General features: G+C 52.8%; 3 protein-coding genes and 1 long non-coding RNA gene across 13 annotated transcripts; 2 read left to right on the top strand and 2 right to left on the bottom strand.

The window, feature by feature from the left end:
* Nucleotides 1-44,471: 44,471 nt before the first annotated feature.
* Nucleotides 44,472-49,330, bottom strand: LOC144614282 (uncharacterized). Of its 2 annotated transcripts, none has more exons than XM_078437112.2 (3): nt 48,639-49,330; nt 48,178-48,222; nt 44,472-47,184 (listed from the first exon to the last, which is right to left on the bottom strand). In XM_078437112.2, the coding sequence occupies exons 1-3, from the start codon at nt 49,328-49,330 to the stop codon at nt 46,974-46,976; spliced, it is 948 nt and encodes a 315-aa protein (XP_078293238.2). In that variant the 3' UTR covers nt 44,472-46,973. The 2 variants fall into 2 exon arrangements, with proteins under 2 accessions (XP_078293238.2, XP_078293239.1); XM_078437113.2 differs by having other exon boundaries at nt 44,472-47,305.
* RBM33 (RNA binding motif protein 33) lies at nt 49,263-188,537 on the top strand. Of its 8 annotated transcripts, none has more exons than XM_078437075.1 (18): nt 49,263-49,371; nt 75,462-75,540; nt 83,055-83,103; nt 90,478-90,554; nt 92,917-93,229; nt 110,313-110,484; nt 115,304-115,512; nt 118,888-119,173; nt 125,118-125,176; nt 143,044-143,176; nt 143,516-143,859; nt 144,978-145,280; nt 147,290-147,574; nt 150,966-151,595; nt 169,071-169,280; nt 174,091-174,279; nt 181,629-181,717; nt 182,058-188,537. In XM_078437075.1, the coding sequence occupies exons 1-18, from the start codon at nt 49,329-49,331 to the stop codon at nt 182,104-182,106; spliced, it is 3,519 nt and encodes a 1,172-aa protein (XP_078293201.1). In that variant the 5' UTR covers nt 49,263-49,328; the 3' UTR covers nt 182,107-188,537. The 8 variants fall into 8 exon arrangements, with proteins under 8 accessions (XP_078293201.1, XP_078293209.1, XP_078293210.1 ...); XM_078437083.1 differs by having other exon boundaries at nt 169,074-169,280; XM_078437084.1 differs by having other exon boundaries at nt 150,966-151,568.
* A 20,010-nt stretch (nt 188,538-208,547) lies between these two features.
* SHH (sonic hedgehog signaling molecule) lies at nt 208,548-218,016 on the bottom strand. Its single transcript, XM_060629408.3, has 3 exons — nt 217,363-218,016; nt 212,103-212,364; nt 208,548-209,390 (listed from the first exon to the last, which is right to left on the bottom strand). Exons 1-3 carry the CDS (start codon nt 217,657-217,659, stop codon nt 208,564-208,566), a joined length of 1,386 nt encoding a protein of 461 aa, XP_060485391.2. The 5' UTR covers nt 217,660-218,016; the 3' UTR covers nt 208,548-208,563.
* LOC144614281 (uncharacterized) lies at nt 209,125-251,957 on the top strand. Of its 2 annotated transcripts, none has more exons than XR_013551924.2 (3): nt 209,125-209,233; nt 241,944-242,054; nt 247,296-251,957. It is a non-coding gene; the product is annotated as an uncharacterized LOC144614281 (long non-coding RNA). The 2 variants fall into 2 exon arrangements; XR_013551923.2 differs by lacking the exon at nt 247,296-251,957 and adding an exon at nt 245,450-246,251.
* The last annotated feature ends 30,091 nt before the right edge of the window (nt 251,958-282,048 follow it).

Raw genomic sequence — 282,048 nt, forward strand, 5'->3', positions numbered from 1 at the left:
TGAGATTTGGCAATGGCAAGGAGGTGGTGGTGGATGTCACGGCAGATTCAGCCTATCCCGGAGGAGCTCAGGTGCCGGAGCCTTCTGGAATCGCCTCACACCTTCCCAGCCCTGCAGTTAGTGAGCCACGTGGCACAGGTAGCCGGAGAGCCGCCTGGATGCGGGCGTTTACGCAGGGGACCAGGCAAAGGCCGCGAATCAGGAATCGCGGCCGCTCTCCGCCCGGCCCTGCTCTGCACGTGCCCTGGAGACTCATGGGTCAACCGGTGTTCGGGCACCTGCTGTCTTCAAGGACAAGCACAAGGTACCAGGAAGGAGCAGAGAGGGAGAGGTCACAGACCAGGCCCTGGAAGGAACCCACACTTGACTGGGGGTCCGTGAGCAGCACTGATGTGAGAAGGAGCCGGGGACGTGCGGACACAACGTGCAGACGCCTCGAGCAGGCAGGGCGAGTGAGGGAGGCCGGGCCAGGCAGCCCGTCCCTCAGCCGCACGTGCCGGGGAACCCCAGACCCACCTTGGAAGGGGCCGAGCCGCAGGCCCCGGTCACAGGCTCTTGGTCGCTGCTGGGGGTGTGGCCTGCCTCTTTGACAAGCACCTGTGACCACACGACGGCCACTCAAAGACCGCCCGGGGCGCCCGGGTCCGCTTAGTGGAGCCCGACGCCTTTAGGGGGAGACGAAGCCCTGCCCGCTGCTCCCCATGGCGGGGAGGACACGTCGGGGAGAAGGGAGCACCACCCCCCACCCTGCCGACAAAGCAACACTCATTCTCCTACGAGCAGAGTGGCTGATACCTGAGTCTGCCTGCAGCGCTGTGGGCCCAAGACCTCCAGAGGTGGTGGAGTGTTGGACAGTCCCACTCGGGAGCAGTGGAGACACCAGCCCGGCCAAACCCACGTAGAAACAGCGACCTGGGGCCCGGCCACGCACCTCCTTCCTGGGTCCTCCTCCCCTGCTCCTCACCGCCTGGTGCGATCGTGGCTCCAAGAGGGCCGGTCCACAGCCGACACCCGGGATCTGTGACTCGAGACAGGGTCTCTGCGGACGATCACGTTACGATGGGGCCTTAATCCGGGGCGCCTGCGTGGCTCAGTCAGTTAAGCGTCAGACCTCAGCTCAGGTCATGATCTCCCAGTTCATGAGTTTGAAACCCACATCCGGCTCTGTGCTGACTGCTCGGAGCCTGGAGCCTGCTTCCGAATCTGTGCCTCCCTCTCTACTGCCCCTCCTCTGCTGGCACTCTGGCTCTCTCTGTCTCTCAAAAATGAATAAACATTAAAAATTTTCTTAATAAGAAAAGATGGGGCTTAACCCAATGCGACTGGTGTCTTTATAAGAGGAGAGACGCAGAGACAGACATGGGGAGGGCACCTGGGAGGACAGATGCAGGGTCTGTAAGCCAACAGTCCCCAGCCACCGCCAGAAGCTGGGACGAGGCCTGAACAAACCAGGACGTGCTGAGTCTGGGCCTCAGAGAGACGCCCCGAGGACACACAGGGACGGGCCAGGCTTGGACAGAGAGGGGCCCGTCCCGGGGAGGCCCAGTGTCCACCTCTAGGAGGAGGTGAGCTGGGGGGGATGTGTTTGGGCGATGGGGACACATTATCATAAGAAGATGTTCTCTTTTTCTCATTGCTTCTCGTTCAATATTATGCCTTAAGCATTATCTCCACTTGCTGCGTTGTGATGACTTTTTAAATGTTTGCTTCATACCCCATCAGGTAGATGTACCGTGATTTTCTCCGCTCTCCTATCTGTGCACATCAGGCGCTCTAAGTGTCTAAATGATGCATCACGTGGGCTCAAAAACTATCTTCCTTTGCAACACAGCTGCCTTTTCCAGTTAACCCGGAGCCATCGTTCAACAAAACACTTGTGTCCTGACTGTCTTCCAGGTGCTGGGTCAGGGTGCAGGGGGGGAGGAGGGAGGACGGGGGAGGACACAGAAGGGGGAAGAGCCACGTCCCTGCCACGGCCACGGCCAGGGTCCCCACGACGGGGTCCGGGAGACAGGAGTGCAGCCGTGCCCCGAGACCGGCGGGGAGGGGGCGGGAGAAGAGGACACGCCTACCACATTCTGCCCCGAGTTGGGGGGACCCGCACAAGGTGGAGCTTCCGTAGAAATTCCGGGGGCCTCGCAGTTTTCACTTTTGCGGTCTGGGAACAAGGAGAGGCCTCCCGGGAATGGAATCGAAGCATGGGCCCCACCCCAGATGGTAAGGGAGCCATCCTGGCCCCTAGGGGGAGCCGCCGCGGGAGGGGGACCACGCGTGAGGCCAGCCGAAGGCAGGGAGCCACTCGTGCCTGTGGGCATAGTCGGGTCACGTCCAGGCCTCCGGTGTGGGGCGGTGACACGGTGCAGTGGCCCCCGTCGGGGATGATGGGAGGCGTCCCTGACAGAGGGAGCAGGAAGGCCTGCGGGGGTGAGGATACACCTGCCCGGGGAAGAGTGGAGGGAGCTGGTCCTCGGGAGAGGGGGTGTCTACACCACAGCACCACAGTGGAAGAGCGTAAGGTGAATTTGAAGAACGATAAAAAACGGTGGCCCGAGGCCTGAGTCCTAGTGTTTCAGAGGATGACGGCGCCTGATCAGGCTGCCGGGGTGGGCAGGGACCAGGCAGACCCTTGCGGGCAGAGGTGTGGAAGTATGTCTTTGTCCTCAGCCACGTGGAGCCCCTGCGGTATCATTAAGGTGTGGCTTGATGTGATTGGTGTCTTCCGGAAACGATTCAGCCTGTCGTTAGAAGAGGCGGAGGGGACCAGGGTGGGTGCAGGTGAGCCAGCTGATAGGCTACTGCACCAGTCCCAGCAAGGGATGACTGTGGCTGGAATCACAGTAAGCACAGAGGAGACGCTGAGAGGTGGACGACTGCGAGAGCTCTGTAGGAGGTAGATCAGTGGGACTGCTGGTGATCAGTGGGATTTCCGTTCTTCTTTCTTCTGTGGTGGTGACACGGCATTCCTGTTTGGTTACCGGCAGCCACCTGTGTCAGAAAACTGACTCCCTCCCGGGTCAACCGCAGTAATTCCACGCGTGTTGCCAGTTGCTGGTCTGGGATTGCACGCGTGGAGGAGCTCTGGCCGAGACCCGGGGAGAAGACTTTCCTCTCTTTCACAAAGCGCAGGCACGTAGGGGCCCCGTCCGTGCCGCTGCACAGGAGGCAGTGTGGGCCGTCCCGAGGGGCCAGCAGGAAGGTGGAGACCCTGGCTGTCTACCGACGTGTGGAGACCGCCACGAGCCGCTCTACTCCCGGGCTCGCTCAACTTTCTCCTCGTGGGTGAAGCCACTTCGACTTAGGGCGAATGTCGCTGGCTTGCTTCTCACGCCTGTCCTGTCTCCTAGGGTGGCCGTAACGACCACAGACGGGGCTCCCACAGCAGACAGTCCTCTCTCACGGTTCCAGAGGCCATGAGTCCACGATCAGCTACCAGCCGGGCCGGGTATCTCTCCGTGGTCCGTCCGTGGCCCCTCGTGGTCCTTCCTCTGTGCGGGCCCATGTCTGTGTCTAAAGCCCCTCTTCTTACAAGACCAGCCACACTGGACCGTGAGTTACCGATTACAATTCACTGGTTGTTAATCACAAGCCTAACCCTCACTCGGGTTACGGTCCCTAAAGACCTCTTTAAAGACCTTGTCTCCAGGGGTTCCTTCCGAGGCACAAGGGGCGTAGGGCCGCAGCCGACGAATTAGGGGGGCGCACAGCTCGGCAATAAGGCGGGAGGTTTGCCACCACAACCAGGACGGCCACGGGGCAGCGGCTTCAGCACCGGTTAGCTCAGCACCTCGAAGGTCATCTGTCTCCGGGTCTGGTTCTTCACCAGGCTCTGGCTTCCCCTGCGTGGCCGCGAGACGCTGTCCCAGCAAGGACTGAGCCCTTCTGTTGCTGCACAAAATCGGGGTTCTGTTAGCGAGGACATGCCCCGCCCAGAGGCCCCCCCCCCCCCAGCCCCACTCACCCCTGCCGGAAACGCCCTCCTACTCCAGGCTGGTGTCAGTACCGGGCAGGGATTCAGGGAGGCAGCAGGTGGGGAGGGGTGAGGGGAGGAGGAGGCCCACCAGCTGGCTGGGAGACAAAGCCCAGCCCGGAGGCTCATGCAAATACCGCCGGCCATCCGGCTCCCCTCGCCAGCACATCTCCACGGCAACCCATCCGCGTGAGCGACTCCCCATCGAGTTTTAACCCAAATTGTATTTTCCAGGCCTAAAATCGGCGTCACTGTGAGAAGGAGAACTCATGCTAACAACTTTAGGAGGCTCCGGACGTGAGGCAAAGAGAGATCAATGGCAAAAAAAAAAAAAGAAAAAGAAAAAAGGCAAATCTTACAATATTTTACTCAGAACCCACCCCACAGGCGTTTTCCATCTGTATGATTTTAAGAAAAAGAACGATATTAGAATTCGTCACTGCTGGTGTTTGTTTTCCAGGGAATATTCTAGTTGTGCTGTAATCCTATTTACCTACACTCTTACTCAGTCATCCTTGATGTTCGGGATAATGGCCTTTAGTCACCAAGGGAAGAGCTAATTAAGGGCATCAAATGCTGTTTACCCTGGGAGGAACGTGGGCAAACACACAGCCGAGAGATTTCTGGAACTAGCAGCACACCGGTATCCCGTCGGCCTTCAGAAACCAGAGATCCAACCGACCAGAACAGCACCGGAGGCTCACTTGAAAATCGCTTTCTTTGATTCAGCTGATTCTCATCGGATGGCTCTTCGAAATCTTCCCCTGGACACCTCTGGAGCATTGACTTCCTTCTGTGAGACTTGGCAATGTTAAGAAGAGTCTGGAAGAAGCTTAAAACAGGCCATTGTGATGCGGCTCAGCTCTCGGAGCGGGGCTCCCGTCCTTTGGGTCGCTGTCAGTTAAAACCCAGCACACGTGAACTAAGGATCACCGGGGACCGTGGTCCTGGAGCCACGGATCTGGAGCCATCCACGGGGGGGCCGGGCTTTCGTCCGTGGGGCGCTTCCGGCCTCAACGCCGTGCTGCTCACTCCACAGGCCGTGACACTGACCCCCACGGAGCAATGTTGTTGTCATCCCGTTTTGCTGACGGGGAAACTGGAAAGTGCCTTGGCTCCTGAAGAGCCAAGATTCAACACCAGGTACGTCTCTGGAGCTCACGGCCACTTCACCCAAACGCCTTCTGGGCAGAGAGGCACGAACGCGCCTGGGGTTGGGGGGCAGCCGGCAGGCGGGGCGCCTTCCAAGGCCAACAGCGAGCCCGCGTTTGACCACACCATCTCCCGAGGGCTCTGGAAAGCCCGTCGCGAGGTCCACCGTTTCCACTGGAAAAGGCCTGGTGTGGAAAGAAGCCGAAAGGCAGGGCTCGCCGTGAGTTCTAACGAGCCGAGGAAGAAATCACCCAGGCTGACTTCAGCTCGTCACGGCGAGCCCCAGCACTTGGGCCAACGCGACCCACCGTAACCAGGGGCCCCTCCGGTCCTGCCAGAAGGAGTCTTACCTACACGCCTCCGTCTAAAGACACCTGCTCTTCCCAGGAAGAAAGCCATTTCCCAATAAAGTGTCAAAACATGCCCCCGTCGGTTCTAATAAGGCCACGGCTCTCCTGCCCGCGGGGGGGCCTCTGGCTCCACGGACAAAGCCAGGGAGCACTCGTCAGCGAATCCCGCTCGGCGGTCCCACTTGGGGCGAGGGACCTGGCCGCTGCAGAGCTGGCATTTCCAGAGAGTGACGTGCACGGCTCTTCGAAGGCTCAGGCTTGATTTCCCCGCGTGGTCACAGACCCGCCTGTAGAGGGCAGAGGGAGGAGGTCCACGGAACCACTGCTTCCTAAGCCCCGCTTTGGTGGCGATGCCGGCATTTTAAGGTGCCCTGGGGGCCGGGCCCCGAGCCGGCGTCTGGTGCCCGTTCGGTCAAACCACTCACCCTCCCGGCCGGCCGTTGCGTGAGCATCGCTGAAGACGTCCGGGATCCACGGGGCCACGGCCACAGAGGCTGGCTGAAGACGTGTCTGCCCCCAAACCGCACGACAAGCCAACTCCTGCGACGGCCCACAGCCCAAAGCCACCCTCCACTGATACCAAAAACTCGGTCCACTCAGGTAACCGAGGGCAGAGGGAAGGAGGACGAAGGTTTACAGTGAGGGATGGTGGGGGCGGGCAAGCCATTGCACCAAGCATTTCGGCTTAACTCCCCAAACCAGCCCCTCATGAGACATTCTCTGTAGGTCGAGAACCTTAGGGAACTCCCCCCCCCGCCCCCCCCACCGCTACCAACCCTTTATGAACACGAAACAAAGCAAACATCATGCAGGTTTCTTTTTTCAACCAGGGTGAATAACCATTATTACATCTCCGCTCTTAAAACGCCATCGTTATGGCTTTTAAGTGAGGATTCAAATCGGAGGGAAAAAGCTACTTTAAAAGCAGGCAGCTTTTGTCTCTTGTGTATTCCACAGGCAAACCCGGGTAAAAGCAGGTTTACATTTTTAAATCAAGTGCCGAGGGGCGCCTGGGCGGCTCAGTCGGTGAAGAGTCTGACTTTGGCTCAGGGTCACGATCTCACGGTTCGTGGGTTCGAGCCCCGCGTCGGGCTCTGTGCCGACAGCTCGGAGCCTGGATCCTGCTTCGGATTCTGTCTCTCCCTGTCTCTCTGCCCCTCCCCTGCTCTGTCTCTGTCTCTCTCTCTCTCTCAAAAATAAATAAAGATTTAAAAATAGATAAATCCATCGATGGATCAGGTGCCAAGGACTCAGAGAAAGACTCACAAATCACAGCCGCCACACTAACGCACGCTGCTCTTTGACTACCCGTGGTGTGGGTTCTCAGAACACGAGACTGGCCCCTGCCAGAACTAAGGGTGTGAAAAGTAAACAGAACCCAGTATGTGGTCTTCCTTAGAGGGGGGTGAGGAAGGGGCGGCCCTGCAACAGGGACAACATGGCGAAGCCCCGGTTTAACTGTCGGCGAAAGGGAAGCCTGAAGGTTAGCATCAGGCGAGGGATCCTGCCGTCAGTCGTGAAGGGTATTTGAAGAGAAGGAGGCGAGTCACGTAGCATGCTGGGTTATCGTCCCCATTCGCTCAGCCCTCTGTCCGTGCCTGGCCCACGCCACGTGTCCTGGCCCACGCCTCACCGCTGGCTCAGACATCTGACGTGCCAATGGACTGTGGTAGGCGAGACAGCCGTCGGCTCTGAGCCTGTGCCCCCGAGGCATCACTTACCTCCACTTGCCCGTGACCCTTGCGGGAGAAGAACGGGCCCCAGGCGGCCGGTGGGTCCAGCGTATACGTGGACCCACCCTGCCCCTTGCAGCCGCCTGCTGGGCCCCGTGCCATTAGACTCGCGATTAGCCAGCAACCACTGACGGACACCGTGTGTGAGCGGGGCGAGGAGTGGGAGATCGGGTTATGAACGCGGATTGGCTTATACGGTTCAGGGTGTCGTCTGTGCCCCGGAAGGTCCGACGTTTCATCAGTCACGTCTGGGAAAACCTCTCTGTTGAAATGTGTGTCCAAGTCAAGGAAGAGCCGAGACCTCGGAGGCTGGTGCTGGGGTTTTTGTGATTTGCTTCCCAGGTCTAGGAGACTATGGAGCAGCCCAGGGAAGACGGGTGTTTAGAGAGACCCCCAAATGCTTGCATTTCTTGTAGCTAAAGGGGCGGATCTATGTTGATGTCCTGCACTGGCTCCCGCTGGCTGGCGTCTGGGGAGGGCGCTGGGACCCGAGCCGCCTCGTCTCCCGGCCCCCGGGGAGGCGGCGCTCCCTGATTCCCCGCTCTGGGTGGCGGCGAACCTCTCGTCCTGGCCCGCGGACTGTGAGCGTGGGCGCCGGTGTCGTTTGGGGCCCCGGCCTGCGTCCTGGCCAGGACCTGCCCAGCTCTGAGCGCCCGCAACCCTGGGGGTGGCCGCGCGATGTGCATGTGGGGCTCAGGGGTCGTTGGTGACCGGCCGAGATGCGTGGGTCTCACCTACCTCAGACCCCGTGCGATTCGGAGCTGGCAGGTGGATCTGTGGGTCTGGTCGCCGGCCTGCCCAACTGAAGGGACCCCCAGGGAAGCAGACCCCACTGGGCAGAACCAGGGGCCCCACCGGCCCCGTGCATAAGGAAGTCGCTTGTTACTATGGCTCCTGGCCAGGACACCTGTCCCCTGAGGCGGCTATGACCGTGGTTCCTGGGACACAGGCTGGCGGGGGCCTCGGGGGCAGGTGTGGCCTGGGAGCGGTCTGCTGTTGCCGTCTGGGAGCTCTTACCGATTTGTGAACAGACCCTGCATCTCCATTGCGCACTGGGCCTCTGCACCGATACAGCCAGTCCCGCCGTGGGGCCTCTGTGACCGACAGCTGACCACCAGCTCCGAGCAGGGGGTCTGAGTGGAGAGCCAGCCCTCTGTACTAGGCCAGGCTGGGGACCTGGGCCTGGGAGAAGGGCACCGAGGCCAGGTGAGGCGGGAGCCACGGCTCTGGGCCGTGCACAGCAGTCAGACCTGAGAGCCAGTTGGGGACCCCGCGGCCAGGGGCGCCGGCCCGGCACATGTGAGGCCTGGCGGTGCGAGGGATGGTTTCCCCCAGCACTCAGGGTGCCGGCCCCCTGAGGCCGCCCTATGAACACGTGCTCGCACCCACAGTTCTCTATGGGGCCCTGGGGCGCAGAGTCCCGTGGCTCGGAAGCAGTCGGGGCTCAGACTGACGGCCACACACAGTGGCAAAGCTGGGGTGGGAAGGAGGAGGAAACCAGGTAGGAAACGCTGAAGTCCCCACGTGCAGGACGTCCAGACCGGACAGCAAGACGGAGGAGGAAGCTGAGCTTTTTCAAGGGCAGTGACTGTATGGGGCACCTGCTGGGGGGGGCGGGTGGTGGGGGAGGAAGAGGCGGGGCCCCCAGGACAGGGACCATGGGGAGCCCAGGACCCTCTGTCCCAGCAGCCGCACTGAGCATTTCTACGTGGAGTCCTGACGGAGACGGCGAGGGCTCCGGTCACTTTCGGGAAGGCGGTTGTACAGCGTGCAGCTGTGTGTCACCGCACGGGGGGCGGCTCCGGTCCCAGAAGGTCGCCTACGACTCACCTTTCTTCAGGGACACAGCCAGGCCCGAGAAGATCTTTACCATCTCCCGATACGGAATGAACTTGTTAAAGCATTTTTAGTGTAATGAAAACATTAGATCAATTCCGAGCACTGATAGTTGTCATTAAATCAATAGCCCGCGCAGGCCATCACGCTGACGGCTGACACACGGGCCTGAAGGTCTGCTGACAATTGTAGAGACCGAGGACTGCCCTCTGCAGAGCTGCGGGGAAGGAGGGGCGGAGAGAGATAAAAATCTGCTGCCCAGGAGAAGAGGGAAAGAGGAGACTGTCACGGGTGTCCTGAGAACAGTGGGGGTGACAATGCAGGTGGTTCGTTAGGAAACGCGCCGGCTGGCACAGGTTAGTAGGGGTAGGGCGGGAGGAGCAGGGTCTTTGTTGTGCCTCTGCGCTCACACCCAGTAGGGCTCTTACCACTCACTCGCTCTTTGTCTCTCCTCCAAATGAGTCGAACAAAGAAAGTAGGGGCAGAAATGACTCCTGTGGCGGCAGCCCAGTGGGAGCCTCAGGGATGGGCGCCACCGGAAAGCCAGCCGTTTGTGGGGCTCTGGTCCCCGAGGGCAGGCCCCCTGGCAGCAGCCACCACACCCGCTGGAAGGAGGCTGCTTTGAGGAGCGCTCCAACTGGGTCCCGCTACGCGTTTCCCAGCTTTCGGGGAGAAAGGGGAACTGGTCCAGGATGACAAGAACACCAACGTCTGCGGGAGGGTTAGGGCCCTAAAGACCCATCACGCGCGCTCTGCGGGCAGGACGGGGTGGGAAGGAGTTCGCCACGGGACGTCATGGGGCCAGAAGCGTGGAAGACATTGGGGCCAGAGCGTGGCAGGGGGGTGTCTGTGGGTGAGTCTGGAGACCCACGGAAGGGGGTAGATGAGGGCGTGAAGGGCTGGGACCCCAGTCAGAGTGGGAGAAGGTCCATCTGGAGAAGTAGAATGATCTAGAAAGTGTGAACCATTGGCAAGATGGAAGCACATTGACAATTACTCGCAGATGACAGCTGTAAAATGCCAATGAACCCGCCCGCAGAGGAGTGCCAGGATGCTCAGAGAATTCACCAAAGCGGCTGATTACAAGTTTATACAAGAAGGTAGGACTAACATGAACTAATTAGAAAGCACGAAGGAAGAAAAGAACTCATGAACCCGGCAATAACAAAAAAGATACTCCAGCTAGAAATAAACAGAAAGACAAGCGTTTTAGGGCAGCGACTCCACCCTTCAGGAATCCAATGCTAAGGATCCGCGACGAAAACCCTGAACTCTCCGAGGACATAGTAAATGGAACTCAACGAATAGCCTGCTGTTGGCTACGAGGCTTAGCAGTGGTGAAGGTGGACGTTCTCCACAGGCCCCGTGGGCTGGCCCCGAGCCCCGGCCGGGACAGGAGGCCAAACAGCAAAGGAGCCAGGTCATGCAGTGTCTTACGGGCCACGGCAGGCAACGGGACTTTATTCTAAGAGCGATAGGGAGCCATTGAAGACTTTAAAATATAAGCAAGTCACTCTGGCTTTGTGTGGAGAGTGGGTTGGAGGGACAGGGAGGGAAGTGAAAGCGGGTCAGGGACCAACAAGGAGCCAGATGAGGGTGGCTTCACTGGGTTCCGGCATCAGACGTGTTTGGAGCAGCGCCATCGGGCCCTGGCCGCGGAGGGGAGCAGAGGAAGGAGTCACAGGCGGTGGCACCTGGTTCTTGGCTCCTACCGCTGGGTGGCAGGTGGGGCCTTTCAATGAGAAGACAGGACAGCAGGTGACGTGGGCGGGAGCAGAGCAGGGAGGTCCGGTTTGGAACCGTGAGGGCTGGGAATCCCAGTGGGCACTGTGCACGCGACTCTCAACGCAAGAAAAAGGGCTGTGTGGAGACGGACCGTGGGGCCCTCTGCATCTACGTGACGAACGACGCCGGGGACCTGGCTGGGATCACAGAAATGGAGCAGGTGCACGGATTCGCCTGAGAAAGGACTTCCTGGTTCCAGGGAAGAAAGGAGTGATCTCCACCCCCCCCACCCCCCCAGGAGAGGCGTCCTTACCTACAGCCCGGCTGTGCAGACCCGTGGAGGTGCATCAGCCTTTCGGGGGCCTCTGCTCCTGCCTGCACCCCGCAAGGATGGGGGGGAAGGAGGGAGTTCGGGGTTACAGTTTTGGACCATCCGGGCCAGGGCTCAGGCCTGGCTGGCGCCGGAGAAAGGATGGGGAGGCGTCTTACGAGCGTGGCAGAAAGGCAGGGCCTTCCCGGTGGGGAGACCCTCCTAGCAGGGTCTGGCTCAGCACAGGCGGGCTGTGGGCAGTGCTGGCACAGCCCGGCCCGGAGAGAGGCCACGGGCACCACCGACCCTCCGCCCCCATGGGGCCAGCCGGGCGTAGTTCCCTTCTATCCTGAGCGGCCAAGCAGTGGGGGGCCGGCAGCTTAAACACCAAGGTGACGGGACATTCTGGGTCAGGCCACCCAAGCTCATTGTCAGGGTCCTGGCGTTCAGGGCTCGGAGCACCACAGCCTACGATCAAATATTTACAAAACGCTCGTAGGCTGTCTGGGTGGCACAGTCCATTCAGCGTCTCACTCTTGATCTCGGCTCGGGTCACGATCTCAGGGCTTGTGAGCTGGAGCCCCGCGTCGGGCTCTGCGCTGACAGTGTGGAGCCTGCTTGGGCTTCTCTCTCTCTCTCTCTCTCTCTCTCTCTGCCCCTCCCCTGCTCGTGCTCGCTTACTCTGTCTCCAAATGAAATAAAACTTTTAAAAAAGTAAAAAATAAATAAAAACTAAAAACCACACTCATGTCTCGCCCTGTCGTATTGCGATAAAATTGCGTCAGCCCGTTTTACAGCCAAGGGCTCAGGCTTCCACCGCTCCGAGGGGTCGTCTGGTCAACAAAGGTCTTACTTCTCCAAAGTGGCTTCTGCTTCCAGAGGTCAAGGCGCCATGAGGGCGACTGTCTCCCCAGCGCCTTGTACCAAGCTGGTGGAGAACCCAGAGGCCGTAAGCCTGAGCCCCCGGCGTCGGAGGTGGGCAGAGTGGGAGAGGAGCAGTCGGGTGTTGGCGAGGAAACAGGGGCACGACAGCAAAGTCAGGGAGGGTGCAGAGGCCAGGAGGGGCCTCTGCCAGCCCGGCTGAGCGGTCGGTCAACGGTCCACGGGGTTTGGCAACGTGGTAGCCGTGGGGGAAGGGGGCACGGGTTCCTGCCGCCTCCGAATTCAGTCCCTTCCTTTCCATTTATCTGACACCTGTCAAAGTTCCGGTTCACCTTGTTTTAGCCGTGGCTTCTCCCCACAACGATTCACGGTTCCTATCTGTGCGGTCCCCAGAGGTGCCCCTCTGTGGGTCGCCTGAGTCACCTGGCGAGCGAGATGGCTGGTGCCTAAGAGCCTGGGCGGAGCCAGAGCGCTGGGTTCGAGCTCAGCCCGGCCCACCCAGCGGAGTGACCTTGGGCAAAAACACCTGCGTTTCCTTCTGTTTCCTCCTGTGTCAAATGAGCGTAATAATTGCACCCACCGGTGTTCGGCCGAGCCCCCCCCCCCCCGCCCCCCCAAATAAAGGAAAAAGGCAGCGGAGCGGAGGGTTGAGAAAACAGGATGCTTCAATGTGGGCGGTCAGGGCTGGATCCCTTGAGACCCCAGGACGCCGTGGAGAGAAGGCCGGGCACACTGCGGCCCCCAGGCCAAAACCAGCCTGCCGCCTGATTTTATAAATAAAGCTTTATTCCAACTCGGACATGCCCCACCGTTTGCATGTTTTCTGTGACGTGGGTGCCGGGAGAGGCCGAAGGCCCGGACAGGGTACCTGCCGATAGGACGGCGGCCCCACTGGCCCACAGGGCCGTGACGGGTCCGAGTAAGGTGGACCGTGCCGAGCCTCGCTGGCAGGACGTAAATGCTGGACACAGAGGCTGGACAGAATTTCATTTCTCCATCCTGGTGGCTCTCCCACAGAGCCCGCCAAGCACAGTCTCAGGGGAAGGTCACCAGTCCTGCGTTCGAGCACCAAGGCCAAGTCTGGAACAGTCCGCTCCGCCCACAGCCCCTCTCTCGGCGGAAGGGACAACGATGAGGGGGGGGGACAGCGGCGAAGAATGCTGGGTTCGCGCATTTTATTGCCAGTATTACTCCTAGAATGAGGGCAGGCAGGTGGCTTCCCGTCCCCCCGCTGGGGAAGGTTTTCTGCATTCTACCTCTTTCCACCGCGGAACGAGGAGAATCGCTTCAGGGCACAGAGCAGCCACGCGGCGTCAGCTGTCAGTGTTCAGGGCCATTTGTGCCAGAGAGACGGGGTTCAGCCGAATGGAAGGGGACGTCCCCTCCCAGGCCTCCCTAAATGAGTTTGCTCCAAATGGAAGGAGACTCTGAACGAGATTTTCCAAGAGCAAAACAGAGTGAGAGAGGAGAAAAAACAGAGACAGCCGCGGGGGGAGATTTCACGAGTGGAGCTGGGCTGGCCTGGGGGAGCCGCTGACGCCCACGGAGAGCCCCCCGCAGCCACGCCTGGGGGCCTCAGCTTCACCCCCAGCACCCACAGCTGTGCCCAGAGCCCGGAGACAGACTTCCTCACTCCCCGTCCCATTTCCTACCTGGCATCCCTAAGCCGGCACTGGTGCGTGTGGGGCACCCCCAGTACATGCCTACGGGAGGCTCTATGAAGAGGCTCTAAAACACTTCCATACGCTATGCAGTGTTTTTTTAAAAGATAAGGTCTTTAACTTTTTTTTAATGTTTATTTTCAGAGAGCATGAGTGGGGGAGGGGCAGACAGCGAGGGAGACACAGAATCCGAAGCAGCTCCAGGCTCCGAGCCGTCAGCGCAGAGCCCGACGCGGGGCTCGAACCCACGAGCCGCGAGATCATGACCCGAGGTGAAGTCAGACCCTCGACCGACTGAGCCCCCCAGGCGCCCCGTACACTATGCACGGTTTTAGGATGAGACGTACAAAACTAGAAGCTCTGATCCCCCTCGCCCAGCCCTTCTCTGCGAGCACACACTTCTCTGGAGACCCCGGACCAGGCCCGGGGGCCCCGCTTCGTCTGTCCTTCGCGGCACAATTTCATTGGAAAAGAGGGACCTATTGCTAAAGAGCAGTTTGAAAACCACAGCCCTAGATGGGTCCAAAAACCTGTCTCTTGGTCAGAGCTCACTCACCTTGTGCCTCATCCTCTGGGACCCCCGCCCTGCCCCGGGCCGTCGGGCAAGCTACCTTTGTGTCCCTTCAGGACGCACACGTGGTCCCTCCCAGGCTGAGCTGCAGGTTTACACTTTAGTGGGAACTTTCCGGAGAGGATGTGAATGACGTCAGGCACCGGGTCCAGACAGAGGACGGTGTATCTTGGGACAGGGGGATCTTTCACTTCGTCGTGAGTCACCCCCCACTCAGGGGCGCGCGCTGACTGTATGAGGGGTGGGGAGAGGGCCAACCTGAAGCCACAGGGAAAGGTGAGGCGATGGGCCCTCCCCGCCCCTCCCCCAGCCCCTGCCCCACAGTCAGGCCAGGGGGGCCCTCGCGGATCAGAGCAGAGCTTGGAAGGCACCGCCAGCCCGTCTCCACCCAGAGACCCGAGGGCCACGCGATGGGGCCACGAAGCATGAAGAAAGCTAGACTCAGAATCCAGAAGGCAAGCGGAAGCACCCAGGGCTCCTGCCCCAGCCCTGGGGGCCTCTCCGGTACAAGGGCCCCGTCCCCACCCCGAGGGGGTCACCCGCTGCTCTCTGATCACGCCCCTTCCAGTGACTGGAACAAGGCGTCCTCTGGACACGAGGAAGCCTAAACCCACCTATGGATTCTACAGTCCGGAGGCCAGAGTTGCAGCCAGAAAGTCAGCTGAGGGATCCCCGAAACAGGCTGTAAGAGATGTCACCGAAGTGCGACCCCCACGGCTGACCCAGCACCCCCAAGTCCACCCCAAGAGGGGGCTAAGAGGTGAAATGGTTGCCCCGGGGCCACGAGCCAGAGCGGGCGGAGAAGTCACTGCCTGGGCAGCTCCCAGGCAGGCGCCGGGCCTGGACCTCGTCAGGGCCCAGAGGCCTTCTCGTCCGGGTGCCCCGGGGTGCCCCAAGCTGCTCCCACACACTCACCTCCGCAGAGCACGTCAGGGTCCCAGGCACCCAGGGCCTGCGCCGGCCACATCAGCAGGGCCAGCAGGGCCACGGACAGCACCACCGGCCCCATGCTTCACAGCCAGCCTCCTCTGGTGCCGTCCTGCCGCCCGGGTGCCCCACGGGGACAGCAGGTGCGGCCTTGTCGCCTGGAGACCAGCGTCCACCCTGCAGGTGCCACCCCTGCACCTGTGACCAGGTGCGCCGGGCCGGTCACCGCCCCCTCGTCCCCATCCCTGCACCCCCACCCCCACGCCCGCCCCAGGCCCCCTCGACGGGGTCTGGGAGTGATGGTGGTGATCGTGGGGTTTGGAGCCGACGGCCAAGAAAGAATTTTGAAGATGTCTTTGGTGCAAAAAGGTGAATTTATTAAAGCCTGGGGACAGGACCCGTGGGCAGGAAGAGCTGCCCTGGGGTCGTGACGGGTAACTCATCATATACCCTCAGGTTGGGAGGGGGTCGAGGATAGCACAAGTCTCTAAGGAATATTTGAAGCGAGGTTTCCAGGACCTTGAGGGGCTGGGGTTGTTAGGAAAACAGCATTTATTACCGGTTAGTAAAACCTCAGTCATGAGACCCTACAGATGGAGACCAGGGGCCGTAAGCTGGGATGATGATGCCAGCGTATATTTGGGGGAGTTGAGATAAGGGAAGTTGCCACAGGAATTTTTGTACGTTAAAGTAGGACTTACAGGATCCTGGGGGGTCAGCATAATGTTGAGCCAAGATTCCCTTTTGCCCCTAGCGCAGTGTCATCATCGAGGCAGCCGAGCTCCTAGAGGGAGGTCACTCTGCCTGTTTCAAGGACTCGTCACTGGGCTGCAGGCAGTAAGGGAATTTAATTTTTCATTTGCCCGAGTTTCCCACACCACCACGGCAAGCACTTCAACGTCTTTCCTTTGTTCTTGGGGGGACAGGGGTGTCCGAGGAATATCACACATGTCCCACCTCGGGGGCGGGGGAAGGCTGCTGTTGGCCTGTACCTTTCCCTCAGCCCCCTCGCCCCCAGCCCTCCTGCACCTGCTGGTTCAGCTCTCCAGTGCGGACGGCCCCTGGGAGCTACAGCCGGTTCTGGTGCACACACTCCTCTGGTGCAGATCCTCACCCTGCCGGGCAAGGGTGCGTTCCCACTGGTCACGTGGCCCCTATGGGCCTTGTGCTCAGTGTTGCCACAACAGGTGGAGGAAATGTCCTCCTGGGGGCTCTGAGAAGCCCCTTGCAGTGGTCCGGGCCCCACAGGATATACTTGCCCTATTCCCCCGACCCGTCTCCATGGTCCCTGATACCCTTCCTTCCCACCTTATCCCCACCCATGGCAAAGCCAGGTGCAGGAAAAGGGTGATGCATTTAGCATCACATTTACGCTGTAACAGGACCCTGCCTTAAGCAGTCAGCACGGCGTCTCTTTTTTTCAAATGAGTCTCATGGAAATCCCAGTATGAAAAGCAGCTACGTTTCAGCCTCCCCGCATCTCCCCATCCACACATTCCTCCCTCTCCAGGGCCACCTCTCCCCACCCAGCTGCGGGCTGCAGGGGCAGGACTTAGGTGGGGAGAGAAAGATAAGTATTTTTGGCTGCATAATTTCCCCAAACTCATCTGATCCCCATTTTCTGTGAGTGACAGCGGGGACTAACTCTGTGTAGTTTGGTTTTGAATGCTTTGGATTCTGCGTCTCCCTCTCTTTGTGCCCCTCCCCCGCACACGCTCTGGCTCTATCTCTCTCCCTCTCTCTCTCAAAAATAAACAAACATTAAAAAAAAAAAAAAAAAGGGTTCAAAGTCATTGACTGAAGAGCCACGGCTGGAAAGAGAGAGAATCCCAAGCAGGCTTCATGCCGCGAATGCAGAGCCAGATGCTGGGCTCGATCGTACGAACCCTGAGATCATGACCCGAGCTGAAACCAAGAGTCGGACGCTTAACCCACCGAGCTACCCAGGGTCCCCCTGCCCCTGAAAAAATATTTTTAAGTAAAAAAAAAAAAAAAAAAAAAAATGTTCCAAACCACGTGTACAATGTCACGTGCTACTGAAGGGGGACAGAATTCGTCGGCCCAAATTATGCCTCTTTGGCATAAAGATTATTTTAGGCTGATTATTTTTAGAAACTGCCAATTCAGGAAAAGTCTTTTACTTCCCCTCAGCTGCCTGAGTTTACACCGGAAAGGGGGCCTGGACCAGGAAGAGAGCTATCACCAGAGAGTCCCCATTCCCCAGGACATTTACTTGCATGGCAGGGCGGCCTGTGTTTTCCAAACATGTCCTGTGCTTGGTCCTCCTGAAAACCGTCGCTCGGGATGTCCTAGAAGCCTCAATTACCTGGCTGCCTTTTGGGTCTCATATTTTTGGGGCCCCCATACATACAAAGCTTGTTTTTCTCCTGCTGATGTGCTATGTAATTATTAGACCAGCCAAAGAGCCTAGAATGGAGGCAGGGAAATTTTTCCTCCCTTCACCTCGGAGGGCCTTTCGACAAGGTGGCTTCAGGGTCTGTTCTCTTCGGCTTTGGCCGGAACCAAACAAAATCCAGGAAGCCACCAGGCTGTGTGGACGCACAGAGCCTCTCAGGAGAGACTCCTTTCTCTCTGGCATCCTCTCTGACACACGGGGATTTCGACTACACGAGGAGCAGGTGTCCCTTGCTTTAGAAAAGTTTGCGCGGTGCTGCTTTGCTTTTATGAGAGGCCTACGTTAGTGCCTGTTGTCTGCTAACCGAAAGGAATCTGGAAAGGATTTTTGCTTTTGCGACAAAAGGTGAAAAGCAAAAATAGCGCCCAGCGTTTGTGGCACGGCGAGCCCTTCCTGCTACGCTCCGCTTCCTGACACGGAGGAAACGTGTACTAATTAGTCTCTCCTAAAAGCCATGCGGCACAACACGAGCTTCCGAAAAGCGAGGGGCACCTGCACGCTCCTGTCACTCGGCAGGTACGAGATTCTGTGGGGAAGAGGTGCTCACGTACCCCGAAGGTGCAACCCCCTACCGGGGAGGAGGTCGTACTCTCGTGACCCTGCAACTTGCTGCAGCCAGAAGGGCCGACAGGGCCGGCTGGTCCCCCTGTAGGCGGAGCGTGATGAGGAGACCAAGTGCGTGTGTTACCCTCCGAGGGTCACCTTCGCTGGGAATAAAACCTACCGGCGGTGCGGCCGGAAGCAGCTGGGAAGCAGCGAGAGGGCGGGGTGTGCTGGGATTTTCCGAGGCTTGGAGTTTGCTGCTCTGGTCTGCAAGGGGGGGGGTTGTTCGCGGTCCCCACATCCCTCCCCCCTCCGCTCTCCCCTCCCGTCCCCACCCCACACTGGAAAAGCCAGCAGGTGCCAGGGACCGACCCCCAGCCGCCCTGCCTCCCTCCTCCCTGCCCCCGAAAGGCCAGGAGCCTGAGACCCTTGTGTCAAAACCAGCTTAAGCGCCACGCGGCCAGTTCCATTTAAAAACAGCACATTCCAGTCCAACTGGATGCCATCAGCTTGCATTAACATAGCATTTCCCATTGAAAGGTTTTTGTGGCAAAGTAGTGTTGAGTTGACCCTCAAGGCAAGAAAGAATGAATAAGAGAAAAAAACAATAACCTCACCCCTCTGAGGGTTAAAGCACCATCTCATTTACCCGGATAGGTATTTTTCTTTGGTTGAATTGTTTGGTCTCTTTTACTTAGACTGGAAACCTCCTGGGCACAGCCGGCCTGACCCTGTGCCCCTGAGCACAACCAACAATCCCCACTTGCTTTAAAGGAACGTTTGCAGGGGCAGGGCCTGGATCTCTGAGGAGACACTTGGGCCTCTGCAAGAGGGAGGGACCCGGAGCTGAGAGCCCCCGGCTGGGGGCCCGTTCCAGGTACAGACAAGAAGCGAGCCCTTCTCTTGGGCTGTCCTCGGGCGATTTGGGTGCCAGGGCCAGGACGGGGACCCGGAGACACCCCCTCCAGACCCCCAAGTGCACAAGCTTGGGTTTCTAAAAGGCAGGGACCCATGGAGCATCAGAGTTCGGGACAATTAAGTCAGCTGATAAGCAGAGCGGGAGCTGTCTCCTTGGGCAGAAGGATAGGCCGGGAAGGGCTTCTCCGTAAGCTGCCGCCAAGGAACTCTCGACAGAGGAAGGAAAAAGAGCTGAGAATCTGAGAATCTCCTCCATCCGCCCCCGTCTCCCTGCTCGCCTTTCCTTCTTAAGTGTGTTTGCGCCAGAAACAGAATCAGGGCGGGGTTTTCTGGGACCGATGCCGCTGTGGGAGCCTTGAGAGGCCGGGGCCACCGAGCAGCAGGCTGGCTCCCCCGCCGGAGGACTGGATGGGGGCGGGGACGGCAGCCACAGGGACACCTGGGCACGCAGACCCCCCTGGGGGGCTGTGGCCCCGGGGTGGGGGGGGACAGCCAGACGTCACACTGAGGCCTGGGCCACATGGCCTTCACCCTCACCCTCACCACACAGCCTCACCACACACCGAGTCGGGCACGGCAGAAAGCCGACAGGTGATCACAGAACCGGGTGATTTCAGGAGGACGGCACAGTCCCCGGGGCCCCAGAAGGACACCTGCAGCTTGGGGAAGACGGTGGTAACAGAGCCTGCAATTCCTGCACCGCGACCTTCAGCGCAGGGGTGCACCAGCCCCGCCAGCTGCCAGCAGTGAGAGGGAGCCGGCCCCACCCTGCGCTCGCCTCCAGCAGCGGGGCCTCCAGGGCTCTGGGAGGGGTGAGGAGGGCTGGGGAGCGGTGAAGAGGGGTGTGGGGGGCAGAGGAGGTGTCTGGGGTTTCGCCCTTCCCGCCCCACTCTAAATGACCCGCCCAGCGGCCTGCTGTGCCTCGTCCCCCTTCACCCCACAGCCCTCGCTCTTGCCGGGTTGATTACACAGCTCAGCTCCCAGCTTCCACCACACCGCCTCCTCCGGGCTGTCTCCCAAGTTGCTCCAAAGAAGCCGACATAGCTGCAACTCAGACCAAATACCCAAATGGCACCCACACTGCCGAGGATACAGCCCAGGGTCCTTGGCGGTGGCATGAGAGTCCTGCATGACCGGCCTGCCTCTCTCCGCATCATCTCCTTTATCCCTTATTCCTCGTCCCCTAGCACGTTTCTCCAGATCTGTGTGCCTCTTTTACAGATGTCCCCTCAGGCTGATGCTCCCTTCCCTCCCAGACCTCCCCTTACTCGTCCAGCAACCCCTGGTCCTTCAAGACTTGATTCGAGCACCACCTCCTCCAGGAAGCCCTCCCTGAACACTTGCCTGCCCTCCAGTCAGAGGTTGAGCCCCGCTTTGGTGCCCCCGGAGCCACGCCCAGTGTCCCTGTCAGAGTGCCCCCTTCCCTCCTCGCTGTGATGACTCCTGACTGCTTGGAGGCCCTGGGGCTGGGCCCATCACCACTCCCTGTGCTAGGCACTGGACTGAACTCGCCCGCGACAGATCACCGTGTCCCAGGGCTCGGCCTTTCCAATGACATAAGAGGATGTGATTAAATGAACGCCAAGAGCACTTCCAGCTTGAACATTGGACATTGAACATTGGACAACATTCAGTTGTCCTTGAACTAAAAGCCACGGGAAACAGAACCCGGCGTGCAAGATCTCTCCGACGTACTGTTCGCTGCTGCTCTCATTTGCCGCACGCGCTCTGTGGGTACCGCCCCGTCCGTGACCTTGGGAGGCAGTCCTGGCCAAGCCAGTGGGACCCGAGCGTCCCCAGCTAAGAGTACGCGTCCCCAGCAGCAGGGCGGCCATGGGCTCGGACCACAAGTCTGTTCTCCGTTGCAACAGGAGTTTGGAGATATGTGCCTCGATGCCTGGGGCGCAGAAGGGCCGTGTCCAACGGGCTCCCACGAGGGACATAATGTGCCAACGGACTGTAAACAATGTTGTATCTGCATTTTGCGTGTTCTCCCCGTTCCCACTGGAAAGAATCAAAGCTGTACGTGTGGGGAGCGTCCTTCCGGAACCAGGTCCTGTCCGGCGTCGTCAGGAGCGCGTGGGGAGCGCGGGCGGTGGGCGGTGTCGATCCGAGTACCCCCGAGGTCGAGTGGAGACCCCAGAGCAAGGACCCCCAGGCCAGGAGGGGACCGGGCCGGCCGTCCCTTCGCCTTCGCCCTTGGCTTCTTCTTGGACTTTGCAGGCTGCGTCCAGGGCCGCACACGTGTCCCCATTGAATCATCTGGGGGGAGGTTACGTACGCTTTTCATGTTGGTCAAAGCAGCACAGGATGAGTCTCAAAAGCCCAGTGCTCCTGAAATACAGAACCTGCGGAGTGGCGCTCCCTCCGTGCCTCCTTGTTTCCTGCGCTTCGAGCTCCCTGTTTCCAAGGAAATAAATAGCTTGTGTGGCTATTTCCTGACTTGTCAGTGGTGGACGTTCTCCGGTCTTGCTGTCTTTGAGGGTAAGGAGTTGGGTAAGCCCTTGGATCCGACGACCTGGTGCGCAAAGCAGGGCGCAGACTGGCGGGTCCCATGGCTGCGGCCCCTGCGGGACCCAGTGCAACCGAGGTTCAGAAACCAAGGTGGAACCGCCTCCCCCCCCCCCCCCCCCCCAGCTGAGGCCCGACAGCTGCCTCCCAGGCCAGAAGGCCCAGCGCCACACTTCCGGGGGGTGAGGGAAAGACAAGGCACGGGGTGTGGCAGACGGGGGAGAGCAGCTGAAAGCCTGGCCGCTCCTGGTGGCCGGGGGTGGGGGGGAGGCAGGACAGGTGGGAAAGAGGGTGTCAAAGCAGGAACAGGGCTGCCGGGCCGGGCCCTGCACGGAGAAACACGGGCTGCGTGCCGCGGGTGAGCGGTGGCATTTCCAGCCCTTGCTCCCGAGGTGCCCTTGTCCGGGGGGCGGCCTCGCAGGGGTCTGAAACTGTCATTCTTGCGATTTTATCTTTTTATACAGTTTGAGAACTGGCAAACCTCTCAGGGATTGTGCACCGGAAATATTTGACTTTTGTATACATAAAAAAACCACAACAAAACGGAAGGCCATGTCAGTCCTGTGGCTGGTGAAAGGCTGGAGAAGTGGTCAGTGCTGAGACACGGGACAGGCAGACAGGCACGGGACAACTTCCAGACCAGAATAAACACGCCTGCACCCACGGCGGCCAGGGGTGACCTGCCCGGGGTCCGCCTGGCTGGCAGGAAGTCAGACCTCCCTCCCCAGCCCCCAGCAGCGCGCACCTGACCCCCTTTTCCACGGTGAGGCTCCCCTCTGCCTGCTCGGAGTCCCCCCCCCCCCGAACCCAGCACAGGCGCCCGGCCTCTGGGTCCTTCCCTGCTCTCCCAGCAGAGCCGCTCCCGGGCTGCTTCCTTACCCCAAAAGTGCAGACGGCACAATACGGAACAGAGCTCTTCAAAACTGTCCAGGCTCGTTTGAGAGCAGGACGTCTGGACAGGATCCCTGGCTATTTCTCCCCCTTCCAACCGCTGCCACAAGTCATGGGGCACGCTCTTGGATAAGACATCCTCTCAAAACACGGGACATCAGTGACACAGGTTAAAACCAACATCCAGGACGGCCTCAAAAGAGGAGGCAGGAGGGGCGGGAGGAGGGCGGTGAGCAGGGCTGACCTGTGGGGCCACCACCCACACCAGCGGGGCAGCGCCCCCCTCACCTGGCCGTGCCCTGCTCCGCCCTGGGCACACACACAGTCTGAACCCGTTTCTGGGACACGTGGGGCAATCTCTGGTCCCCAAATCGCACAGAACCTAGGAGAACAAACGGGAGACAGTTACCAGAGATAAATTATACACATTAAAACCACGGTTGCGGGGCGCCTGGTGGGGGCTCAGCCGGTTAAGCGTCCTATTCAACTCTTGATTTCGGCTCAGGTCATGATCTCACAGTTCATGGGATTGAGCCCCGCGTCGGGCTCTGGGCTGACCGTGCGGAGCCTGCTTGGGATCCTCTCTTTCTCCCTCTGCCTCTCTCTCAAAGTAAATAAACATGAAAAAAACAACGGTTGCAAAAGGGCAGTGGAGGAAAACACAGTCGAGAACGCAGGCTCGAGAGATGAGACCACGGTTTTCTGACTCTGGAACGTAAGCTTGTGAAGCTCAGAGACACCGGGGAGACCCCTGGGTTTCCTGCTGCTGTTAAACCCAGAGCCATTTTATTTGTTCCAAAGTGATTCGATCAGAGTTTAAAGATGCTTCGCTGCCTGCGGATGAAAGGAGTGTGTGCTGGGGTAATTTTTCATAGTTCTGCTCTTTTTGTCCAACTAGATCAATACGCTAACCGGTGCCTCGGAAAACGATGGCGTTTTGTATCTATCTGTGGGAGCTTCAAAACGCTACGGAGACGCGGGATGCTCCTAAACTTGTTGAGACACGTTCTGCACGTAGCTACAATACGTGCGTGCTCGTCTGCCTGCAAAGCCCTGAAATGATGACTTCTGAAGAGATCACAGCCTTTCTCTCCGTTTCCGGTGGGAGGTGGGAGACGGTGTTCTTGCTGCGCAGAGCAGGCGAGGTGCCCGGGACGGGCTCATCTGTCAGGAAGGCTCCTTAACTGCAAAACTGCTTGAAAGGCTACCCCCATCACCTCTGTCTCCCAGCCCCCCTCTCCGTTAGACATTATCGCACGGCGGCCACACACACAGGGCTCTTCCAGACCAGACCGTGGCCCCGCGACTGACCGTCAGCGTGGAGCAGCGGGGCGTAGCTCTGCTCAACACCCAGCGGCTCGGGTCTTGCCAATGTAACTGAGGCCTGGTCTTACCAGAAGGGCTCCTCGCGCGCTGAAGACACAGAAACGCGGAAACACGTGGGCTTAAGTCGATTCTTTGGTCCCCAGAGCTCATCTCTGTTTTAACACCCATGGATAGACTGGGAGCTCCTGAGAGCAGCAGCCTTGACGAAATAAATCATTATGTGGAGGAGCTGGGTCTCCAAACAGGCGAATCTTTCTAAATTGCAAATTATTAGCTGGTTCACAGACTTGAGCTGTGACGAGCACATTGCATTGTGTAAGAGGCCTAAATGGGTTTGCTCTGCTCCCGCCGATCAGCCCTAATGCTCTCCCAGCAGGAAATTTATTGCAAAAAAAAAAAAAAAGAAAAAAAGAAAAATCACTCTGATTGGAAAAGGAAAACAGTGTGCATCTTTCAGCAAATAGGGAAAGATAAACATCTGACGAGTCACATTTCAGTCAGAAAGTGACTTACAGCGTGTGTGTCCCCATTTGGTCTCCTGTCTCACTGTGTAACCCACGGAGACTGTGTGAGAGGCTAAAGGGGAATACAAGACCTTGCATTTCAGACTGGTTTGAAGATACTGGTGTTGGTGCACTAAAAAGAAGAAGGGGGAGGAGGAGGAAGAGGGGGAGGAGGGGGAGGGGGAGGAGGAGGGGAGGAGGGAGGGGGAAGGGGAGGAGGGAGGGGGAAGGGGAGGAGGGGGAAGAGGGGGGAGGGGAGGAGGGAGAGGAGAAGGGGGAGGAGTGGGAGGAGGAGGGGGAGGAGGGAGGGGGAAGGGGAGGAGGGAGGGGGAAGGGGAGGAGGGGGAAGAGGGGGGAGGGGAGGAGGGAGAGGAGAAGGGGGAGGAGTGGGAGGAGGAGGGGGAGGAGGGAGGGGGGAGGAGGGAGAGGGGAGGAGGGGGAGGGGGAGGAGGGATAGGAGTGGGAGGAGGAGGAGGGAGAGGGGAAGGGGAGGAGGGGGGGAGGAGGGAGAGGAGAAGGGGAGGAGGGGGAAGAGGGAGAGGGGGAGGAGGGAGAGGGGAAGGGGAGGATGGAGAGGAGGAGGGGGAAGAGGGGAGGAGGAGGGAGAGGGGCAGGGGAGAAGGGGGAGGAGGGGGGAGGAGGGGGAGGAGGGAGAGGAGAAGGGGAGGAGTGGGAGGAGGAGGGGGAAGAGGGAGAGAGGGAGGAGGGAGAGGGGAAGGGGAGGAGGGGGAGGGGAAGGGGAGGAGGGGGAGGGGAAGGGGAGGAGGGGGAGGGGAAGGGGAGGAGGGGGAGGGGGGAGGAGGGAGAGGAGAAGGGGAGGAGTGGGAGGAGGAGGGGGAAGAGGGAGAGGGGGAGGAGGGAGAAGGGAAGGGGAGGAGTGGGAGGAGGAGGGGGAAGAGGGAGAGGGGGAGGAGGGAGGGGGGAAGGGGAGGATGGAGAGGAGGAGGGGGAAGAGGGGGGGAAGAGGGAGAGGGGCAGGGGAGAAGGGGGAGGAGGGGGGAGGAGGGGGAGGAGGGAGAGGAGAAGGGGAGGAGTGGGAGGAGGAGGGGGAAGAGGGAGAGAGGGAGGAGGGAGAGGGGAAGGGGAGGAGGGAGAGGAGGAGGGGGAAGAGGGGGAAGGGGAGGAGGGAGAGGGGAAGGAGAGGACAGGGAGGAGGAGGGGGAAGAAGGGGAGGAGGAGGGGGAAAAGAGGGAGGAGGGAGGGGGGAAGAGGGGGAGGAGGGAGAGGGGAAGGGGAGGAGGGGGGGGAGGAGGAGGAGGAGAAGATTGGGGCATCTGGGTGGCTCATTTGATTAACTCAGGTCATGATCTTGAGGTTCGTGAGACTGAGCCCCACGTTGGGCTCTGCACTTAGAGCACAAAGGCTGCTTGAGATTCTCTCTCTCCCTCTCTCTCTCTCCCTCTCCCCACCTCTCCCCTTCCCCTGTGCACTCGCACACTTTCTCTCTTTCCAAATAAATAAACATTTAAAAGAAGAAGAAGAAGACTATGAAAAAATGTGTCAACTCAGTTATTTCATCTGTTTTGTTTCATTTCATTTCATTTCTAAGCAGGCTCCACAGCCAGCGCAGAGCTCAATGTGGGGCTTGAATTCATGAGCCTGAGATCAAGACCTGAGCTGAGATCAAGAGTCAGATGCTTCACTGACTGAGCTGCCCAGGTGCCCTTATTTTATTTTATTTGTTTAACAATTTTATTTGTAAGTAATCTCTACACCCAACATGGCACTCAAATCCACAACCCGAGATCAAGATTTGCTCCACCGCCTGAGACAGCCAGGAGCCCCTCAACTCAGTTATTTTAAATGAAAGAAAAGAGTAGGTATTTACAAGAAATAGAAAGCGTGGGGCGCCTGGGTGACTCAGGCCCTTAAGCGTCCTACTCTTGGTTTCCGCTCAGATCCTCATCTTGAAGTCATGAGACTGAGCCCCGAGTTAGGCTCCACACTGATTGGATTCTCTCTCTCCCTCTCTCTGTTCCTCCCTACCTGCGTGCACACATATGCTCTCTCTCAAAATAAAAAAAAAAAATGTTTTTTAAAAAGAAATATAAAGTATGCTTTTGCAAACTGAAAGAATGTTTGTAATGCATCAAATTATAATTTAAAATTATCCAGCTCACAAATTTGGTGTTTTAGAAATCTAGTTTTCCTGGGGTGCTTGGGTGGCTCAGTCAGTTAAGTGTCTGATTTGAGCCCAGGTCATGATCCCATGGTTCATGGGTTCAGGCCCCGCATCGGGCTCTGTGCTGACAGCTCAGAGTCTGGAGCCTGCTTGGGATTCTGTGTCTCCCTCTCTCTCTCTCTGCCCTGCCCTCTCTCTCTCTCTCTCTCTCTCCCTGCCTCTGTCTTTCAAAAATAAATAAATGTTAAAAAAAATAATAAATCTTGTTTTCCTTAAGCAGAATATTCTGCACAAACTGCTCAGCGTGATTTGAACTCACCTGTACCCCACCCGTTTTCCCTTTGAATAAATGGAACAAAGAGAAAATGCGTAACATTGAAGGCAATAACTTCTTTAGAAGTTCACATTTCTCACTGTCTCTAAAGGATCGTAACAATGTCGGTATTCAAGAACCCTTTGTGTGAGTCAACAACATCTCTCTCTGTCCTCGCCCTCGTCCTCCTCCTCCTCAAAGAGGTTACAATGTTTAGAAACAAGATTAGAGATTCAAACTGTGGACTTGGCTGGTTTTGAACATCCACGGATCTTCCTCCACTTCCCATGGGGTTCTGTTCTGGTAAACACACTGCAGGTTGAAAATACCGTAGGTAGAAAGTGCATTCGGTACACCTAACCGACCCAAGACCCCAGCTTAGCTCAGCCGGCCTTGACTGTGCTCAGAACGTTCACGTTGGCCTACCGTTGGGCAGAATCATCTAACGCAAGCCTCTTCTACGACAAAGTGTCGAGTATCTCCTGTGATGCACGGAGGGCTGCACTGGAAGGGACGGGAATGGCTGTGCGGGTGCAGACGGCGGTCGGTGTGTCGGCTGTTGACCCTCGTGATCGCGTGGCTGCTGGGAGCCACGGCCACCGCCCGGCGTCACGGGGGAGGATCAGACCGCCTATCACTAGCCCTGGGAAAATATTGAAATTCGAAATTCGAAGTATGGCTTCTACTGAGTGTGTATGCCTCTCGCACCATCGTAAAGTCAAACAACCGTGTGAGTGGAACCATGGTTAAGTAGGAGATCGCCTGTACTCAAATGTTAATCCGATCAACAGACCATCATTACAACCTGTTCGTAACATGCGTTATATGTTACTCAGAAATACGAAACAGGCCTACAGCCTCAAGCCTAATTTCAGCCCACATTCCAAAATGGGTCCTTCCGGGGGGGCTGTCCACGCAGTGCTGACAGCCGCCAGCAGGTGCCGTCCACAAGGCTCACGCATGACAGTCACCAAGAGGGAAATTCGAGCGGTGTTAGCTGCGTACTACAATGTCAGGACATCCAAGAAAGGCAAATTTATGTTCCCTCTTTGTTGTTTTCTCTCTAACACGTTTGCCAACCCATCTTTTATTAGCATTTGCATTCTCTGGGATCACTCCTTTGTATGCCACCATACGACTTCAACATAAGGGATCAATTATGGGTCAAGAGGGACAAGATCCTATATAGAGAATATTTATATCTTAATTGTCTTGAAAGCTTGGCATGGGAATTGAAAATTCAAAGGTCAAAAATTCTACTTTGTTTTTCTTATTTTTCAAGAAATCAAGAGGCCAACACCACAAAGATTGATAGAAATACATTTTCCTTGTCTCTTTTGCACATTATCCTAAACGGGGAAAAGACGTCAAGCTGACAGGACTTCGTGATGTTTTCTATCTAAAGGTGAGTATGCCTTAGTGTGCCCACTAATAGAGATACTACCTTATAGGGAAAAGGACTAACAGACAAATCACGAAAGAGGTCATTACGAAGGACAGTGAACCTCAGTAGCACATGTTAACCTCAGCAGCGATCAAATACAAAGGAAAGCCCCAACTGAGATGTCATGATCCATCAGGTAAATTTTCACACACAAAAAAGATATTAATCACAAGTGCTGTATGAGAGAGGATAAACGGATCCAATCTTTCTTGGGGGCGAGGTGAGGAATGTAGCTGGGGATTCAGGAGCATTAAAAATGATCGTAGCCTGGGGCTCAGTCGGTTAAGCGTCCGACTTCGGCCCAGGTCATGATCTCATGGTTCATGGGTTCGAGCCCTGCATCGGGCTCTGTGCTGACAGTTCAGAGCCTGGAGCCTGCTTTGGATTCTGTGTTTCCCTCTTGGTCTGCCCCTCCCCTGCTCACTCTCTGTCTCTCTCTCAAATAAACATTATATATATATATACACACACATATGAGGTCATTCATTCCAGCAGTGTATATAAAAGAAAAACACAGGGCACATTCTAAATATTGCCAACAAAAAAGTTAATTATGAAAGTTGTATGATTATATATATCTAACCTATATATACATCCGGAGGTAAGCATCTGAAAGGATGTGGGCAAGTTATTTCTAAATACTATGGTTAAGGGTATTGTTATGCTATTCCTTTGTTTACCTATGTTTCTTAGACTTATACAATAAGCACGTTTATTTTGGGAATAAGGAAAACTCTGAACGGGGCACCTGTGTGGCTCAGTCAGTTAAGCATCTGACTTGATTCTGGCTCAGGTCATGATCTCATGGATCCTGAGTTCGAGCCCTCTGCTGAGGCGCAGCACCTGCTTGGGATTCTCTCTCTCTCCCTCTCTCTCTCTGCTCCTCCCCCTGCTCTCTTTCTCTCTCTCTCTCTCAAAAACAGTAAGTAAACTTTATAAAAAATATATTTCATTTAAGAAATAAATTTACTGGGCTGCCTCACTCAGGGTTGTGAGTTTGAGCTCCATGTTGGGCGTAGATATTGCTTAAAAATAAAATCTTTAAAAAAATCTACAATAGGGGCACCTGGGTGGCTCAGTCGGTGAAGCGTCCGACTTCAGCTCAGGTCACGATCTCGTGGTCCGTGAGTTCGAGCCCCGCGTCGGGCTCTGGGCTGATGGCTCAGAGCCTGGAGCCTGCTTCCGATTCTGTGTCTCCCTCTCTCTCTGCCCCTCCTCCGTTCATGCTGTGTCTCTCTCTGTCTCAAAAATAAATAAAAAACGTTAATAAAAAAAAATTTAAAAAAAATCTACAATAAATAAATTTACTAAGAGTGCATGAGCAAATACTTATGACGAAATACCGAGTGGGTATGAGTACGGGATACGGGTTACACACAGCGTGAGCTAGCCTGTGTCAGATAACACACGTGAGGGAAGGCAATGCGCAAACAGGTTGAAAGCGGGTGCCATGTATGAGTAGGTTCTGGGTAATTTTATTCTCTTCTCTATTTTCAGTTTTCCGAAAAAGAAAATTAATGAACAAAACGAACCTCGACCCTTAACTTGCACTCTAGTAAAAATCAACTCAAGATGGACCACCGGCTTCAGATGTAAAACCTAAAATCATAGAACATCGAGAAGAAAATCTTTGCGACTTTGGGTTGGGCACAGGTCACTCAGGACACCAAAACCGTAACCCATAAAAGAGAAAGCGATGAATCGGACTTCATCAGATGGAAGAACGTCTGCTCTTGGGAAGATGGGGACTGGCGTCTCAGACTGGTGAGTGTATACAGAGAATTCTCAACACTAGATAATAAGAAACACACAGCCCAATTGGAACACGGGCAGACGTTCTGAAGGAGTCACACGGGTGGCCGGCCAGCATGCGGAAAGCTGTGCCGCATCCTCAGTCATATTCCAGAAACGCCAACGAAAACATGAAGAGACGTGACGGCACGGCTGCGAGAACTGCTCCATGGTTTTTAGAACCCGAACATACCAGGTGCTGACGAGGATTCAGAGGAACTGTGTCTCCTCTACCCCGTTGCCACAAGTACAAGGTGGTGCAGCCACCTCGGGAGCCAGCTTGTCAATCTCTCTTTCGTTGTTGCTTATTCTTTGTTTGTTTCTTTTGGCGATTTCTTACAGTTAATCACACACTCTTCATGTTACCCGGCTGTATCACTCATCACTCCAATGCTCTTAACCCCCAAAGAAATAAAAGTGTATGTCCCCTCAAAAACCTGTATGCTGTATGTTTATAGCCCTTTATTCCTGATCGCCAACAGCTGGAAACAACCCAAACCAGCAGAAGGACTCTGGGGTCTGTCTTTAGGACGGTGTTGGCACTCAACGCCGTTCACTCACTAACGTAGGTGAATCTCCAATGCGCCACACCATGTGAAAAAGGCCAGACTTAGAGGCTCTGTATATCGCACGATTCCGTGCATACGACATGCCAGAAAAGGCAAGGCAGATTCAGAGAACGGATCAGTGGGTGGCAGGGGCTGGGGGTGGGGGAGGGGTTGACCGCAAAGGACCAGGAAGGAATTTGGGGAGATCTGGAGCTATTCTAGATCTTGACTGAGGCGACAGTTCTATCGCTGTGTGCAGTTGTCACAACCCACACGAGTGGACGCTGAGAGCAGTGCACCGTGCTCTTTAGTTTCACGAAGGAAGTTTTATAATCGTGGGGACAGTGAGAAGGTTCCGGGGGGTGGATGTCGGTGCTGCTTGTACAACGGGTGTGCGTGTACTGAATGCTGTTGAACCGGACATTTACGATAGTTAAAATGGAAACTTTATGTTTCGTGTATCTTTTCACTGTCGGAACCGTTTCATAATTGCTAGTCATTAAAGTGTTAAAACAAATTTTAGCGGCGCCTGGGTGGCTCAACTGGTTAAGCATCTGACTACGGCTCAGGTCATGATCTCACGGTTTGTGAGATCAAGTCCCACGTTGGGCTCTGTGCTGACAGCGTGGGGCCTGCTTGGGATTCTCTCTCTCTCTCTCTCTCTCTCTCTCTCTCTGCCCCTCCTCTGCTTGTGCTCTTTCTCTCTCTCTCAAAATAAATAAATAAACGTAAATAAAAATATCCTATTTTGCTTTTGGGTAGCAGTTGTATTTTTAAAGCACACCCACCTTTTTACATCTTATCAATCCTTACACCAACCCCGTGAAGCCCACTAGGCTTTGGATCGCTCCCTTCCAAAGGTCAGAAAACAGGTCCAGGTGGCCCAGTGGCCACAGCTCGCCACCGAGGTGGCACTCTTCCCCTGCACGTGAGGGACACTGGTCCAGCCGCTTCATCCCCACAAAGGATAAGGTGCTCTTTCTTCCCCTCTGCTGACGGGCTGCTGACGGGCTGCAGAGCGGTTGCCTGAAGCCACGGGTGGACTTTTGGAAACAAGTCCAAACACTTCATTCTTACGAGATGCGGGTCATGACCCACTAACTGACTTTGAGAAACAAGCCTGGAGAAGCTGGCTGCACAGCCCTTCGATGTCTCGTTAACCCCTTTCGTAGGGGAAAGACTCAAGGATACGCAGAGACTGTGCGCCTATTTGGGAACTGAATATTAAAAAAAAAATTAAACACTGATTTAAAAATAGAGTCCTTACCGCTCAGGCCTCATTTCCTAGCCCTGTGGCCCAGCCCACAGCTGCCGCGGCCAGCTGTAGAGCTCACCTCCCTGGCCTCACGCCTCCAGGCACCATCCTGCCCCAGGGCCTTTGCACTGGCTCCTCCGTCTCCCTGCCGCCTTCCCCAGATATCCCGTGCCTAGGCCCTTCCCTCCCCCAGGTTTCCGCTCCCATGTCGCATTCTCAGTAAGGCCCACCGGCTGCCTGAATTAGCTCCAGCCACCATCTCTGTCCCCCGCACACTTCTCTTCTTCCCACTAACGCCACCTTCCCCTCCTGGCGTACTATTAATTCATTATGTTTGGCTTATCTTCGGCCTCTCCCGGTTAGATCACAACTGCACGAGGGCAAGGCTCCTTGCTTCTTCTTCCCCGCCATATTCCAGCTGGGACAGAGCAGCATCTGGCAGACAGTTAATAGGTACCGATGGCACGTTGAGTCAAGGAACGGACGGAGGGGCTTGTTTTTTATACGCTTTTTGTAAATTAGAATTAATGAATGACAAACTTTATATCGTATCCGGTCCAGGGGAGAGGAGCTGGGCACGTGGTTCTGGGGTCCCACCCATGTCCCCTGACCCCAGGCCTGGGGTCGCACGACAATCCTCACAGTGCGGGCCTCAGGAACACCTGCAGCAGAATCACTTGTCACGCTTATTAAAACTGCAGATTCCTGGGGCGCCTGGGTGGCTCAGTCGGTTAAGGATCCGACGTCAGCTCAGGTCACGAGTTCCCGGTTCGTGGGTTTGAACCCCCGCATCAGGCTCCGTGCTGACCGCTCAGAGCCTGGAGCTGCTTCCGATTCTGTGTCTCCCTCTCTGTCTGCCCCTCCCCCACTTGCATTCTAGGTCTCTGTCTCAAAAATGAATAGTAAAGATCACAAAAAGAAATTTGTTTTAATGCAGATTCCTGGACATACTCCAGACTCACTGGATTAAAGCATCTGCCAGCAGCACCCAGTAGTTTGTATTTTATTTTATTTTTTACGATTTTATTTTCGAGCGATCTCTACACCCAAGGTGGGGCTCAAACTCACAACCCTGAGACCAAGAGTCACATGCTCCAATGGCTGAGGCGGCCAGGTGCTACAGCAGTTTGTATTTTATTGTAATGTATTGTATTGATGTTTGTTTGTTTATTTATTTTGGGGGGAGGGGCAGAGAGACAGGGGACAGAGAATCCCAAATAGGCTCTGCAGTAAAGTGCAGAGCCCGACGCGGGGCTCGAACCCACGAACTGGGAGATCACGACCCGAGCTGAAGTCGGATGCTTAACTGAGCCACCCAGGCGCCCCCACGGTAGTTTGTATTTTAAATCAGCCCCAGCTCCCACTCCCACCCCCACGTGACTCACTGGTGTGATGTCAGCACCGAATTCCGACCCGTTTCCTTGTATCAAGCAGCTGTTTGGACTTCGTTGTGAACTGCAAGCTGTCGGACTAATTCAGAGGGTCCAGACTCTGCTGGCAATGGCTGGGTGGTGGGGGTGATGCTGGTGGTGGTGTTAGTGCCGGTGGGGTTGATGGTGGTCATGGTGATGGGCGAACTGATGGTGGCCGTGGAGGCAGGAGGGAGCGAGCTGCTAGCCGTGATCAGCACCTGCCCAATGCCAAGTTCCACCTAAGTGCATCAACTCCTTCAACCCTGCCTACAGCCCCAGGGATTGGCAGGGAGGGCGACACAGAAGAGGGACATGACTTGTTCAAGGCCACAGGCTGGTTAAAGGAGAGCCTGTTGTCACGGGTGTGGTTTCCTGACTCTCTTATCTCATCACCTTCAGTGCGATTCAAACCGCTATCACTTTACAATAGAACATTTGCAAATGCTATTTTCTCACCTACCGGACAAAAGAAAATCTACAACTAGGTCAAATAAATCAAGTAGGAATTATTCACAGAGGGTCGGTTTTCATGCATTTTCACTTAACGCACGGGAGGAGAGCTGGGCGTGCCCTCCTCCTCCTCCCCCTGCGCTGTGATGGTCCAGGCACGGGAGCGAGGATGTACCCCAGGTTCTCCGTCCTGCTGGGTCTTCAGGGCTGGGGGGAGCCTTTCTGGGAGACGCCAGGTTGCCTCCGCGTCCTGCGCTGGCACCTGGGCTTCGAGCCTGAGAGCGGACCGTGCCAGGCTTTCCCAGCTCATCTTGGTGCCTTCGGACCCCCTGGGAGCCCGGCCCCCGCACCGGCCCGGCCCCAGGGTGCGGCTGTTTTAAACTCCCCCAGCGTACGCCCTCCATCAGACATTCCAGAGGCGCTCCCTGTGCAGGGTGGGGGGGGGCACTTCCTGCCCACCCTCCTGACGCCACCCCTGGGGACCCGGACTTTGCGGAGAGCCACCTTTAAAGACCTTATTATGATTCCAATATCCGTCTCCCTTCAAGCCTCCCTTGAAGACTTCACCGTGGTTTCACATTTAAGTAGGGCACATGGCCTGTGGTCCAAATGTCGCATTGACAGCATGGGATTGTGGAAACGTGTGTCCGGATCGGGCGGAGAATGAGGGCATCGCTGGCCCTGCCTAATAACCATCTGTCTCCATCATTCTGTAGGAGCGCTCCCGAGATGATGGGATTTATTCTGCAGTGTTTACTCCACTGTCTGAAGCGTCTGTGTGCAAAGGAGCCCAGCCGTGCCTCGCCCCCCACAGCCTTCAAGTCTCAGGGGGTCCTCTGTTCCCAGTGGGAGCTTCCAGTGAGAGGAGCTGAGGGACAGACCCGCAGGCCGCCAGCTACCCTGGGGGGGGGGGGCACTGGCAGCAGGTCCCAGATGCCAGATAACCAGGCCCCAGCGCGAGAGAAAGAACAGAACAAAACAACGTGTGTGTGTGTGTGTGTGTGTGTGTGTGTGTGTGTGTGTCTAGTTGTTGGAATTCCTTTCTGGAAGAAATAAGAGTAAGAAAACATGCATCATCTGCTCATTTGTGCAAAAACCAAATTCAGGAAGGAGGACTTGAGAGCCAAAAGAGCTCGGTTACCTGCAGGGATGGTGGCAACGGGGTGTCCGTGCGGGGAGCGACACCTCCCTGGACACACCCTTTGTGTGATTCTGACTTCAGAACCATATGAATGTTCCACATAAGCCAGCCAATCAGTGATGATAGAGGGAGGACTCCAGTGGAGTCCAGACAGAAACGAAGGACCCGAACTGCATTACAGGTAAATCGCAGGATGACGCGGGGCGGGGGGTAGACAAGAAAGGAACTAGTAATTTGGAGAAACAGTGATTTGACCGGGTAGTCTTGGCTCGGGCTGTGATAACAAAATACCACAGACCGCAGCCTCGATGGCAGGCACTCCTTCTCCCAGTTCTGGAGGCTGGGGGTTTAAGACAACGGTGCTGGCAGAACGGCAGAATGAGCTCTTGGTGAGGGCCCTCTTCTGGCTTAGAGGCGGCCGCCTTCTGGTCATGTGTCCACACGGCATTGAGAGTGAGCTTGGGCACCTCCTCTTCTAAGGGCGTGAATCCCATCACGGGGGCGCCACACTCCTGACTTCATCTGAATCTAATTACCTCCTAAAGGCCCCATCTGCTAATACCATCACACTGGGGGTTAAGGGTTTCAACATACGAATTTGGCGGGGTTGGGGGGGATTTGCTCCCCCCAAAATACTCTAAACTAAAGGATACCAGGTCCAACTAGAAGGGTTTTCCAATGCCCAAACCTGTGGCAATTTGAAAATGATAAAGGTTATATTAGGTGATGATGTATAAAATAAGACAAAATCCACGAAATCCATATAGACATAAATAATTGGATAAATAACTGGGAAACAGTGACAGTTATTCCTTATAGTAGCATTACAAGCAATAAATATAGGAGCGCCTGGGTGGCTCAGCTGGTTAAGCGTCCGACTTCAGCTCAGGTCATGATCTCGCGGTTCCTGGATTCGAGCCCCGTGTCGGACTCTGTGCTGACAGCTCGGAGCCTGGAGCCTGCTTCAGATGCTGTGTCTCCCTCTCTCTGCCCCTCCCCCACTTGCGCTCTGTCTATTTCACAAAAATAAGCATAAAAAATAAAGAAACAAGTAACAAATATAGAATTATGAAGTTTTAAAAGCACCATGTGGCATCCAACATAATGATACTTAATTCAGGCGAAAATCATAAATGGAAGCTAAACTAGTGAGTGTGTGATTAGAAACGGAATATTTACATGGTCTCAAAGTATCTCCCCACAGGACACTTCTTAATGACAAAGGGAAACATTGTGCAGTGGCAAAATCTGGTAGAGACAGCGCTCTAAGGGTGGACCAGCTGGGCGGTGTCCTGTGGGGTCAATCTATCTGAGACACACACATGAAAACCCATAGAAAGGTAGAGGGGGCAGGTGTTAATGTTTACAGGAATTCCTTTCGAGAGGGCTACTGTTGGTGGATTGAAAAATACTCCAGGCCACTCCCTCCCCAACCCAGAAGCCAAATGAAGGCAGACCCTGACACTGGGTTCTATCAGGAGGTGTGTGCATGCGAGCATGTGGGTGTGTGTGTGTGTGTGTGTGTGTGTGTGTGTGTGTGAAGGGGGGTGTTGCTCAAAACGCTGGAGGAGAGGCTGAGGGGTCACTTTCACGCCTCCACCATGCAGACCTCAGTTCCTTCTTCTACTACATTATGTTAAAAAAAATGTGTATTTATTTTGAGGGGAGGGAGGGGCAGAGAGAGAGAGGGAGAGAGAGAATCCCAAGCAGGCTCCACACTCAGCACAGAGCCCGCTGTGGGGCTCGATTCCACAACTGTGAGGTCATGACCTGAGCCGAAATCAAGAGTCGACACTCAACTGACTGAGCCCCCCAAGCGCCCCTCAAATTAGCCTTAAAAACCAGTATCCAGCTGATAAGCCAACAGTCTGATGAATTGTCTCCATCCTATTCCCGTATTTAACTAAAAAACCCCAACTTCTAATAGAATGTTACTCTGATTTTCAAGTGTTAAAAATTTCAGAGTAATAAATCTGAGTCTTTTAGCATTTCTAATGACAAATATTTACAAATAAAATTGCTCCGTGGAAAAGGAGACATGGTGATGGGAAGGAATCCACAGTTCAGAAGATTCTACGAGCATACAGACGTAGAAAAGCCTGATTGATTAAGAAGTGGTCTTTCAGGTACACAACAGGTTTTAGGTTTTTTTTCATGTTTATGTATTTTTGAGAGAGAGAGAGAGAGGGATGGGGTGTGAGCAGGGGAGGGGCAGAGAGAGAGGGAGACCCAGCATCCGAAGCAGGCTCCAGGCTCCGAGCTGTCAGCACAGACCCTGACGCGGGGCTCGAACTCACGGACCGTGAGATCATGACCTGAGCCGAAGTCGGACGCTCAACCGGCTGAGCCACCCAGGCGCCCCATACAATAGGCTTTAAAGATTCTTGTTTTAGAGATATACCAGAGGCACACCTAGCATAACACACGGAACTCACGCAGTCCCTCCCTATGACGTGCCCTACATAGAGCATCTGTCGTGCCTGTGCGCCCCCTTCACAGTTTGGCTTTATATGAAAGTTTACTCAACGTACATATTTTAATCTTAAAAATTATTCAGTTTATTTAAACTAAAAAAAAAAAACCACAAACCACCCACAGCAGCGTCCCATTTGTCCTGTGCCCCCTCCCCCACCTCTTGCAACCACCAGTCTATTCTCTGTATCAATGAGCTGTTGTTGCTGTTTTCAGATCCCACATATAAGAGAGATCACGGGGTATCTTTCTGTCTCGCTTATTTCACTGAGCATGATGCCTTGGAGGTCTGCATTGTCTCCCATGGAAAGATTTCGTTCTTTTCTGTGGCTAAACAGTATTCCAGTGTGTGTGTGTGTGCGCGTGTGTGTGTCACGATTTTTTCCATTTCCCGGTTACTGTGAATAATGCTGCGGTGAACACAGACTGCATACATCTTTTCGAGTTAGTGTTTTCATTTTCTTCAGATAAATACCTAGTGGCAGAATTACTGGATCGTACAGTAATTCTGTTTTACAATTTTTGAGGAACCTGCACACCGTTTTCCACGGTGGCTGCACCAGTTTGCATTCCCACCAAGAGTGCACAAGGGTTCCTTTTTCTCCACATCCTCGCCAACACCTGTTGTCTGGTGGTTTTGGTATTAGCCACTCTGACAGGTGTGAGGTGATAGCTCACTGTGGATTTGATTTGCATTTTCCTGATGATGAGTGATGTTGAGCATCTTTTCATGTGTCTGTTGGCCATCTGGATGCCTTCTTTGGAGAAATATCTATTCAGATCTTTTGCTCATTTTTAATGAGATTACTTGTGTGGGGTTTTTCTTTCCTTTTTTTTTTTTTTTTTTTTCTCTTGCTATTGAGTTGTAGGAGTTCTTATTTTTTCAATGTTTGTTTACTTTGGTGGGGGCAGGGGCAGAGAGAGCGGGAGACAGAGAATCTCAAGCAGGATCCAGCTTGAGATCCAGCAGAGCCCGCCATGGGGCCTGAACCCATGAACCACGAAATCATGACCTGAGTTGAAATCAAGAGTTGGATGCTTAACTGACCTAGCTACCCAGGTGTCCCAAGTTACAGGAGTTCTTTATATATTTTAGAGATTAGCCCCTTATCAGACATATGATTTGCAATTGTTTTCTCCCATTCGGTAGGTTGTCTTTCCATTTTGCTAATGGTTTCTTTTGCTGTGCGGATGCTTTTTAGCTTGATGTAGCCATACATGAATCCTTTTTTTTTTTTTTTTCCCCCAACACTATCCCCAGATTGTTCCATTTTGGTACACGTTGCTCTGGTTCACCAATTCCACCTTTGTCATTGTTGTATATTTAGACACTGTGCTTGTTTTATGTTTTTATGGGTTTGGGGGTTAGGTCAGGTTTTGTAAGGTAATACCGCGCTCTGATTCACATCTTCTTGCACACGTGCAAGAATTTCTTTGCGGCATGTGACCAGCAGTGAAACTGCTGTGTGGAGGAGAATGTTCCTGCTCAACTTCATGAGATACGGCCAAGTTACTCTCCCCAGTGCTTGTTCCGGTTCATGCTTCAGCCGGCATCATGTCCTCACCAGACTTGGTATCGCCCAGTTTTTGAAGTTCTACCAATGACACAGGTGTGAATTTCTTTCAATTTGTGTAACCCTTACATGCAGTGAGGCTTAGCTGTTTCCTCCCCCTTAATCTCTGCGTTTATGCCCTCTGCCCGTTTTTCTATTGGAATATTTGTTGTTTTTTATAACAATAGATTAGTAAGAGATATGTGCATATTCTGGGTACTGATCCTTTGTTCATCCCAGGTAGTGCAAATATCTTTTCCTAGCTTATGGCTTGTCTTCTCACATTTAAATGGTATCTTTATTCTTTTTATTTATTTATTTTTTAATGTTTTTATTTTATTTTTGAGAGAGAGAGGGGGGGAGAGAGAGAGAGAGGCAGAGAGAGAGGGAGACACAGAACCCAGAGCAGGGTCCAGGCACAGAGCTGTCAGCACACAGCCTGATATCGGGCTCGAACTCAACCGTGAGATCATGACCTGAGCTGAAGTCAGATGCTTAACTGAGCCACCCCTATACGGTATCTTTAGATACAGAGCAGTTTCAAATTAAACAAGCTCAAATTTATTGATCTTTGCCTTTATGCTGTTTTTTTTCTTAATCTTAAAAAAAAAATCCTTCTATACCCGCTGAACTAACGTAATTCTATTAGGCAAATGCTTATCAAAACATTGACATTTTTTCCTAAGTTCCAACATCGGTCACCGAGAGAGATTTATCAGTGGTTTCCCAACGTATAGACTGGGTTACCTCACTATGATGGTTACAATTGTTTAAAACGTTAATACTAACTCTAGCGGCAAAAGTTTTTACAAATGGTTTTCAGCTCAAACGAAACACTTACGCATGATCTTTTTTGAAAAGGAGATCTTGGAACTGCTCAGACATCCCTCTCAATGCTGAGGACTTGAAGATTAACCATGGCTTGGCTGTACGCCCTCTGACGTGGACCACACCACACGCCTGGACCTGCTCCCCTCCCTCCGTCCACGCTGTCCTCCGACTGCCTTCCCTCCTCTGGCTACTTACAGTTGCCCCGTATTTGTTCGTCCCTCATCGCGTTAGCCACACAAAAACCGCTCCGGCCAGAGACGGCCAACACCGCTGGTATCATTCCCAGTGCTCTGTGTAGCGTGTTAAAATGGCAGGCGGTTAAATGAAAAATTGAAGAAAACATTTGGTGAGTGCCTTTTGGGCAGGACTGTTCAGACGTTACACAGCTGGTCAGTATTCACCCTCCACTTGGACTCCGGCGATCTGTCTTCCTATCATTTTCTGCTGGTGAAGATTCCCATTCCCATTCTTTGGCTTGCACGATATCTTAACGTGACTTTGAAGTTGCAAGAGGGTGTTTTTGGACTCTCATCCTTGTCTCTTTGTTCTCATCTTCTGAGCCCAGGGTTTCCCTGCAGGACAGACACGGCCCATAGACTGTCTCCCCAGCCAACCACTAAGGCTGGGGAGACAGCAACCCATTGGCCCCTGCTAGCCACGGGCTGGGGTGAGGTCAGGGACAGCAATTCCCCAAAGAGGAGGCGGGTTCTCCCCAACTCGTTAGAACAAATGTCCACTGCACAGGGGGTCGGTCCTGGCTCAGATCTTTCTAGGTTCTGTGACCTTGGCCAAGTCCTTGATTTTCATGTGGTCTCCATTTCCTTACTGCCTATCAGGTACTTTGTTTCATAATCCTATTATTCTCGAAGGAACGGGGTGAAGGGTTTCTCGTCTTGAAACCTTGGTATGACATTGATCCTTCCTCAAGTTTTCGAAGCCACAGGACTCCGCAGCGTACTTACTGTGCTCCTGGTATGGAGCTAAGTGTCTTGGGGCACATTGGTGTCTGTTCCTCACGCATAAATAAGGAAACTAAGGTCCCGACATGTAAGTGACTGCCGTGGGCTTAGACACCATAGTAGGCTCCCGAGAAATGTTCAGGGCTCCGTGGAGACGTGGCCTCACGAGATCTGTCATTAGTCAAAATGACAGACAACAGTTTAATGTTCAGTTGCAATAATCAATGGTCAGATTTCTTTATCCAGTAAACATCGATATTTGAGGAATTTATGGTTTTTAGAGCAGCAGTACCGGCTCTGGGATGTGGCGTATTTATTCTGAGGGATCTCTTCTTCCCGTATGAGTGTGTTTTAATGACTTAGTCTTGCGGAGTCACTGCAGGACTGGGCTGGTCTCATGCCAACTGCATAGAGCTGTTGACTGGCGCTGGGCTAGGTAGGGCTCCCCAGGGCAGGGCGGCATCTTGGTCATTTCCACGCCTCCACCGCCCAGCCCCAGGCCTGGCACACCTCTGCACACGATGGCTGGGTGAACACATCACGTCAGTGGGCAGCGAATACACCAGGAACTGGGTCCTTCCCCTCTGGAAGACAACCCAATGGCGAGGGGGGCGCACAAGCACCTACTTGTCAGCTGGCAAGATGGGGAGTAAAGTAAGAATCCTGAGTATTCGGATAACCCAAATAGCTTGGACTCCGAAAAAGAAAACAATGCTAGCAAGAAGGTGGGAGCCTGAAGTCATGTTAGGAGCCAACGTGCAACAGACAATGGGCGAAAGATCACTTATGTTCGCAAGCAGATAGAAGATGTAATTCAAGAGGGGATTTAACATTCCTGCTTTCGTAAGCACAATTTTATTTGCTTTTATACAATTCCCAGCGTTGTCGTTAGTATTATGCGGTGATTTCACGCGACTCTCCACAATACGGAAGCGACCACACAGGTGTCACCTCCTGGGTGGTCTGCACGAGAAGTGGGAGACTGTCTTGCTCTCTGTCCTTGGCACGTCCCGTGGTGGCTCCTGTCCCTGCTTCCCATTTGTAAAGCAGCGAAGGAAACAGGCAACCAGCTTGCAGGGGGCAGCCCCCACCTGCGGTGCTCACAGGCACTGTCCGTCGGTTAACATACTTCTGGAACGTGATCGCCAGCGTGGTGTATCACAGGTGAAGTCACCACAAGCAAAGGAAACATCCTGGGGACATTGTGGTTTCCGTAGCGAACGTGTACTTCAGAAGTGGGGCTGTCTTTGACGCGGAGCTCTGCTCCCACATTGGAAATGAGGATCAGACTTACCACGGCTCTGTAATCCACTGATCGGATACCATCTCACGCTTATACTTAGATGCGACTGAAATGCAAGCACGCTGTGAGACCTGGGACCTCGGGCTTGCACACTGTCCCACAGTAGATGGTTCAGGTGTGTATTTGACATCTCAGTGCTTACCCCAGGTGGCATCACTGAATGCATTGTTTGACATCGTTACATCTAAAATCATCCACTTCAAAAAGAATATTTTACTCTTAGTATGCACGAGGATGACATCCTTTTAAGATTTTTTTAATGTTTATTTTTGAGAGAGAGAGAGAGAGAGCACCAGTGCAAGCAGGGGAGGGGCAGAGAGAGAGGGAGACACAGAATCTGAAGCAGGCTCCAGGCTCCGAGCTGTCACCACAGAGCCTGACTCAGGGCTCAAACCACAATCTGTGAGATCATGACCTGGGCCGAAGGTGGACGCTTAACCGACTGGGCCGCCCAGGCGCCCAGGCTGACATCCTTTTAAGATTTTTATAAAGAAAATGTTCTCGGGGTGCCTGGGTGGCTCAGTAGGTTGAGCATCTGACTCTCGACTTCGGCTCAGGTCATGATCTCACCATTCACGGGTTCGAGCCCCGCATCGGGTTCTGCCTTGATGGCACAGAGCCTGCTTGGGATTCTCTCTCCCCTTCTCTGTTAAAGATAAATAAATAAACCTAAAAAAAAAAAGAAAAATGTTCTTAATAATGAGAGAAAAACAGACTAAGGGAAAAACACATCCTAAAATAGCTTATTTTCTGGCTCAAGCAGGGTGCAGACAGAGCTTCACGTTCATACGTAGTGGTCACCACCCCTCAAAACGGTCAGGAGCACGACTGTGAAAACTGTGGGGCTCAGGCCCAGCGGGGGCGGCTGGATGGACGGACAGGTACACATGAGGAAAGAAGGGCCTGTCGGTCCTGCTGAGGTTCCGGGAGAGGCAGGGCCCCGAGGGAGGTGGGAAGGGAGGGCGCTCACGGGGTGGGGGTGGGGGGCAGCATCAAATCCTTTAGTGATCCGTGAGCCACTAGCCTCTCTGCCCGGCTTCTCATGGGTAAGGAGAGACCACCTGTCGTTGGCCTGCACCACAGGGGCTCCACGGGGGTAATCGAGGTAAATTCCGAGCTCCCCGGGGACACGGGGCTGTTTAAACACAAAGTGCGGCTTCGCCGGCTTTTCTGCCTTGGCCCGGAGCAGTCGGTCCTCCCGAGGGCTCAGCTCTGCGCCCTCTCCCCGGCACGACCCGGCCACATGCACACCTCACGACACGGACACAGGTCGAGGAACTCTCCCAGTGTTCCTCTGCCTTCTCGACACCCGGCGGCGAGCCTCTTTTGCTCACCTCCCCCGACCCCACTTCCGTTAGCACAAACGCCCATCCTGAGGTTGCCACCGAGCAGAAGCGTTTCCCAGAGGCCCCGTCTCCCTAGGTTCCTGAGCTTGAAATCGTAAATGAAAGAAGCAGGCGGCCCCCCAACGGCACAATCCCCATTCCTAGCAGACGTCCGCGCAGGAGCAGCGAAGGAAAGTTAAGGCGAGTTAACCTAACATTTCCCAGCTTCGCTGATGCCTCCGTAGGAGCGAGCGGTTTATCCTCAGGTGAGCGTAGAAGGCACCCGGGGAAGTGACTTCCCGACCGAACTTCCAGAAGTCAGAACTTGGCGAAACTGGCATGAAGTCTAGGAATCTGCGTTCTGACAAGGACCCAAAAGCGACCGTAAAGCACATTTCTAAACTGATGGATGGCATTTCGAGAAATGCGGCCGAGGGACCGGAGGAACAGTCGTATCTGAAGAGGGACGCACACAGCTCAGGACCCGTGGAGACTGGCCCACGGAGGCCACGGGGACCGGGGGGTGAGCTCCGGGAGCCACTCCCCTTACGGCACTTTCCTTTCCTCGCAGGGGGTAACCCTGCAGCCACGCACTCAGGGTGACTCCCTGCACATTTCTGAGCTCCCTCCAGACATAGCACCACTGCCTCCAGCACGGAGCCCTACAAACGCCCCACGTCAGCCCCGCGAAACTCTTACCTCTCTAGTCGTTAAGATGTCGGTGTTTTACTGGGGTCTCCCCTCCTCCCCCCTCCAGTCCAGAAAGTGCTTCCCGGCAGAAAGCTGGACGAGGGCCGCTTCGGTGGCGCCCTCTCTCTCGGTGATGGCAGCTCTGTGCTGCCTGTGGTCCAAGGTCGGAAGTGTGTTTGCCTCACGTCTGTCCGGTTTTCACGTTATGATGTGGGGGACGTCTGCCCCAACTGCTACATCGTGACCCCGGATGGCGGTTCCCTCTTGTTTACTCTCAGGCTCTTCTCTGTTTCGGATATTTTTTTGTTGCACTACGTGTAAATCTAGGTGTAGATGTCTCTGAACTTTTCTTACTTGATGCTCCTGTATTTGTGGACTCGCATCTTTCATCGGTTCTCGAAAACTCTCGGAAATCAGCTTGACAAATACCGCCTCTCTTCCACTCTCTTTGTTCTCTCCCGCGGGCCTCCAGTCGGACACTCTTATTCTGCCCTCCTGGTTTCCGAACCTCTCAGTCCCACTGTTCCCCACCTTTCCTCTGTGTGGTATGTTCTAGGCGATCCTACCTGTCCTTAACTAAAATCCCCTCATCAGCTGTGCCATCTGTTTAACGTTTCTTTCGAGATTTTTACTACAACAATCAATTTTTAAGATAGCTTTATTGAGGTATGGTTGATACACAGAGCGCAGCACATATTCAATGTATACAATTTGATGACTTTGGACATAGGCACACACCCATGATTCCTTCACTATTTAACAATTACATTTTAATTTTTTAAGTTTATTTATTTGAGAGAGAGAGAGAACATTCGAGCAGGGGAGGGGCAGAGAAAGAGGGAGAGAGAGTCCCAAGCAGGCACTATGCTCAGTGCAGAGCCCGACGCAGGGCTCCACCTCACCAACTGTGAGGTCATGACCTCAGCTGAAACCAAGAGTTGGACGCTTAACCAACTGAGCCACCCAGGTGCCCCTTGCATTTTTTAAAAAGTTTTTATTTATTTTGAGAGAGAGAGAGAAAGAGAAAGAGAGAGAGCGAGCGAGAATCCCCAGCAGGGTCCACACTGTCAGCACAGAGCCTGATGCGGGGCTTGAACTCACAAACTGTGGAATCATGCATGGCCTGAGCCAAAATCAGGAGTTGGATGCTGAATCAACTGAGCCAACCAGGCGCCTCTACAATGACATTTTTGAACATTCTCTTTAGTCCTTTTTTTTTGTTTTTAATAATTTTTTTTTGTTTCAAAGCAAAAAAAACAAAGCAAAACAAAAAACTTACCGAAAAGCTTAACATGCAGCAAATTAAAACCCTTTTCTTTGCACCATTTGAGAATAAGCCTCTGAGTTGAGGCTGCATCACTGACAAGTACCTCAGTATGAACTTCCAACAAGAACTCTCTTCCTACAGATCACCTACAGTCATGAAGATAAGTCAACCTCGTTACCTTCCTTCCCTCTTGTCTGCAGACCCTGTCCCCCCGCCTGCGGGCCGTCCCAGGAACGGTCATCACGGCGAGAGCGGTCAGTTTGTTTGCTCACAAGAGGCAGGATGATCCCACCGCGGTTCTGCTGCCCACGGAGATGCTCTCACCACTCACACCCAGCTCTGACCTCCAGGGCCCCACCTCCCAGCAGCGTGGAAACCCTCCCACAGTGCTGGCATGCTGATGTCCCAGTTCACCGCCTGCTGCTACACGCAGCTCACACACGGCCCCCACCCCGGGGTGGCGTCCTCCTGTCCCGCCCAGGCCGGGACCCTCCATGTCGCACTGACCCCAGTGCCTCATTCTGCCAAGCTGACTCCTTACCCTAGCCTGCCAATCCGCGAGGACATACTCCTCCCGTTTTGATCTCACTTCCCATACCGGACAGCCCTCGTAAGGAGCGTGGGTTCTGATTCTCAGGTGTGGGTCAGCAAAGCCATCTCCATCTCCCCTGCCCCTGTCGGTATCACCACCGGCGTCACCTAATGGCTTGAGGATAAGACTGTTCCAGAAGAGAAGGCTGCAAAGAAGAGGACCGATACAGAGCGGCTCTCCGGTCACTATGGGGGTCTCCTGCTGGCTTCTCACTTTAACTCATTTCCTTAAACATTTCACGTCGTGTTGTTTCTGAGAATTTCAGTATCTGAGCTCCTTGGGAGGGCAATCTACAGTTTATATTTTTTCAACTCTCAATTATTGTGGTTTCTTCTCCTGTGTATTTTGTGATCTTTTTTTTTCTTCAAGTTTATTCATTTTGAGAGAGAGTGTGAGTGGGGGAGGGGCAGAGAGAGGGAGAGAGAGGATCAAAGCAGGCTCCGTGCTGTCAGTGCAGAGCCCGACGCAGGGGTCAACGTCACGAACCATGAGGTCATGACCTGAGCCGAAATCAAGAATCTGATGTATGACTGACTGAGCCACCCAGGCCCCCCGACAGTTGCTTGATCTTAAACTGTGAAAAACAGGGGAGCATAATATGAGGAAGGCCTTCCAGGATCTCTGGCTTAAACCGGGAGCCTCACGTTCATATTCTGACCACCACAGAGGCCCAAGGGCTTATTTCCTACCGGCAGTGCTAACAGGGGTATCTTCCCTCAGGGAAACCTGCCTTTCTTATACACTCACTATTTATAGCTCAGGCCCTCCCCCACCTCCCTGCTTCTTTCTTGATCCCCTGGAGATTTGTTTTAATTTCTAAAGCCCAGCAATCCAACAATTTTTTTTTTTTTTTTTTTTTGGCAAAATCTGTCTTATAGCAGGAGGGTGGGGCTCTAGACTTTTCAGTCCACGTTGACAGAAGAGTAAGGCCTCCATATTCACTTTTAACTGAAATCGAAGTGGAACCTGTAAGATTTTCAGGGGGAGATGTAAGAAATTGTTAAATGCTCAGTATGAGATCTTCTTAGGTTGACCATTTATACTCCTGTAATGCGACACCTGGCAGCAGCTTCATTTAAAAAGTTAAAGAAAAAACACGCGTTGGGAGCAGGGCATTCTGAGATGCTCCCCTTTGCAGTCCACGTAAGCACACGTGAGCTCCTCACAGAGCTGCTCTGTGGTTCCCCAAATGCAACTCAGGTGCAAGATGAAGGCGTCGGGACTGCCCTGGCTTAGAATCCTAGACCGTGGGAACTTGCACATCTCATAATTGTTACCTGGATTTACCTTTCACATCCCCAAACTGAGTTAAGGGAGATCCTCAAGTTCTGGCTTCCTGACAGGTGTTTAAAGATGATTCCGTTTTGTCCAGCCAGAAGCAGTGTACCAGTCAGCACTTCTGACACAAGCAAGGATGTTTTATAACACAGTTGACGTTGTAACTTCATCAGGTTTCTAGGACAAGTTAAAAAGGCAACCCAAAGTGAAATCTGTCTGTAGAGAAGAAAGGGGGTTTGTTAAACCTTTACTCACAGTACTGTGTCAAAATCTTCTCATATTAGGCGTCCAGGCTCAAGTTTTTCCAGTTAGTGATGAAAAAATTTAGAGTCTTGTCCTAGAGAAATTCATTTTTAGGTCATTCATAACTGACATAGATGTCTTCCCTTAATTATAACATAGCTACAAAGTATGTATGAGATTGTTTCATCTTTGGGTATTTGGTTTTTTGAACCATCCTTCTCAAGATCACCAGTGGGAGGGGGAGGCGGATGATCACCAGCGGAACTATCTTGAAAAACATGTTCTGAGTTAGAAATGTCACCCTCCACAGTTCAAAAATAATGCAAGGTGATTAGAGGTTCAAGCCTTTTTAAATCTGGATGTGCTGATGTGCTTTCTGATGGAGACTTAGTTATTCCAGGTTGCTTACAATGCTCGCTATCATTTTTTTGCAGTGATTACACGCAGCTGAATCAAAGTAACTTTTAAAAATTGTTTTTCGTTTTTTCTCTCTCAGATGAGTATCTGTGGCATTAATTACTAATCCAGTAAAGTTTATTTTTTCAAACAACTTATCATGAAAAACTTCAAACGTATATAAAGTTGAAAGAATTTTACGGTTAATGTAGTCTATCACTAACGTTTTGTCACATGCCCATCTCTGTTCCCATCTGGGAAGCCACCTCCAGCATGGACCGTGGCGGCTGTTTACTAATGGGTCACAGCACCCGGTTTCTTCAACGTTTTTTTTTTTTTTTTTTTTTTTATTTATTTTTGGGACAGAGAGAGACAGAGCATGAACGGGGGAGGGGCAGAGAGAGAGGGAGACACAGAATCGGAAACAGGCTCCAGGCTCCAGGCTCCGAGCCATCAGCCCAGAGCCCGACGCGGGGCTCGAACTCACGGACCGCGAGATCGTGACCTGGCTGAAGTCGGACGCTTAACCGACTGCGCCACCCAGGCGCCCCACAGCACCCGGTTTCTTACCTCTCCACGCTGCCCATCCGCTTTCTTGCTGTCAGAGCCATCTTCCTAAAACACAAATTTTGTCATGTCACTTCTGTTGTTAAAATCTGTCCATACTCCCTACAGCTTCAGGAAAATGTCCCAAAGTCCTCATTGCATCTGACCCTTGTTCCCCTTTGCGGCTGATTGCTTCTTGAGCACCCGTCTCCCCCAGGACGCTCGCGGCCCCACACGCTGCTGGCAATCCTCCGTCCCTAGGAAGTCATCTGACATCTCTGAGCCTCTGCCCAGCCTTCTTTCTACTCCATGGCCCTTTCCTTCCTTTCCCCATACCCTCACCTTCACCGTCAACGAATCGACGTTTGCAGCTCGTGGGTACTTCACGACCCCATTACACCCACGTCTCCCCCATCCCCCACCTGCTGACAAGCAGACGAGGCTCCCGAAGCCCTACGCCCCTTCCTGGATATCATTCACGGCACCTCGTTTTCCGGCCGTTTTCGCTGCTCCAGGAGCGCAATCTCCCGCGGACCTCGGGCCCGGGCGCCCAGCGTGTCCGGGAAGCACCCGCAGCCGGCCTCCGGACCCGGGCTCCGACTGCTCGCCTGCTCTGGGTCAGCTCCAGCCAGCCTCTCCGAGCAAGCCCCGCCCCTGCCCGGCCCGGCCTTGACGGCGCGGCCAGCCCCGCCCACCGGCCCGCGGGCCGCCGGCCGGAAAGCGCCGCGCCAACTGCTGCAAAGTGTCGTACGACAGAACCCGGGACGGGACTACGGCCGGCAACCGCCCCCGCCGCCGCTGCAAACTCTGCGGCTGCAGGGGCCGAGCGCGGCGGCCGCCCGCCGGCTCGCCCTCCGCGCTCGCCCTGCGTTCCTGCAGGCGTCCCGGAGCCGCCGCGCCGCGGAGGCGGCCCGCGCCCGCCCTGCTGGTCGCCATCATCCCGGCGTGCACCGCGGCGGCGGGCGGGCCGGCGGCCATGTTGCGATAGTCTGTTGTTTTCTTCCTGCGGAGGAGCCGGGCCGGAGTGGCCGAGACCGCCGGCCGTCTCGCCCCCTCCCCGGTCCCGGCCCGCCGCCCCCCCGCCCCCCCCCGCCGCACGTCCCCGGGCCCCGGCCGGCCGGCGGCCCACCGCCTGGCTTGGCGGGGCGACCCCGAAGGCCGGGCCCACGAGCACCATGGCGGCCGCCCTGGGAGCCGGCGGAGGAGCCGGCGCCGGAGGTACGTGGGGCGCCCCACGCGGGGAGGACGGGCCGGGGCTCCCTCAATCCGCGTCGTCGTGCCTCCCGCGTCGCTCGACGCGCCGTGGGGGCCCGCGAGCCTCGGTGCCGCGGCTTCCGCCGTCGAGCCTGCACGCAGCTGCGGGCCTCGGCCGGCGAGGCCGGCCTGCCGGGGCCGCGAGCCGCTCGGACGGCCGTGCCGGGGAGCCGGGCTCGTCGCCGGAGGGGCTCTGCTGGCGGGCCGGGGTGGGTTTCAGGCCCGGTGCAGAGGCGCCGCTGAGGGTGGCCCCCATTGTGCGGGAGCGTGGGGCAGTGCGGCGTTTCAGAAACCGGGGGTTGCAGAGGAGTGACCCCGTCTCGCGGGTCGGCTACGTGCACCTCTCCGTGGCCCAATGAACGCTTGCTAGCGCGTCGTCCGCGTTTGACCGAGACCCAGCCGGGCAAGAAAGGTGTAGATACCGGATCAGTTCCTTTGGGCGGTTTCCTCCTGTTTCGCAAGCATCAGTGGTTTTGACAGAGCGCCTGACAAATTCCAGGTGAAATCACAATTTGTGGGCCGAGGCTTTTGCTTTTTCTTTTTCTTTTCTTTTTTTTTTTTTTTTTTTAATAAGGAAAAGTACTTGCAAGTGACTTCTTAATTATCGCTCGAAAGCTTCGGTGAAGGAAACCCATAGACGGTAAAGTGGAATCAGTAAAAGCATTTGATAACTCGATGAAACATCCTTCCAGCGTATTCCGTGGAGGCATTTCTTAGTACCGCCTGCTTACGACTACGCTGCAGTGTCCTGCTTAGAACTTTGGTCCAAGCATTGAGACATTTGCGTGGCAGGGTGCAAAAAACCCGCCGAGAGAGACTAAGCACAGAAATGCCACTTGGGGCAGGGGGGCTTGGTACGTGCCGCTTTTCTGGAAGGTAAAGACATGTCGTGCCTGTTAGGGCCGGGGCGCTCGAGTTAAAATGTGGAGGTGCAGGGTAGGTAGGGTGTTCCTTCCTTGCTCGGTTACTTTCCGGGGTCACAGTCTTGTGTTTTGTATCGTTCTGGAAGCGTCGCCCCGGGGCTCCTGGGTCAGAGGCCCTTTCGCGAACGATGCCACCCGTTATCTGCGTGTTCTCTCGCGCACAGGGGCGTTTTGCCGAGGCGGTGGGGTGTGTCAAGGCGTTGCAGAGGTGGCTGCTGCTCTGTGTGCGGGCGTGTCCTTTCAAGTTCGAGATCCTTAGGTCCTGAGAGAGTCGATACCTACGAATACAGTCGCCGTAAATCAAAGCATTTCAGCGCCCGGGATGAACTTGGGTTTCGAAAGGTCGAGACTTGCTGTCTTAGAGGAGTAGGTAGGCTTTACCTTGAGGTTCTGGAGTTTTTCCTTCCGTTTTGTCAGGGCCACCCCGTTTCCCTCCGAGGCTTTAGCCACAGCCCTTACGAGGGTTCTGAGTTGCGTGTGACTTGGCTCCTGCGGCCTCTGCACACGGGCCGAGTGCGGTCCTCCAGGTCCCCTCGGGTTGCACTGCTCCGGCCCTCGCGCTCCGGGTCTCAGGCTCCCAGGATGCCCTCCTTACGTGAAGTAGGTCCAGCTCCTGCCTCCGAGCCTCCCTGCCTTTTATTCTCGGCAGCCTTGTTTGCCTCAGAACGTTTAGCCCGGTTGGTTATTTATTTGGTCTTTTTGCAAAAAGAAGCCTATCGGTCCCATTAAGACGGGAACGCTGTCTTTTTCACGAGCCATGCGCTCCAAGTTGCTGGCACGTTGTATACGTGCCACATAACTTGACGGCGAGTGAAGTAATGAGATGTTTTCCTCGCGAACCCTCCTGTGCCCTTTTATGGTATGAGTAGAATTCTAGTAGTGTGCAGTTTGCTTTGTTCACTTAAAAGCAGGTCCTGGGCATCTTCCCATGTCAGTAGGTGAGAGTTTTATGGATCCACCACTGATCATTTGCCTATCGATGGGCATTCCAGTTAGTTCAGCTTTCTCGCCACTAGCAAATACCGTGCTGAACGTGTGTGGACACAACTTAGTGTGCCTATGCAAATATTTCTGGGGGGCGGATCGCTCTAAAAGTGGAAGTACTGTGTTGCAATTACATGTATTTACAATTTTGGTAGCTGCTGCGAGTTGTCCTTAACTTCCCTCAGTAGTGTGTGGGAGTATCCCGTTTCCCATACCCTAAGAATCTCTTTAATTCTGGATCATCTTGGGACAGAAAAAGAGCCTCGATGTTGTAATCTGTATTTCTATTTTTCTGATCTCCAGAGAAGTTAGACATCTTTTCATGTGCTATTTTTCTGTGAATTGCTTGTTTACATAATTTGCGACTTATTTTTTTAAGTCATGTTATAGATTTACTTGTTCTGAGAGAGAGAACCAGAACCAGCGGGGGAGGGGCAGAGAGAGGGGCACAGAGGATCCGAAGCAGGCTCTGTGCCGACGGTAGAGAGCCTGATGGGGGCTTGAACTTGCAAACTGGAGAGATGACCTGAGCCGAGGTCTGATGCCTAACTGACCCTCAGTCACCTTTTTTTAAAGTGGTTGACCTCTTCTCTTTATTGTATATTTCTCGTTCTTTGTGTATTGTATCAGAGATTAGTAACCCTTTTTTAAAATTGTGCTTGCCCTGTAAATAAATTTGTTTTAAGTGTTTTACTATATGGAACTTAAAGTTTTACTTTGTGAAATATATCACTTATTCTTTTATAAGTTTTTTTTTTTTTTTTTCTTTTTGTAAATCTGTTTCTATGCTAAGAGTTCCTCTATGTTTTTACCATTTGATGCTTCTGGGCTTTTTTTTTTTACATTTAGCTTCTATTCCATATGGAGTTGTTTTATTTTGAGTGTCGTGTGATTTTGGGGCCTATAACAGTTCTAATATGATTTGTTGACTTCTTCTCTGTCTTTTCCACCTTTTTAAGAAGTTACCATGAACAGTTTTTTGGAATTATCATTTCATTGTGTGTGTGAATATACGTGCATATGTCTTTCTGCGTGTGTTATGTATATATGTTGGCATATTTTAAAAAAAATTTTTAATGTTTATTTTTTGAGAGAGAGAGAGAGAGAGAGAGAGAGAGAGAATCCCAAGCAGGCTCTGTGCCATCAGCCCAGAGCCCGTTGCAGGGCTTGAACTCAAAAACCGTGAGATCATGACCTGAGCCGAAATCAAGAGTCACATGCTTAACCGACTGAGCCACCCTGGCACCCCTGTGATGGCATATTCTTTTCCAGCTAATCCCATATGATTAGCTCTGTGCATTAAAAAAAAAAAATGTACTTCAGAATCATCAATCACATTTTGTAAAGAATTCTACTAGAATTCTTATTTAGGTTGTGTTGAGTTTACATAATTTGAGAATGATTGGTATTTTTACAGTATGGGTTCTTTCATCCAGCAACAAGAGTGTCTCTGTCAAGCTGTTCTTTTTTGTCTGTTAGTCATCTGCCAAATGTTTATTGAGTACCTGCTCCTGTGCCGGGCACTGATCTAAGAGGCTGGAGTACATAGTGAATAAACCAGAGGTCCCTTCCCCTATGGAACTTACATTAAGTAAAATTTTCTTTGTATAGTTCTTTCACATTTCTTGTTAGTTTTGTTCGTAGATATTTTGTATTTCTCACTGTGGATGGTGTACTTAAAAAAAATTTTTTTTTAAATATTTATTTTTGAGAGAGAGAGAGAGAGAGAGAGACAGTGTGAGTGGGGGAGGGGAAGAGAGAGAGAGGGAGACACAGAATCCAAAGCAGGCTCCAGGCTCTGAGCTGTCAGCACAGAGCCCGGCACAGGGTTGGAACTCATAAACCGTGAGATCATGACCTGAGCCGAAGTGGAACGCTTAACCGACTAAGCCACCCAGGTGCCCCTAAGATGGTGTAGTTTTAAAAATTTTTTTTTTTTTAACGTTTATTTATTTTTGAGACAGAGGGAGACAGAGCGTGAACAGGGGAGGGGCAGAGAGAGAGGGAGACACAGAATCTGAAACAGTCTCCAGGTTCTGAGCTGTCAGCACAGAGCCTGACGCGGGGCTCGAACTCACAGACCGTGAGATCATGACCTGAGCCGAAGTGGACGCTTAACCGACTGAGCCACCCGGGCACCCCAGATGGTGTAGTTTTTAATCCTATTCTCACATTTGATATTGATCTGTAGAAAAGCTTTTTTAAAATGTAATTGAAGGGGCACCTGGTGGCTCAGTCGGTTGAGTGTCCCACTTTGACTCAGGTCATGATCTCGTGGTTTGTGAGTTCAAGCTCCACATTGAGCTCTCTGCTGTCAGTGCAGAGCCTGCTTCAGATCCTCTGTCCCTCTCTCTTTGCCCCTCCCCTACTTGTGCTCTCTCAAAAATAAAACATTTAAGATGTAATTGAATAGTATACACCTGGTTTTTTGAATCTTGTTTTACCAGTTTAGTACTTTAGATTTTCTAGTTAGACAGTCATTACTGCAGTGTCTTTTGTTCTAATATTTATGGCTCTCATTTCTTGTCTTGTCTCAGAGGCACTCATCATTAAGCCCTCCAGTATGATGTTGAAGAGTGCGGGTGGTGACAGGCTTCTCTGTCTTGTGAGCTTGTTCTGGGTTTTAAAGAGTGTTCTTTTTAATGTTTTGCCATTAGATATGTATACTGTAGGTTTGTGATACTGTTTTTTTAAGTGAAGAAGTTTGTTTTTTGAGTCTTTTAATTTTCATCAAATGCTTTTTCCTTACCTATTGAGGTGATCTGTGAGGTCCTTTCTTTAATCTCTTAATGTATTATGTTGGTAGATTTCTAGTGTTGAACCAACCTTGCATTCTTGGGCTCAAAACCTGTGTGTTTTGTTCTTTTTAATATATGGTTGGATTTCATTTTAGCATTTATGTACGAGCATAAGAAAGATTGGCTTATAGTTTTCTTCCTTTGTGTTTGTGTGTGCATTGGTGCTATCCTGTTTCTTTCTTTCTTTTTTTTTTTTAATGAAATGCTGATTTCCTGGAACGAGTTGAGAAGTTTTCTGGGACATAATGAAAAAACCTTTGTATTAAATGTTGAAGAACTCTGTCTGCAAAGCCATTGGGGTCTGGTACCTCTTTATTTTTCAGTTTCTTCTATCATTGGTCTCTGTTGCTTTTTAAAAGTCTGTGGGTCATTTTTTTTTTAGTTTATTTACGTAAGTAATCTTTATACTCAGCATGGGGCTTGAACTCCCTACAGTGAGATCAAGACTTGCATACCCTTCTGTCTGAGCCAGCTAGGTGCCCCTCTGTGGGTCAGTTTTGGTAGGTTTTTCTGGCAAAGTACTTCTGTATGTTTTCAAATGAATTAGTGTAGGGTTCAACACTCCCATTTCTAGTGTGGTAAAGCTAAATTTTTTGACTCAGGCTTGCCCAAACAGATTTTTACTTTGTTTCTGTACTTGATTGAGGATCTGGTTAGGCCTAGAATTCTAGATTTGAATTCATTTTCCTTAGATTTTTGGTGGTGTTGCTGTGTTTTCCTGGCTTCCAGTTCTGCTGTTGAAAGTGATGGCATTCTGATTCCTTTGTATGGGACCTTTTTCTCTCCCTGGAAGATTTTAACAGTTACTCCTCAGTGTTCTCAAATTTCATCAGCAAATATCTTTTTATTGTGCTTTGCATTTGGGGGACACTTTAGTCTGGGAATCTTCAGTTTTGGGAAATTTTCTTATATATTTCTCCCTATCATTTCTCCTTTTCTCATTTAACTGAAACTTATTACTGGTTTTTGATACTTCAGTTATATACAAAACATAAGAATAACAAGACAGTTCATGGAGATGCTTTTGTGAGGATAGGCACTTTGGTAGTTCATAGAGTGAGGTGGAGGGATAGATGCCTAGGACGGGAGAAGCACAGTGGTCAGGGCGGTTCTGGGGCCTCAGCAGGCTCACAGTTGCTGGTGGCGCTTTGCTCCAGGGATGCCCCGTGTCTACAGCTACTTCGTCAGTTACTTACCGATGTAGGAATTTTGTTCTGTTCCGCCAGATGCTGTTTATCTTTTTTATTTGTATTTTTTTTGTTTTTTTAATTTTTAAAAATGTTTTATCTATTTTTGAGAGAGTGAGAGAAAACAAGAATGAGCAGGGGAGGGGCGGAGAGAGAGAGGGAGACACAGAATCCGAAGCAGGCTCCAGGCTCTGAGCTGTCAGCACAGAGCCCGATGCGGGGCTCGAACTCATGAACTGCGGGATCATGACCTGAGCCTAAGTCTGACGCTTAACCCACTCAGGCACCCCCAGATGCTGTTTATCTTTAGCTGCTTTAGCTATCGCTAAATGTGGGTCCACTATTTGCCATCTTTTGATATTTTCTCCTCTTTTTTGAAAGAAGATGGAACTCTAATACTTACCTATGATTCCATTTTTAAAATGTTAACAACTAAGTCAACTAAGAAGAGATCATGTAAATCAGAGAGCATGTGTCTTGTAGACCACCAGATTGCAGCCTGTGCCTGAGTGATTCTGCCTGTGCGATTTACTGCGTTCTGTAAAGTAAGTGACCTTCCTACCTAAACGTCAACGAAGTCATAGTTGCCCTTTAATATATTTTTTAAAGTTTATTTATTCTGAGCGAGAGAGAGAGTGTGTGAGCATACACATGAGCAGAGAAGGAGCGGAAAGAGGGAGAGAGAGAGAATCACAAGCAGGCTCCATGCTGTCAACACAGAGCCCCGTGCATGGCTTGAGCTCACAAACCGTGAGATCGTGACCGGAGCGGAGATCAAGAGTCAGACGCTTAACTGACTGAGCCACCCAAGGGGCACCCCCCCCCCCTTTAATATTTTCATATAGGGAATCAGAGGGTATGCTGCTATAGCTGCTTCCTCAGTCAATTGCAGAGTGCTGTACTTGGTGTTTGGTAGACTTGAGTTTAAATCTGGCTTTGTGGTTCACTAACTTTGGCTAGTCTTGTTTTTCACATCTGTAAAAGGAGGATTTGCGGTTGGATTGAAGGAGAAGACAAGTGTAAAAATGCGAGCTCATTGAAGTAAAATGAATCCTGTGTTCGGCCCTTCTGTAGTGCTGGGATTATTTGAGTTTTATCAGTGAGTCGGAACAGAAGCTGTGCTAAGTGTCCCAAGTATGAAGCGTTTTAATACGGGAATTAGAGGCTTCCACAGTGGTTGGAAAGGTGCAGGTGCAACGGCTGGGAAAACTTTCTCTAGTGATCTCAGCCTAGTTGTGAGGCGCTTGCCTGGCAGTCCTGTGACCCGCAGAGTCTTGGGGAACCTCATGGGCCTTCTCAGTCGGCTCTGCTGCAGGTATCGATCCTTAAGAAGCCACCACCGACTGTGACAGCTCCTGTGAGCCCAGGGGCAACAACGTGGTTTTCCAGAGCTCACTCGTCGTCTGACGGCCTCCCGTCTGCCCTGTGTGTGTCCTGCCTCTGCCTCCTGAGAATAACTCCTGAGAATGGCTGTGAAGCTAATTGGGACTCGGGCTTCCTGTGGGCGCCTCGCCTCGTGCAGTCCAAGCTCACGAACAGAGGCTCGGGGAGGGCACTCCTACGTTTCCCCTGCACCTTTGTGGAGTGTGGGGACCACAGTCTGCACGGCAGTTGCTTGTGTCTGTGGAAGGCAGAAAAGGGACTGGCCAGGGGAGGGGGGGGAGCTTTCTCCCCTCCTTTGACGTTTCTTCCCTTAAGTTTCACCTATTTAGCAACTGATCTTTGCCAGTTTAGAAAGTTTAACTTTTTAAAAGGAGGGTATAGACTTTTGGGAAAAGAAATAGGGTGTGATTTCCTTCACATTCCTAAGTCGTGGTGGGGACATGGGTTGGCTGAGCTCAGACCGCTGGCCCTCCTCCAGGCTGCCCAGGATGGCAGAGAATCGAGGCTCTAGCTTTTGTAGCTTGGGGAGGCAGAGCCCTGTCTTCTATCGGGACTCCTAGTGTGATTGACTTGCAGACTCAGGAAGAAATTCAGTTGCAAGACAGGCAGACGAATGGCCAGTGCGCACTACACGTAAACAGAGTACAAAGTTCATTTCAGGGAGAGCCTGTCCAGGGGCCCATATAGGTGAGAGATCTTTAAAACAATGACTACAAATTATTTTTCAAGCAACATGGCATAGAGGCTCTGTCTGATTATTTTGCTTGGTTGCTCAGTTTGGTAGTTTTACTCTGTAGGGCTAACATGCTCACTTTCAAAGTTCTTCCCCCCGGCCCCCCTTTCAGTAGGTTTCGTGTCCAGCATGGAGCCCAGTGCCGGGCTTGTACTCAGGACCCTGACATCCAGACCTGAGCTGAGATCAAGAGTCGGAAGCTTAACCGACTGAGCCACCCAGGTGCCCCTCAAAGTTCTTGAACGTTACCCTGATTGTTCTTCCTAGATGGCTCAAATAAAGGCTCTAAATTTACTCACCTGTAAAATACAGAATTTTCACTATTAGTGATTTAGAATATGAACATATCATACATGAGAATGGTGTTGAAGCAAAAGGAAGAAGGTTGAGAACCTTTGGACTAGAGCAAAGATTGGCAAATTTTGTCTGCAAAGGGCCAATGGTAAATATCTTAGGCTTTGCAGATCACATGGCTTCTGTTGCATTTACTCTGTTTTGCCCTTGTAGCCTGAAAGCAGCTCTGAACAATATGTAATTGAATTGGCGTACACTGTTTCAATAAAAGCTTGCTTGTATAAACATGCAGCAGCCACATTTGGACAGAGAGGGGTGGCAGACCGTACTTGGCCTGTGGACTGGAATTTGCTGACCCTTGGACTAGGCAGTTGGCTAGAACCCTGTTCAAGCTAATGTTCTGTACTGTTTATAATCCAAGTCCCAGGTTCCTGGAAAAGAGGAAATAGTTAGAATGCTAAGCAAGAGAGTTGGGTTAATTATAGACCTCTCATTGCTATGTAATTGAAAATTATAAAAAATTCCGGCAGATACCTATAGCCTTGCTCTAAGAAAAAGTGACTGCCTTATGAAAATAGAATATCCAGCAGGATGTTTAATTAAATTTTTTAAAATGTTTTATTTATTTTTGAGAGAGAGAGAGAGAGAGAGAGAGAGAGAGACAGCATGAGCCAGAGTGAAAGAGAGACACAGAATCCGAAGCAAGCTCCAGGCTCTGAGCTGTCAGCACAGAGCCCGATGTGGGGCTCCAACTCACAAACCGTGAGATCATGACCTGAGCCGAAGTCGGACGCTTGACCGACTGAGCCACCCAGGCACCCCTAACAAGATATTTGGGTAAGGAGAGTCTCCTGGTGAGGGCATTGACCACTCTGGTCCTGCAAAGTTAATTTTCCCCTGGGGTCTTCAGGGATGCATTGTTCTTGCTTCAAAACTGGATGAATGTGGACACAATTTGTTCTCTTGGTTCTGTTCACTGTGATAGGTACAAACCGGAACTTTAAAGAAAGGGGCTGCACGTATTCTAAAGGTACTGCATTAGGTGTGGTCTTTCCTTTGCTTCGCATGCCTTTGTCCAAGCACATTGACCCAACACCGAGAGTTGTGTTTACTTCCTTTTGGGAATTCTAGTTGTTTCCGACTTCTGTTGCTGTAGCTGTAATCTCACTGCAGTACTTACAGTTTTTTTTGTTTGTTTTTGGTCTTTTTCTGTTTCCTTGGTGTCAGGGGATGAGATTGCTTTCTCCAGAAAAAGAGGCCTCCACCTGCCTTTTCAACCCCAGACTTCTTTCCCCCGTGCTCACATGGATTTACGCTAGGGCCGGGATTCCCAGCAGTGTGCCCTTTGGGACATCACTGTTCGTAACTTCCCCCCTTTTCATCCTCGTGTTTGATCCCTTTTCCTCTTCCACGATACACACCTGCTCATGGTCACTTTGCCCTCCTCCACTGAGAAAAACAAACTTTTTCTCTATTTTAAATAGTCCCCTTCGGGCATCTGTTCCATGTTGGTGCATACGTGGCCACATCTTCTTGAGGGCGAGTCTATACCTGTATAAAGCAACAGTGTCTCAGTCCTTTGACTTCTGTCGATCTTCGTGCTGGGAGAAGCCATTTAACACAGTAAACTGTAGAGAATAGCGTGACGAACCTGTTAACCTCACAGCTGGATGAGCACTTAACATTTGGTCACATTTGCATCAGGTTTGTATTTTAACTGAACGACCTTATTACGGATAAGGCCCCCTTTATACTTTGTCGTCTCCTGTTTCTCCACGGTCACGCACACCATCAGGAATCTGGTGTATTTCCCATACATATTTCTTTCCGTATCAATGGTGAGGTATTAAGTTAGTAGATATACCTACGTACACGTATTCACGACCAGTATGTAGTATTCATTTTATGCCACAAAGGTTAGTCTGTGCATATGTCATTTCGTACTTTTTCTAGTGTGCCTTTGGTTTAGCCTGGTCAGAGCGAGGCCCCTTGCCGAGCAAGTGAGGAAACAGAGGTGGATGCGTGTCGACCGTTTTGCGTGGCGTCTGCGCCGTGGCACCCCGCCGCCACCAGCCCGTTCCCACGCGCTCCTCAACAGAGGAGGCGGTCAGACGTTTGAGTCTCTGTCAGAAGTGGAAAGTTATTCATAGTTCACTTTAAAATTTCTCTTACTTTAAAAGAGACTTATTACGGAAAAAATTTCAACTGAAAAATAATTGCGTAGTTCTTCTGTGTCCATCATCTAGTTACGGCAGTGTGGAATCACGGCCAGTTGCGTTTCATGTCTGTGCCACCTCCTTACTCCCTCTGTCCTGTGGAACGCTCCTCCCCATTCCCGTCCTCTACCCCCTGGTGCCCACCGTTCGACTTCTGTCTGTGTTAATCCGACCACTCTCGGAACCTTGTGTAGGCGTCAGACGGCATTTGTCTTTTTGTGGGTGGCTTACTTGATGTCGCGTGATGTTGTCAGGGTTCATGCGTGTTGTAGCAGGTGTAGAATTTCCTTTCTAAGACTAAATAATATTCCATTGTGTGGCCAGACCCCATTTATCCATTTACGCAGCGATGGACGCTTAGGTTGCTTCCACCCTTTGGTTATTGTGAAGAGTGCCGCCGCGGACGTGGGTGTGTAGATCTCTCTTCGGACTTGTGTTTGCAGTCTCTTGTGTGTAAACCGAGACGCTTCTCTGGTACGTGTACTGAGAAGGGGAATCGCCACACCAGTCGTGGGAGTTAGGGCCCATCCTAACCCAGTATGACCTCACCTTAACACTTCTATCTGTAATGATCCTATTTCTTTTCTTTTCTTTTTTTTTTTCTTTTAATGCTTATTTATTTTGGGGAGAGAGAGAGAACTCTAGGGAAGAGGCAGAGGATCTGAAGCGGGCTCTGCGCTGACAGCAGGGAGCCCGACGCGGGGGCTCGAACTCACAAAGTCCCAAGATCATGACCTGAGCTGAAGTCGGACACTTAACTGACTGAGCCACCAGGTGCCCCTGTAATGGTCCTATTTCTAAATAAGGTCACATTATGAGGTTCTGGCGGGCAGGACTTTGTAGGTGCCACCGTGTTTGTGATAAAAAAGAAATACGATATTTGGATTTTGTTCCTGGCACACAGCCCTGAAAACCCTTTGAATTTATTGTCTTCTGTATGCTAACAAATGACTCGCTGTTGGGGGTGGGGGGACCCTAGCTAGTTTCAGGATGGGGGCCGGTTGCCAGAAAAAAACAACCATATTTAAAGGGTTAGAATTTTCAGCCTCAACCTCATTTCCTGAGAGGTAGGAGAGGGAGTGGATGTCGAGTCAGTCATCATTGGTCAGTGGTTTAAGTCATGCCTGTGTAATGAGACCTCCATAGAAATCCCTCCGTGAAGACATTTGGGATAGCTTCCCACATCCCCTTGCTGGGGACAGTGGCATACCCTTACTGTGCGGACAGAGGCTTTTGCACTTGAACCCTTCCCAGCCTTGTCCTTAATCCCACTGTTCGTTTTTATCCTTTAAACTGTCGTAGTAAGTACCAGGTGTTCCTGGGTTCTGTGATGGAAGTTCTGTAAGTTGTTCAGTCGAATTACTTAACTTAGGGGAAGGGTGATTGTGGGACCCTCTGAATTTGTAGTTGGGCAACAGATGTGTGGGGTAGCCTGGGCATCCCATTTGCAGCTGGGCAATCTTGTGAGACTGAGCCCTTACCTGTGTGCTAACTCCGGATTATTAGGATCAGAATGGAATGGGATCGTTCAGCCTTCACATAGTGTCTGAGAGTCAGAGACGTCTCAGTCCTGTACGGTCAGCAAGTCAGACTTCCTTTTAGTAATTACAAAGGATGGCTGGTGTGTAATGGGACCCATGCAGCATTTAAATTTTTTTCTTTTTTTTTTTTTTTTTACATTTTATTTATTTTTGATAGAGACAGAGCACAAGTCGGGGAGGGGCAGAGAGATGGAGGCACAGCATCCGAAGCAGGCTCCAGGCTCTGAGCTGTCAGCACAGAGCTCGACGCGGGGCTCGAACCCACAGACCGCAAAATCATGACCTGAGCCGAAGTCGGCCGCCCAACCGACTGAGCCACCCAGGCGCCCCACCCATGCAGCATTTTAAAGACTGAACTCCTTACCTTCTCCTCTTCCCACTCCCAAAATAAACCGGCACATTTACCAGTCAGTTCACAGCCCACTAATACTCTGGATTCAGAATCCTGATGTTTTCTTTGACTTCTCTTCTGTCCCTGTCATTTGGTCCACAGGACCCGGACTCGGACAGATTCTGGTTAGCCATTGTCTTATTCTCCCACCTCTTCTCTCCTATGATGCTAACCAGGACTTTTCCCTTACTTACTGGTTTGCAATTCTGTGTCGTTCAGGCCATTGTTTATCTTCTGTCTCTTCAGTCATTACTTCTTTGTTGTTGCCAGATAATCTTTCCAAGCTGCAGTCATGTTGCGTGTTGAGTGTAGATTTCTGACGTCGATTCTTCAGTAATGCCCCAAATCTACCTTCTCAGCATTTATTTTTCCTGCTGCTTCTCTCAGTGAATGGTGTTTCAGACGTACTGACCTCGAACTACTCGTGGTCTCCTGGGCTTGCCCAGCACTTTTCAGCCTGTGTGCCGTTCCCCCTGTATGTCCGGCTGCTTGTCGGAAATCTGGGCATCGCTCAGCCTTTCTGTCGGTTGTTGCCTAGTGCGTGACACCAGGCTTCCCTCTCCTCGGCCCCTGTCATGCTGTGTGTATTTTTGGGGGGCTGGGGAGGGCTGGCAATTACCCTCAAAATATCTCCTGCGTTGAAGAAATTTTTACTTGAATTTCAGTCATTCTATTGATTCTTACTTGAGTGGCTTTTTCTGATAAATTTAAATAGTATGAAATTTCGTACTTTGTTAAAGACATCCCGTACCATCCATCCTGTTTCAGTTTGTGCATTGTATGTTCAAATGTGTGCATAAATTTTTGGAGTAATGTCCACTTGATGTTGTGATTGTTACTTCTGATCAGAGAAATTTGGGGTGATTTTAAACCATCTGTGTACTTTTAGGTATTGGAAGAAGTTTTATAACCAGTGGGTTATCACTTTAGTAAGGACAAGTTGTTATTCTAAGAAAGAAACTAGGTTTCGTAAAAATGTAAGGAAGGATACAGAAGACAGTCTGTGATTCCATGCAGAAAGATGACTCTTACTCGCACTTTGGCTCACATCCTTGCAGACACAGCTGCACGCGCCTTTTCACGTATAAAATGGTGCCTTACACTACCTGATGTTGTGGGGCTTTTTCTGTCACACTGTGTTGCTGTGGATATTTTTCCATGTCAGGAAATAGAACGGTACTAGTTACAGTTCTTATTGCTGCCCAGTGTGCAGTTTCAAGGCTGTCATTTTACTTTTACCTGTCTGCTCTGTCTTCTTTTGGTGACTTCCACTTTTCCCCTGTGGATAAAACATTCCTCGGTGAGCGTCCTTCTCCATACGGTCTATGTTCACTGATTGGATGGGAACGGCTTTCAAAGTCATGAGGGTCCCCAAGATGAATTTAGAGTGTCGGTGAGCGCTGTGTTCATGATAGTACGGAGACCCGATGTCCCCTCTTCACAGTGCTATACATTTGTACCAATGTTGCAGAAGGAATGGCGAGTCAGTCGCCTCAGCCACAAACTGTTGGAAGTCAGGCCACGCAGAAAAAAAAAATTACAGTTTTGTTTAGTTAGACCCTTGATGAAGTAGTAGACGTTATTTTATTAAATCTTGACCCTGAGTCCATAATTTATTTATTTATTTATTTATTTATTTATTTATTTTTTGGTTTAAGATGAAATGGGAAGTACGCATAAGGCACTTCTGTTATTACCGTCTGTGGCTCCCAGGGAACAGTACTTGTCTGGTTGTGTTGAGAACTGAATTAGCTGTTTAATTACCGTTTTGTTTTTTTCACGAAACACCAGTTTTACTTGAAAAGACAATTGGCCAACGATAATCATTCAGCCTTTAGTATGTGCCAGATGTGTGCTTGCAAATGAAGTGAGCCTGCCTCTTCAAGGAAAGAAGCACCTGACAGTATTGATTGCCAATGAGAAAATCCAAGCTTTCAGGCAAAAATTAGAATTTTGGAAAAGTTGTGTTTGCTCTGGTGAACTTGAAAACATGCCAATATTTGAAGACTTTTCTGATGACATTGGTGCTGCTGTTAATAACAGATCTAATTTTTGATATTGAATGATGAAAGGTGTCCAGATTTGGAAGCACTGGATAACTCAGTGAACCGGTATTTTCTTTCTTTTTTTTTTTTTTTTAATTTTTTTTTTTTTAACATTTATTATTTTTGAGACAGAGAGAGAGACAGAGCATGAACGGGGGAGGGAGGGGCAGAGAGAGAAGGAAACACAGAATCTGAAACAGGCTCCAGGCTCTGAGCCGTCAGCACAGAGCCCGACTCGGGCCTCGAACTCACAGACCGCGAGATCATGACCTGAGCCGAGGTCAGCCGCTTAACCGACTGAGCCACCCAGGCGCCCCAGTGAACCGGTATTTTCAAAATGATGTTACACAATCACTCGTGATAAAAGATGTATTAACAATGCAAGACACAGCGGTGCATTTTAATAGAGGAGAGTACGAAATGTTCATTGATAACGCTTCAGATTCTGCACTGCAAACAGGCTTTAAGAAACTGCCACTTGTTGGGGCGCCTGGGTGGCGCAGTCGGTTAAGCGTCCGACTTCAGCCAGGTCACGATCTCGCGGTCCGTGAGTTCGAGCCCCGCGTCAGGCTCTGGGCTGATGGCTCGGAGCCTGGAGCCTGTTTCCGATTCTGTGTCTCCCTCTCTCTCTGCCCCTCCCCCGTTCATGCTCTGTCTCTCTCTGTCCCAAAAATAAATAAAAAAACGTTGAAAAAAAAAAAAAAAAAAGAAACTGCCACTTGTTGAATATTGGTGTAGTATCAAGACTATCTGAAGTTCTCTGAAAACGCGATTAACACTCTCTTTTGCAACTTCACATGTACTTGGTGTTGGATTTTTTTCACGCACTTCAATTAGAACAAATATTGCAGGAGATCGAAAGCAGAATCAGATGTAAAAATCCAGCTGTTTTCTCCAAAGACAGATATTAAGGAGTTTTGCAAGACTGTTACATTGGGAGCATTTGCAAGACATTTGCCAGACATTACATTGGATGGCTCAGTCGGTTAAGCGTCTGACTCTTGATTTTGGCTCAGGTCATGATCTCACGAACCCTGAGATTGAGCTCCGGGTCAGGCTCTGTGCTGACAGCACAGTGCCTGCCTGGGATTCTCTCTCCCACTCTCTCTGCCCCTCCCCCACTCGTTCTCTCTCTCTCTCTCTCTCTCTCTCTCTCTCACTCTCACTCTCTCTCTCTCACTCTTCCCCTCTCCCCCCATCTCTCTCTTTCTCTTTCAAAATAATCTTAAAAAGAATATGTTCTGTTAACATGTAATGGGTTTATTGTTTCTCTTAAGTGAACTTACAAATGATATTGTTAAAATGCGTTGGTTTAATTTCTAAAATTGATTATATTACCTATGCGCCCCATGTACATTTAATTTTTTTAAATCTTGAAAAGATTTTTAGAATTTATTTTGATGAAAAGCGCACCTGCATGTGCTTGGGTGGGGGAGGGGCAGAGGGAGCCCAAGCAGGCTCCATGCTTTGGTGCAGAGCCAGATGTGGGGCTTGATCCCACAGACCGTGAACTTATGAGCTGAGCTGACATCAAGAGTTGGAGGCTTAACCTACTCGGCCACTCGGGCTTTAAAATTGTAATCAGTCAGCTCTGTCTGCCCATGGGTCCTGTCCTCGTGCTTTAATAAAACCACCTTTTTTGCACTTGGAAAAAAAAAATTGTAATCAGCCTGGTTAACACCTTCCACTCCCCTCCTCCTCGTTTTCCATATATATTTGTTCCTGGGGTTTTTATTTGTCTCTACCTGTTAGACAGTAACCTACGTGGGGTGGAGTTTTTTTTTTTTTTAATTTTTATTTTTATTTTTTTTTTTTTTTTAATTTTTTTTTTTTTTTTTTTCAACATTTATTTATTTTTGGGACAGAGAGAGACAGAGCATGAACGGGGGAGGGACAGAGAGAGAGGGAGACACAGAATCGGAAACAGGCTCCAGGCTCTGAGCCATCAGCCCAGAGCCTGACGCGGGGCTCGAACTCACGGACCGTGAGATCGTGACCTGGCTGAAGTCGGACGCTTAACCGACTGCGCCACCCAGGCGCCCCTAATTTTTATTTTTGAAAGAGAGTGCGTGCTTCATGCGAGTGGTGGGGGGTCAGAGAGAAGGGGGACAGAGGAATGAAACAGGCTCTGCACTGACAGCAGAGGGCCTGATGCGGGGCTCAAACTCACCGACTGTGAGATCATGACCTGAGCCACCCAGGTGCCACAACAGGGTGGAGATTTTAATTTTGTACACCTCATATGCCAGGTGTTTAGAACAATGCCAGACACACATTAGGTGCTCAAGAAATAATTGTTGATGAAGGATATGGGTTGAACTAATCCTTCTTTTGGAATAATTTCATAGCCAGTTTTCTCGGACATTTTATGGGGGTCTTTTCTTTGGAGTAGTATTTATTTTAATTACTTTTGCATAAGCCAGGCTTCTAATTTTGATTTTCGTGGATTTAACTTCAGGAAGTACTTACATAGCAAGACGGCAGTTAAATTTTCTTCTGGAGTGTCTTCTCTGCTGGATAGAGGTTGACTGGGGCAGGGGGTTCCCGACTCTAGCTGTCATCACAATTCCTAGAGCCCACTGGATCAGATTCAGGGAGGGGCCAAGGATTGTATGATTTTTAACAAGATTTCTAAGGGATTGTTGTTAGCGTGGCATAAGGGTTTTCTGGCCTCAGCAGAACTGGGTGCTGTAATTAGCAATATCTGCCAAGGGTGATTGTAACTATTAATTCCTTTCCTGTGTACTGATGGCAAAAAAAGCCATGAACAAAACTTTTTACTTACAAAAAATGTTGGGACTTTGTTCATGTTGTCGTAGCTAGGGAATGCTCTCTGTTTTCGTGAAGTATGTAATCTGGTGGAGTAAGGAAAACGAACACAGAAGCCGGACAGAAAACTGACCACAGTTTGAATTAGTTGCTTGTGTTTAACGATTAGGAAAAAAAATCCGTATTTCTGTCTTCTCTTGAAAAGTTGGAATCTGCCCTCACTGGGCCTGTATTCCCTGTAATCCACGGGAATGCTCTTGTCTGTAAACAAGGTAAAGTCCTGCTAAATTCGACATAATTCCCATCCAGCTCGCTTTGCTCATTCCCTGTCTACTTCCTGTAGACATTTGAGTTTTTAATCCCTGACCAAAGGTTCTTAATTATCTTTCTTAAAAACTGAGTCCGTTGAAGTATAATTGACATTCAAGAGATTGCCTGTCTTTGAAACACACAGTTTGATAAGTTTGGATGTGCATACACATCCACGAAACCACAACTACGTTGTAATGAATGTGTCATCATCAGAAGTGTCTCTATGTCCTTTGTAATTCCTGCTTCCTGCCCCACTGTCCTTGGGCAAATGCTGATTTTTATTACTGTTGGGTGTTTATCATTGTATGAAAAGGAATCTGAGAATATGTGTGTTTTTTTTCTTTTGTTTGGCTTCTCTCAGGATAGTTACTTTGAAGGTCATCCGTGTTGTTGAGGGTATCAGTGTCTCTTTCTCCTTTAGTGCTGAGGGGAATGGGGTTTATGGATATCCCACCATTTTATGTTTGCCTTTGATGGACCTTTGGGATGTTTCCACTTTTTGGCTTTTACCCATAACGTGGCTGTGAACGGTTGTGTACAAGCGTTTGCATGCAATTTATATTTCTTTTTCTCTTGGGTCGTCACATAGGAGAGGGATGGCTGGGTCATATGGTAGGGGTGTATTTAAGTACTTAACTTTTTTAAGAAACTGCCAGACTATTTCGTTAAGTGGTTGTGTCCCTTCCCGCTCCTGTCAGCAGAATAGAAGCGCTCGCTTGCTCCACACCCTTGACAGCACTTAGTGGGGCGGGTCTTTTGCATTTTAGCCCATTCTCTTAGCTGTGTCCTGGGGTTTGGTGTGGTTCGGTGTGGTTTTAATTTCCCTAATGACAGTGTACTGTTGAGAAGCTTTACATAGGCTCTTTGTCATACGTACGTGTTCATTTAAAAAAAATTTTTTTTAACGTTTGTTTATTTTTGAGAGAGAACGAGCGAGTGGCGAGTGAGCATGAGCTGGGGACAGGGCAGAGAGAGAGGGAGACACAGAATCCGAAGCAGGCTCCAGGCTCTGAGCTGTGAGCACAGAGCCCGACGTGGGGCTCGAACTCACAAACTGTGAGATCATGACCTGAGCTGAAGTTGGATGCTTAACTGACTGAGCCACCCAGGTGCCCCTGTCATACAAGTTATTTAGTCTCTATTTAAATAATTTTTTCCCCTCAAAGTTGGGTTTTTATTGTGAGTTTGAGAGTTTTTAATATTTTCTGTGTGCAAGTTCTTTATTAGATACATACTTTGCAAAGACTTACTACTAGTTTGGCTTGTCTTTTTCTTTCTTTTTTAAAATTATTTGCATTTTAAAAAACTTTTATTTACTTATTTCGAGAGAGAGAAAGAGAAAATCTGTGCTGTCAGCTCAGACAGAGTCTGACGTGGGGCTCTATTCCACCAACTATGAGATCATGGTCTGAGCCGAAATCAAGATTCGAACACTCAACTGACTGAACCACCCAGGCGCCCCTTTCTTATTTCCTTAGTTATTTCTTTGACTTTTTGGTTGATGAAGTGCTGTTTAATTTCCACATTATTTGTGAATTTTCCAGTTTTCCTTCTATTGTTGATTTCTAGCTTTATTATATTTTAGTCAGAGACTATGCTTTGTGTGATTTTGACCTATTTAAGTTTATTAAGAATTGTTTTATGGCCTATCAATGGAATGGGAAAAGATATTTGCAAATGACACATTGGACAAAGGGTAGTATCCAAAATCTATAAAGAACTCACCAAACTCCACACCTGAGAAACAAATAATCCAGTGAAGAAATGGGCAGAAAACATGAATAGACACTTCTCTAAAGAAGACACCCAGATGGCCAACAGGCACATGAAAAGATGCTCAACATCATTCCTCATCAGGGAAATCCAAATCAAAACCTCACTGAGGTATCACCTCATACTGGTCAGAGTGGCTAAAATGAACAAACCAAGAGAATATAGATGCTGGAGAAGATGTGGAGAAACGGGAACCCTCTTGCACTGTTGGTGGGAATGCAAACTGGTGCAGACGCTCTGGAAAACAGCGTGGAGGTTCCTCAAAAAATTAAAAATAGATCTACCCTATGACCCAGCAATAGCACTGCTAGGAATTTACCCAGGGGATACAGGAGTGCTGATGCATAGAGTACTTGTACCCCAGTGTTTATGGCAGCACTTTCAACAATAGCCAAATAATGGAAAGAGCCTAAATGTCCATCAACTGATGAATGGATAAAGAAGATGTGGTTTATATATATAATGGAATACTACTTGGCAATGAGAAAGAATGAAATATGGCCTTTTGTGGCAACGTGGATAGAACTGGAGAGTGTTATGCTAAGTGAAATAAGTTATACAGAGAAAGACAGATACCATATGGTTTCACTCTTATGTGGATCTTGAGAAACTTAACAGAAGACCATGGGGGAGGGGAAGGGGAAAAAAAAGTTAGGGAGGGAGACAAACCATAAGAGACTCTTAAAAATTGAGAATAAACTGAGGGCTGATGGGGGGTGGGAGGGAGGGGAGGGTGGGTGATGGGCATTGAGGAGGGCACCTGTTAGGATGATCACTGGGTGTTGTATGGAAACCAGTTTGACAATAAATTTCATATTAAAAAAACCCAAATATGTTCTCCAGAATGTTCTATGTGCACATGAGAAGAAAGTGTATTCTTTTGTTGGGTTGAGTGTTCTGTATTTGTCTGTTACGTCTAATAGCCAATATAATCTCATCCTAACTCAATTATATGTGCAAAGACCCTGTTTCTGAATAAGATCACATTCATAGGTGGGAGAACAGGGGGAAAGGACTTTAATGTGTCTTTTGGGGCATGTGATTTAGTCAGCTACACAGAGTGAGCAAGCAACAGATTCCTTCTGTTTTTGTTTGTGAATATTTTTATTTCACCTTAATTTTTGATAGTTTTGCTGGACATAGAATTCTTTCTTTGAGCACTTTGTATAGGTCTCTGCCACTGTGTCTGAGAATTACCTGTTAAATTATATATATATTTTTTCTGTTAAATTATCTTAATTGCAGTTCCCTTGTAAGTGATACTTGTTTTTCTCTTACTGCTGTTAAGGGTTTTTCCTTGTCTCTGAAACATTTTGACTACGATACGTGTGTCTACCTTAAGTTTGTGGGCTTTTTGGATGCATAAATTCTTACAATAAGCTTGGTAAGTTATGAAGCTGTTATTTCCTCAAATTTTTTTTCTGCTCCCTTCCCCCTTCTAATACTCCTATTACACATATATTGGTGTCTCACATTTCTGTGAAGCTATGTTCATTTTTCTTTATTTTTTTTCCTTTGTGTCCTTTGGATCGGATGATCTCTTGATCTATTTTTAGGATACAAACTCTTTCTTCTATCAGTTTAGATCTACTGTTGAGCCCCTCTGGTGAATTTTTCATTTCAGTTACTTTTCAATTCCAGAATTTGTTTTTGGCTCTTGTTTTTATAATTCCTATTCCTATCACTTACTTGATGGAAGTGTCATCCCTCCCTTTTGTTCATTAGTCACGTTTCATGTAGTTCTTTGAACATCCTCACAGATGTTAAGTCTAACATCTCGTCCTCTTACAGATCTTTTTTGTTGCCTGCCTTTTTTTCTGATAGGTTATGTGTGGGTTATGCTTTCCTGTTTCTTTGCATGTCTTGTAATTTCTTATTAGATATTGAGCATTTTAGATAATGCGTTGTGTCCACTCAGGGTGCTGATCTGCCTACTCCCCACCTCTGGGCTTGTTAGTTATTTGCTTTTTAACTTGATGACCGGCTAGGTTGTTTAAGCAAAGTCTTTGTCCCCTACTCCACTCTGGGCAGGGTGAAGCTTCTGATGACATTCCTCAGAGGCCATAGCCTTGGCCATGCCCATAGTCACCCTGCGATGGTGGTGGTTTGGCCCTGCTCATTTCTGTCTTTTTTTTTTTTTTTTTTCCTTAATCTTTATTTTTGAGAGAGAGAGCTTGGGCGCATGCGAGCGAGAGCGCAAGTGCGAGTCGGGGAGGGGCAGAGAGAGAGGGAGACACGGAATCGGAAGCAGGCTCCAGGCTCCAGGCTCCAGGCTCCAGGCTCCGAGCTGTCAGCACAGAGCCCGTCGTGGGACTCGAGCTCACAAACCGCGAGATCACGACCTGAGCTGAAGTCGGACGCTTAACTGAGCCACCCAGGCACCCCTCATTTCTGTCTTTCTCTCTGATCCCATCTTCAGTGTTGTGGGGTGTAATTTGCTTTGTAAAGTGATCGTATTAAATTCAGGCTCCTTTGATTGGGTGGTGTCTTGGGGTCAGTGTTTGAGATGTTTTAACCCCAGTGGGCCCTTCCCACCTGTCTCCCCATTTCTTTTTGGCACAGTAGGCAGCCTGGACAGGTCAGTCTTTATCTCCGTTGACTTTTACTCTCTTCTCAAGGACCTCTCCAAAATTCTCACTTTCTGAGAGCACCTTTTGGCCAGAACTCTTTTTGCACGATATTCCAAGTGAAACCAGCTCCTCCGAGAGAGTTGGGAGCTCTCTGTTCTAAGGCTTGCTTTTCTCCTTTGGCAAACTGAGGTACAGCCCTGTGCTGTGGGTGTGGACAGTGGTGTGCTTGTCTGTGATTGACATCCTTGCTTTAGGAGCTGAGTGCCTGGATGGAGGGCGCAGGGGGTGCGGCAGGGAGGAGTAGCTCTGAGGTGTCCTTGGCTTACGTCTCTTGGTGCGAAACCCCACAAGCTGGGGCGGGAGCTGTCTGGGCCCCAGCGGTGTCTCCCACAGGTGGGGCCTGGATGGAAGAAGGGAGCCCCCACCTCTCACTGGCACTCACCCAGGGCTTAGCCCAGGCCTGGGCAACAGGGGCAGGACGAAGAGTGCAGAGGTCTGAGTTCCCCCCTGCACCTGTCTGGAGGGGAGTCGAAGCCACACTGAACTGGGAGGGAGAGGAGGGATCAGTCCTGGTTCAGCAGCCCCAGATTCTTGCAGCTGTTCTTCGGGTAGATTTCTTGAAAAAGGTGTTTCTCGTTTGATGTATGCCTTTAGAATCAATTCCATAGACTTTAAATGGTTATTTTATTAAAAATAATTTTCGTCAGTTTCACAGGGAGTGCGGTGGGCAGGACTCCTCATGCCGCCGTCCTGGACGTGGAACTCTCAAGGGTACCGAGTTTCTGATAGCTTTCGTTGTTGTTGTTGTTGTTGTTGTTTTTTAAATCACTTCTGTTGGGGAGCGAGCGTGTGGTTGGAATCGATGTATTATTACCTTGTTAGAACTTGAGTGGCTAATTTCTAGCCTTAGTCTGGATGAATTCCTGGGGCTTTATTGGTGTTTTTATCATCTGACTCCCCTAGGTAGATTCTCTCTGGGGACGTATCTGTCTGCTGCTACTTCTCAAGCCTCTTTGCTTGCATGTGTATCTAAGAGGAAGAAATTTCATTCCAAATCTTTGATTTTCCTAATAAAAAAAGTTTTAAATGAGATAGGAGATATACCATGAGATATACACTTGATATGGGAAAAATGTACAATATCTTATTAATATTTTCCATAATGATTACATGATATACTAGGTTAAATAAAATATGTTGTTAAAGTTTCACCTGTTAAACTTTTATTGTTTTTGCTTTTTATTTTTTTTTAAGTGTGTGTTTATTCACTTATAGAGAGAGAATATGTGCTTGTGCAAGTGTAGGAGGGGCGGGGTGGGGGACAGGGAATCCCAAGCGCGTTCCATCCACACTGTCAGCACAGAGCCCCTCGTGGGGCTCCATCTCATAAACTGTGAGATCATGACTTGAGCTGAACTCAGGAATCAGATGCTCAGCAGACTGGGCCACCCTGGCACCCCTCTTTTTTAAAATGAGTCTACTAGAGGGGCGATTAGGGTGGCTCAGTTGGTTAAGTGTCCACCTTCAGCTCAGGTCACGATGTCACGGTTCGTGGGTTTGAGCCCCGTATCGGACTCTGTGCTGACAGCTTGGAGCCTGGAACCTGCTTCCGATTCTGTGTCTCCCTCTCTCTTTCTGCCCCTTCCCCCAGTTGTGCACATCGTGTATGCACACACGCTCTCTCTCTGTTTCTCTCTCAAAAATCACATTAAAATGTGGCTACTAGAAAATTTAAAATTATGTATATGACTTGCATTTTATTCCTGTTGTTCAATTCTGTGTTATCCCTACTTTCCTTAAATAGGGTCTTTGAAAACAAAGAAACTTAGAAAACTATGGTTAATTTGGAAAAATGTAAAGATTACACGAAGTATTATAAAAGTGTCTTTGGGGCTCCTGGGTGGCTTACGTGTCTGACTCTTGATTTTGGCTCGGGTCGTGATCTCATGATTCTAGGAGATTGAGCCCTGTGTCAGGCTCTGCAGTGACAGTGTGGACCATGCTTGGGATTCTCTCTCTCTCCCCCTCCCCCTCTCCCTCTCCCTCTCCCTCTCCGCCCCCCCCCTTGAAATAAAAAAACTTAAAAAAACACCTTTAACTTATAGCAAAGCAGAACTTTTTCCTTTTCATGTAGTTGTAGTAAAAATATATACTGAAAAGTAATTTTGTAAAGAAAATACTTACTAAAGTTTATGATTTTTAAAAAATTCTAGTCTGTCCGTGATTTTTCATGCTTAATAGTGTTCGGTAACTTTGTACCTAATTTTTTTACTTATTAAAAATGGCTAAAGCATTTCTAACAGTTGTATGTGGAACTTCTGTATTTTATTCGTGCATTCGTTCATGTGGGTGCTGTGTACTTGACAGTGGTACATGACAAGGTAGGGTTCCCTAAGCCCCTCCCCCTTCTTTAAGGGGTCTGGGATGGAAACCGTGCGGAGGTCAGGAAAGTCTCAGTGTGTTGGGGGATGAGTTGGGGGCAGGACTCCCTAGCAGCAGAGGGCCTCTCTCTTCGTCTCGTGCACTTGCTGGGGCTCGTGGTCCAGGGGGCTCTTACTCTTTGGAGACCATGTGGACCATAAGATCTACCACTCAGTTGCTGTGGTCAAATTCATTGTCATACCAGGAAAGGAGCTTGACACAGTGGTCCTTGAGAGCAATGCCAGCCCCAGCATCAAAGGTGGAAGAGTGGGTGTTACTGTTAAAGTCACAGGAGACAACCTGGTCCTCACTGGGGCCCTGGATGCCCTTGAGGGGGCCCCTCAATGGCCTGCTTCACCACCTTCTTGATGTCATTGTATTTGGCAGCTTTCTCCAGGTGGCATTAGATCCATGACTGACGTGTCGGCAGCGGGCACACGGAAGGCCATGCCAAATGAGTTTCCCATTCAGCTCAGGGTTGACCTTGCCTGTAGCCTTAGTGGCACCAGAAGATGCAGGGATGATGTTCTGAGCAGCCCCTCAGCCGTCACACCACAGCTTCCCAGAGGGGCCGTCAGTGGTCTTCTGGTTGGCAGTGATGTCATGGACTGTGGTCGTAAGTCCTTCCACAGTGCCAGAGTTGTCATGGATGGCCTTGGCCAGCGGGACTAAGCAGTTGGTGGTGCAGGACGCGTTGCTGACAAGCTTGAGGGAGTTGCGGTACTTCTCGTGGTTCACGCCCATCACAGACCTGAGGACATCAGTAAAAGGGGCAGAGATGATGACCCTCTCAGTTCCACCCTTCACGTTAGCCCCAGTCTTCTCCGTGGTGGTGAACATACCACTGGAGTCCACAGGGGAGTCGGCACCGGCGTCTCCCCAGTTGATGTTGGCAGGATCTCGCTCCTGGAAGATGGAGGTGGGCTTTCCCTTGACGACAGGTTTCCCGTTCTTAGCGCTGACCGTGCATTGAATTTGCTACGGGTGGAATCATAGTGGAACATGTAGACCTTCTCCGTTGCATCTCGGGGGTGCAGCGCTCACGGTGCAAGAAGCGGCCATGTGTCAAACAGGAGGGAGCAGAGAGCCAGAACTTTGACATCTTAAAATGTCATTTCAGGAATCCTTGAAAGAAACAAGTCGGTTCAGTACAGATCTTCCTCAGCTTACCGTGGGCTTATGTCCTGATAAGCCTGTCACAAGGTGAAAATACTGTAATTTGAAAATGCATTTGATACCCCTAACTTACTGAACACTGTGGCTTAGCCTGGCCTACCTTAAATGTGCTCGCAACGTTCATTATATTGGCCTACGGTTGGTCAGAGTCACGTAACACAAAACCTATTTTATAATAAAGCGTTGGCTGGTCTGTGTAGTGTATTGGAGACTATGGAAAGTGACACGTGGAGCAGTCGTCCGGGTACAGGTGGCAGTTGCCTTACTGGCGATTTACCCTCATCCTGTGGCTCCTGGGCGCTGCCGTTCACGGCCGTTCACCACGAGAAAGCATAGGACTGCATGCTGCTTGCTAGCTTGGGAAAAGACGCGAATTCAAAACTTGACGTACGGTTTTTACGGACCGCGTATTGCTTTTGCACCGTTGTAAAGTTCAAAATCGTAAGTTGAGGCCGTGTAAGTCAGGGACCGTCTGTATTTGAATATCTGTGTCTGTTTTACTTTAGTAAGACTGACTTTCGTGGCTTCTCTTTCACAGATGATGACTTTGACCAGTTTGATAAGCCTGGTGCAGAGCGGTCGTGGAGAAGAAGAGCCGCGGACGAGGACTGGGACAGGTGCGGGACGGCGAGAACTTCCCTGCTCTGCCGCCGGGCCGTGCAGAGAGCCGTACTGACAGCGCTGTGCTGGCTGCCCGGTGCTCTTCTCCGAGTGGGTGGGCCTGTCCCTGCCGGGCCCAAGTGAGGGCGCGAGGGCCTTCTGGGGGTGGCAGGCTTTCTTCCGGGCTCCTGTTCCCGGCCTGTTGTCTTTACCTCTTTCTGTGTTTTTACACAGTGATGGTGGTATTGACTTGATGGGCGCCCAGAGCTGTTATTGGAGAGATCGTATGCCAGAGTTCTTTCGTTCTATAGAGCCTTCCTGGTATTTGGCCAGACTTTAAAAGTTTTGCCAATTTAATATGTGTAAAATAGTATCTAGCTATAATTTGTATCTTTATTTCTTTGATTAGTAGCGAAGATGGAACTATCTTTACGAATACGCATACACCTGCACTAAAAGTATTTAAGATGCACATAGTAGTGATCAATGTCAGGTCTCTCTAGTGATTACTTCTGATGAGCAGCTCTGCTGGGAGAGGGGCGTGTACCAGGGGAAGTACGTGGTGGGGCTTAGTCTGGGTGGCGGGGTTCTCGAATGAGGATTCGTCTTTACACGTTTCTTAACGACTTAAAAACTGTGTCGGCAGTGTAAAAAATTACCTCATCGTTGGAGTCAGGAAGTTTAGTAATAAAGGTAAATAGGTCTGAATAAAGAACAGCAGTGATGTTCTGTAGTAAAAATCCTGATTGCCATTTGAAGACTGTGAGGCCCCAGAACTTTGACAGAATAATCTGCGTTGAGAAGCATACGCTTTACGGACTTATGGCTTGCATTAAGGTGAGTATTCAGTGGCTCCCAGTCTGTAACGGATCACTTCGAGCCCGTAGCAGAACCTCCTGGGAGAGAACCGCCCTACGGAAGCACTGATAAGCTAGCTTTGTTCACAAGATGGTGGGGAGCTGAGGAAAATATAAAGGAGATTTTAATAGCTTACTTGCCATTTGGATGTTTTCTTCTGTCAGTTGTCTAGTCCTGTCTATATGTAGTTTTCTTGTGGGTTGTTTGTCTTTCCCTTACCGATTTAGGGATTGTTATACTTCCTGAAATTTATTTTTTGTACTTGGAGGTCCCTCTTCCCAGTCTGTGACACATGTTCCCTTAAACAGTAGCCTTCAAGTAGATTTTTATAAATAATATAATCAGCTGTATAATCTGTGTGTAAGCCTGTATGGCTTTTGTTTATTTATTAAAAACAATTTTTTTTAATGTTATTGTTTATTTTTCAGAGAGAGACCGAGCATGAGTGGGGGAGGGGCAGAGAGAGAGAGAGAGAGAGAGAGAGAATGAATGAATGAATGAATGAATGAATCTGAAGCAGGCTCCAGGCTCCGAGCTGTCGGCGTAGAGCCCGACGTGGGGCTTGAACCCACAAATCGTGAGATCATGACCTGAGCCGGAGTTGGACGCTTAACCTACTGAGCCACCCAGGCGCCCGTATTTTTTAAATTAAAATATGAATACAGTATGCTTTGAAATCATTTTCAGACTTAGTTGCAAAAGTGACACAGACACTCTCACGAGCCCCCAGGCTCACAGTTGCTTTCTGCCACGCCTGCTGTCGTGTGCGTCCTCTGCGCGCCCTCTCTCGGAGCTCTCCTTCCTGCTGCGCTTCCAGCCGGCCGCTCGCCTCACCCGTGTGCTGCTGATGTACCGCAGCACGTAGATTTCCTTGTGTATTTCCTGAGAACAGGGACATTCACTTACTCATTTCCAAATCATGAAGTTAACAAACACGGAATTCTAATTCTTAATCTGTAGTGGTTATTCAGGTTTTGTTAGTTCTCCCCAAAATGGACTTTCATAGCCAAAAAGGAGTTTTCTTTTTTACTGGTTCAAGTTTCAGTTCAGGACCATACAGTGCATTTTGTCCCGTCTTTCATCTGGAGAATTATTTATCCTTGTCTCTTATGACTTTGACACTTTTGAAGAGGACGGGCTGTTTGTTTTGTAGACTCACCCTCAATATGGATTTGCAGGCATCTCCTCAGAACTAGATTTAGGTTGTGTATTTGTCAGGAACGCTCTTCGGCAGTGCCATGGCCTTGCTGACGTCACCACTTTGAGGAGGCGTGTGATGCTGGTCAAGGTGCTTTCCACTCTTTGTCACCTACCCTGTATTCTGGTACATACCAGAAATTTTCCTATGAAAATTGTAAAGTGGTGTTTTGTTTTGTTTTATATTCACATTAGTGAACATACAGTGTGTTCTTCAATTTGGTAAAATTTTCATTTTTTTATAGTTAAGATCTATAATATGCCTGAAATTGATTAAATTGATTGGTTTTTTTTAACTTACTGAGAATTCCAAAAATATGTGAAAATAGAATAGTGTAGTCACCTAAGGTACCATCAGCCAGCTTCAACATTTATTGGTATAAAGCCAATCTTGTTTTGTCTGTAATCTGCAGTCTGCCTCAAATCACAGACATGAGTTCATCTGGAAATATTTCAGATTGTTATCTAAAAAATAAAGGATTTATAAATACAATAGTATTTATAAATAACCACAAGAAAGTGATTTAAAAAATTTTTTTCTAATGTTTTATTTATTTTTGAGAGAGCGAGAACACGAGCAGGGAAGGGGCAGAGGGAGGGGAGGGAGGACACAGAATCCAAAGCAGGCTCCAGGCTCTGAACTGTCAGCACAGAGCCCGATGTGGGGCTCCAACTCATGAACCGAGAGGTCGTGACCTCAGCCAAAGTTGGACGCTTAACCGACTGAGCCACCCAGGCGTCCCGGAAGTGCTGTTTTTAAAAATTCCCTTAATGTTATGTTCTGTTACTGATTGTCTCCTATAAATATCAATGTATCACACACACACACACACGTACGCATGCACGCACGCAGAGTGTGGACATGTGTCTGTATGCTCTTTTCTAGTTTGAATTGAGTCCAGGTTAGATCCCTGTATTATAATGGACTGGTAGATCTTTTAAGTGTTGCTTCATCTGTGGGTTCTCACACATCTTGTTTTAGTCTCTACACCTTCGTGAAGAAACAAGGTGGTTTGTCTTGCAGAAGTTACGCTCTTGTTGATTGCATCCCCTGGAGTGTTTTTAGTGTGTCCTTCTTCTCGTGCATTTTCTGTAGATTAATAGAGCCAGACGTCGATCAGATGATTCAGGTGAGAAAATGGGCAGAGCAGGATGGATAATCCAAGTGACTTACGTGAACTGCCTGCCCTTGAGCTACTCAATAAGCCCTTGATTCTTAACTTTTACTTGCCAGCTTTCAAAATAATGGGCCAGGCCCTTAGCATCCCCCAAAGGGGAGTTTTGTTGTGGAATCGTTTCCAGCTCATAGACTGAAGTGCTGCATGTGTATGTTGACCCATTGCAGTGACTATTTTTATTAATATCTGAGTTGCTCCAGCGTCTGTCCAGTGGGAGTTTCCGTTGTCAAGATGTTAGCTGGCTTTCTGCTGTGAAGGCATTGGGTTGTGGCTCTGCCATGAGACAGGGCTTGAGTTTTCCTTGTTCTCCCTGGTGTGACTGGCGGCTGTCCCAGCGCTGTTTGTGAACAGGCTCCTCTCCTCACTCGTTTTCAGTGCGTGTTTGCATACGGGGATTCTGCATCATGTGCGTTTCTTTGATGCTTTAAAAGCATAAAACAGCCTCTTCCATGTACTACGGATGATACAAGGAGAAATTTGAAAGTTAAGGGGAAGAGTGAGTCAGAAATGGTCATGATCAGCTCTTGCTGCCGTGTTGCGTTAGTGTTTAATATTTGGAAGGACGTGATGTCGTTGTTAAACCAACACCTGAAGCGTTTAAGTCTTTTTCAAGGATGTGCTTGTATCAGTCTGTATCCATGCAGGAGAAAGACCGCATTCTTGAGGCTTCAACCGGAGGTCATTTGATTGAAGGGGCTACTTACGGGAGAGGGTTAAAGAAGCAGTCAGAGTCGGCGAGGTGTGCGGGGAGTAGCAGTGGGCCTGAAGGGGAAGAGGGGGCACCCTAGAGCCCAGTGGGGGTTGCGGTGCTGGCAGCAGGCGGGACGGACTGTGCAGGTATAGGGGAGGGGCAGTCCCTCTCCTCCCGCTTTGTAATACTCCCTTGGGTCGTCCCATGGCCCGAGGCCGGCCAGGAGCAAGGCCAGGAGAGCCTGCACGAGTCCTCCCGGAGAAACCTTCCAGTAAACGGAGGCGGCAGAGACCGGAGGAGGGTGGCCTGGAGAGAGGAGGCACGCAGAGACGAGGGGACTCAGTGCGCTGTTTGTCATCGCTTACTTCTCAGTTTGAAAGGCTGCAGCCACGTGGCTGACCACAAAATACTCGTTTCTTGAAAATGTCTTTCAGCGTACACATATTGCTTAGTTTTTGGTTTCGTTTTTAGTGTTTATTTAGTTTTGCGAGAGAGAGCGAGCGAGTGAGCCTGGGTGGGGGTGAGGCAGAGAGAGATGAGGACAGAGGATCCTGAAGCAGGCTCTGTGCGGGCAGCCCGACGCGGGGCTTGAACTCCCGAGCCGTGAGATTGTGACCTGAGCCGAAGTCGGACGCTTAACTGACTGAGCCACCCACGTGCCCCACTCCTGTTTATTAGTAAAAGTGTACTTGCCCTTAGAGAGGTGATTGTCTCTAATCTTGGATAAGAAACATAAGAGTCTTGGGCGATGCTTGCTGAAAGCCCGAGGGAGTCTGGCAGTTGGAGGAAGGACCCTCCTCACCCAGCCCCGGCTCCTTTCCTTGGGCCACATGGCTGCGGTTCTTGGCAGGGGCCCAACTGTTCATCTCTTTGGTTTTTTTTCTTTTTGTTATTATTGTTATGTTCTTGTCATCAAAGCTTAGGGTCTTGGTCTTTCCTTCTTGCCTTTGCATGAGGCCAAAAGAGAGACATTGGCTCCTTTGATGACCTTGAAGTGAACTCCAGGAATGTCACCGATAGCCGGATCTTTGCGACCAAATCCAGCAACTGGAACCACGTTATCTTCCTTGATAAAATTCATCCAACTGACTTTGGGTACAAAGGCTGTGATTTTTTGGCCATTCGTGATCAGCTGGACGCTGACACAGTTCCCGATGGCAGAATTTGCCTGTTCGCCTTCCGCCTTTACTTTCCCAGCATATTTCTTTTGCACGGGAGGCATTTCCACAGGGTTGGCCTTCAGGGCTGTGCCCAAGTGGACCTCCTTGTTCTGTTGACCTTGCCACTCCCGATCTCATCCTGGCAGTGGGAAGACTGACCCTTGTCCATCCTGCCGGGTCCCCGGCCCCCCGGCCCCAGCAAAAAAGTGCACTCCTCATCTCTTTGAACGGACTTGATTGGGTTAGGCACTCCCGCTAGGTCATTGTTGTTTTTGGTGACGGTGTAATTTTGGTAGTGCTTTATAGTGTATAAATTTCTTTCCTTTTGTGTACGTCTTTTGTAAGGATCCAACTTGATGCCAGTAGAGAGATACATTGGAGGTACATTTACTTTTTGTGGGGGGTTTGTGCGTAGTGGTTAGGATTTGGACTCCAGAACCAGACCATCTCGGTTCACCTGTTGATGTCGCCACTTCCTAGCGGGGTGACCTTGAGTTGATGATTTAGCACCTCCTGGTCTTTGTTTTCACATTAAAAAAAATGGGGGATGATATAAATATCTATGTAATGGGGTGGTTAAATCAACAAGAACACTAACACGTGTGAAACACTTAAATGGCTCCTGGCACGTAATACGCTGATTTCATGATTTCTTGAGCTATAATTCATGTCTGTTGTGGTTGTGTGGGCTTAATCCTTCTGTCTCCCATCCTGCCTTCTTATTTCATGGTGTTGTCTTTGTTAGTCACAGAAGCAACTATTTTCCATCCGTGTACGCTTCACTCATTTATAACTGTTAGTTTTCTTTTATCTTTTTTTAGAAAAATGCTTTTGTTTAGGAAAAATAGGTAGTCATCAAAGACTGATTTTTTCTTTCCGTATACACCTCTTGTTAGCAGAAGGTAGGGGTAGTTTCTAGATTTTTGTTTGTATAATTAATTACCAACGCCTTTTTGTATTATGGTTTTAGGCGTTCTCAGTGTCCCCTAGGCTGACAGTGTCACCTTTCATTTTTGTCAGAGTGACAGCCTGGCGGGGGGCTTGTCCTCAAAGGGGCGAGTGAATTGGTCATCTAGAATCAGTTCTCAAGTGCGGGTCTTGTTAGTATTGTGAATGGATCCCGTGTTTTCCTCTCCTGTGGAGGATGGGCCCTACTGACTATAACACGGAAGAAGCAGACGTTGTAGCTGAGAGGTGATAACGTGATTTGCGGAAGTGTTGGAAGAAGTCCTGTGTGACTGTGTCATAGCTGTCTTATCCATACAGGTTCGTACAGGTCGGTGACAGAGTTACCCCACAGGTAAGCTCTTGTCCTGGATCTCATTGCCGAATGACTTTGGGCCACTTGTTTAATCTTGTCCTTGTTTTCTTTATCTATAATATGAAGGTAAAGGGTTTATACAGGGTAACCTAAGATAACACAAAAGGTGCGTGAGTGAAAACGATTTCTCGAATTGTTTCTAGTTCTAAAAGTGTGTAGAAACACATATTTCTGCAGTAACTCCTGTAGGCGTTCCTGTATAGATCCTGGTGTTCTGCAAAGCAGCACACTGCAAGTAAACACGGTTTTTGGATACAGTAATGCTCCAAACCTGCAGACCTTACCGAAATTCGTAAGCACAATGCTCGTAAAAGAGAGTAACAGCCCTGATAGCAATAGTGCTGCATTCGCACCTAAGAAATGCAGTCTGATTTTCTCCTTCCAGGTGTTGTCCTTAAGAGGCATTTGTTCTTGAGACATTGGGTTCCCCAGAACCAAGAATGAAATTTAGCGGTAGCCATCTTCATCAACCAACCAACAGACAAAATACATAGCGGGAAAGGTCTTTGGCTTTTTGATCTGGTAAAGGTTTCTGTTTTAATTGTGACATAATCTGCTTCTGATCACTTCAGAACATAAGCATGCTGACGACACAACGTCACAGTACGGGCAGGACTCCCGTGTGGTGCAATTACTGTGATTTACTCGTGTGTTCTCGTCAGTGTCGTCGTTTTCGTTTCTTCGGTTGTTGCAGTTTGATGAGCCTCCAGTGGTCTCTCGGTGGTTTGGGTTGAGTTTTCCTAGTTGATGATGTTGGGTATCTTTTCTTACTTCGTCATAGGTTTTTTTTTAAGGCAGGGAAAGAAAGGCCTAGCTGTTACTATAGTTTCTTCCTTTACGGATTACTGACCAGGTCCGGAGAAGCGCAGACCTCCCACCGAACCAAACAGTGGCGGTCTTGAGCCTGTGAGAGCTGCCCCCTGTAGCGGAGCCTCCCACACGGAAAAGACCACCTGTTCCCCTGCACTGGAAAATACATTTTCGTTATTAGTGAAGGGAAAGGAAAGCATAGCAAACTGCATGGGTCGGTGCCCCAGCCCCAAAGTCCCGGCTACGACTCCCAGTGACCTGCAGACCTGTACGCTGTAGGGACAGCGCACTAACTGCCTGTTTTTTTTCTCCCCAGTGAACTTGAAGATGACTTACTTGGAGAAGATTTGCTGTCTGGCAAAAAGGTAAGAAGTTGAGGTCTTCCTGAAACCCGCCTGTAGGCGCTTCGTTGCACTCAGCATAGAGGAGTGTGTCTCCCGCGTGGGGTGCACATTCCTGTGTTGGAATTTGAATTGCCTTTTTTTTCTTCCTTAAATATTTGTTTAATTTTGAGAGAGCGAGAGAGAGAGAGAGAGAGAGAGACAAAGCACTAGCAGGGGGACGGCCAGAGAAAGAGAGACACAGAATCGGAAGCAGGCTCCGAGCTGTCAGCACAGAGCCCGACACGGGGCTCGAACCCACAGACCGTGAGATCATGACCTGAGCGAAAGTCGGACACTCAACCGACTGAGCCACTCAGGGGCCCCTTGAATTATCTTTTAATTGCAGAGAGCTTACTGTTTAATCTGTTCGTAAGTTCTCCAGTAACTATGCGAGAGGTCAGTCCTTTGTCACAAACGTTTTAGTTCTCACTCTGCCTGGGGCATCCAGCAGCTGTTGAGTTTGGGAAAGCGGCAGCATAAAACCGCCATGTGCTCGTAAGAAAACTAATATTGGGAGGCTAATATTTTGCATTCCCCTTTGAAAAAATACCTGTTTATTTGAGAGAGAGAAAGTGTGAGTGGGGGAGGGGCAGAGAAGAGAGGGAGAGAGAGAACCCAAGCAGGCCCCACCCTGTCAACGTGGAGCCAGATGTAGGGCTTGATCCCATGAACTGTGAGCTCAGACTTGAGCTGAAATCAAGAGTCCGATGCTCAACCAGCTGAGCCACCCGGGCGCCCCAATGCACTGCATTTCCTTTTTGAGAGTCTGCAGATATGGTTAAAGAGAGTCCTATTCAAATATAACACGCATTCAGGTAAATGAGACTGGAAGTCTAAAACCTAATACAGGTTTCTGTAAACCTTCTTGGTCAAGTAAAAACTTTGCTATAATTATGTTTAATGTGTGTATTTATAAGGTGTGTGTATCTGTATGTTGTGTATACATATACATGTATGTTTATACTACTGCCAGTGTATTTTGAACATTGTAAAATGTACATTAAAAATAGAGGAGTGCCTGGGTGGCTCAGTCTGTTAAGTGTCGGACTTAGGCTCAGGTCATGATCTCGCGGTTTTTGAGTTTGAGCCCAGCATCAGGCTCTGTGCTGACAGCACGGAACCTGGAGCCTGCTTTCGATTCTGTGTCTCCCTTTCTCTTTGCCCTTACCCTACTCATGTTCCGTCTGTCTGTCTCTGTCACTCTGTCTGTCTCTCTCAAAAATAAGCATAAAAAAACAATTAAAATCCAAAGATTAAAGTGAAATATTACATTCTTTTTTTTTTTTTTTATAACTTTTATTCATTTTTGAGAGAGAGAGAGAGAGAGAGAGAGAGACAGAACATGAGCCAGAGAGGGGCAGAGAGAGGAGACACAGACTCCGAAGCAGGTTCCAGGCTCCGAGCTGTCAGCACAGAGCCCAATGCAGGGCTCGAACCCACAAACCGTGAGATCATGACCTGAGCCGAAGTCAGACGCTTAACTGAGCCACCCAGGCACCCCAGAGGCGCTAAATTTTTGAGAACTTATTAACAGTTTGAAAACACTTGATGTTCTTGCTAAATAAATATCAAGGTAGTTTTTTATGCTGTTTTTTTTTAAGTTTGTTTATTTTGAGAGCGAGCGCAAGTGGGGGAGGGGCAGAGATTGAGGAAAGAATCCCAAGCAGGCTCCACACTGACAACGCGGAGCCCTGATAAGGGGCTTGAACTCATCATGACCCAGGTCGAAGTCAGAAGCTTAATTGAGCCATCCAGGCACCCCATGCTTAGTTTTTTAAAGTTTTAAGATTGTGGTGGTTTCTTACTGTCCACAGTTCTTACATGTAAGCTCATTATACTTTTAGGTGATGAAGTCACATGATTTATTATATCAGATCTGATTATAGTTTCTTTTTATACTTATTTATGATATACTTGATGAAGGTCTTGTTCTGGAAGAAAACACCAGTGCTGCCATTTTCTTGTAACTATGTTGCATGATTAGCTTTTTTGCTAATACATGAATTAGTTGTAGGATTCTTTGAAGCCACTTTCCTTTCTCCTGTTTCCTGCTGCATCATTGGCCTACAAGTGGCCTGGCTTCAGTCTACCTCAACTTTCCTCCTTTAAGTGGCTCTCATCACCTGTAACTTTAAGTAAGAATTAATTTAGTTACCTCTAAATGCGCATGATCCCTTGTAAGTAAAAGGGGAAACATCGAAATACTGGAAGTGAAAAACCAGTGAGATTGCCCCTCGGCCCGTCCATGTTTGAGGGTCTCAGGCTCTGGCCTCAGGGTGTGACTTGCAAGCCCGCCCTTCCTGGGTCATGGTCACAGAGGGAAAGTGCTACTGTTTTCTTTCTGACTCGGCGACTTCGCGCAACTTCGAAGTGCTCTTGCTGTACGTGGGAGTTCACTACCCTAACGTACACACCTTTTTTTCCCTTTGTAATCACTAAAGATACTTTAGTGAACAACACCAATTGGATGTGAAAATATTTGAACACAGTGAAGTATTTTTTACGTGAAACCGGACCTCTATCCTTGGGCTAGCCTGGGCATCATTGTTCGCCCCGTGTTCCTATCAGGATGGCCCACCAGCCCTAAAGACTCTCTGGTGTCCGTTTGTCCCCATCTCATGAGACGTTTGGTCTGGTCGCGTATCAGTAAAGGTGGAAAAGCACTGTTTGGTTTGGATGGTAATGCTGACTATTCTGGGGATGTAGTCTCACTTTATTTTATTGCATTAGTTGATTTGTGTGACTCCCTTTTTTCTTTTCTTTTTTTTTTGATGTTTATTTTTGAGAGAGGGAGATTGAGCGCATGCACAAGGGAGGGGCAGAGAGAGAGGGAGACAGAAGATTAGAAATGGGCTCCACCCGAGCCCAGTGTGGGGCTCGAATTCCCAAACTGTGAGATCATGACCTGAGCCAAAGTCGGATGTTTGACTGACTGAGCCACCCAGGTGCCCCTTGGTCTCCTTTTTTTTTTTAAATTTTTTTATTTTAATGTTTGTTTATATTTGAGAGAGACAGAGTGTGAACAAGGGAGGGACAGAGAGAGGGAGGGAGACACAATGTGAAGCGGGCTCCAGGCTCTGAGCTGTTAGCACAGAGCCTGACGCGGGGCTTGAACCCACGAACCGCGAGATCATGACCCGAGCTGAAGTCAGACGCTTCACTCACCGAGCCACCCAGGCGTCCCTGCTTCGGTCTCCTTTCTGATGGAACAGGAATGCGTGAGGGCGGCAGCGGGATGCCTTCTGTCTCTGCAGCAGGGCCCTTATCCACCTTGGCCAGTTTGGAAGTTTAATTTAGAGCAGTGTATGTACTCCTCTCTCTTTTTCTCCTCTCTTCTTTTCTAGCGGTGTACCTTGTAGGAATCAAAGAGCTCAAATTTTCAAAAAGAAATAATGAAAGAAATAGATCTCTAAGTCCCCATGACTGACATTTTGCCATATTTCTTATATTGTTTTTCCGTGTGTTTTAAAGTAGAATTTGAAAGTTATATATATAAAGATCCCTGCTTTTTAATTTACCATTGTATTGTTGGCATATTCCCCTTGTCCTTAAACGTTTCTTGTTTTGTGATGGCTCCGTAATGGTTTTGTTTGTGCACACTGTAGTATACATAGCCATTCCTACATTCACTGAGGGCATTTCCAGCTCATTGCTAGGACTTCGAAAAGAACCCTGACTTTTTGTGAGCGCTTGGAAGGACACGTAACAGAGGGAGGGCAGAGTGCGGTCACCCGCCTGCATTTGTCGCCCTGATTCTGAGGTTTTCAGGTAAAGGCGGTTTTGCTTTATCGTTGCCCACTCCCCTTCCTGAATTATTTTGAAGTAAATCTCAGACATTGTCATGAGATATATATATATATATATATATATATATATATATATATATATATATATATGTATATATACACACACACACACGCACACACACACGTATATATGTGTGTATATATGTGTATATATATGGGTATGTGTGTATACGTATATATATATATATATATATATATACACACATACATGTATACACACATATATATACGTATAAAAGTGTATTTATTTTGAGAGAGAGAGAGGAACCCAAACAAGGGCCTGCGCTCTCAGTGCCGAGCCCGGCGAGGGGCCTGTGAGATCGTGACCTGAGCTGAGAGCGAGAGTTGGATGCCTGACGGACGGAGCCACCCAGGCACCCCTATGATGATAGTTTAATGTACATGTACTATGCTTTTGGAATTCTTTTCTTTGCACGGTTCCGTCCAGGAGAATTTCTGGCCCGACGGTGTGCGCGGTTCGGCCTCCTGTCTCGTGTCGCCCAGTTGCTTTCCGGCGCTGTTTTCTCAGCTGGGCAGCAGGTGCACGGGCACGCCTTTCGCTTTTCTGTCCCCTGGCTCTGCGGTCACTTCTCCTTTAAACTCTTTGCCCGTGAGGTAGATGAAAACCGATTTCTAGTTAGTTTACTTTGTATTTATTCGGTGTCTAGTGAGAAGGAGTATTTTGTTGGGTGTGTAATCAGGAATTTATTGTTAGAGGTACGCTGGCCGCCTGCCACTGTGTCTCTCCCCCACGCCCCCACCCCCAAGTCCCCACGAAATGTAGGGGGATGGAGCTTTGTGTGGGGAGAGGCTCCTGGGCTGGTGGGCTGGAGGGCTGCACAGAGTATAGTGACCGTGTCAGACCGACAGGGGCGGCCGAGGACAAGTTCATTGGTGTCCAGAAGGGAGGTTAGAGTCAAGTTTCAAATACAGGATAAAAACGAAAGGTCGGCCGGCTCCAGAACGCAGCAAGCTGGCGTGACCCGACTAGAGCTCTGAGAAGCTGGGGAAGCCTGGGCGCCGGTCGCCTGCCAGCCTGTGATGCCTTCTTCAGTTTCTGTTGTACCTCGGCAGCGGGTGCCAGACGGGTCGTCTCTGGTCCGCCGGTTCAGACCTCCTTCTGCCTTCTGGGGAGTGCTGGAGCGCGGTGTTTCCTTCACGGTTGTCTCCCCCCAGGGGAGGAGGGGCCTGCTGGTCGCACGCATTTCAGGAGCATTTCAGGAGCGTTCCCAGCCGCTTTCTCTCCCTTTCTGGGCCGGCGGGCGGGGAGGGGGCCCAGAACGGAGTCCTGGGGGCCTGGGGGCGGATCGCCCAGAACGGAGTCCTCTAGCCACTCCACCCTTGTCTGACGGAGCGGTTTGCCCCGGTTCTTTGGGATGTAGTTGAAAAGCAGTTTTTGCCCCAGAGATGGAATCCAGGTCTCCACTTCTGCTCTGTCAGCAAAGTGGGTGTTTGTTCCTTGCCTCCCGTGCACGGTACTTAGCACATTCAGAGTCCACAGGTAAGATCTGGTTACCGTCGGGCCGGCACAGCGTATATTCCTTTTTGTTTGTTTGTTTGTTTGTTTGTTTGGTGAATTATTTATTGGTTCACTGAGTTTTGACAAGTACTTAAAATTTTAAAGAAACTCAAGGAAGCAGCCTCTTACAGAATGTCATTTGGCTTTCATTGAAATGTTAATTTTTAAAGACTTTCTGTGGCTTTCTTTAATAAATTGGGCGGCCACATTTAGGCAGGCCTGGCTCATCTTCTTTAGTGGAGGACAGATTCTGTGGCCGACTAAGCAGAACTTGATTTTGGCCGTGAAACAGTCTGTTTCTTTTTCATACAGGTCCACCCCTCCCTTCTTCAAGTAAACTTCATGGCCCGTGTTAGTTCATTTTTATCTTGTTACAATGTCAGCCATTAAGTAGAGTTCCTTGAGACCCGTGAGAACTATAAGGTTCATATTTTCTTGGCTTATGTCAAAAATATTATAACGAGAGTGTACAGACAAGTTTGAGAAAGCTAGTTTTACAAGCTGTAAAATGTTAGGAAAAGACTGCTTGTTTCATCTTTAGAAAATCAAATCTTTTTTTTTTTTTTTTTTTTCCTGTTTTTACCTGTTTTCATAACGTGTGTGTTGGAGGGGCTTCTTTTGGAGGGGGTGGTAATTTGTATATACCATGAAAGTAATCTGAATAGGGAAGGAAAGTGTGAAGGGACACTTCCTCCCCCTTCCCGCCGAAGTGTACGATACTGGTGTGTATTTAAGGCAAAACCTGGAGTGTGCAATCACTAGGCTGCCTCCACCTATGGGTGTGGTGAGTGCGCAGGCCTGTCAGGAGCAGGGGCGGGACCTGAGCCAGGCATGTCTGTTTTCACGTGTCACCTCTATTGGACGGACCGGTTTTATTTCCTTACCATTTCAGTTCGGTGATCCAGTTCTCTAAAATCTGCTTATTTCTGAAATTCCACCTTGTTTTTGTTTAAACAAAAACCTTCAGATTTTGGGTACTAACAGTGTTCGATTTAGTCAAGTCTTCTTTTAAGTCTTTATTTTAACTTCCGTTAGTTAATACACAGCGTTGTGTCAGGTTCCCGTGTACTGTATGCTGATTCTCGCTTCCACACGTCCGCTGGTGCTTCTCAAAGTGCACTGCTTAATCCCCGCCACCTGTTCCCCCTGCCCCCAGCCCCCAGCCCCCAACCATCACTGTGTTCACTGTAGTTAAGGGTCTGTTTCTTGTCTGTCTTCTTTTTTCCCTTTGTTTGGTGTGTTTCTTCTTCTTTTTCTTTCTTTCTTTTTTAAGTTTTTAAAAAGTTTTTATTTTGAGAGTGAGAGGGGTAGTGTAGGGAGAAGGAGAGACAGAATTCCAAGTAGGCTCCACACCATCAACGCAGAGCCTGATGCGGGGCTCGAACTCACGAAACTTGAGATCATGACCGGAGCTGCGATCGAGAGTCAGACGCTTAACCGACTGTGCCACCCCGGCGCCCCTGTTTGTTTTGTTTCTTAAATTCCACATATGAGTGAAGTCGAATTTAGTCAAGTATTACGGATACAGGGAAAAATATTCATAGGATACTACCAAAAGAGTCTCCCCTTTTCCTTTTTTGGTTAGATTTAGAATAAATGTGATCATTAGGCTTGTTGTTTCTTAAAACAAAAGTTTTATTATTTTTGAGAGAGAGAAAGGGGCGGGGTCGGACAGAGGACCCAAAGCGGGCTCTGTGATGACAGCAGAGAGCCTGATACGGGGCTCGAACTCACGGAGCGAGAGATCATGACCTGGGCCCGAGCCGGATGCTTAACTGACCGAGCCCTGCCAGGCGGCCCAGCCTTGTTGTTTCTGCACTCACCTGACTCTGCGCGTGAAATGTGTCTGGGGAGGCGGGTGTCCCATGTGTGGAGTTTCTCCACTGGTTCTGTCTGAATGAGGTAACTTACTGAATGGCACGTGTTCTAATAACAGGGTGAGAAATAATCCAGCCGATGTAATTTTGCACATTTGTAACCAGTCTTTTTATGGAAGTGGCATGCATTAATTAGATTTTTTGTTTTAATTAGAATCAGTCGGATTTGTCAGATGAAGAGCTGAATGATGATCTTTTACAGAGTGATAATGAAGACGAAGAAAATTTCAGGTATTCCATATTAGCTCATTAAAATTTTTCTGGAACTAAATTGCTAGTAACTGTAATTTATAATTATAACGGGATATGATTGACAGTGTGATACTATATCATTGAACACAGCTTTATTTTACACGGGATATGAATACAACATTTATGTGGCAGCTGTATATTTCTGTAAGTAGGTTTTTGGTCTTGTATTCGATGACCTGTGTGATTTTGTTGAGCGCAGATTATGAGAGCTCGGGAAAGGTGTGTACTGAGTTCCTTTATTGGACGGGGCAGTGGCCTCACACACTCGGTATTGTCGCTTGCGGTTTGATGTTGCTGCTTTTGTTTCTTTTTTAGACCATTTTTACTTATATGTAGTCTGTTGACTAAGAATTGCCATTTTGAAAATCCCTTTGGACTGTACTTCAGGCTCTACCTTGACTATGTGAGTGTAATTGTTCTAGTGAGTATAGTTACTTTAGTCGGTTTTGACTACGTTAACAAAACACTATGAACTCGGTAGTTGATAAACAACAGAGATTTCTTTCTCGCGGTTCTGGGGGCTGGGAACTCCAAGGTTAAGGCACCAGCACGGTCAGTTTCTAGTTTCTGGTTCCCAGATGGCATCTTCTCTCTGTGTCCTCGCTTGGCGGAGGGTGAGGGAGCTCTTGGGATCCCCTCTGTAACAGCACTCACCCCTGTCGGGGGGGGAGGGGCTCCATCCTTCTGACCTGATCACCTCCCCAAGGCCCCACCTCCAGGCACCATCACACTGGGGGGTGAGGATTCAGCAGATGAGTTTTGGGGGGACGTGAATATCCAGCCCCAGCAAGCATGGACGTCTCTCTGTTGTTGATGCAGCAAAGCTCTGTTAGAAGAGCGGGGAGCGGTGTGTAGTATTCTCTGGTGGCGGAGCAGTGTTTTCAGTTTTATGAGAAGACCTGTACTGGGAAAACTTCAGGAGATCTCTCTGTCATGAACGTCGTTAACAGACATATGCCATTGATTATCGAACTACAGATCTGTAACTGGTTTTCTAACATGAAGCGGTTGTTTTTGGATAGCAGTGCAGTTTTCAGTTAGTTTATTCCACCACTTAAGTTTCCCAGGTCTGTTGTGCGACATCGTCAATGCGTGTACACTTGGCTTTATCCGCAGATCTTGCCCTCTAAGTGTTTTGGCGCTTACTGTTTGGCGTACTGTGATTTAATACGTTGAGTGTCATTTGTTTGCAGTTTTATTTTATTTTTTTGAGAGAGAGCGTGCACAAGTGAGGGAGGGGCAGAGGGAGAGCGGGGAGAGAGAATCGCAAGCAGGCTCCACGCTCAGAACGGAGCCCGACGTGACCTGGTGCTTCATCGCTTAACTGACCGAGCTATCCCGCCACCCAGATTTTTTTTTTTTTTTGTAGTTTAAAAACCCTCTTTGTTATTTTCCAAATATTACAAACTGATTGTTTTTTTAATTGTGACTAGTACAGATTTTTATTGAACATTGACATGTATTTTCACACACATTTTTAATATTTTGATTTTTTAAATAATTTATAATTTACATAATAGGAAAAGAAAAAATTGTTCTTAAAATTCCATCTGTGATTTTTTCCTTTCTTTCTTTCTCTCTTCTTTCTTTCTCTCTTCTTTCTTTCTTTCTTTCTTTCTTTCTTTCTTTCTTTCTTCTCTCCACCTTGTGTACCTTTTATTTTAAAATTTTTATTTTTTAAAATTTTAGTTAGCATACAGTGGGATATTGGCTTCAGGAGTAGAATTCAGTAATTCATCACTTCCATATAACATCCAGTGCTCAGCACAATTCCCTCCCTGAGTACCTGTCACCGATCTAGCCCATCTCCCACCCAGCCCTCCCTCAAACCCTCAGTTTGTTCTCTATCGGTAGGTCTCTTGTGGTTTATTTCCTTCTCCTTGTTTTGTGTGTGTGTGTGTGTGTGTGTGTGTGTGTGTGTGTGTGTGTGTGTGATTTTTCTGTTTCTAGAGTAATACTGCCACTTTTACTTTGGAATCCTGGAAAACGGTGAGCATCCTTTTTACCCTGGAAGTTAAAATAAAATGTCGTCTGTTTTCAGTGCTAGAGTTTTGCCAGCCAGACTCGTGTCCCCATCTGCTTGATCTGATTCTCTTGGGCAAAAAACGCGCGTCTGATGATAGTGCGGGCGCCGTATGCGTTAGGGGATCGTGGCGCAGGCTCAGTATGGCGCACTGAGCTCTGTTTCCAGTCGTGATTGGAGGAATGTGCATCTGCCCGTCACCGGGACAACTTTTCGCCAGTCGTGCTTGAAGTCTTTGTGACAGTTCGTTTATGGAGCAACTTAACTTTGAGCTTTACTCTGATTGGGCACCTTTCTTTCTGTTTCTGTTCTCTTTAGTTCTCAGGGTGTCACAATTAGTCTAAACACCACATCTGGCATGGTCACGTCGTTTGAACTGTCTGACAACACTAATGACCAGTCCGGAGAACAGGAGTCTGAGTATGAACAAGGAGAGGACGAACTCGTTTATCACAAATCCGGGGGATCCGAACTGTATGCTCACGAGTACCCGGAGGAAGGGCGCTACGAAGGCCACGGCGCTGGGCTGACGGAAGGCCACATGGAATATGTGGAGGAGCCGGAGGAGGGGCAGCTGTACAGTGACGAAGTGTTAGACATCGAGATCAATGAGCCCTTAGATGAATTCACAGTGAGTCTTTTTCCTTTGTGTGGCCGAAGATGACCTGGCTGCCTGGGCGTGGGTTTCTAGACTGATTTGAAATCTATTTCCCTCCCTCGGGAGGGAGGGAAATTAGACCTTATTATCACCGTCTGCCAGTTTCTTTATCTGAGCTATGACAAAGTTTGTGTTGACAGCTTGTTTGGCTGGAGGTAATGCCCCTTTGTCATTCGGGAAGGCTGCACGGAATCGTGACCTTGAGGATTGCACCTTAAGGAAGAAAACGGCTTTGTGTGGTGGAGATACACTGTCAGTTGTTGGAAGTACTTAATGCAGAGCTTTTATCCAGGCTTTAGACAAGATCTGATAAAGTCCTTCCAAGGTGAAAAGATTATTGACCTGCTAAAGACATCTTTAAGGTGCTAATATTCCAGAGTGATTGATGTCCTGTTCATTCATCCTTTTTTGTAACTGAGAACTGTCTAAACATGAATAAAGAGATTGGAGGTTAGTTTTGGAAATGTCACACGTAATTTGTTATCTGCAATCAGGAAGCAAAGATTGTGCTGATTTCTATTTCAGGAAGATGATTTTGATAAGTAGCTTTTTAAAAAGTTGAACTGTCAAGAAAGAAAAGGTACTCGTGAAAGACTGCTCGCTCATCTGTCTCAGTGATTCATCCTTAAGAGATACTTGTTTTTCAAACTAACGCTTAATGAAAATCTATGTGGGAAGGACGCGATAGTCATCGGTAGAATCTTAAGGCTTTCGTGATACTGAAATTCCACCGAGAGGCCATGTCACCTGGGCTGCCGGGCAGGACCCGGTGGAGACGTGCACAGTTGGGGGTAACGGCGTTGCCTTATTCTCGTCATGTTCTTATTCAGCGGAAGCTTGCTTTTGAGAAAAAAATTTCAAAATCAGAATCTTGGTCATTGGTCATACGTACATATAAACGCGAGTAATTTTGAAAAGGATCGTTTATGTGGAACCTTAGGGTATTTAGTCCTAGTCATGATTGTGTTTATATATCTCAGTAGTTATTATTAAGATCTGATTCTTTTTGAATGCTTTCTCTTAATGGGAACATGTTTGTAGTTTTGGTAAATCAAAGCATGTAAAAGGCATCATGGGTGCTTGTTCTTTTGATAACGGTAATGGTTTGGCTTAGTAAGAAGTCTTCACTCTGTGGACAGGTGCTGTCTGGCTTACCGGTGTGTTTGTGGACTGTCTGAAGTTGGGGTACTATACATTTAAAATGTTTCTTAAAAATTAAGCCAAGATCTTTTAAAAATGTAGCCGGTTATTCGCTTGGTTAGAGCATTTTATTATTTCTACTGTTTGTCGGTAAGATAAGATGAGTGGGTAATCATATGTGAGTCCTTTTCCCTTGTAAATTCAACAGCTCAGCAAATCTCCACTGATGTCCGGGCACTGGGGGCACACATTTTGCTAGAATATGAGACATGACGCATGGCCCCTGCCTTCTGTGAACTTAGAACCTGGCGGAACAGGTCAGTGTGGAAAGTGCTCGACAGCACAGCTGTGCCTGGCCGCGTAGGAGAGATTTCTCACTGTGGCCTTCTGGCAGAATTTGTCGTAAAGAGAATTCTCACAAGTGAGGACTTTCCCTCTCTTGTGTTGCATTGTCAAACTAGACCTGCATTTAGGCCCCTGGTTGTGTAAACTCCAACTTAGTTATCCAATGTCTTGTGACCTATGAGTCTGGTCTCAAGAAGAAAAACAATGTGGCAACTCAAGATTCAAACCAAAAGAATCACGAACAGCTTTGCTCAGCGTTTCCGAAAGTGTCCTAACATTTTCACAGGGAGCCGTATGCCTTAACGGTGAGGCGAGGTAGTGTCAGCTCTCCTCGGGACATCTAGCTTTAGAGCCTTGGCCATTCTTTTCTCTTTCTTCCCTGTTTCTTTAAAATCGCTGGTTTCTGCATAGTTGTCATAGTGGTGGAGTCTGCCATTACCTTTGGTTTGGACCGAGGACCTAGATGGCCTTGAACCGGGGCGCGCTGCTCCTGCTCTGCTCCCACTCTGCCGCGGAGGGGGCCGCTCCCTGGCTTCCCAGGCCTTTGGTGGTGCGCAGTGAATTCATTATTCATGATTAGATGAACTAATGCAGGAGTAGTTTGCGTACCTGTGTGTCCCAGTAGCATTTTAGTTGATGAAAGGGTTTATTTCACTGTGGCCTATGTCCTGGTTAGGATTTGTTAACTTGTTTTCACAAGCTAGACTCGAACTCTGTGACATGCAGACCATGAGCACATTTGGTCTTTTTGGGCTCACTCTTAAAATCACATGGAAGGACTAACTGGGAGTGGAATCGTAAAGCCACAGAATTTTACAGTTGGGAGGGACACTTTTACTTATGAAGAAACTTGAGGTCCACATTTAAAATTTGGTAGAACAATCCTGGTTTTCTTTCCCGTTATACCCAATAGTAAGACGTTTCTTAGGTTTTGTTTTGTTTTTTTTTTAAAAATGTTTACTTATTTCTGAGACAGAGAGAGACAGAGCATGAGTGGGGGAGGGGCAGAGAGAGAGGAAGACACAGAATCTGAAGCAGCTCCAGGCTCTGAGCTGTCAGCACAGAGCCCAACGTGGGGCTCGAACCCATAGACTGCGAGATCATGACCTGAGCTGAAGTCGGACGCTCAACCGACTGAGCGACCCAGGCGCCCCCTTTTTTAATTTTTATTTTTTTAATTTTTATTTTTTTAATGTTTATTTCTGAGACAGAGCTAGAGCAAGACGTTCCTTAGGTATTAGGAGTTTTCGCCAGTGCTGATCTTGAGAGCGAATTGGGATTTGATTTAAAAACGTGTACTTTTGTATTAAGAAAAGGTTTATATAGCTTATTATTTAACAGAATATTAGAAAAATTGTTGGGTGATTTATACTTTTAAGCACAATCCATTTAGAGCCTTCAAAATGAACATAGATTGAGATTTCTGAAAACACTGTTCTGTAAAAACAATTTCAGATTGATAATATATGGGAAGGGTAGCAGGTTGTTGTTTCTTGGTGCGAATCCAGTGAGATAGGCTCTTCTCCATTGTACGTTAGCTGAAAATTTTCAGTACCATCGCCTGGCCTTATTTGAAATCCGACAGTTGTGCTGTCAGTGACTTGAGGGTGGTGCCAGTTTCTCTTTTTGATAGAATGTGAACAGTTTCTTCTGGAGAGTAAAACGCAGTGTGTTCAGATAGTCTCAGAGACATTTGTGGGATCTAACATGGTGTTTCATCTGGAATACAGCTGCTTTCTTTGGGCGTTCTTGGTGCGGCTCTTGTCTACTCCACAGGAGTGTGTTCGGGTTCTGTCCGTGCTCACTCTTGGTTGTTTGTCTTGGAACCACCCACTGTGTATTTCAGCCAGTGACCAGGCACACTGGGAAGTTCAGCTCTCTCCGTAGGATCAGATGTCCTTGTTACTTGGTGATGTCTGCAGGAACCCTTCTTTCTCTCGAATTGTCTTTAGCCAGCTTGTCTGCTTCCCTCCATATGCCCTTCAAGGGACGCCTGCCTGCTGACATGCCCCTTCCATTTCCTACAAAGCTGGAGTCACCCGTTTAATTCAAGGGATGGACTGATGGAGAAACAAGTTCTAATGTGATTGCTGATAAAGCTCTTGTGTTGAGTTGAATGGTTCACACTTTTGTTGCTTTCTATTGCCGTAAAAATGGTTCAAGTTTCGCATGATTTAAGCCCCCTTACTGCTGCTGAGCTGCGCTGTGTGAGCATATGCACGTTGTTTTTAAGAGGACTTTTCTTTCGTGCTCATTTTAAGTAGCGCTAATTATCAGGGCGCTTGGATTTGAAGCAGAGCTATGTCACTAAGCTCAGCGACCGGGCTAGCGTACTGCACTCCGTCCTCATGAACACAGGGGAGGGCGCATTCTGTGTTTGTGCTGGGTGCTCTCTGCTTAGTCGGGCAATAGCCGTAGTAAAATCTGCCAAAATAATTAAGCATGAGTGCTGAAGATGAAAAGTGCTTGTAAAAACCCAAAGCTATATGAGAAAAACTTACTTTCTCTCTAACGGCTGTCAGGATGGAGAATACTTGCAGGCTTGTGGGCAGCACGGGCTCCAAGAGCAGGAAGACTGTGTTGCTGAAGATGAATTAAATGAGATCACTGACCGCCAGGTTGCTCCTGAACCGGAAGAGGTATTTGTTCGTCTTTTAAAAAGAGCCCAAAATTTTGGTGGTTTTTTTTCCTTCCAGATTTAAAATGAGCCATCTTTTTGGCATTAGTGAAAAGTTGATACATCTCTTCTTTGAACGATGAGTGTAGTAAAAAGCCTGACCTTTCTCAAGTCTTTTGGGTGGTGAGTTCTGATGAGCTGTGATTTCTTTCCATTTAGCTGTTTGCCCTTTAAGTGTTAGAATATTTTAAATGTTTGAGGGGGGCGTGGGTAGAGATCTTTAAAAAATGTGATGTATGTGTTAGTGCTTTGAAAGGGGTGCTGTAATCATTTTAAATTAGTTAACGTTTGTTAGTCAGAACCATTATGAAAAGAATACTTCTGGGTCCCCCGTGTTTAGGTGCTGTCTCAGGTGCTGAAGAAACAAGGATGGTTGGGAAGCTTGGTCCCTGTGCTCAACGTGTAGCTTAAGACGGGGGAGGGAAGGAATGTGGGCAGATTCGTGTGATGTAAACATAGAAGTGAAGCTTCCCAGCAGAGGCTCAGACCCCTGCTTCACAAGCTCACAGACAGACGGGCCCTCTGGTTGCTGAGGGTGTCTTGGAGCCAGTTGGGAAAGTGGGTGGGCAGGCGTTGAGGCTTTACGGAAGAAGTAACCCATGGAGTAGTCTGAAAGATGGATGTCATTTGGGTGAATAGAGGTGGCATAAGGCATTGGGTTTCATAGCTTCTGTGTTTCAACCTTAGAACTTGTCCTGTGGGCCAAGCACGTAAGCCACAAAATCATTCTGTAGCCTTAGGACCTGTTGGTTTTAAAACTTTTTTTCCTTATTAATGCTTTTTTTCCTTAGTTATTTTCCTTAATACTCTTTCCCCTCCTTTTCCCAAAAGATCACGAAAAGTGATATTTCCCTGGCTTAGGTCATTTACTTTAGGTCTTATGCCAGTGCTTTAGAAACTCAATATATAAAACATTTTATTTACCCTTTCTTTTCCCTGACACAGCGCTGTGATAGAGTATATGAACGTGCATGCTGTGGACACTTTCCGATACATACTCTTTTCTCCTCTCTAACACACTAAATGTGATTTTTCCTTTTGTGCTTTCTGTCTCTTGCTATTTGAAATAATTTGAAACTCAGAGAAAAGATAGAAGAATAGTGTGATGAACTCTTTACTCACATTCTGCACTTGTAAAAGGAACCAGGACAAGGAACCAAGACAAAGCTAAAAGAGATGTTAAATTGGAGATGGTTCCCCTACTTAGGACTGCTCTGTTCTGGCAGTAACGAGCCACCGCACCAAGGTCCAGGGAAACCAGAGATGTCTGTGGGTCGTGTCCACCACAGTGCCTGGTGGAGAGCTTGGAGCCAGCCTCGGTCAGACCAGGGAGGGGTGTTCAGGCTAAACACGTCCGGGAAAGAACTCTTTAAGACGCCATGAGAGGAGAGAAGAGGAAGGGCGGATAGGGGGCTGCAGAAAGCACTCCGAGTGCTGAATCGTTTAGAGGGACACCCATTAGCTCATGTCCTGTTTGTTAGTTGGTGGTATTTTGAATTCGGAAAATTAATTTAATTGATTTTTGTCTATAATTTATTCTTTCAGTATTTTAGGTAACAGTCTTTTCAGTCTTTGATAATATATTGTGTTTGTGGCATATTTTAGAATGAGAAAAGCTTTTGTGGATTTTAATCTTCAGATGCTCTCTGGAGAATCGAAGTACTGTTGTTGAAAGCAGTCAAAGGATAACGGGTGTTACCATTGCCTGGGGCCTTCCAGAAGTGCCTTTTGTACTTGTAGATCTAGATATTTCAGACTGTAATTGCTGAATTGTGTTCATTACAATCTTAAAGCAAAAGTGGGTTGTTTTTTAAAAAACGGTAATCTTGCCTTCCATTTTCAAGTATCTTCTGAAGAGAGAGATGTCTTTGGAGGAGCATTTTTGTAAAGGAAATGAACTCCTAATGTGTGTATTAATATGACACAGTATCTCATACATACTTAAAGGCTTAAATTGGGGAAAAGTTAGATTCTTCCCTTACACCTTATACAATATGGATCTCAGATTGACTAAATATTTCAGTGTAAAAAATAGCCAAACATACACTTATACACATAGATATACACATGTCAAATTGTAAATGTATTGGAAGAAAGCATTTTTTAAAATGTTTATTTAAATTTTTTTTTTTTTAACGTTTATTCATCTTTGAGAGACAGAGAGAGACAGAGCATGAGCGGGGAAGGGTCAGAGAGAGGGAGACACAGAATTGAAAGCAGGCTCCAGGCTCTGAGCTGTCAGCACAGAGCCCGATGCGGGGCTCGAACTCACAAACTGCGAGATCATGACCTGAGCCGAAGTCGGATGCTCAACTGCCTGAACCACCCAGGCGCTCCGAATGTTTTATTTTTGAGAGAGAGAGAGTGTGTGCAACCACGAATAGGAGAGGGGCAGAGAGAGAGGAGGACAGAGGATCTGAAGCAGGCTCCAGGCTCCAAGCTGTCAGCACAGAGCTGATGTGGGGCTCAAACTCACAAACCATGAGATCATGACTTGAGCCAAGGTCAGATGCTTACCCGACTAAGCCACCCGGGCTCCCCAGAAGAAAACACTTTAATAATGGTGACCTAATGGCCTTAGGCTTACCTGCAGAAGAGAATACTCAGCAAATATTAAGAGGTTTATTTTTCACTAATGTCAAAAAATTCCACAAGGTGTTTCAGATCTGGTGTAGACCTCACTGGGTAATCAGGTACCCAGACTTCTAGACTTCCATGGTATGTTCTAGGGCTGCTGTTTTTACCACGGTCTACATCCAAAAAGTGGATTGATTGCCGGAAGACTGAACAGGGACCCTGCTCGCCCTTTGAAGATACATTCCTGAGTTCTCCTACGACACTTCATAAATGTCTCTTGAGTTATGCCTTAGGCACGTGGCTGTAACTCACAGCAAGGGAGACTGGTGAATATAGTGTTTTGTTAGGTGACAGCGTGTCCGGTCAAAATTAGGAGTTTTATTATTAAGGACATGATAGAAAATGTGGAAAATTGAGCACCAAGTTGTCTTGGTTATTACTTTCTACTCATGGTAATAGGGCCTTTTTTTGTTTTAAGTATCTGTTTTTGAGTGAGATCGAGAGAGACCAAGTGTGAGCAGGGGAGCGGCAGAGAGAGAGGGAGACACAGAATCTGAAGCAGCTCCAGGCTCTGAGCTGTCGGCACAGAGCCGGACGTGGGGCTCGAACTCACAGACCATGAGATCACGACCCGAGCTGAAGTCGGACGCTTAAGTGACTGAGCCACCCACGCGCCCCTTTATTTTTTTTTTTAAGTTTTTTTATTTTTGAGAGAGAGAGAGAGAGGGAGGGAGGGAGGGAGGGAGGTGGGGGAGGGGCAGAGAGAGAGGGAGACACAGAATCTGAAGCAGCTCCAGGCTCTGAGCTGTCAGCACAGAGCCGGACATGGGACTCGAACCCATGAACCATGAGATCATGACCTGAGCTGAAGTCAGACACCTAACTGAGCCACCCGGTGCCCCGGTAAATAAGGCTTTTTCAAGTCATAAGGGAAAAGAGTGACTTGATTATATATAAGTATTCCAAAACACTGTAAAGAAGTTCAGACACATGACAAATGTGGGGAAATAGTTACATGTGAGCCTAAAAATTAATATAGTTAGTAAAGTTAGTATATTCAGTATGTAAGAGTTAAATATACTCAATATATACAGATGAGCTCTCCTATGGAAAGAAGACTAAATAATATGAGAAAGTAATCCAAAAATTAGGTAAGCAAATGAGCATTAAGTATGTAAAATATATTCAGTAAAATAACATGAAAACTGATAATTTTAACCTTTTTTAATACTGGCAAAAATCAAAATTATTGGTCAGATATAGTCTCATTCAATTGGGGGACATTTCAGAAATGTTAACTGCCAGGGATCTGTCTCTCATGTCTGCATATTTGGCGAGCGAAGCTGGCTGCACCTTTGTCGTTAGCCGTCTGTTCACGGATGTTTGTGCAGCACACGGATTAAGAGACGGAGTGTCTTCCTGAAGAACCAGGGGCAGATGTGCTTTCTGCTCATTAGAACACACTGGGGGGGGGGGGGCTAAACTCTGGGTCCCTCCCGTGTCCTGTAACACAGCCCCCTGCGTTCCCAGGGTGCACAGGGAATCGGCTCAGGGAGCTGGCCCCAAAATGCCACTGCTCTGGGTCACAGTAATGCGTTGTCCTCAACTGTGACCAGGGTCTCATGTCCTCTCACTGCCTCCGTGGAACGGTGGCCGGCGACCTCATTAGCTTGCAAGAAGGGTAAATCACACACCCTTCACTGTTCTTGACAGTATCGAAAGCCTTCGAGTCCTTTGGCTCAATAATTCCACCTTGACGAAGTCATCTGAAAGAGTCCATTTAAGATGTGTTCAAAGCTGTGTACTCTGGCTGTTCGTTTGCAGCCTTGAGAGTAAACGGAACCGACGGAGTAGGTTTTTCTAGAGGGTTAACTGACGGGGGCTGTAGGTTTACCAGAGGGTGCCCTGGCTCTCTGTCGGGCACGTGAAGTAAAAAGACCCAGATGATACAACTCCTCCATCTGAGTGTGTGTGGTGGGTGTGAGACTCTCAACATCCGAATGGATGGATAAAAAATGGGGATAGTGCTTACTTACCTCTAGATGGTGGGGGTTATTTGATACTTTGTATCCCAAACGTTTTATTTAAAAATTTTTAACACTTATTTGCGTGTGTGTGTGTGTGTGTGTGTGTGTGTGTGTGTGTGTGACACACACAGAGCGAGAGAGAGCGAGAGCAAGAGAGTGAGCACACGGCGATGGGGGTGGGGGTCGGGGGGAGGGGCAGAGAGAGGGAGACAGAGGATCTGAAGTGGGCTCTGCCCTGAGCACGGAGCCCTATGAGGGCTCGAACTCACAACCGGGAGATCTTAACCTGAGCTGAACTCAAGAGTCGGCTGCTTAACTGAGCCACCCAGGTGCCCCTGTACCCCAAATGTTTTGAAATATTTTTGCTATGACCAAAATGACTTTTATAAGTGGGGCAAATAAGATGGTTAGAATTTTGACCCTGGAATGTGTAAGGCAAAGAACCAGATTGCATTTGTTAACTCCTGTGATTTCTAGTTGTTAATTCTCACATGAAACATCCTAAGGGTGGATTTCAGTATGAATCTTTTTATAGAACAGAAAGTAAAGTCTCATCCAGATTAAATACTCTTTTTTTTTTTTTTTAATGCTATCTGTTGGGAGGTATAGTATTTGCTTTCTTTTCTTTTAAGCTCCATATTCCATAATTTAATTTTAAATTTAGTATTTGAAAGTATTAAAAAAATTTTTTTAATGTTTATTTCTGAAACAGAGACAGAGCATGAGTGGGGGAGGCGCAGAGAGAGAGGGAGACACAGAATGCGAAGCAGGCTCCAGGCTCTGAGCTGTCAGCACAGAGCCCGACGCGGGGCTTGAACTCACAGACCGTGAGGTCATGACCCGAGCTGAAGTCGGAGGCTCAACCGACTGAGCCACTCAGGCGCCCCAATATTTGAAAGTATTTTTAAAAAGTCACTCATACATTTACTTTATTCTTTTGTCCTTGATGGTTGGTTGAAGTTTGCCTTATTTATGTTGCTTAATATATTTTTTAAGTGTTTTTAATACGTTTGTATTTTTATATTTACTGTATTTGTATTTGTAACATATTTAAAAAAAATTTTTTTTTAACATTTATTCATTTTTGAGAGACAGAGCATGAGCAGGGGAGGGGAAGAAGGAGAGGGAGACACAGAATCCAAAGCAGGCTCCGGGCTCCGAGCTGTCAGCACAGAACCCGACGTGGGGCTCGAACTCACGGACCGGGAGATCACGACCTGAGCTGAAGTCGGACGCTCAACCGACTGAGCCACCCAGGCGCCCCTGTAACATATTTTTCAATATATTTACTTTCCTGTCCTTCTGTCCCAGTGGTTGAAGTTTACCCTGTTTACGTTGCTTGTTTTGTACTGACTGAAAATTCTTTGTAATGTTCTTCGCTGTCAGGACTTTTAATGGTCCTTCTTGGAGGCAGGACATGTGCTGGTCTCTCCCCTCGTGACACGGATTTGGGGCTTGTTTTCTTTCTGAGAGTAGAGTCCGTCTACAAGATCTTTACTGGGAGCGTGTGGGCGCGATGCTGCTTGAGGTGTTGAAAGGTAGGGGTCGTGCGCTGTGCGCTGCCGTCGTGCCTTTTGCTTTCGGAGCCTGTCGCTCACAGAGCCCTCCGGGAGGAGTGCCACTTGCAGTCAGCCGCCGCACCGGGTTCCTGCCCGTGTGGCGGTGTCTCTGGCTTCTTCATCCATTTCCTTCGGTGTCTGCAGGGTGTTGACGGGCCCGCCCCGGGCAGTCCCGCAGCCTCTGCCGAGGCGAGGAGGCGGAAGACCGCATTCCAGGAGCTGCGTTTGAGTACCTAGTAGAGTCTGAGTTACGGAACCGGAGAGGGACTTCGACGGGGAGGCCTACTTCAGGCGGCTCCTTTTATTTACCGGACGTTCTTGCCTGGTCAGGACGAAGAAGTCACTGTCCTCGCATCAAGTGAGAAAGACAGAATTACGAAGATGACCGCCAAGCCCGTCTCATTCTCTGGCCGCCTCGGTGCCGCTCGGGCTGCGGTCTTCAAACACGGCGTAAACGGGCTTGCCGGTTTAGGTACCGTTTTCGTGCCTACGAGAAGTGATGAGGGAAGTCCGCAAACATCTTTGCACGGTGTCACATGCTTCCTGTGAAAACTGTGGTCCCCTTCGTGTTCAGCGGCAGACACAGATCTGACGCGTGCGGTTCGGTGTTTTGAGCCGCGTTTTTTCCACTTACCGTCTTCCTTTGTAAGAAGCAGTTCTGTGACCCCCAGAAGATTCCCTCTTCTTTCTTTTCTGGTCAGTCCTGGCTCCCCAGAGGCAAACGGCGTTTCGTATTTGTCGCCTGAAATCATCCTTTCCTCTTCTAGAGCTTCACAGAAATGTAGCCCTGTCATATGTAAGGTTGACTCTGCGTCTGGCTTCTTTTGTTTAACAGAACGTTTTGGAGACTCATCCAGGTAGTTGTGGTGTATGTCGGTAGTTCCTCCCGTCTTGTGAGTGTACCATATTTGTTCATTCTCCCAATAATAAATAGATACTTGGGTTTCCTTGTTTTTTTAATCATGAGTAAAGTAATATGAAGAGTTTTTTACACATCTGCCAGTGGCTATATCTTTTCATGTTCCTTGGTGTTATCTAGGAATGGAATTACTGAGACAGGGTAGAGATATGTTTAATTCTAGAAGAAACCACCAAATGGTTTCGCGGAGTGGTTGTTTCATTTTGTACTCCCGGTGCTCGTGCCCGAGAGTCTCCGTTCTCCGTCACTTGGTCCTGTCTGCCTTCCGTTTGGTCCTTGGACTGGTTGTGTCATCATGACTTAAGTGTGTATTCCTTTGCTAACTAAGGATGTTGAGTGCCGCTCCTTGTGCCTGTTGGACGTCTGTATCTTCTTTGTGTCTATTTTTAGTCTTTTAAAAACATGGATTGTCTTTTTAATTTTTGTCTCTCTACTCCACATGGAGAGTATATATCGTCTGTGCATACGTATGTGTTGTCTGTATCTGCCTGCTCCATGTAGAACATTTATACACCTACTGTCTGTATGTTCTTGATAGATAGGTGTTTATATCCAGATACACGTTTATGTGTATAGTGAATATTTTCTCTGAGACTGTGGCTTGTGTTACAGTTTTCTTAAAGGTGCCTTGTCATGAGCAGAAAATTTAATTTTGACAGACCAGGTAATTCTGCGGCCCAAGAAATCTTTGTCTACCCCAGAGCTGCAAAGATACTAGCCTGTGTTTTCTTCTGGAAGCTCTGTAATGTTAGCTATTTATACTTTAGGTCTCTGATCTATCGCAACTGATACGTGTATGTGTGTGTGTGTGTGGGAATGAGGCTCACTGTTTTCTGTATGTGCCCCTGATTGTTGCACCATTATTTGTTCCCACTGCATTGCCTTAGTGCTTGTATTGGGAATTAATCGACCATTTAAGTTTGTGTCTCTTTCTGGAACCTTTTTTATTCCCTTGCTGGTGTTACACTGTCTTGATTACTGTAGCATGAAGTCAGGTAGTGTAAATCCACCAGCTTTGTCTTCCTTTTCAAGATTGTTTTGGCTATTCTAGATCTTGTGGATTTCCATGTAAATTCTGTAACTGATCTGCCAATATCTATTAAAAGTCTGATTGGGATTTTGGTAGAGAATGCATTGTATCTTTCCATGGAATTGGGGGAAAACTAATATCTTAATAATCATGTTGCTATTAATTGACACACTTTAATTCTTCATTTCCGACCTGCCCTATTATGTCTTTGACCTCACTGGCCTCTAGTCCTATGTAGAGTAGAAATACTGGAGCCACTCATTCTTGCCTGGTTCTTGATGGCAGGGGAAGTGTTTGATGTCCCACGAAGTACGTAATACAAGCTCACTGAAGCTTTGTTTGGCTTGCTTTGTTTTCATGAGATTGAAGAAGCTCTTTTCTGTGTCTAGTTTGCTGAGATTCTTTTAAACGTGAGACATGGGTGTTGGATTTTGTCACTGCTTTTCCTGCATCTGTTGAGATACTCCTGTGGCTTTTATCCTTTCGTTTATTAATGTGAATTAAATTGACTTTTTAAAAAAACTATATTAACTATACTCCAGACTTTATTTCCATTACACACATTTTTAATTATTAATGACTTCTTTCCGTTCCGGGATCCAGTCCAGGGGACCACACTGTTGTGTCTCCTCCGGTCTGTGTTAGTTTGTCAGTCTTTCCTTGTGTTTCACAACTTTAGACTTGTGTTTGTGACAGTCTAAAGAGGTGTCCTGGCCAGGTATCCTGTAGACTGTGTGCAGTCTGGGCCTGTCTGGTATTTTCCTCATGATTAGACTGGAGTTCAGGGATTTTGGAGAGAATATCACAGAGGTCCGATGCCCTTCTCCTCCGTCACACCACTGGGTACAGGACCTCCCTGGCAGTGTTAGCCTTGATCATGTGGTCGGGTCAGGTTTGCCATTGTGGGTGGTAGGTCTGTAAAGTGCTGTCTTTCCTTTGCCCCGCTCTGTTCTTTGGAGGCAAGTCCCTAAGGGTGCGTGGTCGCCTGTCAAGGTGTGGGGAAGGCCTGAAGTTCCACCTCCGGAGGAGGGCTTGGGGCAGGGGGGCTATCTGCGGGGAATTTGGAATTCATCTCCAAGATGTGTTAATTGAGTGTTTTGAATGTTAAATCAGCCTTGTGCTTCTGGCTCTTGCTAAACCTCACTTGGTTCTCATGTATTTTCCTTTTTATATTTTGCTGGATTCCATGTGCTTTTATTGTTTTAAGGAATTTTGTGTCTGTATTTATGAAGGATATTGGTCTGTAATTTTCTTAATTTTTGCACAATTTGCTCCATCTTTCCAACTTGTAAATTTTCACTGTTGGTAGAATTAGAATTTGTATTTGATTTGTATGTGTATTTCATGATATAATGAAGAATTATTCTCTATCAAATATTCTGTAAGCATTAAAAACTTTTGGGAAGTTTTTTTAAAATGGTGTTCTGTATACTTTTCTCCACCCCCCCAACTCCCAAGCCCCCCCACCCCTGTTTCAGAGAACTGCCTGTTTTTTTCCCCTTGGGTTTGGGATCGAATACTGAATTTTCTTTCAAAACACTGAGAGATCACAGGTTCATTTCAGAATTAGCTGGAGAGCTTAAAAAATATGCAGGTCTGGGTCTTGCCAGAATTCGACTTTCTGCTTGTTTATGTATACAGTTGACCCTTGAACAATGCTGGGGTTAGGGGTGCTCGTCCCCACTCAGTCAAAAATCTGCATATAACTTTTCCTTTTGGATCCCCTAGAACTTAACTACCAAGCGCCTTACTGGTAACAGAAATAGTTGATTAGCACCTATTTTATATGTTATGTGTATTATATGCTATAATAAATAATAAAGCAAGCTGGAGGAAAGAGATGTTATTAAGAACATCTTAAGGAGGGGCACCTGGGTCGCTCATTTGGTTAAACGCCTGACTCTTGATTTCAGCTCAGGTCTTCATCTCAAGGTTGTGAGTTCAAGCCTCGCGTTGGGCCATAAGGAAGATCTGTTTATAGTACTGTATTCATCCAATAAACCCACGTATACGGGGACCTGTGCATTTCCCACCTGTGTGGTTCAAGGGACAGCGGAATGTGATCAGATTCTGACTTGTCTGTCTCTGAAGAGCTTTCACAGTGGTTTTAATGTGTGCCCTCTGCTAAGAGTCACAATTATGGCTTTCAGCTTTTCATCATAATTAAGTAGCTAAAATTAAACCTCTGAGTACTTTTGGCAGAGCCTAATAAGATCACAGATACACAATTATTTAACTTCTTGTACAATAAAATTTTAAGATAACTTGATTATTGTTTGTCACCCAACACCACCCTTCCTATGAATGGAATACTAGATATAGATAGTCCTTGTCAAAAACTGTCCAGAAAGTCAGCATTTTGGCAGATTGGTTATTTAATTCTGTAAATCATATGGCTAAAAGAGATGCTTTTTCCTTTTCTTTTTTTTTGAGCCCAGTATTTAGAGTAAGAGGCAGTAACCAGTGCCTGAAGGCACGAGTCCAGTTTAGTGAAGGTTGTCAAATGCACCGTAGTTGAGGCAGGCAAAGCCACTTCAGGGCTTGTGTAGTCCTTGATGTAGTGACCGGCTTAATTGGACACCTGTACCACAAGTTTGCGTTCTAGAAATTCCATTGCTCAGAAAACCAACTTAATGCTATGCTTCTGTAGTCCTGCCTTCCCTCCGTTTCTAACCATTGGCAACCAGTATAATGATTTCTCTTGGAGCACGTCCTGTGAGCGGACTTGTCGCAGTATATCGCGATTGGCCTCTCCCATCCCACACACCTTTGCCACCTCACCCCAGGTGTCTGTCAGTAGCTCATTCCTTGCTAGGGCTCAGGAGCATTGAATGGACCCGCTTTATGTGTCCATTCACTTACTGTTGATCTAGTTTTGCTGACCCAAAAGAGAGCTGTAGATATTTTCCTACAGGTTTTTACATGCACATAAATGATCATTTCTCTTGGATAAATACCTGGGAATGCGAAATGCTGGGTCATAGACTCGATTTGTTGGTGGGTTTTAGGATTTGCTTCAAAGAAAGACTTTTCCAGTCATCCTTGGTCTCTTGAGATTTCTTAGGTGGAGATTTGGATGCAGAATACCCTTTATTAGCTTCGTATTGTCAAGCTGTGCATTGAACTGGTTGGAAGGTCTTTGAACTGAAATTACTGTTAATGGTTGAATTAGGAATGACTCTTGTAATAAATGGAATCTTTGCTTTATTGGCGGCCATTCCTTTCCCTCCTCTGTGGCCTGGCTACTCAAAAAGCGTGGTCTGTGAAGCGTGTCGGCTTCACGTGGAGCATGTTAGAAATTCAGAGTCTCAGGCCCCCCTGTGGAGTCATAATCTGCATCAGAACCGGGTTCCTGGTGGTGGGTGTGGACGTGACATTTGAGAAGCACTGCTCTGGAGCATAGGGACGAGGAGAAGAGCACTTTGTCCGTGAGCTTACCCTTGAGTGGAGCGGAGCGCCGCCCAGGCCCAGCTGGGCCCTTCGCAAGTGTTACTCCTTGGTTTCAGATATTCAGGAAGACGGGAATAATACCAAATATCAAACCGACAAAATACCAAGACTTTGGTGCTTTAAGATTCCGTGCTATACTAAATGTCAGAGTACCGAAAGGTAGCGTCACTGTCATCAGGCTTAAAATATATAGTCATGCATTCGTCATTGTATCTTCAGGCATTTGAACTCCTGGAGGTGTGTAGAGACTTGCAGTATTCACGGCAGTGAGTACGTGCATTTGTAGTTGACTTTTTTTCATGGAAAATGTTGGGAAGAGAATATAAAACAGTTGTCTTTTGGGTTTATGTTAAATTTTTTCTTGCGCATTTTCTAACGAGGCAGTTCATTTTTGTTTCTGTTAAGAGTAGAGCACGTTTAAAATAACGAATCACGAGAATAGAGGGGCAAATTCTGTTTTCTTGTGTCTACAAAAAGAATTTGTGTGAACCTGGCACTCAATAAGTACCTGTCTTACTCTCTCCCAGTAGGTCACTGAGACCTAGTAAAAGGTCAAAAGTGATCAGTGGCATAAAAGGAACATTTGTGATAAAGGAAGAATTGTTGATGAGGAAATGACTTTCAGTTGGGACCGGATTAGGCAGTATTTTTGTGGGAATACTGACATAATAAAATAGGAGATAAAAGCTGGTTTCAGTGTGACTGGAAAAAAAAAAAAAAGTCGTGTTGTTGCAGTAAAATCTGGGCCAGAGGCGGCGATGCAGACCCTGGATGGTGGGGTGAAGCACTAGGGTGAGAGCGCAGGGGGGAAGCAGGTGGAGGCTGGAAAAACTAAGCCACGTAACAGCAGGTTTGGAAATCATGGCAGATGGGGTCAGGAGTTACCGGAAGCATCGAGCCTGTGTGACCGGAAAGGAGTGGGTTCTCCTGGAATGCAAGTTCCACAGGGGGACATGTGCCCAAAAGTCTTCACGCTCCAGTGTTGGTTTAAGGAATACATGGACTTTTGCTGGCGTCTGGGCCAGACTTGAGGCCAGCAGGGACTTTTGAAATTCGCGAGTTTTCTCTCAGAAGTAGAAGCAACCGTATATATAGGGTTTGTCTGTTAATTACAAGCAAGAATTGAACTCTTTCCAACGTGTTTTTTAATGTTTGAGATCATTTGTTTCTCTTATCGGTTTAGGGTTTCACACGGCCTTGTGACAGAACATTTTGCAGCATCTTTATATCTGAAATATAAAGGACCTTATATATATAAAATCAGGCTTCAGTGTTTAATTCAAAAGAATGTGAACTCAGTCTCCGTTTTTGTTTTGTGTGTCTGCATCGTAGGGAGGTATGGAGACTTTGGAACTACAGAAGGACGTAAAAGAAGAATCCGATGAGGAAGATGATGATGATGAAGAATCTGGACGATTGCGGTTCAAAACTGAAAGGAAAGAAGGAACAATTATTAGGCTCTCAGATGTAACTAGAGAGAGAAGGAACATTCCAGAAACTTTGGGTAACTTTTTTTGCCTGTCTCCCATCCTCCTTCACTCCCGTTTCAACTTCCTCCTTAGTACTATTATGATTAGCTAAATAGGTTCAAAGAATTTTTTCTTGACTTTATAGATTATTATGCATGGCCGTCCAGAGAGCGGACGGTCTGTGTGAGGTTAGAGCTGAGTTATGGTGCTGTAAAAGTCATTCTACAAAAATGACTGTTTTCTGGATTAAAAATGTTTGAATAAAATATTTGATTGCTTATTTTTTTAATAGCTTTTCTCTTGGAGTCGATGGCCTAGACCCACTCTCATGCATGTTACGCAGCTCCTGGCCGGCTCTGGGAAGGTGTGTGGGGACGGCCCTTTGACCCCTCTTGAGACCACGAGGTTGCTAGGGCTAACTCGGGACTAGACCGTTTGTATCTTGTACCTGTTAGTGTCATCGTAACCATCTGTTTTGTGTTTTCTTTTTCCGTCTGCCGCTCCTCTCCGTGTTTGAGGAGGTAAGATCGTTCGGACGTAGTCAGTTGAACGGTCATTTTGAACAGACGCTGCTTTTGAAGGTCTGCGGCAGGCCGTTGCAGGCCAGCAGGGAGCCTTCGTCAGCACTGACCCCACCCTGCCCCACAACCGTTTTCTCCAGTGTCCATTGCAGAGAGGAAGCAGTGGTTCTCAGATTTGAGTGAGCAGCAGAACCACCTAGAAGGCTTGTTAAGACACAGATTCCTAGACCTACTCCCAGCTCCTGCGATGCGGTAGGTTTCAGGGGGTGTCCAAGAAAGTTGCATTTCTGCTGAGTTCCCAGGTGCTGCTGCGCCTGCTGTTCTGGAACCCGGGTTTTGAGAACCACTGGGATTTTGTACCGAATTCCAGGAGGCAGGTGGGAGGGTGGAAGGACAGGGTTCACCTGCTTCCTGCTGTTGGTCAAAGTAAAAATCGGGAAACTAACCCCCAGTGACTACGTTTCTTACTTCTTAAACCATTATCGGCCATTTTTTAGCTGGAAACACGAGCGTGTGTCCATGAGCGGCAGATGTGACTTGTGCACGAGGACACTGAGCTCCCGAGGCGTGCAGGTGACGAGCCGTGAGTGAGCCACTCTTGCCATGTGACCTCACTCGGTGAGCTCTGTGGAGAGCTTGCCCTAGACTCTTGGGCTCTCTACTTCTTTCCCCTCCCAGTTCCTCTACCTTTTGGCCCGGGAGTTCCCTGCCTTTTTTCTCTAGTTAGGCTATAAAGTTGCCAGTTTGTCTGAAGCAGGACAACATAAGTTTTCTAAGAAGGAAGGTCTGAAGTTGGCCTTGGGTGAAAGGAGATGAGCGGAAGTCTCAAAACAGAAGGGTGGGGGAGGAACACAGTGTATCCTTCAGCAGGAGGAATCGGTAATGTTACATCCCTGCCTGAACCTGATGTCTCTGGCCACCTCCCGGCCTCAGCCAGGGCCATCTCTCTGCATTGTACCTGCCCCGGGCACTGACCTCACATCTGGAGGGGTCCGGCCTGCTCGTGCTCACTCTCTGTGTCGCTTTAATTCCTGTGTCTCAGGACCTTTGCCTCGTTTTGCTGTTTTCAGGGTCATTTGTACCTCCTGAGAGATGGAGCCTGAAGGGGTTAGTGGTAGGCAAGCCGGGGACCTGAAATACGGCGGGAGAGAGTCTGGAGTCCTTGGAGGCAGAGGGGCCGTCAGCATAAACAGTGTAGACATTTAACTGTTTCTTTTAAACGTTAACAAATAAGGCTTAAGTATGTTTGTGCAAATTCGGCCAGGTACTACGGTAGGTGAAAATGGTGCTTAAATGCTCCATACTTGTGAGCCCTGCATAAGGAAGCTTAGTGTTTGAAACACGAGCTTTCTACTAACTCAGGCTTTTTCCCCCGAACCAAAGGGACTTTTCTGTCCATGTGAAGATTGGTTTTCTAAAACAGTGAGCTCTCATTACCTTGATCCCCCTCCTCCAACGAAAGGTTAATTTTGTAGATAAGAAAATACTGATTGAGAAAGAGAAGCTGCTACAGTATTTGTGTTTTACCCATCAGTTTATCTGCGTGCTCCTGGTGAGAGAGACGTCAGGTTCAGGTTCTGTACAGAAATCCTTACATGTATTTGACCGTATAACGCTGTCCACCCACTCCTTGTAACGGAATTAAAATATCTTGCTACCAGAGTCCAGATGTTGTTTCCTATAATATGTATTTCTTGACAAATGGTGTCCTTTAACATTTTTAATACAAATAAAAATTATTTTGTGATATAATTGATTAATGTTGACAACACTCCACTCTTTAAAAAGAAGAATGAGATCGTCCTCTGGCCCCCCTGTTTCTGACCCTTTGGGCTGCATGTGGACAGCCAGTGCCCGCTAGAACCTAACAAGGTGTGGGTCTCCCTTAGTCTTTCCTGTGTTCACACAGGTAGAGCCGTCCCTAAATGAGGAAGAACTTGGATTCGTATGTATGACAGTCTGGCAGCTACAGAACCTTGTATGTAGTCATTGATGTGGATTTGGAATTCAGGTAGAGTTTGGGCTTTCGTGTAGGTTACGACCTTAAGTAAGGAGCTCAGCCAGCATTCTGGAAACTAAACCTTTTCTTAGTTTCCCCGAGGGTGGCACAAAGCTATGTGCTTAGCAGATAGATGTCACTCGTTACACACAGAGGATGCTGTAGGGTATGAGGGCCTCACTCACTTGTGAAACCCAGCTGAGCAGGGTTTCTAGAACAAACATATGTAAAGGACCGACAGATTTTGAATGGAAATGTCAAAGCCACTTCTGGACAGTGGGTGTCAGTGACTGGTTTTCCTAAAGCCTCAGCACAGAGGTTCAGAGCAGTCAGGCCTTCGGCCTGACCGAGGTGGGCCTGAGATTCTCCTGGAAAGCAGGATAGCAGTGCGTGCAAGACAGCATTTATTTTAGGCCTGCTTTTATCCATTAATCTAGGAGTAGGCATCTAGATTTGGCAATAGTCTAAGTTTCGCTGGCACACGTAATGTGTTAAGTTACATTTTATTGCTTTAGTCTTAAGAACATTCTTATGTCCACATAATGTTCTCTTGAAATAAAGTCCGTAGGTAATTTTGCTTAAGGCAGAGGATCTGTGGGAAAGAGTATTTTCATCTAATAACAAACAGTCCAAGATTGATAGTGCCAGCAGGAGGGTACTTGATGGTCCTTGTATTACAAGCAAGGGTTTTACAAATTTCTTCGTTCAAGTTCTCTTGTAAAAAAAAATTCAGACTATCATTTATTTCCATTTCGCCAAATAAGCTGTGTATTTTGCAAATATTGACTCGTTATGTATTAATCCAGCTGTTAAAAAATTATTTGTACACAGATGTTTTCCCTAAGCACATCTTAGGGCAATACAGTGTAAAACTTTGTTACATTGAACTCTATCTCTTTACTTTAGAATATGGACATAGTTCAGAAAACACTTAAGAGGAAATTAACATTTCAGTTGAAGTTACAAATGTAATTTCCATCCTGTCATATTTTGGTGACCTTTTGTGACAGCTTGTCTCAATTGGAGGAAAGCATTTTTACTTGCTGATTAAAGATGTCATTTGAAACCATTTTATTACTGGGGATAGTGAAATCAATCTTGACACTTAGAACCACTAGAAAAATAATTGCTGATTCACGGCATAAAATGTGTATGTGAACCAGTCATGTAGTCAAGATAAGAATAAAAGTCTGTGCTTGTTAAGAAGAGATTAAATTTTCTTTTGAATGGGGTCTAGATTTATTTAAAGGGGAGGGGAATACCATAGAAACAATATCAAGAAAATGAAATGTGGCTTAAGAGATTTTGGAAGAGTTTGGAGATGATTATGGAATCTAAGATAGGAGCTAAAGCTGGTAATGTTTAAAATTTGTCCTTCACTCTGGAAGAAGGTGTAAGTAAGAACGCCCCTCGGGATTCAGTGAAACCTTCACAAGGTACACATTTGTTAACGTGAGATATCACAGTTTACATAGCATTTTAAAATAAAGGAACCGTATTTGAGTAAGTCGGCTTTTCTCCTTTAGGGATTTAGAATAAGGTGCCAGCTGAAGTTTCTTAGGGCCAGCGTCCATGTTTTTATATCCTTAAAGCAGTGGTCAGAGAGGTGAGGGTCTCCTGGGCATCCCACAGGTGTTTGCATTAATGGGTTTTTTTCTTCTGTGGCTCTGCTCTCATTTGATATAGCTTCCGTATCAGACAGCGTGGATGTAAGCCTTTTTTCACAGAGTAAAGGTCTCTTTAAATAAATCTGAAATGATCATACGAAATGAGTTTTCCACTGTATGAGATTAATTATTTGATTTCCGAGTGATGCCGTTAATAGTTCCGCTTAAATCAGAACAAACAGGAATTTATTTGATTGATTGATTTTTTATCGATCTTGAGTCTGTGTGCCACGGTGCATTCATAATACCTGGGCTGGTCTCACTGAGAAATTGTATCGGGGCGGGCCTGGTGGGCCCAGGTCCTCCCCAGCGTTGTCTGCTGTCCGTGAAAGGGAAAGTGTCCGCGGCAGTTTGAGGGCAGTGGTTAAACCGAACTTCAGGCCCTTCTTTTTAGCTTCCCTCTGCACCGTTTTGTGGTCTCCAACGAAAAGACTTGAACTTGGCGGAGGCTCCTTGTGTCTTCCTCCCCGGGAAAAGCATGTCCTCATTTAACGGGTGTCTCCCGGGCGCTGAACCCCCCCGCCCGCTGCTGGTTTAGTTCCCTGCTGTGGGTGAGACCCTTGCTGTCTCGGGGTTTCCTTGTCCCGTGTGTCTTCCCTGTTTTCTCCCTGTGTATCGAGTTTAGGCCGTTTGAAGATTTCTAACACGTATGCATCTTTTCAAATAGAGCTTTCAGCCGAAGCCAAAGCCGCGTTGCTTGAGTTCGAAGAGAGAGAGCGACAGCATAAGCAGGGACGCTATGGCTCGAGGCGGGGAGGAAGGAGAGGAAGCTCTTTAGTGTGTCGTGGAATGGGAGACCAGAGGAGAGAGAGCAGTGAGCGTGCAAGAATAAAAGATCACAGACCTGCCCTGCTTCCGACGCAGCCTCCTGGCGTGGTAATTCTTAGTTTTCTTGTGATAGCCCAACACGTTAGAACAAATGAAAATGTGCCTTTGCGGCTTTCCTACTTTGTGTGTATCACCGAGTCTGAACTTAAAGTTTAATGCGGGGAATGACGGCGAAAGTTTCTTTACGGTATGCTCTCACCTGTGTCCTTATAAATTCCGTCCTCCTGGTAGTCGGGCAGTGACAAATCACTCCGTACTTACGGAGGAAGAAGCAGTGAGAGGCTTATGTCCTCAAGGGACAGGAGCCCCAGAGGAGCCAGGCTTCCGTCCTCTCCCTGCTTGTCCTGAGTGCCCGCGCTCAAAACAGTGACCGTACGTGGAGAATCCAGGTAGCACTGTTCATTTTATAAAAGTGGCTTTTTCTTTATACCGTTTCCCATCGGTTTCTCCTCAAATCGGAGCAGATTCTCTTAGAGTAAGTGTCCTGTGCCATCCATACCCACATACTTGTAATTTCAGCTGAAGTTGAATTTCCCGTGCATTTCAAAGAGGAGATATCGCAGAGGTAAAGAAGGATGAAAGTGATTTTTATGTTCTTTTAGTTCGTTTTAGGATTTTATGGCTCTTTCCTTCAGAAGCCAGTCTCCGAGGACAAATTTGCTTAGTACAAGTATGTGTCCACTGTGTCTGCCACATGTCCCTCCTCCATTTTTGTCTGAATTTAGGGGAAGGCCACATTTTGCCTCTGTGTAGAACTGTTAAATGTTAGCATGCATCCATTTGTGAAATGTAACAAGGGAGAAGAGGTAACTTAACTGTTTTTGCATGAGAATTTCCATTTTGAGGTGCAGGGAGGGGAGAGAGGTAGGTGGGTTGATCACAGCATAAAGAAGCTGACGATGTTAATAACTGCTGTTTGCTCACACAACTGTTTTGTTCTTAAGCTTCTCCAATGGCAAAAAGGCTGGACTTGATTTCTTTTTCTTCCCCGTCCCTTATCCTTGCCCCAGCCTCCACTTGCCATGTATTCAACAGCCAATTCAGTGATTTTGGCCTCCTTGGGGGAGAGGGGAACAGCCACACGGGAGATTTGTTTTTGTGTAGCTGTGTCTCTGTGATCCCGGAGAGGTAACTTCGCACCCATGGACAGGAGGCGTGCCCAGCCAGCATCCTTCGTCCTTCAGAGGGGCCGACCGAGCGGGGCTGGGAGCGCTTGCGCATCCCTAGTCGAGTGGAGGACGGACCGGGGCCCCTGCCAGGGGTGTCGTGTCCCCAGAGCTCTCGTGACCACGGAGAGCTCTGGAGCCCACTGGGAGCTGGGGACGGGCCTATGGCTGGCCCTGCTCGGCCTAATGGTGCTCTGGGCTGGAAGCTCTGTGCTCGCGTCTCCTGGTCACGGTGATGTGAAGTTTCCGTGTACTGGGAAGACCAGGGCTGTCGGGGATGAACTTGAGCTCGCTCCCACCTGCGACCACGAGCGCTTTTGACCCCGCTCACTCTCGTGCCCCAGAGCGGTCTGTCTGGACTCTTGTGGGAAGAATGAGTCAAAGGCTTGCTCGTGGCTTTGTGTCAGTCCGTCTCCTCCTAGGTCGGTCCCTTGCCGCCTGGACTCCGCTCTCCTCACTTCCTGACTGTGCTCTCAGAGTCACTGCTCCCCTGCGCCTCCTGGCTGCTGTGCCCTGGCGCCTTGGGTGTCCGCGGCGAGCTCCTCCTCAGGGAGGAGCGCCTGAGGCTTGCGCTGTGCTCCCTCTCCTCCCCCCTTCAGCTGTCCTCTCGTCCACCCTCCTCTTGGTCAGAGCTCTTGCTGGGTGGCGGCGTCCTTCCTGCCACCTGCCCTCTCTGTGCGCACCTGCGTCTCCCAAGCCCTCGCCTCTGGCGCGCTCCGAGCCCCTCCGTGCGCTTCCTGGCTCTGCCCCGTGCCCCTCCACGTGGGCGCCTCCCAGGCCCCCCGCTCCGCTCGATGAGAGCACGCCATTTCCTTCGCACCCCTTCATGCTCTTGAGTGAAGAAGGAGCCTGCACGGTGCCTGTCCTCTGTTCAGTTCAGATCTGACTCATGAGCCTCTGTCAGCATGCTCCTCGTGGGGATTCCCTGGTGGCTTGGATCCCTACTCATAGTGCAGGGGTGCGCACAGTACCCGGCGGCGTGAGGCCCGAGAGGGAGCACTTCTGGATGCCGGGAGCGCGGAGAGCTGAGGACCCAGGCTAGCCCTGGAATGTCTCTGGAAGAGTCCCCCCTGAGACCAAGGCCATATACGCTCTGGTTTCCGAATCCTCGTCGTTCCTCTGAAATGTGTCTTCCCTACTGCTCGTCAGACCCTGGCCTTTTCTTGGCATTCAGCTCCGGCCGTGGCCTGCTGAGTGGTCCGTCTGCTCTGTCCCACGTCCGTCCCACGTCCACCACGTCCCCATCTGTAATTCCCCGTCCTGCACGTGGCGTGTGCCGCCATGCGTGTGGAGCTGGAGTTCACGGCCTCCACGGTGTGCGGCATGGCGGCCCGGTGCTCACAGGCAGGACCCGTGGACTCCGCTTGTCGGACCCCACTTCCGGCTCTGCTGCTCACCAGCTGCTTTGGAAGAGCACAGTGACGGGGATCCACTTGATGGCGACGTCGGGCATCGGCCGCTTACTTCATGTACTGACCTTTCGGTAGGCGCCGAAGACACGGTGTCGGCCCGGCGCTCGGCGGCCACGGCCGTGGTCGCTGGTTTCCTCCTCTCGTGACTGTCGGATGGAATCACCCCGAGATGCTTGACTGCTCGAGCATCTGTTTTCACGCCCCGGCCTTCTGCCGTCTTGGGTGTGCGTGGCTGCGGCCGCCCTGGTCTCCCGAGTTTCCCAGCAGGCGTGTCCGCGCCGCTGCTGCTTCCGGGTTGTTCCTCGAGTCCCCTGCCCGGCGCCCCTCCTTCCCTCCTTCCTTTCTGGTGCAGGTGCCACCTTCTCAGCTCTCCCCCGCCCCGCAGGGGAGTCAGGCTCTCGCTAGGCCTGTGTCCTCCCCGAGGACAGCCCTCGTTTCTAGCTCGGTGTCTCACGCCCGACTTTCTTCTTCGCTCTCTGGGGACAGCGGCCTCACGGCCGCAGGGGCGGAGGGCGGCTTGGGCTCTGTGTGCCGCGCGGTGCTCACCTCCGGGCAGCGTCAGTGGCTGCACCGAAAGTTGTTCTTTTGGAATCCACCAGAGTCCCTTTGAGGCCGCCGCCGCCGCCCTCCGCGTGCCCGGGACGGATTCCTGTCGCGAGCGGCCCCCTCCCTGGGCCTGGGCGGCACGGCATGGCCCTGCTGCTTCCTACACGCCGTTAGGCCGGGAAGCGCTGTGAGCCGTGACTCTCAGGCTGGGGTCCGCGCAGATCTGTAGGGCAGTAGCCTTTTTCTACCTCTCTTCCAAACGTTGATTGCTGTGCATTTGTCTTCTTGGTGGTTTTCAGACGCACTCTCCAAGATTGATCCCCCCTGCGCAGCCTCAGCCGCCACCGCCGCCGCCGCCGCCGCCCCAGCAGCAGCCCATCAGGAGCCTGTTCCAGCAGCAGCCGCTGCAGCCCCTGCTGCCCCTGCAGCACCCGCAGCACGCCCCGTCTCCCCAGGGGGCGCACGTGCCGCCCCAGATGGAGGCCCCGCGCCTGATGATCACCCCTCCTCCGGTGACCCCGCAGCAGCCCAAGAACATCCACATAAACCCCCACTTCAAGGGGGCGGTGGTGACGCCCGTGCAAGGTACGTGTCTCCCCCGCCCTGGTGACGTTGCGGGGTGCCGCGGCCGAGTCGTTCTCGCCGGCCCGGCGGGTGTGCGAGGACCACGCGGCTTCGTCGGGTCCGTTCCGCGCCCGCTCGGGCACGTGCCAGCTTGGCGGGCCAGACTCATTTGCTGAAACGTCTGTACTTCTTACTTTATGACTTAGCGGAAAGCCCTGGGCGGCCTCTGAATTTCCGGGGCGGCAGAGGTAGCTGTGGGAACGCCGGAGTCGGTGTTTCTCATCGTTTCCCCGGTGGGAACGTCTGCATGGCGAGCGCCCTGCTCCGCGTCCCTCAGGCGTTATTTTGAAGTGCCTCGCCTCGAGAGTTACTGTCGCGGACACGTGTCCTGAGGCTAGGAAGCTACTTTTGAGCCGGTGACGCGGAGCCTGCCTTCACGCATCTGTTCCGCACACTCCGTCTCTGACATCTGAGATCTATCGCTGAGAGAAGCCGAGGCGGCTTTGTGCGGCTGTGATCTTGCTTTCCGGCGGACAGGGACACGAAGTAAGCAGTAAACCTAACGGCAGGAACATTACGTGGTGTGGCAGAGGACAGAGGTGGAGCGGAGCCAGGGCCCGGGGTGGGCTGCGGCTTTAGCTGGGGTCACGCGGGTAGCTTCGTCACAGAGATGAGTTGAAGGAGGTCGGGGAGCCCGTGATGTCCCTGTTTCAGGGTAGGCTATTCCAGGCAGAGGGACGAGTGAGAATCCGGGATGAGGCCAAGCCTCGTGTGTGGAATTAACCCAGAAGAGACGGCCTGCCGCAAGTGGACTGATGACAGCAGAGAAGACACGCGGGGCCCCAGTCATGTGAGACCCCGGGCCGTTCTGAGGGCCTCGGCTTCGCCTCTGAGCAGTAGGGGCTGTGACCAGGGGTTTGAGTGGAGGAGGACAGGGCCCCGCTTTCTGTTACGAGAGGACCATTGTCACTGCTCCGTAGGGAGAGCGCGGCAGGGTGGCGAGGGGGGAGGAGGCGACCACACTAACCCAGGTCACAGGTGACAGGGGCTCGGATGGGGCGCTGGCACGATGATGGAGCGCAGTCATGTGCCGGATGTGACGCAGGGCAGGGCTGGTGGCACGCGGGGAGGGACCGCACGGCTGTGAGAAAGGAGGCAGAAATGGTGCCCAGGGGGTCTGAGCATCAGAGGGATGGATCGGCCATCACCCGCGACAGGGAAGGACTAAAGTCCTGCGTCCTGTTGTGGACGTGTGAAATGTCCTGGGCCAGAGTGAGAGCCCGGACCAGGGCCCGAGGCTCCAAGTATGTGGTTGGCCCATAGGTCGATTGGAGCCTGCGTCCAGTGAGAGGCCCAGAGGAGGGGTGTCTGACCTGGGTCTGCAGAGGGTGGGGAGGAGGGAGCCGAAGGTCATGGAGGACGAGCCTCAGAGGAGAGTGGCCCATGGGGGCTGGCGGAAGGGGCCCTGCCGGCGGAGCAGGTTGGGGGGGCAGATGGGGATCGCTGGCTGACGACTGTGTTCAGCGGAGGGGCCGTGGGGGTCTCGAGAGGGTGGTCGTGGGGAGACGGGGAAGGTGTGTGTGCACCTCGCTAAGGTGGGGGCACAGGCAGGGGAGGGCGTCTCTTGGGCGCCTCTGAAGGTGTTTTGCTAAAACAGAAGTTGGATGGTAACTGGTAGGAGGAAGCGGGCTGGAGAGAAGGTGTTTTCTTTTAAGATGGGAAAGCCAGCAGCTTGTTGAGAAGGACAAGAGTTGTCGATGCAGGTGAGGGGGACTCGTCCTGGCTGGGACCCAGTGCCCAGAGGCAGGGCCGGGGTGGGGGTGGGGCGGGGGGGGGGCCGTGCAGGGGTGTGGGGGGCGGAGGGGTGGAGGGGTCTTGGAGCGCTTCCCTGACGTGGGCGGGCTGGAAGGAGCGAAGAGCCACGAGGTGGGGGTGAGGGAACGTCGCAGGTCTGAGGCGGGGAGAGGAGACGTGGAGTCCCCCTCCAGGGGAGTAGAGGAGTGGATGTGCGGGGCGTGGCAGGTAGGGGTGCCGGGTGGTAGGCTGGGCGGTCGTGAGCCCGGAGTCAGGCCGCAGCGTGGTGGGGTGGCATGGACACAGTGTCGCGTTCGCTGGAGTCGAGGTGTCGACAGAGCAGTAGAGGGTGGCGTTGCGCGTAACGAGTGAAGGGAGGTGGAGTCACTGTCTGGGACGCGGGAGGGGCTGCGTAGGGACTGTGGGAAGGCGGGTCACTGACCGTGACCGGGCCTTGGATGTGGCTGCAGTGAGGTGGAGGGACCGCAGTCAGGGACCCAAGAGGCAGGGTGCAGGAAGCACGGCCTCTGCCAAGACGAAGGAGCGGGCCGGCGCCGGAGGCAGTGGTGGGACGGGAGCTGAGCTCTGGGACACTTGAGCCCGACAGCAGTGGGCGTGGCGTGTGACTCCCCTGACGTGAGCTCCCACGCCGGGCTCCGAAACAGCACTGACGGCCTCGAAGGACCCCGCCCTCCCGCGGGAGGAAGGTGGCCCGTCTCTGGGAGCGTTCTGCTTCCCTTCGAGCGACAGGGGGAGGGCTGAGGCCACCGCGCGTTCTGCTGACGCTGCGCTCGGGATCCCAGAGTTCCAGAAGTTGGGGAAAGAAGCCCAAGATAGGACTTGATGTGTGGGAGGAGGCCAGCGGCCCGGAGGTGCTCTGAGACTGTGCTGTGCCCTCGGAGCGACGTCGGTGTTAGTGACGGGGGCAGGCTGGCCTAGGGCGTGGGGTCCGCCTTACGGGAGACTGCTCTTGTTTCATACGCCAGGGAGGCAGAGTCCAAGCCCGTCCCTGACCCCCCGACCGACCCTCACCTTACATTGGGATCTCTCGGCGGCCGCCCGTGTTCTGCGCCCTCGAGGCACTGAAGCGCGGTGGCCCCCGTGCCTAGCGCGCCACCGCGGCTCCTCCGGCAGCTGTGCCCGTGGGAGGGGGGAGGACGGCTCAGTACCGGAGCCCTTCCCACAGCGGCTTCCCAAGGCAGGCAGCTGCCGTCGGTCTGCTTTGTCGGAACGTTTCTCCTGAGGTCGCGTCCGTTTTCGTGTATTTCCTCGTGTCCGCTGAGCGCAGACCTGGCAGGTGGCAAGGTGCACAGATTCTCTTCAGCCTGATAAAAATCGCTAGTGTGAGACAGCGCAGACTGGGAAGCCCTAAGGAAACCCCAAGGTGTCCTCAGGTAGGAAAGTCGCGCACCGCACGGCTCCTGATTCGGCAGATAGAAGGTCAGCTTTCTGATGGTAGTTTTTCAGCGCTCAGAACCAGCCGAAGAGTTTCCACGCGAAGCTGGGTGCCACAGAGCCGGCACCTTCGATCTTGAGATACGCCCGCGTGGGGAGAGAGCGAGACTGCCAGCTTGGCGTACCCGCAGAACACCGTCGAAGAGTGGTCCGTTCAGTGTGAGCGAGTGAGCTTAAGTAGAAACCACGGCTCTTCCCGGAGGGCAAGGCCGTCTGCTGTGCGTGGGACGTAGAGTAGCCCTGTGTTCTCGGAGACTTAGGCCGTTGGAAGGCACGTGAGAAAGTGACAGCGTAAGCACATCTTTTCCTCATGGTGCATATTCTCAAGGGTGAGGGGTGTTCCACCGTATTATAATTAACCAGTTTTGATGGAAATTTAACTTGTTTTCCAGCCTTTACCCTATTAAAAACTGTTGTAATGAATCAAAAACTTAAATCAGTTTAGTCAATAGAAAGAAAAAGGTTAAATGTCAAATATTCCAAGGTCAAGGTTCTGCTAGCAGGGCAAGTTCTCAGTTATCTTGTGCTCATGGTGCAGAGGAAGGCAGCTGGTGGAAGTGCCTGTCTGCTTTTGAGCCCCGGGGGACCACGGAGCTCCCGAGGGACACTTGGCAAACCAAGGCCTTCTCTCCACGCTGGGTTTCTGATCACCTGTTCTCAGATGTGCTCCTCCATTAACTTTTATTCCTTTTCCCTTCTTTCTTTTTTGTTGCTTTTTACCGTTTACTAAAAAGAAAAAAAAAGGCCAACTAAAAAGAAGGCTTCTGTGTAAGGAATCTGTTAATTATAATCAGATTTCTCCCCGGAGATGGTTAAAGAGACTTACATGTTTTAATCTTTTCACTGTATTGTAGGTATCTGGGTATCCGATAGGAATTGATGTTTAAATCCGAAGTTTAAAAATAAGTGGCACATAGGCTTGAAAGTCTGGGTCTTTTGTATTTGGCACTTAATTTTCAAACCATCGTCTTTATGTTGTTTAATACATAGTTTCTTCTTCACTTTCATTATAATCTTTTGAGGTCAGAGATACTCTAGTTGTTTCTTCCTCCATTTCACAATCTCATATTTTGCCCTAGATAAACCGATTTATCCCCCAGTGCCTTGTAGGAGGCTGTATAGAGTTGGGGGCTGCATCCTATTTTACGTAAAGTCTCTCAAATTGACCTCCTCTCATTTTGAAGTTTTGACTCATTGGATTAGGCTTTCAAGGAGCAGAAGGACTTGTGCTGTTTTGCATTTTATTGAAGTAAGTTTCTTTCTGTCACACACAATATAAATATAGATATATTTATTTTCGAGAGAGATTGAGAGTGAGCAAGCAGGGGAGGGGCCTAGGGAGAGGGAGACAGAGGATCCGAAGCAGGCTCCAGGCTTCGTACTGACAGCACAGAGCCTGATGTGGGGCTTGAGCCCATGAGCCGCGAGATCGTGACCTGAGCCGAAGTCGGACGCTTAGTCGACTGAGCCACCCAGGTGACCCCACACTATTACTTTAAATTGGACGTGTAGAAGTATGACCCTCACCATAAGTCTTAATATATAGAGTTCCTTGAGTATTTATAGGAAATAAAATTTATCTTAGCGTTCCAATTTTAAAGTCATTGGAAAAGTGTATTTCTCATGCACCAGACGTTTCTTAAACTAAAAATGTGGTATGTGATGTTACTATTACTACCATTATTTTCTCTGTATCCTCATGTAGCTGGTTCTGTGTGTGTGTCTGTGGTCTGTTCTCTTACAAGGACACCAGTCATACTGGATCCAGGCCCACCCACATGACCTCGTTTTTCCTTACTCCCCCTCTTTAAAGGCCCCTTGCCCAGACGCGGTCCCGTTTTGAGGTACTAGGGGTGGAGACTTCAGCATATGCGTTTGGGGAGGGGGGCACAACTCAGCCCATGACACCCGACAACCTGAGAGCTTACTAGGTGTATCTGGCTGCACATTTTAATGAAAAATGCAGCACACTACCCTGTAGCAGTCCCTGCTTGGGCGGTGTTTTTTTTTCCCCCTTCAAAATCAAGTTCAGTGTAACATACCTTTTAAATAGTGTATTTAGCCCCAGGGTATAACATGTGGCTTCTTCCTTTCGATAAAATGTCTGTTTTAGAATTACGTGATTTCATGTTCTTCTGGTAGATCTGTTGGAGTGTTCTGCTTGTTTAAAAACACAAACCAAAAACAAACAAAATCTTGGCATAGGAGATTGTTTAATAGATTGTTCTTTGTAACAGTACCATGGGTATGTGTATTTTCCTTTCTCTGCCTCCCTCCTCTCCCTCCCTCCCTCCCTCCCTCCCTCTTTTTCATGATTCTAGAGGATTTAGATTTGAATTTGTATTTGATTGGAGTCAGAAAATGTAATTGGATTAGATAGTCTGGATAACTTGGATATGGATGTGAAACACAAAAGCTGTTTTTTATTTTAGAGTAGTAATCTCTTCTCTCATTGCAAAACATTTAAATTCTAAATAGAAATTCCCTGTTGAAATTGAAGCTTCTGCGTATGCTGTTGTATGGGGACAAGCGTCCTGCTTTCTCTTTCCCTTTTATGGGCTTGTAAAACACTAAGCACTTAGCTTAAGTGTAAACTTCATATGTTACATGTAACTGACGCATGATGCATGTTTTATACTAGACTTGGTGTATTTCTTTTTTGGTGGGTTTGTTTGTGAAGTGAACCGTGTTTGTAACAAAAGGTGTTTTTCCACAGTGCCCTTGCTGCCAGTTCCCAGCCAGCCGAGACCTGCTGTGGGGCCGCAGAGATTCCCTGTGAGTAGCAGCTGCTCCTCCTGGTCTGAGGGGGTGAGCATGCGTTTACTAAGAGGTACTAATGCAGCAAATACAGGTGGTTCCAACCAAAATAAGTGTCGAGGTTTGTAAATACTGACAATGGTTTTTGTAGTGGGAGATGTTTGTTAACAGCTTACACGCCAATGGAGTTTTGAGAATGGAATTAATTTGGTTTAACTGTAAAATTGTTGAATTAGGATCATCATGCAATGCTTTTCACGGTAAAGACTATGAATTTTGATTTCATTATTGCCTTGTGTTCAGTGAGAAAGGGCCTTGAGTGTGTGTGTGCACATACACGTGCATGCACACACGTGTGAAGTTGTGTACGTGTGTGAGATTCTAGGGAATACTCATGAGAACTCTGCTTGTTTAAAAAAACCCCAAATCTCAAAAGTCTTAATGAACTGTTGGTTTTATATTTTAAAATGAAGGTTTTTCTCTTTCAACTTTCTTTGAAAGAACACACACATTCTCCCACTCCACGCTTTGCAGTGTGCTTTCCTTGCTTATCCTAACCAGAAGAATAACGTCCACTAAATAATGTATCTGTTTAAGTAAATTGTTCTATCTGAGTTTTGGGTTAGAGTTGTCGTTAGTTCTTGGTTTCATTAAATCAAGGAAGATATGTTCTTTGTAAAACCAATGTTGAAGAAAAATGGACTGGACCATAAAATTTTAATATTGTTTGTGTGTAAAACAGATGTAGTTTTGTTGAGACTAAATCTGATTTTCAGGAAATATCTAAAAGATGTATTTGACTCCACCTTTGATACTTAAGTAGATAGCATATTTATAGAAGGCACTTAACAGAAAGGTTTTAATGAAGGTTCTAGGTGTATAGGCAGATGATTATTCAAAAATACAATCAGTAGTTAAAATTCAGAGTATTTTTTAGAAACCTCTTTGATTTGTAGTTTTTTATGAATTATGGCATGGTTTCTATAACGGATTCTTACTGGTTTTATTCCCTTATATTAACTAATTTTTCCTTTGAGTGACCCATAACGTTCTAAAAGCTAGTTAAAAACAGCAATATTGTATGTAATTGATATTTTTATAAAAATGTTTACTAACATAAAATTAGAGTAATTGCAGTTTTCATCTACTTGTATTTTTCTTTAAAAAAAAATTTTTTTTTTAAATGTTTCTATTTGTTTTTGAGACAGAGAGAGACAGAGCATGAGCAGGGGTGGGGCAGAGAGATGGGGAGACACAGAATCCGAAGCGGGCTCCAGGCTCTGAGCTGTCAGCACAGAGCCCGATGCGGGCCTCGAACCCACAAACCGTGAGATCATGACCTGAGCCGAAGTCGGACGCTTAACTGACTGAGCCACCCAGGCACTCCTTGTATTTTTCAATTGTGCAAATGTGATTGTATCCTCTCCTACAAGAAGCAAAGTGCATAATACTGGAGGATATTATAAGCGGATAGTAGGAGACCGTTTCTATGTAAATTGAACTTATTAATTTATTTTTTAAAGATTTTATTTCTAAGTAATCTCTAAACACAACATGGGGCTTGGACCTACAACCACCAGATCAAGAGTCACAAGCTCCACTGACTGAGCCGGCTGGGCACCCTGAAACTGAATGTATATTTAAGTTATATATAGTACTCTGAGGGTCGTGAGTACTGTTACAGGGCGCTGAGGGTAGTGAGTACTGTTGAATTGCTTTTGGAAGAGTTTCTGCAACATGTCAATTTTGTTTTGTTACTGTTTTTGAGATGGAAAGTATGTATGGGCTCTAGGAAATAGTTGGGTACAGGTTAGTCATGTGTGTGATATGAGAGGAGAGATTTTTCTTTAGCTCAGTTATTTATCGTTATTTAGTGTGTATTGTGTCTTTCTTTAAGCCCCAAATGCTAGATCTTAAGCTGAATTTACGGTGACCTTATGGTCTTGAAAATGCCCTGCTCTTATTTCTGTAATCAATCTTCCTTAGGGAAAGTAATCAGATGTGGAATCTGTTTTTAAAAAATACACTTGAGGTGGGGCGCCTGATTTGCCCAGTCGTTGAAGCGTGTGACTTGATTTCAGTGTTGTGAGTTTGAACCCCATGTTGGGTGTAGAAATTACTTAAAAATTAAAAAAAAAAAAATCAGAACCCCTCCCCGTTGATATAACATTCGCATTTGGAAACCTGACTTCAGAATCCTCATGGAGTCTCTTTGAATCATAGACTTCCTTGGCACACAAAAAAGATCTGAATCACAGAAATGTGAGCTAAGTGAAGTTCCTGTAGTCTTGTAACTCAGTATAGGATTGCCGTGTCACTCGTTCAGTCACTCTGCATCCACACTTCCGTGAACAAGGCCCAGGGCTCGGCCAGTTCTCCTGGGCACAGGAGGAGTAGGACTCCGTGCAGAAGTTGATCTGCAGACACGGGTCGGGTTGTCCTGAAACACGAGCGAGCGGTATGAAGCTGTCGGTAGGAGCGCCACCTGTCCTGGGGACAGTGGGGGTTCATTAGAGGAGCTTAGGCTGGGGAGAGACGAGATTACAGTGAACTTCCCTTTGCTCACTACATTTCTGTGATTCAGATCTTTTTGTGTGCCGAGGAAGTCTACTGATTCAGGTAATGATGAACCCTACATAAAATGAGCTGTGTAGAGAGGCGTTGTGTTATTTAATTTTTTACTTGTTTTCATTGATACATAATGTGCATTATATCATGCTCATTTACGTATATAAGTGTATAGGAATTAAGCTCTACCTGACGGACGAAAGAGTAAACAAGGCAGTCAGTCGAAGTAACGCTAGATTTCCAAGTTTTAATTTTTTTTAACGTTTTATTTTATTTGTGAGGGGGCGGGGCAGGGCGCCAGCAGAGGAGGAGGGGCAGAGAGAGAGGGAGACGCAGAACCCGAAGGAGGCTCCAGGTGACAGCTCCGAGCTTGACGCAGGGCTTCAGCGAACCCGTGAACCCTGAGATCGTGACCTGAGCCGAAGTCGGGTGGACAGTGAACCGACTGAGCCACCCAGGCACCCCTAGATTTCCAAGTTTTAAAGGAGTTAGTGTCCAGTCAGTATTAATGCTGAGGGATTCCTTCTCTTCCCCAACAGTGGCAAGCTTTACTTTCTTAGAAGTCCATTTTGTTTGACAATTTTATGAAACTTGAGAGATTCTTAATTTAGAAGTAGTATGCCTACAAATTGTATTAAGTGATAATACCTTGAATTTTTAATTAAAAAAATCAGAACTCTAGACAGCCTAATATTAAACCAATTTTTCATAGGATTCGTTAAAATTATTTTTAAAAACTAAAATCTTGGGCCAGAATATTGTATTCTTAGCTATGCTTGATGTAGTAGCAAAACTAATATCTTTCTGTCCTGTTGATGAATTTTATTCAGGGAATTTAAACAGTTTTTAAAGCAAAGATTTGAATGTCAAAGTAACAAATATCGTAAGAAAAGCTTCCCTATGTTTGATCTTTTTGGAAAATACCGTTTTAGCTCTTGACATCGAGGTGCCTTTCTGTGGTCGTGTCCGTCTTGGTGTCTCGATGGGCTGCCCCCCCTCCCAACCCCCACCCCCGGTTCCCTCGTTTATGGAATTCGGTGATGTGCTTTGTAATTTAGGTGTCCACCTAAGAATCAGATCCGCGTATTTAATTTTAGCCACGGACACAGCTGTTAGTGCTGTGCTCTAGAACATTTCTTGTCCCAAACTTTAATTCCCAGACTGTTTTCTTTTTTCCAGTCGGCCTTCTGAACCTTTGTTTGAAATGTAAACATAACTCGGTTGGTAGCGTCATCAGAGAACGAATCCTCTTCGTCCTGTCCTCATTTTTGTCCCGCGATGTGACTCTGCCACGTGTAAAATGCGTCTCAGCCGTCGGAGCAGTGGCCACTCACAGGAGCTGATGGGCACAGGAGCCGCCGCTGGCCGTCCCTCCCTCCGCCCCAGCTCTCGTGCTCCGTCCGGTCTTGCCGCCCAGCCGCCTACCGTCCGTCTCCTCTCGTGAAGCATTTTCGCTCGTGTGAAGGCTCGAGTGTTGCCCCACAGACGGTCGTGGTTTCCTTTCGTGGTGTTGGTGGGGCGGTGGGGTCGGGACGCTGGTGCACCGCCCTGCGGGTGAGTGCCTGTCTTTGTGTCTGTGAATTCTGTGCTCGTTTTCAAAGGCTCTTTGTTTTACTCGTTAGTCTGATTGGTGTCCCTTTCCACGAAGGCTGACGTTTTTGTCACCGATGGAAAGTTTGGAGTCTTTTCTTGGCCCATAAGTATATTGTCCAGTTACGTATTTATCCTCGAAGTGATGTTTATTGTTTTTAATGTTTGCCCACTTAGAGAAGTAACACTAGAATGTCGGTTGATAATATTTGAAGGTGTCGCTTTGAGATTTTGCTGACCTAATTTGTTTTAGGTGTCGTGCAATTGCTGTTTTTAAGCGTATGGCTAAACCCCGAGTGACGCACGTTGTAAAGATTCTTGACCGAGGGGGTTTTAAACACCTATTCAGTCATTGATTCTGAATTGATGTACTGGGTGAATGCTGGTATTTCAGGGTAGCCACTTCAATACCAAGTGCTTTGGCTGCTGAATAATTTCTCAGGGACTCTGGTTTGAATTAAAACTAAATATCATGTTTAAAAAAAAGACTGCTGATAAGTTTCAACTAGTCTTCCGAGCAATCACGTTCGTTTTTAGGTTTCGATTTCCATCTGTGCTTACTGTGCAGTGACAGTGCCGTGCAGGTAGGTCCCAGGGAGCCCTGTGCCCGTGGAGCACGCGTGTGGTATCAGGTGCTGCTGATTGACAACGTCCTGGATGTGTTTTATGTGGCATTTCATGCAAATCATGTTTGATGAGACTGCTGCCTCCAATTCCATTTCTCTCTGATTAGAGCCCTTGCAGATGTGAATCTAGACTTTATTCCAGTCTTTCTTTTGAACCCCTAACTGTTTTTACAACTTGCCTGCAATGCCGTGTAATTATTAGCACTTAAGATCGGGAAGGAATGATGGGCATTTTCTCTTATCAGATCTATGAGTAGTAGCAGGCGAGTGTGGGATGAGAGCCTTCCAGCTGTCAAATGTTGTCAGGCTCGCAAGGAGAGAATGCAGTTTAAAATGCAGGTGACATAATACCCAACATCCCCCGTTTGCTGGTGGGTTTCTGATTAATCGTGATTACCATACATTATCATACCATCAAATTTAATCATATCAATGAATTCCCATCTGCAGCAGTAGGAGGAACAGCTAAACACCACGGTAACAGCCAGTAAGTATGGCGGCGATGAGATCCTGCACCCCGTCGACTCGCTGTCCTGCCGGCATACGCTGTGTGCTGGGCAGAGAGGGGGTGGGTGGGGGTCCGCGCAGAGAGACCTCAGAGACCTGGGAGCACTTGCTCAAGTCATAGGAAGTGGGTTTCTCGTACAGTTAAGTGAGCCAGTAAGCCACATTGTGAAAGTGTTTGCTACGCGGTTTTGTTGAGTTTTCGGCCACGTTAAAACCGTCCACGTTGAAATGAAAACCGTTCCCACACCCTTTCATAAATAGTAGACTTAAACGGAGTGCGGTTTGCCAGTCTGTAAAGTGGTAATGTGGCCAATGTGTTGTTGACAAGAACACACATTTTCAGTCTTAGAACCTCCTACGTGTGCCAAGAAAGTCTTTATGGCCTGTTTTTATCGACGTGTCCCACAAAGCACACCGGTTTTTATTTTAAAATTTATTTTCCCCTGAGTCTTTGAAGACCTGTAGTGCTGTTGAAATGCATTTGTTTAAATGCTTATTCATTTTGAGAGCGAGAGCTTATGCATACATAAGTGGGGGAGGGGCAGAGAGACAGGGATAGAGTGTCCCAAGCAGGCCCCGTACTGTCAGCGCAGAGCCCGATGCGGGGCTTGAACTCGCAACCGTGAGATCGTGACCCGAGCTGAGATCGAGTCAGATGCTTAACTGACTGAGCCACCCAGGTGCTCCAGTTGTTGAAATGCATTTTTAAGATACACTTTGAAAGAGGCCCTATTTTATTATAAAGGACCTGAAAGCATTTCTTCCCAAAAGTTAGAGTTTTAAAAAATTTTTACAGTTTAGTCCTTTTCCTTTTGATGTGCAAGCTGGTGAGTTTTTGTAAGTGCATTCAGTTGTGTGCTCACCACAGTTGAGAGAGAGAGAGAGAGAGAGAGAGAGAGCGCAGTCCTGCCGCTCAGAGGGCTTCCTCGCGCTGCCCCTTCTGTGGTCACTCCTTTCCCTGCCGAGCCCCCCGGCAACCGCCATGTTCTCTTTCATTGAAGTCATGTCCTGTGAGTGGACTCCTGTGGGATGTTTGCTTTGAGTCTGGCTGCTTTCCCTCGCCACAGTGCTCTTGAGATTGCACCTGTAAGGGATTTGTCTTTTTTTATTGGTAGGTATTATTCCACTGAATGGACGTACCACAGTCCGTTTATCCCTTCGACATTTGGATTATTGCTAGTCTCTGGCTCTTACGAAGAGAGTTGGTATAAACGTTTGCGTCTGGTGTTTTGTGTGAACACGGTTGTCATTCCCTGGTGGGAGATGGGAGTGATGGCCCGCGTGGGAGGTGCCCTCGCGGAGGAGGACTTGGCACACAGACCGCATTTGCAGTTGGCAGAGCTGATGCTGCTCTTCTGCTTTTTAACTCACTCTTTTTTTTTCCCTATTTTTTTTTTTTTTTTACATTTATTCAGTTTTGAGAGACAGAGACAGAGCATAAGCAGGAGAGGGGCAGAGAGAGAGAGGGAGACACAGAATCTGAAGCAGGCTCCAGGCTCCGAACTAACAGCACAGAGCCTGAGGCGGGGCTCGAACTCACGAACCGTGAGATCATGACCTGAGCTGAAGTCAGATACTCAGTTAACAGAGCCACCCAGGCGCCCCAACTTTTTTTTTTGAGTGAGGAAACACAGCTCCCTGGAGCACGTGCTGTTGAAGTTCATTGGGAAATAAAAAAAAAAAAATTACTGAGTGATTACTGTGTTCCAGCTTTTGCTCAGAGCTTGTGTTCAACAACCATAGGAAGGTATCCTTTTCTCCGCTTTACAGATGGGGAAACTGAGTCTTTTGGGGCACAAGAAGTAGGGTTGCAACCAAGGCAGCCAGAGTCTCAGTCGTGGTGTGCCTCTCCCTTTCTCGCGAAATACTAAGACGCATGTCAGTAAACTGGCTGAAAATGACCGGATCTGCTAAAGTGGACCCTAGCTGTATTTAAGATGCGAGTGTCACGACACAGTGCTGTGGGAGAGCAGGCACTGTGCTTGCATGGGGTGTTTGGGAAGAACGGGAGGGGCAAGGGACAGGGATAATAACATTGTGGCTTTTCAGAGTGTAACTAAGGTAGGTACACAGTCTCGAGTATGTTCATCAAGAGCAGTACTTTGTTCTAAGTTAAAGGTGTCCTGCTTTGTCGTACATGCCCTAGTTTCTCTGCTGGAGCCAGCACGTTGTCCTCATGCGTTCAAGTCCGCGTGGGGAGTAGTGCTGACCCTGGGCACAGGCTTCTTCAAATGTTTAGAAAGCACCTCTAAACACAAAAACGCCTTTTAAGAAAATGAATGTAGGTATTAGACGAGGCACAACCTGAAAGAAAAAAGATCTGTGGAAAGCACTGAGGTAAGAGGATTAATATTGTGATAGAGGGTATAATTTTAATTATGCGAGGGGTCACTAGTGGTCTGTATTCTCTGCGTTTGACCCACATTGAATGAGAATTAGCTGAGAGTCGTTCTTAAGCGTCTGTTGGTTTCTTATATGGTTCTTTGCATTTTAAGTGAGCTTGATAAATGAAAACATGCTGCAAAGGAAGGTTGTAATTCATTGAAAGATTCATGAAGTTTCAATGACATTGTTAAGGTATTTAATTAGTCTTATTAAAATATACTGACTGACCCTGTTAGGGAAGCTGATAAGTCCTACAATAGCTGTTAGAACCTCTTTCTTTTCCGCATTATACGATTAACTTTGGGCTAAGCAATTTATGCAGAGTGCTCTTTTTTTTTTTTTTTGTGGTTGAAGTTGTCAGTCCTTCTTGAGTAGGATTAACACAGATAACATCATGTAATTAACAAGAGATGCGGAACATGCCAGAGTGCAGTTTGTGTAAGAATTCTATGAGAAAGAATGGTAATGTTTTACCTGAGACTCTTAAAGGGATAGAAAGAAAAGCAAAATAGAGCAATTAGCCGAGGGATTAAGGTAGCCTTTTCTTTCAAAAGGCAGGAGAATTAGTGCTGAAAGTTCTGTTAAGTGAGGTGTTCGCAGCTCACTAACAGTCTTAAAATAATTGTGCATTTGGTGGAGGGAATTGGTAATTTATTATCCTTTATACCCGTGAAACGCTGCAAGTTCTTCAATGAATGCTCGCATCAGGAGAGCCTCTGAGGTGGATGCCACACTGGAGCCGTGGCTTGCTGAAGACACGCTGGTCCCAGCGGCAGTGTGTGACAGCAGAAAGAGCACTTTATAACAAAAGCAAGAATCTGAAAATGTGCATTTTCGTCCTGAGCTGTGTGGGGGCAGTGTAACTTGGGCCAGTCCGCTTCTAGCTCCGTAAACCTGAGTGTCCTCACCCCTTAAAGGAAAAGTTACTTGTTCTGCCCGTTTCCTGGCACCGTGTTTGCAGAAGATACAACGTTGACTTGGTGAGTCAGGATGCGAATGAGGCTGCACATGACAAAATTCTTTGAACAATGACTTAAACCAAGTGGCGTGTTCTTGCATAAAAATGAACAAGTTCTGGGTTGGGATAGCAGTTCTGTGGTGTTATCAGGGACCTATATTTTTCCTACTCAAATCGCAGGCCAGAAGAGGAGGAGGGAGGGACAAAAGGTGCGTGCCAGCTGAGGCAGCCCCCAGGGAGCCTCCCGAGAGCCCCCGGCCCACTGTGACAAGTTCAGGGTTTTAGGTGGGCAGCGTTGCCTCTGTATCACTCAGGAAGAAGTGAGAATGTAAAGTAGGTAGGCAGTTAGCAATCTTTTCCATGTGGCTCAAACTTATGGCCAGAATTTAAGTTGTGTCAGTGTAGGGGAAGGAAGTGCCATCCATCCACGTTCAAAATGGAATCGAAACCAGTGAGGAAAATGGCACTGTGAGCTTGAAGATGCCTGCTGGTTGTTAAATTTCTGTTCCGGAAAGCCAGTGCTGATAACAGAAGATTTTACGATCTTAAAGCGTTAAAGTTTTAAACTTCACGTAAGCGTTCAGACCCTCGGGTTCTGTTACCCGTTGAGGCAAGTGGAGGGGAGGAGGGGCCCACGTGTCTTCCCCAGATGGTTTCGCCCTTGTGTCCACCAGGATCTGGTCTCTCCAGAGAAGTAACCGTTGTCACTCTGGTTTATTTCATGGACCAGCCGTGGCCTTTCTTTTTGAATGATCCGTCTTGCAGCGTCTGCTCCTTTTCTCTAATCTTCCTGCCATCTGGCCCTCACGCAGGCTTTGGCATCTCGGAGGTGGGCTGCTTTCTGGTAGGGTCTGATGCAGGTACCAGTGAAGCTCTCTCTTCCCCGTGCCGGCCTCCTTCAGCCGCACCGCTCAGCGTGTGCTCCTGGTGTCTTTCGGCCCCGCGCGTGGCCTGCCGTAGTCGGCCATCCCTGGCACTCGCTGCCTTCCACCTGGCTGCCCTAGCTTATCACACCTTGCTGGTGTCACCTACGGTTTCAAGGTTACACCCGCAAAAACCCTCTGTTTCCATTCTTACTCTTTTGGACAAACTGCCAAAGCCGGAAATTTCCCTTGCTTACTCATCTTGAGTCAGCTCTTTCTTCTGCATTGTAGATAGCATCTCTGGTTCTGCTGCCTTCATCAATTTCTCATAGGCCGGTCAGATAAGAACTGCTAATTTCTTTTACCTGCTCAGGCAGCCATGGAATTTCCTTGGCTGTCTGACTTTAGACTTGATTTAGTATTTATTGGTGGTCTTGACTTCCAAAGCACTCACACACTCTCTCACACAATGACATGTACATACGTGGTAATAAAACACCGAGACAGACCAAGGGAAGTGAAGTTACTCCCCGCCGTTTCCTGTTCATCATGAGCACAGTGGGTGAGTGGATGTGCTGTGGGGGGGGCCGGTGACCCGGGAGTCAGTCCGGGCTCTGCCACTTTCTAACCTTGGACTGTGCGCGAGATACTTAAACGCTCGGGATTTCTGTCAGCAGACCCCGTGCCTCGTCGGGCGTTACAGGGAGCGAATGAGAAGGTAGAGGAGCTCTGTGAGTCAGCTGGCGGCAGTAGTGTGGGCTGGAGCCTTGGGCCAGCGGGAGCAGAGCCCAAGATGGGGATTTGGGTGTACAGGCTTAGGCGAGGGTGCCGGGGACGCCAGGTAGGAAGGGGGCGGGACTGGGCTGCGGTGTGCTTTCAGGGAAAGGCTCTTGCCCTGGCCTGACCCTGAGGGGGAGGGCTCTGGAGCAGAAGCCCTGCCTCCGAGTCGTCTGCCCTGGGGCAGAGGGCCGTGGGCTGCACGGGCAGGCCTGGAGGGAGAGCGCCCATCGGCCAGGACGGCAACGGCCGGGGCCCGTGGCACCCGCGCATGAAAGGTCCTGGTGGCGGCCCCAGAGCATCCGGCACAGGAGGACCGGCTGGGGTGGGGTGACGGACTGAGCGGTCCCGAGCCCTCGGTGGCTCAGCACTGCAGAGTTCACTTCTCACTCCCCTTGCCCCCGGGGCTGCCTCCTCTGGGCCCTGCAAGACCCCCTCGTCAGGTGGGGAGAGGGCGAACCGGGAGTTACTCCTGTGTAACTGGCCGGGTGTGGGACCGGCCTGCTTCACTTCCGGTCACGTGCCGTTTGCTGAACCTTGGTCACGCCGCCAGCCTCACTGCCTTGCAGGACCGACTGTGAAATGTAGTCTGACTGGTGCTCGGGAACATGTGGGCACGGACGGTGGGCATCAGCGGTCTGTCCTCATTGGGGCGGGAGGTGGCTCATGTTTATATAAAGCCAAACACCATCATAAATACGGGGTTAGGTTTCATGTTTCACTAGCATCCGTGGTCCTGCAACATTACCAAGGTAATAAGATAATTACACTCACTTTTTCTTACTGATTTCTGTCCTTCTCTTCAGAGCTTAGGCAGATTTGGGATATGGATCTAGCCACACCTTAAGTTCTGGACAACGTCATTTATTTTTATAGCTTATATTCTTTGGTTTACATTGTTTATATTTTACAAATGACTTTGGGTTTTTTCCTATCTGCATTTTGCTTCTACACTCGCCTCTACTGTGTCTTGCTGGTCCATGAGCATTTCCTGCTTATGTACAGTTCCGACTTGTTGATCTGTTTACTTTAGGATGGACCCTGGAAAAATGCCTTGTTGTCGTGTGTGTGGTGTGCGATCGTTGCTAAGTGCTACTTTGCAATAATGAAACGCAAAAACGAGCAGAAGCGAAGCGGGTCCTCCCCCCCCCCCCCCCCCCCAATCTTACTCCGGTCATCCTGTGCCCGTGTGGTTTATAGATGTGTCCTGCATCTTACAGGTGTGTGGCTCCTCAGTTGGGTCCAGAGCCAAGAAGAAAACAGGCCTGGGCTGTGCTCCTTAGCAGCAGTGTTGGAAGTGCATCCCACAAGCTGCCCATCGCGTGTCCATCCTTCAGAGAACAAGTGTACTCTCTAAACACTGGGGGGCGGTTGCAGGTCGGAGAACAGTCCGTGCTCATCCCACGCTCCCTGTCTGGTCCACACCTCGGCAATGCAAGTTGAGATGATTTTTGTCCTACGCTTAAGTCAGAGGACCGGGTTCTGTTGATGTTGGCTTCTCTTTGGTCCCGGTGTGCTGTCTCTGTTCTCAGTCTGCTCAGCCCAGAGCCTCGGCTCACTGCCCAGGGTCCAGCTTGGTCTGTTCCAACCTCCATCACGCCCTTCCTAGCGCTCGGCCATCCACTGTCTGTGGGCTTCGTGGGCAGTCAGGGCTTAACCCCCCTGGTATTTTAGTTTGTTCTTAAGTTGTTTTTTAATGTTTATTTTTGAGAGAGACAGAGCGTGAGCAGGGGAGGGGCAGAGAGGAGAGGGAGGGAGACACAGAATCTGAAGCAGGCTCCAGGCTCCGAGCCGTCAGCACAGAGCCCGACGCGGGGGGCACGAACCCACGGACCGCAGGATCGTGACCTGCGCCAAAGTTGGATGCTCGACCGACTGAGCCACTCAGGCGCCCCTATTTCATTTGTTTTTAAATGTTTATCTTCAGAGAGAGAGGCCCAAGCAGGCTCCACACCATCAGCACGGAGCCCGATGCTAGGCTTGATCCCATAACCGTGCGATCATGACCTGAGCTGAAATCCAGAGTCGGACGCTCAACCCACTGAGCCACTTAGGCGGCCCAGCCCGCTGTAGCATTTTAGATTAGCACGTGGGGCTGGATTCCCTTGCTGGTTGGAATAGGCAGTCGATTCATTTATTAAATACCCGTCAGCCTCTCTGTACCAGGCTCTGTGCCGAGTGTGAAAACACATAGGTGAATATGACGGACCGTGGTCTCGCCCCTCACGGGCCCGCCGGCTGAAGCAGGGAGGAGGGGAGCGGGTTTGCGGCCGGAGGTGGAGTGGCCAGGATGTGGTGACGCCTCATCTGTGAAGGCTTCCGCTGTGACTCCGGGGTGAGAGTGCAGGAAGGGGGCCTGTGCTGCTCTGTCTTGCAGGATATAAGGAGCCCTGTCACTTGTCAGCAGCTCTGTGTTACGTTTACAGAGTGGAGTGCTGTCTACAAAAATGTCATGTAAAAGTGACAACAGTGGCAAGCACTGTGAACTTTTGTTATTTGCTGGGTACTGTCGTAAGGACTTCGAACACGTTCTTTCATCTTCTCCCACGACAAACGGGCACCGTCGGTATCCCTGCCTTCTGCAGGTGAGAAGACGGAGGAGCCCTGAGAGGCCTGCTAGGTGGTGGGAGGGCTGGAGGGCACGGTAGGGAGCCCGACCCGCCGGCACTGCCCTCCGCCCGGCCGGCCTCTATTAGTTAGCGCCTTTCCGAGAGAGGACCAGCTGGAAGGTGGACTAAAGTTCTGGCTCAGTACGACTGACGAAGAAAGAATCTGGGGGGCCTCGTTCGATACCGCCAACATTTGAGCGCCCGTGTCTGTCGGCGGTTACGCCGCAAGCACGTGGCTAATTGGTGGAAGAAAAGGTCTGGGAAGAGATGAACGTCACGATATTAAGATTCCAAAGGGGCAAGACTTAGGATTCCGCTGTATTTTCAGTTTAATACCACAAGCGTCTTTAGAACGTGAATATTTAAAATAATCTCCCAGGAACGTACCTAGTTCTCAGGCAGCTTGAAATTTTTATTGAAAACTAAGCACATCAGTTTCTCTTTGAGTTCATTCTCGCGATTCAGTCACTTTCCTTTTACAAATGGACGAAGGGGGTTGAGAATACTTTCCCCATCTCAACTCGTGGCAAAGTCAAAATGGCGGGTTAGTGGACCTTCTGCTCGTAACGGGGGGTCCCCCAGTCTGCTTTTCCAGTTACGTTTTGCCTTATCTGTAACGAGAAAAGCTGTCCTCTGGAGGACTTGAAATGAACTCTCTAACGGAAGGAGGAGAGGCTGTGCAGAGCTTCGTTGGGCTGCCGCGTGCGCGGCACTGCTGGGAGCCGCTGCAGCAGCGGGGGCAGCCATGGGGCAGTAAGACACAGTCATGGAATTTATTGCTTGTGACTGGTTTCCGAAGAAACTGAGTGCTTTCCAGCTGTCAGTAAGCCTGGCATGATGTGAGCCCAGTGAGAAAAGTGGCAGTAAGTATCAGGGCTTCGCAAACGAAGTAACGAAGACAGCCGCGTTTGTGGGCGGAAAAGTCAGGAACCTCTCTCCTCTTCTCCTGGTTGTCAGTAAAATCAGGGCGGAAGGCGAGGAGAAGTGGCCGCTGGTCTCCACGCAGCCGGGTGAGGGACGCCAGCTTCAGAAGCAGTCCCCCGAGGCTTCCTCCTGTATCTGGGCCGCGTTCGGCCTTCGAGGACTGGATGACGCAGAAGTAGATGCTGGGGGACCGGGTCCTGCGGTCACTCGCTGGGATGGGGTGGCAGTGGGCTTGCCTGATGTAGCAGAGGGCAGTGCTCTCTGGGAGACGTTCTGAACACTGGCCAGCTGAGACTTGGCTTTACCCGTGCTGGGACTGGTGACACAGTTCTGAGTTCAGAGAAAGTTCTCACAGTGAGTGCTGCTGCTTTCCAGCTGTGAACTCAGCACAGGACTCAGGGCTAAGGGGAAGGAGCCCCAGAGGACTCCCTTTCTCAGAAAGTACACTGTATTCTTTCTGTCCTTTCTGACACTGTCTCCCTGTGTCTGTGCTTTTTTGGTCAGCTTGTTAACCTAGGAGTGACTGACACAGCCAGTGAGTTAGGGGCCCAGATGTTTGCTGACCTTAATTCAGGATGAAAGGCTGTCAACGATCAGTGGTGTAATACTTCCGACCTTGGTTATAATTTAGCACGCTCTTCCTTTTTTTTTTTTTTTTTTAATTTTGTTAATGTTTATTTATTTTTGAGAGAGAGAGAGAGAGAGAGAATGTGTATGAGCAGGGGAGGGGCGGAGAGGGAGGGAGACACAGGATCCGAAGCAGGCTCCAGGCTCTGAGCTGTCCGCACAGAGTCCCACGTGGGGCTGGATCTCACAAGCTGTGAGATCATGACCTGAGCCAAAGTCGGACACTTAACTGACTGAGGCACCTAGGCACCCTATTCCTCTTTTATTTCTGATTTTGTTTGAGTCCTTTCTGCCTTTTTTTCTTTTTCCTTATGAGTCTGGCTAAAGGTTTATTAATGTTGTTGGTTTTTTTCAAAGAACCAGCTCCTGATTTCATTGATCTCTTCTATTTTTTTTTTTTTTTAGTTTCTATTTCATTTATTTCTGATCTAATCTTCATTATTTCCTTCCTTCTATTTAAATTGTTTTTTAAATGTTTATTCACCTTTGAGAGACAGAGACAGAGCATGAGCAGAGAGAGAGGGAGACACAGGATCCGAGGCAGGCTCCAGGCTCTGAGCTGTCGGCACAGAGCCCTACGCGGGGCTCGAACTCATGAGCTGTGAGATCGTGACTTGAGCCAAAGTTGGACGCTTAACAACTGAGCCACCCAGGACCCCGGTTCCTCTTTTTTAAATGAAAAATGTGACAAATGTCGTGTTACAGCGAAAATTAGCAGCAAGCACGTCATTCCTACTGGAATATTCGGTGTAGGTGAAGGGGAACGGAAGCGGCTCGGACACAAAGGACCGCAAGGAGCATGGCAGGGGGCGCGGATTGGGAGTCCGTGTGCGCTCAGGGTAGGAGACACCTTAACTGATGGGAGGTACGGAGAACGGGGACGTGAGGGTGGAGGGAGGGGAGACAAAGCTGGCGGAGGCCCCTGGGCAGTGGGAGCCGCAGAGCAGGAGCAGGTGAGAAACTGCTGAGGGACGTTGATGGGCCAGTCAAAGTTAAATCCGCACGTTCGGCGATCCCAGCTCTCATCTGGCAATACTCAGTGGTCTGTGGAGCCCGGGGGGCAGGGGTCCCTCCACGGGCCGTGCACGGGACCGGCAGCTGGCGAGAGAGTGAAGTAGGGCAGGAGAGAACCAAGTTTCTACACCGAGGGTAGCTTTCAGGAGAAGCCTTTCCGTAGAGATTTTGCACTTTGGCCGAGACAGAAGCATAGAGTGAGCGTTTTCCATACAGATGGATGAAATACGAGACATGGAAGTTTGTGTATAATGTGATGGTTTCCAGAACTCAGACATCTGAGTTGGCCGTAGGCTGTCATTTCCATATCTAAGTCCAGGGAAAATACGGTCTTTAAAATCCCCAGCTCTAGTCATTTTGATAAGATTTGTGTCGTGGGTTGAAACTTCCTCTACTTCATTTTCATTGTGTTATGAATAAAATGAATCCTGTGGGAGTTTTTAACTTGTTTTTCTTGAGTATTGAAATCTCTGATTAAAAAAATACAGCAGAACGGTGTCACCGTGGGCACCACGGTGTCCCGAGTTTCCGTCGCCTGGGCTGTGAAATGGGACGCACGCTCCCACCGTGCTGTGCTTTCGTGAGCTCCGGTGGTCGGGGGCTCTGCAGAGCCCGGTGTGCGGTATGGAAGCCACAGGGGACGGAGGTGGCCGGTGGGCTCAGGGCCCAGGGCCCACTGGTCCTTCCTCTGAAGTAGACGTTCATACAGTATCGATGCTTGACTGGCTCACATTGGCTTTACCAAGGCGGCTTATTTAAGTCCGTGTGAATCCCTGCAGTTGGTAGTCACTGGGGGGGTTGTCTTTAATGCCGGCTCACAGACGCGGGGGCTGAGCATCTGGGTAAGTAGCACGACGTGTCTCCCACAGTGGTTGGCAGCAGACGACACCTTAGCCTCGGTTCACACCCGGCCCTGGGCTTTGACTCCGTCCTCCAGCCTCCCGACCTGGCTCTCCCTGGGCTGCGGGACCAGCCAGAGATACAAGAGAAGTGACACAATCCAGCTACCCGGCACTTCCCCAGGCCGTCCCCGAGTCTCCCTCTGCCCGGCCCGCCTCGTTGCTGCCCCGCACCCAGCACGCGGCAGGCGCGCCGGCTCCCTGCAGGTGGCCCTAGCGCCAGCCCGGGTTTGGTGACTTGATCTCTAAACCTGTGGCGTGATTCTCAGAACGTGGATGGACCCGGTGTCTCCAAGAGTTGGCTCGGACCCCGAAGCTCTCCAGGCCGGTTCCCTTAGAAGCGGCCCAGTGGTGACAGTCCTGCTGAGGGGCCGCATCTGCACCCAAGGGGCTCTTCTGGAGCTGGAGCTCTTCACGGAGGCCGTTGCGCTCACTGTGTGCTGTTGTCGCGGAGTCACGGGTAGCGCAGATGGTTACAGGCAGAAGGAAGGGCACCGCAGTTTGCAAAAGTATTTCCAGTGTAGTGATGTGATGGCACATTTAGAGCAACTGAGTATTAGTAATAAAATGATGGAAAAGGAGTTAGACATTTAAGGTTAGGAGGAAGGAGTGTGACTTTTTTTAAAAGTTGAGAAATACTGGTGGAGTTTCAAAGAACAAGATGTTCTTAAATGAAAATTATTTTGATGGTATGTATAATTAATGAATTCTTTCTGGAGAAGTGAAAGAAAAATTGTGAGGCTTTCTTGAAATGCCTCACCAAAAAAAGTGCAAATGTGGTACTTTTAAAAATCTCCACGGGGGCTCCTGGGTGGCTCAGTTGGCTAAGCGTCTGACTCTCGATTTCCGCTCAGGTCATGATCTCATGTCGGGCTCTGTGCTGACGGCAGGGAGCCTGCTTGGGATTCTCCCTCTCTCCCTGCCCCTCCCCTCCGTCAAAAGTGGATAAATAAACTTAAAACTCTTTACAAATACTTACAAGGCCAACTGGAAATTGAAGTACTTTTAGTTTTTCCGTGTAGAGTTCTAGCGAGAAGTACTTACTGAAAAACGTTAACCTGGAGGAGGTCATTCACCCAGAGTGTCTTCTCCAGTGTGCAGTCTGACTGTGTGACATTGCTCGTGGAGCAGTATGGTTTCCTAAACCTTTCTCGTCCTGTTTCACCAGAAGTTGCTGATGTTTATTATGGTTCACATTCAATTTCTTCTTCTTCTTTAGAAATAAAGCAGCTTCATAGGCGTGGCTTGTGGTTGTGTTAAAGAGGTAGCAAATTATAGCACGATCGAGAAGATGAATGCCAGCGACGCCGAACGTAGACATTTGGTCTTTTGGGATTAATGGGCAAGAAGGGTCGATAATTGCACGGGTGTCTCTAAGCTTAAAAATAATGTTCTTGTTCTGCCGGAGCGCTCTGACAACCGGGAATTGATGTTTTGGTGCCGCGGCTGATGTCGGCCCGTGGGTAGGGCAGGATCCCCCGTCTGGGGGACGGCGCCCCCTCCTTTCCGTCCTCTCACGCCGTCCCGTCGTTCCTCAGGGCCCTCCGGAGTTCCCGCAGCACACGCCCGGGCCGGTCCCCAGCACCTTCAGCCAGCCCCCGCGGCTTCCCCTGCAGGACCAGTGGAGAGCCCCGCCGCCGCCGCAGGAGCGGGACCCTTTCTTCTTGGGAGGTAAGGGGCGGCCGCGCGGCGGGGCGGAGTTGCGGGCGGAGAGGAGCCCCGACGCATTTGGGCCTCGCCCTGCCCGGAGCGGCGGGTCGGCGGGGTCGGCGGGTGGGAGAGGCTGGTGGCCGGCGCGTCCCCCCCGGCCTCGCGAGGCCCCCGGAGAGGAGTGGCGGAGCCCTCCTGTCGCGCTGGGACGCGGCGGCCCGTGGAATCCCTCTCCCTGGGGTCGTGCCCCCCACGTGTGTGACCTTTGTTCGCCGTCACACGGTCCGGCGGCACGCGGGCGTGTCGCCCCGCGGCGGGCACGGTCCCCGCGAGCAGAGGGTGATGCCGCGCGCGCTTCAGTTTCAGGCGAACCGAGGTTCCCGAGTCATCTCTTCCTGGAGCAGCGCAGCCCCCCGCCGCCGCCGCCGCCCCCCACGCTCCTCAGCGGCGCGCACCCCGTGCCCGCCCCCAGCCCCCTGCCGTTCACCCAGCCCGGGCCAGCGTTCAGCCAGCAGGGCCAGCAGCCCGTGTTCCCCAGGGAGAGGCCCGTGAGGCCAGCGCTGCAGCCGCCGGCGCCGCTGGGGATCCTGCACTTCAGCCAGCCGGGCTCGGCGGCCACGCGGCCCTTCATCCCGCCGCGGCAGCCCTTCCTGCCCGGCCCGGGCCAGCCCTTCCTGCCCGCGCACGCGCAGCCCAGCCTGCAGGTATGCGGGGGAGGGGCGCCTCGGCGACCTGGGGCGCGGGGACCCCGTTGGAAGAGCCAGGGCCTCGCCCGAAACGCGCTGCTTTCTCGACAGGATCGTTTATCTCCTCGGCCGGAGAAATGCAAAAAGCGATGGTCAGCTTTGGGGAAATGAAAACATTGCGAGAGGCCGTACTGCTGATAAAGTTAGGGCAGGCTCTTTGCTCCTCGTCGCAGGATTCTTAAAGGGGTTTCCAGCGGAAGTAAGGTTCTTTGTCCACTTAGGTTCCTGCAGTGGCGGAGCAGAAAGATTCTGTGCGCCGCGGGGAAGGAGAGTGTCGCCGCGGCCCGTTATTTGAAAGATTTGAGTGCCCTCTGCTGTGGGTCACGCTTCATGGGCTCCTTGAGTTCCGGGAGCTCTTGCTGGCCCCTACTTTCTGCCTGTCCTTCAGGTTTACTGTAAAGACCCATCACGATGGTACGCCTGGCTCAACCGTCTGGAAGCAGACTACCCAAAGTGGAAAAAGGAAAACGATTATTATTTAGATTGCTAACGTGCGATAAAATGTTTCTTCTTTGAGTAGAAGTAAAAGGGACTTCTTTGAGTAGACAGAATTATTCCCCCCAAAATGAAGAAATCCCGTCCTGTAGGAAAGGTCACCACCCACAGGGGGGCGCCCGTGGCTCCCGTGTCCCCTCAGCGGCGCGCCCTCCTCCTGTGCTGCAGCTGTTCAGTTGGCACAGTAGTGTGAGCTCCTCTTCCCGGCTCGCTTTTCTCTGCAGCATTTGAAAGTGCCTTGCAGGATTACACCTTCCGCTGTCGGCTGTCGTTAGTTTGGGGGCATCTTTATCGGTCCCGGTACGTGGGTGTCAGAAACTGTGCTGCCGGCAGCATCCTTACTTGTTTCCTTAGATCCCTGGAATTTGGAGGTTAAAAGGACTCAGCGCAAATATAAGGTGTAAGAGATCGCTTTTGGCTTGTTACCGGGTTTTAGGTGATACGACCTCTGTCGGCAAATCTAAGATGAAATTTCAGTGCCCTTCAAGTTGCTGGTGTCGGGGGTTTAAAGAAACGGCCGAATTGCAGCGTACCTAGGAAGCGCGTTTGTAACTGTTGTCTGTCTTTGTTTTGGCACCAAGGGGCCCCTTCACCCGCCGCTGCCCCCTCCGCACCAGCCCCAGCCGCAGCCGCAGCCTCAGCCCCCGCTCCAGCCGCAGCACCAGCCTCCGCTGCAGCCGCCCCCGCAGCACCAGCCGCCCCCGCAGCCGCAGCACCAGCCCCCGCACCAGCCGCAGCCGCACCAGCACCACCACCACCTGTCCGTCCCTCCGCCGCCGCTGATGCCCGTGTCGCAGCCGCACTTCCGGCCTCACATCCAGACGGCCCAGCCGCAGCCCGGCGGCGCTCGGATGCAGTGTCCCCAGCGCCAGGGGCTCAGGCATGTAAGTGGCCCGCTGCCTTCGGCTGTCTTCCCGGGCACCTTTGAAGGCGCGGAACTTAAGGGGCAGAGCTGGTGAGGCCGCGTGTTTTCCAGCTCCGCTTTAATTCCCGAAACATGGGTACTACGTTTCTCTGAAGGGAGTGTGTGTGTCAAAGACTGCTTAGGAAATTGATTTTCTTGACTGCAGGAATTAATGAAGTCCCTTTTGTGCTGGGAAGACTGTATTAGCATTATTTACTTCTTCATCATCTTATGTGTGTATATCTAGATCCTCTTATTTATTTATTTTTTTTACATTTATTTATTTTTGAGAGATAGAGACAGCATGAGCAGGGGAGGGGCAGAGAGAGAGGGAGACACAGAATCGGAAGCAGGCTCCAGGCTCCGAGCGGCCAGCACAGAGCCCGACGTGGGGTTCAAACCCACGAACCGGGAGATCGTGACCTGAGCCAAAGTCAGCTGCTTAACCGACTGAGCCACCCAGGCGCCCCTAGATACTCTTACAGCGGTGGATACCATTAGTGGACACATAACGTTAGGAAACCCTGCTTTTGGGCGATGGCCACTCTGTCTTAACTACTGCCTTTTTTTGTTGTTGGCTGTATCGTCTCTGCGTCCTTGTGCTCTGCATAAATAAATGGGTTCAGGTGGAGTTGACTGCACAGCCTCTTGCTAGGCACCATCTGAGTTCCTGGGAAGGCAGCAGTGGACAAGAGACAAGTTTCCTATCCTTGTGAAGCCTGTATTTAACTGCGGGAGGTCATCAGTGCATCTGTGAGGACACAGTCTCAGGTGCCCTCAGCAGGTGTGCTGTGTGGCCTGTCATTTATCGAAGGGAGCTATGGAGTGTGCATTGCTTTAAAAATAAAAGACAGTAGTCATTGCTATTGCCTTGTCCTCCATTAAATAACTCTATAAAGAGACTAATGGTTAGAATTGTGGGCCAAGGTCAGATAATTGGGCTTTCCTTTTAGTACTCTCCCTTTGACCTTGAGCTTCCAGGGTGTCGCTTAGCTACTTTTAATCTCAGTTTTTCTCATACCTGCTTTCTTTCTTAGAGTAACGTTGAGACTAACGATACAAGAAATGAGGAAGGGGGAGGGACCTTGGTGGCCCAGTTGGTTGAGCATCCAGCTGTTGATTTTGGCCCAGGTCATGATCTTGTGGTTCATGGGTTTGAGTCTCATGTGGGCCTCTGTAGTGACAGCCTGGAGCCTGCTTAGGATTCTCTCTTTCTCCCTCTCTCTGCCCCTCTCTCCTCACCCTCCCACCCCCCTCCCACGTTGATAGATAGATAGATAGAGAAGTAAATAAATAAACTTTAAAAAAAAAAAGAAAAGAGGAAGGAGTTTGGGAAAGATGCATTGTAATTTAGACTTCATTGTGTTAGAGCAATGGCAGACTGTGTCCCTAGCCTTGTGCCCGTAAACATTGGCCTGCGTGCTCTTGGAGCTCAGTGCTCCTACAGCCGGCTCCTACCTCTAAGCTCCTCCCAGGGTCGTGTCTCTGTTAAGAATCCCAGGGACGAGCATCACTAAGACTTTCCCCTCAGATAAAACTTTCAAGCACGTTTCTCACGCAGAGAGCAGTTTTTCTTAGGATGCTGACTTATCGCTTCGCCCTTTTTCTTGTGCCGCCGTAAATTCCGGGACCCAGTGAAAGTGGTGCCAGTCATCCTTTGTCGGCCCCATCAGTTCTGCTAAAAGCGTCAGTCCCCACACTGAGGCACCGCTACAGCCAGCTGGTGTAATTTCCATTAAAGAGGAACTTGTCTGTAGGCAAATATGATAGCCTTGACCGTCCTGATCCTCAGCATAATGGTGTGCTGCCCCAGAGCGCAGGAACACTGATGCGCGAAGGCGAGTGTTCACCGGGGAAAGCTGTCTCCACCCCAAAGAGAACTCGCTCACTAATTAAAATGATTTTTACCATGTTTTCATCCACTAATGTGCCTTTTTATCTTTCTCCCAAGTATCCAGTTATAATTCGACTTCTTTCTTCTTGTGATAGAACACAACTTCTCAGAACGTAACCAAGCGGCCAATGCAGCAAATGCAGCCCACCGCTCCCAGGAACAGTAACCTGCGCGAGCTACCGATCGCGCCGTCGCACGTCTTGGATATGGGCAGCAGTCGCTGCTCCACGGCCTCGGCTCAAGTGAAACCTGTCATCAGCACGTCGCCACCCTCGAGGCCGGGGGCGGGGTCCAGGGCCGCACCGGGGAAGACCGAAGCCAAGGTCAAGCCGCTCAGCCCTGTGGTTCAACCCAAAGAAGAAGCAAAAACAGAACCAGAGGTAGGACTTTGTTTATTAAGAAATAATTTGGGCCCAAACAGGAAGTCTTACAATAAACTTGTACTTCTTAGTTTACTCTCGTCCGGCGAGTTTTTCGTAAAATTTGGCCACAGTTTTTCATCTGACTCCTTCTTTGAACCCAGCAGCCTTCACGGAGGACACGCTGTCATTTCCACGTGTTTACGGTATCGGATTGCATTTGTGTTTTGTGCATTTGCACGTGTTGCCACAGAGCCTGTCCCCTCCTCACGGGAGCGAGCAAATCACTTCTGGAGACGGCCAAGATCGTAAATACCTGAGGCGTTACGGCCCAGCCGGTCTTCATAATTACTCACCTCTGCTGTTTTAGCACAGAAGGCCTCGTAGACCATTCCGCATCAGTAGGCGTGGCCGTGTGCTGGTAAAACTTCCGACAGAACCAAGCTTCGGGCCGGATTTGGCTTGAGGGCTGTCGTTAGCCAATCTCGGACGTAGATGTACCGTTAACGTTTCTATGACTGTTTCTCTTTGCCCCGCTACTGGGAGATGGGGCCACTTTGACCTTTGGCCTCGAAACGAGATTTTGCGGGCAGCTTTCTTTTGTTGTGAATTCTGTGTATTATCAAATAGAATAAGTCGTATAATAAATGCAGGACAGTATTTTCCATGGTTTCCAACTAAGATCTTATTTGTACCTCGACTTCGTTTTGGTCACTTGGTTACTTTTTGTTTAGGAGTGGCTCAGTGTTAGTACGGTGTTGGTCATCAACTTTTTAATTGTCTCTTGTTTACTATTAGTAAAATCTGTGGTTCGGACAAAGCCCTGGGGGCCACTGATCAGTAAAAGAGACGGATCTGCTTGCCCGATGCTTTGTGTGGTAGGGGTTTGTGTGGTAGGGGTTTAGTTCCGGGTTGCTCCCCAGAAATGCAGATGCAGAAGTTGAGCGGTAGCTGTCAGATGGAGGTTCTCACCGAGCGGCTGGGAGTCTGCTGTCGCGCGGGTCAGCACCACACCCTGAAACGGCCCACCGTTGCTAGCCGAGGCGTTTGTGCCTGGCAGGTGGGAAGAGGTCAGGTCAGCATGAGGAAGGTCCACCAATATTTTTAAAAACGATGTACGACACGTAGTAAGTTAGTATCACTTGTTAACGTGACATGATGAAAGGATAAGAGTTTCATTACTGGCACCTGGGTGGCTCAGGCAGTTAAGTGTCTGACCCTTGATTTCCGCTCAGATCATGATCTCACGGTTTGTGGGCTCTGCTGACAGCTCGGAGCCTGCTTGCGATATTCTCTCTATTGTCTGTCTGTCTCTCTCCCTCTCTCTCCCTCTCTCCCTCTCTCCCTCTCTCCCTCTCTCCCTCTCTCTCTCTCTCTCTCTCTCTCTCTCCCCCTCTCCCCCCTTCTCCCTCCCCTCCCCATCCCTCCCCCCTCTTTTGTCCCTCCCCTGCTCTCTCTCTCTCTCTCCAGAATAAAAAAAAAAGTTTCCGTAGATAACAATAGAGGCATGAAAGAATGAGCCACGTTTAGTTCTCTTTCAGTTGAAATTGGGGGCTGGGGTCAGATTTTCCTAATAAATTATTGCTACCAAACGAGGAATGTGAACCTCAAGTAGAAATTCTGAGTTAACGTTTACAAAGACCACGTTAGAGAAAGTCTGACTTTTTTGGTTTTAAGATCGATGTATGAGAACGTTATGTAGATTTACTGACCGGATAGGGGTAGTTTATAAAAAGGAATTTTGCTGAAAACTTTATCCTGGTTTTAGTCGTATAGCTAGCGCCTGCCTTGTACGTTGTGACCTGATTTAGTTCAGAAAAAATAAAGTCACGTAAGTCACATTATTTTCACTGTGACAGTGGTTAAATAAAATGAGAAAAGTGAGCTTTGGGCATGTCGCTAGCCACTCGTTGCTGTTCTTTTTCACCGTAGTTGATCTAAAAATACAGGCTTCTGCGGAAGCTTTCTGTAGAATCCAGCAGGTGCCATGAATGCGAAATGAAACTTGCGGGTAGCCATAGTGTGAGTCGAATGTCCTTATTTTTTTGCTTTTAATTTTATGTACACATAGAATGGGACCAAGAGTAAAATGGTTTTCCTTTTTAAAAAATCTTAGGTAAATGTGGTTTATTTTCCTACTCTCATCCAATTGCTAATGATAGAATAAAGGGCAAATCCACTTCCAAGTATTTTTACCTACGTACTTGTGTACTCGAACATACTTCATCTAACTCTTGCTTGTTTGGGAGAAACCTTAGTGTTAATTTTTCCTCTGTTGATGAAACAGTGGGCCCTGTGGCCTTGCCGCTCTCCCCCAGCAGTCTGCTGCTCCCTGAGTGCCCGGCCCCAGTGCCTTTGGGACAGCCGTCCCCGTCTTACTGTTCTTCTGCTTTTCCCTTGCTCTGGACACCTACCTGTGTAGCTCTTGTCTGCCTTCAGTTTGCTATTTCAGACCTACCTTAGATTTTGAAATCAGATGGCCGAGTTGGTCGGAATTGCTTCTGAAACGCCAGGCCAGTCCTGATGAGGCCCTGACTCTGTCCTGTAGGTCAAGTGCGTCGGCTCTGGGTGTCTTCAGCTGCCTTTTGATCTTCTTCCCCATTTCTTAAGATTTATTTGTTAGTAGCTGAAGTGTAGAGAGATTAAATCCTATTATGTTCTTCTGTAGAAGATCTCTGGATGAGGGTATCTATGATTTTTTTTAGTTATAATTTTTAACGAATGCTTAACTTTTAATAAACTTTCTTCATGGGATGCTCTGCCTGAAAGTTACTGAACTTTTTCAAAGATTTCTTTTGATAGACTTTCAGAATGGTTTGGGGCTGGCATATTAAAGGCCTTCCTTATATACCATTAATATTCCAATACTGCAATTGGCAGCATTTTGATTCTGAGGAGAGTGCATGAGTTCAAGGTCAGAGAGATTGACTTGTGCTGTTCATTATAACCAATTATTCTGTGACAAATGAGTTTGAGATCAGGCTGAAAATTCTGTACGAAAAATCAATAGTTCTAATCAGGCCCTTTCAGATCATTTATACCCACCTTTTGTTGGTTCGTCAGAGAGGAGCCAGATAAAACCTGTGTGACAGCACGGTCTCCCTACTGTTGGCGTTTCCATTCGAAACATATTTTGATATCTTAAATGAATAGTTTAATTGGTTTCAAACTTGTAAACGAGTGGAAATTTACATTATTTCGTTTTTAATATTCTGATAAGATTTTCCAAATTAGCTTTAGCTGTGTAATTTTTTTTCCCCTCCCCAGAGGAAAGAGTTCTACTTAAAGTCTGTAAGCAGATTTTGAATGGCTTTTTGCAGGCCCTGAATTGGGCGTATTTGGAAAAGTGCGTCTCCTCCGTGGTCCCCCGCCCCGGTTCTGCACAGTAAGCCGGGCGTGTTTTCTCTTGCAGTTTCCCGATGAAGATGAGGAGACGCGCCTCTACCGCCTGAAGATCGAGGAGCAGAAGCGCCTCCGAGAAGAGATCCTGAAGCAGAAGGAGCTGCGGCGGCAGCAGCAGGCGGGCGCCAGGAAGAAGGAGCTGCTGGAGAGGCTGGCCCAGCAGCAGCTGCACCTGCCCGCAGCCTCGGCCGAGCCGGACGAGCAGGCGGCCTCACCGGCCCCCGCCAACGGGAACCCGCTCCTGCCCTTCCCGGGCGCGCAGCCTAGACCGAATGTGAAAAACAGACTCCTTGTGAAAAACCAGGACGGCCCCGTTTCGAACGTTCAGCCCAAAATGTCCAACTTTGCGCCGGCCGGCGCTCCGGGGCAGTACCAAGGACAGCAGACGAAACCGCCCAAGCACCCGAGGCAGGCCAGGGCCGTCCCTCAGAGTCCGGGCCCGCACAGGGTCCCGCAGGGGAAGCCCGCGGACGCGGAGGGGCCGCCACCCCCCTCGCAGAGTGCTCGAGCCGCCCTCCAGGGCCGGCCCCCGGACGCCAAGCCCGGCGCCAAGAGGACGGTCATGCACCGGGCCGGCAGCGGCGGCGGAGACGGGCCGCACGTCAGCTCCAAGGTCAGGGTGATTAAGTTGTCAGGCGGGGTAAGTTGACGAGGTCACCAGCGCCTCTTGGAATCTGCGCCTCACGTACAGTGTCCTCGTCCCCAGGGGAGGGTTGGAAGAGGGCAGCCTGCTAGAATCACGCGGTCCAGCCTCTGAGCGCCCGAGTCCAGTGGTCAGGGTTGTCGTAAGTTCCCCTTCTGACCTTCCGGTTCCCCTGGGTCTTCACGAAAGGCCAGCGTGGCAGCCCCAGGGCGGATGCTTCTCAGTTTTAGCTTTTCCTTTCGTAGGTAATTTGTGACAGAATCGCCAAGTTGTTGTAAAAATTAAGTTCCCTTCACCCGCAAACAAGTACCTGTTGTGTGTAGCTTCAGATTCAGGGAGGCCCCGCGGCTGGGGGACAGGCCGCTTCTCAGCAGCATTGTCTCCAGGACTGTCATCTTGTGTGTCCGAGCTGGTCTCTCTCGTTTTAGAAGACAGAGGCTTAGCAGAGTTCTCCAGGGAGGCCACGTGGGTCGTGTGGTCCCGGGGGGAGCGCAGCCCGCTTCTCTCTGCGTTTCTGAGCGGTCCCCGTGCTCGAGCATTCTCGGTGAGGGCCAGCTTGGCGGTCTGGGTAAGGGTGGCACTCGGAGGTGCCGCGGACGGTCCCCGCCGCACGAGGCTCTGTAGGCCACACGCTCCTTGCTCCCCGCGCAGAAGGGGACTCACAGCCTGTTCCGGTGGCAGTGAGACAGGGGGCAGGGCAGGGCAGCCGGGGCTCCGGTCCAGGGAGAAGGCCACGCACCGGGTTAGGGACAGCCCATGGCTGCTCCTGTGAGTCGCTGACCTCCAACGCCTTTGTTCCTGGGTCCGTATAAAAGTGTGACTTCCTCGCATGCTGTAGCAACAGTTTTGGTAGAACGATAGGAATTGGAAATCCCATATTCAGCAGACCCTGTGATATTTTTCCAAATCTGTTTTTTCTCCCCTCCATTTGTTGTGATTCAAAATGTTGATAAGCAAGTGGCCTGTGTCACCGCAGCTTGTGTTAACATTGTGCGAGTTTGTTTTCTTGAGGCGAGAACCCAAGTGTTAATCAGTTTTATGGTATCTGTGGCCTTTTGTTCTGGCTTTGTCTGAGGCATACTTAATTTCTCTCTCTCTCTCTCTCTCTCTCTTTTTTTTTTTTTTTTAATTGAGTTAAAAACTTAGGAGGAGGGGCCATGGGGCCATGGCTGGGAATAGACCTTTTCTTGTGGCCCCTGTGCCTGGTACAGTGTGGTGATGTGGCCTGTGTGAAAGTGAGGGCTGCTGGTGGGCTGGGATGTGCAGGGCACCACTCTGCTCTGAAAGCGACTTTCAAACCAGTTAGCACCTTTCCTTTAAAAAATTTATCTACTTAAGTTTTTGCTGTCTTTTTCTCCAGTAGGGGGGGGGGAATTTTTTTTTTTTTTTTATCAGACTGTATTCCAAAACCATGCTGTATAATTTTATAATACGCAGAAAAACAACAGAGGAGTTTTACATAAAAATAGCTGCATGCCAAAATTTGGAACAGCTTTCTTTAGCTTTCCTTTTAATTCCTAAGTTTTAAGTTTACTAACTGACACGTTTTGTATCTTACGATTTATCTTAGCAAGTCCTGTAGTAGTGTGTTGGCAACTTTTGAATTATTGGAGGGTAAACATCTCTTGTTTGTATCTCTCTGAAACAGAAAAAATAGTATTTCCCTAAAGGCCTCGGGGTTTTTCTTTTGTAGGTAGGAAGGAACTATTCTTTAGAAAAAAATTTTTTTTTTTATTTTTGAGAGAGAAGGAGCACACGCCAGCAGGGGAGTGGTGGAGAGAGGGAGACACAGAATCGGAAGCAGGCTCCAGGCTCTGAGCTGTCAGCACAGAGCCCGATGCGGGGCTCGAACCCACGAACTGCATCATGACCTGGGCTGAAGTTGGACGCCCAACCGAGCCCCCCGGGCATCCTGAGGAAGGAACTGTTTTAAGAGAACACATTCTTAGCTGTACCTGCTGATGCGGAGGGGAAATGGTTCCGTTCCGGCATTTCTCCTGTCGTTTCTGCCCCTGCCAGCCTGCCCTCTTCCCGGAGACGGTGGCACGAACACTGGGGGCTCAGCTGGTACCGTGTAAGGGGCCGACGGGGGCTCACCTGTCACACCTCTGCAGAGTATCACGTGTGCGTCTCACCTTTCTAGTTACTTACTGAATGAAAGCATCTTGTTATCTGTCCACGTTCTGTTTGTGTCTTGCTGTGAGCCCTGGACTTCTTTGCATCCTGTTAGTACAAAACACATACGTTGTGTATTGTATTGATAAGGTTTCCTAGGGATTTACTCTGGAGAGAATTTTGTTTACTTTTTTCTAACCTATACTGGCATCAAATCTGTGTCGTTAGAATTATTCTTTGCATTCAGTAGGCTCCTCTAGTCTGCTGTCTGGTTTCTAGACGGGACCCGGGACTGTGGTGGTACATAGTGGCCTGCTAAAGTGGTCCTGGTGGCCACTAAAGTAGGTGTCCACAGGATTGCTAGGGAAGCAGAAATGTCTTGGAACTCTTACTCTGACAGGCAAATTGGAAATATCTTAAAATTTAATGAGAATTCTCAATTTACTTGTGGGGCTGTTGTGAACCAATGCGGAATTCTCTTGTTATTTTCCATATTTTATTTGTAATCAAATAATTACTTTTGGATTTTATTAAATTGGGTTTTTTACAATGTGAAAGAGCCCGAGTCTTAAGGCAGTCGTTGTTTTTAGTCTTCTTTTTTATTAGGTTCATTATCTTTAAAATGATGTGATTTTGAGAGAGGGTGTGTGTGCAGCAGAGGAGGAGCAGAGGGAGAGGGAGAGGGAGAGGGAGAGGGAGAGGGAGAGAGAGAGAGAGAGAAAGAAAGAAAGAGAATCCCAAGCAGGCTCTGCACTGTCCATCATGGGGCTGGATCCCACGAACCGTGAGATCATGACCTGGGCCGAAATCAAGAGTTGGATGCTTAACTGACCGAGCCACCCAGACGCCCCTATGGTGATTTTAATGCACCCTCATCATCGTAAGAGAATTTCTAGTTTTTTAATATCCTCTCTCTTTACTGTGGTTAATGCATCACGGGCACAGGAAGCATTTTCAGAAAGAACTTAGTAAAAATTCTTTCTTGGTATTGGTTCTCACAGTCGCGGTGACCATGGTCGTGGTTAAGGTCCAGGAGTGGTTCTTCATCTTTCTCAGGGGCCGTTGGCATCCTGCCGGTGGTTGGTCCTCGTGAAATTCCCTCCTGTGGAACGTAGACGTTGCAGCTGTCCCTCGCCGGGACCGAGAGCTCGCGTGTGCGCGCGGAGGCGCCACGTGGTGGGGACAGCGTGGCTGTGTGTGAGGGAGCCCCGTGTCTGGACGGGCATTTGTCTTCCGTTGTTGGGGCCCTGAACTGCCGGTTCGTTTGTCTGAACCCAAGTCTCCAGGCTGCGGACGGGGTTTTTAAAGTTGTGGGAAAGGAGGAGATGGACCTTCTGGCACGTGGAAGGCCCTCCACGCATGTCTGTTTGCTTTTTAGGTGCTCCCAAGGCCCATTCCAGGAATGCAGGCTGTGATTTCATGCCCTAAATAGTAGTAGTTACCGTCCATCGGGTGCATAGCATGTACTCACGGCATCTGGATGAGGCAGATACTTGCGTTCCCATTTTACAGGTGAGTAGACGGAGTCTCAGAGAGGTTGTGTTAGCAGCCCAGGGTAGAGCTAAGTTTTTTACCAATGTTTGTAACAGGTGTTTTTGCTGCTGCCTTTTTAGTTAGTTGTTTAGTTAGTTAGTTAGTTTAGTTTAGTTAGTTGTTAGTTGATGAGGGATGATATTCTGCCGTTTCCAGTGAGTACATAGAGTTGGTCCAGAAGAGTTCTGCCAGGGGCTTCTGGAAGAAGTGTGACGATTAGGTTTCATTTTTCTTGCCGGGCCCTAGTGGTGGCTCCTGACTGGAGAGTGTTGGGGAGCGTCCGGAAGTAGGAAAATGCCGCGAGGGGTGCGCGGCCGCAGCTGCGGGTGCGGGACTGGAGAGGGGCCGGGTTTCCATCATTCCTGTTCTGGAACCTGTGTTAACGTGGGGGTAGGCTCCTGGCCCCCAGCCCGCCGGCGTGAGGGACAGTGTGGCCTGGCCGCGTGCAGCCCTACTTGCCGTGTGCTGCGAGCGAACCTTTGAACGTTGCTGGGGAAGTCAAATTAGGCCACGTTTTATATTTAAAACACTGAGATGAAAACCTGGGGAATTTGCAGTTTAACGAGACCTTTGTTGTGAGGCGCTCCACGTACGTGTGGATTTTAGTTTTTTCGTATCTTGTCCAGCTTTGCTAGAATGAGTGTCTGAGGAGTGGCGGGTTATGAAGAGTGTTGAATATTGGCAAATGCTTCCAAAATTTCACGTGCCTCCTCGAAGGTACTTATGTAAGTGACCTGCCTAAAGAATTGTGTTTGATGGAATGATCAGATTACTGAAGATCTGGAAATATTCTCCATTTGCTCGTGTCTCAGAAAGCTACTTAAGTATTTAGTTTTCAGAAGCCAAAAGAGCAGTCTCGTTAACTCATAGTTTTGTTCATAACGCATACAGAATCCAGAAAAACTATTCGAGTGACACGAGAGCAAATACAAAAATATAAAGCGTTTCCTCGACGTGAACTTACCATAGTCCTCCAGCCGTCCTTTGGGACCAGACACCAGAGAACCGGGACCGGGGCAGGCGCGTGCCCCGGGCCCTCCTTCGTTCAGGACCTTAGTGGGGACTGCCGCCCCGTCTTCCAGGTTCGGGCCTCGGGGAACCTCGGTTGGCGGCCCCAGCGAAGCCCGGCGTCCCCGGGAGAACGGGGCCGGCTTTCCCGCGCGGGCCGTGGGCCGTGGGCCGTGGTTCCGCGTGTGGTGAGCGACGCGGTGCCCGCGCGCAGGGCGGCAGGTCCCTGGACGCCGCTGCCGTCTCCTTCCAGCTCGAGGAAGAGACGGCCTCTTTGCGGCGGCGGTCGCCGGTGTTCTTGAAGGAAATGAAAGCAGATTCTGAATTCAGCGGCTTACTCTCCTCGAGGTCATAAAATTAAGAATTGGGCGGCAAATGAAGGAACCGGTGCTTTGTTCTGCTGGCCGCGCAGAGAAAAGGGGGACGCGCGGAACGCCTCAGCAGGGGAGCCGGCTGTCCCATCGCGAGGCTCCTGTGTCTTATTTTTAAAAGGCTGTCAGAATGCCGCGCGCGGCAAGTCCCGATTGACTCGCGCGTGCGCGCGAGCTCGCTTTCGGGGTTCCTCCCGCGTTTGTGCCCGCTCGCGGTCTCTCGGATCTCCTCCAGAGGTGGTGGGGGCGACGTGCCTACCTGACCTCTCGCGTGTGGCGGAGGGTGGTTGACTTCGGGGAGAACGTCCGTGTGAGACAAGTGGCGAAAGTCATATGAGGACTTCCCGTGCCCCTTTTTACCCGATTGACCGGGCTGTGTTTTACCACGTTTGCGTTATCGGTGTTTCTTTTTGCCCTTCTCCACACACACACACACACACACACACACACACACACACACACACGCTTTCTCGCTGTTCTGAGAGTGGGCTGGAGACACCCCCGTGTTGCCTCAGTATCGAGGTGTTGTCTCACAAAACCGCACTCAGACATCCTCACGACTCAGAACATCTCACGGCGATACGCATCACCGCCTAGTCCACAGTACGTGTTCAGATTGCATCAGTTGTCCCGGTAACGTTCCTCACAGCCACCTTTCCGCAGTGTGGGGGTCCGGTCCCGGATGGTGCATTGCGTTTAGTCTCCCTGACTCTGGGACGGAGCCTCGGCCTCCGTGTGTCTTGCCCTGGACTTTCTTTAAAGAGGGGAGGCTGGTTATTTTGTCAGACGTCCTCTGGATTTGCCGTACTTTTCCTCGTGATCAGTTTCAGGTCATGCATTTTCGGCAGGAGCGGCACAGAAGGATACTGTGTCCTCCGTGGGTCCCGTCGGGGGGCGCCTGGCACATTTGTCCAGTGTTGGCCACTTCGATCGCTTGAGGAAGATGGCGCTTGCCAAGTGTCTGTGCCGTGCGGTTCCAGTCCTACCCCAGGTAACTGAGAAGTGACGTACGGGAAGGTACTTCGAGACTGTGTAAATGTCTCATCTCTTGTCCGATCTTCACTGTTTTTTAGCAAGCGGTGATTTTTTTTTTTTTTTTTTTTTTTTTTTGATTACAAATTTTTTTTCATGTTAATTTTTTTAAGAGGGCATGTGAGCCGGGGAGGGGCAGAGAGGGAGAGAGAAAGAATCCCACGCAGGCTCTGCAGTGTTACCGTGGAGCCTGATGGGGGGCTCAGACTCACCAACCAACCGTGAGATCATGACCCGAGCGGAAATCAAGAGCCAGATGCTTAACTGACTGAGCCACCCGGGCGCCCCGAGCACTGGTGTCTTCCTGATGCCAGCACTTTTCTGTGCTTGCTGTGTAGCTTCCTCTTTGCTCTTGTTCATTTGTTCATTCGTTCACGGCAGTGCAAGCCTCTGGATTCTCATTTTGTCCAGTGAACTGCTACTGTCGTTACTGGTTTTGATGTTTGGATTGCTCCAGGCTGGCTCCGTGTTCTTTGATGCATCCGTCGTTCTCTGAACACGTCCTGAGACCTGGTGCGAGAGGGGGTTGGGCCCGTGCTCCGTTTCCTGCTCAGCCGTGCGGTCCTGTCTCCGCAGTGAGAGCAGGTGCCTGCTGTGCTTCTGGGCCCTCCCAGCGCACACCCAGCCCTCCCCGGGCAGCTCCCGAGGCCGGAGGATGGATCAGAAGCAGATTCTGTTGTATATGACGTTTCTGGAAATAGGGCATTGACATGAGTAAAGCACCCTCTCTGATGTGTTCAGTTTATTTCTTGAGTTGCTTTTGTGTGAGAATGCCGAGAATTCGGCATCCCTGTTTAAATATGAAACCCGAGGGTTGGGGTGGATGGGGGGCTAGCGAAGGCGTGTCCTTGTGGCAGGCGCTGAGGTGCGTGGTACTAAGCGGGGGTGGGGAGGTCTTGGCGGGTTTCTGAGGCTTCCCTCCTCTCCACGGCAGGGCGCAGGCAGGCTCGCCATATGTGGGGACCTTGCGTTTTGTGTGGTTTTGCGTTTTGTTCTGTTCCTTACATGGGTCAGCACGGCTGCTGGACAGCCACAGCTAGGAGACACTGCAGCTTCCTCGGTGACTCTTGGGTGTGAGGGTCCTGCATTGGCTGCCAGCATTTATGAGCGGGGTGGTCGTGCTGGCGATTGTCCCAGCGGCGACGGGGCCGCGTTGCTAGTTCAGCTGCGTAAGACTGCTCAGCAGACCAGGTGCTGGAAAAGCAGACAGTGACACGGTGTTGTGAGCAGTATGACAGGAGGACCTGAAGAAGTGACTTCAAGTGAAGAGTGTGGATCACTGGCTGAAGGAGGGCAGGGGAAAAGGAAAACGCCTTCTAGGATGATGGGGAAGAGCGTGTGTGAAGGTCCTGTGGCAGGAAAGTCACGGCCTGTTTTCCAGCTGCAGGAAGGCCAGTTTGGCCAGAGTGCAGGGGCCTTACAGGCTGTGTTAGGTGTTGGACCTTGATCGTGAGAGCAGCGGGAGCCATTGGAGAGTTTTCACAGAGGGATAACGGGCCTAGTATTTGATCCTTGCTTTTTTAAAGTACGCTTCTAAAACAGTCATTACATGCAGGCTTTTTTTCTGTTTTTACGACACAGGAAGTCATAGGCATGACTCCTGGGCGTTGGATTTAGAGACAGAAACGTTCATCCTGGGGACATCTGCCACCCACTGGGGACTCCTCCACTGGGCGGGGGGGGGGGGGGGGTGGGGTCGCAGCTTCTGTGCCTAGAACATAGGGGTGGAATCGGCCACCTTCACTGCCTCCCGCTGTCCAGACGTGCCCCGTTCCTGCCTCTGGCCCCCTCGCCACCTGCTGCGCGTGACCGCTGGTTTGCAGGGCTCTGTCGCCCGCTACGGCCACTGACTGAGGCTGGGTTTGCTCCTCCATCTTTTTCGGTCTCCAGGATTAGGACGGTGTCAAGCGCGTTACAGATATTTAAAAAGACGTCTGTTGAAATTTAGATGACACCAGTTAGCAAACTTTGGAAAAACCAAAAGTAGCATTAGTCCTTATTATGAATTCTGGCCATGTTTTCAGGCTAACATTCATGGTTCCTTCCCAGACTCCTTCTTTATTCAGTTTACAAGGTGGGGTTATATCAGACATACTGTTCGGCACCTTTGGGGGTTGCACTGAGCGGTGAGTGCGCGGTGCGGAGACCCGGGTCGGGGCAGGGTCACACCACGTGCCCTGTGCTGAGCCGCCTCCCAGCGCGGAGGGCGCAGCTCTTCTGCTGACTCGCCTCATTCCTGGCCCAAGCGGACTTCGTGCTACGGGGTCAGGCAGTCCCCGGGAGCCTCAGGAAGGAGGGAAGTCGGGTGGAAGGGAGTTGGAAGTGAGGTCGGAGAGGACAGAGCTGCCACGGAGTTGTGACAGAAGGGACCTGGGAAGACCAGGCAGTCGGGGAGCTGGGTGTAAGAGAAGCTGCTGTAACGCGGGTGTGGGGAGCCAGGGGGGCCGGGGGTGGGGGTGAGCACCAGACCCTTCCCCCCGCTGGCTCCTGTCCCTCTCGGGGCGGTGGGGGGGTGGGGAGGCTGGCTGATTCCCTGTTACAGGTGCTGGCGAGCAGGAAAACGGCCGAAAGGCAAACCGCAGAAGAGAGGAAGGAACTCGGGGCAAGAATCTGGATTAGTCACGTGTTTGAGGACACGCGTGTGCCAGAAACTTCCTTTCAGAGGAGAAGCTATTGTGCATAAATAGTTGTCTTTAAGAGCTTTGAAATGCTTTAGCGGGCAGAGTTCATAACTTTCAGAGAAACGACTGTTTAAGCGAAATTGGGGCAGAGTCGGCAGGTGTTCGTTGCAGGACAGAAGTAGTTCCTTGTAGTGAGTCCGAATCTCTCTACATTAATTTTTGGGTTGCTTTAGGGCAGCGGTGCTGGGGAGTGAAGTGCTGAAATCAGAAATCAGGATTTGTGAGCTCCCTCTCCCCAGTGGAATAGGAGTGGCTCCCCTGGGGGTCGGTGGGGGGGGGGGGTGGTCTCGGCTCAGTCCTTCTCCCTGACTTCCCACAGCTCCCCCTGCAGGGGCCTCCCCCATGCTGCCAAGTAGGTCGTCCAGGCTGCTCCTCGAGGGCCGCCTAGAAGCCTCTCTCCCCAGCCTGGAGCCTCCCCCTCGTGGGGGTCTCATCTGGAAGAGCCCGCTGCCTTCTCCTCTTGAGATCCTGGGGCGGGAGGTCCCCTCTGAGGCTTATGAACCCCAGAGGCCACTTAATTTTGCTGTTTCCGGATCTCCCCAAAGCCCAACTGATCTCAAAGCTAGAGCGGGGAGATGGCGCTGGAGAGACTGCCCGGTTCCCGAGTTCCTGCCGCGGTGAGCTCCGCGTCCCTGCCATCGGGTCCTCACGCTTCGGGAAGCCCTGGCACCTACGAGCCCCATGTGCCCTGCGCTCCCTAACCTTAGGGGTTTTGGTTCACGCCAGCTCACATGGACCCACTGCTGAAATTTTACAGGAAGCATTTAAGACTTAGATTGTTCATGCGTTCGGCGTGAACAATCTAAGGATCGTGGGTTGCAGAGAATCGGATGCTGCAAATGCAGACCGTTCTCCCTTCCTGTTATGCTGCAACAATTTAATTAGGGCATTGACCCAGGAACCTGGAAAGAAAATGTTAGCCTGTTTATTTTCTTGCACCTTTTCTCCTTGAACAGTAGTCTTCAGAGACAAAATAGAGCCTTAAGTGTATTGATATTTCGAAAGTTGCTGTCGCGTGCATATCATTTATTGGCCAGATTCTGAGCGAGCCTTCCCAAGATTACGGGGCCAGGCCCGGCATTGTTGCAGTTAATAGAAACCTGTTCCGTGAGGTCTGCGGGCTGTGAGATCGGCAGCACTGGCGTGACAGTGAAGTGGGCCTTATCGGACGGAGAATTCCTAAGAGGCTGCCCTGGGACCCTAACCACTGTCCTTGTGTGTGTCCTGACAATGTTATCTGTCCTCTCAGTGCGGAGTATCAAATGTCTGTCACGAGTGCAGAAATTAATTTAATGTCACCTGAAGACATGCAATTAATCTTTTAGAGGTTTTCATAATACCTTTACAGAAAGAGTTGCCAGTTTGGCGGATTTGGATTTTGGGGTTTAGAAGAAGATAAGGAAAATTAATTTTTCATCAGGGTTAATACAAGCTAGCAGGGCCACAAAAGCTGAGAAAAACGGTTGGGGAATTTGTCAAGTGTTGTCACTCTAGAATAATGCTGCTTAGCGTCTGATAGGTGTAATCAAGAGTTGAGATTTCTATGGAGGGGGATTAATCAATTTGCTCACTAGTGAATGCAAGTCCGTGATATCACTTCTTCATGGGGTTTAAGAATGGAAATAAGATTTGATCTGTCAAATTGCAGGAGGCCCTGACATTATCAATAGGCGTTTTTATCTGTACATTTAAGCCATTTGTTATAAATAAATTTGTCCTAATGTTGGTGGCTACAGACCTCATTTTTTGGTAACGATTAAGCTGATAAAAAGTATTCCCTAAGCTTACTTAATTCAGGTAGTGCCTCTTACATAATTTAGAAGAGGAAAACTACTCTGAAAAGACATGTTTATAGCAGTCATTAAAAGGTAATCATTTGCGGAAAAAAAACAAACGACAAGATATTTCTGGTTTGTTTGGTCTGAGGCCGGCCAGCCTTCTTTTCTCCTCATCTGTGTTTCAGAGGAGGTGGAAGGTACTGAAAATCGTACGCAAATTGCTGCTGCGTGAGGAGTTTGAAAGGGAACTGTGCCCCCCACCCCCACCCCCCGAGAAATTCACTCTCACAGTGAATTTTTTTTCAGGGTGCCTGGCTGGCTCAGTTGGGGGAGTGTGCAGCTCTTGACCTCAGGGTTGTGAGCTCGAGCCCCACGTTGGGGGTGGAGATTGCATAAAAATAATAAAATCTTAAAAAACCAAAACCAAACCAAAGTGAACTTACTTGTTTTGAACAGGACGTAAATCCACAAACGATCGGTTATTTCCTTACGTTAATGTAACAGGGTTCTGAAAATCCTAATTTGAACAACGGGGTTTTTAAGTTCGCACGTGTGAGCGCTAAGGATTTTAGGGCCTCTTTGAGTGCTGTAACTGTGTGAGTTACGGGAGACGTCCAGGTGGGGGGTTCGGTGTGGTATGTGATCCTCATTCACCTTCATCCGTGTCCGTGTGCAAGTGTTAGGTATGAAACGATGCTCCTGGCCACCGCCTAGTAATTACTGCATTAACTGGTTTTCACAGGTTACTTGGAATAATTCTGGAACTTAGAATTTCTCCCCAGAATTAGCTTTTCATTGTGCTGATTTGAAAGAGAGTAGTTGATCCCTCCATTGACAAAATGAAACCTCTCCATTTTTCTTATAGAAGGGAACAATTGCATAAGTTAGATTTTGGCCTTCAGGGCTCAGTATGGTATTTAGGACAGCAACGCAGGGACCTTTTCCTTTTGGGTGACGGTTAGTCTGTTTGCTGAGAACAGTTACGGGGGAAGGCCACCTCCTGGGAAGCGGCGTAGGACCTCGGAGACAGGAAGTCCCAGCAGTTACTGTGTGACCAGGGGTCTCGGGGTTTCCCTTTACAAAATGAGGATCATAGTTACCTTGGAGGGAGGATTGATGAAAAACTGCGTACAGACCCTAGTCCGCTTGTTGCATCGCAGACCCTCCCGAGAGGGGGACGTGGTAACGCCTTGCAAGTTTCTGTTATAAAGTGTATGGTGCCATTCGTGGCTACCGAAGGTGTGCAGGATTGCCCTGAATATGAGCGACTCCAGAGCTGACCCGGGGCTTCCTCCGACTTTCCAGTAAACGGTTGATGGGAGCAGTGTTTCTGAAAAGCCGGGCAGTCGTCACGATCCCTGCCTGAGCGTGCCCCGTTCCGTGTGCTTCGTTGACTGAGCAAGTGACTGTGTCCACCCGCTCTGTCCCCTCTTGGAGGGTGCCACGGGGCCCCGGTTCCAGTGACCGCGATCGGGACAGCAGTGGCCACTACTGCTGTGAAGAAGCACGGAGCAGTGACTGGCCTGGGGAGTGCGGGGCGGGGGAGCGGGGTGCTCCAAGCAGGGAGAAGGACAGAGACCCCGTGCCTGTGCCTGTGCCTGTGAGTTTGTGTCCTGGGGCCAGAGCCGCAGGTGAGGTGCGGACCCACAGAAAAGGCGTCCCTCTTCTCAGGTGCTTTCTTAGAAGACCCGAAATGAGGTCTTTACACCACGTGGGACCCCTTTTCTTTACGTCGGAAGCCGTCGTTCTCCACTCTATAGAAGGAGAGTTTTCTCCTTGCAGATGAGGAGAGGAGAGGCTTTTGTGATACCTGTTTTCTTGCAGCTTTGGGGTCAAGCCTGCTTTAAAATGTAAACTTTTCTTGAAAATGAAAGTTTAGAACTTTGGTTTTCAGGGGTTTTATCTGACATTAACATCTCCTCTTACGATGTATTGCCACCAGTCTCTCAGCCAAAGTAGCAACGAAAATAATTTTGATTATTTGGAGTGTTTCTTGATTAAGTGTTTATGTTCTCAGTTCCCAGTTTAAAAATCACCAGATCACTAGCATTCTGTATTTATCATCCAAATACATACACATACCATCTACCTTAAAATAGGCAATTATAATATCTTGCTTTCAGTGTAAGCTTTTCTTTTTAATTTAAAGTTTACTATCTGGATGATCTTGTTTTTAAGCTTTGGATTGCTAAAGAAAAAAATTACGACAATATTCATTCTTTTTGTCCATCGTATACATGGACATCGTTCCTTTCAGGCCACGTGTACCGGCTCACTATCTAGTCTCCAATGTGGCATAATATTTCCCGAGGCACAAAAATAGTACTACTGACCTGAAGGCTGGCCTTTTGGTATCGTAGTGACATGTGGTCAGTGCCTGTGATCGACAGCGGCTGTAGCCTCGCATTCTGATGTCATCCTCCTTTTTACGTAGCACGTTGAGAACCGCACGGTAAAGTATGATTTGCCGTTTATTGATTTATTCAGTAGCCATCTCAGTACCTTCAGCGCGCACGAGACATTCGGCTTGGTGAGCAAAGCAGACTTACGGGGTCTAAACCCCCGGTTTCTTCAGATGCTTGCGAGGCAGTGGGTGCTCTGGGCATCCTCGAACTTTTACCTTGCCGGGTGAACTTCCGGGGAGCTTATTCGGTTCCCTGAAGTCCGTGCAGCGGAAGGCTGTCCTGTACAGCTGGCCGGTACCGGTCCGCTTCTGCACGCGGCCGAACGCGGGGGGTGGGGGGGGGGGGGGGCTCGGCCGGTAGACCATGGTGCCGCTGAGCCGTGCGGAGGATCTGGTGGGCCGGCCCTGTGTGCCCCCAGCACGCAGCCTCTTGTGGGGCCTGGGCTCCGCGTGAAGCGTCTGCTCGTGTGACAGGGAGAGATGTCCGTGAGGCCCGTACAGCTGAACACACGCGTAGGAGATACACGAGTCTTGCGCTAACGCAACTCCAGGACGTCAGAGAGATTAGTAAATGATGGACCGTTGGCTCTTACGAGGGATGAGGATGTGGTACGTATGTATCCTTATGAGACTCTCAGCGTTTTACGATAGAAAAATTCAGCGCCTACGAAGCTAGAGAGAGGTCACATAGCTCTTTAAGGCAGAGACTGAGACACTGCGCGCATGGGCTAGGTCACGGCCGGTCCCCCGGCTGGGGCGCCGGCTCGCTCCTTGGCTGGAAGGCCTGTGGAGAAGCTCTAGGAAACTCAGACCAGCAGCTTAAATGTCTGTGTGGATCGCGGTCTTGCAAAATGGCCTGCCTTCCGCGCACGGCTTCCATTTTTTTCACTTGGGGACGTTCCTCTGCAAGGTCGGCGTGACCCTCGGCTGGCACCGGCAGTGCACTTGGTAGAGGCACAGGGTCGCAGAACGTCGGGAGCACGCCCCTGGTTCAGCCTTCCCCAGCCTTAGCCGGACAGCCGTCGTCACCCAGGAGCCCTTAAAATAGGCCGGCGTCTGGGTCCCAGCTCCGCGGGGTCCGGTTGGATGGTTCTGGACTAAAGCCCGAGATGGCCCAGATTTGAACCGTCCCCAGGTGGCGAGTACGGAAACTGCGTGTCCCCGACTGGTCTGCGGCTGCGTGAGGAGAGGCCCCGAGGAGAAGGCACGCCGTGTCCTCATCAGCAGGCACGACGTGCGCTGCCCGCCTGTAGCGGACGCCCGTCCCGGGCCGACAGCGCGTCCGGCCGGCCCCAGCGTGTCGCGGGTCTCGGGTCTCCATCACCGTCGCGTCTCCCGCCCGTGCGCCCCGCACGTTACCGCCTTCCGCGGGGACAGTCGGCCTCGCGTTCCTCGGGCGAGAGCTGCTTGGTCGTGGCGCGCGGTCCCCTTTCTGTGTGGGCGCATCCGGTCCGCTGACGTCTGGTGGGGTCCTCGCGTGCGCGCGTGGGGCCTCCTGCGGCTCTCTTCTCCCCCGGTGCCTTCGGCTTTTCTCTCGGGGACGTGCCAGCCTCCGAGGAGGCGCGGGAAGGTGCCCCGTCCTCCGCTCTCTTCCGGGAGAGGTAGTGTCACGGGCTGCCTTCTTCCTGAGGTAGGGACAGGGCTCACCAGTGAGTGCCTGTGGATTTTCCTGTGTGGGAGGGTCGGCATTACCAGTTCCGTGTCGCCTCGGACTTCCGGGTCGTCTCGCTTCTTGAATCAGTTTTCGGCACGGCGTTTCTGACGCCATCCGTCCGTGTCGCCTCAGTGGCCTGACTTCGTGTAAAGTTGTTCATGATGTCCGCCTTCGCTTCTGCTGGGCCGGTGAGGTGAGTGGCTCTCTGCTCCTGAGTTTGGTGTTTTGTGCCCTGTCTCCCGTCTTGATCAGCCATCAGTTTCGTTGATCTCAAAAATGCAACTTTTGGTTTCAGTGATTTTTCTCTGTTGTTTTTCTGTGTCTTATGCCATAGCTTTTTGCTCTGAGCTCACCGTTTCCTTCATTGTATTTTGGACTTGATTTCCTTTTTTCCTCTAGCTTCTTGAGATAAAAGCTCAGCTTACTGATTTCAGGTTTCTTTTCCTTTCTGATGTAACTGCTTTAGTTGCACTGTATTTTTATTCAGAATTTTTTTGGATTTTTTTATTCCTATTTCATTTCTCAGCCTGGCTTCCCAGGGGTCAACCCTGTTGTCGCATAGCTTCGTGGTCGGCCAGTCAGTCATTCAGGAAGAGATTGGCCAGTGGGCCATGAGTGGGGGCGGCACTTGCCCGAGCCCACGTCAGCTCGTCCTTCCTGCCCGCCTCTCGGGCCCCGGCGCCCTCGGAGCGCACCGACCTAGGCCTTCAAGAGCCCTTGCGTTTCCGGGATCTCTCGTTACATCTCTCCGATTACTGGCTGGTCTGCTGTCATTCCAGAAGGGACCAGGGCTGACAGATTGGTGGGCGTGCCCCATTCCCTTCCCTCCAAGTTTTGCCGATTGTGCTGCTGTGGTTCCCCGGCCTGTGGGCTGGAGCGGAGCGGGGGGGGGGGGGTGGGGGGGGGGTGGGGGTGGCGGGGGGAGGACCTGTCACTGTCACGGAGCAAAGACTGCCGGGCCCCACCCTGTCTTGTTTCACTTTTGTCAATTCCAGGGACCTGAGGTGCTTGTTCTGGGCGGTTTTGTCCAGTTACAGATTTATCTTGGGGAAGGAGGTTGGCCAGTGTCTTCATGCTGCCATAGCTAGAAGCCCTGCCACGTGTGACATTTCTCCTCTCGTCTTTCATGGGGCCCGATTACCTTGGGCAGTTTTTACAAAATCTCATCTGCACCTATCTCGCTCTAGCCCCTGTCTCTTCACTTTATTCCATTCAACTGGCCCTAAGAGAGAAGTTCAAATTTTTTTTTAAATTTATTTATTATGAGAGCGAGCTAGCATGAGTGGGGGAGGGGCGGAGAGAGAGGGAGAGAGAGAGAGAATCCCAAGCACTTTCTGTGCCACCAGCACAGAGCCTGACATGGGGCTCGAACCCGTGAAACTGTGAGATCATGACCTGAGCCGAAACCAGAGTCGGATGCCTACCCGACTGAGCCACCCAGGCGCCCCAAAGATAAGTTTAGAGGGGAGAGAGAGAGAGACATGTAGAACGCAGGGACTGCAGCTGAGCTGACTTCCCAGGTCCTTCTGGAAGCACTGGGTGGCCGAGCAGTGTGTGGGGGCGGGTGTGCTGGCCACAGGCCGCTGCGCCCCCGGTGATCGGAGTGGTAGAGCCTCGCACCGATAGAAGTCTGAATTCTACTTTTCACACTTGAGCGTCCATTTCTGCTAAGATTCCGTCATTGAGCAGCTCAAGGTGGGGTTTCCTTGCCGTCCACACTTCCCTTCCTGGCCACCAGCCACTCTGTAGGAGACACGCTGCGCGCTTAATACTGAGCGTAGCCGATAGGCACCATCCAGAGGTATTTTTTATGCCGCCGGGTGGTATCCTGAACGTAAGTACTGCAGCGTAAATGTGTTAAAGAGCAAATATTCGACTGAGACCGTTTTAAAGCTCTAATGGGCTTCGTTAAGCGACTCGTGAGTTGGGCAGCGCCTCATCCGGCAAAGCAGAGAGGCTCCCGGGGGATGTACAAGAGGGAAGGTCTTCTTAGAAGGAGGGTGGAGCAAGACGGTTACCGCTCAGGCTGGTGGCTTTCCCTTGGGAGTCTTCCCGTGCCAGTGAACTCCCCTCCCTCTGGGGGAGAGGGGCCCTTGTGGCCTGCTCTTTAGCCCTGATGGAAAATTCCTGATGCACCAGTTAAGACCACATTTCTCAAGAAGGTTGAAACTGCATTTAGGTTAGGGAGTGAGCCCTGGTTTGGGGACTCGGTGTGAGTGACACCGTTTTGGGCCTGTGGTTTTCTTTTTAACAAATATCACCATTTTGAAGGTCAAGAAACGAGGGAGCATTAGTAAAACTCAAAAGGTTAGATTTCTGGTTCTTGTGAAGCTCTCACTAGGGCCCACGCGTCCCTCTGTGTGCGAGGCCAGGGGAGGTGCGGGTGTTGGGGGCGGGGGGGACCGGGGGCCAGTGCTCTGTCCCCAGGGGAGGGTGGGCGCTGGGCCACAGCCAGTGAGGTACGTCCCGAGGACGGGGGACAGTCCACTTGTCTTTGGTCTAAAGACGGGGTAAAAGTTTAAAACCACTGCGTGTGCAGACTGCCCGTATTTTAATAACAATGCCTTTGGAAATGGTAAATGTATGTTGAGTATGAGGTATTTTTAAGGTTAAGCACTATTGTGCTGAACGAAACAGCACATACTGTAATCACAGACCTCTTGAGTGTATACAGTAATTAAAGATCTGCATGTTATAAATTTCAAAAATATGATTAAAACCCAAACACTGTCGGATGAGAAATTTGCTCAGTGTCTGTAGTGAAATGACAGGTTTGGTTTCCCGCTTGTTTGAAACGGTTTTGCTCTCGGTTGAGGCTAGCAGAGGCGGACTTCCCCGCCGCTGGGGAGGGCCTCCTGGCCACACACGTACTGACCAGCACGCTGCCTTGTTTCAGCAGGGAGGAGAGAGCGACGGCTTTTTTCACCCCGAGGGCCAGCCCCAGCGGCTCCCGCAGCCCCCAGAAGCCAGACAGCCGCCCGCCCGCAAGGTGACGCTGACCAAGGGGGCCCCCCAGCAGCCCCAGCACCCACCGGTGGGGGCCCACGTGCACCCGGCCGGCCCTCCGGGCATCAAGAGCATCCAGGGAGTCCATCCTGCCAAGAAGGTACTGCCTGTGACCTAGGCTGCGCCCCGGGAGCGTGGCTGTCCTGCTGGTTCGAACGGTCCACGTTTGGACGGTTCTCAGATAGGGGTGCCCAGTGCACGGGAGGGGGGTGCAGATACATCGGTAAGCGAGCCGTCATTTCCTTCGTTCTGGCTTTGAAAGCTCATGTGTTCACAGGAGCACTTGTCCTCTTCTGACTTTAAGGGGACAGCTCGGGGAAAGTCCCTGCAACCGGGGGTGTGGTTTTCTGTGGCTCTGACCCCTGTGTCCGCAGGCCCCAGTCCAATACGATTCCTTCCCCTCTTACCGGCTCTCCACACTCCGCAGACAGAGAGCCAGGCATCTGCTCACACACCTCCTTCTCGTGAGCCCAGTGCACGAGTGGGAAAGTGAGGCCTCGGTGGGGGGGGGGGGGAGGGGACCCGACCTGAAGAAGGTAGCCCCGACCCTGGTTCTGACACACACTGTTGGACAGGAGATGAGGGCATCTGATATGCCTTCGGGGCAGGGGTGGGAGTGAACGTTCTCCTTTTGTGCACTGAGTCTAAAATCTTCCCTAGGAGAAGAGTGTCCGCCTTGCCCTGTCCTGTCCCCATGGTAGGGTGCCCTCCCTTGGATGGTAGGGGAGCTGTCTCTAGCTTCCCCAAAGCCTGACAGTAAAGTCCCCTCTCTCCTCCCTTTTGGTGCATAAGCCAGATGCCCCTCGAATGATGAAGTTATGTGAGGGAGGCAGCAGGGCAGCAACACCTGCTTTGGGTTTCTTCTAGAAAGCTCCAGAGTCCACTGGCTCATCTGTCTGTCTTGCTGCTGACCCAGGTAGTAATAGTATCAACACGAAGCCGTTCTGGGTCTGTTACCTTGTCTGCATTGTCTCGTAAGCACCTTGTGATGTAGGAGCAAATAAAATTACTCCCTTTGCAACAGAAGACGTGTGCAGACGTGAAGTCTTCTCTTCGGTCATGGAAGGTCGCTCCAGTCTAAACTGGCTTCGGCCGAGCGCAATCCCTGGATACAGGAGGAGAGGGGCCTTAGAGGCCCCGTCCCCCACGTACGCGTGCGCTGGAGCGAGCCCTCGAGTTTCTTTGTCTGAAACCTCTGTCTGCTCTGCTGTGAAGGGAGGACAGTAGCGTTTCCCGGCTCGTTTGGGCCCTTGGGTGGATTTCATGAGAAGATGTGTGTAAAGAGTATGGTGCCTGGTGGATCACTAAGCGTTTGGTAAAGGATATTTTGCTGATGTTATAATTTATTATTTTTTAAAATGTTCGTTTATTTTGAGAGAGCACACAGGGGTACGCGAGCAGGGGAGCAGCAGAGAGAGAGAGAATCCCGAGCAGACTTCACGCTCGGCGCATGGTCTGGCTCGGGGCTCGATACCACGAACCGTGAGATGACGGCACGAGCCGAAGTCAAGAGTCGGACCACAGTTTGTTCTCCATAGTTAAGAGTCTGGGGGTATTTGGTCTCTTTTTTTTCTTTGCTTCGACTTGTTTTTTAAATTCCACATCTGAATGAAATTGAATGGTGTTTGTCTTTCTCTGACTTACTTCACTTAGCAGAATACTCTCTGGCACCATCCATGTTGTTGCAGATGGCAAGGTTTCATTCTTTTTGATGCCCGAGTAATATTCCGTGGCACGTATATACACCACACGTTCTTTACCCGTTACTTGGGCTGCTGCCACAGTCCAGCTGTTGTGAACAAGGCTGCAGTAATAAACATTGGGGTGCGTGTACCCCCTCGAGTTAGTGTTTTTGTGTTCTTCGGGTAAATACCCAGTAGTGCTAAATCCTAAGGTCGTTCTACTTTAACTTCTTGAGGACCCTCCGTACTGCTCTCCACGGTGGCTGCAGCGGTTTGCATGCCCACCGACAGTGCACGAGGGTTTCTTTTACTCCGCATCCTCGCCAACACCCGTTGTTTCTTGAGGTTTTTTTCTTTAGCCGTCGGACAGGTGTGAGGTCGCGTCTCATTGTGGGTTTGATTTGTATTTCCCTGATGGTGAGTGACACTGAGCATCTTTTCGTGTGTATGTCGTCTTTGGAGAAATGTCTGTTCGTGTCTTGTGTCTTTTTTAATTGCGTGATTTGTTTTTTGGATGTTGAGTTGTATCAGTTCCTTATATGTTTTGGATGCTAACCCTTTATCAGGTAAGTCATTTGCAAATATCTTCTCCCATTCTGTAGGTTGCCTTTTAGTTTTATTGATTGTTTCCTTCGCTGTGCAGAAAAATTGTATTTTGATGTAGTCCCAATAGTTTATTTTTGCTTTTGTGTCCCTTGACTCAGGAGACCTATCTAGAAAGATGTTGTTGTGGCCGATGTCCGAGAAATTACCGTCTGCGCTCTCGAAGGATTTTTATGGTTTCGGGTCTCACGTTTAGGTCCTTAATCCGTTTGGAGTTTATTGTCGTGTGTGGTGTAAGAACATGGTCCAGTTTCAATCTTCTGCATGTGGCTGTCCAGTTTTCCCAGCGCCATTTGTTGAAGAGACTGTCTTTTCCCCATCGTATTTTCTTTCCTGCTTTGTCGAAGATGAGTTGACCATATACTTGCGGGTTCATTTCTGGATTTTCTTCTCTGTTCCATTGATCTGTGTGTCTGTTTTTGTGCCAGGGCTTCGGTGTTTCGATGACTACAGCTTTGGAGTGAATCTTGAAATCTGGGCTTATGATACCTCTTCCAGCTTTGCTTTTCCTCCTCAAGGTTGCTTTGGCTGTTTGGGGGTCTTTGGAGGTTCAAATTTTAGGATTGTTTGTCCTAGTTCTGTGACAGATGCTGTTGGTTTTTCCACAGGGATTGCATTAACTGTGTAGATTGCTTTGGGTGGTGTAGAGTCTTGAACCATGCTTGTCCTTCCAGCCCATGAGCGTGGGATATCTTGTTTCTTTGTGTCTCTGGTTTCTTTATCAGTTTTAAGGTTTGCAGACCACGTGTCCTTCATCTCTTTGTTAACTTTATTCCTGGGTCATCATTTCTGGCGCAGCTGTAAATGGGACGGATTCCTTCGTTTCTCTTTCTGCTGCTTCATTATTGGTGTACAGAAATGCAGCAGATTTCTGCACATTGATTTTGTATCCGTCGACTTTGCCCAACTCATTTGCCAGGTCCAGCAGTTTTTTGGTGGAGTCTTCCGGGTTTTCCATAGAGAGTGTCATGTCATCTGCAGGTAGTGAGTTTGACTTCTCTCTCAACCGATTTGGATGCCTTTTATTTGTGGTGTCTGATAGCTGTGGCTAGGACCTCCGGTACTATGTTGAATGACAGTGGTGAGAGTGGACATCCCTGTCTTGTTCTTGACCTTGGGGGAAAGGCTCCCACCAATTCCCTGTTGGCAGTGATGTCAGCTGTGGGGTTTTGATAGAAGGTGTTTATTATGTTGAGGTTTGTTCCCTCTAAACATACCCTAAACAGGGTTGTGTTGAGGGTTTTTATCGTGAATGGATGTTGTACTTTGTCACATGCTTTGTCTGCATCTGCTGAAGTGATCGTATGGTTTGCATCCTTTCTCTTGTTGGTGTGATTTACGTGCAGCCTTCGATGTGTGTTTTCCAGTGTGACTGTGAAATATCCTTTTGTACTTTCCAAACACTCACTTCACGGGAGGACGTTTGCCACCGTCTGCAGAGTGTTAAGAAATGTGGTTTTGGATGCATTTACCTTCTTCTCTGGCCTTTTCTATAATGGAACAGGGGGTCATTTTTGCTCCTTTGTACCCAGACTCCAGGGCAGAATTTGGGGAGGCTGTCTGGAAACCCTGGTACTGTTCAGTCCCACCCAGCCGCCTGCATTTCACTGCTGCCCTGAACGGGAGACGCTTCATCGAATTCTCTAGCTGGAAAACAGCAGAGGGGCGCCTGGGGGGCTCAGTCGGTTGAGCGTCTGACTTCAGCTCAGCTCGTGATCTCATGGTTCGTGGGTTCAAGCCCCGCGTTGGGCTCTGTACTGACAGCTCGGAGCCTGGATCCTGCTTGGAATCCTCTGTCTCCTTTTCTCTCTGCCCCTCCCCGTTTGTGCTCTTTCTCTCTTTCAAAAATAAACATTAAAAAAAAAAAAAAAAATGAAAAAGAAAATACCAGAAAGATCAGCTGTCTCCTCTTACTTAAAAGGCCCTGGAATCGTTGGAATAGTGGTTTTGAACCCTTGGCAACTTAAAAAACTGCTAAGGCCTGGGCCCTTCTGTAGACATGTGACGCCTTAACGTGGGTGGGAGTGAGCGCGCGGGCATTGCTGTGGCTTGGATTTTTTGTGGTGTTTGTCGTAAAAGCTGTGTAGATGATGGTGGTGCAGCAGCTGGGAAGCGACCCCTGCTGACTCGCGCTGGCCCCCTGCCATAGAACCCGCCTTTCGGGTTCTCGGGGTGCCGCACGTAGTCCCGAGGGGACTTGGGGGGCGTAACGTGGCTTGTGGTGGCACCAGTCCCCACTGGCGTGGCCTGGAGTACACTGGGAGATATTTGGGCTCTTGGGCTGTTACGACTAGGCCCAAATAAGTGTCTCAACCCCTCTGATCTTGCTGCTTTGTCTCCAGCACGGTGGCTACACGGGAAGTCACCCACCCGTGCTTGCTGCCGAGATGGGGTCGGACTTAGATGCTCCCGTTTTCTTCTTTGGCCTCCATCCAGATCTGCTGGGTATTCTTTCAGTTAGACATTGAACCCTGCGGATAGTGGATGAAAACCACAGAAAATCCTGTAGCTCGTGGTGTATTTTAATGGATTCCGAGTTGTTTGCTCACTTTTATAACCCTAGTAGCTATTAAAAACGACAGACCAGAGCTTAGAAGTCAAACAGTTAACTCTTGTCGTTGGCAGGTTGTCATGCACGGGAGAGGCCGAGGAGTGGCGGGGGCTGTGGGCCGGGGCCGCCTGATGCCGAACAAGCAGAACCTCCGGGTGGTGGAGTGTAAGCCACAGCCCTGCGTCGTGTCTGTTGAAGGGCTCTCTTCGTCCACCACCGACGCCCAGCTGAAGAACCTACTGATGTCAGTCGGACCCATCCAGGTGGGTGTCCTGGCGCCTCTCCCAGGACTCTGTTTTGTCTTGACTCCGGTTCCCTTTGTGTCGGTTACTTCCTGTTAAAATAATACGTTTGAAAAGACATACACCTGTTTTATCCATTTTGCATACTTGAGATCGGAACTTTTGCCGTAGATTATTTGGCAATTTTCAGGTGTTCTGTCATGGAATTTAGGAAATAATTTTGCCAGCTGAACAAATTATCTTCTGGAATTCTTCTATTATCCTAACGTTCACATATGCTCCTGAACATATATACTTTTTGTTCTGTCACACGCTTGTGTTCATGATATTTAGAAATTTTTAAAGCATTTAACCTTCCTGACCTTAATTCCCAGAAATAGCGCATGCGTTAACAGCTGTGAAACTTGTTTTAGATTTTATGAACATGAAATAATGTAGACTATATTTTGATCTCGTTATTTTATATTTTTTTAATCGTTTGTTTATTTAGAAAGATTGGGGGTGGGGGGACAGAGAGAGAGGGCGAGAGAGGATCCCAAGCAGGCTCCACCCTGTCAGCACAGAGCCCTGATGCGGGGCTTGAACTCACGAACCATGAGATCGTGACCTGAGCTGAGATCAAGAGTCGGATGCTCAACAGACTGAGTCACCCAGGTGCCCCAGTCTCTTTAAAGCAAGTTAGTTCTAAATGCTTTAAAGTTCCTGCTGAGCCGGTTGCAGATATGTCTCCAGTTGTGCTGTAAACCGAATTCTCCATTCAGATCCCTGGTCTCTGCTGCTTCTACTCGAGGCCTGCAGGTAAACCAGCAGAGAAGTGGGTTGACCTGGTTTTCCTTCGGCCGAGGGTTTCCAGAGCCCTGTATCGGACCTTTCCCACCAGTGCCTCCCCTCCCCCCAACAGGCGCCATTGGCACCACGTCAGACCCCACGCAGGCAGGACGTAGGGTGTGAATGTCGGGTTTCTGCGTACTTGCTTTCAGGATATGTTCCAGTCTCTTGCTGCATGAGCGAGCGGGGGGACATTTTCAGACTAGAGGTGATACAAATAATTTTCAACAGGTCTTAAGTGTCTGATGTTGAGAATTATTAGACGTGAGGAGTAGGGGAAAGCCCTTCTGGAAAGCACCCTGTTCCCGAGGTATCACGACTTCCACCGTCAGTTTGGGATTTCTAGTGTTTGTGTGTCGTAGTGGAACGTGAGCCAGAAACGCGGGCTTCTGTTTTCAGTGCCGTCCTTACTCCGCAGTGCGGCCAGAGACCCTTGTCACTTACCGGAGGTGTCAGCACTGCGCTCATGGATGGTCCTTCCAGACCGTTAATGACTAATTTGCAGGAACAGACCGACCGGAGAGTTTAGATGCATGAAAATGTGCTTACGCTGGTGTGCGGCTCTCCCACCAATGGTGGTTGAGAATTTGGGGTCCAGGTGCAGGGTCACGCAGGGAGTCCAGATGTAACAGAGCAGAGCCTAACCTGTGGGATCTGAGGGCCGGCGTTGTCCGGGAGGCTCGAGCTGTGGTCTCCCTGCCCCGGTCTCCGCGTGGGCCGGGAGTGATGGCACTGTGCTCTCCACGTGTGCCCGTCAGCATTTGTGGCTTTGCTTCCTCACACGGAGTCTCGATCGTTCTCTGGAGTGTCCTTGACTAAGATGTGGTTTTCAGGACCCACGTCTGAGCAGCGGTGCTATTTGCCTCTCCTCACGCTGGGGGGGGGGGGGGGGGGGGTGCGGTGCGGTGGCTGCACCGCAAAAATCAGCTTGGGGCTTATAGTCTCTCGAATGGATTTTTTTTTCTGTTCTGAAAAGGATTCGAGATGATTATGTTACAAAGTTTGATTGTGGGAAGTAAAGCCAGACCAAAACGGCGTTGGATTGTTTGATGCCTTGTTTTAATTCGAAAGTTAGAGAAGTAGGAAGACGAGAGTGAACTTTCTAGGTTACGTCAGTTACTCTTAGAGTGGGGTCTCCGGAAGGCGAGGCCCCCGGTGCCCCTGGGAACTGGCTGTGGCAGGCTGGGCTTCGCACCCGCGTGAGGCCCATCCCTTCCCCTGGGGACCAAAGCCGGGTGGGGTGCCCTCCTCTTGCTCGTCTCTATCCCAGAGGATGCTTTTGAGTGGGCCTGTACAGATGTTTAGATACCACGTTCCCAGAATGCCAAGTTTCTTACTGAAAAACTAGTATAACAAGCATCTGCCAGTGTTCGGTAGCTAAAGAACGATACTGATAAGTATACGTTTTAAGAAGATGTTTGTAACGAGAACTGGTTACGGTTTAAACTTGGGTGGGATGGCGCCCGGTAACCCCGGCCTCCTGTGGTCCTGACGGGAGAAGCTTCTGTGTGCGGTGGACCGTGGCGCCACCTCGCGTCCACTCGGTGTAATAGCAGGTGGTGCTGTCCGGAGTAGGAAGGTCCCCTGTTTCTCTGGGCTTTTAAATTAGACTCCTAGGAACCGCATGTGACCTCTGCTCCTTGAGCTGTGGAATCCGAGAGGCTTTGTCAGTGTGGCTCTCGGATTAGCATGTTATTCCCTTCAACGGTACTCACAAGGCTCTCTAGAAAGTCCATTTTAAAGACCTTAATCAACTCGCTATTTCCAGAATGAGGAACAACGTGCAGATCTTGTAGAAGCGTGACAACCAGAAGGCAGCAGTGGCGTGGGAAGTGCGGTAGCGGGTCCCAGAATCTTGGGGGAGGTGGCGCGTGGCAGCCACAGCCGCAGCATTCCACTCCCGAGCGGGTCCGAGAGACGCGTCTGCCTGGACCCCAGCCCCCGCGAGAAGGGAGCCCGGTCACTGCCAGGCACGCGTGCCCTGTGGGCTGGCGGACACATGTTCCTGCAGCAGTGACCCTGACCTCCCACTCTGTCCTGAGACAGGAAGCCAAGGTAGCTCTTAGATCAGGAAGTAAGGTAGTTAGGACCTCCGTGGCTTTTTTGTGTAATTGCTTTTAGTTCCCCGTTTGCTAGATTGTGCCTCAAATTGTGCTAAGAAGAAAGATTCATTACCCCGTAAGTAAACGTCATGGTGTAAAAACACAAAAGCAGTTTCCTCACCAAGGCACGAGGTTTGAGATCGCTCAGTGAGAGTATGACTGTCCCCTGTCGTGACCCTCCCTGAGGACGAGGCCGGCCAGCGCTGACTCGTGCCCACATGTACCCGGCACCACGCTGTCTCCACCGCCTCCGTCACTCCCGTGTCCTGGCGGTGCCCCGGCTGGGGCCAGAGGGGGAGCACGAGCCATGGGTGTCCTTTGCGGCACAGCCGGGCTGTTGGCGGGGCTCTCTTCTTCGTCTCGAGTCTAGGCCTTTCTGTCGGGCTCTCCACACCCGCCACCTTGTAACTCTCCCGGTGCCCCGGCCTGAGCAGGCTGGAGGAGACGCATGGCCTCCTCGTCCCCCACGGGGTGGCAGGTGCGAGGGGTGTCTGCCTGCCCCCAGACGCTGCACTTCGGGGCGGCGGGAGTCGCAGGCTGGCGTGGCTGAGCCCCCGTGGGCGGTCGTGCGAGAGCGTGAGCCGCTGTGAAGGAGCGTCCTGTTCCGACCGGCCGCAAGGCCCGGCTGGTGTAGCCAACAGAGTTGGAATCTCAGGTCGTTGGTTCTGAAGTTCAGGACATCGGGGGAGAAGACACGGGTGTGACCACGTGATCTGAAGCCACGATGGAAAGACTGCTTACTAGGGGTCCTCGTCAAGGTCCAGAGAACGCAGCCAGCAGTAACGCCCACGGAAAGAGGACTTCGGGATGGCAGTGTGACGGCACTGGGGCTCTCGGGGGGCCAGCGGGAGGGAAGCCGGCCAGTGCGGGGAGCGGCGGGGGGGTCTCAGCACAGAGAGTGGGCACGCGGGGCCCTGGGGAAAAGCTCAACGCGGGCACTGGACCGAACCCGCGGCGGCAGGTGCATCTGTGAGAGGGTCCTGCGAGGAGCTGGGTGTCGGGCCTGCCTTGTGGCGCACGCTTCCATCGTTGCTGCCGTTTGCCCCTTGGGGCCCCTGTGCCTTGTGGGGACACCGGTCTGCCGCCGACCGGGGGCTCTGGGACCTGCCTCGGCGGGGCCACCCCGGCCGTGTGTCACAGCTATGGTGGGGCGTGTGGGGACGCGCTCCTCGTGGCCTGTCGGTGGGGCTGCTCTCAGGTAGCACCACTGTTGTCTAAAATTGACCGTCCTGTTCTTGGCAGAAGGCACTTCCCGCAGGTGCTAAGAGCGTCCGGCCGGAGGGGGAGGGACGCCGACACAGATCTTCGGGGCTACGCAACCCTGTTGGCGTCCCCATGGCATTTTGGTTGATCTGAGTTGGCGTCCCCGCGACGTGGTAGTTGATCTGAGCCCGTGGGAGAAGAGGCAGGGTGCCGTGCACACGGACATCCTCCCCGGATGAGACCGCAGGCTGTCGGAGGCCGGGCCGGAGGGGGCTGCAGGGAGTCCGAGCAGGCGGCTCGCAGCCGAGGGTTTCGTCTTGCGTTTTGCTGCTTGAAGGAGCGCAGTCACTCACCGTCAGGACGTGCGGGTGTCTCCCCTCTGAAAATGGAAGCGCATCAGGCCGGAAGTTGGTGCCTTGGCCTTGCCCTCTGAGTGCCAGGGGGGCGCTTGCGGGAGAGGCAGCCGCGGCAGCAGAGCGAGCGTGGGCCCGGAGACGCGGTGCAGCTTCCGGTTTGTTCTGGCCCAGCTAGTGTCTGTGCGGGGCTGTGCCGCTAGCTCGTGCGAGTGCCGCTCTGCACCGTGGAAGCCGGGGAGCACGAGGCGTCCGGCTTCCAGCTTCCGGCGCGGTGCCCACCCCTCTGCTCCCGGTAACGAACTCCTGGAGCTCTTGTTTTCGTAGGTCAGAAATGGCGGGATAGGGACAGTTTCTGCAATTCAGTCTTCTGCCCAGAAGACGTCGTTTGGTTTCTGGAAGAAGGTACGAAAATGTAAATAAAGGACATAACTAGGAAGATTTTAGGACCGTGTTCTCATCGCTTGTGTTGACTGCTTGAGCTCCAGGCCTTTTCCCCGTGAGGAATTGCCGTCTCGTCCGGCACCTCCTCAGACCGAGGTGTAAACTGCTCAGGTCCCAGTGAGTTCTGTCGCATCAGGCGTTTTACCGTTTTGTGTGGTAAGTGGTAAAAATGAAGCTTCGTGCCTTCATTTCATATTGCGAAGTCACCCGGAGGAAATCACCCTAGATACCTGGAAACCTGTTTTTCTGAAAACAAACCAAAAAAACCGTGGTATTTTCAGAAACCCAGATTCCACCTGTGAATTGTACGGTATGGTTAATTATCTGCGGTAGCATCAGCAATTAGTTTTTTCCTGTCTGTTCCTAAAGAACACGTCGTATTTTTAGACGAGGTAGATTTGGGGAAGTTGTTGGGATTCTTGCCTGAGGTCCGCCGCGGTGCCGGCAGCAGCCACCAGGGGGCGCGCACTAGGGAGCGGCGTGGCCGCGGGGCTGCGGGGGAGGGGGGGCGCAGACAGGACCAGAGAGCGGGGCCTGGCAGCGGGCCCCCTGCAGGTGCCCGGGGCTGCCTGTGCTCTGAGCGGATGCTTTGGAACCCATTGCAGGGTGCGGCACAGAACAGGCGCGAGCGGGTGGAGGAGGCTGGCCGCTCGGAAGAGAAAGTGGGTCTCTGTGCAGCACTTGTAGGGAGTCCCCCGGGCCAGAGGGGCCACAGTGCCGAGCGCGTCTCCAGGGAAGAGAAGTCACCTGCGTTCGTCCCAGACCAACTACGGCGTTTTGCCGGTGCTCTTAACCCTAGGTGGAACCCTCTAGAAAACGCTGCTTCTGCTTTTATACCCCAGATGAGAGCAGTCTCGTGTTGTCCTGAGCTTGCTGCCTGTGCTCCTGCTGGGTTGGGGGTCCCCACCACCCGCTTGCTGCTCCTCGGCCGCGTGGTCCGCGTGCTCACCTTCCCACCCTGTCATTTGGAGACTTGAGACCGTCCATTTCTTTGTAAACACTGAAAGGTGACTTTTGGGAAAGTGGGTGTTCCATAGAGCTCCCCTAGTTGTGTTGACCGATAGATGTCGTGTGGGTATTAAAACGGAGACTTTTCACTTCGCGTACGGTATACCTTTTTGAGTATTTTTGTGTTCCCACCGTGGACCTTTGATAAATGCTTTACAATTAAACAGCCACATATGCCGCCACTTTTCAGGGTCCCGTGCCTCCATCAGCTGTGTTTTCCGGCTGTCCTACTTCGCTAGACAGCATCTAGACACGGTGGGTGGCGGCCCCCGCGTCGAGTCCTGCTGTGAGCGGGGTCCCGCCTTGGCCGCTACGCGCCTCGCTCTCGGCAGAGCGCCCGGACGGCGTGCAGGACTGCGTGCGGCACCGCAGGCTTGAGAACGATCGGGCCCTTGAGAGTGGGACCGGCTGAGAGACCACACAGGTCTCCTCCTCTGACCTGGGCCTCCCGGATCCTCAGATCCTAAACCCCAAGGCCTCAGGGCAAGCTGGGGACCCACGTGTGAGTCCCCTCCGTCCAGCACCTTCCTTTCAGACGTGTAAGATTCTCTCTTCACTCGATGGATCCTTTCTGTCTGTCTTCTTCACGAAAGGGTGTGGTTTTCAGCGCAAAGAGTAGCGGCCTCTGGAATGGTTGCCTTGGCTCCGAAGGTTTCATTGAAGATGTCACTTAGTAATCGAGTGTCTAAGTACAGAATGTGATCAGACTGTGCTGACGGCCGCCACTGGCGAAGCTGTCCCTTGCTGTGGGTAGCTGGAGGTGTGAAAGCCTCCTTGGTTTACCCCAGTGGTAATTGTGGGGTCCCCCTGCAAAACAGCAGTTTCCTCCTGTGTGATGTAATACTGCTTTAAAAAAAAAAAATCAGTGAGGGTCTCATAGAAAATTGTGTGGCAGGAAGGTGTGCAAACGGGGGGTGACTCTCCAGAAGTGTGTGTCATTGGGCCTCACGGGGAGGGTTGAGGGAGAAGATTGAGTGACTCATGTGGCCGGATGATGCCAGATCCTGACACCAGACTGGGGGGTGGCGGGGGGGTACACTCAGGGGAATGGCTTTTGGGGACAGATTCTCTGGATCAGGGAGGAAAAATTGCTAGGGGGATAGTTTCCTTTAGTGATCCAAGTGTCAGCCTGGACTCGTATTTTATATTAAAGCTGATGTATAAATATGCTGGGTTTTGTTTTAAACATATACAACATGAAATTAAAGTGTTTCTCAGGGCGCCTGGGTGGCTCAGTGGGTTGAGCATCTAACTCTTGATTTGGGTTCAGGTCATGATCTCAGGGCTGTGGGATCGGGTCCCGCCTCTGGCTTTGTGCCGAGCGTGGAGTCTGCTCAAGATTCTTTCTCCCTCTGCCCCTCTCCCCCCCCTCACTCTCTAAAATTAAAAAAAAAAATTTTTTTTTAATATTTCTCTGTTTTCTTCCCTCTAGAGTTTACAGATGCTTCCCCAGCAACGGAAAGCCATAGCTAAGTTCAAGGAACCGGCTCATGCGTTAGCATTTCAGCAGAAATTCCACAGGTAGCCTGGATATTCTGTGGTCGGGGTGACGGTGGGAGCGGGCGGGAGAGCCTCCCCGCTGTGGTTTGCTCTCCAGCAAAGCAGCCGTGGTTTCACACGTGTGTGCGCCCACCTGCCGTGGTAGAAACGCGCCAGTAATGCGTGCCGAGCGCAGACAGCGTGCCCTTCCCCTCGTGCAGTGTGGGGCATTGGCTCCCAGGTTTTGCGTTGATCTGTGTCTGCATTTTTATGGAGTTGTCATCTGTCGGGACCTACTATCCTAGTTTTCCCATACCTTGGCGACCTGACCGCTCATCTGTGGCGCTCGGTCGGCGTTGACTGTTTCTTTCCCTCTCCGCAGGCACATGATAGATTTGTCCCACATAAACGTGGCCCTGATTGTTGAGTGATCTCTAGCAGGAGCCGCCGACCCGACACGGAACACTCGCTGTGGGATTTCTTCAGGGAAGCCGCGGCGCACACCCCCACGAGCACGGCCTCTCCGCGCACAGTCTTGCGTAACTGTTGTCCGGAGAGCGGCCGGCCCGGCGTGGACTCCAGCAGAGCCGGACTTGGGGACGTGGCGGCCTGGGCTCCGGTGTTACACGCTCCCCGTTCTGTTGTCACCACAGAGAACTACACTTTCCGGTTTCTTTTGTTTTCAAAGTGCTTACGATGCATGTAGCCCTTGTTCTTCGTGATCGTGCTGTGTGACCGATCACAGTGACTTAGGTTCAGGAAGGGACGTTAGCGCCACAAATTGAGTAGTTTCCACAGCAAAGAACACTTGATAATGGTTGCACCCATCTTCAGTGCAGGCTAGACAAGGGTCTTCCCAGCCGAGCGGAACCGCGCTGTCCTCTCAGAAAGCCCTCACGAGGCTCTTGGAAGCACGTAGATTAAAATTTGGGCGATGGTGACGGGCAGCCGCGTGTCCTGGAAAGCAGGACGTGAGGGCGGTTGGGAGTGATGCCCATTGTGTGGCGGATTCTGCTTCTTGTAAATACTCCAGAAGCACCAGCTGCGTGTTCCTAGTCGCGGAGGGGACTCCCCACCCCTCTGTGCACTCTTCCCCAGTAAGGCAGCGGTCCTGGCAGGCCCCGCCGTGTCTCCCTGGGCCTAGAGAGGGCGCCTGTGGCGCCGTCACCTCGCAGCCCTTCCGGAGCCCCGCCAGGTGGGTCGTGTTGCACATCTACCCCGTGAGGCAGAGGCAGGGGGACTCGGCCCGGCCCCGTGTGGTTTGTTCCTCTTTGTAAATGTGGCCCGAAGCAGCATATTCGTGTCCCTGGCTCTGTGACATACAACATTCTTCGGGAACTTGGTTATCATTGCTCTGATTAACTTTTTTTTTTTTTTTTTTTTTTTTTTTTTTTTTGAAGGCCTTTTGAGTAGGGCTGTGCTGCCCTTGAGCAGTATGTGCTGGCGAGTTGCCCCTCGTGGGGTGTGGTGTGAGGGATGGCTGTCCTCCCCAGACCGTGCAGCCCAAAGTGAAATTGAAATGTGTTCATGTGGCCCCGAACCTGCTTGAGGAGTTCTGGGTAGGCTCGTTTAGGTGAGACTCTTCCTTCCCGTAAAGCAACGTTTAGTACAGTTCATTCCGGTCAAGTCTTTAAAAAAGTGCCTTATTGTATTTCTGCTCAAGAACGAGTTTCACCGTTTGGGGTTTATACTAACGTGGACCTGAACTGTTTGAGCAAGTGACAGATACTAAGGCATACTCAGACTTTTTAGCTGTGTTTTATACCTGAGATTTCACGGCAGGTTTAGTCATAGAATTAGAGGAAATAGGAGCCTGCCGCCTCCAGATGCCACCGGTCAGCCCCGCGGGGACCAGCTCGAAGCCCCGGAGCCCCCGCCGCCAGGCACCCTCCCTCCTCTGAGCCTTCGCGTGGGGGCTGGGACCCAGGCCGCGTGAGCCTGTGTCGTGTTTACACAGGTGAAATTTTATATTTTTTGCAACTTCAGTTGCCCGAACTAGAGGGGAGTGTTCAGACCCCGTGAGGCTTTCTGTGGCGAGGGTTCTAAGTGGCATCCCGCGATAGGAGGAGGCCTGGAGGATGAAGGTGGGTGTCGGCGGCTGCTTTTCAGAAGGTGTAGGTGCCAGGAAGCGAACGGGCACTCCCGGGGTGCACCCCCCAGCTGAGGCGCCTGGCCGCCTTGTTCCAGAAAGCCCCTGACTCAGCTGCGCCAGGCCTGCCGTGGTGCTCCAGGGGAGGGTCCGCACAGTCCGTGCCCCGTCCCTACCCTCGGTCGACACTCACGTCCTGTCCGCTGTTGTCACAGGGAGAGACGGATGTGTTCGTGTGTTTAAAAGCGTAGTTTATTTGGCTCAGTCCACAGAGAGCTGCGTTGAAGCAACGAGCTTGACAGCCTGCTAGTTACGACACCTCCAGACCCCTTGCCGGTGCCGGGCAGTGGGAAGGCTTTCAGTTGACGGACTTGCTTTTTATCACCAAGAACCAACTGATGCAATAACACGAGCTTAAAAATTTTTTACCATTTTCTGAAATAGTCTGAGTGTGCCGTATTGTCTCTGGAAAGTAGGCACATAACAAAGAGCTTTTTCCCTAGTTAGTGATGAGAAGTCATCAGTCCTGCGTGGGCACCGCTGTTCAAGACCTGGTGGTGACATTAAGGTCTGCTTTTGGCCTTGTCCGAGGACGATTCGGGCGCCATGGGACATGTGTGTCTGTTAACTGTCTACACACATGAGCCTTCTCTTGATGTGGTGTTCTTGAAAGCCTTTGGCCGCGGGGAGCTGGGCCTTCGTAAAGCCCTGGTTAGAATGGCCCCGTGCGCCCGGCCGTTGGCAGTGGCCGCAGTGAGTGCCGGCCGGCCCGGAGCAGAGGCTTGGTTTCCTTCAAGGGAGCTGCGGAAGGGAAAGAAGCAGAATTAGAAAGTAACGTTATTTCCATTCTCGGTGCGCTTTTCGCAGTGAAATCAGACCACCATAAGCCGAACCCTTTTGGAAGATCTGTTGCAACCATTATCTTTGTTCTTTATTTATCATGCATTTAAAATGACATGCAGAAGCATTTAACGTACTATGTAAATATGGACCTTTTAAAATTAAAATGTTAATTGGAAACGCTTTCAATTCAGCAACAGTCTTAGCTATTTGTTAGTTCTTTTGTGTTGTCTTTCCAAAGTTAAATGGATACCGTTCCATAATTGTTGATGTGTCTGTGTGTATATCCGATTTTTATAAAGATGGTAGTTAAGTCACTACATGTATCCTGACCTGTGTATTATTTGTTTCCAAATCCAGGAAGCTTAAAGTCAGTAAATACCGCTGTATCGCGTAAGGTAAATACAGTAGGTGACTATGTGGACCCAAGGTACCTTTTCCTTTTACATTGTCTTGTTTTGATTTTGTGCTGTAACATAAGATCACTTAGCCGCTTATCTGAGCATAACCTTGCATTACCGTTGGTCTGGCCACTTTTGTTAAGTCCTTATACTGATAATTCTAAGGGAGAAATCCTGTCTCTTTTTACCAGAACAAATGTTGAGGGTCCCCCCTCTTTCTGGACAGGCAGCGTCCTACGTAGGTGTCTGTGCCCTTCCCAGTGGGGAGCGGGCAGGGTGGCCGGGGGGGGGGGGGGGGGAGGGGCTTCATCATAACTACTTTTTATTTGAGTCGTTCTTCTCTTGATTTGTAACAACCCTGGATAAACCGTTGTTGACGCCCGGTTCTGTAGCATTGCTAAGTTGTGACAGAGCTTGGATCCTGCGCCCAGGGGGCTTTTTTCAAAGAGCGTTTTTGCTTAATTTGTAAACGGAAGACTGTTGCTGGAGGAGATTGGGAGAGGTGTCTCGGGTGGAGGGGAGAGGGGAGCAGGGGGCCTGGGACCGGGAAGAGAATCTTGCAGAATGAAGGAGTTGTACAAAGTATAATGAACTTCTCACACACTGACTCTTTTCAGAGGAGTCAGCTGGTCGAGCCGAGAAGCATGCGGGAGGGTGGGCTCGTGGATGGCTCTCGTGGATGGCTCTCGCTGGGGGACAGGAGGGCACCCGCCCAACAGGGAGGTCACCTTTCCGCGGGAGGGCCTTGAGCCCTTCCTCAGGAGCGGCCCTCGGAGGTACAGAGATGCCCCGAGGCAGGGCCTGGCTCAGAGGGGTTGTTTGCAGAACCTGTCACTTCCGTTCTTGTTTTCTTAAATTTTCTTTCGGCTTGTTGTGGTTTTTTGTTTTGTTCTTTTCTTTTTTTTTCTTTTTTTCTTTTTTTGCTGTCTTTGTTTTTAATTTCTTTGTTATTTAATTGAAGGTAAGCTCCACGCGCTTCTAGACCACTGGACTGACAGGGACCCTGTTGCGGGCGGTTGGGTTCTGGTGGAGGTCTGGTGCCCAATGCCCGGCGCGCCCCCCGCTCGGTTCCCTAGAGAGCCCGCGTGTCCGCCTGTCAAGAAATGCATCCCCAGTCGGGCCGGTGCTGCCCTCAGCAGATGGCTCTGGGCTCCTTTGCTGTCATACTGGCCTGCTCAGAGTCATTTTTAATTTCCCCTCCCTTCCTGCTTGTAGGATTGTTCTGGCTTCACATATTCACTGTTAGACCTGATTTTATTTCCCTGTAGTCAGGTTGAGTGCCCCCCCACCCTTGTCTGTTTATTTGGTGTTGGGGGTGGGGGGGCTTGTGAAAGGTAGCCTTGGTTCTTTACCAATTTTTAAGAGACTTTATTCTAAAAGGGAATCCCTGACGGGTGGGGCGGATGATCGCTGCCGGGTGGGCAGACAGCCCTGTCCCCCCCGTGAAGGAAGCCACAGGAGCTGAGATCGCTTAGGGGAAAGTGTAGGTATTTTACTGTATTTAATGAGCATTTCAATTAACCTTTTCACCTATTTTTAAAACTTGTGAATGGAGTGTTATTTTGGACATTGGTAAATATGAACTCTCCAAAGGCGGTTAGCCTTGATTTACTGCTAAATCCTAAGGATTATTGTGTAAGGTTTTTTTGCAACCTATTTAATCTTCATCATTTAAAGCGCCCGTGGTTTTGTGTCCTAGAACCAAAGCAGAACTCGCTGATTCATATTGGATCCCAGGTATACCTTCTTCTGGTAGCGTATGGTTGGGAAGGATCATTGGTTTTACACGCTGTAACCTGCCTTTTCTAGAGAATGTTTTTAAAACTCTTAACTCTCTCTCCCCTGTGCCGGGTTTTGGTAGGAAGGCTTCTCGTCAGGACAGGCAGGTAGAGCAGGCGTCTTCAGTGAGGACTTTTTTCCCTTTTATTTCTGACCAACTAAAATGTAAAAAGACCGTGTTGGTGTTTTGCTGTGTTTTATTTTACTGATTTTAAAACGTACCTAGAAAAATACAGGCCCTTTAAAAAGAAACAACGTACCTTTAAACTCTGAGTACGTTGCACAGACTGGACAGGTACTCTATTTTTTAATATATTCTGTATTTAGTGGTTTTATATACTCTAGAGAGTAGACCTTGACATTCTTGCAGCATGCTTTCTTTTCAACTACTTTTTATCTTAAGGGCACACGTAGTGGAAGCTGATTTTTAAAGGCCTGTTTACATTTTATACACTCTGCAGCGTTGTCTTAGACCATACGATTTAGGGGTTTCTAACAACACACACAGCGCACTCACACCCTCAGCCGAAGAGCTAGTGGACCATTTGGTTTTTTTGTAATTCGTCTTTGCTTTTCGCAGGCATGGGGGCCAGGAGTGCTTTTCCTCTGTGAGGATTCTAACTCTCCGTCTTCGCCTTTAATGCCACCCTTTAATTTTCAGGTTCGACAGCAGCCCAGCCCGCAGCCTTTGCATTCCGAGCGGGTTCCCTGTGTGGGGCGTCTCCGTCCTTTTGTGGCGTTGCCGCCCCCCACCCCCTCCCCGGGGGCTCCAGAGCAGCGGCCTCCTGCCTGCCCACCCCCCCCCTTTCCTGTTCTCTTGCACCTTCCTCGCCCAAACCCCTCTAGCAGCCACCACAGGGAGCTTCTTCCCCATTCTGGAAAATCACTTTCTCCGCCTTCCTCCTCTCTGGATGTCCTCACCCTCCTCCTACCCACCTGCCTTTGGCCACGGACCTGTCCTTTGCTGACGGTGCTCTATTCTTACTCCTCTGTCTGCTCTTAACGTTTAGAATTCCTCCTTGGGGGTGGGGGTGCGAGGCGGCCGTGAACATTTTTGCACGGCGTTGGCGTTCGACTGCGTCACCCCCTTTGCTTTGACAGGTTTTCCCTCCCGCTTTGTTCCTGCAGGTCTCTGCTGGAGAGAATAACGTCCGGATTCTGTTACTTTGCAGTGTGACCTTGCGGGAGCCTGTGGCGCCCCGCGATGCCGGCGTCCTGCCGCCCGCGGGGAGCGTGCGATTAACCACCCCTTTGTTTTCACCCCTGCTTTTACAGGACCTCTTGTGCATGAGTCAGTGTTAGTTGTAGCGCGCCCATTTTTCCACTGGAAGCGGCGGCCCGTTTGACCCCGTGTCACTGCTCCCGCTGTGATCCTTCCTAACCGTAATGCGCACGCGCTGCCGAGCTGGCCCGCGCCAGCTCCCGGGTGGAGCCTGACGCTGTGTCTGTCGGGAGTGCGTTGGGAGTTGAGAGACCGGCTCGCGACCGAGTTGCTTCCCTGTGGGTTGGCCTGCCTCACGTGTTCTGCCCAACACTGCACTTGCCCTTGTGGGGAAGGACGTCGCCTCGCTTTGCCCCGTCTCGCTGTGCGCTGATCACTGTGACGCTTTATCAGGAATCTGTGTGAGGAACACTGGTGACATGGTTGGAAAAATGTATTGTGTGTATCATTTGTGTGACTCCGTACGGAGGCGTGTCTCGAACTGTGTTGTAATTGGAAAGATGTGTTAATAAACTGCCTCGCGGCCTCTGCTTTGGTGCTCCGGTGTCTCCTTTGCCTCGCCGCCCGCGCCTGGTCCGTCCCGCGTCCCCGCCGTGCGGACGGCCAGCCTTCGGCCCTCCCGCGGGAGTCCGGGCTGGTGTTTCCCCCGAGGAGTGGGGGTGTCCCCAGCGCCCCCTCTGCTGCAGGCATCGGCTGGGAAACAGGATCTTGCCAGCGGACCCACGGGAGGGTCCGAGGGTCCGGCTTGTCCTCACCCACACTCTGTGGTCCGCAGGAGTCGGAACAGACTCGACAAAAACAAACAGCTTGTTTGGCTCTATTGGAAGTTTGGAAGGGGGGGGTATTTTCTTTTTACGTTTTTCAAAAAAAATTTTAACGTTTATTTTTTGAGAGACCGAGATGGAGCACAAGCAGGGGAGGGGCAGAGAGAGAGACACACACACACACACACACACACACACACACACACACACACACAAACACACAGAATCCGAAGCGGGCTCCAGGCTCCGAGCTGTCAGCACGGAGCCCGACCGACGTGGGGCTCAAACCCACAAACCGTGAGGTCATGACCCTCATGAGCCAGAGTTGGATGCCCGACCAACCGAGCCACCCCCCCCCCCCCTTTTTACATTTTTTAAACCATTATGAATGATTTTTACATCTCTTCAACATTGGTGCTCCGATGCTAATCATTAACACCCAGGGTGGAGGTTACCGGTCACCCCCAGGATGATGCCTGTGACACTCTGGTTTGGGGTCCCCCAATGCACATTGTTGGGCATCCGTTTTCCATCGAATGCGTCATCCGAGTTTTCCATGTTGCTACGAATTGCTACGAATTGCTCCGAATTCCTGGTCTGAAAACGGGGTACTTGTAAAATATCCCCCCACCCCGCCGGTTTGGAGAAGGAACACCTCCCCCACCCCCTCCAACCCCGCCCCCACCCCTGGCTGGGCTGGGACAGGCCAGGCTCTCCCTGGCGGGGGCCCTGCACTAGAGTCTCGTGGGATTCTGGCGGGTGGCACTGGCACCACTCCTCGCCTGTTGAGACCCACCTTTCTGGTCTCTGGGGAGGGGGCTTACCTTGTGATGAAGGAGCAAAATGGTACTGGTGACCCGTGACACCGTGCCGGCTCTGTCAGCCCCTCAAGTTGGCCGAGGTCTTCGTGCCCTTCCTGGGACACAAGAAAACGGCCTGTGTCCCTCTTAGAGGGACCGGACCGTCCCTCTCCAGCCGGGACCACCTGCTGCGGGACTTCAGGTCCAGGTCCTTTCTCTCGTTTCCCCTCCGCGTGGGACCTACTCGAGTTCCAGTGACGAAGGCCAGGCACGGAACGGATGGACGCGGTGTCCCCACAGGCAGGTGCGGGGGCAGGTGGGCGACGGGGGACGGGGGTTGGGGAGGGAGGGAGGGCGGCGGAAGGGCCTTGGCTCCTGCCCGAGCACCAGCCAGGCCTCGCTGACAAAAGTGTTACCTCTGAAGACACCTAGGGACGGACTTTATCACCGTTCTCCCGGATGGGAGGGATGCGTGGGAGGAGGCCCGAGTTTGGTTCTGGGTGAAAAGGAAAGGTAAGCGAAGAGGCAAACTTGCGGGAAACGGGAGGAAGGGACAGCACAGGTCCACATGTTTGATTAATTTCTCAGATCTGACTTCCTGGAGTTTTTAAGCCCAAATCAGGATCTGAGGAGGCAAAAACCATTTTTTCTTCCATTTTAATCCGTATCCCGTGGGTCCGTTGTTCTTTGTCTGAAAGCTGGCGTTTGCTGTGAGGGGCGGGAGCCCTGCATGGAAACCTCTAGTAGGCGCGGGTGGGCGGTGGGCTCCCCGGACCCGGGAGACGCCGGGCAAAAGGGCGCTCCTCCCGAGAAAGTTTCCGGCTCCACACTTGGTCGCCCGGGGAGGGTGTTTGTGCCGGGGTGAGGGGCCGCGGGCGGGGTGTCACCGATGTCTGGAATTCAGGGTGCGTGGGGAGTGCCAGCGGGCCTGGAGTTGGGGGCCCGGGGGCGGCTGTGGGCCGAAGGAGTGATGGAACCGGGGTCAGCAGGTGGGCGGGACAGGGGGGTCGGCAGTGGGGGACCAGCGTTGGTGCAGGGGGCGCTGGGGAGGGGAACTGGGGGGGCGATGCAGCGGGGGTGCAGTCAGGGGATGAGAGGCCGGCCCGGGGGACTGCACAGAGAAACCCCACCTGAGCTCGGGAGGTGGTGCCGCGGGAGGGGCTGCGCTGGGCCCGCACCCTCCTCCCGCGAGTCCCCGATGGTGCCGGGCTCCTGGGCCAGCAGCCGGCTCGGGGACCCCCGCCGCTCCCGAGGAGGCCCCTCGGCCTGCTTGCCCAGCTGGAGGGTCCGCAGGCCGGGAACACGGCTGCCTTTCGCCCTTGCCGCCCGATGGCCTCGGGCTCTGGGGTGACCCAGAGGTGGCCCTCCTCTGTCCTCCGGGAACCTGGCCTGAGCCCCCACGTCCCTGCGGGAAGCGGAGGTGAGACGGTAGCACCCCGCTCCCCACCCAGGCTGCCGTCTGTGGAGGCTCAGGCCTCCCCACTGGCCGACCTGGCTCGCTTCTTTCTCCATTACTTCCGTCATTTCCGCAATACAGTCTTTTTTTAAAAAATATACTTTTGTACATTTTTGATTTTAGCGAAAGTGCGTGATCGGGGAGGGGGGCAGCGGGAGAGAGAGAGAGCAAGAGAGAGAGGCTCTCAAGCAGGCTCCACGCCTAGCATGGAGCCCGACGTGGACCTCGATGTCACAACCCTGCGATCTTGACCTGAGCTGAAATCGAGTCGGACGCTCAACCAACTGAGCCACTCAAGGCACCCCTACGATGGGGTCCCTGTGAGATGGGGACCCCCTCTCCCCCTCCCCCTTGTGAGCTGTCCAGGCCCAGGCCCCCTGCTGACATTGTCATTGCCAGGAAGCAGCCCGGTGGGTGGCCGTGCGTCTCAGGGCTGTGCGCCTCCTGGGACCCCAGCCGTCCCCAGGCTCGAGGCCCGCGATCCTTCTCCCTCTGCAGGGTCCCCCCTTCAGCACCCCCTCGCCCTTCTCGCCCAAGATCCGTCTTCTGGGGTCACTGCTGACCATCTCCTTGACAGCCTTGCATTTTCTTTTCCCCTGGAACTGGTGCTCGTCTGAAAACTCTGAGTCCCCATGATCCTGGGCTTGCATATTGCAGCTGGAGGCCAGAGTTGGACACGTAGGCAACCGTGTGGCCTGGCCTGCTTTGAGCTCTGATGGCCCCAAGGGCTGCCGGGAGATCCTCCGTTGCCGTCAGGCTCCCGGGGAGTGTTTCCTGTCTGCTGTCCACGCTGTCGACGGCGTCCCCTCTGCTCTTTCTCAGACACCCCGTGGCCTCCCCACGCGTTACTCCCAACAGGAGAGCTCAGGGAAGGGCGTCCCCGCCACCGCAGGCCGGCCCCCCCACCGGTACTGCACCCCCTTCTCCCGCCTGCTGAACACCGGCTCCCCAGAAGTCTCTCCTGAAGGTTTCCTTCCGAGGCGGACCTGTCCCACATGCGAACCAACATGCGGTCAGAGCCTCCCTGCGCTTCGTGACCACCTTCAGCTGCTTGCACGATGCTGTCCCACTTTGTGCGAAACTCACTGAAAAAGCTGTCTTTCTTTTCTTCTGTCTCCCATGTTCTCTCTAACATCTCTCTTGAGGGGCGCCTGGGTGGCTCAGTCGGTTAAGCGTCCAACTTACGACGGGTCATGATCTCACGGTTCGTGGGTTCGAGCCCCACGTCGGGCTCTGTGCGGACAGCTCGGAGCCCGGAGCCTGCTTTGGATTCTGTGTCTCCCTCTCTCTCTGCCCCTCCCCGCCCCATCTCTCTCTCTATCTCTCAAAAATAAACATTTAAAAAGAATAAAAAAAAAAAATAAAATCTCTCTTGAATCCACACCAGCCTGGTTTTTGAACCCAGCCCAGGTCGGGCGGCTGCGTTCCTCCCCCCGGTCACTCCCGACAGGACCCCAGGCGGTCCCGGGGCTCTAAAGGTCAGCTGCAGGCCGGCGAGTCCCCCACTCGACCCTGCCCCGCACCTTCCCTGAACGGGGCTCCAACCTCCCTTTCTGCTTGGGTGCCTAGCAGGCGTTTCGGACTCCCTGCCGAGCTCCGAGCCCCGGGTCCTTCCCTCAGTCTCCCCCCATCCCAGTAGATGGCAGCCCCTTCCTTAAGGACGCCCCAGCCCCAGGCTTCGGGGTCAGCGGCACCTCCTACTAACAAGCACACCGGTTGCCGGGCCATCCCGGTCTTCCAAGAGCGTCTAGAATCTCCCGGCTCCGCCGAGACCACCCTGGCGAAAGCCACCGAAGCCTCCCACGCGGGGGCTGAGCCGGCCTCCATGGGGCTTCCCGTGTCCTCCCTGCCCTCCTGCTCTCAGGCACCAGACGTCAGCCGGAAGGATCCCGTAAAATACAAGATCACTGCGTTCGGGGCGCTCCGGAGGCCTCTCGTCTCACTTGGATAAAATAAAAATGCCTAAAAGGCACAGCACGGGGACCGCCATCGACGGCACCGCAGGGGCGCCGGTGGCGGCAGGTGCCCGTGCGAGGAGCAGGTCGCAAGGTGCAGGCTTGTCCGGGGGCTGCTGGGGGTGCCCGGGGCCGGCCTAGCCCGCTGTCCCCTGGACTGCGGCAGCTGATGAACCGCAGACCCCCTGGCGCCCACCCCCTCCCCTCCCCCTGCATCCCCCGACTCCGGGGTGGGACAGGACTCTCTCTGTGCTGCCCTCCTCACCTGCTCCCGCTCCCTCCCGAGGAACCAAGCCGCCTGCCTGGCCGCCTCCACTGGGGCTCGTCCTGGTTGCTCGCTTCTCAGAACGTCCGGTAATTTGGGGCTGGACAGGACATTCTGGACGCCTCATTTCGCGAGTCCTGCAAGCAGCCGATCTCCTGGAGGGTTAGCCTGGCCCTTCCGACACTTGATTCTCAGCCCGGTTTGGCCAGCTCTTGGGAAGGCCTTGCTCTGGTGTCCTGGCCCCCGCGGCTGGCCACCTCTCCTAACGCCCCGCCGGCCGTCCCCATGGCGCCAGGCCCCGGACACACGCAGCTTCGTGGAAAGCCGAGATTTCCGGGCACCCTCTGCGAGTTTCTGGGGTCCCCTCCGCGTGTGGCCCCAGCCGCTCCCGCGGCCCCAGAAGCCCGCCGCCCTCCACTCGGGCCCCATCCTCGAGCACTGAGCTCTGGAACGTTCCTCCGGGCACGCAGCCCGGGTGACCCTGGAGCTGGTGGTGTGCGACGGCAGCCACACCTGTTCCCGGAGGCGGGCTCCCCGGGCGCGGTCACCGTGTCGTGGCTGCAAGTGGACGTCCTGGCCTGTCCTGTGGCCTCCATAGGCTTCACTACCACCCGCCACACGGTCATTTATCCATTTTGTGGATCATGCCTCCCTTCACCCTGTAAGTAAGTAAACCGGGGGCGGGAAGGGAATTAACTGTGCCTGTTTTTTTCCTGTCGTGTCCAGGGGCCCGGAGCTGTGTGTGGCGCCCAGGGGCACTCGGGTCACTGCCCGCTGACTCAGGTCAGCCCCGGCTCCCCACGCGCTGCTGCGAGAGCGGTTTCCACCTGCCCGTGGGCCGCGCCCCACCTGGGGACCACAGACCCCCGGGAAAGACTTTTTTTGTCCAGTCTGCAGGGGGGTGGGGTGCTGAGCATCGGGTGAGGGGAGAAGCTTCGGGGCTCCTTGGAATCCAGCTGTCACAGACCCCGCAGCAGTGAGCAGCACACGGATGGGGCACGCGTGACGACAAGGGACAGAGCCCGAGCTCTGGGGCGCCAAGCGGATGGAGGGGTCCAGAAACCGACGTGGCTGGAGGCCGGCCGCCCAGCTGTGGCTCCTTCAACAGAAAGCAGCTGTGTCTGGTGACCCCGGCGGGGGTTGGGGGGGGGGGAGGCAGGCGGGGACCTCCAGCCTCACGCGGCTCTGCTGGATTTCTTGGTGGCTCGACTGTCAGCCCCAGGCTTTACCCAGGCTGCGGGTCACAAGATACACGCGTCTTTTTGAGAAAAATCTTGAAGTTTATTTATTTATTCCGAGAGAGAGAAAAAGAAGGCGTGAGGGTACGCGTGAGCGGAGAAGGAGCAGAAAAAAGAGAGAGTCCCAAGCGGGCTCTGCACGGTCGGCACGGAGCCCAGGGCGGGGCTCGAACCCACGAACTGCGAGACCTGAGTCGAAATCAAGAGTCAGATGCTTAACCGACTGAGCCACCCAGGCGCCCCCCGTACATATTTTGAATATCTGTATGTAAATAAATAAATGTTCACATCGACTTTATAAGATATGGCATTATGGTTCCTGGTCCTCCTTCCTTCCTTCCCTCCTCCCTTCTTTCTTCTTTCTTTCTTTCTTTCTTTCTTTCTCTTCTCTCTTTCTCTTCTTTCTTTGCTTTTTCTCTTCTTTTTTTTTCTTTCTCTTTCTTGTCTTTCCTTCTTTCTCTTTCTTTTTCTTTCTCTTCTTTCTTTTTCTTTCTCTTCTTTTTTTCTTTCTCTTCTTTCTTCCTTTCCTTCCTTCTTTCTTTCTTTCTTTCTTTCTTTCTTTCTTTTTCTCTTTTCTTTCTTTTCTTTCTTTCTTCCTCTTCTTTCTTTCTCTTCTTTCTTTTTTCTTTTTAAAAAAAATTTTTTTTTTTAACGTTTATTTATTTTTGAGACAGAGAGAGACAGAGCATGAACAGGGGAGGTGCAGAGAGAGAGGGAGACACAGAATCTGAAACAGGCTCCAGGCTCTGAGCTGTCAGCACAGAGCCCGACGCGGGGCTCCAACTCACAGACCGTGAGATCATGACCCAAGCCGAAGTCAGACACTTAACCGACCGAGCCACCCAGGCGCCCCTCTTTCTTTTTTTTTCTTTCTCTTATTTTTTTCTTTCTCTTTCTTGTCTTTCCTTCTTTCTCTTCTTTCTTTTTCTTTCTCTTCTTTTTTTCTCTTCTTTCTTTCTCTTCTTTCTTTCTCTCTTCTTTCTTTCTTTCTTTCTTTCTTTCCTTCTCTTTTCTTTTTCTTTCTTTCCTTCTTTCTTTTCTTTCTTTCCTTCTTTCCTCTTCTTTTCTTCCTTTTTTTCTCTTCTCTCTTTCTCTTCTTTCTCTCTTTCTTTTCTTTTTCTCTTCTTTTTTCTTTCTCTTCTTTCTTTCTTTCTCTTCTTTCTTTCTTTCTCTTCTTTTTTTCTTTCTCTTTCTTGTCTTTCTTTCCTTCTTTCTTTCTTTCTTTCTTTCTTTCCTCTCTGTTTTCTTTCTTTCTTTCTTTCTTTCTTTCTTTCTTTCTTTCTTTCTTTCTCTTTTTTCTTTCTCTTCTTTCTTTCTTTCTTCCTCTTCTTTTTTTCTTTCTCTTCTCTCTCCTCTTTCTTTTCTTTTTCTCTTCTTTTTTCTTTCTCTTCTTTCTTTCTTTTCTTTTTCTCTTCTTTTTTCTTTCTTTCTCTTCTTTCTTTTTTTCTTTCTCTTCTTTTTTTCTTTCTCTTTCTTGTCTTTCTTTCCTTCTTTCTTTCTTTTCTTTCTTTCTTTCCTTTCTCTCTTTTTTCTTTCTCTTTCTTTCTTTCTTTCTTTCTCTTCTTTCTTTCTCTTTTTTCTTTCTCTTCTTTCTTTCTTCTTCTTTCTTTCTCTTCTCTCTTCTCTTTCTTTTCTTTTTCTCTTCTTTTTTGTTTCTCTTCTTTCTTTCTCTTCTTTCTTTTTTCTTTCTTTCTCTTCTTTCTTTCTCTTCTTTTTTTCTTTCTCTTTCCTTCTTTCTCTTCTTTCTTTTTCTTTCTCTTCTTTCTTTCTTTCTCTTCTTTCTTTCCTTCTTTCTTTCCTTCTTTCTCTCTTTTCTTTCTTTCTTTCTTTCTTTTTTAGAGAGAGAGAGCTTTGAAAGCACAGAGTGGGGAGGGGAAGGGGCAGAGAGAGAGAGAGAGAATTCCGATCAGCCTCTGTGTTCAGGGCAGAGCCCGCTGTGGGGCTTGATCCCACAGTCCTGAGATCACGACCTGAGCCAAAACCAAGACTCTGTCGCTCAACCTCTGAGCCACCCAGGTGCCTTTGCTTGTTCTTTATAAAACAGATACAGAATTCTCTAGAAAAGAGATTTGGATGGATCGGCTCCATCTACAACGTATTGCATCTCACCGAATCTGAGAGGGTACCTTCTTTCCTCCCTGGACCTTCTCCAAGACGCGGTGCCTCTGAGTCACCATCCCCGCAGGCACTTGTGACGGTTGTATACATTTTGTGGTTATTCTGGGAGGCCTCCCGATGACTTTAGTGCCCTGGCGGATCGGCAAACGGCCACGTGAGGACTGTTGGCGGGGGGACCACGCTGTCAGAGCCATTGCTGGTTCGGTCAGGCGTCTTTGGGTAAAAGATAGAAAAGCCACCATTTACCGGACACTCACGAGCACCGGGCCGTGCAACACACGTGCGTTCCTCCTACGCGTTTAGTGTGGAACGATCCTGTGCGTCATGAGCTGTTTGCGAGCCCTTCTGGAGCCTCGAGAGGGTCACAGCGGTCCGTACGGGATCTCCAAGTCCGGCTGACCCCAAAGGCTGTGCCTTAACTTTTCTGCTACACAAAGACAGTAAAAGTCACCAGAAAGCGTACCACTGAGGAGGACTTTCACGACAGCCGCTCCACATGGGTTCGTACGCATATATTAGGTTGAAGCCTAGGAAAGCTCCACTTCTGTACCTGAGAAATGGGAGCATGTCGGGACTTTCATGACTGCTTCCTTCACTCTGTAGGACGCCCGGTTCCATGGTAACGAGTACCGATTGAGGCTCCTGCTCTCCGTTGCTGCAAAGTATTCCACGGGGTTTAACTAACCAGGTAATTAGCCGAATCCGTGTGGGTGGACACATAGGTTACATCCAGTTAGGTATATGTCGTGTTGCCGTAAACACTCTTGTTCAGTCTCACAGGGGCTCTGGATGCTCGAATTGCGGAGTCAAGGTCTCACGTGTTTTCTCTTTTGCTACGTTTTGTCTTCAACTCTCTGAAATGGTCGTATGGTTGTCCCCGCCCACACTCACACCACGATGCTGGACACCCCCCACTTGCTGCCCCGGTTGTTAGAGGCAGAGTTTGCTCTGAGACCCTGCACAAGAGCACAGAGGACTTGCACACAGTGGTGGCAGGACTCGGCTGTGGAGAAAAGCTAGAGCCTTCCAGAATGGTGGCTCTAGGAGCGTCGTAGGTGAGAGCCGGTGCCCCTTGCTGCCTGCCGCGCGTCTGCCAGTGACAGACAGGTGGTGCTGAGTGTGACCCTGACTGACTGGAAGGGCCGATGGGATTGAAGTGTGTTGTCCCAGGTCCGTGCCCCCAGCATGCCTGTGACACTCCTGGTGTTGAGGTCAGGGGCACCCAGGTGAGAAGTGAGAGCCTTTCCTAATCAGGGACAGACCCGCAGCACGGTGGCCCAAGACCAGCATTTGGAGCCCTGGAGTCTTGGGAGGAAGCCTCTAGATCATTCTAGGCCAACCTCTCATTCTGCGGATGGAAAAGGAAAGTTTGGAGGCCGACCTGCCCCTCCTCCACCCTCAGTTTCCCCGCCTGATCCGCGAGCAGGGTGGGCCTGGGACTCAGCTCACCGCCAACCTGTGGCCAGCGCCACGCCTCCCCTCCTTCCACCCTGCCCCTCGGTGTCCAGAACCTTCCCCCTGCTGTTCCCCGTGGCTGCCCCTGGTTGACACATGGGCTCCGTTGCGTCTCCTGAGCCTCTCGTGGGCAAGGCCACACTTGTTTGGGAGCAGGTGACACCCAGCCTACGGTGAACCCCGTGATTATACACACGGTGGAGGCACGGGCATCGATGCCCTTCCGTGTCCCCAAGCCCACGAGGGCCGCCCGTGAACCGTGCTGGTGTGTTGATTTGTGTAGTTAGTCGTGAAGAGTCTTAGGAAGAAACAACCCCAATTCGTGGTGAATCCGTGTTTTGAACCCCCCTTCTCTTTGGGAAACGTGGAATTATATTCAGCGGGGACTCCCAGAAAACTGCCCTCCCATGAACACAGTCTCAGTGCACCTGTCGTCCGGCTGGAAGAAGGGGGTCTTCCCACTTCCGGGGCGATGCTTCTGCGCCACCCTTCCTCCGCCCGGCGTCCTGGGGTCGGGGGTCCTCGCAGCGGCCTCCTGGTCTCCCTGTCTCCTCCCCCAGACAATGAAGCCGCCACGGGGCGCAGCGCGTCTCCATGACAACCGCATCCTGCCTTCCCCGCTCCTCTGGCGCGTCCCGGCTTCCCAGCAGATGGCGCTCTCCTACCGGGGAAGGCCTGAAGCCAGGCGAGCGCGCATTCCCCGGGGATGCGGTCCCGCCTTCGTTCATTTGTTGGCTCGCTCACTCACTCGCTCACTCGCTCACTCATTAATTCAGCGCTTCCGGAATACCTGCCCATGGCCTCCCCACGGTGATGGGCACGGAGGACAGACCCTTGAGCGAGACAGTCCCAGTGCTGCCCCCATACTGATGACAGCAGGTGCAGAGTGCGGGAGCCGGACTGGACCTCACCCCACACGGGGACCCTGAGCCCCGGGAACCACGGTGGCTTGTGCGGCCTGCTCTGTGCAGAGCCGAGAGCAGAGCCCGGCTCTCCAGTCTCCCCGTGCTCATCCGCGGGGGTGGCCCCATTCCTGGGGAAAAGCACTTTCCCACCAATTAGAGTATTTTGGAAACGCCTTTTTGGGGGGGCCTTGGCCTTGAGCCTGGTAATATGAGCCTCGTCTCTTCATGGATGTGTGGCCTCATTTGTTTTCATCCCCAGCTCCACAAGATGCTTCTCTGGACGACTCCTGATCATTTAGAACATTCCAGAAGCAATAGTAAATGCACAGGCACCCAAATCTCTAGGATTTCCCCCCGGGGCAGCATGTTGGTGGCTGTTCCAGGATTTACTGGTGACCGAGTGTCACTAGGACGCATTTAGAGAGGAAATAGAACAAAAAATTTCTTAAATGTTTTCAAATTAAAATGGTTTGTTTTTGCTTACAAAGTGGTAAAATGTCACTGAGACAAATGTGGAAAATATAGGTAATAAAAGAGAGAAAAGGAGGTCACTTGTAACTCCAGCACCCAGAGACCGTCACTGGTAAGATTTCAGTGTGTATCCTGCCGAACTTTTTTCTAATACACACACATGCGCACGCACACACATGCACACCCCCCCACACACACATACACACACACAAATGGGACCAAAGTGTACGTAATGTTTGGGAACCAGCTGATTTTCTCCATATAATATGTTGTCACTATCTTCCCATGAGGTTGAATATTTTTTGCAGCTTCTTGCGTAGTCGTAACAGTAACCCATTCAGTTGTATACTACACCCGAATTTATTCACCCAATTCCTTAGTGTTGGGCATTGAACCTGCGGCCCAGATTTGCACAGTCACAGACCCCCCCCTGTGGAAAGCATGCTGGAACCCACGGCACACGGAAATCCTGGCCATTTCCTTGGTATAAGTTCTAATACGGTAGAATTACCGAGCCGATGGAGACATAAAATTCTGAGGCTTCGATGACTTATGCCCGAGTGGTGCGGAAGCGACATTAATTCCACTGCGGTCCTACCCCCACGTAGGAGAATGACGCCCTCTCCCCCACCCCTGGCGTTGGGTGGGTGGATGAGGCAACACCGGCCATGAGCTCCAAAGCCGATTGATCGAATCCTGGCTCCGCCCCTTGGCTGTGCAATCTGGGAAAAACCGTTTGCTTCCTTAAGGTTTCCTTTTGTCCCCTGGAACGTGCAGAGACGAATGCCTATTGGTGATGAAGATGGGAGGGAGAAACCTCTCTCTAAGTGTGCCGCGTGTCCCAGTGTGGGTTTTCCCTATCGTGCTAGGGAACTTGAAGAGCGTGAGCTCTCGAGGACCTTCCGCAGCCCCTACAGCAGCCTTGTCAGTTCCGAACCTATCTGTTGACCCCAAGTAAAAACCCGGAGTGCCGTCTCTGTCCACACCCCATTTTCCCCGACAGTCACACGGGGGCAGGAATGGAACCACTTGCCGGCGCTCCCAGCTGTGTTTGCACCTGCGGGAGTTGTGGGTGCCCCTCTGCCTCCACCCCTGCCTCTCCTGGGCCCCCAGCCCCACGCTACCTGTCCCGTGCTGCCCCCCTCCCCATTCCGTTCCTCCCAAATCCTATTCTCAGACAAGGATTTGATATTTAAGAAGTGACTTTGATGTCTGATTCCCCAGGGCTGTAGTATTTATAGCCGAAGCTCTCTCCTTACAGGAGGAAAGGCGGCTTTATCCCCCGCCTACTGAGTTTGGGTGCCCTTGACATCCGGCATGGTCGCGAACGCCCTTCTAACTCGGGAAGGCTGGTCCTTGCATGCACACGCGCACACGCACACACACACACGCACACACACACGCATGCTGGCACACTCTATCCACACGCCTCATGCTCATGCATCACACACACACTCACCTCATACACCTCATACACTTGCTCACGCGCACACAACACGTACACTCTCACAGGTGCACACAGCCACACCCGAAAACACTATCCAGGTGTGTGTGTGCCCACACACCAGGAAGCTGTACCCCTTCCGTGGCGTGGGAAGGGAAGCAGCGGGAGCGAGCGCCCCGGCCCCCACCTGTCATGGAGGAAAGTGGAGGTCACGGGTGGCGGGAGGGGCAGGTGGGGCGAGATGAGGAGGCCTCCCAGCCCCCAGGAGCCGGGGCCTGGGGAGCGACAGGGACAGGCGAGCCGCCCGGGGCTGCCCCATCAGGACGTCCCCCGGGAGAAAGCCACCCCTTGGCGGCTCGGGACAGCAGAGTGTGTGTCCCTCTGCCTGGGACACTCACGGGCAGACAGAAGTATTTTTAAACTAATTTCCCTGACCTAAAAAGGTTCTTTTCTGACTGAACACCTAGTCTTTAGGACCGACATGGGAGCACTGCCTATAAATAGCTCAGCACTCCAGCTGGGCTGGCGGTTGTGGCCACCGCCGGGCATTGGGGACACAGCTCAGGCCTCTGCAGGCGTCCGGGGGCCCAGGGGGCGGGGGTCCGGGCGTGGGGCGCCGCACTGGGTTGTTTAAAATGGCAGAACCGGGAGGAGATGAGACGGGGCTGGGGCCAGGCTCGTCGGGGCCTGGTGTCGGTCGCCCCCGGGCCCGTCCCCCACTGCCGCCCGTCCTGCCCCCTCGGGGCAGGTGCAGGGGGCACGGACGGGAGCGGGCATTCCGACTGCAGAGGTGAGTGGCTGCAGGAGAGGGGCGGGGGGGGGCACGGTGGCGTGAAGACGGCGGCAGGATCTCCGCCCCGCGAATTTAAAAACAAGTTTATTCTTTTGAGCAATGAAAGCGTGCTCTGTGTGTTGAGCTGGGAAAGTCTAGACAATACAACCAACCCGTATGTATCCAAATCCCTCAGATCCCAGCGCACCTGTGCCGGGGGCCGCCGCCGACGTCCAGAACGGCCGGGACCCTGGTGGGGAAGCGTCCCGACTCCGCTTCGACCTCTTGGCTGACGTGTCGCCTTGGAGTGTGGCTCTTGTGTTTATGTTCCCACGGCGGTGGCTGTTGCCTGATGATGTGCGTCCCCAGGCGCGGGGCACGCTGGCTCAGTTTCCCTGTTGGCTCTCACCCGTGCTGGGTACCCCCCTTCCTCCTGGCCCCTCCAGCCTCAGCCCTGGGGGAGAAGGGGAAATCCGGGGCAGGGAGGGGAAGGGTCTGCGACCCAGCATGCCCCTCCCCCCGGGGCTGCCCCACGAGGACCCAGAGCCCTGCCTGCTGCCGTGGGAGGCCCTCCCCCCCACCCCGCTTCCTCCTCCCACTCTGGTACAGCCCTGCGTGGACGCAGAGGGGAGACCTCGGAAGGGCCCGTGGGCGGGCCCTGAGATCAGTCCCCTGGTCAGAGACTACGCTTCGGGGACACGCCTGTATGTAGGTTGAGGCTGTGCTGCTGACAGTGGGTGTGATATGTGGGTCAGTCTAGCACAGGTACAGCCGACTCTGGCACGGAAAGGATGCCGGACATTCGATGTGAGCACTGGTCTATTAGATGTTCCCCCCCCCGAACCTCTTCCTTAAAAAAGAGGAAGAATCGAGAAGGACGCGTTTCCTGATACCCAGGCCCAGGGGCGGTGCTGAGGTTTGCGGTGGCCTTAGACCCGCGTCTAAGTGACCGCTGGGCTCTGATCGGGGGCGCCCCGGAAGAACGTGCTCTGTGGCAGAGAGGACGCTCGGAGAGAGGGTCTGGACGGCAGCCCTTCCCTCCATCCCCAGTCCCAGTCCGTAGAAGCGCCAGCCAGCCCTGGATTCCAGGGAGAGGGCGCTTTCCTCACAGCAGAGCCGGGCGGGACCCCTGTGCTGGCGGAAGGTTCTCCTCCCTGTTGGGGATGCGCGGTCCCCCCCCCCCCCAGGAGGACCACGGGCTGGGCCGCGGGCTCTCGGGGGGCAGCTGCGTCTCATGGCATCCATCCCACCGAGGTGGGCCTCAAGGACCTGTTGTCAGGGAATCAGGCGCCTTCACCTCCAGAACCTTCAGGCTGTAAGGCTGTCTTTTTCCTCCGTGTGTACACGGACTTGGTCGATGTCACCTGGATCCGGGTGGAGCCTATGGGACACCCCAACCGGCCGGCCTTCAAACAGCAGTGTTTCTGGGCCTCACTGACCTTGAGTCACCTCCTCCCCACCCTGTGAGGGCACAGAGGCCCCGCGGGGTCAGCCCTGGGTGGGGGGGCAGGTCTCGGGTAACACCGAGGAGGGGGAACGAGGTGCCCCCCCCCACCCCAGCATCCAGCGGAGAGGTCACACTGCCCGTCTCCAGGACAGTCGCCTCCGTGCTTCCTTGGTGGCTGCTGCTCACTGAGAATACAGCGGTCCTCAGAGCGGGGACCGACCCGGGCCCGGCCGGCCGGGCACGGGGCGGGGGGGGGGGGCACCGAGCTGTGAGTTGGGTCCCCGCAGGTGGGGAGGGAGGCACAGGACCCGGCACCGCCCGCTCAAACCGGAGGGTCCGCGGGCAGGTGCGCGCCCACCGTCTCCCGCCGCGGCCCGCAGAGGGCGCTGCGACTCCACTCAGGGACCGGAGGCTGCAGGTGCGGGACGCTGCTCAAGGCCCGCGGTCCTGGACCCGCGCGCGGGGAGGACCGCGCCGCCGGCAGCGGGCCACCTGACCCAGCACCCCGTGCCCCCCGGGTCTCCTCCCGCGCCCACCCCCGGCCTCCTGCCTCCTGGACAGCGGAGGGCGCGGGGGGGGGGGGGGAGGCTTCAAGGAGCCCTCCCCGGGAGCACGCAGAGGGCGGCGGGCGCGGCCATCAGAAGGGCGAGGTGAGCAGCCGGTGTTGATGCGAACACTCTGCCAAGGCCAAGTTTGGCGCCCCCCCCCCCCCCCCCACCACCACGTGGCCTGCCTGGTGGGTGGCCCAGCGCTGAGCCAGGGGCCTGGGCGCCGTCTGGTGGAGGCACCTGCCCCATGCGGTGGCGGGGGTGGTGGACACAGGGACCCGGGAGCACTAGGCTCCCTTCAGAGACACTGGGTTTGTTTCGCTGCCCTTAAGGGCCAGGGTTCCCAGGGGGAGGCCTTGAGCTCTCCTGGGGCGGGAGGAGGGGTTCCCAGCTGGGACGATGGGTGGCGTCTGGGGAGAGGGTGTCACTTTCCCCTGGAAGCGGTCGCGAGGCCCCGAGCCAGCATAAATAGGACTGCATGCAGAAATCCAGCAACCTGTTGTTCGGGGCAATGCTTTCCTGGGGTTCTGGGCAGAACAGAGCTTTACCTCCAGTCTTCAGAGTTTTCACCCCTTTTTAAGCCAGCTTGCCCCTTTCTGGGAACACAGCCGCCCCCATCGCGGAAATCACACATCCCCACTGAAAAGGTGACGCTCCGAACCGCATTCCCCGCCTCGTGGGGCAGGCCCCAGAGCGTGTTACGGAGGAAAATGCGAATGCCTGTTATTTTCTTAATTGGAGAACAAGATCGTCTTCAAATCCAGACTTACTGTTTCCTCACTGTGGGGTCGGGAGACAGACGCGTACCTCTTCCTCTTCTCAGTCCCACCCCTTCCCTACCTTACGCGGACTTTCCGGTTTCGCTCACACCGACGAGCATTAAGGTTTGCCCGTTAACACCACCGGGTCCTAGTGGCTGCCGGCGGGTCTCCCCGGATTTGTCATCCTCCCCGTGGCTCTGAGTAAGGGGTGGAACTGAGTGGGGTCATCACCTGAATCGCGACAGATTGTGCCTCGATGGCTTACGCCCTCCTCTGTTCCAGCCCCAGCCTCCTGTCCCTGCGGTGTGGCTGCTTTCACCCTACGTGTCCCCATCCCAGACCACACGAGGCAGACTCTTTCGGTAAAGACCCAGCTAGTGAATATCTCAGGCTCTGCGGCCGTGTGGTCTCTGATGCAACGTGTGGGCCCAGGGGCTCCCACAGACAGCGTGTGAAGGGATGAGTGGGGGCAGTTCTAGAACCTGATGGATGGACACTGCAATCTGAACTTCACCTAATTTTACCAGCCATGAAATATTCTTTGAGGTTTTTCGTTTTCGACGATGAAAACAATAGGGGAAAACCAGTCTCAGCCCACGGGCTGTAATAAAAACAGGCCAAGGGCCGGATCTGTCTCCGGGGCCATAATTTGCCAACCAACCTCCCCCCCCACCCCGAACCGAACACATACCTCCAGCGGAGCGCGTGGGAGTGTTCTGAGACCGGCTCATAGGAGGCCACGCGGAAGTCCATGTCCAGGGCCCCTCAACCCCTTTGAGGAAATTGTGCTTTTGAAGGATGGGTCGTCAGAGAGCCCAGATCGCTGCTGGAGAGCCAGCCCCGCACCGCAGGCCCTTCGTCACTTCCCGGTCACGTCTGGCAACCAACTGGCACTCTTTGCGAGTCTGGCCACGGTCTGCCATGTGGGCGTGATGCTGACGGCCGAGGGCCTCCCCCAGGACAGGCCAGCCCTGTCTCTCCCCCCCCCCCCGCCCCAGCCCCAGGGGCTCCCCCAAACGTATGAGTCACGTGCCCACCCCGCAAGGGAAGTCCCCACGGCCCGACACCCGCCCACCGAGGGGGTCTGTGGTCTGCGCTCAATGAGACCTTTTCGGTCGCATCTTCACAAGCTCAGGGAAGTACGGGGGGGAGCGCAGGTGACAGCACGAGACAGGGATCCCGCCACAGAGCAGACATCGCAGACGGTCTCTGTAACTTCTTTAATTGTTCAAACAATAGAGCACAAAGATAACGGTTTCAAGTACATTGTGATACACGCTTTCGACAGGAATAGATACGCGTTTCGTCGGGAGCGAGGCTGGCGGCGACAGCCTGCGGGCACTTCGCACAGACTTTCCACGCCGTGGGCCCTGAAGGCGGAGCGGCCGCCTGGTCGGGTGGGGGCGCCGCGGCGCCATCCTGACACCCTGTGTGGAGCTCCTCTCCGACGGGGCTCCCTTTCCTTGGCCACGAGACAGACTATGGTGAACGCAGAGGTGGGCAAGGGGCTTGAGATGTGGCATGGGGAGGCGGGGAGCAGTGAGAGGGCGCCACCAGGCCTGGCCAGGGTGGGGCGCGGCTCAGGGCCCCGGCACCCCGGCGCTGGCGGTCACCGGTGGGGGGCCTCGGGGCCTGGCCGGCGCTCGGGTCCTCTCGCGGCCCGTCCAGCCACACCGCCAATCGGTCAGTCCGTCAATGAAGCCAGAGCTTTCACGCCACCAGTGTGTCTGGTTCTCTCTCGTCGGTCATACTCAGGACGGAACAGTCAACGGAACACAAACCACCACATTCCACCAGGGGTGGTAAGCCTTGTACCTGCTAACTACCCAGAAGGCCAAAGAAAAGTCTTTTACAGAGAAAAACCAAGGACACGCCTGCCCGGAGGGCCCGACCCCTGGGAAGCCCACAGCAGGCAAGCCCCGGGCCGCACGCCGGGCCCCTGTCGCTGGTGCCGTCCATCCAGGCCCCCGGCCTTCTGGAAGAGGCACAGGGACCCGCGTTTCTGGCTGCGGACACCACGCCAGGCCTGCCTCTGGGAGCTGTGTCTCCACACCCTGCCCCGGCCGGATTGAGGCCTGCCCTGAGCTGTCAGGCTCGGTTCTGCTCCCCAGACCCAGGCCGGCCTCTGGACAGGCTTGCGTTGCCAAGAGGCCCTGTGCCCGCCTAGCGCACCCGGCTTAGACGCCCGGCCCAGGGCACGGACACGACCGTGGCCTTCCATACGCCACAGCACGGAGGGTGACGGCCAAGGCCCCTTCCCCCAGACCCACCGACACGGGACACCAACCAAAGGGTGCCCGCCAGAGGAGGACCACGTCCTCGGGACAAAGGTCTACACCTAACAACCACTCCAGACAGACAGCTTGGATTTGACAGCTTCACCGAGGCCCAAGGACCCCAGCAGCCCTGACGCGAGCAGCTGTGACGGGGGAGGAGGCAGGGTGCCCCCCACCCAGAGCGGGTGGACAGGGTGCGTGCCTCAGGGGCTCTGCCACGAAGGGCCTGGGGGCTCACAGAAGACCCACACTTGGCCCTCTCCTCGGGGGCCCTTCCGGAAGGGGTCCCCCAGTACTTTAGAAAGCAGCTAGAGCCCTCCTTCCCTCCAGGCCGGGGGACCCGGCCTTCCCCGTGGCGTGCACGAGGCCTGCCCACAGCTACCCAGAGCCTGGGGAGAAGGTTCTGGGCGATGCTGCCGGGGCCGCCTCCTCCGGGCCCGCAGGGCGGGAGGTGGCGGTGAAGGGGCTGGCGGTGGAGGCGTAGCGGCACCCACACACAGCACCCCCGGCCTGGGGGGCGCACAAAGACGCACACCCCACAGATACAAACAGAGCTGAGGCTTCTCCAGTGATGACAATAGACGGGTCGGTTTGGTTTCCTACTTTGGTTTCCTACTTAAGCTGATCTGAATTCACAGTATAAGCAACACATCTAAAAATATAACGCTGGGGACTCCTGTCAGCACCAGGTTCCCGGACAGAGAAGCCAAAAAGGAAAAGAAAAGAGGGGCTGCGACAGGAATTCTCAGTTAGGATATACTAACCAGTCTGTGCGTGGTACATTTTATTTCTATAAAACTATTACAAAATATTCAAAAATACATTTTAGTAAATTTACAGCAGTTAATTCTCAAGTTATTAATGCAAAAACATCCTTTGTTTTTCTCTGTACAAACTACAGCCTCCGTCCTTGTGGGCTCATCGCTATGTGCGCGTTTAAAAAATATTATTTTCTAATAAATTCTTTGAAGTTAAAAATAACAGAGTTCTTCCAGTTTGTCCAAAACAAAAACAAAAACAGAACAAAACCAGTGTGTGTGTGTGTGTGTGTGTGTGCGCGCGTGTGCGTGTGTGTGCGTAACAGTCTCAACTTCCAAGAATGTGGCCAAAATGGTGATGAGAACCAAATATTAAGCCATGAAGGCAGCCCGCCCGGTGGCCGCTACACTGGAAACTAGTTAAATTAAAATAATATATTTTCATATTTTACACTATTTCAAAAATGAAATGTAATTCAGTTAAGTATTGATCTCTCAAAAAATCTAATTTACAATTCTGTGTATAAAAATATAATTTGTGGACCCCCACGAAGCATGTTTCAGTTTACAGTTGCCGAAAAGCAGGCGCGTGGCGAAGGAGGGGATATGGAGTGTGCAGGTTGGCTTTCTGAAAGTCAGGGCGAGGGACGTGTAGAAAAATAGACTCTGAGCAGGTCGCTTGGCCTCACAAAATAATCTTTCACCCCTGTGAGTACAGTTCACGTGATAATAATAAATTATCCAAGAAACAAACTATTTAAGGCTCTTGAAGGTCCGGTTCATATTATTTAAAACATCTATTCATACCAAACAAATAAATAGCCAGGAGAGGTGAAAAAAAAAAACAAAAAAAACAACAAAAAACAAAATAAAACAACAACCAAAAAAAATTCAAAAATATATATATATAAACTAAACACAATGACAAAACTTCCCAGGGTCTCTGTTTCCTTATAGTCTACTTTGGACTGTCCTACTTTATTATTATTATTATTAATTATTATTATAATTAAAGTCTCATTCCGTGCGCTTTTCCGCGTGTCTGTTGCTGTTCCTTGCTGTCGCTCCCCCCCACCCCCCCCCCGGCCCCTCCCCCCCCCGCGCCCGCCCCGGCTCCCCGGCCTTCAGCTAGACTTGACCGCCATGCCCAGCGGGTGCAGGGCCTCGCTGTCCAACAGCCAGGTGCCTATTTGGTAGAGCAGCTTCGAGTACCAGTGGATGCCCGCGGCACCCGGCGCGTCGGCCGCAGCCGGCGCCTCGGGCGCAGCCGGCGCGGGCGGGGGCAGGTGGCCGCCGCCCCCGCCGTCGCCGTCCCCGCCGCGGTCCGTGCGCGCGGGCGCCAGCACGGCCAGGAGCGCGTGCGCCAGGCGGAAGGGCGCGAAGGCCCGATGGGCCCAGCCGTGCTCCTCGATGACCGCGTAGCACGACGCCAGCACCCGGTTGATGAGGATGGTGCCCTGCGCCGTGAGCGGCGCGTACGCGCCCGTGGCCTCCTCGCGCAGCGTCACGCTGTGCACGGCGGCCGGAAGCAGCCGGCGATCCCCGCCGCGCTCGGCCACCACGTACACGCGCTGGCCCGGGCGCACGCGGCTGGCGAAGAGCGCCCGGCGCCCCGGCGCGCCCCCCGGCGGCGGCCCCGCGCCCGACGGCGCCTCCAGCTCCCCGGCCGCCGCCGAGTCGTTGTGCGGCGCCACGAAGAGCAGGTGCGCGGCGGTGAGCAGCAGGCGCTCGCGCGGCTCCCGCGTCTCGATCACGTAGAAGACCTTCTTGGCGCCGTCGTCGCGGTCCAGGAAGGTGAGGAAGTCGCTGTAGAGCAGTCGGCCCTGGTCGTCGGCCGCCAGCACGCGGTCCCCGGGACGCAGGTCTTTCACCAGCTTGGTGCCGCCCTGCTCTAGGTGCACCGTGGCCGAGCCCGGGAAGCAGCCGCCGGATTTGGCCGCCACCGAATTCTCTGCGGGGGGAGGAGAAGGGAGACAAGAGGGGACAGGGTGGTGAGCGCCTGCAGGGAGGCCCGAGCGGCCGGGGGGGGGGGGGGGCGGTGGGGGAGGGGAGGGGCCCCCGCCTGCGGTCCCGCGCCCCAGACTCGGGACGCGCGCAGCTCCGGGGAGAGAGTCCAGGCGGGTCCGGCGCGGACCCCTGTCCCTCGGCCCCGCCGTCTCGGTGACAAAGTTCAGCTGCAGATACATTCCTCAACGGCTCTCTTAAGATTGGACTGGAGGTGACAAAGGTCGGCTGGCGTCTCCGGCGGGAGGCCGGTTCCACTCCTTCCCTTCCGCCTTCCTCCCACCCCATCCCCCGGCTCAGCACACACCCGGCCTCGCCCTGAATTCGCGGGGTATTTGCTCTCCACTCAGATTCCTCAGGAAGCCTCCTCGAGCTCCCTCGGGCGCCGGGGTGCACCTCCTCCTCCTCCTCCCGCCCCCGGCGCGGGGTGCGGCGCCCCCTCGTGCGCTCCGCACCCGCGCTGCGCCGCGGGGACCCCTCGCCTGCCCGCCCCCCAGCGCCCAGCCGGGGGCCTCGGTGCCGGCCGGTTGCGGGGGGGGGGGGGGTGTTGCAGGGGGGTGGCCAGGGAGTGCAAAATAGCTGTAGTAGTTGTAGCAACTGGACAAACATTCCAGGGAATTGGCCGAGGTGTGAAAATCCGGGGCTTGTGTGGATTTTCTAATTAAAATCCAATAAAGGGCCCGGCATTGTCATTGTGGTCTCTGCCATAAGTGGGAGACACTCTGGCAAGAGGGGCCACTTCCATTTCCCTCATCCCCTCTCTCGGCCGCCCCCTCCCTATTTGCTCAGGTGCACCCCCACCCCCCGCCCCCCTGCGATTCACACGCGGGCTCTCCAGAAGCCGGGCCTCACAAGCACTATTTGCACAGCCAGGCCTCCCTCTTCCAAGCGCTCAAGATGTGTATTTGAATTTTAAATGGCGGGGCCTGCTCGAGCGCTGGAAGCGGCCGGTTCTCAAGGCCCCTTGACTACCCGCTTTCCCGAGCCCTCCGTCGCTCTCTGAGGCTCACTGTCCCGAGGACAATGCGCGGAGCCCGGGCGGCGCGCAGGGGGCCGCGGGGGAGGGGCGGGGAGGGCCTGGTGTCTTTTGCATTCCAATCTCCGGGATCATGCGTTTTGCAAATAGAGATCGCGAGAAAGAATCTTCCTGCTGGAATTACACAGGGTTTTTAATCTTCTCATCGGTTTCTGCGGCATGAAGTGCGGGCCTGGCCGTTGGAGGCCCGCCGTCGCCCCCCGGAATGCGACCCGGGGCGCAGGCGAGCCCGAGTCGTCGAGTCGCACGACCCTGCTTGACACGCAGCGCCCCGCGCCCCGGCCCGTGTGCGCCGAATGCCAATGAGCGGCTCTCCGCGCCCCGGGGGTCTGCCCTCCCCGGGCGGGATCCTGGGGCGGGATTACCACCGCTCACTTGCGAGGAGACCTCTAGGGACCCCCGCCAGGGGGACCCCGCGGACAGGCTTGGCCCGCCGCGAGCGCCGCCGCGACCTTCCCCGGGGAGTCCCGCGGAGCGGGGGCGCCGCCTGCTCGTCCTCCCTCTCTGGCCGTGCGCCCCGCACCGCCCCCCCCCCCCCCGCCCCCTCCACACCTTTTCCTTCTGTTGTGATAAGAAGCCACTATTTCCCTTAGCTACCAAGTGCGTCTTGACACTTCGAGAGCGTTTTTCTGCTAACACATGCTATTAAAATACGGTGTAGGAGACAAACAGGCAAAACTGGGCGGGGACGGCGCGGGGAAGACACAGGTCCTCCGAAATTCACTGCGAACTGCTCTGCTAAATGCACCACCTTAGGCTGAGATGGAGACATCTGCATAAATAGCCTCCGGGTTGGGCTGTTTGCCGCGGGAACAGTGCCTTCCTGGCGTGGCTGTTCCTCGCCAGCGACAGAGTGTGGCGTTGTAGGCCCAGGAAAGTCCCCCTCACAGCCAGGGCCGGCTACAGCTGCAGGCTCCCATCGGTGTTCCTGGCCCTGCCTGTGGCTCAGGGACACCCAGCTGGCTCCTAATAAGGGGGGGATGCTTCTGGGCTTGCGGCCTCCAGATGTTGGAAGTGGTAACCACTGGATTTATTACCTCCCACCAGGCCGCTCCCCAAAGGCTTAGCCAGTGCGTTGCCTTAGTTTAGGATCCAAGCTGCTCGGCAGGGAGGGGAGAGGCCCGAGGCTCCCACCCCGGGCGCCCCTCCTATGCTGGGGAGCTGGATGGGGGCCGCCTGATTCCTGAGCCCTGAAGGAGAGGAAGAATGTAGGCCAGAGCTGGCTCACCTTGCAGGGCTCAGTCTCTCGCCGGGAGAGTCCCCTCCCCCACCCTCCCTGTCTCGCCACCTGCAGAGGGGGGCTCCGGAAGCAGGGTGGGGGGAGGCTCCGGAAGCCCTGTGCCCTCTGCATCTGGGCTTGGAGACCCCCCGGGCCTCGGTGGCCTCAAGGGCAGGGGCGATTCCTGGCTGGCGGACGCACCTCTATAGGGTCTGTTCCCACAATAGCAACCCGAGCCATTGCCACGCTGCCTCCCCCCCCCACCCCCCCCACCCCCCCGCGCGTCTCCCTCCCTGGAGTCAGGCTGCAGGGCGCAGCGGGGACGTCTCGTGGGCAGATCTGGAGCTGCTGGGTGGGTGGGAGGGGGGCGGGGGCTCTGGAGCAGGCCCCGCCGGCAGCCTCACCTGCTTTCACGGAGCAGTGGATGTGCGCCTTGGACTCATAGTACACCCAGTCGAAGCCGGCCTCGACGGCCAGGCGCGCCAGCATGCCGTACTTGCTGCGGTCTCGGTCTGACGTGGTGATGTCCACCGCGCGGCCCTCATAGTGCAGCGACTCCTCTGAGTGGTGGCCGTCTTCGTCCCAGCCCTCGGTCACCCGCAGTTTCACTCCGGGCCACTGGTTCATCACCGAGATGGCCAACGCGTTCAGTTTGTCCTTACAGCGCTGCCGAGAGAAGGGGGACCCCGTAGATGTGAGGGTCTGGGCCCACCACCCGTCCCGGCCCCCCGCAGGGCCTGCCCGGCCCCGGGGCCTGCGGATCAGGGCCCTGTGGAGACGCGGGGGGGCTGGGTGGCCGTGGCAATCTGGTGGGCGGCGGGGGGGGGGGGGGGGGCCTCTGCCGGAGGGGCTGGTCCTCTTTGCAGATGAACCGAGGGCCTCGCCCCGACAATCTGACATAGCGCAGCGCCCATGGGCCTGAGAAGGTGAAGTCTTTTTGAAACGAGAGAACTGCGTGTTTCACACAATGACCGGCAGGACCGGCCAGGCCCCCAAGGCAGTGGCCCACTCCCCCCACCCCCCAGGCGCCCTCTGCTCCCCAGCTCCCCTTCGGTGGCCCCGTTTCTCCACACCTGCGCCAGGCTCCACCCTTCTCCCTGGCCGGACTCCCTCCCCAGGAGGCTGGAGAGAGGCCCAGGGCGCAACTTTGTAGAAACAGAACCTATGCGGTGTGCTTCTTAAGAATGGAAAGCCCTGGGTTATCTCGGGGCCCTCCCTCCTACCCTGTGCCTATCTGAGACGTGAATCCAGCCAAAGGGAGGCAGGGAGGGGGGCGGGGAGCCCATAGCCCGGCCGGGCAGGAGGGAGCCGACTGAAGGGCAAGCAGGTGAGCTATAATTTTCAGTGCGGGCGGGCCGACGACAAACACTCTTTATCAGGACAGCCGCATTCCTTTTCTCCACACAACTCCTTTCTCTGGCTTTTCTGCGGTCTGATGGTGTCTCTTGTTTTCCTTAACCTGTTCCCTTCCCCCCTCTTGTTTTCTTGGCCCCAGAGCAGAATGGCGTCCTGCAAGTTTGAAGAGCAAACTTAAGAGGTGGAGGGAGGAGGTGGGGCCTGAGGGGTGGGGGATGGGGAGGCGGAAAGGCCCGAGGCCTGGGAGCCCTCGGGGCGTCTCCCCCCCCCCCCCCCACCCGCGAGGAAGCTGCGGGAGCGCAGGGACGCTGAAGAGGCGTGACCTGAGCCGGGGTGACGAGGAGCTGGGGTTTGGGGGAGCCCCCGCGGATGTCTCCGGTCACACTCAGCTAAGGATGCGAGGAACAGCAGAGCGGCGGCCCTGTGTGTGGACTCCCTCCCTGCCCAGACGTTCCTGCTGATGGTGGGGCGAGGGGCTCGAAGGAGGGGAACCGGTGGTGACAGGATCGCCAAGGGGCGTCCCCAAGACACGCGGACGCTGGGGACGCAGGGCAATTTCAAGTTGACCTCCCGCAGAGCGAGGCGGCGCCGGCTGGGCTGTGGACCCCGGCGAGCGCGGTGGACAGAAGACCGCTCGGGGGTCCTGTCGGCGGCGTGGGGACGGTTCCCCTACCGAGCCGGGCAGGGACTTGCGCGGACTTCTGTCTTCTGCCCGCGCCTCCGGGGGAGGTGAAGGTTGCGCAACTGGAGAAGTCCTGAGTGTCGGACAGTAATAACACCCAGTAATACGCTTGTGGACTTAAACATGCAACAAATTGGCGGGGTGGGGGGGGGGGACGGGGGCGGTGCTGGGGCAGCCCCGGTAACAGGTCACAGCGGTTTTCTTAAAAAAAAAAAAAAGTCGGAAGGGCAGAGTTTGAGTGAGGTCATCCTGAGGATTGAACGCGTTTTACATGAAAATCAATCAGTAAACCAGGGTCAGTTTGGAGCCGGGCTGGCAGGCCGGCTGCGCAGGCGCACAGCACCCGCACGCACACGCACACGGCCCGCACCCCGGCCCCGCGCCGCCCCAGCTCCCTCCTCATGGGGGGGCAGACGGAGCTGTCGCAGCTCCCCACGGGGCAGCTGGCGAGGGGCGGGCGGGATGGGGAGGCCGCGGGCCAGCGCCCCCCAACCCCCAACCCCCACCCCCCCCCAGCGCCCGGGGCTGCGCCAGTCGGACGCGAGGCGGAGGGCCCCCGGCGAGGAGCCCCCGGCCGAGCCAGGCCCGGCTGGCGCCCCGCTCCGCACGCGCCCTCCCCCGGGCGCCGCGAGGCCCCGGCGCGCGCCTGCGGGACGCTGTGCACCCGGCCGGCGGGCCGGGCGCAGGCGGAGCCGGGAAGCCCAGGCCGGGGAGCGATTCGCTGGGTCGTGGGCCGCGAATCCAGCCCGGCTCGGTGCAGCCACCGTGAAGCCCAGCGGGGCCGCCGGGCCGGGCTTTGTGTGGGCCGAGTCCGTCCCCGCGCCCGAGCCCCCGCCACCTCTCCAGTCTGCGCAGCCGCTCGGTGCCCAGAAGCCCGAGCAGGGCCGCCCGGCTTCCCCAGTGCGGGGGAGGGGTGTCCCCGCTTCAAAAGGGACCCCCCCCTCCAGTCCCCACACACCTGTCTCCACGCCCTCCCCACCCCCCCACCCCCCGCTCCGGGAAAACAGACCCCTCCTATCCAAACAGGGGGACCCTCCTCAAACCCACACCTGCGCGCCGGGCCGGGCCGCCACGCACACACAAATCCGTTCAGCGTGGCGTCCGTCCCAGGCTGTCCCTAGCGCGGCCCTCGGGCCCTGCCCCGGAGGCCGCCTCCTGCCCCCGGAGCCCCCCGGCCGCCGCACCCGCGCCTGGCACCCGCGCCTGCGGGGCGAGCGCGTCTGTCTGCGCTTCCCCCTCTCCGAGTTAATATTAACCAGGAGCTCATGCGTTCCAGAACTGCTCTGAAAGTTCCACTGGGGACGGTCTTGCCATGGTTGAGGGACTTGGGCGGCAGTCACATTAGGGGGACAGAGACACACAGAGACGCGGAGGGCCGGCCCGCCCCGGGGGAGGAGGGACACGCGCGCCCGAGGACAGAATCCGGGAGGCTGTTTGAAGCGCGGGGCCAGCGGGCCAACAGGTCCTCGAGGAGGGCTCGGCCCCTGCGGCCTGGGAGGCGTCCGGCTTCACCCCTTCGGCCCCGGCCCTGCCCCTCACCACCCCGGCCTCCGCCCCCTCCGCGGCTCTCGGAGGGGAGAAGAAGGAAGGGCAGGACAGGGTACGCCAGGGGCACCTTGCGGCACTGCCCAGCGGCCATCTGCGGCTGCAGGGGACACTCGTGGGGTCCGGGCTGCAATCCCGGCCCGGCTCTCCGCACCCCGCCCCCACTTGGCTGCCCCTCCCCCGTCCTTTTGTGCTGGGAACGGGAATGGCCACTAGCCTAAGGAAAAAAAGTATTTGTTTTCGTTCCGTTCGTCGGAGGGAAGTTGACAGAAGGTCAGAAGTTCAAATGCTGCCAGCGCGCGCGGCGGCGAGAGTGGTCGGGCGCCGGGCTCGGCCGTGGGTCCCCGGCGAGCGGCCGGGAGAGGGGCCGGGGGTGCGGGGCTCGGCCTGGGGGTCGTCGGAGCCCGCGCCGCGCCCCCTCCGGGCCCGACCGTCCCGGCCGTCGGAGCCCCGCTGCGGCCCCCGGCCCGGCCCTGCCCCGCGCACGGCACCGGAGCCCCGGGCCGCGGCGACCGCTCACCCCGGAGGGACGGGGGCCGAGGCGCGGCCGCGCGCTCGGGGCTCTGCGACCCGCGGCGGGGGCTCCGGGGGCCCCTCTCCGGCGGCGGCCCCGCGCGCACGCCGGCTCGGGACCTCCGCGTCCCCGCCCCCGCCGCCTCCCCCGGCCGCGCCACTCCTCTCCCCGGGTTCCAGGGTGGGGGGGCTCCGGGAAGGCCCCCTCCCTCCCGCGGGGCGCGAGGTGACCGGGGTCGGGGTCTCCCCGCAGCCGGCCGCGCCCCCGGCGCCCCGCGGCCTGCGCGGAGTTCATTGTGGCTCGCGCCGCTCCCGGGCACAGGAGCGCGCGTCCACACTCGCGGTCCAGATTTAAGGTGGTCGCGTGCAGATGCGAGAGCGAGGCTCCCTCCCGCCCCTTCCGTCCGCTCCAGCCCGCGGCCCCTCTCCTCCCTCCGTCCGGCCTGGCCGCCCGAATCGGGCCGGGGAAGCGAGCGGCCCGGAGGGGCTCCCCCTGGGCGCCTTCCCCGCCCGCTCTCCCCCGTGCTTGCGCCCCGCCAGCGGTGGTGCGCTCCTAGCCCGAAAGGTAGGACTTGGAGATTTTAATAGGGCAATAAAAAGGATGTTGACCTATATTTGCCAGGAAAGCCATTTCCAGCTTCGGTGATACGTGCATGGAGTTTCAGAAAGTCTACGGTTGGCCGGGAGGGTGGCAGCCAGAAGTCGCAGACGGAGGCCCGGAGGGAGGGCACGGCTGGTTTGCTCTGCTGTTCCCTCCTAGCCCCCTCCCGCTAATATCTAGTCCCCAGTTCCTGTGCCGGCAGGTGGACCGGAGTGATGCAATGCCAGAAGTTCTAAGTCCCTCCCCTCAAGGACCGCCGGCTCGGGAGAACGGACGCGCATCCTTAAAGAAATATCAATACATTCACACTCTGCCGGGCACAAGTGCCCACGGTGAAATGGCAGCGCGGCCGGGTGATACACTCAGGGACCAGGCGGCGCCTCTGGAGCCCTTGCCTCTTGTGGGCTCTGCCTGCTGGCTTTCCCCACGCGGGGGCCCTTGGCCCCCCGGGGGCGGCGGGGTGGGGGTGGCCGTGGGAAGGAGGAGCCCCGTGCAGAAGGGGAGCCAGCGAGCGCCCCTGTCTAATGCCCCAGGCTGCATTTCTAGGGTGACCTGGAAGCCACTTCACGTTCAGGGGGCGGACTTCTGCCCCCTCCCTCCGTGTGCGTCCCCGACCTGGGAAGGACAGAGGCCCCCGGAGGGAGGGTCTCCCCAAGTTGCAAGCCGGAGCTGAGGCAGGATGGGAAGGGCCATCCCAGCAGGACAGATCAAATCAGGGCCACAGCCGTGGACCACATCGGCCATCCTCCCCGCCCACCCCCACCTTAAACTTCTGCGGCTGGACCCTTCGCCTCCTTTCCCCCTCCAAGAAGAGGAAGGGGTGGTAAGGAGGCAGGTGGGTGGGGAAGGAGAGGGTGAAGTCGCCTCGCTATCGGCCTGAAGAGCAAACAGACTCCGTCTGGAGCCGCTGGTTACACAGAACCCCCGTGAAAGCAGCACATTCCACGCCCCAGCGCCGGGTTTCTACCTGAGTCATCAGCCGGTCTGCTCCCGTATTTTCTTCATCCTTAAAGATGATGTCGGGGTTGTAATTGGGGGTGAGTTCCTTGAATCGCTCCGAGTTTCTCGAGATCTTCCCTTCGTATCGTCCGCTGGCCCCTAGGGTCTTCTCGGCCACGTTGGGGATGAACTGCTTGTAGGCTAAAGGGGTCAGCTTTTTGGGGTGCCGCCTCTTCCCAAATCCCCTGCCGGGTCCGCACCCCAGCCCCGAGCACATCAGCAGTGCGGAGACGAACACCGCCAGCATGCATCTCGCCAGCAGCATCTCGTCCGGAGCCCAGCGCCTTCCCGCTGTCCCCGTGCGGGTCTGTGTGCGCGAGTGTGTGCCCGTGCGCTCTGGCTTGCTCCTGGCTCCCTCGCTCTCTGCCTGCCTTTCTCTTCCTATATAACCTTGCCCGCCGCGGCTGCGGGAGACTGGCCACCGATCCCCACCCAGACGGGGGCTGGAGCGGCAGGCTGCTGGTCGCTGATAACGGAACACATCGGAGTTGGGGCTAGAGACAGCAATCAAAAGACAAAAAGAGTCTGATTTTAAATGGTAGCAAGCCTGGAGAGCTTGCGAGACAGGCTGCCCTTGGTGCTATATTATAGCTGGCAGGGGCGTATCTGATTGGCCACAGCAGCACAAGCTTGTCTTCTGATGTTTAACCCTAAAAAAGACTAAATTTTTTTTTTCTGTTGCTGCCGTGGCTTTATTTTCACCTGAAGCCTTTGAGTTTAAAAAAAAAAAATCTTTACTGAGACAAAGGTGGGCGGGAGGGGAGGAGGCACGCTCCTCGGGATAACACCGGTTACCCCCCCCGCTTTGTGCACAGCACCGCGTTCCCCCTTCCCTTTCTCCAGAATGGTAGGTGCTTCAGTTAAAACCAACTTAAGTTTTAAAGGACAGTCTAGACCCCCCCCCCCCACTCCACGCTTTGATCATCAAAAAGATAGTCTCTCAAATGTTTGAGGGGCAAAGCCACCCGGGTCCTATATTTAAATGTTGTTTTCGGGAGACTTTATCGTGCAGGCCGGGTCTCCCTGCATTTTAAAGACAGAGGGTCCGAGCCTCCTCCTGAATATTCAACATCCTCTGATGATAATTGTCACTGACCACAACCTGAAGCATTGTTATTTGAAGTGCCTTAAGCACCTTAGAAAAATATGAAAATACCACTCTTTTGTGGGGATTCAGTGAATGCATTATTTTTAACCCTCCAAAATATGGGATGCAGGCGTGCTCAGGGGCTGGGACAGGGCGACCCGAGGGACTGTCCGGCTGGCTGGGCCAAGCGGGTGTGGGGGCCGCACCCCAGCTTGGAGAAGGGAGCGGGTGCTGGGGCCTGCGTGGTGGGCGGAGGCCCATTGTGCCTGGGGGCAGTGGTGAGTGGGCAAGGCTGTGCGCACACCGCCCCCACGATCAATCGATCGGAGCAAAGTGCAGGCCAGGGATGAGCTTAATGTGGGATTCAGGCTCCTTCCACGTCGTGCCTAGCCGGCTTTCCATGGGGCTCTGCCAGCCAGCCGTCAGGGGCCTGGGGGCTGCAGCCCGGGAGGGGGCAGGGTCCTGGGGGGACCCTGTTTTGGTCAAGGAGGGCTCCGTGCTCAGAGCCAGCCACCCTGGAGTCCTCAGTCCCTGTGCTTCCTTCAGAATTAAAAAAATAACCCCCAAAAGAGTCCTGTTTGGACCAGAAAAATAAAATCTGAAATCCCCCATTTTGCAGAACGTACCCTCGCCTTCTCGCCCCCCACCCCCACCTCACCCATATGTAGGAATTGCTCTAGAAGGAAGGGAGGGAGGGAAGGTTCTCTGTGGAGAATGGAAATACCGGCCCCGGGGAGAGTCAGACCTTGGAGTGTCCCTCTGTGAAGTGAAGTGTCTCCCTGGACCCCAGCCCAGCCCGGGAGGTGAAAGCTCGACCCTAAGACAATGGGGTGTTCCCAGCGGCCTAGGCAAGCCTCTGGCGGGGACGGCGGGGGAGGCGAGCACCCTGAGAACCATCTAGCTGGGCCTCCAAGATGCTGAAGAATATTGGGGCCCAGCCAGTTGAGGCCTCCAGAGATGGAACCCACCTGCGCCACCACCCACCCCCCCAACCCCGTCCTGTGATTTGTGAATGAATAGTCACCAATCTCAGGAGGCTGCCTGCCTCTGGGTCAGGCGGGAAAGCAGCTCCCAACTTTGTCCAGGCCAGCGGGGGAAGGAGGGTCTCCACTCAGGTGACAGGGCCTGTCTGTGCGTCTGTGCTCACGGTGCAAACAGACCGGGAGACGTCACACTGTCTGTGCCTGGAGGGTTGGCCTGTCCCAGGCGGTGACCACGCAGGGTGGATGTGACACTGCTGGGTGGTGCGGGCCTTGAGCCCCGGGGACGCCACAGCTCTGTTCTCCCTTTCCCACCTTGCCGGCTCCCTTCCCTCTCCCCTCCTTTCCCCTCTCTCGCTTCCTCCTTGCAAACTGGGCGAGGGAGAAAGGGCCGCAGTGCCCCAGGAGGCCTGGACCCCCCCTGTGGAGCCAGGGCCAGCCTGGTGGCGGGCACCCACAACACACGGTTCCCGGAGGCACGGGGGTCCCAGCCTGGCCGCCCGCTGGTGCACAGCTCGCACCTTGCACCTTGGAGGCCAAAGCCGGAGCTGCAGGGAGCTGTCGGCCCCCCTCTGGGCCCTGCCCTCGTCAGGCCACCGGGAGGTCCCCAGGCCTGCTGGCCTCCTCACTCCAGGGTCCCCCTCCATTTGCCGCCCGCCCGGACACCCCAGAGCCTGCCGGGGGGCCGCCCCCCCCCCCCCGCCCCCGGGACTGGCCATCCTCAGGGATGAGATAAGGGCGGCCTGTGAAACGCCCCCGATGCCTACTTCCCAGCATCTGCTCCCTGCTGTGGGTTGCGGGGGCGGGGTGGGGGGGCGAGAGTCTGGACCAAACTCACGTGCAGTTTGTATTTACTGCCGTAGAAGCAAGGGCGCCAGCGAGCCCCCCACTTTCCCTTCCGCTCGTCCCGCCCCCTCCCCGCTTCCCAGACACCAGACACTCTCTGTCTTCCACCTCCAGACACCAGATGGCTCCCTCTCTTTGCCTTTCCCCCTCCAGACGACTCGGGCCCCTCCCCACGCAGGTCAGAGGTTCCAAACCCCAGGCTCTGCCCGGCCTGGCCCTGCGTCCCAGGTAATCTCAGGATCCGCTTCTGCCGGGTCTGGGCTCTGTCCTTCCTTCGGGTGCCCTCTCAACCATCCCTCCGCCCCCTCCGCCCCTCTTTCTGTCCCTCCTCCCTTCCCTCCCCCGCCCCTCCCCCTCCCATCCCTCTCATCCCTCCGGCCCTCACCAGCATCCCCGCTGAGGACAGGTGGCTGTCTGTCTTCTGCCCCCACCCCCCAGGAGGCGCCTCCCGGCCCCCCCCCCCCCCCCCCCCCCCCCCCGCCTCCCCACCGACCCCCGCCGCTAGATGGCCTCCTCACTCTGCCTTCAGGCCCTGGCTCAGCCAGTGTGGAAGATCCCGCTGACTAGGTGGAGAGGCCCCTGGAAGGGGTCTGGCCAGCTTGGCCCCTCCCCCTCCCCCTCGCCAGTGTCCACGCCCCCCCATCTCCCCCTCCTCAGACTGGTACCCACTGGGCCTCAGCGGGAGCTCTGACCTCCCCAGGAAGCCCACGCACGGCTCCCTCCCGGGCGCCCGCTACCTGGTTAGATCTGTAACCTTACTGCTTCCTCCTCCTGAACCTCTTCCCCTTTGATTTCTCCTCCCCGTGGGACTTCTGCCCAGTCTCTTGCTGTCCCGTCTTACCGTCTCAATTTCTTGCTGGTTTTATTCCAGCTTTGGCAAATCGGGTTTCTGGTGCTCCCTCCAGGGCCTCCCTCTGAGTTTTGGAGGGGTGCACCTGTCAGCCCCGTTCTCCTAACCCCGCGGCCCTTACCCGATCCCTGCACGTGGGGCGTCTGCGTCCCCAGCTTCCTGGCCGGGGACTGGAGTCCAGACGCCGACGAGCACAAGCTTCTGTGTGCAGGCCAGCGGCCGCGGCCGGGGAGGAGGCCACCCGGCCACCGAAGGCCCGCGCTGCCCGCCCGCGCGAGGGCCGGCTCGGGGCCAGGCTCCCGTGTGGGCTGACGCCTGCCGGCAGCGTTCCTCAGCAGAGCAGAGCAGGCAGAGGGCACCGGGCGGAGGGGCCGGGAGCGGGCGTGCTGCCGCGGGCACACTCGGCCTGAAGCACACTGCTCTCCGAGTTGGTGCAATGGCCTCTGTCCAGACCGTGCTCCCGTCTGGAGTCGCTCACCCTTCGCTTTGAGCAGGGGGGCTCCTCCCTGGGTCTACGCGAGGCCTTGGGTGTCAGGGGCCCTTTCAGGGTCAGAGAGGTGTCCTGGCCACTGCCGACCCACAGGCCACCTGTGCGCGTGGGACTACGGACGGCCAGGCAGCCAGCGGTCCCTCACCTGCCCGGGCCTGGTGGTTCCGATCCCAGCTCTGGCGCGCCGTCCGCGGGCCCAGAGCCGTCTTGGAGTCCTTCCGCGAGAGGCGTGTTCCTCGGACCTCCAGACCTAGCGAAGACACAAGTGTGCCTGGAGAAGTTAGGACAGGAGACCCTCGCTGCACGTCAGGGTCACCTGGGAACGCGAGCAGGAAAAGGCAGGGCCGACCAGCGGTGGCTGGCTGCACCCCCGGGCAGTCCTCTCAGAGTCTCTGCTCTGCCGACTTCCCCGATGGGGATCCTGGAAGCTCCTGGGGGGGGGGGGGTGGCACGCGGGCCCTGTCCTCTGGGACCTTCTGTGTCCGCACCCCGTCTGTCCCGGTGGGACCTGGTGAGCGGCCACAGAGCCTCACAGGCCGGGGGCCGGAGGGTGTATGAGTCTCTGACCCTTTCTGGAGAGCGGATGTGGGGGGGAAGTGAGGGGGGGGGGTGTGTGATTGTGTGTGAGCATGCACATGTGAGTGTGTGCACACGCGTGAGACTATACGAGCGTGCATGTGTGTGTGTGCACGTGTGAGAGACCACGGGAGGGTGCACGTGTGAGGCCGGGATGGCGGGTCCTCAGAGCAGTGAGGGCACAGACCCGGGAGGCAGGAATCGGCGCCGGCCGGCCTCTCAGCAGAGAGCCCGGAGGTGGGTTTGGAGGCGGACCCGGCCTGGCCCTGCCTCGGTGTGGGGACCCTGGAAGAGAGGGTTCTGTGGTGTCCACGTCCCCTCGTGGCCCCTGTCCAGGGAGGCCGGAGGCCGTTTCTTCCTGCTTCCACGAGCTGCTGGCAGAGCCCCGTGTCTGGCCCCCCTGCGCTCTGAGGGGGCCCAGGACTTCCTGGCAGCCAGCTCGCTGCTTACATCCTCGGGGCAACTCCTGTCCCCGCACCTTCTCCTTCTAGAAAAAAGAAAGAAGAAAGGAAAGAAGGAAGGGAAGGCAGGAGGGAAGGGAAGGAAGGAGGGAAGGGAAGGAAGGAGGGAAGGGAAGGAAAGAGGGAGGGAGGGAAGGAAGGAGGGAGGGAGGGAGGGAGGGAGTAAGGAAGGAAAAGAGAGAAGAAAGGGACGCAAGGCGGACATGGCCGTGAGCACAGGCCGTCTCTCTCCAGCTCCACTGAATGTCAGTCCCGAGGGCGCCTCCCGTGTCCCCAGCAGGCCATCTCCGTGCTGTCCCGCCAAGCCGGTCACTTGCGTGCTCCTGCCCTCTGTGTCCTGTCTGCTGAGGGGGCTGAAGCGAAGGTGCCTCCAGTCCCGCAGCCCTCGACCCCCTGACTCCTCGGTCGTAGCCTCGGAAGAGTCAGGGGAGCTGACCCAACGGTCTGTCTACAGTGAGGGGACCGAGAACCGAATTCGCTACTCCTGCCCCCTGGGCGTGTCCATCGGGGTCTCCGCCCCACCGTGGTGCCGGGCCCCCGCTTCGGAGGCGCTGGGCTTCCCCGGGGACTTTGGGCTCCGTCGGGCACTCGCTGCAGCACCAGCCAAGCATGGACTGGGAGAGGCCCCCGGGGCCCGTTCAGCCAGCCCCCGAGACAGGCCGGGCAGCCTCAGCCAGTGGCCTGCCCCCCAGCCCGACCCTTCTTGGAGAGGGGACAGTGACACCTCCCCCCATGTGCACAAAACACTGGGCGGCAAAGGGGCGAGGAGGCGGGGGCTGGTGTGTCAGGAGCTGGCAGGTGCTGCGCTGAGGGGACTGAGGATGTGGGCTCCCTTTTGGACTTGGCGGCCTTGGCAAAAGCCCCTCGGGCTTGAGTAGGTCAACGGGCGTCTTTCTCGTGTTTTTCACGTGGCCCTAATATTTGGGGGATGTTTACTAGGAAAAGCTGAGTGGGCTGCTGGTCGCCTGTCCTCACTTCCTGCTCTGGGGCCGGGGCAGGAGTTTCTGGAGGGAGACAGAAGCCTCCTGCAGAGCGCGAACCCCGGGGCAGGATGGCTCCGGCCCGGCGGCGGGGAGACTGGAATGCCGGCTCGGACAGAGGAGCAGAACTCCCTCCGGAGAAGCTCTTCTCACGGCCAGCGTTCACGGCCAGGGGGAGCATGTGGCACAGGAGCCTTGCTTCCCGGGGTCCCCTGTGTGTTTGCTGAGCACCTCCCCCAAGAGTTGCGTTTGGTGAGGAGTCCAGCCTTGCACTGCAATTGCACGAACTCTGACCCGTCAGCGCAGACGCCCTTGCCTTCGTGCAGGTGGGGACGCAGAGGCACAGAGAGGCAAAGGCTCCCGTTCGAGGTCACGCGTCTGACCTGCAGCGCGGCCCGGAGTCCGGCCGGGATGATCCGGCCCGAGAGCTTGCCCTCGGAACGTCTTCACTGGTGGTCACGTTCCTGAAGTTTCTCTGTTGTGCTCGGCGTGAAGCAGGAAGCACCGCTCAGGGCGGGACCTCTGGGAGGGGCGGGAAGACGGTGTCCCCACGCGGGGCAGATGGGTGCGGGGGCCGGGCGGCCTCCCTCGTCCTGCTCTGAACCGCGGCTCCGGGGACAGCTCCCGTATTGGCCCCCCGGATGGCGGGACCGACCCCCACTCTGGGGGAGGCAGGCGTGTGTCCCGCTTTACGCAGAGAGCTGAGGCTCAAAACTGAGGCCGCGTCACCCCCTCGCAGGGCCGCGATGGGTAACGGATATCAAGTTCTTGGGCTTGGGAAAGTGGCGCCCAGCCCTGGGAGGTGCTGCTTTGCTACGGGCCTCCCGTGAGTCCTTTCCTCTGCCAGGCACTTGTAGCACGGGTGGCAGAAAAGCACCAGCGGGAGGCCTGCATAATGTCCGGCACACGGGGGCAAGCGGGTGACGACACCCCAGGCCGCTTAGCGGTGAGTGCTCAGCATGGATGCGTTTTGCACTCCTGAGTTCTGGGAGAGACAGTCAGCAAGGCTGTGTTTCTAAGCTAAGTGGTATCAGCCACTGATGTGGGTTTCAGGCCAGGTGTGCTCAAGGATATAGCTTCTATGAACCCTCGAACCACCGACTTCTGTTTACCGTGGAAAGAAGCACGGTGTACCTTGAAAGAAACCTTTTAGCGCGACAGTCTTTGGCTGGTCTTTGAGTGAGATGTGCCTCTTTTAGGACGCGGGGGACCTTCGTGGCAGGAGCCTGGAGGGGCCACTGCTGCCTCAGGAGTGACAGAGGTTCTCAGGCACAGACAGGGCTTCCCAAACTGCCGCGTGTACAGGTCCCCTTTCTGGCGACTCAGGGCTCTTTGCATCACGTGACGGTGCGGAGTCTCCAGGGACGTCGACCAGCCCCCCATGGGAGCGAGCGCCCCCAGCTTCTCACGGGGGCCTGTCTCCACATGAAGAACACAGGCGGGCAGGTGCGCTGACCATCGCCTGGGGTGACCTGCCTCTCGTTTATTTTCTCGTTGCTGGATCGCGGCTCTGGCTGATGTCAGTTTTATGTTTCAGGCAGACTGTTGGCTCCAACAGCCTTTGTGACATGCACATCCAGGGACACAGCCTGGTTTCCCCAAAGCCGAGTCCAGCCTGGGGTCTTCGGGTGGCTTTGTCCCCTTGGGGGTGGGCAGCGCCCGTCATGTCAGACGTCTGTGAGTCAGGCTCGTCTGTGAGTCTCTGAGGGCTCTCCGCCCTTGGGCGGTCGAATGTGCGTGTGCTTCTGTCCTGGGTCAGGTCACCGCCCAGCTGCGGACTGATTTCCAGGGGGCCCGTGTGACAAAGCGCCTCTCTGTCCTTCAAACGCGGGATGTGCTCTCGCAGTCTGGGGCCCGAGCGTGATACCAAGGTGGGCAGGGCTGCGCGTCCCTCCTCGACGCCCACTTGTGTGAGCTTGGGAAAACCTCTAAACGCCCCCGAACGCATTTCCACGTCTGTAAAATGGGCAGAGGCTTAGGTCGTGGTGTCGTAGGGACGGGGTGACGAGGTGCTCACGTCTGGACGAAAACGGTTTTGTGTTTCGAGCCACCGACGGTGCCGCTACACCCTTCTCTTTGGGACTTTGCGCTTTTGCTGGCACGATTACGCCTAGAGAGGCCAAAGGCAGTCGGGTGTAAAAGAATTCAACTGTTTTTAAGCAGAGGGGGGCTGAAGCGGGCCACCCCTTTCATCTGACGAGAAGGACATTCAATCCAACTGAGTGGCTTTAAATAATAATTCCCCCCGGCCTCTTCCAAATGGCAGACGGGGGAGAAGCAAAGTGAACCCCATCACGCGGGGACCCTGACGGGATCTGCTCGGGACGGATCCCAGTGCACGCGAGTGCCTGGCTCTCAGAGACAACTTCCTGCGTTGTTCTCTTTCGCGTGGAAACTCCCCGTAGCTGCACTGCGGCTCCAAACGCGGACGGATTTCTGCAGCAATCCACGGTGGCTCCAGAGAGATTCGTCACTAATAATGATGTGTGTTCAAAGGGTGTCTGATCCGTGCAGTCATACTTTGAGGTGCGGGCAGGCCGCATATTGTTATCTCCATTTGACAGATGAGGAAATTGAGGTCTAAAGAGAGATTAGATGACTGTGCTCAGAATTACGGGGGTAAGTCTCTGACACTCAGTCCATTGTTCTCGCCCTCTCTCCCCCTGTGACCGAGGACTTGCGTGTGTTTGCGCCCGATCGCCGTGGACTGAACTCTCTTAACCTTAGAGCTTCAGCTGCCAGAGTGTCTCGGGGGGGCCCGGTCTTGTACTGCACTGGAACTAGTTTCCTTTTCCGTGCGAAGGGCATCCCTTTGGTCTCTGCTCTGACTCATCCCCGTGGGATCTGGGATGTTCCTACCGGCAGTTTATCCACGGAGAGGGAAGACCCCCAACCGGCGTCTCCCCCTGAGAGTGCTCTGTGCCGTGCGTTTCCACGGCCCCGGGGGTGGGGGTGCCGAGGAGGCCTGGAGGAGGTTGGGCGGCCTGGGGGTGGGGGGCAGGATGCCAAGAGAAACCCAAAGGTATGAGACCAAGTCAAACTCAACACCTCTCATCCAGGCCTTTTCAGTGCGAGGATGGCTTACCCCAAAGTACACAAACCAACAGACTGAATCCCGGCTCTCTGTTTCAGCAGTGCCCAGACAAAGCCTGCCCTCTGGAGTCCTCCCTCTGGCCCCATCCCGCCATGGTAACCGCTGAATTCACTGGGCCATGGGAGCAGGCCAAGTATGTGCTTGATTGTCTCAGCTTCTCTTGTTTCTTTCCTTCAGCGGATGGTATTGGATGTTGTGTACGTGTGTTCTTTCTTAGCCTGATGTATTTATGCCCCAGTTTTGTTGGGCTTTGTTTGGGTGGCGGAGGGATGGGGTGGGGGCGGTGGAGTGGTGGGGAGATCTTTTTGTTCCAGATGCTCACCTTCAGTTCTCAAAATGCCACCACAGAAAGGCTGGTAGAGCCGTCCCTCTCCGAGACGCGCCCGTCGATGGACTCGGAAGCAATCTAAAAATGGCACGCCCGTGCGATCACGTGGCATTCTGACTCAGCCGTTAGCGAAGGAGCGGGTATAAAGCCTACGGACACGGCAGGCAAGCGTGGGGGAGAGGAGGCAGCGGAACCTGCCCTTGGGCGAATCAAATAAGGCCCGGGTAACAACTTGCATCCACTTAGGTGCGTACTGTGCGTTCGAATGAGGACTGTAGGCTTACGATCCCGTTCGAACGAAGCATCACCGATCCCCACCTCAGAGCGTGATGACAGCGTCACGTCGCCTGATGGAGGGAGAGGACTGGTGTGGCGTCTTTCAGGGACGAGCCTGGAGCCCCGGCGGCTGCCCTGGCATCCTGGTCGAGCTGCGGGACCAGCATCCGGAGGCACCCTCGGATCTTAACGGTCTCTGTGGGTAGCTCTGTCCCTTTGACAAGCACAGCAGGTTTTGCCCAAATCTGCTGCGATGTGACAGCGAATCCATCGGTCACCTTTCTTTGCAGAAATAATCAATTCTCATCAGTAATTGCTTTTGGGCAATAGTTCAATTCTGCTGTCATCTTTTGGCTTCTAGCATCATAACATCATCTGAACAGCAATAATGCATTTTACTATCATGGTGTTCAAGGCCAGACAGTATTTATTCTCGTGCATACCCATTAGGTTAATGTGCAGCGTGTGCCTCCACATTTCATTCCCCACCCCCGTCCCCACCACACGGAAGACAGATGCGCGTTGGCACCCGGGTCCGGTCCCCAGCACGTCGAACGTCTGAGTCCGTGCAGTGGATCGTCTTTCTTAGTTTTCAGAGAGCTATTGGGTGCCGTGTAGACACCCCTGGGATTGTCGACGCGGTTTCTCTGGCGAAGGTCTTATAAGGCCTTACGCTGAGCCCAAGAAGAAGGATGGAGTGACAGAGGCTGGTTGGAGGTGAGGTCAGAGGTAAACCCAGAATCCTACGCAAAGCGCTTTCCAACCTGCGCCCACATCCGCGCGGCCAAGTTGTGCAGGACGGAGGAAAACCAGTGCAAACGGGTGTGGGGTCAAGGGCAAGTCAAGGACCGCCGTCCCTCTGTGCTAACCCCTTTCACCTTTGGCCCCCTCGCCCCCCTAGAACTGGACTCCTCTCCCTTCCCCGGTCTTGGCATATTCTCCTGGAAGGTTTGGGCTGTTAGGTCATCAACTGTGGGATTTTCTGTTGTCTACCTTGGCCTCATTATTTCTCCAGTTGGAGGCTTATGTATCTGGTGTATCTTATTTATTCAATAACACGTCCCTTAAGAAGTCCAGTTAATAGGAGGCATATCTGTTCCTTGCCGTCCCCTTAGGTTTGGGGCAGGGGCAGAGCTCTGCAGGAACAGTGGGCATGTGATGCCATCGGAGTGTTAGAAGGCAGGTTGAGGGCAGATGGGACGGCCACGATCTCTTGAGGGACTCTTGTGACTCAGTGTTCTTGAGTCTTTTCTCCTCTCTCCCTTAAGTCAGGCTTTGTAAGAAAAAAAAAAAAAAACCACACACACACAGAGTTTGCTCCTGGTACAAAGGTTTCTAAGATATTTATTGTGAAGGAATAAAAATCCTATTAAAATATTTATAAATCGAAACAACCCCAGAAGCCACACACACAATTAGGCCTTTTAGACTTCTATTCTGAAAGGCAGATAAATCATCATTCAGAGAGCAAAGATGAAAAATCAAAACAAACACAGAGTGTTCAGAGAGCTGCCTTAAAAGAAGGCACAGAATGTGGTCTAGAAAATTATCCCCATCTCTGAGCTGTGCACGGTCCACAGGCATCCCGGGAAACCTCTGAGTTTCTGACTCATCAAAAAAAAAAAAAGTCTCGTGTGATGTCATCTCTGGAGAGCATCATCGAAGTTTGGAACTTTAGAAGGAAGGTGAGAAATCAATCCGGTCCCTGATGGTATAGATGAGGAAACTGAGGCTGATGTAATTCCAGTGCCCTGCTCTTGTCCGACGGCTGGAGAGGCGGCCAAGCCGGAACTACAACACGCCCAGCTCTCTCTTCATGTCGGTCTGTTACGGACTCTGTGAGCCAGCCCTGGAATTCAGGACCTCACGTCCCGGGGGTTTCTGGATGCCGAACACATCAGGAAAAGCTTGGTCACTGGTTTGCTTATGGCCACTCATTCCGTACGGGTGTGGTTGGCTTCTACAGTGTGCTGAGACCATGCTAGGTATGCCTTTTGGTGCAAACAGAAGACCCAACCCCTGGCCTCAGAAGGCTTAGTCTGGGGAAGAGATGTGGTCCAAGAAATAATTAAAGGCAATGAGTCCTGTCTTAGAACCAAAAACAAGGGCGGAGACCCCAGGAGAGGAAAGCTTCTGCACCCTGGGGGTTGGTGTGACTTTCTCAGCTGGGGGACCACATGCCTGTGTGGTAGGCCTGTGTCCCCAGTTTCTCCTGGGGGCGATGGGTGTTTCCTGACCCAGAGCACTGGGCTGAGCCAAATTCTCCTCTGGCCTCTGAGTCGGTGGGTCAGTTTCTCATCTCCTTCCAGCTTCTCCACTACGACAGAAGCTCTTCCACAGGTCAGGGTCAAGGCTGCCTCTCCATCCCGGCGTTGGCCAGCCCTCCAGTCCCTCCCAGCCGTCGTTAGAACCCAGCAACCGAGGGCCCACGACTGGCCCGGTGGCCCCTGGGGCTCTTGCAACATCACTTTACAAGAGTAAGGCTCTGGCTTGAAGTTTCTTCTTTCTAGTGACCTGAGGATTTATTTTTATTTCCTTTCCAGATATGTTTTGGACCTTTAAACAATTACTCAGGGTCTGGAATGTTTGCGGCAGGTGCGTGTGGGCCCAGCCCAGCTCCATGCACCGTGTTGTTGCAGTTGGAACTTGGTTGACTTCCTTGCCAGGTGGCTCTCCATTTGGTGGCAGGGAGGGTGCCAGGCAGAGCTGGCCTGGAGGGTCCCCCGCATTCCCAGCGATCTCCCTGAAGGGCTGGCTTTCCTGGCCCCCCGCCCACCCCCGGGCCAACGACTGTATGCAGGGGGAAGGCTGTTCGGATTGCCAGCCTGCCTAGGATGCCTATCCGGGGGGGACGCCTTTGATCGATAGTCCCACCAGAGAGTGTGAGGCAGAGAGGGACCTTACAGCTGCTGGATGGGGACGGCCGTTTGGACAGGAGACAGCACTGTGCCTCGTCTGTTCAATACTGCAGTAATCTCGACTCACCGGGAACGGTGTCTTCTGGAGGCCTTGAGCGTGGGGCCTCGTCTCGCACTCCAGAATCTCCTAAGGACGTCGAGCACGCACTGCAAACGCTCACCCCCGGCTTCCAGGTGCCATCCTGCCTCCAGGTGAGAAGGGACCCACGCTGGATCTCTTCCCGGCCCGCCTCATCTTCCGATGCAGCCACCTGGTTCGGCCACCCTCGGCGGGGCTGGAGGCGGCTTCTTTCCAGCCCCCCGGAGAGATGGGAGAGCAAGCCGGGCCATGCACCACCTCCACCCCCCCCCCCCCCCCCCCCCCCCGCCAGCGGTGACCCGGGTGGGGCACCAAGCAGGTGGATGCTGTCATGGAGCTTTCAGCGTGGTCAGCAGCACTCTCTCCCGGGATGTTCATCACTTGGAAGGCCTGACTCACAGCATGACAGATAGAAACGCCATCGATGGAGAGGTGCCATGGGATGGGGTCCAAGTTACCGTCTTAGTCTAGCCCTGCCCCTGCCTGGCTTTCACCTTCCTGCTGGCCTCTGGCCTCTCGTTCCCCCGGGACGGGTGGCGATGGCCAGCGGTGAGCCAGGGCGGCTGTGTCTGGGGGTGGGAGCCCAGAGTTTGCCTCGTCCAATGACATCACGCTCCCGTCGTAGCTGTCCATGGTTCTGTCACCCGGGTCTCGCTCCACCCCCCATGTGCTGCTCTGAACGGGTGTCTGTCGAGGGGAAGCCGGGAGGGTCCTCAGGGTGAGACCGTGTGTGCACCGGATAAAGTCAGGAAAAAGGTCAGTGGATGTAAATCCGGAATCGAGTCCCGGCGGAGGGGCTGAGACAGCCGGGGCGCGTGGGACAGGGTGACCCCGGGCTGCTGAGTGGCACGCCTGGGGCGCCACCAATCCCAGATCTTGGGTGTGCCGGCCCGGCACGCAGGTGGCCCGGGGAGCTGGGTGCGAGGCGGGGCTGGAGCCGAGGCGAGGAAGCAGTCTTGAGTGTGCTGGCCCGAGAGTCTCGTCTCTTAAGTGCCTCTGGGGATCCAGGCACTGGGGGGGGGGGGGGGGGAGGGAGGAAAGGAGACCCGGCCTGGCCAGGATGTCAGGGCCTCGGAGGCTCTGCGCTGAGCCAGTTTGGCCGCTCGTTCCGCCCTGAGTCACTGCCAGAGGGACGGCCCAGGTGGTAAGTGCCGTGCTGGCCCAACGTGAGGGCTCCCCCTGCTTGAGAAGGGAGGTGCCCCCCCACCGGCTCGTGTGGGGGCCTGTGGCTTCTCAGGGCACCTCCTTCACCCAGGTGGGGCTTCCTGCGAACTGAGTGAGGGAGGCCACTGGCAGTCCCGTTTCCCAGAGCAGCAAACCGAGCCTGGGGGCGGTCAGGAGGAAGCCAGCTGGGACAGAGCAGAGGCTGCCGGCCGCCCGCTGTCTGGCCTGCGCTGCCACCTTCCTTCTGCCGCCCAGGCCGCCTCCTCGGCCGGCAGGAGCGAGCTGTCGGGCCCTTGGAGTCCACATGCACGGCTGGTTCGGAGGGGCTGTTCTGAGGTGCTGGCGGGGCCGCTGGCTTCGTAACCCCAGATGCCATGGGCCCCCGCACTCAGCCTGGAACCTCACGGACACACGGGCGGGGAGACGGGGCCAGCTGTGCGACGCTGGTCACCCTCCCCCTGTGAGTTAGAAGGTTCCAGATCCCTGCCCGGAGCCCCGGTAACCCACGACCGGAGACTCGGGGAGGCGAGTCTGCCGGGACAGGAGTGCCGCGGTTTGCTGTTTATTTTGGCTGAGCAGGGATTTCTACTCCCTGGTCCGCAGCTCCTCTCCACCTATGGAGATTAAAATAACCTGATGCAATTTCTCACCGTCTCGGCCTTTCCCAAACACATCAAGTGTTTACCTGTGCACGACCAGCCTACATGGAAGCTCCATTCATTCACGGCACGTCCGGCAACCGCGAGAGGAGGGAAAAAGGACTCTGCCCCCCAACACAGAAGCCATCGGTCCGTGCTCCACGCTACAGGGACACGGGCTCCGAGACCCCCTCCCCTGCAGTCTGCTCGCTCTCGAATGTCCCGCTCGCTTGGCTCTCCGGCTGGAAGCATCCAGCACTTGTAGAAATAAGACATCGAAAGGCAGGGGAGCGATTCCTGAGGGCTGGTGTCCCGAGGGGCCAGACGCCAGGGCGGCACGGGAGGACGCGGAGAAACGAGGCGCTTGGGCCAGGCGCAGGGCTGGGGGTGCACGGCTCGGGGGACCCCTGAGGGGAGCCCGCAGCCGGAAGCGCTCCAGCCGCGCCGTTAGCTCAGCGAGGGTTGGCTGTTGTGTGACCTGGGATTCGGCCTCCCGGAGAAGGTGCGTTTTGTTCCAGGCCGTCTTCAAGAGAGCAGGGAGACGTAATGCTTTTAAGAAACACTTCCATCCAACGCGGTGACTCGAGAAGCGGTTTGACACGGAGGCGGAGATGAGTCCTGAGTTCCCTGCAAGGCGGTGTACCACCCCCCCCCCCCCCCCACCCTGGCGTGTGGGCGCTGACGTCCCAGCCCCTTCCAGGGCTCTCGGGGACACCGCATGGTGACCAGGCTTCTTAGCCAGAGCTGGGCGGGGACGAGCTGGAGACAGACTCCGGCAGGTGGCTCGGGGCACTGATTCAGAGGCAGGTACCCCCAGGCCCCGGCTGCAGAAAACATAGGCGGTGTTTAAAGGGGCCATGCGTTAGGTTAGTCCTGCCTGAGACAGGGACGGGGGTGGGCAAGCAGCGTGGGGGGGCCCCATGGCGTCATGGAAGGTTGCCGCTGGGGTGAGACGGATGTGTTTTCACTACCCCCGGGGCCGTACGCGCATCGATCGCGTGCGGGGACGGGTGTCAGTGAGACAATCATCATATAGGAGACTTGGTCGGAAAACCGGGGCCGCTCGGTGCCCGTTCTGGTGATACGGCGACCACTGGCTTGTTTCTGACGGACGTTCTCACACAAGACCTCCCTGAACCCCCGCCCGTCCTTTGTCGTCCACAGTGGGGTGGACCCAGTTACAAGGACGGCCTCAGGGTGTCCAGGGGTTGGAGGCTGAGAGCGGAGACTGGGGCTCATCTCACAGCCATGCTTCTGCACAAACGGCTGTTCTAGGAACCGAGCTGGCAGATGCTGGGGCTGGAACTAGACTGACTCTGGCTGTTTTCTGAACTGTTAGCGGTAATAAAGGTTTGAAGTTCAATGACCTGAATGAGAAAACCATTGCCTAATGGATGTAATATATATTACACATAACATAATATGGATCTATCCCTGGATGTTAAACTTACGTCCCGTGAAATTCTCTTAAGCCTCTAGCACCCCTGCCGAGTGAGGTCAGATGGAGAAAGTAAGTGAGCGCATACGACAGCGATGATTCGGTATTGAGTGAGAACGTTTTCGGGGATAATTGTTTGGTTCGGTGATTTGGGTTTTGTGGCCATGGGTGCCTGTGGAGACCGTTATAGATCTGTGAATTTACAAAGTCAAGTTTAAACGAGTAAACCATTTTCATTCTTGTGATTGTGCCACGTACGTAACACTTCGACATAGTCTTAAAAACCAGAAGGCTTGGGCCCCAGCTCTTTGGCGGGAGGCTGCGAAACTGGCTGGGAGGTGGGGGCCTTGGCCTTGAATCTCCATGTCCCCGAGAGGCAGAGAGGCTCCCCTATATGTTCTGAGGTCCGGGATGTCGGGTCAGACGCAGGGCTACGTCTCACTGCCGTGCTGGGAGTCAAACTCTAAGACACAGTATGGATGGTTTATTATAAAATTACAGTGAAGATACGGGAAACCCCAAGTGTGGCTCAGACTTCTCCAGAGTCAGCATTTCTGTGCTGAGTGTATCTAAATGGCAGTAATCTGGATGAAGCTATGCAAATACGTGAAACCAAGTCATTAACTCCGCTGCTCTGTCGGCTTCGGCAGAGCCAGACCCACCGGCCGACTTTCAGCCCGACAGGTGCCCAGCACCGCGTCTGGCCTGCCCTTCGGGCATCCGCTGTCACCGCAACAGGACTGTTTTGATGATGGCATCCGTTGTGCTGTTAAAGAGGAAATCGTATCTGCACTCATTGACTAAATATACAAAGGGCTGGGATTTCCACTTGGCCGACGTGCCTGTTCACATGGGGGCTGCTCCCTGAACTCAGACAAAGCCCATCTGGAGACACGCACTGGCTTCTAACCCCCAAGTACGGCGGGGCCCACAGGGTAAATCTGCCCTCGGCGCGTGGGGCGTCCCTGGCAGGCCGCGCGATGTCGGAAGGAATCGCAAAGTCTTCAGGAGCCCGACCGCCCCCCACCCTCTGACCTCGCAGATGCTTGTGCCTGCTTCCCGTTGGGTCTTATAAACCTGGATGTTTACTGGAACTTGTGACCAGTGTCCCACTTAGAGGCCACGGAATCTCCAAGTGCGTTTTAGATGCACGTGCATTTCGGCCAGACTCAGGTAAGATCTAGTTTAAGCAGAGCTGAGATTTACTCATTTGGAAGTGTATTCGCTCCTCAAAGTGACGGACTATGAGGTACGTTGACACAGTGAGATTCCCAAGTGCCTTCACTTGGGAGTCGATTAACCCGACCAGGCCTCAAAGTGTGACGCACACGCACACACACGCACAGGTGCGCACACACACGCGTGCACACGCCCACACACACCCTCAGCAGGGAAAGAACACAGATTTTTCTTCATTCGGCACGTTCGGCTGCTTACGTACCGACGGGTGCCTCTCCTTCCAAGCTGCCGTCCCGGGAAGCCCGGCCCTTCTTCCAGCCCCTGTCACGCACTTGGCTTCTGGTTTTTCCAAAAATGAAATCCACCCCTAAAGGACACACACAGGTCACTTCTGAGGACATCTGAAAACTGTGTTTCGAGTTCGGAGCAAAGCCATGTTAATGCACAGTGGGAGGGGGAGCCCAGGGCAGGGGCAGACCCCGTTGGGAGGTCCGGGCCCTGGTCACGGAAGCTAGAGGCAAGGCCCACGTTTTGTCGTCCATCTTCGCCCATGTGGGTGCCCGTTCCTCTTTGGTGGCAGGAGCCCGGGGCCTCCGGAACGGGATGTAGGTCACATGGCCACCTGCCGGCCAAGGATCATTCTTGGCCTCCTTCTGGGCTCTTCTCATGCTGAAACGTTCTGCCCTCTTGACCAGGTACCGGCACAGAATCACCTCCCATTTGCACTCTCTTCTGCCAGGTCTGACAGGCTGGCTTCTGCCTGAAATTACTTTGGATTTTTGCTGCTTGGTCCATTTGGGGCGGTTCCCGGCGGACCGCACGGTGTGTGATGGGCCCCCTCCCCCTGGCCGTGTCACTGAGGGGTGTGATAGGGGCTTGGACTGGTCTGGTTTTCGCTTCTGTCTCTAGAGCCAAGCACTGTGTGTCCACGACCCCTTGGCTCACTAGCAGCCCCCGGCCCCTGGAGAGACGCTGCCCCCGCACCTGCCACTCGCGGGCGGGGACTGACCCTTCCCTTCAATCTTGAGAAAACCCTTTAATTGTGTTCCCTGAAGAACTCCACCTCGAGAGCGAAGGGGTGAGTTTCGGCGATGTGCTCGGATTCCAGCGGTCCCATCAAGGTTACGCTCTGTCCGGGGCGCGATGCCCCTTCCTTACCACCATTTTGATGTGAAATCATCTGCAATAAAATGGGGAAATATGGCCGCAGGGCCTTTCCCTTCTCCCTTATCTTTGTGTCTACAAACCTCTCCGAACAATGTCCTTTCTCTCCCAGGTGATGTGGTGCGTCAGGAAACCGGTCACACCTCAGCCCTTTCCTCCCCCATCATGAGTGTTTACCGAGCACTGGCTCCGTGTCTGTGCCGCGGTGCAGGACGCAGGAGACGCAGGGGTGGGTGTGGGGCGCAGGGCTCTCCCTCTGCTTCGGGAACAGGGCTGGAGCTGCGCCAGCTGCGAGGGGAGTCAGGATGTCAGAGGGCTGGATGTCAGAGCAGCGGGAAGGTTGACCAACTTGAGCTGAGTGGAGGCCGCAGGGAGAAGGTGCTGGAAGAGAGGGAGCGAGAGCACGGGTGTGGTGGCCGCACCGGCCCCTCCCGTGTGGGTGGGTCACGCGGTGCCCAGGCTCGCTGGCGGTGGGACAGAGGGTTGGCCACACGTCTGCTGTCTGTGGAGCTGATGTTTGGAATCCCACTCGAGAGACGGTGGTGGCACACGAGAGATTTCCTTGGAGGGGAAATAATGACGCGTGTCCAGAGGGCACAGTCACTGGGCTTGTTCGGGTCCCCCCTGTTCCCCGGGCACGCAACTCCGTGCTGCAGGGACCGCGGGTGAACGGCAGCCCAGGGTCCGCAGGACGCAGGGACCACGCATGAGGGGCTCTGTGTCCCACACAGGTGGCTGTACGTCTACGCCGAGCCTTGTGCCCCAAGGCGGGGCGGGGCCCAGGCCTGCTTCCTCTGTCAGGCCTTCGTCTGGAGCCCCGTCCTGGGTTGGTGCTCAGTCCACGGGTGTTGAATGAAGGCCTTGATTCGAGGGACATAAACGGGTTGTCGCGATACGTCTAGCATGGTCGTAGGCTGAGGGCGTGTGGCACCTGTAGGGCAGTGCTGAGTGGCTGTGACTCAGCCCCTCTAATTTAACCAGGAGAGGAAACCCGACTGGGGGTCAGCGCCGTGGGGAATGTGAGAGGAAAGATCCAGAGCCAGGACGAGGCCCCGGAGGGGCTGGGCGAGGGAGGGCCTGTGCGCTGGCCTGCCCCGTGCTGGTGCCCCTCCGTCACCTGCCCGCTCCCTGCACCTGGCCCGTCGGGAAGGCCGGGGAGCCGGCTGCCGCGGCCGCCCCCCAGTGGCACTGGCCACACTTCGGGGAGGCGGGGGGACTCGGAAGTGGCAGGGCCAGAGGGAGGGCCGCTGGGAGGCACACGGCCCCCTCTCTTGGCTCCCTCGCCCCTGGGCCCTGGCGGCCCGGCCAGCGCGAGGAATGTGCTGTAGGCCACTCACCCGGCGGCTGTTGTGTGTGCGGAGGAATGAAAACTATTTTTGAGTTCCCGCTACTGTCCCTCCCTGGGCCCACAGCTTCCTCCCGGCCACTTCCTTGAACACATGGAGACAGGCCCGGGCACAGTCCCCGGGCCGCACGCTCCTGTCAATGATTAACCGCAGGGTCCCGGGCGTCCCGCGCCCGCACCGTGGGCCCGCCTCCGCGCTGGGGGCGCACGCGGCCCGGAAGGACACAGCGCGGGGCCTGCCTCCGCTTTCTCCCTTCTGTGACTCTGAGGACCTCTGAAGGAAGTCACCTAACCGTGTCCTCCAGCGTGACTCCACTTCTGAGACCCAACAAGCCAGGCGAGGCCTGCTCTCGGAGACGCGCGATGCGCGACCCTGTAAAGCGCTTACATCAAAGGCTCGGGGTGGCTGGAGACCCCAGCACCCCCCCTGCACGCGCCTGTGTGGGACGGTATCTTGGGGGACGGTCTGTTCTGGTTTGTTCTGAAGGCTCCTTGGACACAGATACTTGCCCCTGTGAGCAAACGGCCTCCCCTTGGAGGGAATGACTGTTGTCATGACTTTCCGTGTGCATTATCTTCATCCCCTAGCTGGCCGTTATTGCTCTGTTCACTTTATAACTAAGGACGCTGGGCCCGGGGAACCCTAACTGCCTGGCCTCCCGCAGGGGGTGCCCAGGGTTTAAACCGCAGCCCAGCTGGGCAGGAAGCCCAGGCTCTTCTCAGAGGACGGCGCTGTCACTCACCTGACCCTAGCAGCCACTAAGCCTGGGGCTCACCTTGCCCTTTCCCCGACCGTCCCCCCTCTCCCTCCGTCTCCCTCCCCGGGTCCCCACGAGAGCCACCCCAGGTCTTGTCCAGTGGGTGTCAGCCTGGCGGACTGGGTGCCCCGGGGGCCCTCCCCTCCCGCTCTGCTCTGCCCCACGCGCGGGGGCATCGGCCAGGCCTGGGGACCCGTCCGAAGGACCCAGTGCTTTCTCCAGCCTCCTCTCACGGCAGGTCTGGGGAAGTGGTGGGTGTGGATGTGAGGCCGGCGCTGCCTGTCCTTGGCGGGAGGTGGGCCTTTAAAGCGCTTGACATCCCAAGCCGACTGACAGATTAGGAGGGGGACGGGTGGACTTCAGCCTGGGCACACAGAGCTTCTGTCAGCTCTGTTCCAGGAAGACTTGCCTAGAAATTCCGTGAGGTTCCAGCCGGGGGTTCTGCCTGCTGCCCTCGCCGGGCTCAGAGCCTCGGGACTTTGGGAGGAAACATCTGTCCCCTCCACTGAGGACGCGGACTTGGCCACTTTCTGCCTCGGCTATTTTCCCCGGCTGCAGCCGCGTGGCACTGACCCCGTGCCGTTTCGCGACACTCCGTCCACGTCCACGTCGGCGCCGGACCGGATGCCCTGGGAGGTCTGCTCCCCACTCATGGCGTCCTGAAGAGCGTCACCCAGGGCCAGGGGCCGCACGTGCGAAGCGGGACACCCTCCTCACGGCGGGGCCCCGCATGTTTGTCCTTCCTGCTGGGCCGTGCGCTCCCTGAGACCGCAGACCCGGCTTCACGACCTCCAGTGCCTACCGCTTTGCAGCTCTGTGCGGAGCGGACGCAGAATTTGTATGTTCTGGCGACTTCTTAAGAACGTACCAGACGCTCGGATGTGGCCCCTGCATTAACAAGTGACACACAGGGGCGCCTGGGTGGCGCAGTCGGCTGAGCGTCCGACTTCAGCCAGGTCACGATCTTGCGGTCCGTGAGTTCGAGCCCCGCGTCGGGCTCTGGGCTGATGGCTCGGAGCCTGGAGCCTGTTTCCGATTCTGTGTCTCCCTCTCTCTCTGCCCCTCCCCCCTTCATGCTCTGTCTCTCTCTGTCCCAAAAATAAATAAAAAACGTTGAAAAAAAAATTTAAAAAAAAAAAAAGAAAAAGAAAAAAAAAAAAAGAAAAAAGAAAAAAAAAACAAGTGACACACAGCAACACCCCCCCCCCCCCCCCGCCCCGCTTTCGGAGCCTGGGGGACAACGCAGAGTGTGAGCATGGTTTTTGGAAGCAGACACGGGAGGGCAGAATGCACGGCTCTCATTACCTACCTCACTTGGCCGACTTTCAGCTTCCTGCGAAGTCACCTACGAGGCGGTTTTAAATAAATCGAGTGACGGCCCTAACAGATTTGAGGGCCCTTATGATCCAAGCCAGTCCTGTGGATCATCCTTTGGTAAAGTAGAAAACCTCACCATTGAAACTTCTGGGACGGAAGGCAATGGGGATGTGGCTTCCAGTCTGGGGCTGGTCCCGACTGAGCCTCTGGCCGCCTGAGTGTCTATCTGAGCAGGGGTCAGGCACCCGCACAGACACCTGTGGGGGCACACCTGCGGCCCAGTGGCGACCCGCCCCTCGAGGCCCCCTCTCGGCCCGTCCACCTGGCTCTGCTCGGCCGGGACTGCACTCAGGCGCGTCCGATGCCCAGGTTGGAAACATGCCATGCCTGTTGGACTCTCATTCCCGTAGAACCTGGAGAGACAGGGCAAGGAAGAGATTGCCCGCCAGCCTTCAGTTGCCCGCAAGGGGGAAGATCCAGCGGGGTCCTGGCCCCCACGGCAGTGGGATGGAGGAAGGAGCTTGAGGGACGGGCTTGGCCGCTGATTGCTGTGTGACCCTGGGCCACCCCACGGCCTCTCTGGGCCGCACCCCCCATCCCGGCAGTAAGGGTAAGGCACTCACGGATCAGCCAAGTCCCTTCTTGCTACGGTGCCTGTGCCTGGCTTTGTGGGGGTTTTGGTGAGCGAGCCCACGTGTTAGCACCGGAAACGCTTGGTCCCAAGAGCGTGTCCACACTGAAGCTCTGTGCTCCCCGAGTGCACAGTCTGTGGGTCGGGGCTCACCTGCATATTCTACGAACTCCTCCTCGGTGCCCACCGAGGACTCATCGCCCTGAACCTGCCGCATCGGGACGACGCCCCAGGTGCTGCGTGTGCGTGGATCACAAACCAAATGTCCCCCGGACATTTTCCATCAGTCACGAGCGTCCTCTGCTGTTGAGGTTTGGCCCCGAGGCCGGGCTTGGGTCAGACGGGTCACTGGGTCAGCGGAAGGGTGCGGGCCCTGGGGCGGCCCCTGTCTGGGGCCAGTTGGCCTCTCTGTTCGGTTTCCCGCTGCCGGGATGGGAGGCCTCCTGTGGGCGGTGCGTAAAGAGCCCCCCAGAGCCTCTCGGCTGAGTGTTAGCGTCGCCGTGGTCGTTGGAGGCTTCAAGCAGCTCTGAAGGAGTGACTATTACCTTCATGTCATGGGTGAGGCCCAGCAGGCTCAGAGAGGGTGAGTGTTGTCCCCGAGGTCACACACGGAGGAAGAGGAGGACTGGGGATTGGCACTCGGGTCTGCCTCTCACGCTGGCCCCCTCCATGCCGCTGCACCGACCCTGGCTCGCCGGCTTGCCTGCTTCTTCTGTCTCTGAGCGCCTGGAGCGCTGACCCCGTGCCCCCCCCCCCCCCCCCCCCCGTGCAGACAGTGGGCTCCCCTTGCTCTCCCCTGGGGTGACCCGTCTGTGGTTTGATGTCTTTGCTGCTGATTCTGAGTGTGGGAGCCTTCTTCTCTCAGGGGCTCAGCTTCCTCACGGGGAAACCGGGAAGATTGCGCGGCTTGTCCCCGTGTCCCCGGTGTGGCGGGTGGGACACCAGCGGCAAGGGAGCCCGGCTGGGTGGCCGGGCTGTGGGGGTCTCTGCGGGCCCTCCGAGCCGGTCCATCCGCTCAGCCCCGCCAGGAGGCAGCCTGTTTCGAAGGCTTCTGTTTTTAGGCAGCACAGAGCCACGGGAGGTCCAGAGCGGCCGCTCCGCGTCCAGGGGCAGCTGACGCCCCTCCCCACCCGAGACCCTGGGGCCTGCCGGCACTCCCTGCTCAGGAAACCTGGGACACAGTCCCTGGGTTAGGGCTCCTCCTGTCCCAGGGAAGGGAAAGAATTCAGAAGGATGGATGACCTCATCCTGCTCCCAACTTTGAGTCTCCAAAGACAGAGCTGACGTCAGTTCATATTTGCAATCTTTTCTCCTCTTTCCTGCAAAACGGCTCCTTCTGCTGGGAGAGCATTTGGCAGCCAGCCCCGTCGCGGGCCTGCCAAGGCACAGCTCCATCACTGAGACTACGTCTTATGTGCCCACTGAGGGGCGGCGGGGGAGCGGCCTGGACGAGGGCCCCCCCGGGGTGGCTCCGATGGGCGCCGGGTTCCTCAAGGGGCCCTGAGAGTGGCAGCTGGTGCCACCCCCCAAAGCTGTGGAGAAGCAGCAGACTGATGGGCCTTCTCCAATCATCAGCGGGGCCCTCGGGGGCTCCCTGCCACACAGGCCCGGTAGGGAAGCTGGGATCGGGGTCGTGTGCTCTGGGCACAGAGGCCCTGGCACAGGTTGCAGTGAGGAGGCCGGACGGGGATGGGGGGGCGGGAGGCACAGGGGTCGCCCACGTGTGGACGGCGGGGCTCTGGGTCTCCGGACCGGGAGAGGCAAGGCAGGGACCCGAGCCCCAGTGGCGTCCCGGCCACCACTGGGAGGTTACGGTACAGCCCGTGCTCCGAGTGATGGTTCCGATTCGGTAAGTGCGTCGCCCCTGCAGGACCCAGAGCCGCCCCTCTGCTGGCCCTCCCTGCAGGGAATGAGCTGTTCAACACGTTTCTCTGTCTCTGTCGCTCGCAGGTGTATCCCCAACACACGTGGTGAACAGGGGGCCACCGCGCATGTCCGGGTCTCCCTCGTCGGCTCACGCGGCCACCATCAGCACGGCATCATCAGCACCACGTTCCTCAGGTGCGTGGGGGGCTCCCGCGTCCCATCCCGGGGGAGAGAACCCTTCCCGCCTCGTTCATTACTTCGCTGGGTCACGGGCTTCCTGCTCACGTGTTCGAGCTCAGGTGTCCTTAAAGGAAAGGCAATCATCAACCAGGCCACAGGCACTGAACGTTGAGCAGCCACGATACTGGGTGATTAGTGAGGAGGCATTAGTCTCACCTATTTGCGATCGTTCTCGTCACCTTCACTTAGAGAAAACATCCCCCACGGCCATCGCTGGGGGGATGTGGGACCCGGGGGGCGTGTATTTACTTAGTGGAAAGAATACAGAACATTCTTATCTGGTCACCTGTCACCGGGCCAGGAGGCCATGCTGCACCCTGCTCTCGCGCAATCTCAGCGGTATTGATTTTATTACTCATACTTTATAAATGAGGATGCTATTCTCAAGAACGCGGACATTTGCTTTGTTGTTGCCACGGTCTCAGCCCCGCGTAAACTTCTCACTCTCGGTATGTGTCCGTCGATCACGCTCCTTGTCATTGTTCCGCGATGGGGGCCTTCTCGTGACGATGTACGGGGCTACGTACCGCTGCACCGTAAGCTTCTGTTTGCAGTTTAAAAAAGGCCACAAGGCAAACTTCAGCTTGAAAATGACTCTTGGGTTGAGCGCCATGATGATACCCAAAGGGCGCGGCCCTGCCCTTCTGGAAGGCCGCCAGGGGCCCGTGCGGTTTCCCAATGGCGGCCTGGCCGGGGTCTCTGCCAGCTCCGTGTGGGGGGCTCCAGCTCCCGAGGGCTGGCCCTGCGTTCGGACGGCTCTGCCTCGGCCATCGTCCGATGGTGTCCCTCCCCAGAGCCCGCGGGGGTCCTTCCTGCACAGACGGCTCCATGCACACAACCCTCCACCCTCTGGGGGGTCATCCTGGCAAGCCGCAGGGACGTGGCTTTTTCAAATTCAGATTTCAGGGACTCTTCATTCTGACCGTGTCCCGGGGCCAACCTGCTTGAATTCCAGCCCGACACTCAGGATCTGTGCTGCCCGAGTGTGGGTTTCGTCCTCTGAAAAGCGGGCCCACCTGCGCGAACCCCGCAGGGCGGCTGGACGTTTATGAGACGGGCCACCTGGCACCCGGCTAGTGCTCGCCCGGTGGCCCCTCCCCGTCGGTGACGGGAGCCTGAACCCCCGGACGCTCGTGTGTGATGACACACAGGCCCACTGCTCCCGGGGCGCACTGACCTTGGGGGTTCGGCATGCACCTGTCTTTAAAATGCTGCCTTGGGGCGCCTGGGTGGCGCAGTCGGTTAAGCGTCCGACTTCAGCCAGGTCACGATCTCGCGGTCCGTGAGTTCGAGCCCCGCGTCGGGCTCTGGGCTGATGGCTCGGAGCCTGGAGCCTGTTTCCGATTCTGTATCTCCCTCTCTCTCTGCCCCTCCCCCGTTCATGCTCTGTCTCTCTCTGTCCCAAAAATAAATAAAAAACGTTGAAAAAAAATTAAAAAAAAAAAAAATAAAATAAAATGCTGCCTTCTGTACCTGGGGGCCTTTTCAGGAGAGAAAACACTTTTTAAAAGCTTTGAGCAAGCAACCCCAGATACGTCAAAGTCAGTCCTCAGCTTTTTATCCTTATCGGGAACGGCCACGGCTCTGGGCTCTGCTCCTCAGAGAGACGCGACCCACACAGACCCAGGCCGACGCTGCCGTCCCAGCGGCGAGCTGCGCAGACCATCAGAAGGCCTCTCCACTCGCCCACTCGTTTTGGTGGGTGGCCTTCCCCGGTTCTCTCCACCTCCTTGCTCTTGGACCTCTCGGGCTGTCGCACTATCCTTGGGACACGGTCTGGCCCTGTCCCCCGGCCATCCTGGGAGGTCCACGCGTAGGAGACCCCACGAGTTTGTAGACATTCAGGGGGAAGCCACCCCTCACCTCTCAACCCCACCCTCGCTGCCCACCCCCTCCTCCTGGGGTCTCAGCACAGGGGCTCTGACCATGCCTTTGACCTCAGGCACTCACCAACGGTTTCAAAGGGCGATGTCCCTCCCAGGCTATGTTTTGGATGCTTGGAGATCGATGGCTGTGTTAGGTCCCAGCAAGGGCCAGGTCCCCCTCCTCATGTTCACTGCTCTCTTCACTGCCCACCCTCTGGGGCCTCTCCTGAGGGTCCCCACAACCAGTTGTCCTGACCGCCCCCCCGGGTTATTCCCCCAGCTCTGAAGGCCATCTGCACTCTCGACCTCAGCCATGTGAGAGTGTCAGCACCTCTGGATAAACAGATGCTCCATCCCCCAGAGGGCACGGTTCGCCCTGTCTGGTGTGCCTGTCATCAGAGCAGAGGCTGGGATGAGAATCTGGGAGAAAGTTTTCACGTGGAAAGTGGTCCCTGGAATCAGGAGTGCTCCCCGTGTGCAGGGGAGACAGGAGAGTCTGTGGGGCATTATCGGTGGTCAGGAAGGGCTCCACCCTAGAAGAGTGGGAATGACCCCAGAGCTGCCCCTTGGCAGGGAGGGAGGTGGGCATTTGTCTACCGCTGGCTTCCCCTGTGGGTACAGGGCGGCTGATACCCCCTGGCTTTCAGAGAAAAGAGTCAGGGGAAGCCTGGAAGGTGCTGGAGGAGGCTGGGCAGGGGCGTGGAGCTGTCCAGCACGGCCGGGAGGGAGGCGGTGGCCCAGAGGAACATGCCCAGCACCGAATGTGTTTCCTGCACACCCGGGTGGGGAGTCTTCCTGTATAAATTCATACCAGCCGAGATGATCTGTCGGGTTTGCTCTCTGGGTTATGTCACCGACACATTTTGTGTTTCATTTTCCCTGCGTTCGTGTATACAGTTATGTTTTAGTAGTTAAGTGGAACTTGTCTTAGCGAGAGAAGCTGATGTCTAAGACTAGCCAGCGGGGTGCTCGCTTCTCCCCGCCAGCATCAGACGCTGCTGAAAGAGGGGAGAAGGAGAAAAACAGAAGGAATCAACCCTTATGAAGAGATCAGAAGGGGGAATGACAGGAGATAAGATGTTTCAACAAATCTCTGTAAGATCTAAAGTAAGTCTGGCAGAGCTCGGGGTGGGCCAGATGCGGACGGCGGGAGAGCAGAGCTGGGAAGCGGGGCGAATTCGTCAGTCTGTCCTGGGAAAACCCATCATCTTACCCCGTGCCAGCCCTGCGGAGAATATGGGGAACACAGGCAGCAGGCTCACAAGAGAGGGGGCCTTCACAATTGGATGGACTTCTCACAGAAATTCAGAATAATGACTTTCCATTCTGGCCTGCAGCCTCGAGGCTAGAACATTCTCCCGCGGGCGGCACAGGACCCTCAGACAATAAAACGGAGCCACACCACTTATCTGAGTTAGCGATCTTCATACAGTCATAATCCCATAAATGCACTTAATGTTTTAAGAACTTTTATTTATCTTCTAGAATCAACCTAGGAATAAAGCCCAGAAGACTTAATTATGGCTTCAAGACGGAATGCCGATGTCAGTGTTCCTCACCATGTAAAAATAAAATCGTAATTGGTAAAAGTGATAGGGAGAGCGGAGGAGAGGGAAGGGATAGATGCATTGGCTGCTACTCTGGTCATACGGTGGAAAATCAAGAAACGCTTTTAGAGTTGGTGGAAAAACAAATTCACAAAGGTGAGCGAGAAGAGCTGAAGACAGCAACACCTTTGTCGGATATCGCTCAGGAGTGATGGGAAGCAGTGTGAGTGTGGACAGCCTCCTTTCCATAGTGTTCAGTCCATCAGCATTCATTTCTGAAGCTGAAAACTTGAAAACCGGAGCTTGTATCAGCTAGGATAGACAAGGCTATTCTGCGTAACAAACAACCTCAAACATCTCAGTAATGTGATACAATGAAACTTATTTCTCACTCGTGTGCACTACGAGGGGTGGTCCTGGGCCCCCGGCAGTGGCTTTGGCCCCAGAGGTGGCCTCAGGCTGCAGCTTGGGTCCAGGCTCTGTGTTGCTCACAGGAATTTGTGGAATAAAAAGTGCGGCTCAGAACCCCTTCTTCTGCGGGGCACCTCGGATCTCGTGATGTCTCCTCCAGCCACGCCCTAGATCAGAGGTTCGCAGACCGGGCTAGATCCTTGCCTTTTGTGACTGTTGAGCTAAGAACAGTTTTTACACTTTTAAATGATTGAAAAAAAATATTAAAAGGTGAACGCTGTTCCATGACATGTGAAAATTATACAAAGCGCAAATGCCAGTGTTCAGAAATAAAGTTTTTTTGGAACATAGCCATGCTCGTGTGTTTCCATAGTGACTGTGGCCCAGTCACTTAGTGGCTTAGTGAATAGTCGCTTCGTGGCCCCCAAAGCCTGGGATACTCACCATGTGCCCTTCCCAGGAAAAGCTCTCCAGTCCCTGCCCTCCATGTGCTTTGGGGGCGGGCGAGCACCTGTTTGGCCCTCCCCATTCACACCACGGTTCATTCATTCATTCACTCATTCAACCAGCAGGTGTGTAATTAACACTTTCTTTGTGAGACAATATACACACAAAGATGAGAAAGATGTGTTGCCTGCCCTCAGGGAGAGCGTGAACTAAGCCTTCCAGGCGCTTCTGACTCAAGGCTGGACGTTATCTGGGCGAGGGGCCCCCAGGCTCTCTGTTTTGACCTATAGAGTAAGTTTAGCTTGACGTGAAACCTTTCTCCATTTCCAAGAGGAGCCTCACCCCTGGAGGTGTCGTGGGTCAGTCTCCTCTGAGGGTCTCAGAGGCCCAGAGTTTGCTGGACCAGGTGGTTCGTGGGTCCCAGGCTGTCTCACACCTACTATAGGGCCCCTGAGCTCATGGAAAGAACCAGCAAAAGAGCCCGCAGGCCTTAGCCCCCCTCGCTGCACAGGCATGACTTGTTTTCTAGATGTTCCACGGAGTCGTTCATGCACAGCTGGGGGAGAATAGACCGCCATTGTTGGCCTCTGTCCCTCCGCGCTGTATTCATTAACTCTGGTTTTGCAGGGAAAGTTCCGAGAAGGTGCGCCTGAGGGCTGTGATCTTATCGGGGTTCGGTGAGGTCACAGAGTGGGTGGGCCGGGTCCCCCGGTCCAGAGCGGGGCCACTCCAGGGGGCTGGCGACCTTGCCCGTGGGGTCCTGCCTCCACGCATGGCCAGAGGCAGTCCAGGAGTGGGTCCATCTTCCTGAGCTCGGGGCTCCCCAGACCTCTCCTTTCCCTCTCCTTACCCCGCTGAGGGACCCTACAAGACATCTTTGAATTTAATAAAACTGTATTGATTCAGGCCGTGTCTTCTCCTGGCAGGAGCGAAGGGGAGAGAGATCTGGTCTCTAGATAGAGTCGGACAGTTTTGAGAACACTTTCCTGCTCAGCGAAGTGCTTTCTGAATGCATAGCCTCTGTTTCCAGAGGTGTCTCTGGCCATCTTTCCCAACGCCGCCTTCTCCTGTGCCCCGAGGTGGACCCAGTCACCCTCTGTGCCCCAGACCTGCCTCTCCTGTGCGACTCAACATGGCAGCCTGTGTCTGCGGCCTGGAGTGCCGTTCCCTGGGTGTCTGTCTCTGTCCCATCCCGCAGGGCGCAGACGCAGCACATAGCCAATTCCTTCACGACGCCGTCCCCCGCCTGCCACGCTATCCTCTCCTTGGAGCATGTGGGATGCCAAGCATGTCCCGGCCGAGCTGCACAGAGAGCGTTTTGGGGGCTTGCTTTCCCGGGCAGGAGGCTGCCTGGCCGGTGGGGCTCCGGGCTCCCACCCTCGGGGAGAGTAAGCTGCCTTACCTGTGCCCAGCCACCTGACGGTCCATCCACTTAGCCCTGTTCCTCTTTCCTGAATGCTTCAGTTTTATTTGCTTTCCCTGTGTTGGCTTCTTGGGGCCACCACAAAGTGGGGGGGGGGGCACATATACAACAGGAGGTGATTGTCCTAGTCCTGGAGGCTGTGAGTCTAAGATCGCGGTCTCACAGAGCTGGTTCCTCCTGAGACCTCTCTCCTGTCTTCTCCCCATGTTCTCACAAAGTCGTCACTCTGTGTGTCTGTATCCTGACGCCTCTTCTTATAAGGACACCGGCCACAGTGGATCAGGGCCACTCCCTGACGCCGTTTGACCTTAACCACCTGTGTAAAGACCCCTGGCAAACACAGTCACGTCTTGAGGTCCTGGGGTTGAGACTTCAGCACATGGATTTGATAGGACACAGCTCAGCCCATAACAGACCCTAAAAGGAAATGTGAAATTGGAACTATTATTGGAAGAGACCTCTTTGAAGCAAATAAGTAAAAGAATCAGTCAGATGGACGCTATCTCGTCATTCACAAAATACCGCATTTTTGAGAATGATTGCAAGTGGAAAACTGATCCACGTGTGCCCGTAGACACCTTGGCCTAGAGCACGTAAAGCGCCAGAAAGCTTTAAAACCAGGCGAGGATGGGCACGAGAGTGATCTGAGCTGACCGGGCGGAGGCGGTCGACCTCCTGGCGCTCTTTCTGGGACTCTGGGCTCCAGCAGCCGGGGAGCAGGTGAGCACATCGGGTGCCTGGGAGGATTCGGGCCGAAGGCTGCAGATCTCACGGTGCCCGGGCGGGAGACGCCCCACGTCCTTGCCCGGCCCCCCATCCTTTGCTACCGGGGAGATGCTCACAGGTGCTGCCCCGCGTTGTCTCTTCCCACCCCTCCCAGCCGTGCACCCCTGACAATGTCTTTTCTGTTTTCTGGACTCACGTTGCCAGATTCCGGGTCCCCAGACTGGAGTCGGGAGTGCTTTTGTCCAGCACGGTCGCCGATTCCTGAGGGGTGAAATCTTTGGAAGAGCAAGTCAGATACGCTGTCCTCTCAGCTGGCAATTGCATATGTTTTATTTACAGCTTCCCATTTCCTTAGTTCAGAGGATAATGTTATTTTTGTCCTGAAAATTCAGCCTTCCTATTAATAACAAATGCAAACCCGTGGCCATATCCTGCCACTGTCCCGTGCTCAGATCGATGGCAGGATACAGCTTATGCTGTGTGTGTATTTTCTTTACTGATAAAACATTCTATTTAGGCATGTTTAACACTGTTTAGGTATGATTCGCCCAGAGTGCTTGAAAACTTGCCCAACAGCTTTCGCGGCCCTAGTTTAGTTACCACCGAGCAAAGATGATTCACGGGAATTTTAGCGCAGTTGTCCTAGAATGGGCATTTTGGAGGTTAAAGAAGATGTTAAGATCATCGGCTCCGGCTGCCTCGTGGTACAGACGAAAAGAACTAAGGCCCAGAGAGCTTAGGAGGCTCAGGGTCATCAGCTGGGTAGCAGAGTTGGAGCCGGAAGTCAGGCACCCTCTGCTCTGTGCAGATGCTTCCTCGGCAAACACAGGGATTCATCGAGCTCGCCGCCCTCAACCTTCTGAGTCGGTTCCGGGGCCCCCGGTCCACTGTGTTAAGTGGTGCAGGGCCAGCGTGCTGGGAGGGAGCTGTTGGCAGGGCCCGAATTTCCACCGGCCTGGCCTTTATGGTGGCAAACGACAGCTCCTTCATTTTCCTTTTGGCTAGCTCAGAGCAACTCGTATCTGGTAATTGCCCAGCTGCCCGTGCTATTATTACTGGTCTCGGCGTCTCGTCTGTGCACAGGGCTGGAACCGAGTGGCCGTGCTGCGGGATCACGGGAGAAGCGTAGGACCGTACTTGAAGAATCGAATCAGACGTTTAGGAAAACGGCAGTCCCCCCCACGGCCCCCCAAACTCTTTCTTTGCACAATTCAAATAGGAAGCAATCTTAGAGCAATCTGAAAGTATGCACGAGCCCACCGCCGTTACCCAGAGCGAGGGCACATCGATCTCCCTCTGCTTCTATTGATTTAATGTCACCTCTGTGATTTAATCATGTTTTCTTTCCTATCTGTGCGCAGTCTTTCTTCTATTGTCTGCCACGAAGCAGCCAAGGCCATTCGGCCTCCGAGCTGGTCAAAATAACTTTGTTTTTCGTTTGCATTGTTTTCAAGAAATGATTAAACTGCCCGGGGGTAGGACTCTGGTGGATGATGTTACACGGAATGCAGGATGTCTTGGGAAGACTCAAGCCTTAGCCTTGGCGTTCTGGCCGCGGCGCAGGTGTGGGTCAGGGTCAATGGCGCAGGAGCGTCTTCTCGTCAGCTCCGAGGCAAGCGCTTGCTTCGTGGGCGATGCCTTTGACTTCCTCCTCCTCTCCAAAGAGCCTGGGTGTACGTGGCTGTTGTTCACCCGTCACAGGCGGGCGTGTGGAAGGGGCATATCCAGAAGCGAAAGCTCATTTGGACTGAGAAGTTTCCCCAAAGAAGTCTTTGAGATGTGCTTTGTTGCAAAATGGCTTTAACTCCAGGATGGCTCCTGTGCAGGGTGCCGGCATTCCCACCATCGGCGGGGTGGCGGGCAGGCAGCTGATGACGACAGACTTGGGGGGACAGCTGCCCTCGATCCCTGAGTCTGTGCTTTCCGTCCGCGTGTGGGCTGAGAAAATGATTCTGAGACACTCGAGTACGTGTTTCTGTAGGGGACGGTGAGGTTCTTACTGGGAATCTCCATGATTAGAGTTTGCTTTAGGATTTTTAAAACAGTGCTTTATTTTTTTATAGAAAGTTTTGCATTTATTTTATTTTTTCGGAGGAGATAGATATAGAGAGGGAGAGGGGGAGACAGAGAAAAGACAGAGCTCTCCATGAGTGCTGGTAGGGACCCTCCAAAATGTGTCTGGACACCCAGTGCCCACAGTCGTGGACCAACACTAAGGCACACTGGGTTTTGTGCACGCTCTGACAGCTCCTGTCTGTTTCCTCGTGCATGCCGCCCACTGCCTTCTCTTCATCTCTGTCCACTGAAATCAGGATCAAACATTACCTACATCTTGACCAGAAGTTGTAGCCCCGACCCTAAACCTTTTGTAAGTTAAAAACCACTCAGCAAAATAAGTTGCATTAAAGAGGGAATAACGGTGACACACGTTTAGTTTGTATTGACGGAACCCCACGTATCAAGCCTTATGGGGGTGTTCGAAGCACTATTCACGAACATTTAGGGTGTTCAGTTCATTCATTCCCATCCAGGAGAAAATGTAATTAAATACATTAGACACTCAGGAAGTTAAGAAAGGGGTGAAGACAATACGCACAAACACAAAGTAAGGAGAACAGGAAAAGCACATGATAGGTGCAGAAATGAATTCTTTAGAAAACAGGAAAAGCCAAAGGGATTATAGATCCATGAACGGGCTGTTTGGAAAATCAAGATAAAAGACATCCAAACAGCCAAACAAAAGAGAGAAAACACAAATGCAAAACGTCAGAAATGGGAGAGGAGGTATGAAAGTGGAGATGAGGTTATCAGAGTGAATGTGAAAATGGTCATAATCCTTGTAAGCTTCTAGATTTTGATAAATTGCATTATTTTCTGGGAAAATAGAGACCAGCCAAACTGACCTGATAAGATGTTTCAAGTGTGGACACACTGATGTTCTTGGAATGAATGTGAATGTCGTCATGTGATTACCTCCCAAACAGAAAACACAAGTCTAGGGTACAGACAATTTTAGTGGCAAAAGGGAAGAGAGAGTTTTTTAGGGATAATTTTTTGTAGCCTTTTTCAGAGCAGTTTTAGGTTGACAGAGAGGAAACTACAGAGGCTTCCCTCGGACCCCCTGCCCGTGCACACGCACAGCCTCCCCACCATCGGCCCCTCTCCCAGATGGTGCACCTGTTAGACCTGATGAGCCTACACAAGTGCGTCATCATCACGGAAAGTCCGCGGTTTTGTGGTCACTCTTGGTGGGTGTCCTGTGGGCTTGAACAAATATGCAAGGACACGCAGCCACGGTTACGGTGTCCGCACTTTCACTGCCCTAAGAGTCCTCGGTGTTCTTCCTCTTCCTCCCTTCCGCCCCCAACCTCTGGTAACCCCATTCATTTACTGTCCCCATAGCTCTACCTTTTCCAGAATGTCACAGAACTGGAATCATACAGCGTGTAGCTTCTTCAGTTGGCTTCTTTCTCTTGGTAACATGCCTTTAAGTTCCCTCCGCTCTCTATATGGTTTGATAGCTCCTTTAGTTTTAGTGCTAATACTCTTCTATTGCCTCAGCGTTCCACAGTTTACGTAGCCGCTCGCCGATTGAAGGACCTCTTGGATGCTTACAGGTTTTGTCAGTTAAGAGTGACGCTGCTATAAACATCTGAGTTTGCAGGGTTTTGTATGCATATGAGTTTTCAGGTAAATACCACGTTCGGGCAAGTACCACGAAGCATCATTCCTGGATCTTACGGGGAGAATGAATATATTCCGTTTTATAAGAAACTGCCAAACTGCTCTCCCAAGTGGCTGCACCATTCTGCACCCCACCAGCCGCGGGTGAGCGTTGCGCGTGCTGGCCAGCGCTCGGCGTTGGCAGCTTTCCGCACTTCGGCCACTCCCAGAGGTGCACCGTGGACTCTCGTTGTTGTAGAAGAGATCATTTTCATGTTGTTTCATGTGTGTTCACCCACACGCGAAATTAAAAGTCTCCCCAATTCATTTCATTAAGTTCGTGTGATTTTTGTTCAAGAATTATTAGCGTGATGATTTGACCAAATTAGTATGAAATATTTGACCAAAATAGCATGAAAAATTACAAACCAATGTCGCTTATGCACACAGACACATTATTTTGTAAACACGATACGGCCTCATCAAAGCCAGCAGAATATGGAAAGAATACTACATTCTGATTTCAGAAATGATATGATGGCTTAGTAAAGGATACTATTAATGTAATTAATGACATCAATAGGCCTAAAGATTAAAAAAAAAGTTCATCTTGGTAAGTTTCTAGGAGACTCTATTAATGATCCAAAAAAAAAAAAAAAAAGGTTCTAGGGGTGCCCGGGTGGCTCAGTTGTTTGAGCATTGGAGTCTTGATCTCAGCCCAGGTCGTGATCTTGTGGTTTGTGAAATCGAGCCCCGTGTTGGGCTCTGCGAGGATAGCACGGAGCCTGCTTGGGATTCTCTCTCTTCCTCTCTCTGCCCCTCCCCTGCTCATGCTTTCTGTACCTCTCAAAATAAATAAACTTGAAAAAATGTTCAAGCAAATTAAGAACAGAATGCCTCTCCCTTAGCTTGGTTAATATTTTGTCTTTTAATTTTTTTTTTAATATTTATTTTTGAGAGAGAGACAGAGAGTGCGAGCAGGGGAAGGGCAGAGAGAGAGAGGGACAGAGAGAGAATCCCAAGCAGGCTCCACACTGTCAGCGCAGAACCCATTGCGGGGCTCAAACTCACGAACCGTGAGATCATGACCTGAGCTGATACCAAGAGCCACTTAACTGACTGAGCCTCCCTCGTGCCCCAATATTTTGTCTTTTAAACTCAAACTTAACATCAGACATCAGAGTAAAACAATTAAGAGATCTCTGTTAAACTTAAGGAATCAAGAGAGCTAAATTTCCTACTGTAACATTGATCTACAATTTTTAAACAATGCAATTAGATTTAAAAAAACATAAAAAATAATACATATCTTCAGGGTGCCTGGGTGGCTCAGTCGATTAAGCGTCCAACTTCGGCTCAGGTCATGATCTCTCAGTTCGTGAGTTTGAGCCCCGCATCGGGCTCTGTGCTGATGGCTCAGAGCCTGGAGCCTGCTTCTGATTCTGTGTCTCCCTCTCTCTCTGCCCCTTCCCCACTCGTGTTTTATCTTTCTTGCTCTCAAAAATAAATGAAACATAAAAAAATTGAAAAAAAAAGAAATAATACATATCCGCAGAAGACAAATTTTAAAGATTATTGTAACTTATTGATGATTTGATTGTCCACCTAAAAACCTTGAGAATAAGTTGAAAATACTATTTGAACTGTTAAAACGATTTGTACTAAATTGGCTAGTTCCAATATAAAAATACTAACCAACAAGTGTTCTGCATGTTGGCAATGACTAGTTTGGAGAGAAGATCATATTCATTACAGTATATAAAGTATCTGGAAATAAATGTAAGAAATACACAGAATGCAAATAACAAACGTTAGTTTCATCTAACTAAATGAGAATACATGCCATGTTCCCAACTGTAAAGGCTTAATATTATAAAGGAGAGTTTTCCTATAACTAATTAAAAAATATAATGTAACACCAATCAAAATCGTGTCAGGATATTTTTGAAACTTGACCAAGTGATTCTAAGACAAACATTTTCAGAAAAGAAAATTAATGGTGTCTTTGTTGTAGCAGGTCAAAGATATGGAGACATATTAAATAGAATCGCATTAATGAGAAAGAATCGATTATTCAGTGAATAACCCCCTGGGGCACGGGGTTCCTGCCTGGAAGAGTTGGGGTTCTTTCTATCAGACACCAAAATAGATTTCATGGTGATTAAATAATCCCACGTGAAAAACAGAATCAGAGGGGAAAAAAACGGAGCAACAGTCGTCTGATCTTAGAATGGAGAAAGTCAATAGTTATGTTTGACTATATTAAATTTAAAATGTTTGCAAATTAAAAGTAGTGTCTCAAGTTAAAATGTAAGCAAAATATACTGGGGAGACTATTCACACAGGACAGACAACGGTGAAATTTCTTAACAGTATAAATGTTCCTAAGGTTCAGCACAAAAAAGTTGAGCCTCTAAAGAGAAAAATAAGCAAATGTCATTAGTAGACAATTTCCAGGAGTCCGACAAGCGGCCAGTAAAAGTAAGCAAACTATCCAACCCCACTGGTAGTCAAATAATTTACGGTGAAGTAAAAAAAAAAAAAAAAATTAGTGGTCAGATTAGCAGAAGTAAAATGACAAGGTAACAGCACAATCATCCCAGGGCTGGCAGAAAAATCTGAGGGATTCAAATGCTGTCCTGTGCAGCTCTGAGAAAATTGGTAGAATGTTTTGGAAGTAATGGTATTACTTTCTGTCAAGATTCTTACTGCTTAAGCCTGGCGATACACCTGTTGTAGGAATTTCTTCTAAAGAAAGAATAAAAAAAAAAATACACGTAGTACTTTTCATTTCATTGCTGTTGATCAAACCAACAGATTGGAGACCACGGAAACGGCAAAGTGGGGGGCTCCTGTCCACTAAAGTTCGCCCTATTTGTGTAGCGGGATACCACACTCACAAGTTTGAAGGGGAGCTAACGAGATGGAGAATTGGAAAACAAGGGACAGACAGGGGGCCACTTGTAAGAAATCTCGCAAGCCCAGCGTTGCAAAATAAATGCTTTATACGTATATTAAGTACAGAGGATAGTCGTTGCTGACTTCCCTTGGTAGACCTGAGGCAGATTACGAGCTACCTCTCTGTAGGTTCCAAACTGCAGACGGTGAGCGTGCATACTTTCAGGATCAGAGAGAAGAGGGGGCTATTACGAGGCAAGGAAGGACTCTACAGCTCGAACTGGACAAGGGAAACTCTAGGAGGGGCGTCCGGTACCCGAAAAGGTTTCGGGTTCTTAGGTCTCCCTGACTCTTGCTGGAGACACTCCATCTTCTTAGTTTTGCTGTTATATCTGGACTCCTTATCTGGTTTCGAAAAGAACTTTGATCGGGTCATTTGAACATTAGCTGTATCTTCAAGCTTGTGCCGCCTCCCGCCTGTTAGCGGTTCTACGGCGTGGATGGGTGTCGAGGAGCATGGCCCTCGGGGTGGAGGCCGGTGTCTGCAGAGGCCCCGATCCCAGAGAAATGAGCCCGTCGACACCCCTCGGCTCCGCCCGTGGCCGCCTCCCGTCTACTGGACCGTCCCGGGACGTGGCTGCGTCCGTCTGTGGCTACCCCGGAAGGGGCGCCTTTGAAAGCCATCCGCCATGAATTTCTTTCTGGCATTTCTCGGCTTCTCGTAGCACAAGGATGAGGAGAGGGTGTGAGATGAACCCTGGTCCCGAGCGTCGTGTGCAGGAACCCGCACCCAGGGCCGCTCAGGGACTCTTGAGGCCGTCCCTCCTGCTCTGGGAGCTTCTGTGGCCTTTATCGTTGGCTCTCGGTCCTGGGGGTGCTTTCTCTCGTCCGCAAGCTCACGTCAGGCATCCACAGGGTCACGGGATGCCACTCAGCCACGGCGCAGACAGATGCTTCCCAGGGAGCCGGCAGCGCACTGTGTCTTCACACAACAGCCCCGCACACTTGCGCACAAATTACGTGCCTGGGCACGATGGCGGAGCAACAGGATGGACTCTCGAAGCCCTTGAAACTGTCCCCATGACGCGGGAGTGATGTGTCACGTACGTTTGAGTTTATCCACAAACTGACAAGACTGTCCGTTGGGATAACTTCTAAGGAGTGACCTAAAAGTAACGAGCGCCTGGTAAGTAGTCCGTAAAACGCTGTCCAATAACTCCCCTCTGTCTTCCTGACCTTCGGAAGCTCCATCAGTCACCCCGGGAGCAAGGCAGTTTCAGGGGCTGAGATCTGGAACCGGGTCGTTTTAGGAACCAGGTCGCCTTAGCATGTAACTTTATTCTGTTCTTCCGGGCGCCCCACTCACCTACAACTTGTCAGAACCCTCACCCCCAGGTGATGGCTCCAGATGGGTCATGTCCGGGGCGGGGATGGGGGGCGGGGAGAGACCAGCAACGGTTGGGGACAGCAGCAACCAGGCAGATGAACGCGGGAGGCGTTTGGTCTCAGGATCCCTGCTCTGGTCTCTTACTTTGAAAACGTATTTGGTTTTCACCCCCTCGGAAACAATGCCACCCTCCGGGACAGAATCCCAGGCGGGGAGGAATGTTCTCGATGGGCTATTAGCTCACAGGAGAATTCTTGGTTCTACCCAAGGTTTGTCCGCAAGCTGTCGTGGCCAAAGCGCTTCGACTCCCGTGTGGCCTCCCTGAGAGGTGTGGGCTCGGCACATCCTCACCGCCCGTGCGCGTCCAAGACCGAGAGTCTCGTGTGGCCACGTCAGTCACGGTCTGCTCAGCTCCAGAGGAAGGAAGTGCTTTGCAAAGAGAACCTTTACAGTTCCCGACGTGCCCGCACTGAGAACTCTGCCTGCGGGCTGTGTGCAGGTCACACAAGGCGGCTCTGGGTGCCCCTCACCCCAGAGCACCCCAGGCGACGCTGTGTGCGGCTCCTGCAGACTGTCTTCTTCATGCAAACAACGTGCTCTGGTGCCTTCTCGAAGGTATCGTTGTGGAAAGTCCCAGTTCACTTGGAGTTAGGTCCAATCACGTTAAGAAAATCAGCATTGTCGTGATCGCCGCGTTGTCCCCCAGGATCCCGGAGAAGGGTCCACCATCACCTCGCTGGTGATGTCCCTGTGCTGGCCACACCTCGGAGAGAAGAAGGAGTGAGGTCTTTGGTGCGGACGGCGGGGTAAGCGACTCACACTTGTCTCTGAGCGGCTGTCCCTTCCTGGTCTGGCTGGGAGGTGGTGGCAGCCAGGGGCACATGGTTAGCACCAGGAGACGGGCCACGGGGTGGAGAGGGGACGGCTGGGATTGAGCAGGGGACACTGGAGAAGGGGTGCTGGGGCTAGCTTAGCTCTTCTGGGGAACATTCCAGACCCTGCATTCTCTGTCTGCTCTGCCTCTCGCCAGTGCGAGACGTGCACCTGGACGGGTCACCGAGCCTCTCTGCGCCTAGTGTCCCTCTGTCTGGAGGGCTGAGTTTGAGTCCAAACTGACTGACGACAAGCCATGTGGCCTTGAGGGTTTGTTCACCTCCCACGACCCCCTCTCTCCATCTGCACGGCGAGGGACCTTGGCAGTATCCAGCTTGCCCGGCTGTCGTTGAGGACAGCAAGACGTCGCACGAGAGACGCGATGTCGATAGTAGCCATTATTGTCTTAGTCAAATCAAGGCATGCGATCGGGCTGGGGTCTTCAGGACCCCTCCGTCCCTTGGGCCTCAGGCAGGTGGCAGTGAGCTCACTCCCTGCCCAGGACACAGTCTGTGATGAAAGATGCCACACACTAGCAGCGGGAGTGAGCTGGCCGCCCACTCGGGGGGCCGCTGGTCCGCAGGGCAGGGGCCCGGGTGGACCCAGCAGCACCCGTGGTGATGTGGGTGCCACGTGTGGAAGGGCGGGTGCCTGCCCATCACCCGGAGGCAGCCTGGGCATCGGCTGTCCTCAGAGGCCGTCCCCCTCTCCGGTCCAGACCGATCCCCAGGGCAGAGGGCAGGCCGACTTGCAGAGACACGGGACAGCTCTGGGGGCCCTAGAGAGAAGGGGGCCGGGCCGGGCCAGAGGCGGCAGGTGGAGGACAAGCCGTGGCTTCCTGGCCCTCCCGCTTGGTGGAACAGAGAGCCGCCCGCACACCTTCCCCTGCGAGGCCTCTGTGTCCTCCGCCCCCCTGGGAGCGTGCGTTTGCCTTTTGGGAAACTCACGGGTGACTCTGCACTTCCGCTCGGTCCCCAGCCCACGGCTAAGGGGTTTCTTTCTTTCCCGAGTGTCCGCTCAGCAGCTCTGCCCTCTGTGTGGTACTGCCCCACAGAACCTCTTTGTTCTGCCCCAAGCCCGCCCACTGTCCCCCCTTTGTCGACCAAGAACAAAAAGCAGCGGCCTGAGTCACTGCTGACCGGGCAGCCCTTCCCTCCCCTTCCAGGAGCCGTGAGCTCACCCGGCCCCCAGATCCGTGGCCAAGGACACTGGGCCATGAGGTCCGTATTTCCCCATGGACTCCCCTCCTCCCTCCCCTTCCTCTTCCTCCTCCTCCTCCTCTTTGGTGTCGGAGGAGGTGACGGGGGCAGTGAGCAGGGAGGCTTATCTTATGAGCATCCCTGGAGGAGGGTCCCCGATCCTGAACAGAGAGGGTGTGACCTGCGAAGGCCAGTGGGGGCGAGAGATGGATGGGTGTCCAGGAAGATGGCCTGCAGGTAGGGGGCTGGGCTGCCTGGGAAGGTAGGAGCTGGGTGGCCAGCGAGGGGCTCTGGTTCTGGGGAGAAGACCCGACTGAGTGAGTGACCTTCTCTTGCTGAGACGCCAAGAATCTCTTTCATGGTAAACATTCTTTAGAGAGGAGTGATATCGAATTCCTGACCCTCCCTTTCCTTCCTCCTTTCCTCCCTTCCTTCCTTCCTTCCTTCCTTCCTTCCTTCCTTCCTTCTTTCCTTCCTTCCCTTCCCTCCTTCCTTCCCTCCCTCCCGCCCTCCTTCCTTTCCTTCCTTCCTTCCTCCCCTTCTCTCCTTCCTTCCTTCCTCCCTTCCTCCTCCCTCCCTCCCTCCCTCCCTCCCTCCTTCTTTCCCTCAGTGGTATTTATTGAGCAGCATGGTCTAAGGCACTGTGAGCAAAACCACCGGCCATCATGGATCTCAAGGCCTGGCAGGGACATGAACAGACGCAGAAGCGCTCTGGAAGGACAGCGTGGTTTTGAGTGAGGTCGCAGGGAGGGCGTACACAGTGAGCTGGGCCATCTACTGGCTCGTTGCCTGGCCCCGAGGACTACGAGGAGTGAGCTGGGTCCCTGGGGGAGGGGCAGGGGAGAAGAAAGGCACCAGAGAGACCCTCCTGTTCTTACCAACCGGGGCTTTTCGGGAGCCTGACTTCTTCCCGGTTCAGTGCCCCTATCGGGCCTGCTGGGGCCCCGTCTCGGGGGTGTCCTGCTGACAGTGGCCCAGCTGGGCTGGCCGAGGCTGAAAGGAGTCTCACGAGACTCTTCTCTGCCTCAGTTTCTCCCCCAGAAGGAAGGGAGCCAAGACGGGCGGACGCGCTCGCCCTGTGAGTTGGAAGGACTGAAGGAAGTCTGGGGGACAGCACCCGCTCTCAGCAGAAGGCACAGCCGCTCTGACTGTCCGGGGAGGGAGGGCGGGCCCCTGGACCCACTCTGGGCCCTGCTGCCCGCAGGCCACACGGAGCGCGGCCACCGTCCCCTCCCTCGGGCGGCCAGGACCCCAGCTCTGGAAGCCATTGGGCTTCTGTCAAAGCTCCTTTGGCGTCTCCCCGTGGCCGCTCTTGCCCTGCACAGCTGTCCAGACGGCTCACTTCCTTCCTGCCTCCCGTCCGCCGGAGTGAGTGCTGCGGGCGCGGGAGGGAACAACGGTCTGTGCCCGGGGACCCCGCTGGTGGCCGGGTGTTGTGGGAATCTGTGCAGCCAGTGCTGGTCCCCGTGGCCACCGCAGCCACCTCCTGGGGAGCCGTGGTGTGCATGGACAGCAGACCCACCCCCCCGCCCCGTCCTTCCAGGCCCAGCTCGCTCTGGCCCTTGTTGGTTTTTCTTTGCATTTTGTTTGTAAATTGAGACAGAATCCACTTACCATAAAATTCACCATCTTAACACACGCGACTCAGTACATTTTTTTAACTTTATTTATTTAAAACATTTTTATTGTTTATTTATTTTTGAGAGAGACAGAGAGTGTGAGCAGGGGAGGGGCAGAGAGAGGAGGAGACACAGAATCCAAAGCAGGCTCCAGGCTCCGAGCTGTCAGCACAGAGCCCGACGCGGGGCTCCATCTCAGGGACCATGAGATCACGACCTGAGCCGAAGTCGGATGCTGAACCCACTGAACCACCCAGGTGCCCCTGTTTTGCCCATTTTAAAATTGGGTCGTTTAGAGCACTTGGGTGGCTCAGTTGGTGGGGCATCCGACGTCAGCTCAGGTCACGATCTCATGGTCCATGGGTTCAAGCCCCGAGTCGGGCTCTGTGCCGACAGCTCAGAGCCCGGAGCCTGCTTCGGATTCTGTGTCTCCCTCCCTCTCTGCCCCTCCCCCGCTCGCATGCTCTGTCTCCCTCTCTGTCTCTCTCAAAATAAACGAATATTTAAAAAATTTTAAAAACCTGGGTTGTTTGCCTTCTTGCTGGGTCGTAGGGACTCTTTATATATTGTGGATACTAGATCATTATCAGGTATTTCCTCCTATTTTCCTAGCCCATTCAAGAGAAAGTGGGGTCTTCTCTCTTTGGAATGACCTTTGATGTACAGAAGTTTTTAAGTGGATGAAATCCAGGGTATCTCGTTTTTTGGTTGCTGGTACTTTTGGCATCATCTATTTCCATGCATATGTATATATATATTTATTTATTATATATACTGATGTCCACAGGAAAACAAGGAGTTTGGATCCCTGCTTTCATGCGGACATCACTTTTTCAGAACCATTTCTTGGGAACTCTATTCCTCTCCCATCCGACTTCTGGTCACCTTGGTCGGAGTTAACCTGACCACAGATGTGAGCGTTTCTCTCTGGGCTCTCGACTCTGTCGATCTGCATGTGTGCCCATATGTTCTCACTGCTTGCTGCTCCCCCCGCCCCCAGACCGGACGACGACCAGACTCTTTGCTGCTGGAGCACGGCCGCCTTCCCCTCTGCCAACTGGCTGGCTTTCCCAGGGTTCGGAGCTGCCCCACGGGCAACTCCACCTGCCAGTGACTGGAGAGAACACGGCCCTGAGGCTCCAGAGACAGTACCTCCTCAGAAGGAAGATACCTGAAATTCACAGTGTGGCTCTCAGGGTGTGCCCTGAGAGCCTTTGTTTTCCCTCCCTCCGTCATTCTTCCCTCCCTTCCTTCCCTCCCTCTCTTCTTCCTTCCTTCCTTCCTTCCTTCCTCCCTCCCTCCCTCTTTCCTTCCTTCCTTCCTCTCTTCCTTTCTCCCTCCCTCTCTTCTTCCTTCCTTCCTTCCTTCCCTCCCTCCCTCCCTCCCTCTCTCCTTCCTTCCTTCCTCTCTCCTTCCTCCCTCCCTCCCTCCCTCTCTCCTTCCTTCCTTCCTTCCTTCCTTCCTCTCTTCCTTCCTCCCTTCCTCCCTCTCTCCTTCCTTCCTTCCTTCCTTCCTTCCTTCCTTCCTTCCTTCCTCCACCTTTGTAGTTTTTGAAAGCAAGTCTTTATATATAGTCACTTGCACTTGAAAGAAGGAGGGATCGGCAGCATGTGTATTTCCTGGCCTAAAGCCTGTATCTGACAAGCATGCAGGATGTTGGCCTCCCCCTGCACCCCATTTCTCGAAATACCCAGAGAAGGCGTGTTGTGGCTTTACATACTCTGGGTAAGGCTGTGAGCCGTGTGGGACCGGTCCTCGCCATTGCCCTCCGGCCAGCGTGTCCTCCCTCCCCCCGCCCCTGCGCCTCCAAGTCCTGCTGACTCGAGTCTCGGTTCTCGTGCGACACTTGTGCGCAGCCTTCCTCGGTGGGGGCCGGCGGGCCGCGCGGGCCGTGGGACTGCTCCGGGCGGCCCCGGCCACTCCGTGAGGAGGACATTGCGTGTCTTCGTGGGGGCCGCACTTGATGGACAGGAAAGGACTCTGACGCTCCGAGTCAGCTGGTACGTGTCCATTTTCCAGGGGGTGATGTGGGCGCTCGCAAACTCAAATGACCACCTAACTCCTCCGTCCGCCGGGTGCTCCCGGTTTTCACACGGAAGTCCCGCATCTGGGAAAATCCCTCTGCCTCCAGCGCTGACGGCCCCACGGCGTTCGAGGGCAGGCTGGGGCTCGATCTCGCGGCCTGTGCACTGCGAAGCATCTGCACCCGGTGCTGCCGGGAGCCGCTCTGTCCAACGCCTGCCTACAGACTGTCTTCGAGGTTCCCACCCCTGCCGTGTGTCATGCCCTTTCCAGGAAATCGAAGACGGCCCAGGTGCAGAGTCGATGGGTTGGAGCCCGGCGTGGACCCCACGCCCCGTGTCAAACCCACCGTGCGCGGCTGGCCTGTGGGTCTTGCCCTGTGCTCCCCGAGCGGGGCAGCGGGCAGTGTGAGGGCATCTGTGCCCCGAGCCCCTGTGGGCAGTAGGGAAGAGCTTGCCTCCCTCCCCAGATGCCCCCACGTCACATGGCCTGGGGTGGCCCTGTTCCTAGGAGGGGGTCTGAATGCACGAGAGCCCCTTCGTCACGTCCAGCGCTCAGCTCCCTCCTAGAGGGCCGACCTCTCCCATGGGGACGCGAGGGACCCCGCGCCCCATCCTGGTCACGCGGTATCTGAACCGTCCCCCGGGGTGTTGTGTAGCCGAAGCCGTGTAGGCAGGTGTCCTTCTCCCCACTCGGCTTGTGTCTTTATTCTCGGTCTGCGTGCAGCCCACGCTCATTCCTTCCGGGCTGAGAAACGCGGAAGCTGTCTGCCTGCCGGTGCCCGTGCCCTGTGCCCGCGCCCTGTGGAGGTGACAGGGAAGTGCACAGACTCCCCGTAACGGGTGAAGCCTGGACACTCACCCTTTCCAGCCTCCCCTTCTGAGAGGGGACGTGTCGCTTTGCTCCGCTTCTCATCAGGTCCCTCCCAGAGGGAGGCATCCGGCCCCAGAGGGTCTCGAACAGAGAACTTGCCGTCACGGCTGTGTTGGGGCGGACGGGGCCCCTCATTGATTTCTGGGGCGGGGGGGCTGTTCTAACAGAGTCCGTTTTACCGGCACGCGGTGCCCCGTAAACCGAGGTGTCCACTCCACCTTCCGCATTTCCGTGTGGCCGCGGGAGGGATGCAGGGGGCGGGAGGGGAGCTGACCTCCTCGGGGGCCGTGGGCCGGGCCGCGAGGGGAGTGAGGGAGGGCTTGAGGCCCAGGTGGGCACAGGAGCAGAGACCTCGGGGCTGGAAGGAGGCCCCTTGAGGAGGCCTCTGGGAGGGACGCTTCCTGACGTGTCCCAAGGCCAGACGTGGCCAGGGCCCATCCCCACCTCCTCCTGGTCAGCGTGTCTGCTGTTTGACTCCCGGGAGAAAGCTCTAGGGCAGGGGAAGGCCCGACACCTCCAGCTTCCTCTCCGGGAGACGGGGCGCGTGGCGGTGGGCAGCCAGAGGAGGGAACAGGCGTGGCTGTGCAGGCTGGACAGGCTGCCGAGTCGGGACCAGCAGGGCCGGTGACAGCCCGTCCCCGACCAGGGACAGTGACAACCGACCGAGCCACGGGGATAAGGAGGAACAAGGCCACGTCTTGATCCTGGAGTTCCCGGCTCTGCCACAGCGGTTCACTGAGTGTGGGCCGGCTCCGGCTGGGTCTGCCCAGGGCTTCAGAGGCTCCCCCTGACCTCCCCTCCCTGCAGTCCTCCAGGATTGCCAGAGGAAGGGCTGGGGGCACCGGAGCGGGACCGGGGTGATGGGCACGTGCAGCCGGGAGACAGAAAGTGACGGGCTCCAAGGAATAGTCTCGGATCTTGGTTCTTCCCCCTCCTATATAATATATATATATTTTATATAGATTGAAGTTAGCTAACATGCAGTGTGGTTTCGGCTTCAGGAGTAGAACCCAGTGACTCATCTCTTACATACGACACCCAGGGCTCATCCCGAAAGTGCCCTCCTTAGAGCCCGTCACCCATCTAGCCCATCCCCCTTCGTTCTTAAGAGGATATCAGTTTGGACACCTACATCTTGTTTTTTTTTGTTTTTTTTTTTTTAATCCAAGAAAGTCCTCAATGTCAATTATGATAACGACTTTTCTACTTTTCTTCTTAAAGCCATTTGTGCAGTGTTTGCCGCCGCTGGGCCTGCGCACGGGGCCGCCTCTCGTTCACCCCTGAGCCCCGGCGGCCGGCAGGACTCTGGCAGGTGGCTGTCGCTCCATCAACGTTGAGACGAACTCGGTTTCTGCTGGGGTGGCTACCCCGGTTCCCTCCAGAGAGGAAAGAGTTTTAGCCGTACTTGGGGTTGACGGAGGGAATCACTCTCAAACGATTACAGGCAAACATTAGGAGGGAGATCCCGACTGGGGCAGAGTCTGGGGTTTGACAACTGCCGCTGCCTCCCTCGGTGGACGTTCTAGGTGATTCTGAAGGCGTGGTTCGAACTGCCTGGATGCCGTGCGCCACGGTCTGTCCTAAGAACAATGTGAAGCCGGCGGAATCGCCTTTGGGGAACCGCTACCCCTCCTGGTGGGCTCCACCTGGCTGTGTGTCACTTCTCCCCTGTCCCGGGCACGATCTCCGAACCCCTCTTCCCACACCCCCAGAGCTGCTCTTTTCTCTTTTCTGCTGTTGCCATCCAGCTGCTAACAAACGACGTGGGCAAACCAGCGGGTAAAGCACTTTGCTTCCAGCACGTTCCTTCTCTCGGAAGCCTCTGGATGGCCGTTCCCCACTCTCATGGCAGGGACGCTGAGCCCAGCCTCCGTCCTCTCCGGGCTGATAAAGGTCGGGTGGCCGTGTCAGAGATTCTCCTGCTGCACTGATTTGCTCACTGTCTCCCTCTCCCGCCTCGTTCCGAAACGGATTGGAGGCTGACGCTAATTCTCAGGAATTCTCTTTCCTGCTGTCCAGAGGACAGCTGTCCAGAGAGAAGAGGAAAAACAAGGGTAGATGAGAGATGCAGCCAGATTGGAGACTTTTCCACAAAATCACGCAGTCGGATCTGGCCGACGTGCAAGAGGCAGGTGTGTAGTTTCCTCTGAGGCTCCAGAGGCCGACGGAGAGAGGCCCAGCCGTCTGAGAGCTGAGGGAGCCGTCTTCTGCTGGGCAACCTGGTCTTCCCGCCACACCCTGGTGACGTCCCCACAGGGACACCAGCAGAGCCTGGTGCTGTCGCGGGCGCAGGACCCTCCTGAGGCCGCTTGGGTGTAGGCGAGGCTGTTTGTAAGGTCTTAATGATTCTTGAGCAGTGATGAGTTTGGGTGGGACGCCCGGGAAGGACCCGGGCCTTCATGCTGAGCAGTGGACCTTTGCACACGCAACCTTTTCTCTGTGTGCAAATCAGGCTCCCCACCACCATGTATTTGTAACCCTAAAATCAATATTCCGGGCGCTTTGGTGGTCATTTGTGGACACGAACAGGGCAACAGGTGACAGATTTGGGTGCTCGACGTGCATGTTCCCAGCTGGGGCTGAACAAGGCACCGCCCGTCATGCTGTAAACAAATGACCTCTTTGTGGTGCACCTACCGCCATCTTTCCCTCATCTGCACACCTTTTCTCGGTGTTTTCTCCGTGTGAAGTGTCCCCAAGCACGGTGCCAAAGGGCCGTCCAGTGTCCCCGACGTGCCTCTCGGGCAAGTCACCTGTGCCGAATAAGTTCATTTGGGCATGAGTTACGGCGCTGTGGGCCATGAGTTCGATGTTAACGGGTCAAGAATGTATATTCGCTATGGCGTCTCTACAGAAACACACGTAAAACAAGGGTGTGTATCCATCAGTGGACGCAAACGTCGTGAGCGGAGGCTCGCGGGAACCTAGCCCTGTGTTTCCGCTAGGAGCCACGGTTCCGTGCCTGCTAATTTGGTGTCGGTGCGGCTCTACAGGACAGAAGAACCACGGCCAGCGAGAACTGGCCACGCTTGAACGGCACGGAGATGCCGGGCGAGGTGGGCAGCTCTCCCGAGGCGAGTGCCTGGCCCTGTGCTGTGGGCCACCTCTCCTCGGGCCCGCTGTATGCTGGCCTTTCAAACAAGCACCCTTTATTGCCGACCGCGTCTGGATCACAATGGCGTTTGTTTGTGATGGGATAATGGGCCTTTGCTGGGCGGGACGTTGCTGGTAGATGCCGTGATGCTGCCTTCTGCCCCAGATGCTGTCACCTTCGAGGGGGTGGACTTCCTGCTGTCCAGGCAGTCTCAAATGGCAACTTCTGACCTTCCAGGCTGGACAACAAAAGGATTTTCATTTCCCAAAGGCTGGCTCACCCCGCGCCTGCCCCGCTCGGTCACGTTGCTTGCTGACCTTCAGGAGAGGGAAGTCTGGGCACGGAGGCCCACTCGCGCCGGGGACAATGGGGCCCCAAGTGCCAGCTTTTCTCAATACCCGGCTTTGCTGTCCGTCCGGTTCAAAGCCTGTAGGAGTCTGAAGTGCGCTGTGTCGTAACGAGCGGGCCTTCAGACCACGTGGGCCATGGGGAGGGTGCAGCGGCCGGGCCGACGGCTCTGCTGACCCTGAGGCACACTCCTCAGGGTCCTCGCACACGTCAGGGGGGCGCGGGGATTGGGGTGAGGCCCCCACCGATTGGCAGGGAGCTGCGGCTTCCAGGAGCCTGGGGTGACCTGGCCCCTGACCTTCCTCGTGGCTCTGGCAGCTGTCTGTGGAAGCCCCGACGTGAGAGGCACCTGCCGGGCCCAGGACGATACAGCTGTGGAACGGTGGGAACCCCCCGTGTGGAGAAGGCCGGCGCCTGGGTCCGCGAGGGCTGGAAACACCATGGGGAGACGGGGGCGCTGGCCTCCCGCGGGCAGCGGGGCCCGGCCGGTGTGGGCAAAAGCTCTGTCCCCCTCAGACAAATAATAACTGTCTCCACCCCCAAGTTACCGGGTCCCGAGTGCCCAGCAGGCAGGGGTCGGAGTTGAGCGGGACGGCCCTCGTTCCCAAGCCACCGGGTAACCACGGTTGCCTGGAAAGTGGCTTCTGGGACAGGACACATGACAGCTGGGTGTGAATTCTGGCTCTGTTGTGGTTTCAGGATTTCAGACGCAGCTGCCTCGTCCCGCTCAGTCCTGGTTCTCTCGTCCCCGAAAACGTTCTTGTCCAGGTGCGTTCCCTCTGCCGACTGATGCTGGAACCCTCCTGCCTCTCAAGGATTTGAGCCTGCTTACAACTGACAGTTCCCGGGGGGAATGCCTTTCAGGCTTGCAAACACCTTTTGTGACTTGTTAGTGGCTATAGGGAAATAAGCAATGAGGTGATTTGGGGGCAGGTCAGCCGCGTGTGGGACAGCGGTGGCCTCCTGTGCTTCTCAGTGTCACCCTGCAAGTCGGGCCACCTGTGTCCTGCCCATTTCCCTGAGCAGGAAACTGAGAAAACATAGCTTTCCATTCAGCTCATGGGTGGCAGGGCTGAGTGAAAACCCAGTCTCGGTCCAGGGCTCCTGCCGTGGGCTCGTGGCTGAGGGCCGTCCTCACTTGTGAGGGCACCGAGGAGGGACTGGGGTCTTGGGCAGGGGGAGGATGCCCGGCGTCCAGGGAGTGGCACTGTGCAGGCTGTGGGGTCCCTGAAGGCCGGGGCAGCCGACTGAGGCCTGTGACCAGTGACACCTGTGGGATCGTGACTAGACTTCACCTGTTGATAGCAGACCACAGGCCAGTGGGGCGGGGGTGGGGATACTGGGGCGGGAGCAGGGGGTGCAGGGGGGCGTGGGTGGAGGGTGGGCGGAGGGTGGCGGGGGGGATGGGGGTGCAGGAGGGGTGTGGGTGGAGGGGTCAGTGGGGGAGGCTTGGGAGGAGCGGCTGGCAAGTCGGGAAGGAAGCAGGATTGGGCAGATCCCTGTTTCACCTGCCACCCAGGCTTGGTCAGAAAGCCTTTTGCTTCAAGCAGAATGACGGGAAAGGGGGCTTTGGATGGTTTCTTTGATCGGTTGACAGGCCCTCTTTCTCTCTCATGGAGATATTTATGAGCATCTTCTGTGCTCGTGATAGGTAACGGGGGCCCAGGAAGTCCACAGAATAGACAAAAATTCTTACGTCTGGTGAGAGGAGAAAAATGGTAAACACGTAAACAGAACCTTAGGGCCAATCCAAGGTGATGCCCGTTGTGGAGAAAAAGGGAGCAGGCAGCGCATAAGGGAGGGGTAAACGGAGGAATCATCTGCGTGGATTGAAAACCAAGAGCCAAACGGCAAGGGGAGCCCCAGGGGGCCCCAAAGGGGACGGTGCCTTTGCAGACGACAGTGGCTCTGAGCAGCACCATCTCTCCGTCAGGGGGCCCGGGCCCTGGGACGGGAGGCACACGGTCATTAACTGATGAATTCCTGGGTCACTCAGAGTTGGGGGTGTCGTCGGAGCGGTGGGGTCCCTGCGCTGGGTGGGCGCACGGGTCCCAGACACAGCGCCCGCACGGCAGGCCCTTGTCGGACGCCGACACTCGGGGGCTCACTCAGCACAGGACTCGGCCTCATCACTCTACCTGTTGGCTGCGTCTTTCTCCCGCTCCGGGCGTGAGTGTGCTCGCCACACTGGGGGCACCGTGGGGGCAGTGACAGCAGAGTGATGAGCCGGGTGAGGACAAAGTGGGCATCAACTTTAGCATCAACTGCCTGTCACCCGGGTCCCTTCTGGGGGACAACGGTCCTGCCTTTTCCTGTCTGTGCCTGCGTGGGCGAATCCCAGGTATATGATGTACTCCTAGCAGAGGCCCCATTCCAGAGAGTTCCCCGCACAAGCTGTCCGCAGACACACGGGTCCTGAGTCATGGCCCTTCCGCCCGGGACTCGGTCAGTTATAAAAATATCCGGACGGGCGTGAGGCAGATCCAGGAACAGGAGCGTCTTCTCGTCCTGTCCTTGCAGTATTGGATTGTACAATTATAGCTCCTCAGAAGTTTCCTGACGTGCCACAAGATGTCAAGCAGCAACACCAAGATTAATACGTTCTTTAATGACCGGCTCCGGCTCTGACCTTGCAGGGTAGGAAGTGTTCTGGGCACATTTTCTCTGGCTACTTTGCTCCTCTTGAATGTTGAAAAAATTAACTCCTTGTTCTCACCCAGACGGTTTCCCCGAAGGTGTTTTACCCCTTCCTTCTGCCTTGAGCTAGAGTGTTTTAGAGACAGGGGGAAGAGGGGGAAGGGGGAGGAGGGGGAGGGGAGGGAAGGGAGAGGGAGGGCGTGTAAAGGGGAGGGAAAGGGAGGGAGAGGAGGTGGAGAGGAAGGAGGAGGAAAGGAAGGGAAGGGAGTATAAAGTGGGGAGGGGAGGGGAGGGAAGGAGGGGAGGGGAGGGATGAAGGGGAGGAGAGGGGAGGGGAGGGTTACGGGGAGGCAGGGAGGGGGAACCACGCTTCTTACTGGGATACCTGGCCCTTTCCCCAGACAGTTGGTCGACTCGGGAGTCACCAGAGCCCCTCCTGGAGCCGGGAGTCACCTGCGGCCCCCCAGGGCCTCCGCGCAGAGCTGCTGGCTGAGCGTGATCCCTGAAGCCGGCCTCCCCCTTACACAGAGCCCGGGGCTCCTTCTCTCACACTGACCGCTCCTCTCCTTCCTCCTCCCCTCCTCCTCCTCCCGTCTCCTGCTCTGTTCACAGTGTCCAGCACGTGGGCGTCCGGAGGGAGCCCCGTGGGCTGGGGCAGCCGTGTGGTGACCGACGCTGGTGGGGATGCTCCCCATGCTTGTCAGTTCCGTCTGCCAGCCAAGCCCCGGCTCGCTGCGGGGTGACCGTCTGGGCTCCCGTGACACAGAGGGGGAGCAGGGCCGGTGGTGAGATCCGAGGGGGGTGGGGCTCGGGGGTGGGAGCAGGACGCTGGTCAGAAGCCTGGGGCTCCCGGGGCTGCCACACCGGGGCCACGGTGCCCGTCTCGGCCGTGGCACACCTCGCCGTGTGACCTTGGGAATGTTCCCTCCCTTCCCTGGGGCCAGCTGTCCAGCTAAGAGGACACCCGCCCAGGCCCTTTTGCAGGCTCTGCGGACGAGGCTTACAGGGGGAGCGGGGCAGAGCCCCGTGTTGTTCGCCGTCAGAGGGGTCAGTGTGGTCCACGGGCCAGCTGCCGTTTGGCCCCGGGGCTCCACGCTTCCTGGGGTTTACGGGACAGTCCCCAAGTGTCACTCTCTAACCGGATGGCACCAGGCAGCTGCTCTCCGCGTCTGGGACTCAGCTGAGTCACAACACCTGCCTGACGACCTGTGGAGGTTCCGGGGATGAACACGGCACAGAACGGGAGCACGTGCGGGACGGGGAGGGTGGGGCAGCACCCTGGCCGAGGGGTCCTGCCGTCCGCCCGGCTGCGTTCCAGACCTGGCTTCGGGCAGAAGGCACTCTGCCGGAGCTGGGGATTGGGGAGGCGCCGTGTGGCCTCCGGCGTGTTTAGGGGACATGGGGTTCCGTCTCCTTAGGACTCGGGGTGACGCCGGACTGGGCCGCTCTAAGTCCGTCATCCCAGGTGCTGGGCCTTGGAGGGTGGGGAGCTGGGGGGGCGGGGGGAGCAGGGACAACACGGAGGGGACAGGGACACAGAGGGGCACAGCGCTCGAGGTACACAATGGGGCAGACACGGCAGAGGCCAGCTTCCTGCCCCCGCAGCAGGGGCGGCTCCGGGACTCGGGGGGCTTACACACACCGTGTAAGCGACCTTACAAGATCCTCTGGGAGACCAGACATGTGACTGTAAACATGAGGTGGCTTCTGATGAACCCCCGATGCAGACATACTAAGAGTTTACGGGGGAAACACCGCTGTCACTTGGGTAGCCCGGGAGAGCTTTGCTGGACGGGTGCGGGGCTGCAGGCGTGGTGACGAGTGTCAGAGTCAGGCGGGGCCCAGCAGGAGACAGACCTTTCCTCGCAGCTGAGGACCAGCACACTCGGGGGCTGCGTGCAGGCGTGTGTGCGGGGCTCACACAGCCGGTGCGGGCACGGAGGCGGCCGGGCTGGCGGCGATGGTGGGCGTGATTCGTGCTGTGGAGACTGGCCAGGGCTGGGCCACGCGTGTGGCACCATCCGGTCAGGGGCGCGGCCGCCAGAGCAGGAACACCTGACCGCGTCTCTCCTCCACCTGCCAGTGTCCTGCCGGAGCTCCCCGCTGGCCAGGAGGCAGTGTAGCCCCCGGGGGGACGGCCTGCGGGGCCCAGAGCAGGACCCGGAGGCCTGGAGGCGCCTGGCGCGGGATGGGGAGAGGAGGTCCCACACCGCCAGCCACCAGCACATGTTGCCAGCGCTCGCGGCTCAGTGCAGGAGGTGGGGCCAAGGCTGCCGCTGTGAGTTAGGGGTCCATGCATACTATCGGAAAAGGACTTGTTTAACTGGGAAAATCCCAGAAATGCACCCCAGGCCCCTCCCACTCGGTCAAGGGCACGAGGAGCTGTGCCCATCTGTAGTTGGTGGTGGCCGTCCGCAGACGAGTTACGATAAAAATGAACAGCCGTGTAACCAAGACATTTAAAGGCCGGCCTGAGGTCAGAGGCAGGAGGCCCTGAACTGGGGTCCCACACTGGGTGTTTCTAGCTGAGGGTCCGAGGCCCTAGAGAGAACCGTTTCCGGTGGGGTGACGCTCAGACACACCCTCCGTTTCTCTCAAAACTCGCTCCTGTGGTGAAGGGCGTGTGGCGGGTCTTTGGTGACGTTCTTCCTGGAGGAAGGTGAGACTCCGACAGACGCGTCCTTTGTCCTGGGCTCTGGAGCCACAGGCACGTCCGACCCCGGTGTTAAGCCAAGGGTTCAACGTGTGGGGCGAGGGCTTTCGGTGAAGACTCCGTATGCCCAGATGGCCCAATTCGGTCCTGCTTCAGCAGGCGAGGAGAGAAAGCCGTGTTCTCTGGTGCCCGGGATGCTCTCATTATCAAAAGATATCTTGGTGCTATCATTCCACGTGTCCCCTCGACCTGGGGAGTTCCAGAAGATTTTCTGCATTCCTTAAGGGCGCCAAGAATCTAAATCGGTCCGCTGTGGTCATGCCAGCATTTTAGGAACCAGAATATCGAGAGACTTCGCTCATCGAGCTTGACCAAGCTGCACACCCCAAGCGGCGTGTGGGTCCGCGGCGGGGTGGGCCAGAAGGAATGACCGGCGCAGACTGGGGAACTGGCAGAAGCCGGAGGAAAGCCAGAGAAGAGGGGCCACGCTTCTGGAAAGAAAAATCAGGTTTCAGCTGTCCTCACCCACTTCTGGAACACAAACCAAAGTGGATGATGGCGAGTGAAGGGACTAACTTTCTAGGGGAAGCAGCGGGCGCTTCTTTCTGAAACTTGAAGCAGCATCGTCCCTGGACCAGGCTGGGCCTGTGCCACCCTGGGAACGTGGGCATGAGCAGACCAGATAAGGTCTCTTACAAACCCCACCACCGTGGGGAGGAGGCCAGCAGATAGCCCGGACAACTGGGGGGTGGCGATATAGGGCCGTGGGACCCACCAGCCAGTGGTGGGGGGTGGCTGCGACCCTCCCGCCCACAGAGCTCTGCGCTCAGTGCTGCACCTGTCACTGTGCGGCAGGACTCACGGCTGCAGAGCCAGAAGGACCTCTGGACACTGCTGGCCAGTGGTGGCCAACCTGGCAGGCTGCATCAGTTACGGGGGCACCGTTGTGGGTTCCGGGCCCCGCAGATCTGCCTCAGCGCTGGAATCGAGAGGCTCAGGCGATATACCCCGGTTGGATTCACGGACTGGGGTGGAGGCCACTCACCTGGGCCAACGATCCCGTCTTGCGGAGGAAGACACTAAGGCGTGGAGAATTCCCGTGAGCTGTGCAGGTTGGCCAACGCCGTGTATGCCCTCTTGAGGTCGTTCTTTAATTCTGTGACAGCTTGTGTTTGCAGCCTGTTCCAGATTCCTCATATTTCTCATATTCCTGCATCCTGCGGGAGGTCAGGGAGGAGATAAGACAGGTTTTCTTGCTCCCACTGGAGACCTGGCCTGGTTGACGGCTCACCTGAGGTCCACTGAGGGTTAGGGCCAGATGCCAGGCGACATCCAGGTCTCCAGACGCATTCATTCCCTGCCGGCCTCAGCAGTTCTCAAAGGGGCGTGGCCCTCAGAGACCCCGTGGAAAAGCTCAGAAGTCCCGCAGTCTGTTCATCTGCTCAGAGAGGCCTCCTTCAGGTGCTCTGCCCCCTGGATTGTCCCTTTCTCGGCAACTCGCAGGCAACCGCCGTCCGGGAGCCCCATCCACAAGGCTCCACTGGGAAGCTCTGGGGGTTCCTGGGCCTGGCGGTGTGCACCTGTGCGCTGGGGCCACTGGAACCAGTGGGAGCAGCAGACACAGCGCTAAGGGGCTCCTGGGCAGCTTTTGTTTTCCTTGGGTCTGAAATTTGGGACAAAAGGACTTTTAAGGGAGGCACAGATGAGACCAGCCTCTACCCGCGTGTCCCCAGCTCAGTCTTCAAAGAGGCCAAACCCGTTTCCTTACTCAGAGCCCTGCACGCGGGGGTCCTTGAGGCTTCATTGGCTCTGTCACCCCCGCCCCTCCTTCCAGGACCACACGAGTCCCCGGTCCCCCATAAAACAGTTTTGGGCCTTCGGGGCCTCGCTCATTCCTTCACCAGCTCATTTGTCCATAAATGTTCACAGGCTGCGGGAGCTGGCGGAGGTTCTGGGTCTCGAGGAGCAGAGGTGACGTCTCTGACCTCATCAAGCCACGTCTGCAATTTCCCCGGTCCCGACTCCCAAAGTTCCAGGGCTGCAGGATAGCAGCTAATCACGCCGTGTCTCACGTCATTCGGTGTTCTTCACGGGTTAGTCACGTCTGCCCAGCTAGGGGGTCGGCCCCTGGAGTCGGGACACGCCTGCTGTCTCTCCGGGGCTCCGACAGGTACCGGTGGGGATGGGCGGGCGGAGACAGTGGGGCAGGCCTCCTATGAAACCTCTCTCTCCCTAAAACAAATCGATATGACTTCATACCTTGCTGCGTGCACGTATTAGCAATTATTGGGAAAGAGTAAAAACAGAAATCTTTATTTTTTTAATGGGACATGATTAAATTTTAATGACCAGTGACCTCACGGAATGAATGCCACACAATGCAATTTACTCATCTGTGCGTGTGCACACCTTGTGGGTAGTAGACAATTACATAATTAAGTATAGATTACCACAGGCACGTCATTACACAGTTTATTATTCCCGGGAGACTTAATAGTAATACTCTGTATTTACACGTGCTTTTCATTGGATTATCTCCGATCGCTTTACAAATATTATCTCATTAATCCCTCGCAACAGTTTTGTGAATTTCCCTATTTCATGGATTAAAAACCACAGTCTGCAGCGATTAAGGGACAGGTCGAACACGGACACGCTGCTCTCGCACCGGGGAAGAGGCAGGCCTCGCCGCCATTTCCTCCAGGAAGGGGCGTCTTCTCATGACGTGGGAACTAAAGTAAGAGAGTTTTTTTTCCAAGTTCTCAACGAACATCAGTCGCAACGAGACCGCATCATAGAACAGTCACGGCCGCCGGTTCTCCAAGGCCCTCCGCTCCGAGGGCTGTGCTTGCGGCCTGGGTGCTGAAGGAGAGCTGTGCACGATGGTTCTCCAGAGAAGCTTCCTCTTCTTCCTTTAAATATGTGCCTCTGGATCATGGGAGTGGGAACCTGTCTGTTTCAGATCCCCTTATGACCACTTTTGCTCCTCGTATTTGTGGATAATGGCTGCAGAAGGTGGGGTCACAGAGCAAGATGGCACCCGAGGACATCAGAACCACTGTCTCTCTAGGCTCTTTGGAGATGCATTAAGTTGGCAATGTCTGGGGCAATTCCTGAGGGTTTGTATGTGTTCTGTTCACTCCTTTTATCCTTCATAACATCCCCGTACGGTGCCTGCTATGGTCCCATTTTGTAGATCGAATAACAGTCTGAAAATATTAGGTAATTCACCAAAAGTCACACCAGCAGAGGAGTGCTGAGGGGTCAAAGCACATTTAATTGACTCCAAGTCCCAGGCTGGCTCTGAGGAAGGTGGTCCTAAAAATCTAAATTAATTAGAAAAAACTGAGGGTTGGGGGGGGTGGTGGAGGGGGAGGGGAAAATGGGTGATGGGCATTGAGGAGGGCACTTACTGGGATGAGCACTGGGTGTTGTATGTAAGTGATGAATCATGGGAATCTACTCCCAAAGCCAAGAGCGCACTGTATACACCATATGTTAGCCAACTTGACAATAAATTATATACATATAACATATAATTTATGTATATAAAAGATATATATATTATTTACATATAATTGTTTATATATATATAAATATTAGCTAACTTGACAGTTATATATATTACATATATGTATACACATTAGCTAACTTGACAATTTTCTATATATGTATGTATGTGTATGTATATACATATATACATATATATATATATATATATATTTAACTGCAAACATTGAATCATTTACAATATAGCTTTTCTTCCTGAGAAAAAAATTTCCTAGCGCCTTAAATCAATGAGATATAATGCAGAATAAAAGGTTTTCTCCCTTCTCGTTAAACATTCCAGCTTGGTTCAAAAAATTATTTCCATCTTCGTTCTCTGTACTGTTCCTAAATTTCCTTCCCCCTCTGAAAATAGCTCCTGGGACTGCTCACGTCATAGAAGTTCAGAAAGGTCGCTGGTTTCCAGCGAAGACCTTCCCAATGGCGTTTTCCCCCCTGAACCTCTTCATTTTCTCTGAACCAAGTAAACGAAGATGAATGATCGTTGGAAATCAAAAACCTGGGCTGTGAATCCCGCAGAGGACAAGGACCTTGCTTACCCCTCAGATCATTCACTCGAGTACACAGTAAGCACGCGCTAGTATTTTTGTTTGTTTCAGGTTTTTATTTAAATTCTAGTTAGTTAACGTATAGTGTGGTATTGGCTTCAGGAGTCGAATTGAGTGATTCATCACTTACGCGTCACACCGTGCTCGTCATAACAAGTGCCCCCCTTAGTCCCCATCACCCATCATTGGTGTTTTTATGTGAGCAAAGTATTTGGGTATCATGAGTAGTTCAAAAGGCATGTTTCTCACACGAATAATTCTTGTGTCCTCAGCTTTACCGTCAGGAAAATGGGTGGGAGTCTTGTGTGACTGACTAATCTCAATGGAGTTTGAAAATTATGTCGGACCCTGGGAATAAGAGTGCTGTGCAATTGTAGTGTATTTCTGTATAATTATCATCAATTTACTGTTTTGGCTTTGGATGGTGCCTGAGAACATTAAATGCACTAGATCTTTCTTTAATGGATAATTCATGATGGGGGCCCTTGAAGAAACAAATTACCTAATTAATTTGTGGAAATTTGACCTTTTGAGTTTTTTAAATTATAGTTACCTTCCATAACATTAGCAAGGCAGTCACTCCAATTTTGCCTTGCACTGAAACAGATGGAGAGGAGGCATATATGGTCAGGAAAGGGCAGGTCCTCTGCAACAGGGTGACCTCCGTGCGGAATGAGGGGGGTCTGCTCTCTTCTGACTGAGGGCCAGCACACATGGGGCCAGTGAGGCGCTGTGTGTGAGCTGCAGGTCAAGGAAGGACATGTGGTGGCGGTCACATGGCAGGTGGGATGACAAGAGGTAACACAAGTAAGAGAATTGCACCCTCCAGGCCGGGGACTTATGTGATCTTGGGGGCATCTCAACCTTTCTAGACTTCGATTTCCTCCTCGGCGCAGTAAGTGGGTTAGATTATACTAATGATTTTCAGACTCGGATATCATATTCTGGAACATTCAAGACAATTGAACACATAAACTTGGTGACCAGCATAAGCCGGCCACCCTCTCTGTCTCTCTCCAGACCACCTGGGTTCACTCCTGCTTCGCTTGCTCTGCTCCTGCCCTGTTGATTAGCTTTCTGTTCCACGAACAAGCTGAGCCTAAGTGTTGCCCCAGGGCTTTTGCACCTGCTGTTCTCTTTGTTTGGAGCCCTCTTCCTCCAGTGATTTCTTGGACAGACCTGAGTTCCTCGCCCAAGTCTCAGCTCAGTGTCACCGCCTTTGCTCAAGTGCTGCCTCTTGGCTCAGCTGTCACCTGGCCACCTGCTGTAAAGTAGCTTCTGCTCCCCACGGACGTAGAGCAGTGCCTGGATTCAATAAGTACTTATAAATGAAGACTAAATAAAGGGAAAAATGAAGGTGTGGTGCCCAAGGCTGCCTCCCCTGTGCTCAGGTTTGCTGGGTATCTGTACACGGGCAGCTCTGACCTTTCCTAACCTGTTTGCTGTTGTCCCAGCTGCACGCTGACTTTCCCGACAACAGGCACCGTATCCGTCTCACTCCCTGCAGCGATGCACCGGGGTAGTGGCTGGCCCCTGTCTTTCTCTACAAAGGACGAGAAGAAAGGACGTGAAGGTGGGCAAGGGAACGGGGCGGGGGGGCGTGTTGGGAACAGGGCCGTGCCATCGCCAGGCTCCAAGCGGGAATCCGACAGTGTGGGGCGCCTACTGAGGATGTTTTACTTTTAAATAAACCTTTTCCTCTTGTTGTATGGACCTTAGATGCTCATTTTAAAAATCAGAAGGCTCACGGTGAGAGGAAGAAGAAAACTCAAGAGAACTGGGAACTGTACCCGCCCAAGAAATCACCACGAACGTTTGATTCACTCCTAGATGCTTTTTGGACGATGTGTCTCTGCACAAAGTTGATCACTCATGACCTTCTGTTTAGAACCTGCTTCCCCCTTAGCTTGTATTCATATCGGGAGCGTGGTTCGTGATTGCTCTGTGGGATCAGCACAGACTTCAGTGCCGGGAGCGTGGTTCGCGATCGCTTGGGCCCTGGCTTTATGGTCGATTTCTGCCACAAGCTTGTTTCCAGCACAGGTAAGTTTGCCATATTCAGTAAACGAAAATCAAGGGTGCTCAGTTAAAACTCAAATTTCGATGATACAACAAAGGTGGTTTTTTAGTATAAGTATGACCCAAATATTGCATGGGATATACTTATACCAAAACAATTTGTTTCTCTGAAATCACTTGACAACCTGAATTTTATATGGCAGTCCTAGTCACGGGGAAGACTGAGTCTGAAACAAAGATGCCAAGGGCTTTTGGAAAACTGAATAGGGCCGTTGTATGCTCACACTCACTCCTGCCTTGCTGTGGTCCCCAGGGATGCCCCTTCCTGAGGACAAGACAGCATTAATCAAGCACTGATCACAGCATATAGTCTTCTCAAGCTTCATGTGTCTGTGAATCTGTGCCAGAGCTCCGTGAAGCGGGACCACCGTGCTTCTCCTTATGGATGAGGAGACGTGGTCCTCACCCGGGTGTGAATGGCCAAGCCTCCCCAGGCCATCTGCCTTGAGTACACTTCAGAGAGATGGAGCCTGTCTGGACCCCTCACCCCCCTGCCCAGCACCATCCAGCTCATGTCCCCCTACTCCTTCGTCACCCTCCTGTCAGAACTTGCCTCCGTTCATCCGTGGAATGAAATTTAAAATCTCCCATCCGTACTCTTCACCCATTCCTAGAACAGAAAAGACAAGATGGGCAGATGGGCAGGGTTGAAAGCTGTTCGGAACATTATAAAAACACATAATTAACGGTAGCAGATGCTTAAGGGGTACCTTCCTTATGCTACTGTTCAGGCAACACATTTACATGCGTTATTTCATTTAATCATTGCAGAAACCCTGTGATACACATACTATTAATGGCCCCATTTTGCAGATGAGCAAACTGAGGCCATGGAAGACTTAAGTGTCATGCCCGAAGTTATCAAACAAACCAGATCAGGTTGCCGTTGGGCGCAGGTCACCCAGCAGCGTGGCCAGTTCTTTCCCTCGTGCACCCTGGCTCACTCTGCCTTTCCTTCCCGTGTTCTGAGCCAGGCAACACGCCGGTCCGCAAGAGAATCTGCTGGACACGTGGCTGAACTGTTTCTTGGAGGTCTGGCCATCTGTCAGCTAGGAGGACAGCCACGTGTCCTAGGCTAGCTCGTGCTTCCTCTCCGGGTGTGAGGTTGGGCTGTGCCTGTGCTCACGTCTCCGATGCAGCTCCCTGTGGGAACAGCCTATTCGAAGCTCAGCTGACACTGCGTGGTAGCTGCTGGTGGGGAGGGGTCTCACCTCGGACGTGGCCGAGGCAGGGAGGAAGGGTGGAGGGCTGGGCCATCAGCTGCTTTTGTGTCGGAGCAGTTTCTTATTCTGCTCTCAGGAAAGCATGCCCAGAAAGCAAGCAGGGCTTGGTCCATCTGCCTGGTGGCTTTGCAGAGTTCTTCATCAGCATGGCAGGCAGGCATTCAGGCAGGGTCCCCAAGCCCACTTTCTGTGCCTTCTGCCCAGTGGGCCCCTCCTGCCTTAGGCATGTGCTCCCACTCCCAGCCTGCTCCTAGGAGACCTGGGGCTCGGGTGCAGAATATGCAGGAAGGGTGCTGTGAGCACGTGTGTGTGAGCACGTGTGTGTGCCCGTCTGCAGGTGTGTGCACGTGTGTATACGTGGGTCTTCTGGCTTTGTTGTGTAGGTATTCCTCTTTGGGGTGATGGTAGAAGGCTATGTCCTTTCTCAGGCCTTTCAGGCACCAGGGATTGGGGCCCTTCCCGGGTGCCCTAAGTCCTCCAGTAATACGCCCATTTGGACTTTGCTGACACAGCACAAGATGAGTTGCAGGGGAGGCAAGAAGAAGGAAGCAAGATTTCCATCAAGTGGATTTTTTCTTTATGTGGCTTGTAAGATCATTTGGATTTAAGGATTGCTTGCTTTGCTCTTTCAGATCAATTTATTGGAGATGAGGCTACCAAATCCAGTGTCTATTTTAGGAGATGAAACCAAATGAATGGCCCATGATAGAATCCATCCAAGGCCTTGGAGTTATCACTCTCAATATTTTAGCTTATTAAAAAAGGCAACAAGCCAAGAAACAGAGTTTCCTCATATTAGGCTGCCTGCTGACTCTTCCTGTGATGTGATGGAAAGAGTTGAGAACAAGGAGCTAGGCAGTTGCGTTAAAATTCTCAGTTCTATTGTGACCCTGACAAATGAGGGCAATGGTGATCATTGTGACTGCTTGTGTGGCACCACCATCACTGTCATCCCCATTATCAACACCATCACCATCTTCACCATCATCCCCATCACCACCATCACCATCACCACCATCACCATTGTCACCATTACCATTATCATCACCATCATCACCATCATCATTGTCACCATCACCACCATCACCACCATCACCATCACCACCATCATCACCATCATCATTGTCACCATCACCACCATCATCACCATCATCACCATCACCATCATCACCACCATCACCACCATCATCACCACCATCATCACCATCACCATCACCATCACCATCACCATCACCATCACCATCATCACCATTGTCACCATTACCATTTTCATCACCATCATCACCATCATCATTGTCACCACCATCATCAACACCATCACCACCATCACCATCACCATCATCACCACCATCATCATCACCATCATCACCATCACCATCGTCATCACCATCATCACCATCACCACCATTACCATCATCACCATCACCATCACCATCATCACCATTGTCACCATTACCATTATCATCACCATCATCACCATCATCATTGTCACCACCATCATCACCACCATCATCACCATCACCATCACCATCGTCACCACTATCATCATCACCATCATCACCATCACTATCATCACCATCATCATCATCATCATCACCACCATCATCACCATCATCACCATCATCACCACCATCACCACCATCACCATCACCACCATCATCACCATCACCATCATCACCACCATCACCACCATCATCACCACCATCATCACCATCACCATCACCATCATCACCATTGTCACCATTACCATTTTCATCACCATCATCACCATCATCATTGTCACCACCATCATCACCACCATCACCACCATCACCATCACCATCGTCACCACCATCATCATCATCACCACCATTACCATCATCACCATCACCATCACCATCATCACCATTGTCACCACCATCATCACCATGACCACCATTACCATCATCACCATCACCATCATCACCATCACCATCATCACCATTGTCACCACCATCATCATCATCACCATCATCACCATCATCACCATCACCATCGTCATCACCATCATCACCATCATCATTGTCACCACCATCATCACCACCATCACCACCATCACCACCATCATCATCATCACCACCATCATCACCATCACCATCATCACCATCATCACCATCACCATCATCACCATTGTCACCACCATCATCATCATCACCATCATCACCATCATCACCATCACCATCGTCATCACCACCATCACCATCATCACCATCACCACCATCATCATCATCACCATCAGCATCATCACCTTCATCACCATCACCACCATCACCATCATCACCATCACCACCATCACCATCACCATCACCATCATCACCACCATCACCACCATCATCATCATCACCACCATCAGCATCATCACCATCATCACCATTATCACCATCACCACCATCACCATCACCACCATCACCATCATCATCGTCACCACCTTCACCATCATCATCATCATCATTACCACTGTGTAGTGTCCCCATTGCCACAAACACCCTTATTGTTGTCACTTGCATAATGTCACCTTGAGCCAGCCACCATCCTAAATGTTTACACATATTCACTCATTTAAAACTCACAGAAGCCTGGGAAGGATGGTGCTGCCCTTATCCTCGTGTTACAGGTGAGACTGAGCACTGAGAGGTTAATAAAGCGCCCAGGCCCTCCATCCGGGAGCTGTGGAGATGGCTTGGGTCCTGCTGTTCCTGCCTATAACCATTAGGCTGGGCCTACATTTTCTCTTCAGCAAGATGGCCCTAGAGGTGCTGTCTGAGGACAGAGGTTGAGGACAAGCAGCAGGTGCAAGGCTGCTGGACCCCAACCCTGGGACTGCATGCA

This window comes from Panthera onca, chromosome A2 (genome assembly GCF_046562875.1).
Source record: "Panthera onca isolate mPanOnc1 chromosome A2, mPanOnc1 haplotype 2, whole genome shotgun sequence".
Lineage (NCBI taxonomy): Eukaryota > Metazoa > Chordata > Mammalia > Carnivora > Felidae > Panthera > Panthera onca.

Excerpts from the sequence above, each read along its gene's own strand:
- SHH (XM_060629408.3), bottom strand. The coding sequence starts at position 217,659 with ATGCTGCTGGCGAGATGCATGCTGGCGGTGTTCGTCTCCGCACTGCTG. Across the intron at positions 212,365-217,362 it reads CAGACCGGCTGATGACTCAG|CGCTGTAAGGACAAACTGAA; the intron begins GTAGAAACCCGG and ends TTCTCTCGGCAG. Across the intron at positions 209,391-212,102 it reads CCACTGCTCCGTGAAAGCAG|AGAATTCGGTGGCGGCCAAA; the intron begins GTGAGGCTGCCG and ends CTCCCCCCGCAG.
- RBM33 (XM_078437075.1), top strand. The coding sequence starts at position 49,329 with ATGGCGGCCGCCCTGGGAGCCGGCGGAGGAGCCGGCGCCGGAG. Across the intron at positions 143,860-144,977 it reads ACGCGCAGCCCAGCCTGCAG|GGGCCCCTTCACCCGCCGCT; the intron begins GTATGCGGGGGA and ends TTTGGCACCAAG. Across the intron at positions 169,281-174,090 it reads GAGTCCATCCTGCCAAGAAG|GTTGTCATGCACGGGAGAGG; the intron begins GTACTGCCTGTG and ends TGTCGTTGGCAG.
- LOC144614282 (XM_078437112.2), bottom strand. The coding sequence starts at position 49,330 with ATGGTGCTCGTGGGCCCGGCCTTCGGGGTCGCCCCGCCAAGCCAGGCG. Across the intron at positions 48,223-48,638 it reads GAAAACGGCCGGAAAACGAG|GAAGATGGCTCTGACAGCAA; the intron begins GTGCCGTGAATG and ends TTTGTGTTTTAG. Across the intron at positions 47,185-48,177 it reads CGGATGGGCAGCGTGGAGAG|ACAGATTTCACTTTGGGTTG; the intron begins GTAAGAAACCGG and ends TCTTCTCTACAG.